Source organism: Sebastes umbrosus, chromosome 12 (assembly GCF_015220745.1).
Source record: "Sebastes umbrosus isolate fSebUmb1 chromosome 12, fSebUmb1.pri, whole genome shotgun sequence".
In the NCBI taxonomy this organism is placed as follows: Eukaryota; Metazoa; Chordata; class Actinopteri; order Perciformes; family Sebastidae; genus Sebastes; species Sebastes umbrosus.
The window spans coordinates 985023-1209498 of NC_051280.1; the positions used below are offsets into that span (position 1 = coordinate 985023).

Sequence of the window (224476 nt, forward strand, 5' to 3'; positions counted from 1 at the left end):
TCACTCGACTGAAACTGCTCTTCTGAGGGTTTCTAACGACATCCTAATGTCGTCTGATGTGGGAGATTGTTCTGTATTAGTGCTTCTGGACCTCAGTTCTGCCTTCGACACTGTAGACCATCATATCCTGATTAAGAGATTGGGTTGGCATATCTGTCATAGCACTAGTCTGGTTTTCATTTTTAGCTCACTGACAGGAGTTCTATTGTCCCTATTGGAGATTTTGTGTCCGGTTCCTCTCCACTGTCTTGTGGTGTCCCGCAGGGCTCGGTACTGGGGCCTCTGTTATTCTCTTTATGTTGCTTGTCCCTTGGGACAAATCATAAACAGTTTTAATATTGCATATAATTTACATGCGGATGATATCCAGCACCACTGAGGTTTTTAGATTATCCAGGCTTCTAGACTGTCTGAAAACTATCAGGGACTGGACGGAAGAAAACCTTTTACAGCTCAATGCTGATAAGACTGCTTGGTTGTTGTCCAGAGAAGGTTGCCTCCATGATTATGCAAAGTATTGGGCCACTTTCCTCTGCTGCCAACTCCAACCTGCGTAATTTGTGGGTAATATTCGATCCTCATCGTTTAACACACGCAATTTCTTCTCCCTTCTCTTTCGCAGCATCCATTACCAATGCTGCCATTCATACTGCCACAGCCACAACGAGCCACGGTGCTCCCCTTTTTGGACCTCCTCCCTTTTTGCCCGTTCAATCCCACTTCCCTTCCCTCCCCATCCCATCCGTCTTCCCTTCCCTCCCCCATTTGGCTCTGTGGTTTGGCAGAACTGGTTTCTATACCACGTCCTCTTTGCATCCCAGGCTGCCCCCAGCAGCCTGGGATGCCAGTCACCAGTCACCAGTCATCATCCCTTCATCATCCCTTCATCCCTCGACCCCCATCCTAACCCATCACTCCTACATCATCATTGCTCCCCTCCATCCTCAACACGTAATAAACTATTCTAAACCCATATCGTTATTGGTGTGGTCTTTGTTAGTGAAATGAAGATTTATAACTAAGTTTGGGAAGAAAGATCACGCCTCAAACACATCCCATTACCACACAGAAGTATTTAAGCACACCTGATCCGTTCACTTCCCCTCCAAACCTCGTTAATTCTTTTCTCTCACCCTTCTTCCTCTCTTGCTTGACTACAGAAATCATTGGGGGCTCTGTCAAAATCAGAGCTCATGAGAGACGGCTTCCCCAATCAGAGTCTCGGTTCCCTCCGCCTCCAGCTGACACCGGTCCAACATTGCTCTGCTCCATCCATCCTCCCACAACCCTGATTCCTCTCCTCGTCCGTTCATCCATCACGCTCATCCCTCTACCCACAACCCTCCATGGCACTAAATCTAAAAATGACATTTGAAAATGACATTTTTCAGATTTATCCACCTTAGTGTGGATGTAGTCCGGAGGTGAGCCACACCGATGGGAAGAACATACAGATTCCAATGTGAAAGGCCACAGCCTGTCAGTGAATTCAGACCTTCTTGCTGTACTGACTGATTCCCAAGAAAGATGACTATGATTAGACTATTATTATTACTAGATAACTAATGATTAGTTAAGCAAATACCCCAAAACAACATCTGCTTATGTTCAAGTGACAAAGCCCTCTAGAAGCTGTAGGAGTTATAACTCCTGTTGTCTGAGGATTTTTCTTCTTGTCAACAGATCCATGTGCACAGCCAAACCAGCATGGATGTATCAACTAACAAGTATTGTCTTCCTGTGTGCCATAGAGATCCATTGTTGTTCAAAAACCTATCAACCAGTCACACTGTTGTACTGGGTGAAATGTTCCTTTATTACCATGAACACACATTGTAGTTTATTTTACAATATACATATTGTTACGTCCACTAGGTGGAACAATAACTGAACAAACAACCAATGATTAAACAAAGTCAAAGTGAAGTGAAAAATTAAAGGGGTTTATAAAGATGACTAAAGGTTGACAAAAATGCGGTGGAGGTAGGGACAAAATTGTTGTGCCAAATTAACAAAATCAATAAATCAAAACCAGGCCTAACTAAGTCTCTGCCTTCTTTAGAAACAACACAAACAAAAGGCTGACTGAATTATCTACAAAACAGCGGTGTACAAAACATACAAGGGTTGGCACCAACCAATACATATAGTGTTTATAGACATGAAGTTAACTACGTGAAGAAGGTCTACAGGGTACCTCCAACTTACCTACGCCCTCTACCTCCTAACCACATACCTTAGCTTTTAATTTCACACCAAAACCAGATTACTGCACAAGTCAAATGCTTCAGTAGAAATGAGTCAGAGAAAGAGAGGCAGCCCAGAGTGTGCTTCTTTTGAAGGCAGCCCACGACAGCGATTGGCTAGATGGCAGGAGAGTGAGCCAATCAGCAGCTGAACAACTCTCCACAGGTGGACTTCAATCACCTCCATTATCACTTAGACCTGGCAGCACCTGCAAAACAAGAGGGAGGGGCAGAGCATGAGAAAGAACAGAACAGGAGAAAGAACAGAACATGAGAAAGGCTCTGCAGGCCCGTCTGGCCCTGCAGCCATGGAACACCCCCGACCCATAATATTCCAAACAATGGTTGGAATTATATACACACAATGCTATAAACTACAAACCTGCTAACTACGTGATTTTTCAGACCCTTTTTTATGTACAATATCTAGGTTGAACCCCTGAACCATCAGCGACTAACGCATTAAACGCTGGTTGTAATTGTACATCCTCGAGAGGAACACGAGAGGATTATGATCGGTGTAGACTCTAATGGATTCAACACTGTATGCTAGATAGACTTCAAAATGTTGCAAAGCCAACAACAGAGCGAGGGCCTCCTTTTCAATAGTTGAATACTTAGGCTGATGCTTATTGAACTTGCGAGAAATATAACTCACAGGATGGTCAACACCCTGGGCGTCCTCCTGCAGAAGCACCGCACCAGCCCCGACAGCACTGGCATCAACCTCCACCTTGAAACGCAAGGAAAAATTTAGGGCAGACAAAACAGGATCACAACACAATAGAGCTTTCAGACTCTCAAAGGATTTCTGGCACTCGTCCGTCCAAACAAAGGGCTTGGAGGGACTGGTCAAAGTAGTCAGTGGGGTCGCCACAGTGGAAAAGTTCTTACAGTGCCTGCAAAAGAACCCGGCCATCCCCAGATAACGCCGTAATTCCCTCCTGGTGGTGGGTACAGGGAATGCATCAATGGCAGCTATTTTTGCATCTGCAGGACACACTCTTCCTTGATCAACCTGCTGACCAAGATAAAGAGCAGTGCCTTTACCAAACTCACACTTGGCAAGGTTATTGGGACAAAGATGCAGCCGAAAGTCAGCAGAAACTTCCCTTAATGTGGCCCTGTGGCTCTCCCAATCATCGGGGTAAACAACGATGTTGTCTAAATAGGCTCTGCAGTTTGAGACACCTCCAAGTACTTTGTTGACCAGTCTCTGGAAGGTAGCAGGAGCATTACACATGCCGAAGGGCATCACCGTGTACTGAAGGAAATGATCAGGAGTCACAAAAGCAGAAATCTCTGAAGCACGTGGAGTTACCTTGTTTCTTTTACAATAGAGAGACCTGGACCATAGAGTAGTTAACACAGTCTACCTTCTGTACAGATGGGGCATGATTTCTGGACAAGGTAATATCAGTTTACCTTCCATCGTAATTTCATGTGTAACATCCTGTAGAAATGATTAAATATCACCCAGGGCCCCATATAGGCTAAGGCCAGCCCTGTAAGACAAACACATACCACAATGGTAACAAATAATAGACCAACTTTGAATTATTTTCTTAATATTTATTGACTGTTATTGACACATTACTTCACATGAACAGAGATAAAGGGATCAGATTGGGAAAGTCATCCAGTTCACCTATGAAGATACAACTCCGGTACCTGTGAAAGAGAACACCACATGGGTAAGCGCTCCTTAATCAGTGTGCTACATCATGTCAGCAGCGTGCCTAAAGAGATATGTCTAAATCTAATAGGTGTACGGTCACCAGGTGACCAGCTTCAGCATTAATGTAGCTGTCAAATAGCTCATCCAATGACTGCTCCCATGGCTGCGTCTCAGTTTGATCAGACAGGGAAATGACGGAAATAAGGACCAAGACCAACATGGTGCATAATGACAGGTGGTGTGTCTAAAGTAATGTCTACATTTCCTACCAACAAGGTCAAGAGGCGACCATCTACATCATTAATGTAGCTGTCAGAAAGCTCCTTCAATTACTGCTCTCAATTGGCTGCAGCTCAGTTTGTCAAGGTTCTTTAGCACTGACACATCTACCATTCACTGTGCAGTGTGTGTGTGTGTGTGTGTGTGTGTGTGTGTGTGTGTGTGTGTGTGTGTGTGTGTGTGTGCGTGTGTGTGTGTGCGTGTGTGTGCATGCACGCACACCTACCTGTGTGTATGTGCTTGAAAGTTGGTTTGACACCTACTAATGAAGTAATTAACTACCGCAGGAACAAATTGTAGAAGAAATGAGATCTTACAAAGTCAGAATTCCACATCGTTCAGTATAGTGGTATATGGTGAGGATGTTTATGGTAAACAGAACGATCATGTTGTTTATAAAAATAATGGCGATGGCTGTGAATACAGACGTACCCCTCTGCCCTCCTCTCAGTCCCAACACTGACTGACATTGCCCTCTTTCTACATCTTTTATGTTCATAATCTTGACTTGCTTGTACTGAAAACATGATAAACAATAAGAAAACACACATACACTACACTGACACAGTATGAAACCGAACGAATAACAATCTAGACAAATGATACCCAGAAGCTTTACAAGTTCATTCTGTAAAGGGGCTCTATGTAAGAATCAGAAATGCTTGTTAACAGCGACACCTGTGTCCGTTAAGTCAACTAAAGTCAGCGTCCTGTTGCTGGCGCTTGTGCTCGCTCTACATAGACATGAAGGAGCATCGCTCAAAACAGTGAGGAGACACACGTCAGCTAAAAGCACAATATCACTCTATATTTCAGCTGCTTGGCAGTAATGTTAGCTGACCAGACGAAGGTCTCTCCATGAATCAATGCTGATCCTAGTGTTGGCTTTTCCTGCCTCAGCCTCCCGACCGCGGCCGGAGGGAACAGGGGAGACGCCGGAGTTTTGGTCGGAGACGATAACGTTTCTCTGTGCGGAGCCCCGTCACTTCACAAGACACGGGAAACCTCTGTTGGTCTGGAGGAGCTGCAGCAGTTATTTCTGCACAAACGTCCACTGAACATTCACTAGATATTCTCAGAGCTAAACTAACTCTCCTGCAGTGTGGAGTGAGCAGCATGCACGTGAGAGGTGGAGAGAGAGAGAGAGAGAGAGAGAGAGAGAGAGAGAGAGAGAGAGAGAGAGAACGAGCGCGGTGTGTGAGTGAAGGCAGGCAGAGGAGCAGAGGAGCAGAGTACAGCAGAGACTCCGGCCCTGGAGACCAAAGCTACGGTCTCCCCCGCGTCCTCTGACCGCGGCCAACACTGTTTAACAGACGGGCTTCACTAGATACAACCAAGAGGTTTTGGTGCTTCACTGTAGTTTGTGTTGGAGTCTGAGTCTGAACAGCGTAGCCACACGCGAGCGCGCATGAGACACCGACCCGGATTGATTTATACGTGTAAGAAGTTACAAACAGTCCCTTTTAAAGGATAAGTCGGTAACCTGTTAATTAACAGGCCGTTAATTACGTAGTTATGTGAAGAAATTGCCAGGAAATAACAGTAAAATAAAATCAATAAGACAAGTTGTAGAAGTGGAATTACTGTGAATAACTGTATTGGGTAATTACAGGATAAAAATAAAACAGAATGAAGAGGTTTGGTCGGTAATAATATGGAAATTAAACTGACGTACTTTGGTAATTACTGAGTAATAGTACTCCTTATTGCATTGTAAAGACAGGCTGTTAGCAGGTAATATGTTGTGTGGTCTCATATTTCAACCCGCGGCATGTCAACATGTTGTTGGCCAAAATAAATGCAGCAGCCAGTTTCCACGACATTGCCATGTACTTTCAGTATAATAAACCTTAAGTATTGTCATTTCCACAGTCATACCTTCTCATAAGCCAAGAAGAGCGGTAGCCACTGTGATGGTTGTTTCCCAGAAGCAAATGGTAGATGTGCCGGAAATGTCACCGTAGTTAACCCATAAGTACCTTTCCACTGCCTGTAAAGTGCAGCGTGCATTGTTTCTTTCAAACATATGGGTATAGTTCCAACATAAGGAGCATGGTAATAAGAACTTTGGCTGTAATTACTTTCCCATGGTCTGTAAAGTGAAGCCTGCCCGGTAAACAATTTGGATGAATTATGTAAATATTTTAAAAATATTCAAGTGAAGACAAGGTAGATACAGTATAACGTCACCGTTGGTACCTTTCCACTGCCTGTTAGGTGTAGTGTGAACTCTTTTTTAGGAACATGCAGATAATTTCCACATGATAGACATAGTAGTATCACGATAATTACTTGGACACTGGACATCAAGTGTACAGCAGTTTCAAAATAACTAACGGAATATGTTGTGAGTAACAGTAGAATTCACCTTAAATAAGCCTGCTATTAACTATAAAATGGTAAAATAGACTCCAAACATGGGAATGAAAAGCTGTTGTGTTACTGTCAGAAATGAATTTCACATACTAATATTTCCATGCCTGGGAAGAAGAAAAATCATACATCTGTTTTAATCCGTTCCCTGCTTATATTAAAACATCTGGACATTCACAGACAGGTGAAACACAAAGAAAGCTGTATCATGGCAAGAGCACTTTGACACAGCCTTAAGGCTTTTAAACCTTAGTAGAAGCAAAACCACAACATTTAAAGGTAAGCTCATTAAATACTTCTCTGTGTGTTAAATAGTACAGTAAACATCTGCGTCATTTTCTAACAAAACAGTGACAACATCACTAAGCATTAAAGGAAATGGCAGTCCTCTGGTAAAGCTGTTTTCTTTATAGGAGACCAGAATTAAACCATATGAACTGTTACAAATGGTAAAAACACTGTTGGGCGTGACTGGTGTTAGCATCTTAGCTAGCTCAGGCTATCAGTAATGTTTCTTGAGCGAGCCGTGAATTGCTCTGATTTGGAGGTATGAAGGTCAAATTCTAGTTGGCTTAACGTTACCTAGCCTAACTTTACACGCGTCAGCTACCAACGTTTTATTTTACACATACAGTATAATGCTGGATGTAGAAACTGTTAATTCTCAAAGACGGTCTCGTGGTTAACCTGGAAAGTTTATGTGTGCAACATTTTCTTTAACCCAACATGTGTCAAGGCTAAAAAACGCTGGTGGCCTTCAGGTTTTGGCCTTCAAAGAGGCAGCAGGAAGGATCTGGAGTAAGTGAGGAAAAGTAGCCAATCTGGGTCCTCTAGGTCCGTCTATCTGTCCGTCTATCTGTCCGTCTGTCTGTCTGTCTGTCTGTCTGTCCATCTATCTGTCTGTCTGTCCGTCTATCTGTCCATCTATCTGTCTGCCTGTCTGTCTGTCTGTCTGTCTGTCTGTCTGTCATTATGTCTGTCCGTCTATCTGTCCGTCTCTCTGTCTGTCTGTCCATCTGTCCGCCTGTCTGTCCGCCTGTCCGTCTGTCTGTCCGTCTGTCCGTCTGTCTGTCTGTCCATCTGTCCGTCTGTCTTTCCTTTTGATTTTGCAGGACATCTGATTTGGTACTTTCAAACACACACACACACACACACACACCTGCTATTGTCTTTACAAAGTGTAAAGCCGAGTTGTCAGACATTATTAAAGCATGCACAGACTGGTCACTTCTGTAAATCATTTCATGGACATAACAAAATATGACTTGATATTATTTGATATATATTAAAACAACTAACCAATAAGAACTGTACAATGAATGTGTCTGTTTGTAGATGTAATGTTGCAGCAGTGAGGTGGAGATGGTGAAGATAATCTTCCTTCTCATAACGAAGCATGCGACCAACTCCCCGACAAGTCATTAGAATCATCAGCTTATCAAGTTGATAATTACAAAGAGAATAACTGCGAGAAGAAAGGGACGACTGGGGCGCAAAGCTGAACGATTTCAGAACGTCTTCAAGTGAAGCCAACGGAGACGCAACACAGCCTCAGAACTGTACAGGGGCAGGTACCGTGGTCCATTAAAACTCAGTTGTTTCTGCTCTGTTTCTATTTCTATACTGTGTGATTGTGGTTCTAAAAGTAGATTTGTTCTGAGTATTACAGGTCCAGTCTGAGAAAGAGAAAAAAGCCACACCATTCCTTTACACCAAGCCTCATATGTTTCGGGCGGCTGTGGCTCAGAGGGTAGAGCAGGTTGTCCACCAATCGGAAGGTCGGTGGTTCGATCCCCGGCTGCTCCGGGTCACATGTCGATGTGTCCTTGAGCAAGACACTTAACCCCAAATTGCTCCCGAAGGCATAGCCATCGGTGTGTGAATGAGTATCTAGATTAGATCCTGATGGGCAAAGTTGGCACCTTAGTAGCCTCTGCCATTAGTGTGTGAATGACTGAATACTGACATGTAGTGTAAAGTGCTTTGAGTGGTCAGAAGACTAGAAAAGTCCAAGTCCATTTACCATACGTACAGTATATATATCTACCCTTTCAACCCGATTTCACCAGCATGTGCATGCAGTTGTGTGTTTTTAACACTTCACAAACCTGTAGAAAGAGGAACAAGAATGATACAGAGGCAGCAAAGAGCTTCTGCTGTGTGCAGCTGCACTTGTATCACAAGAGTCTGTTTCCAAAGACATGATGGCAGAAGTGCAGCGCCACACTGCCTCCTGCTGGACGACTCTGAAAACACCATCAATCCCACCGCAACATTCTTAGTTTTGCTTGTGCCAATTGCTGCCTCCTATGGCTCAGGCTCTAATGTTGTTTCTCACATAAAAAGCATCCCCAGGGTCACAGAAATGATAAATAACATCAAATGTGACCATATGTTTTCGTCTGCACAACACCAGGACAGCTATTAAAGATTATTTTCACATCGATTGATGTATCAATTATTACCTCCGCCAAAGCCGAAGACCTAGGAAGGAGGTTATGTTTTCACCGGCCTTGGTTTGTTTGTTTGTTTGTTGGTTTGTTGGTTTGTTGGTTTGTTTGTCTGTTATCAGGATTACTCAAAAAGTCTGCGATGGATTTGAATGAAATGTTTGGGAGGGGTGGGGTGTGGCACAATGAACAATCCATTAGATTTTGGTGGCGATCCGGATCATGATCTGGCTTCTTTTTTTTAATAACTCTGCTCAGCCTGTGCATTAACACCACACTCTTTAAGACATGGGCAGTGTAACTGATGACGCGCCTTGCCTCTTTCCTTCTGCCTGCAGAGAGACAGACAGAGAGAAATTACAGTTGAGTTGGACGAGAGCACACTTGGTGATTGTTGGAAAGAGTAACGACGACGGTTTAGATGAGTTTTATTTTGTTTCTGTCCAGTTTGAATGAAGTGTTTTACGATGGTTTCACGTACAGCTGATCTCAACATAAACACAAATACACGTGGATGATGGCGCAAGCTGAATGGAGAGGGGGAGCTATCGTACTCGGGCAGCTTGGCGGAGGTCTGCGCTCTCCGAGTGCCATTCTAGTTTCATGTTGTGATCGTTTAGTTGGTCAAATGTCAACAGTAAGAGTTGCTGAGGGCGAGTTACAAGAACCCAAAGTTTTATTGTACGTTTATATTTGTCTGATCAGCTGCGGCCCATAAAATAGAGTAAACGTTTAGTTATGATACACCTCAAGACCCATTGTACTATTACCCAAAGTGTTCACTTTAGCTCATGACAAAAGTAAAGAGGAGGAGCCCAAGTTCATCAGAGTCGTGGAGTTCCTCAGATGATTCCTCTGATGGAACCGCTGATCCTTCCGAGGACGAAAAAGAATAGAAAAAGAGAAAGAAGCAGCTGAAGGAGAAAAGGCTGCAACAGAAGAAAGACAAAAATGGCCGGACCTTTGGTCCAGTAAACGAGGTAATTCATTAATATTTGGACTGCAGATCCCCCACTGATTGCTAAGAATATAAACGCCCAAAGCACTACTTTATTCTCAAGCTTACGTTCAAGTTTACGTAACTTGCCGGTAGCTTCTGCTAGCTAGCTAGCACTACCGGCTCAACATTAACATTCCAAAACTCTATACCCATGTTCTTCTTCAACTAGCGAACTAACTAACTATTGAACTCGGTTATACTCCCAAGCCGACGCGCACACAGAGCGCAGACTTGGGCTACCGGTCCACACCGCTCGGAGCTGCCGCTTAGAGCAGCCCATCGAGTCGATCCGTGAGCACGTTATTAGCTTGGGAGTATAACCGAGTTAGGTAGTTAGTTATTTAGTTCGCAAGTTAAAGGAGAACATAGGTAACATTAGGCCAATGATGTCTCTAGTGTTTGCTTTGATGATAAGTTTTACTTTGTGACGGGAGGTTTTGGATGCTAATGTTGAGCTGGTAACAACAAACAATAAGCTCTATAACGTGGGCTTCAGAATAAAGTCGTGGTTTCGGTATTTATTTTCTTAGCGACCCCGTCTTTGAACGTTCTGAATGAGACAGCACAGGAGGAGAGACAGGTGATCAAAGAGAGGAGAGGATGGGAGATGGAAAGACAGAGACAGGTGATCAGAGAGGAGGAAGGACTGGAGATGGGGAGACAGAGACAGGTGATCAGAGAGAGGAGAGGACGGGAGATGGAGAGACAGAGACAGGTGATCAGAGAGGAGAGAGGACTGGAGATGGCAAGATCAACACAGGTGAACAGAGAGGTGAGAGGACGGGAGATGGGGAGACAGAGACAGGTGATCAGAGAAGGGAGAGGATGGGAGATGGAAAGACAAAGACAGGTGATCAGAGAGGAGAGAGGACTGGAAATGGCGAGATCAACACAGGTGATCAGAGAGGTGAGAGGACGGGAGATGGGGAGACAGAGACAGGTGATCAGAGAGGGGAGAGGACGGGAGATGGGGAGACAGAGACAGGTGATCAGAGAGGGGAGAGGACGGGAGATGGAGAGACAGAGACAGGTGATCAGAGAGGTGAGAGGACGGGAGATGGGGAGACAGAGACAGGTGATCAGAGAGGGGAGAGGACAGGAGATGGAGAGACAGAGACAGGTGATCAGAGAGGGGAGAGGACGGGACATGGAGAGACAGAGACAGAGACGGGTGATCAAAGAGGGGAGAGGACGGGAGATGGGGAGACAGAGACAGGTGATCAGAGAGGGGAGAGGACTGGAGATGGAGAGACAGAGACAGGTGATCAGAGAGGGGAGAGGACAAGAGATTGGGAGACAGAGACAGATAATCAGAGAGAGGAGAGGACAGGGGATGAGAGACAGAGACAGGTGATCAGAGAGGGGAGACTAGGGGAGATGGGGAGACAGAGACAGGTGATAAGAGAGGGGAGAGGACGGGAGATGGAGAGACACAGACAGATGATCAGAGAGGTGAGAGGACGAGAGATGGGGAGACAGAGACAGGTGATCAGAGAGGGGAGAGGACGGGAGATGGAGAGACAGAGACAGGTGATCAGAGAGGGGAGAGGAAGGGAGATGGGGAGACAGAGACAGGTGATTAGAGAGGGAGAGGACAGGAGATGGGGAGACAGAGACAGGTGATCAGAGAGGGGAGAGGACAGGAGATGGGGAGACAGAGACAGGTGATCAGAGAGGTGAGAGGACGGGAGATGGGGAGACAGAGACAGGTGATCAGAGAGGGGAGAGGACGGGAGATGGAAAGACAAAGACAGGTGATCAGAGAGGAGAGAGGACTGGAAATGGCGAGATCAACACAGGTGATCAGAGAGGTGAGAGGACGGGAGATGGGGAGACAGAGACAGGTGATCAGAGAAGGGAGAGGACGGGAGATGGGGAGACAGAGACAGGTGATCAGAGAGGGGAGAGGACGGGAGATGGAGAGACAGAGACAGGTGATCAGAGAGGTGAGAGGACGGGAGATGGGGAGACAGAGACAGGTGATCAGAGAGGAGAGAGGACTGGAAATGGCGAGATCAACACAGGTGATCAGAGAGGTGAGAGGACGGGAGATGGGGAGACAGAGACAGGTGATCAGAGAAGGGAGAGGACAGGAGATGGGGAGACAGAGACAGGTAATCAGAAAGGGGAGAGGACGGGAGATGGGGAGACAGAGACAGGTGATCAGAGAGGGGAGAGGACGGGAGATGGGGAGACAGAGACAGGTGATCAGAGAAGGGAGAGGACATGAGATGGGGAGACAGAGACAGGTGATCAGAGAGGGGAGAGGACGGGAGATGGGGAGACAGAGACAGGTGATCAGAGAGGGGAGAGGACGGGAGATGGAGAGACAGAGACGGGTGATCAGAGAGGGGAGAGGACTGGAGATGGCAAGATCAACACAGGTGATCAGAGAGGTGAGAGGACGGGAGATGGGGAGACAGAGACAGGTGATCAGAGAAGGGAGAGGACGGGAGATGGAAAGACAAAGACAGGTGATCAGAGAGGAGAGAGGACTGGAAATGGCGAGATCAACACAGGTGATCAGAGAGGTGAGAGGACGGGAGATGGGGAGACAGAGACAGGTAATCAGAGAAGGGAGGGGACGGGAGATGGGGAGACAGAGACAGGTGATCAGAGAGGGGAGAGGACGGGAGATGGGGAGACAGAGACAGGTGATCAGAGAGGGGAGAGGACGGGAGATGGAGAGACAGAAACAGGTGATCAGAGAGGTGAGAGGACGGGAGATGGGGAGACAGAGACAGGTGATCAGAGAGGGGAGAGGACAGGAGATGGAGAGACAGAGACAGGTGATCAGAGAGGGGAGAGGACGGGACATGGAGAGACAGAGACAGAGACGGGTGATCAAAGAGGGGAGAGGACGGGAGATGGGGAGACAGAGACAGGTGATCAGAGAGGGGAGAGGACTGGAGATGGAGAAACAGAGACAGGTGATCAGAGAGGGGAGAGGACAAGAGATTGGGAGACAGAGACAGTTGATCAGAGAGGGGAGAGGGCGGGAGATGGAGAGACAGAGACAGGTGATAAGAGAGGGGAGAGCATGGGAGATGGGGAGACAGAGACAGATGATCAGAGAGAGGAGAGGACAGGGGATGAGAGACAGAGACAGGTGATCAGAGAGGGGAGACTAGGGGAGATGGGGAGACAGAGACAGGTGATAAGAGAGGGGAGAGGACGGGAGATGGAGAGACACAGACAGATGATCAGAGAGGTGAGAGGACGGGAGATGGGGAGAAAGAGACAGGTGATCAGAGAGGGGAGAGGACTGGAGATGGAGAGACAGAGACAGGTGATCAGAGAGGTGAGAGGACGGGAGATGGGGAGAAAGAGACAGGTGATCAGAGAAGGGAGAGGACGGGAGATGGGGAGACAGAGACAGGTGATCAGAGAGGGGAGAGGACGGGAGATGGAGAGACAGAAACAGGTGATCAGAGAGGTGAGAGGACGGGAGATGGGGAGACAGAGACAGGTGATCAGAGAGGGGAGAGGACAGGAGATGGAGAGACAGAGACAGGTGATCAGAGAGGGGAGAGGACGGGACATGGAGAGACAGAGACAGAGACGGGTGATCAAAGAGGGGAGAGGACGGGAGATGGGGAGACAGAGACAGGTGATCAGAGAGGGGAGAGGACTGGAGATGGAGAGACAGAGACAGCTGATCAGAGAGGGGAGAGGACAAGAGATTGGGAGACAGAGACAGTTGATCAGAGAGGGGAGAGGGCGGGAGATGGAGAGACAGAGACAGGTGATAAGAGAGGGGAGAGCATGGGAGATGGGGAGACAGAGACAGATGATCAGAGAGAGGAGAGGACAGGGGATGAGAGACAGAGACAGGTGATCAGAGAGGGGAGAGGACGGGAGATGGAGAGACAGAAACAGGTGATCAGAGAGGTGAGAGGACGGGAGATGGGGAGACAGAGACAGGTGATCAGAGAGGGGAGAGGACAGGAGATGGAGAGACAGAGACAGGTGATCAGAGAGGGGAGAGGACGGGACATGGAGAGACAGAGACAGAGACGGGTGATCAAAGAGGGGAGAGGACGGGAGATGGAAAGACAAAGACAGGTGATCAGAGAGGAGAGAGGACTGGAAATGGCGAGATCAACACAGGTGATCAGAGAGGTGAGAGGATGGGAGATGGGGAGACAGAGACAGGTGATCAGAGAAGGGAGAGGACGGGAGATGGGGAGACAGAGACAGGTGATCAGAGAGGGGAGAGGACGGGAGATGGGGAGACAGAGACAGGTGATCAGAGAGGGGAGAGGACGGGAGATGGAGAGACAGAGACAGGTGATCAGAGAGGTGAGAGGACGGGAGATGGGGAGACAGAGACAGGTGATCAGAGAGGAGAGAGTACTGGAAATGGCGAGATCAACACAGGTGATCAGAGAGGTGAGAGGACGGGAGATGGGGAGACAGAGACAGGTGATCAGAGAGGGGAGAGGACGGGAGATGAGGAGACAGAGACAGGTGATCAGAAAGGGGAGAGGATGGGAGATGGAGAGACAGAGACAGAGACAGGTGATCAGAGAGGGTAGAGGACGGGAGATGAGGAGACAGAGACAGGTGATCAGAGAGGGGAGAGGACTGGAGATGGAGAGACAGAGACAAGTGATCAGAGAGGGGAGAGGACAAGAGATTGGGAGACAGAGACAGGTGATAAGAGAGGGGAGAGCATGGGAGATGGGGAGACAGAGACAGATGATCAGAGAGAGGAGAGGACAGGGGATGAGAGACAGAGACAGGTGATCAGAGAGGAGAGACTAGGGGAGATGGGGAGACAGAGACAGGTGATCAGAGAGGGGAGAGGACTGGAGATGGAGAGACAGAGACAGGTGATCAGAGAGGGGAGAGGACAAGAGATTGGGAGACAGAGACAGTTGATCAGAGAGGGGAGAGGGCGGGAGATGGAGAGACAGAGACAGGTGATAAGAGAGGGGAGAGCATGGGAGATGGGGAGACAGAGACAGATGATCAGAGAGAGGAGAGGACAGGGGATGAGAGACAGAGACAGGTGATCAGAGAGGGGAGACTAGGGGAGATGGGGAGACAGAGACAGGTGATAAGAGAGGGGAGAGGACGGGAGATGGAGAGACACAGACAGATGATCAGAGAGGTGAGAGGACGGGAGATGGGGAGAAAGAGACAGGTGATCAGAGAGGGGAGAGGACTGGAGATGGAGAGACAGAGACAGGTGATCAGAGAGGTGAGAGGACTGGAGATGGAGAGACAGAGACAGGTGATCAGAGAGGTGAGAGGACGGGAGATGGGGAGACAGGGACAGGTGATCAGAGAGGGGAGAGGACGGGAGATGGAAAGACAAAGACAGGTGATCAGAGAGGAGAGAGGACTGGAAATGGCGAGATCAACACAGGTGATCAGAGAGGTGAGAGGATGGGAGATGGGGAGACAGAGACAGGTGATCAGAGAAGGGAGAGGACGGGAGATGGGGAGACAGAGACAGGTGATCAGAGAGGGGAGAGGACGGGAGATGGGGAGACAGAGACAGGTGATCAGAGAGGGGAGAGGATGGGAGATGGAGAGACAGAGACAGGTGATCAGAGAGGTGAGAGGACGGGAGATGGGGAGACAGAGACAGGTGATCAGAGAGGAGAGAGGACTGGAAATGGCGAGATCAACACAGGTGATCAGAGAGGTGAGAGGACGGGAGATGGGGAGACAGAGACAGGTGATCAGAGAGGGGAGAGGACGGGAGATGAGGAGACAGAGACAGGTGATCAGAGAGGGGAGAGGATGGGAGATGGAGAGACAGAGACAGAGACAGAGACAGGTGATCAGAGAGGGTAGAGGACGGGAGATGAGGAGACAGAGACAGGTGATCAGAGAGGGGAGAGGACTGGCGATGGAGAGACAGAGACAAGTGATCAGAGAGGGGAGAGGACAAGAGATTGGGAGACAGAGACAGGTGATCAGAGAGGGGAGAGGGCGGGAGATGGAGAGACAGAGACAGGTGATAAGAGAGGGGAGAGCATGGGAGATGGGGAGACAGAGACAGATGATCAGAGAGAGGAGAGGACAGGGGATGAGAGACAGAGACAGGTGATCAGAGAGGAGAGACTAGGGGAGATGGGGAGACAGAGACAGGTGATCAGAGAGGTGAGAGGACGGGAGATGGAGAGACACAGACAGATGATCAGAGAGGGGAGAGGACAGGGGATGGAGAGACAGAGACAGGTGATCAGAGATGGGAGAGGAGAGGACGGGAGATGGAGAGACAGAGACAGTTGATCAGAGAGGAGAGAGGACTGGAGATGGTGAGATCAACACAGGTGATCAGAGAGGTGAGAGCACGGGAGATGGGGAGACAGAGACAGGTGATCAGAGAGGGGAGAGGACAAGAGATTGGGAGACAGAGACAGGTGATCAGAGAGGGGAGAGGACGGGAGATGGAGAGACAGAGACAGGTGATAAGAGAGGGGAGAGCATGGGAGATGGGGAGACAGAGACAAATGATCAGAGAGAGGAGAGGACAGGGGATGGGAGACAGAGACAGGTGATCAGAGAGGGGAGACTAGGGGAGATGGGGAGACAGAGACAGGTGATCAGAGAGGTTAGAGGACGGGAGATGGAGACACACAGACAGGTGATCAGAGAGCGGAGAGGATGGGGGATGAGAGACAGAGACAGGTGATCAGAGAGGGGAGAGGATGGGAGATGGGGAGACAGAGACAGGTGATCAGAGATGGGAGAGGACGGGAGATGGAGAGACAGAGACAGGTGATCAGAGAGGGGAGAGGACCGGAGATGGAGAGACAGAGACAGGTGATCAGAGAGGGGAGAGGACAAGAGATTGGGAGACAGAGACAGGTGATCAGAGAGGGGAGAGGACGGGAGATGGAGAGACAGAGACAGGTGATAAGAGAGGGGAGAGCATGGGAGATGGGGAGACAGAGACAGATGATCAGAGAGAGGAGAGGACAGGGGATGGGAGACAGAGACAGGTGATCAGAGAGGGGAGAGGATGGGAGATGGAGAGACAGAGACAGAGACAGAGACAGGTGATCAGAGAGGGTAGAGGATGGGAGATGAGGAGACAGAGACAGGTGATCAGAGAGGGGAGAGGACTGGAGATGGAGAGACAGAGACAAGTGATCAGAGAGGGGAGAGGACAAGAGATTGGGAGACAGAGACAGGTGATCAGACAGGGGAGAGGGCGGGAGATGGAGAGACAGAAACAGGTGATAAGAGAGGGGAGAGCATGGGAGATGGGGAGACAGAGACAGATGATCAGAGAGAGGAGAGGACAGGGGATGAGAGACAGAGACAGGTGATCAGAGAGGGGAGACTAGGGGAGATGGGGAGACAGAGACAGGTGATAAGAGAGGTGAGAGGACGGGAGATGTAGAGACACAGACAGATGATCAGAGATGGGAGAGGACGGGAGATGGAGAGACAGAGACAGGTGATCAGAGAGGGGAGAGGACCGGAGATGGAGAGACAGAGACAGGTGATCAGAGAGGGGAGAGGACAAGAGATTGGGAGACAGAGACAGGTGATCAGAGAGGGGAGAGGACGGGAGATGGAGAGACAGAGACAGGTGATAAGAGAGGGGAGAGCATGGGAGATGGGGAGACAGAGACAGATGATCAGAGAGAGGAGAGGACAGGGGATGGGAGACAGAGACAGGTGATCAGAGAGGGGAGAGGATGGGAGATGGAGAGACAGAGACAGAGACAGAGACAGGTGATCAGAGAGGGTAGAGGATGGGAGATGAGGAGACAGAGACAGGTGATCAGAGAGGGGAGAGGACTGGAGATGGAGAGACAGAGACAAGTGATCAGAGAGGGGAGAGGACAAGAGATTGGGAGACAGAGACAGGTGATCAGAGAGGGGAGAGGGCGGGAGATGGAGAGACAGAAACAGGTGATAAGAGAGGGGAGAGGACGGGAGATGGGGAGACAGAGACAGATGATCAGAGAGAGGAGAGGACAGGGGATGAGAGACAGAGACAGGTGATCAGAGAGGGGAGACTAGGGGAGATGGGGAGACAGAGACAGGTGATAAGAGAGGTGAGAGGACGGGAGATGTAGAGACACAGACAGATGATCAGAGAGGGGAGAGGACAGGGGATGGAGAGACAGAGACAGGTGATCAGAGATGGGAGAGGGCGGGAGATGGAGAGACAGGTGATAAGAGAGGGGAGAGCATGGGAGATGGGGAGACAGAGACAGATGAACAGAGAGAGGAGAGGACAGGGGATGAGAGACAGAGACAGGTGATCAGAGAGGGGAGACTAGGGGAGATGGGGAGACAGAGACAGGTGATAAGAGAAGGGAGAGGACGGGAGATGGAGAGACACAGACAGATGATCAGAGAGGTGAGAGGACGGGAGATGTAGAGACACAGACAGATGATCAGAGAGGGGAGAGGACAGGGGATGGAGAGACAGAGACAGGTGATCAGAGATGGGAGAGGGCGGGAGATGGAGAGACAGGTGATAAGAGAGGGGAGAGCATGGGAGATGGGGAGACAGAGACAGATGATCAGAGAGAGGAGAGGACAGGGGATGGGAGACAGAGACAGGTGATCAGAGAGGGGAGAGGATGGGAGATGGAGAGACAGAGACAGAGACAGAGACAGGTGATCAGAGAGGGTAGAGGATGGGAGATGAGGAGACAGAGACAGGTGATCAGAGAGGGGAGAGGACTGGAGATGTAGAGACAGAGACAAGTGATCAGAGAGGGGAGAGGACAAGAGATTGGGAGACAGAGACAGGTGATCAGAGAGGGGAGAGGGCGGGAGATGGAGAGACAGAAACAGGTGATAAGAGAGGGGAGAGCATGGGAGATGGGGAGACAGAGACAGATGATCAGAGAGAGGAGAGGACAGGGGATGAGAGACAGAGACAGGTGATCAGAGAGGGGAGACTAGGGGAGATGGGGAGACAGAGACAGGTGATAAGAGAGGTGAGAGGACGGGAGATGTAGAGACACAGACAGATGATCAGAGAGGGGAGAGGACAGGGGATGGAGAGACAGAGACAGGTGATCAGAGATGGGAGAGGGCGGGAGATGGAGAGACAGGTGATAAGAGAGGGGAGAGCATGGGAGATGGGGAGACAGAGACAGATGAACAGAGAGAGGAGAGGACAGGGGATGAGAGACAGAGACAGGTGATCAGAGAGGGGAGACTAGGGGAGATGGGGAGACAGAGACAGGTGATAAGAGAAGGGAGAGGACGGGAGATGGAGAGACACAGACAGATGATCAGAGAGGTGAGAGGACGGGAGATGGGGAGACAGAGACAGGTGATTAGAGAGGGGAGAGGACAGGAGATGGGGAGACAGAGACAGGTGATCAGAGAGGGGAGAGGACAGGAGATGGGGAGACAGAGACAGGTGATCAGAGAGGGGAGAGGACAGGAGATGGGGAGACAGAGACAGGTGATCAGAGAGGGGAGAGGGCGGGAGATGGAGAGACAGAGACAGGTGATAAGAGAGGGGAGAGCATGGGAGATGGGGAGACAGAGACAGATGATCAGAGAGAGGAGAGGACAGGGGATGAGAGACAGAGACAGGTGATCAGAGAGGGGAGACTAGGGGAGATGGGGAGACAGAGACAGCTGATAAGAGAAGGGAGAGGACGGGAGATGGAGAGACAGAAACAGGTGATCAGAGAGGTGAGAGGATGGGAGATGGAGAGACACAGACAGATGATCAGAGAGGTGAGAGGACGGGAGATGGGTAGACAGAGACAGGTGATTAGAGAGGGGAGAGGACGGGAGATGGGGAGACAGAGACAGGTGATCAGAGAGGGGAGAGGACGGGAGATGGAGAGACAGAGACAGGTGATCAGAGAGGGGAGAGGACGGGAGATGGGGAGACAGAGACAGGTGATCAGAGAGGGGAGAGGACAGGAGATGGAGAGACAGAGACAGGTGATCAGAGAGGGGAGAGGACTGGAGATGGGGAGACAGAGACAGGTGATCAGAGAGGGGAGAGGACAGGAGATGGGGAGACAGAGACAGGTGATCAGAGAGGGGAGAGGACGGGACATGGAGAGACAGAGACAGGTGATCAGAGAGGGGAGAGGACGGGAGATGGGGAGACAGAGACAGAGACAGGTGATCAGAGAGGGGAGAGGACGGGAGATGAGGAGACAGAGACAGGTGATCAGAGAGGGGAGAGGATGGGAGATGGAGAGACAGAGACAGGTGATCAGAGAGGTGAGAGGACGGGAGATGGGGAGACAGAGACAGGTGATCAGAGAGAGGAGAGGACGGGGGATGGAGAGACTGAGACAGGTGATAAGAGAGGGGAGACTAGGGGAGATGGGGAGACAGACAGGTGATCAGAGCGGGGAGATGATGGGGGATGGAGAGACAGAGACAGGTGATCAGAGAGGGGAGAGGATGGGAGATGGGGAGACAGAGACAGGTGATCAGAGAGAGGAGAGGATGAGGGATGGAGAGACAGAGACAGGTGATCAGAGAGGGGAGAGGATGGGAGATGGGGAGACAGAGACAGGTGATCAGAGAGGGGAGAGGACAAGAGATTGGGAGACAGAGACAGGTGATCAGAGAGGGGAGAGGACGGGAGATGGAGAGACAGAGACAGGTGATAAGAGAGGGGAGAGCATGGGAGATGGGGAGACAGAGACAAATGATCAGAGAGAGGAGAGGACAGGGGATGGGAGACAGAGACAGGTGATCAGAGAGGGGAGACTAGGGGAGATGGGGAGACAGAGACAGGTGATCAGAGAGGTTAGAGGACGGGAGATGGAGACACACAGACAGGTGATCAGAGAGGGGAGAGGATGGGGGATGAGAGAAAGAGACAGGTGATCAGAGAGGGGAGAGGATGGGAGATGGGGAGACAGAGACAGGTGATCAGAGATGGGAGAGGACGGGAGATGGAGAGACAGAGACAGGTGATCAGAGAGGTGAGAGGACGGGAGATGGAGAGACACAGACAGATGATCAGAGAGGGGAGAGGACAGGGGATGGAGAGACAGAGACAGGTGATCAGAGATGGGAGAGGAGAGGATGGGAGATGGAGAGACAGAGACAGGTGATCAGAGAGGTGAGAGGACGGGAGATGGGGAGACAGAGACAGGTGATCAGAGAGAGGAGAGGACGGGGGATGGAGAGACAGAGACAGGTGATAAGAGAGGGGAGAGCATGGGAGATGGGGAGACAGAGACAGATGATCAGAGAGAGGAGAGGACAGGGGATGAGAGACAGAGACAGGTGATCAGAGAGGGGAGACTAGGGGAGATGGGGAGACACAGACAGGTGATCAGAGCGGGGAGAGGATGGGGGATGGAGAGACAGAGACAGGTGATCAGAGAGGGGAGAGGATGGGAGATGGGGAGACAGAGACAGGTGATCAGAGAGAGGAGAGGATGAGGGATGGAGAGACAGAGACAGGTGATCAGAGAGGGGAGAAGACAGGAGATGGAGAGACAGAGACAGGTGATCAGAGAGGGGAGAGGACGGGAGATGGAGAGACAGAGACAGGTGATCAGAGAGGGGAGAGGACTGGAGATGGGGAGACAGAGACAGGTGATCAGAGAGGGGAGAGGATGGGAGATGGAGAGACAGAGACAGATGATCAGAGAGAGGAGAGGACAGGGGATGGGAGACAGAGACAGGTGATCAGAGAGGGGAGACTATGGGAGATGTGGAGACAGAGACAGGTGATCAGAGAGGTTAGAGGACGGGAGATGGAGACACACAGACAGGTGATCAGAGAGGGGAGAGGATGGGGGATGAGAGACAGAGACAGGTGATCAGAGAGGGGAGAGGATGGGAGATGGGGAGACAGAGACAGGTGATCAGAGAGGGGAGAGGACTGGAGATGGGGAGACAGAGACAGGTGATCAGAGAGGGGAGAGGACAGGAGATGGGGAGACAGAGACAGGTGATCAGAGAGGGGAGAGGACAGGAGATGGGGAGACAGAGACAGGTGATCAGAGAGGGGAGAGGATGGGAGATGGGGAGACAGAGACAGGTGATCAGAGAGGGGAGAGGATGGGAGATGGGGAGACAGAGACAGGTGATCAGAGAGAGGAGAGGATGAGGGATGGAGAGACAGAGACAGGTGATCAGAGAGGGGAGAAGACAGGAGATGGAGAGACAGAGACAGGTGATCAGAGAGGGGAGAGGACGGGAGATGGAGAGACAGAGACAGGTGATCAGAGAGGGGAGAGGACTGGAGATGGGGAGACAGAGACAGGTGATCAGAGAGGGGAGAGGACAGGAGATGGGGAGACAGAGACAGGTGATCAGAGAGGGGAGAGGACAGGAGATGGGGAGACAGAGACAGGTGATCAGAGAGGGGAGAGGATGGGAGATGGTGAGACAGAGACAGGTGATCAGAGAGGGGAGAGGATGGGAGATGGGGAGACAGAGACAGGTGATCAGAGAGGGGAGAGGACCGGAGATGGAGAGACAGAGACAGGTGATCAGAGAGGGGAGAGGACAAGAGATTGGGAGACAGAGACAGGTGATCAGAGAGGGGAGAGGATGGGAGATGGGGAGACAGAGACAGGTGATCAGAGAGGGGAGAGGACAAGAGATTGGGAGACAGAGACAGGTGATCAGAGAGGGGAGAGGACGGGAGATGGAGAGACAGAGACAGGTGATAAGAGAGGGGAGAGCATGGGAGATGGGGAGACAGAGACAAATGATCAGAGAGAGGAGAGGACAGGGGATGGGAGACAGAGACAGGTGATCAGAGAGGGGAGACTAGGGGAGATGGGGAGACAGAGACAGGTGATCAGAGAGGTTAGAGGACGGGAGATGGAGACACACAGACAGGTGATCAGAGAGGGGAGAGGATGGGGGATGAGAGAAAGAGACAGGTGATCAGAGAGGGGAGAGGATGGGAGATGGGGAGACAGAGACAGGTGATCAGAGATGGGAGAGGACGGGAGATGGAGAGACAGAGACAGGTGATCAGAGAGGTGAGAGGACGGGAGATGGAGAGACACAGACAGATGATCAGAGAGGGGAGAGGACAGGGGATGGAGAGACAGAGACAGGTGATCAGAGATGGGAGAGGAGAGGATGGGAGATGGAGAGACAGAGACAGGTGATCAGAGAGGTGAGAGGACGGGAGATGGGGAGACAGAGACAGGTGATCAGAGAGAGGAGAGGACGGGGGATGGAGAGACAGAGACAGGTGATAAGAGAGGGGAGAGCATGGGAGATGGGGAGACAGAGACAGATGATCAGAGAGAGGAGAGGACAGGGGATGAGAGACAGAGACAGGGGATCAGAGAGGGGAGACTAGGGGAGATGGGGAGACACAGACAGGTGATCAGAGCGGGGAGAGGATGGGGGATGGAGAGACAGAGACAGGTGATCAGAGAGGGGAGAGGATGGGAGATGGGGAGACAGAGACAGGTGATCAGAGAGAGGAGAGGATGAGGGATGGAGAGACAGAGACAGGTGATCAGAGAGGGGAGAGGACAGGAGATGGAGAGACAGAGACAGGTGATCAGAGAGGGGAGAGGACGGGAGATGGAGAGACAGAGACAGGTGATCAGAGAGGGGAGAGGACTGGAGATGGGGAGACAGAGACAGGTGATCAGAGAGGGGAGAGGACAGGAGATGGGGAGACAGAGACAGGTGATCAGAGAGGGGAGAGGACAGGAGATGGGGAGACAGAGACAGGTGATCAGAGAGGGGAGAGGATGGGAGATGGTGAGACAGAGACAGGTGATCAGAGAGGGGAGAGGATGGGAGATGGGGAGACAGAGACAGGTGATCAGAGAGGGGAGAGGACCGGAGATGGAGAGACAGAGACAGGTGATCAGAGAGGGGAGAGGACAAGAGATTGGGAGACAGAGACAGGTGATCAGAGAGGGGAGAGGACGGGAGATGGAGAGACAGAGACAGGTGATAAGAGAGGGGAGAGAATGGGAGATGGGGAGACAGAGACAGATGATCAGAGAGAGGAGAGGACAGGGGATGGGAGACAGAGACAGGTGATCAGAGAGGGGAGACTATGGGAGATGTGGAGACAGAGACAGGTGATCAGAGAGGTTAGAGGACGGGAGATGGAGACACACAGACAGGTGATCAGAGAGGGGAGAGGATGGGGGATGAGAGACAGAGACAGGTGATCAGAGAGGGGAGAGGATGGGAGATGGGGAGACAGAGACAGGTGATCAGAGAGGGGAGAGGACTGGAGATGGGGAGACAGAGACAGGTGATCAGAGAGGGGAGAGGACAGGAGATGGGGAGACAGAGACAGGTGATCAGAGAGGGGAGAGGACAGGAGATGGGGAGACAGAGACAGGTGATCAGAGAGGGGAGAGGATGGGAGATGGGGAGACAGAGACAGGTGATCAGAGAGGGGAGAGGATGGGAGATGGGGAGACAGAGACAGGTGATCAGAGAGAGGAGAGGATGAGGGATGGAGAGACAGAGACAGGTGATCAGAGAGGGGAGAGGACAGGAGATGGAGAGACAGAGACAGGTGATCAGAGAGGGGAGAGGACGGGAGATGGAGAGACAGAGACAGGTGATCAGAGAGGGGAGAGGACTGGAGATGGGGAGACAGAGACAGGTGATCAGAGAGGGGAGAGGACAGGAGATGGGGAGACAGAGACAGGTGATCAGAGAGGGGAGAGGACAGGAGATGGGGAGACAGAGACAGGTGATCAGAGAGGGGAGAGGATGGGAGATGGTGAGACAGAGACAGGTGATCAGAGAGGGGAGAGGATGGGAGATGGGGAGACAGAGACAGGTGATCAGAGAGGGGAGAGGACCGGAGATGGAGAGACAGAGACAGGTGATCAGAGAGGGGAGAGGACAAGAGATTGGGAGACAGAGACAGGTGATCAGAGAGGGGAGAGGACGGGAGATGGAGAGACAGAGACAGGTGATAAGAGAGGGGAGAGAATGGGAGATGGGGAGACAGAGACAGATGATCAGAGAGAGGAGAGGACAGGGGATGGGAGACAGAGACAGGTGATCAGAGAGGGGAGACTATGGGAGATGTGGAGACAGAGACAGGTGATCAGAGAGGTTAGAGGACGGGAGATGGAGACACACAGACAGGTGATCAGAGAGGGGAGAGGATGGGGGATGAGAGACAGAGACAGGTGATCAGAGAGGGGAGAGGATGGGAGATGGGGAGACAGAGACAGGTGATCAGAGAGGGGAGAGGACTGGAGATGGGGAGACAGAGACAGGTGATCAGAGAGGGGAGAGGACAGGAGATGGGGAGACAGAGACAGGTGATCAGAGAGGGGAGAGGACAGGAGATGGGGAGACAGAGACAGGTGATCAGAGAGGGGAGAGGATGGGAGATGGTGAGACAGAGACAGGTGATCACAGAGGGGAGAGGATGGGAGATGGGGAGACAGAGACAGGTGATCAGAGAGGGGAGAGGACCGGAGATGGAGAGACAGAGATAGGTGATCAGAGAGGGGAGAGGACAAGAGATTGGGAGACAGAGACAGGTGATCAGAGAGGGGAGAGGACGGGAGATGGAGAGACAGAGACAGGTGATAAGAGAGGGGAGAGCATGGGAGATGGGGAGACAGAGACAGATGATCAGAGAGAGGAGAGGACAGGGGATGGGAGACAGAGACAGGTGATCAGAGAGGGGAGACTAGGGGAGATGGGGAGACAGAGACAGGTGATCAGAGAGGTTAGAGGACGGGAGATGGAGACACACAGACAGGTGATCAGAGAGGGGAGAGGATGGGGGATGAGAGACAGAGACAGGTGATCAGAGAGGGGAGAGGATGGGAGATGGTGAGACAGAGACAGGTGATCAGAGAGGTGAGAGGACGGGAGATGGAGAGACACAGACAGATGATCAGAGAGGGGAGAGGACAGGGGATGGAGAGACAGAGACAGGTGATCAGAGATGGGAGAGGAGAGGATGGGAGATGGAGAGACAGAGACAGGTGATCAGAGCGGGGAGAGGACGGGAGATGGGGAGACAGAGACAGATGATCAGAGAAATGAGAGGACGGGAGATGGGGAGACAGAGACAGGTGATCAGAGAGGGGAGAAGACAGGAGATGGAGAGACAGAGACAGGTGATCAGAGAGGGGAGAGGACGGGAGATGGAGAGACAGAGACAGGTGATCAGAGAAGGGAGAGGACGGGAGATGGAGAGACAGAGACAGGTGATCAGAGAGGGGAGAGGACGGGAGATGGGGAGACAGAGACAGATGATCAGAGAAGTGAGAGGACGGGAGATGGGGAGACAGAGACAGATGATCAGAGAGGGGAGAGGACGGGAGATGAAGAGACAGAGACAGGTGATCAGAGATGGGAGAGGACGGGAGATGGGGAGACAGAGACAGATGATCAGAGAGGGGAGAGAATGGGACATGGATGGGACATGGAGAGACAGTCAGCTGCAGCTGGACTCAGTGCCTGTCAGAGGACTCTTTCAGTGCCACTAGCCAGCGCTTTAGTAACGTTACTGATCTCCGTTTCAGCGTTTCAGTTTATGAAATGGACTGTTGTGTTCTTGGTTTTAACCTTGTGAAACTAATCTTTACATCCAGGAACAATACAATAGTGTCCCCTTTTCTTCTGTCCTGTGTCCCTTCAGTCTCCATATTTCATGGTCTCTACCGTTGTATCTGTGTAACTTAGTCGAGCTAACCAACCTCGTGACGTCACAGGTTAGAGTACTGCAAAATGGCGGCGCTCTTGTCACAAAAGATGAAACGGATCTTCTTTTTTTTCTTAAATGCTGACATTTGTCATGTTTGTTATATACTTGTTCTTTCGAGTGGAAATCCATTTAGTAAACCAGATTAACTTGGTTGAATGTTTCAGTTCCACTTTAAGGTGTTCGGTTGGTTTCTATGGGCCCTGACTCCACTGGAGGACTGATGAGTTTGTGTCAGGGGAACCGGACTGTTGCAGACTATGCCATTGACTCTCGCACCAGAGCCTGCCTAAGTAGCTGGAACTGTGTGGCTCAGTGTGACGCCTATTTTAAAGGTTACCTATTATGCAACATGCACTTCTCCATGTCTTTTAAACATCAATATCTGTCCCCAGTGTGTCTACAGGCCAGCATAGTATCATAAAAGACCATCCTCTCTCTTTTTATCCAGCTCCATCTGTCCGAAAATGGGTATGAAAAATCGCTAGGCAGCTTTCCTTACACTGGTGACGTCGGGGACGAATTGCAAGCCATATAAGGGTTTCCTGTTAGAACAATGATTAGAACCTGCAGCGAGGTGACCCCGCCCACAGAGTGTCACTGGCCGTCCGCCTCTAAATATGAGCAAAGTCTGCTCCTACTTTTGTTAGTCTGCAAGAACCAGCAGAACAGTCTTCATGTACTCCCATCATCTAAATATAACATGTTCTTTCACAAAGGCTTTTTGTAATTACACTGTTTGAACAGGTGATATGAAATATTAATTTGATGTCATTCATGTAGAAGAGTACAGGTAGTAAATAGTGACTGTAAGCAACACAACACATTTCTGTTTCACAGTCAAACTTTATTTTAGTAGACAGATGACAATATTAATTATACACATCATTTTTAATTCCACCGTCAGTTATGTTGACATGGTACAGGAGAAAGTCTATTTCAGCTCAGGTGAGTGTAACGTTAACCGGTCTGTAGTCATGGTAACAGAGACAGCTCCTACAGTAAATAATAAACCATTACTCTGATTACTTTCATACGTTTATCAGGTGACTTTTACCAGAAATAATGAACTGACTGTTTCACATCTTCTATTCTCCACCCTGATGTTTGCTGTGTTTACACACCGTCTCATAGCGGTAGCATGTAGCTACATGCTAATATGTTAGCTCTGTATCTCCCATCTGCTCACTGCTAATGTTTTCTCCTCCTCTGGGATGATTCTGTCGGTCATTTCTCACAGATGGATCTGTAAAGACAAACGTAAAACAGAGTGTATGTTTACGGTTTACGGAGTTTATGCAGAATGTAAATACTGAGCTAACTAACAGAGCTATAAATAGCATTATTTACCTGAGAAAAACCATCAGGAAAACCTGGAGTCTTGGCCGCAGATGTTGTTCATTTGTCGCCGATTTCTGATCAGATTCCTCCGGTAACGTGCGCTGGGTGAAGTTTCTGGTTTATAAACTTTTAAATAGTTTATAAACTCTTCCTAGCTGCTTCTCTCGCTAGCTCACTGAGAGCTGAACTACAGGGGAGGGGGAGAAAGTGACGCTGTGTTGAGGGCGTTTTATTGACAGGACAGCAGGAAACACTGACCAATCAGAGCAAGGTGGGATGAGACAGGCGCTAAATCAGGGGATTTCAGACAGAGGCTGAATGAGGCTCTGAGGCAGGCTGACTCAGGCTGCAGTATGAGAAGAATAAAGTTTTTTTTTAACATTACAGCATGTAAACATGTTCTAGTACATTAAAATACATCTCTGAACCTGGAAATGAGCATAATATGAGACCTTTAATGGATTAGCAGAGAGGACGAACTAGTCTCCCTTGATGACGTATCCAGGAGAGGAGGCGGGAGCGACGCCAGGGGGAGACGGATTGCAGCTCGTCAACCCGGTCACAAGGTTCTCCAGCAGCCACCAGCGTCACAACAGGGCCACAGCCTAGGGGGTCTGAGCCCATGCAGGTAGGACGCTCCGGTCTAACCCTGGAGGAGTGTAAGCGCCGCCGCCAGGGAAACCTCTGCCTCTAGTGCAGTCAAGCTGGTCACTTTGTTTCCCGCCACTGGGTTGTCCCCGTTCCAATGCACTCATGGGTTGCAGCCTCCCCTGTTTATGGCCCTGGAGAAGGAGGTTTCTTGCCCATCCATCCAGGCCTTCATCTGCCGCTCCCGATCCTCTGCCTGGCTTCGACTTACCTTCTGCCTGTCCCCTACTGGTTCGTCTGCCTGGACTGTTTGCTTACCTGGTTTCGAATCCTCTGTCTCCACGAATACGTCTCCTGCCTGCTCCTCTACGATACCGTTACCTTTACCTGAACTGTACTGTGTGTGTTAGAGCAGACGTCCCCGCCCACTCACCTGTTTCTCGGTCCGGTTTGGACCGCCGAACCGACCGCGTGTCAGAGACTTTGTGGAGATTCATTGCTGGATTGTTGAACTGCACTGTGTGCTGTTTTACCTGCCCTGCTGTGTTTCTACTGAGTTTGGCATTAAAAGTCATCATTACCAACTGTTCCTGGTCTACTGTGTGCTGCAATTGGGTCCTACCACCCGTTACAGTCCCCATTAGTGACTTAAACACCAATACATGAGAGAATAGGGACCAGGATGACAAACACCAAAGTTACCCTTTAACATACAATTCTAGCAATTTAACTAGCAATTCAAAGTATTTTGTATTGCCTCTGACTAATTCTTATCACTTTAGCATGTTTTAAAGAAGAAGAAAAAAACAAGACCTGAGACCTTGTATGAGCACCCAAGATGGAATGCTCCCAAACCCTGACATACCACAATGGAGTTTATCTGTTTATGAATGTTTTGGTTGTGTTTATTACAAATGACATGAAATAATGAAATGTCCTCACTTCACTGTTTTTTTGTTTTTGTTTTTACTTTATTAAGAAAATATATGAGTCAGACATCCGAGACTTCACGTGTTGTCAAGAAAGATATGACAGACTAAAATAAACATTAGAGAAATGAAGAGAAAGAGACAGACAAGAGAATTTAGAGGATTTTGTAAAAAATCATATACTAGACAGATCACCAAATAATTGGTTATAATGAGGTATAGTAAACAAGCTTTTCTTATTATTTACATGTTTCAGAGACTAAGCTGATAAAATCTATTAAACTTTTAAACAGGGGGATGACTTGGCAAATTTTAATTTATATGACATTATCCACAATAACAAAAACATATTTAAAACTAATTTAATAGAGTGACCAGTGTTCCTTAAAATGTATATTTCCATATCTGTCCAAAATTAAATAGAATGAGCACAACTGTAAAACAAATGTGTTAGCGTTTCAGATTCATTGTTGCAAAATGTACATTTTCCATCCATGTCAGTGAATCTTGACACCAATATATTACTAGGGTAGAAACCAATTTTAAAATTAACCTCTAGTCTTGTTATAAATACAGAATTTTGGGGGACAAACCCTTCTGCCATTCAATGTCAGATATTTGTGAGTTCCAATACGATTCCCCTCTTGGTGAGATTCTTCTTTTTCGAAGAACAACTTTGTTTATTGTTTATTAGTACATTTTGGATTCTTCATTTCAATCCCATTTATGAATAACCTAGGTTCTAAGTGCATTTTGGTGAAACATATTTTTTTTTATTAACCGGCATTAGGCTGGGAATGACATTAACCACAGATCTAAATTCTCTTTAAGTCACAGGAAGGGCTTTCACCCTAAAAAAGGTATCATATAATAAATGGTCACTACTATCAAATACATAAGTACCAAAGATGATCATTTTATTTTATTTATCTTTTACCTATGTACTCTTGTTTAGTCCTCCCTTCACTGTGTGATTGAGATCATAATCTAGGTTACACGTTGGGATAAAAACATCGACTTTCATATGGCAGGGGGATGACATGTCAATTTGGACAAAATATTGATACATTTCCTTCACTGTAAATCTATTAGTACTGTTGATCACATCCTCTTTACATGGACCCACCGTAGGCGATACAATGCACCAGAGGGTTATAAAGGACAAAATAAATTAATATACAACTAGTGAGATATTACACACCCCCCTCAGTATTTCAGAATGGTGTAGTCCAAGGCGCGCTCAGCAGTTTGGCGCTCGAGTGTCTCCGGTTGACTGCACGCTCTCAACCAGCTGCTGGACCGGGACGCAGCGCTAGTTCACTCTTTCAATATCTAACCGGATGACGTTAATGGGCCGTCATGTCTGAAGTGGGAAATCAGGTTTCCGACGAACTTTTCAAAGATGTCAAATTCTACGTGGTGGGGGACATCGAGCACAAGGTGAGGCTCTGGCTCTGGCTCTGGCTCGGCTTAGCTTCCTGTAGCTTCCGTTAGCTCAGCTGCTAGCAGGCTAAGATAGCATTCAATGTAAAGAAGGTGCTGCAGGAGAAGCTAAGCAGCTAAGTTAGCTAACTGGCTCACATGCTACAGGAGAAACAGTGCGCGTGCTCTCTGGCTAACATTAAACGATTGAGGCGATCCCTGATCCCTCTCTCATGTACTGTAAACCTCGGAGTGACATTCACTGGGAATGTTTACTGTAGAAGCTAACTAACCTAGCACTAACGTTCCACTGTTCATGCAGCAACCTCAGCATTAGCTCTGAGTTTAGCTGCTCTGCTGGTTAACAGCTAGCTTGTTGCCTGCGGGTTCTATGTCACTTGGTTTGCTCAGCTAGTCCTAAAGCTGGCGGTTGTTAACTTGCTTTAGTTCTAAACTCATCAACCTCGGTACTGATACTGATACTGGTATTGTTACTGTGCTGTTCTGACCAGTAGCTGGCTACACAGGACCTCAGGATCATACTCGGTGTTATTGTGCATCAACCTGGGACTAGCAACATCTTGCTCCATTGGGCGCCGCTTACTGCGCATGTATCACTGCTATTACACTCGTTGGTGCTCGGGACCTGTGGCACGGAGCTGTACTTCCTGCCAAATAGTGAGTCCTAGTCGCACCTCTCTTTCAGCCTGTTTCTATACAGCGGAGGCGATGGATGGATGTATGGGCTGCTTTATCAAATGATAAAGCTAAATTTCTCATTTAGCTTTATCAAATGATAAAGCAGTAATGTAGTAAACTTAATGTTGAGCACAGTTTGACCAACATCTTGCTTTGAATTCGGTGGGAAATCTGTTTCAAATGTTAATGAATCATATAATTTTCAGGTTGTGTAATATATGCACAGTTCCACTTTTAATCCAGTGCACTTGACTGTGGTGAAAAGCACTCTGACTGTCATTTATTTTTCTTCCCATCTAATTTAATCTAACTGTAAAGCAAGGAATCTATGTGGGTATGTCTTTGGCATACTTTGAGAACCGCTCGTTCGACTGACTTCACACCTGGTGGGTGTGTTGTTGGGGACCTCATGGACTGTTTTGTCGGATTTGATGCATTTGGACACACAACACGGTCAATTAGGGCTTCACGATTATGGCCAAAATGCTAATCAATGTTATTTTGATCAATATTGAAATCATGGTTATTCATAGATTTTAGGGGAAAATATTTTTATTGCAAATTCCCATTTAAATAAACAGAGCGCTGTTTCACTTCCATGTTGTACTAAATTCCAACCGTCAAAAATTCTAAATGTTATCCTTTTACTTTGTTATTGTAGTGGTTATTTATATAAAATATGTAATTCAGATGATTAGAAAAATAAATGATTATATTTATTGATAATATATATTATCTCTTACATCTATTTTATATTGCTTTGAAAACATCTCCTTCAAACAACTGAATTTATTCAAGTTTCTCGGGCATCATGATAGCGTTATAATCTACGATCGCCCAATAGTCATTTTACTGAGTAGAGCTTGAACGCACCATAACAGCTGTGTAGCTCTGTGCTGTCGGCAGACAAACCGATCACTGAGATTACTCTGAGCAGCATCATGGGAATGAATTAAAATATAAGAAGAGACTAAGTTAGTTGTTCCACATGTTTTAAGGTTGTTCCTCCACAGCTTATTTTGGACTTAAAGGGACTATTTGTAACTTTGTACGCACATAAATGTAGCGGGTCGTCACACATGCGCGCTCATATATGCGCGTTCGCGTGTGGCCGCTGCCTCTCCAACTCTGCCTGCCTGTCTTCGCTCAGAGAGCGCGCGCGTTCTCAGCTCGCTCCACCTCTAGACGTGAACGCGCGCTCACTCCTCACTGCAGAAGAGTTAGTTTAGCTCTGAGAATATCTAGTGAATGTACAGTGGACGTTTGTGCAGAAAAAAATGCTGCAGCTCCTCCAGACCAACAGAGGTTTCCCGTGTCTTGTGAAGTGATGGAGCTCCTTAGCTAGTAACGTTACCCTCTCGTTACCGACCGGGTGCCGGTGTCTCTGCTCTCTCCGGCTGCGGGAGGAGAGAGCAGGGAGACACGCTGCAGAGCGCCGCTGCTTCAGCCTGCACTTAGGCAGGAAAAGCCAACACTAGGATCAGATCTAAATCATGTTCATGGAGAGACCTTCGTCTGGTCAGCTAACATTACTGCCAAGCAGCTGAAATATAGAGTGATATTGTGGTTTTAGCTGACTTGTGTCGCTTCACTGTTTTGAGTGATGCTCGTTCAGGTATATTGAGAGCGAGCAAGCGCGAGCCCGACGCTGACTTTCGTAGATTTCACGGCCACAGGTGTCGCTGTTAAGAAGCATTTCTGAAAGTTACAAATAGTCCCTTTAAGCTGGGGACGCACCAACCCGACATACGTCATTCAAAAAGGGAAACCGGAAGACCGAGGACGGCAGATATACAAGCCGCTGTTATGATTCATACATGAAACAAAGCAGCGTTTGCTGACCATTTTCACACCACTCTCACTCACCACTTGGCTTCATTCCAGATGGCCATGTCGCTGTGAAAATATCTGTACGATTCAACATGCTGATTTAGCTGAAGACTCCAACACAGGCAGACTAGAGCCGCCGGTGCGGGACACATCGTAAAAACGAGGTCGATGGACGATCACCGATGGCCCTAAACTGTCCGGCGGCCCTAAACTGTCCGCCGGCTGACCGTCGGCTTGGTGTGTCAGGGCCTTAACACTCTACTGCCAACAATTAATCTGTATTTGGTGGGTGGCGGGCGCTAATTTCAGACCCTGCAAACAACACTATTTTGAATTTGACAAGCGTAATTCAAACTGACCAGCCTATCATTTAATTTTTTTAACTACTTCTCATTTAACTTATTTTCAAGTTATTTCAAATGTAGGCTGTTATATGGCAGTTTGACTGAACCATCAGCTGATCTTCCAGGTAGTGCAGCTGCTGAAGGCGGGAAAAGGGAAGGAGGTGTCCTACAATGCTTTGGCCACTCACATCATTGCAGAGGACGGGGACAACCCCGAGGTGGGCGAGTCGAGAGAGGTTTTTGACCTGCCTGTTGTCAAGGTAAGGGTTGTACAAGAGTATACTCACACTTAACCAAGGTTAGGCTTTGTGTCATTTTTCTCTTGAATAGGCAGTTTTTTGTTCTTGTTGTTTTTACCATTTCCTCCTTTTTCTTCCTTTTTAAGTGGTCAGCTTATCCTTGCATAAAGATTGGAGACAGAGGGATAATGAATAAGCATATTTTCCAAAATGTCAAACAATTCCTTTAATGCATAAAAACACAGCATGAAGGAGGCGGTCATTTTGTTAGTTTTCTTAATGTTCATTTTTAACCTCAGTCAAACAATAACTATGATTTAAAGTCACTTTGAACAAGTGTAACTGAGAGGAAGAAGTAAATATCAAGCATTAACTTCATTGTCTCCTTCATGTTTTCCAGCCGTCCTGGGTGATCCTCTCAGTCAGATGTGGAGACCTTTTACCGTATCCTTCCACCATCAAGTCCAAAATAGCTAAAATTGGTGTAATTTAAACATGCTTTGACAAAACAATAACAGTGACAATGACAGCAGAATATTAATGTTTAGAATTCCAGAAATTAAATAAAGTGTTTTCTAAGAGATTCATGGCCCAAATGATTATAAAATGTGTGGAAGGTTTTCCATAATCACGAACACCACAGAGTTACTGGATTCTCCCCAGAATCAGGACAGATATTCTTTGGTGTGACAGCATGTCTTCCCAGGGTAAGGTGTGTGTGTGTGTGTGTGTGTGTGTGTGTGTGTGTGTGTGTGTGTGTGTGTGTGTGTGTGTGTGTGTGTGTGTGTGTGTGTGTGTGTGTGTGTGTGTGTGTGTGTGTGTGTGTGTGTGTGTGTGTGTGTGTGTGTGTGTGTGTGTGTGTGTGTGTGTGTGTGTCCTTGACCGACCTTCCGATTGGTGGACAACCTGCTCTACCCTCTGAGCCACAGCCGCCCACTCATACGAGTGAATGTCCCATTGAGACCCATTGAATGGGACATGAATATATACAGAAGAAGAAAGGGGAGAGAAGCTCAATGTGTCATAGGAAGTCCCCCGGCAGTCTAGGCCTATAGCAGCAGAACTAGGGGCTGGTCCAAGGCAGCCTGAGCCCGCCTTGAGCCAGCCCTAACTATAAGCGTTATCAAAGAGGGAAGTCTTTATCCTACTCTTAAATGTGGAGAGGGTGTCTGCCTCCCGGACTGAAACTGGGAGCTGGTTCCACAGAAGAGGAGCTTGATAGCTGAAGGCTCTGGCTCCCATTCTACTTTTGGAGACTCTAGGAACCTCAAGTAACCCTGCTGCATTCTGGGAGCGCAGTTCCTAGTGGGGTAATAGGGTACTATGAGCTCTTTAAGATATGATGGGGCCTGACCGTTTAGGGCTTTGTAGGTGAGGAGGATGATCAATAGAGCCGTGGCTCTCTGTCAGCCTGGGTACAATGCTAAACAGAAACCTGGGATTGTTCTTATTTGTCTCTATTAATGATGAGTAATGGGCTGCTCTGGCATCACAGAGAGCCTTCCTATATGTTTTAAGACTGTCTTGCCAGACTAAATGAGATTCTTCCTGTTTGGTGGAACGCCATATCCTTTCCAGTTTCCTCGATGCTTACTTTAATTTGTGTGTTTGAGGGTTATACCATGGAGCTGACTTCCTTTGTTTTATTAACTTCTTTTTTAGAGGGGCAACAGAATCAAGTGTGACTCGCAGTGAGCCTGTAGGCCTATCGACTAGGGATGTCACGGTACCAGAAATCTAGTAGTCGATACCAATACCAATGAATTTACACGATTCTCGATACCAATTCGATACCACGGGAAAAAACCCCAATAAATCCCATGTAATTCAACATGCACTCCTTTATTAAAACATTTGAACATTACAAAAAACAGCGGCATGTAGCCTTCGGTACCGTCACATTTTTCGAATTTTGGTACCGAGTTGGTACCGAAGTATCAGTTCTCGTGACATCCCTACTATCGACAAGATGATCAATTTGGGTGGGGCTAAAGTTAGCATACGAGCCCTCTGTTATATTGAGACATGGTATTGAATTTAATGCTGATGGAATCACTTCCTTAAATTTAGCTACAACACTATCAGATAGACATCTAGTGTACACACTTTTGTCTGATGGTGTGTAGTCTAGTAATGAGAATTCAAAAGTTATTAAATAATGGTCTGATAAAAGAGAGTTCTGTGGAAAGACTATTAAATGTTCAATTTCTGTCGGAGCGGTTGTAGGTCAGTGGGTACAGAGGTCGTCCTTTAACCGCAAGGGTGGCTTTTGTGTGCTTGTATACAGCTTCCAGATGATCTCAACGCTTTGTGGGCTTACATAACCTTTTATGGAGGAGAATGTCAACTTAACCTCAACAAGAAGGTCACCCACTTGGTAGTGAAGGAACCAAAGGGGGTAAGTGCATCTGTGTGTGTAATGTTTACCACTGCACTAGTTCCACTACGCATGTTATTGCTAAGAATTTCTGTCATGGTTTTTACCATCAGTGCATCTCTTAAACAAACTCATGTCATGTAAAACTGCATTTTGGAGATGCACCTATGCAACATCTGGAAATGAAGAATGATTTTCATGTTCATCATTATGGGAACTTCTAATTATACAGTGTCATTGTTGGTTGTATTGTTTTTGCCCTCCAGGCCAAGTTTGAGTGTGCCCTGAAACACCCCGGCATCAAGATTGTCACCCCAGACTGGATAACCGATTCTGTTAAAGGTAATGTTAGTGCTGCTGTATCTGATTTATTTATAAATTAACTTTTTAGTTTGGTTGGTTTAGATTCTAAGATTTGATTATTATATGATGTGCTGAGTTTTGAGGATGTGTTTCTATAGTAGGGCTGCAGATTGTTGTCTCAATTAATTGATGGATTGTTTGGGTTATAAGGTGTATTACAAGTATAAAAAGGCCTATTATAATTCCCCACTGTCCAAGGTCAAGTATTCAGATTACTTGTTTTATTCGACCAACAGTCCAAACCTTTAATATAATCAGTTTACTATCATGCATGTCAAAGAAAAACATAAAATCTTCTAAATCTGAAGAAGCTGCAACCAGACAATATTTGGCACTTTTACTTGCAAAATGACTGAAACGATGAATTGATTATTAAAATATTTTTTTGCAAATTAATTGACTAATCATATAGTTCTACTCTGTAGTGCAGAGAAGAATTAGTCAACTAATGAATTCATCAATTGTCAAAAAGGTGTCATTAACAATTGTAATAATCAGTAAATAGTTTTAACTTGTAGTTAAAATATCACAATATCATATCGTCTGTATGCTTGAGTTGATAGACATTAATACTGGAACACCCACTGTGATTAAGCTGCTGTGTGTTGTGTTGACTCTCATTGCTCTGCATAGTAACACGTTACTTTTATGGTTGACATTACTGAGATTGAGTTTGCAGAGCGGCGTTTCCCAATAATAACGGACCACAGAGGTTAAGAGTTTTTCTAAGAACATTTCTAATAGAGGTAGACCAATTATTCGGGTTGGCTGATTAATCGACTCCAAAAGGACATTTTTACAAACTGTCGTTATCGATGGTACTGGGCTACGATTGTGGCCGCTGGCTTTCTCCACCGGTCACTCTACCATATTGCATGAAGGCTCCATAGTCAACGTCAAGGTAGAGGGGGAGAATAAAAATTATGTCTCGAATATATTCCCAGGACTGGACTGGCCATCTAGCATACTGGGCACTTTGCCGGTGGGCTGACACAACAGTCTTTTTTTTGTTTTTGTTCAACCGACCCATAAAACAAGTAGATCGTCACGTTGTTTTTTCTAAATTGACACTGGGCTGATGATGATTGATATCTGTCTGTATCAGCACCGCCTCCACATGCTGTATGTGTGTGTGCACGTGCTCAGTTGAGAGCTTGTGTCCCTGCCAGTGCTCGTAGTGGGCCGGTACTCGCTGGTACGCAGTCCCAGCACATTTTACTCGATGGTGTACCGTGACTTTTTCATGCATACCCTAAGTTCTCACAAGCTGCAGGTACTCTTCTCTGCTTTCTCCACATCGGGTTCTCTGGGAACAGGAGGCATAATTGAGATTCATAACGGCGCAGCGCCAGCGTTTTTGCAACGCCCCAATAAGCCGCATGAACATAAAACAACGGGAAGAGCATTTAGCAGACATTGCTCTTAAGCACAACTTCAACCTCAAAAGAAGCAGTGACACTTCTTAGAAGTGTCATGAATATGTACGTCATCTGTTTTTAATGTCATTCTTTACTATTTCTCTATTAGTCCTATGTATATACAGTAATGTACTGTATGCATATAAGCAAATAGGAATTGTCTGTCAAAGCAGAAAAACTCAAGCCACCAGCTGGCGTACGAATTAAAAAAATTACATTTCAGCGAGATGAAATCATTCTAAAGTTATAACCAAAAATCCTTTATTTTAAAGGTGCACTAACAAGTGAAGGTAAAATGAAAATATATATACATATATATTTCATCACTGTGATCAGGTATAAGCCAGTCAGTTGATACACAACAATTGTGACTCATTCCCTCTTTTCACCTTTTACAGACAAAAGCAGGAAAGACGAGGTGCTCTATCATCCCAGACTCACGTACGTGGAGACTGAGGAAGAGGAGGAGAGTGAAGCAGAGTCGTATGACCAACACTCCCATTCAGATGGAAGCTACAGCCCCCGGCGATCTCGGCTATCCAGCGGCGGCTCGTCCGGTGAGGAGTCCAGCCCCCGCAGACGACCAGGGCCCAAAAAACTGAACTCTGTCTCCCCGACCTCTCCCCGCAAACCTGAGCGCCGCAGCGAGCGCATGTTCGACGACTCTGACGATGACTCCTCCACAGAGAAGGAGGGCACCAACCTCAACTGGACGCCAGCAGAAGTCGTCACGCCGACCCCTCCTATTCCGACCGGCACGGCCAGACGGCGAGGTGGGCCACCCGGCAGCAAAGAGCCAGTGTCATCCACAGGCAGTGGGCTGATTAACCTGTGTGCCACTGTGCCTCCTGTACCTGGCAGTGGAGGAGCCGTGCCTGCAGAGGCTCGCTCTGCTGCTGCTGCCATCAGTCACACCACACAGCCAGGTCAGTATGTCAGGAACATTCATAAACCTCGTCCTCAAGGCTGCTCAGTTCCTCCTGGATACAGTTCTATATCCCCATCAGGCCTTCCACACTGTGTGGTAATCATAATGGTTAGCTCAGTCGGTAGAGCATGAGACCCATAATCTCACAGTGGTGTATTCGAGCCCCACGTTGGGTGTTGGCATTTTTAGCATTTTATTTGTATGACTGTTTTTGTATTGTATTATATTTTTATGACTGTAATCATCCAGTGTCCTATGTATATTTATTCTTTTTCTGTAAATTTAAAGTAAAAAAAAAAATGACAAAGTGTCAGAGTATGGAGGTCCGGGCGGGGGGCGCTGTAAAGCTTTCGGCCGCAAAGCCACGAGCCACCCTTGCCCCGAGCCTTTCCAAGCCGACCTAGAGCCGGTCGCACCGCCTGGAATGAAATGCGCCCGGCGGGGGCCAGCCAGCGCCGGGGAGAGGTCCCGTGAGGGGATCCTCCCAAACAGAGCGGCCGTCCCTAACCCGCCGAGTTACCGGCCTCACACCGTCCACGGGCTGAGCTTTGATCGGGCAAGCGGTCCTCCGTATGCCACATTTCCCCACTCCGCCCGTTGGATGGCAATTCGGCGCTGGGCTCTTCCCTCTTTGCTCGCCGCTACTGAGGAATCCTGACAGCTGTACCTTCCCCGCTTGTGGTGAGAGAGGTTTCAGGTTTCGCGCCTTAAGCGGCCCCCAGCGTCTCAGAGCAGAGAATACTGCCCTTTTTCCCATGATTTTGAAAGCTAATTTTATATACTTGGCGATTGAGAGGGGACTGGTTCACCTCCTAACTCATAGGGGACTGGTTCACCTCCTGACTCAGAGGGGACTGGTTTACCTCCCGACCCCCCTGTCCTGAGTCAGAGGGGACAGGTTCACCTCCCGACCCCCCTGTCCTGACTCAGAGGGGACTGGTTCACCTCCTGACTCAGAGGGGTATGGTTGTACAGGGGGATGGAGCTGGTAGGACGGACCCCCTGTAGCGGTCCTTGTCCCAGTGGAGTTAGAGGATGTGATGCGGTTTGTGCAGCATCCTCTTCTCCAGCAGCACCTCTAACGGCTCCAGGTGGTCCCCAGAACAGAGCCGGCCTTTCTGTTTCTGATCAGTGTATTCAGTCTGTTTAGGGAGTCGGCTGCCCCAGCAAATTACAGCAGATAAGATCTGCAACATCTTGTTGTACACATTAAATGACCTGCGTTTCCTCAGGAAGTGGAGTCTGCTCTGCCTTTTCCTGTAAACAGCCTCAGTGTTGCATTTCCAGCCCTGTCTGTTGTCAAGGTGAACTCCAAGATATTTGTCCACCACCTCCACCTCCTCTCCCACAACGTGGATGGGATCAACAGCAGTCCTTGTTCTTTTGAACATGTTACTTGTTTCTAACCTAGTTTCACCTCTTTCTGCTTTTTAGGTGCATCAGTTCCAGAGGTCATCCCAGGGTGGAGCCCGGCTGCTAGAACCCTCCGCAACATCACCAACAACTCTGACATGCAGCCAGCCAATCGACCTGCCAACGTAGCACATGTAAGAAATCCCAACGGTTCTCACAGCAGTGCTCCAGCTGACGTTCCCCTACTGCTGTCACTGAGGCAACGTCTACCTGAGCATGAGCACGGCCACATTTCATGACTAATTCAAACAGTACTGATTATGGACTAGCCATGACACTGATATCATGTAAATCAGTGCTTTCTCTACGTTTTCACTTCTCTCTCCTTGTCCTCCTCTATTGCAGATCATCCAGAATCTGACAGCCAATCAGACAAAGCCATTGGAGCAAACCAATCAGAGCCATGCCCAGACCCCTAACAGTACCAACCCTCTGCTGTTCAATCAGTCCAAACTGGCCGGACAGCCCCTCACAGCAGAGCAGCAGCAACAATTACTGCAACAGCAACAGTCACACCAGGTTGCCCAGCAACAACACCAACAGTTACCACAGCAACCGCAGCAACCGCAGCATCCCATGATGCACCTCCAGCAGCAGCATCAGATGATGCAACTACATCACCAGCAGCAACAACAACAACAACAACAACAACAACAACAACAACAACAACAGTCACAGGTCGCACAACAACAACAAGGGTTTGCACAGTTGCCCCAACAGCAGCAACAGTTTCTGCAACAACAGCAGCAAATGCACCAACAGCAGATGTTTTCACAGCAGCAGCAGCAGCAGCAGCAGCAGCAACAGCAACAGCAACAGCAACAGCATGCGTTCTCCCAACAGCAGCTACGGCCCCAGCAGCTCCTGCGTCCTGGCTTACAGCAGCTGCAGCAGCAACAGGCACTGCAACAACAGCTCCAGCAGTTCCAACAGCAGCAACGCATGCAGATGTTACAGCAGCAGCAGCAACAGCAGCAGCAGCAGAATCAACAGCAGTTACACCAACAGCATCTACAGCAGCAGCAGCAGCAGCAACATTTCCTGCAGCAGCAACACATGCAGCAGATGCAGCAGCAGCAGCAGCAGCAGCAGCAGCAGACTCAGCAGCAGCAGGCTCTGCAGCATCAGAACCAGCAGGCCCTGCAGCAGCAGACAGCGCTGCAGCCCCAGCTCCAGCAGCCTCCTCACTTCTCCCAGCTGTTTGGACATGAGTCGGGGCAAGAAAGTGAGTAGTCAAGTCAATTTTATTTAAATAGCCCAAAATCACAAATTTGCCTCAGGGGGCTTTACAATCTGTACAGGATACGACACCCTCTGTCCTTTACAGTACGACCCTCTGTACACCCAAGTCAGCGTGGAAGGGGATTATGGTCACAGCAGGCCACACTCTTTTATATATTTTATAATAACACATTTGTGTGGAGTGAAATATTAATGCGTATGACCACTTTTACTCTGTTGGTATTTACATTTGGATTTAGCATTGCATTTGTGGAAAAACATAAAAGCTGTGTGGGGTTTCAGACACAGTGTTTAGGATTTAGGACTGTGTGGAGTTTCAGGATTTGAGAATGATGCCCGGCATTGGTGGACAGGTTTTTCTGTCACGAATGAAAATTAACTGATGATTGTTCAGATGTTTATTTAAACTGCAATGGAGATTAGATTTAATTCTAACTTCTGACTGTCACTGTTAGCAGTGTAGCTGCTACACTTCATTGACAGACTGGCATCTGTCTCATATGAATGGGTCCAACGCAGGTTGAACGTGGGTTTATTAGAACCAAGTCATGCGTGGGTCGACTCTATTAAACTAGGTTTTTACTTGTGACTTGCAAAATAATGACTTGGACTACATCTAGGGGTGGGCGATACATCGAATATAGTCGATGTAATGCGGCTTGTCCCACGCGCGGTATATAAAATGACTATCGGAACATCGACTACAAATTGTCATTTAATGTTTTTAAGTTTCAAAGCGGCATGAGACTCGCTTTGGTATTTCCTTCTCTCCCTCTCTCCTCCGGCTCCCTCTCACACCCATACATCACAGACTCCGCCCCATCCAGACCGTTCTCCTGGGTGAGTGTGTGCAGCGATTTACCTGCATAGAGAATTACGAGGCGGCCGCCTCCGTCAAATTTCGCCCCACCTCCAGCTCGCTACAAAACTCTGACGGGTGTCTTCATGGAAAACACTATTTTCTAACAAGCATTGCAAACATGCACTTAATGGATATTAGACATTTGTAACTGCATTTGCAGCATTACGCCGTTGTGTTGGCGCACTAACAAACAGCACAGTGAACCAGAGAAGCCGCTGAGAGGAAGAAACGAGCCGTCTGTTTGGGTTTTCGACCGGATCGCTGCAAAGCGGGAGCAGCAGTGTTACTGCTGGTAACGTTTTTACCACCACAGCAAAACAAAATGAAAGTAAAGTAAACAAAACTCCTTTCCCCTCTCGTTTGATGTGTTAATATAGTTTTATATCGTCAGTTGGCGTTTATAAATGCCGTTGCAAGCGGCAGTCTGCGTTTCTGAAAGCTGCTCCAGCCGCCTCTTTACATGTGTGCCATGAACAGTTTCATAATGAATCGAAAATACTTTTACACTTCTCAGAGGGTGGGCTGGCTGGCTGGCCCTCTCCGGGCGCATTTCCTCCGTGACAGTCCGCACACTGCTCTAGTTCGGCTCGGTAAGGCCCGGGGTGGGGTGTGGGGAGTGGCTCCACGGGGCCGTTGAGTGAGGGCTCGCTGTTCCCTCTTTCGCTGCGGGGAGGGGCGGTCCCCTGCTCCATACTTAAGTGCAGTACTTGAGTAGCCTGCAGTCCACCACTGCTAGAGCACGAGATTAAGATTGTTCCAAAAGAAATCACTAATGAATATAAACAAGAATGTTTTAATGCAGACATACAGTGTGCTGCAGTGACTTCAAGAATCACCAAACTGGTGTGATTGTATGCATCAAAGGGTTAAATTGAGCATTTATGAAGTGCTTAGAGGATATTTGAAAATATCGCGATATGTTGCGTATCGCGATATTGCCTAAAAATATTGTGATATTATTTTTAGGCCATATCGCCTAGCCCTAACTACATCCATAAAAAGCACCGTTTTCACTTATTATGTAAATGTAGGTCAACGACAACAGCTGTGCTGTGTGATTGGTAGAGATGCACCGACTGCAATTTTCTCGGCAGATTTCCGATATTTCCTGATTACGATTTTCCTTCTTTCTAAGAACTATAATTGACAGCACACAAACATATTTTTTACTTTTCTTCCATGGAAAATTGAAATTCAGTTATATGTCCATAATAAACAGTTATTCCAGGGATGGGTCATTCAATTATAAAAAAATCAAATAGTTTATGTGACTATCGTCAAAAATATATTTTCCCTCGTTTTAACAATTACTGTAACTGTACCGTACTATCTGTGCCGCTGTGTGTGCGACGTGCATGGAAAAGGTTCAAAGATTATCCACCATTGAGACCAGTTTGGAAACAATGCTCTTATATTGGTGTGAAAAACACTATTCACATAGGGCAGAAATGGAGAGGAAAAGATGGATGTTTAAGGGTAATGGCCTTAATGTCGAGTGTGTCGTTGAGCCCATTTGATAATAGAAACCTGAGAAGGTTTTGTTCCACTGTGTGATTGTAGAACTTTCCTCACTACTTTGGTTACTAAAATTGGTGTAAAACTCAGCTCCATTTGTACGTCCATTAAAAAGGTCTTGACATGGTTTTCCTGAACCTGCAGATTAACATGTGTATCTTCTTTCTATTCTAATTCTCAGTTCCACAGGATGGCTTCCTGCTTGGCTGTGTGTTTGCTGTTGCTGACTACCCAGAACAGATGGCTGACAAACAACTCCTGGCCACATGGAAGAGGGTGAGACAGTTACTCAGTCACACAGAAAAAGAGTTTAACTTCTCCATTTAGAAGTGCCTGGGATAAACAACCAGCAGCTTCTGTTCTGAGAGTGCTTATATTAAAGCTGAAGTTGGGAACTTTGAGCGCACATGATAAAAAAGTTGTTTTTATAAAACGGTCACTATATCCTGACAGCAGTGCATGACACAGATAATCAGTGAAGGAGGAGCCCCTCCCCCCAGCTCCTAATGGCATTTGCAAGATTTCACAGACTGAAGGAAAACAACCAATCAGAGCCGAGGAGTGTCTACAGCAGCTGTCATTCACTGCTGGTGAAACTCGGGAACTCTGATCAAACGGTTAAACTAAGCAGCGCTGATCAAATATGAATCAATATTCTGTTACTGTAATGCCTATTTCTCTCCTCAGATGTTCTCAGAATCATCTTGTAGTGCATGGTTTAGCTGTAAAATGCGAAAGTTTGCTCCGGCAGGTGGGCGGTGCTTGGTTTTGGCTCAACTGTTTTCAAACAGTTAGTTAATGACAGTTAGTTAGTAATATAGTGACAGTTTATAAAAATAACATTTTATCATATTTTTTCAAAGTTCCTGACTGCAGCTTTAATGATGAAACAGTCATTAGGATGTGGATATTCAACATGTGTTTAAAAAAGACACAGACATAGTGCTGAGCAGCAAAGATGGTAAAAGATGTTGTGGATGAGTTTATGTTTACTGAAGCCCTCCCTCAGGTCATCCAGGCGTGTGGAGGTGCTGTTGACCCCACCCTGACCAGCCGCTGCACACACCTGCTGTGTGAGAGTCAAGTCAGCAACATGTATGTACAGGTAAGAATGTGTCCTATCAGAACATACATAACTCTACCACTATACAACATGCAGTGTGCAGTTGTGGAGACTTTACGTTTAAGTAACATGTAAATGGACTGCACTTATAGAGAGCTTCTCTTGTCTTATCGACCACTTAAAGCTCTTTACACGACATGTCAGCATTCATACACACACTGATGACAGAGGCTGCCATGCAAGGAGCCAACCTGCCCATCAGGAGCAATAAACATTCACACTCAGGGAGCAATTTGGGGTTCAGTATCTTGCCCAAGAACACTTGGACATGTAGACTGGAGGAGCCAGGATCAAACCACCGACCTTCTGATTAGTGGGTGGCAGCTCTACCTCCTGTGGATCAGGAGGTAAGAGTCCATGTCAGTGGGGGTCCTGAGCCTTGTTGACGAGACCAGCTGCAGTCGGGAAGAAACTGTTAGTAGTGTGAGGTTTTGGTCCTGATGGACCCCAGCCTGTTAGAGGGGAGTTATCCAAAGAGTGTGTCCTTGGTTTTTGGCAGCGCTGGCTGCTGACCGGATGGCCGGATCCTAATTCATGAAAGCGAAAGCTAACTGTCACAATAAATGTTACACACTGCTTGTTTGTGTGTACGTGCCTGTCAGTCTCACAAGGAGTAACGTTAGAAAGGACGAATGCTAATACTAAACTATGTGGCGTTAGCTAGTTCACAGCTGTGTAATTCACCAGATAACGATAACGTTCGCTAATCACCAACCTGGAGTATCTTGACCTGCTCTCACTGAATCAGTCACATTAACCCAAAAATACATTTTGAGATAAGCTAAGCTACAAAGAGCTACCTTAAGGGGGGAAGACAGCGAGTGTGAATACTGACTTTGGCAGCGCGCGGCTCCCGTCACGTAGCTGCCCAGCTGACAGTTGAGTGACTCTTTGCCGACAGAGTGCCACTGTGACTGTCGTGGGTGACTCAGATTTATGTTGTATGTCGCGAGCGTGATTAAACATGCTCACGAGCGAATTTCTATTATTTCACGTGCACAGATATTAACTGCCACTCGCACAGTAGAAGTCCCTGTGCACCAATTCAACAACCGAGAGTTGTACAGGCCGCTGAGAGCGAGAAACAAAACAAAGAGCGAGACAAAGAATGTCAGCTGTGAGTATAGAACGAAGCAGCGAGCACACAGAGAAAGAGAGAGAGAGTCTGTTTAGCGAGCGCTGGAGGGCAGACACGCTCTCATAGCTCTCATAGCTCTCATAGCTCTCTGCTCTCTGCTCTCTGCTCTCCACGTTGGGTCTTGCTCGCGCAAATCCACCTGACTTTTGACAGTTTGGGGGCGAAAATCAAGGAGGCACTGGCTCTCTTATGATTGGTCACTTTCAACGCGAACACACCCACATGGACCGCTGTATGTCCTGTCTGCCATGTTGGAGCATTAAGAACTACTAGAATCAGCTGTTACTCGCCTGATTCTGAACTGATTTTCATGAAATGTGGTTTGTTATAAAGAAATTGAACAAGATAATTCAGTTATACAAGGCAGATCTAATCAGGACTATGCCAAAACATTAACTTCTGAATAGACTTGACTTCCTCTGGGACATGCAGATTCTGATCTAAGTGGAAATTATTTAGAATTTCAGCTTTTGTGAGTTTCTCCACAAAAATATATATTTCTATTATATTGTTAAAAAAGCCATCTGGTTAGTTGTTATTGTATTAATAATTAAATAAGGGCTCTCAAAGTTATCGCAATAACGCGTTAACGCAAAATCTCTCTAATGCCACTAATTTCTTTAACGCATTAATGTAAACGATCTTCGGAGGTTGTAGCGGGCTCAGTTTTAAAACAGAAGTGAACCGTGATCCTGGCACCACATGACACTAGAAAAACTTAAGGAACCCATCGGTACCAACCAGGTCATACCAGCTCGTTGCAAAGGAGGTTAAATAACGCTCCAAACTTGCGCAAAATTTTGGCAAGGAACCTCGCCAAAATTTGATCTGACCTCCAGATCAGTGAATGTAAATGGGTTCTATGGGTACCCATGAGTCTCCCCTTTACAGACATGCCCACTTTATGATAATCACATGCAGTTTGGGGCAAGTCATAGTCAAGTCAGCACACTGACACACTGACAGCTGTTGTTGCCTGTTGGGCTGCAGTTTGCCATGTTATGATTGGAGCATATTGTTTTATGCTAAATGCAGTACCTGTGAGGGTTTCTGGATCAATATCTGTCATTGTTTTGTGTTAATTGATTTACAACAAAAAATGTATACATACATAGTATTAAGTATTAAATACTTGACAAATCTCCCTTTAAGGTACATTTTGAACAGATAAAAAAATATGTGATTAATTGCGATTAAATATTTTAATGGATTGACAGCCCTAAATTATATCTGCATAAATAAAATAAACAATATTTTTCCTCCAGGCTCACACAGGAGTGCACAGGGAGCAAGATGCCTGAATATTGATTATCAATTTTGAATTCGAACACATCATCACAGTTCAATCACACAAAATGATCATTCCTTTATAGAAGTAGCTTAAGACTCAAACTTATTTCTGTGAATTATCTATTCATTCCCAAAACATTTATCAGTGATATAGTTAAGATGAAAAACTTCTGAATGTGTTGCGTTGCATGTTGATTAAGTGCTGGTGCTCCTAAAATGTTCAGTAGTGAGCACTAGAGCTCTTAGTGGAATCCGTTAGTATGGAGCCCTGCATCATCTCAGAGAAGGAGACAATATAGAAGATAAAGAGAGCACAAACTAAACATGCTGACAGATCGAGGGATTGACTTAGTGTCTGACAGTTGAATTTATAGCTTTAAGAAAAGGGCGAGTCTACTGAACAGCATGATGAATGTCAGCCATCCAAGCTTTGATTTAGTTTAGTTTAACCAAGTTTGATTCAATGTTGCCAAAAACATGCCATCTTGTTCACTGTTGTTGATATTTGTGGTGTTTTCTCTGCCAGGCACTCAGAGAGGGGAAGCGTTGTGTAACAGCCCACTGGCTCAACACTGTACTGAAGAGGAAGAGGATGGTTCCTCCTCATCGGACGTTACATCTGCCCTTCGCCTTCCCTCCTGGAGCCAAACCCTGCTCTCAGCACGTAGGTCCAGCTCCCACAAAGTCATGTTTGTTTCCAGCCTGAAATCTGTTGGTGTACTTGATAGTAAGAAACTACATTTCCATTTAAATACCAAGGAAATGTCTTATTTTTCTTTTTGGCATTTTATGCTAATGTTTTCTTTTGTCTTGGAATCTCCCACTTTCCATCTTATTGAACCAGGTAAAAAGTTTTGATGAGATTTCAAGAATTGGATTTCCAGGAATACCTTCACAGAGAGGCGTACTAACCAGAAACCTGAACCCATTCAATTTCACTGTGATATGTGAAAGGAACATAATTCTGTCAATCTAAGTCCATTGTTATTATGCTGTGTTCACACCAAACTCAAATTACTCGCGAGAGTTTGACGTGCTGTAGAGGAGGAGAGGCTTACCTCCATGTAGATTAGTACTGACCGATAAATCGTATTTTCATCATCATCACAAGATGAACATGCGCGATAAACACATCGCAAAAGACTGCCTGAGACACGATGATTAAGAAAAATCATTATATTTAGGGATGGTTACTGGAACCCGGTATTAAACGATAACGTTTCCTGTCCGTGACAGAGTTAGCGTGCAGCTTTAGCCGTGATGTCTAACTCTGCTTTTCCTGTCAATGTGTGAAACCCAAAATGTTTCTATCCTTTACTGGATTTGTAGTGTTTACCACGCTGGATTTAACATGGGGGGGGGTGCAGGTTGTGTCCACGCTGACCCTCCAACGTTTTATACTTTCTCGTTTAGGGTCGCGGCGGTCGGCTACGGTCTGTTTTGTTATATATCGATTCTGGCATTAAAAAAATCAATTTCAAAATCATAATCATAAAAAAAAAGGAATCGCGATACATAGGTGAATAGATTTTTTTTTTCCAGCCCTAATGGGTACCCACGAGTCTCCCCTTTACAGACATGCCCACTTTATGATAATCACATGCAGTTTGGGGCAAGTCATAGTCAAGTCAGCACACTGACACACTGACAGCTGTTGTTGCCTGTTGGGCTGCAGTTTGCCATGTTATGATTGGAGCATATTGTTTTATGCTAAATGCAGTACCTGTGAGGGTTTCTGGACAATATCTGTCATTGTTTTGTGTTGTTCATTGATTTACAATAATAAATATGTACATACATTTGCATAAAGCAGCATATTTGTCCACTCCCATGTTGATAAGAGGATTAAATACATGACAAATCTCCCTTTAAGGTTCATTTAGAACAGATAAAGTGTGTGACTAATCGTAATTAACTATGAACAATCATGCGATTGAGTACGATTAAATATTTGAATCGATTGACAGCCCTGGTGCTAGGCAATGCTAACATTGTAGCTGCTTCTTCAACACTCAACATAATGTCATCTAGGCATGAATACGGCAGTGATGTTGTTGTTTCTACCATAGACAGTCTGTGGTTTCTACACAGAGTTTGGTCTGGTCTCTGTACAGATATGATGTACTGTCGTAGCTCTGGGTGACCACAGACACATACAATTTTTTCCCTCCATTTCTGATTCAACAAGGTTTTTTTGCGTGCAAATTTGCGTTGTTGCATTGACCTTGTATGTAATTGCAATGCGTAAAACGTTTGCTTCGCCTTTGGTGTGAACACACCGTTACATTCTCTCCTGACAGAGAATCCAGGATGCTTAAACTCCATCATGTGGGGCAGCAGTGGCAGTTCTTTTAGCCAGTGCTAGGGTCCTGCTCCAGAATGGGTTGCAAACCTACCTCAGTGTACGCTGGATCTCCCAGGCTGATGGAGCCAGCAAAACTACATCAGTAGAAAAGAGCAGAGATGCAGACCTAATGTCACCAGACTGGACACACTCCGGTATCATACTTTGAGATTCTGTCCAACAGAGTCAGTGACGAGGCACAGCCTCAAAGACGCCCAGCGCTCACTTAGAATAATGCTCTCGTACTATATTATGAAGTAACTTCTCTAACTTTACCATTGTATGTTTCTGATGTCTGCCTGTCATCTCTGTACTCTAACCTTTTCTCTGTGACTGTCAGATTATATCAGTGACAGGTTTTGTGGATGCTGACAGGGATGACCTGAAGTTGATGGCCTACCTGGCTGGTGCCAGATACACTGGATATCTGTGTCGCAGTAACACTGTCCTCATCTGCAAAGAGTAAGATCTGGGGGGATGGATGAGCGTTTGCTGGGAGTATCATTTGTAGCACTTGTAGCAGAGAACATATACCTGTGTCTTACTGTTGTGATCAAATGTACTTCTCTTGGATACTCCATACAATGTAATACTATATAAAATGAGTGCTGTAGAACAAGAAGTTGTATTCAGTAAGGCCTCACTGTGGAGTCTCACAGTGATAATAGACTTCTGAAAAGAACCAAATTAAAGCTGTGTGTGTTTTCATGGATCAAATATTAGGATTTGCACCATCATGGCTCCCCAGTCATATATACAGTGTTGGTGATATGGTCATCTTGCTGATCTCTCTTCAGACCCAGTGGGCTTAAATATGAGAAGGCCAAGGAGTGGAAGATCCCGTGTGTGAATGCCCAGTGGCTGTGTGATATACTGCTGGGCAACTTTGAAGCACTGAGACAGATTCCACACAGCAGATACTCCATCTACACACACCCTGAACCTCTGGTGCCTAACCCACAGCTGGTCCAGAACCTGCTGGGTATGTACAGTTGAATGTACCGTCATTAATGCAGACTGTTGTATTATGTTGGATATTGAATAGTAATAGAATAACCAAGAGACACAATATCAGGCACTTATTACACACACTCCTCTGTGGGAGTATCCATGATGTGTGATACTTTTATAACTACATGGCTCTTTGTGGATTATCTACAAGCAGTCAAAAAGTATCATATGGTAATACAGTATATGATATGGACAGTATATGTTTGTATTTCTACATGAGTATGAGTATTTAAAATGCCGTAAGCTTGATAGTATAGCTAACGAATATTTGAACATCAGTTGTAATTGCTAAATGTTTATGCCTTAGTATGTGTGTTTGTGTGTATAAATGAAACTGTCCTGCATTGCCTTGTGTTTTTTCCTGTAGCTGCTTGGAGGACGCCGATCAAAGTATCTTCTGAAGCTTTGGCGGTGAGTTTGTTGAAGCGCTGTTTCATGAGATGATGCCTCAGTGTGCTTCACACTCGTCTTCTGTTTGGTTTGTCAAAGAACTTGGAATTTGGTCATTTGTCAGCTCATTGTGTTTTAGTTGTTGCTGTACCTACATACAAGACAGTGTTTCCCTACCATTGCCTGGCCCGTCTACTAAACAGGTCCCCCACCCCCTCTGAAAGAAAGCGTCTTTACTGTGTTGTGTTAGTTTGGCTCCCCTCCTCTTCTGTCTGTTTCATGGAGGACAGTCTAGCAGACCCTTCATAAATTGTTGGATTAGCCTTGAACTTTAAAACTTGGTTTGCCTTCACATTATTCCAACATTAAAGACAAAACCCCTCCATTGACAACGTCTGTCCTCTGTATATAATAATGAGATGAGGCTATGCTGTGCTGGCTCATCCGTTATGATTGTGTGCTGTTTAGAGTCTTCAGCTGCTCCAGAAGCAGAAGATATCTGACTCCACCAACCAGCCTACAAACAAGAAGGCCAGGTCAGTACAGTACAGAGTTGGACCAAACATCAACATTACCTTGGTATCATGATATTGTGGGTAAAAGTACAATTGTTTGTGTGCAGACTGGAGGAGATCCAGTCCCCCAATAAGAAGCTTCCTCCAGAGTCCACTCCCCGAGTCATGTTAACAGGCTTTGAGCCCACACATGTTCAGCAGTACACAAAGGTAAAGTCAGCCTGATCACTCACTCAAACACCACAATTATCATTATGCATTTTCTTGCTCCTTCCAAGACATTAGCAAATGAGCATTAGACTTCACAAAGCCATTTAAACAGGACAGACAGGATGCTAATGTTTCACTCACTCTGTCACCATCAAGTGCTTTAATGTGGTCACAAGCGTTCTGTTTCTTAACATGTCCGTCGTTAGACGGAAAGTAGTATAAGCCTCATACTGAGCTTCATGTTAGATTAGAGTTTCTCTATTGGGCATTTATTTAGAAAAAAAAGCCTTTCCTGAATTCCTTGTTGATATACACTTATCTTCTTGGGCTTTTATTTTGAAAAAACTAGGTCCATACTTAGTTTCCTGTTAACATACAGCAAGAGTTGGGGCGTTTATTTTGAAAAACAAGCCTAATCTTGAGCTTCCTGTTGAGATAGAGTTACCCTATGGGGATTTTTATTTGAAGGGGTGGGGTGTACAATGTAAAGTCTGATCTGACATGGATAAGTAGCCAATTAAGGGAAACTAAAACTGGTGTAATATTGTTTTTTGACATGTCATTGCAGGGTAAACAGGTGTAATTAATAACATTAATTATGGCCCTGATCTGTTGAGGTTTGCCATGGCCCTGGTATTGTGCATGCTTCACAACAATTCTTTACTAAGCGCTCACCGTCGATCTCAACCATTCATCAGTTTTTTCCACACTGACTACGCAAAGATACCATGTGATACCAATGTCGTTTTACTATTAGCCTCGTTAGAGGTGGGAACCAGACGTCAGATATCTTCCACAGAGATAAACAAAATATTATTTTTAGACCTGCCAACATTTTGAATTGATTCATTCACAGTCATAATATATATATATTCTTTTTTTCAGGAAAAGCCATTCTTTTATTCGGCACCTTTCTAAATGATCTTTGGATGTATTATTTTTAAAACAATATTCATCTACATAAAAATGTTATCAATAAGACCTTTAACATGGGTCCCTATGGGGCAGTTGCTTGGACTTCCTGTCACTTTCAGGATGTTGTAGCCAAAAGTGTAAGTCTGGCTGATTCCATAATAATATGTCTGCGACCAGTATAAGATTTCCAACATTTAGACCAAAAATTATGAGTGTAGAGTGAAAATTGTGTGATTGGGAGCAAGTTTAATATATTTTTTTTTAGAAGATTTTAAAGCTCCTCTCCACTCTGGCTGTGATATCATCCACTCTCAGCAGCACAATACACACCCATTATAAACTCAGAAAAGTTCTGAAAAAAGCACAAGTTGAAGTTCAAATTGGAGCGTGTTCAAGAGGATTTAAAGATTTTCTCCATGAAGTTCCATTATTTAAAAAAAACAACAAAAAAAAAGATAATGTGAAAAAAGCTTAATATTTTAAAAGTATAAATGGTAGAATCAAGTTGAATGTAAGCAGGATTGTGCTTACAGAGCTGAATATTTTGATATTTGAATGGTTTCTGTATGGAAAAAATAATGGAATAAACCATAGAAGAACGATACTGTGAATGCTGCTGAATCAGCATTCACACAATCATAAGAAATAGTTTTTAGCTATAATATATCACTACCAAAAAAAGGATACGGCATGAACATCCATCAACTCTCGTGACATTGACCCACTGAAACTGAACGGACTTAACCTTCCAGGAGATGGCGCTATGCAACAATTGCTTCACTAAAGTAGGTCAAAGCTTAAACATGAAACATTCTGGCCCTTCCTACGGATTCTCCAACCATGTATTCTCTATGAATATGTACAGTAGCTACATACTTCTGATACATTATACCTGGCCCTAACAAAAATACATATATAGAAACTAAACTAAAACTAGCAAACTCACTCTGAAAATGAACTATAACGCAGCTAAAATGAAATTGAAAAGTCAAAATTAAAATCAAAACTAATCTAAAATTCTAAACGATCATATCCTTGCTCAGTGTTTGATGGTGTCTGTCCTCATCTCTTCCTCCCCTGCAGAGGTTACATGCTTTAGGTGGTGAAGTAGCAGACAGTAGTCAGAAAGTCACTCACCTGGTGGCCAGTAAGGTGACTCGCACTGTCAAATTCCTCACTGCCATGTCTGTGGTCAAACACATCGTCAGCCCAGAGTGGCTTGAGGAGAGCTGGAGGAGCCAGAAGTTTGTGGGTATGTGATTGTTTATGTGTGTGTCCTCCTTCTTCCTACTGAAAATAATTAGGATGTGTACATTAGTTTGACACAGTAGTGACCTAGCTGTGTGTGTGTGTGTGTGTGTGTGTGTGTGTGTGTGTGTGTGTGTGTGTGTGTGTGTGTGTGTGTGTGTGTGTGTGTGTGTGTGTGTGTGTGTGTGTGTGTGTGTGTGTGTGTGTGTGTGTGTGTGTGTGTGTGTGTGTGTGTGTGTGTGTGTGTGTGTGTGTGTGTGTGTGTGTGTGTGTTGCAGATGAGCAGAGCTACACTCTGAGGGATGCAGAGGCAGAGGTGTTGTTTGGCTTCAGTTTGGAGGAGTCACTGAAGAGAGCCCACAGTGCACCGCTCTTCAAGGTTAGACAATAAGCTTCACACTCACACCAGTTCACTGTGGAACCAGTTGGACGGGAGCTGTAACCAGATGGAAAGGATATATGTTTCATTGAGGTTGTCCTCACTGCTTGAAATCCTGGAGAGACCTTACACAGTGTTGAACATGTGTGAACTTGGATTGGTTCTGATGAAGTAATGACTGTATTTTGCCCCTGTCCTTCACTGCCTTACTGTCTGTCTGTCTGTCTGTTTGATGTGATGGGTGATGTAGGGGAAGTACTTCTACCTCACCCCGGGGATCTGCCCCAGCCTCAGTACCATGAAGCCCATCCTTGAGAGTGCTGGAGGAAAGCTGCTGGCCAAACAGCCGTCCTACAGAAAGATCATGGAGCATAAACAGAACAAGGTCCTTCAAATACCTGCAATTCTTTCATGTTGTGGCCTGAAAAACACGGATTCTTCTCGGAAATGGTTTTACTATGCAACACAATTAGCTTGGTATAATTACAGTTAAAAGGTTTTATAAGTCCCTAAAATACCAAATTCCATGATGGTTGAAGCACCTGCTCCAAACAGATAGGGTCCATACAATCTACATTTACAGTCATTAGTTGTGTCCTCCGGTGTCCTCCGGTGCTCCTAACGGCATCTGCAGGATTTCACAGACCGGAAGAAAACAAGCAGTCAGAGCTGATCTGGAGTCTGCCGTCCAGCTGCCGTCTATGAGAGCCGGCTGTCAAACACTCGCGAACTCCGTCCAAACGGTCAAACTAGGCAGCGCTGATCAAATATGAATCAATATTCTATTACTGTAATGCCTATTTCTCTCCTCAAATGTTCTCAGAATCATCTTGTAGTGTACTGTTTAGCTGTAAAATGAGAAAGTTTGTGACCCAGCAGCCATGTTGAGATCAGCTGAGGAGATACCAAGCATCGCCCACCAGCCGCAGCACAGCCAATAGGAACGCTCTCTCTCTCTGAAATGACCTGTGATTGGTCAAAGTCTCCCATCACGGGCTAGATGTTCTAAAGCCTGAAAACAGAGCCATGAGGAGGTGCAGAAGTCTAGTTTTCTCTCAGAACACTTGAATTACAATATGCTGAAAGGTTATTATGGGATTTTTGCCCAATGATGCCAAAAAATATACTGCCTACTGAAGCTTTAAGCAAAAATTCTGGCCAGATCTTACACAATACACTTTTAACCTCTTAAAAATTTGAATAATCTAACGGCCGCTATTCGATCTTTCTGAGGCTGTAGCGGACTGTTTTAAAGCTAGAGGGGAGATATATATGAAACTAGAAGATTTAAGGAATCCATAGGTTCCAACAGCTCATGGTAGCTTGTCAGGAAAGGAGGCTAAATAACTCTCCAAAGTTATGCTACTTTTTGGTGAGGAAAAGCTGGCATGGTCATTTTCAAAGGGGTCCCTTGACCTTTGAACTCCAGATTTGTGGGTTCTATGGGTACCCACGAGTCTCCCCTTTACAGATATGCCCACTTTATGATAATCACCTGCAGTATAAATGTGTTGCCTATTCTAAAATGGTGTATCTGAATATTTCTGCATACTGGGGTCCCTAAACAGTGTTGAATTCCATAAATTGGGTCTCACTGTAAAGCTGAGACTCTTGTGGATCCAATGAGCCCAACTGTATTCATGTGTGATGATGTTAGTCCCCATAGGAGTCATTTCATTGACCTCACTGTATAATATGACCTGTGGTGACCTCTAGGATAATCACAGCCTCATGAAACTTTACAACCACAAACTAGAGACCTAGAGCATTCAGAGGATGGATGGATCAAACTAGAGACCTAGAGCATTCAGAGGATGAATGGATCAGACTAGAGACCTAGAGCATTCAGAGGATGGATGGATCAGACTAGAGACCTAGAGCATTCAGAGGATGGATGGATCAAACTAGAGACCTAGAGCATTCAGAGGATAGATGGATCAAACTAGAGACCTAGAGCATTCAGAGGATGGATGGATCAAACTAGAGACCTAGAGCATTCAGAGAATGGATGGATCAGACTAGATACCTAGAGCATTCAGAGGATAGATGGATCAAACTAGAGACCTAGAGCATTCAGAGGATGGATGGATCAGACCAGAGACCTAGAGCATTCAGAGGATGGATGGATCAAACTAGAGGCCCAGAGCATTCAGAGGATGGATGGATCAAACTAGAGACCTAGAGCCTTCAGAGGATGGATGGATCAAACTAGAGACCTAGAGCATTCAGAGGATGGATGGATCAGACTAGAGACCTAGAGCATTCAGAGGATGGATGGATCAAACTAGAGACCTAGAGCATTCAGAGGATGGATGGATCAAACTAGAGACCTAGGGTACGTCCCAAAGCTCTTAATTTTCGTTTCCTCGCTCCTCGATCCTCGCTTGAACCGGAAGTTGTTCTGGTGCGCCATTTTGAAGACCGTTTCAAAGCCCTTATTTGTGCATCGAGGAGCGAGGATCGAGGATCGAGGAGGCTTGCCGGAGGAGCTATGAGCGAGGATACACCAGTGTATCCTGCACGGAAGTCTTTTGCCGACCGACACGCCCCCTTACTGGATATCAGTTACTGATTGGACGCTGCTGCCGATCAGACTGATCTGATAACTTTACCTCTCAGCATCACTGGAGTTTCATACCGGAGTGAAAACAGATCACATATTAAACGTTTTATAGTTTAGTTGTCTTCTGATTCACCATCTAGTTATAATCTGTGTTAACTGTAGCTCTGAGCAGCATCAGAAGGACCTGCAGTATCTCTCCTTCACACACCGTCAGTGAAGCAGCCTGACAGTCAGAGGGGTTTATAATACCTGACAAACTGACTTAAAATAACTTTCCGCATTTTTTAGAATGATTTGTCTTTTCATGATCTGTTATTTCCCCCGTTAACTTTTATTAATGAAACTATTAAAGTCAGAGCGAAAAGGAGAGTCTGTCTGTCTGTCAGCAACAAACACCTTTTACATCATTTATCATCATTTCCATTCAGTCACACGAGGCTGATGATTCCTGAACGTCGGTTTGATATGAGTTACATCATTTACATTTTCCCTTTAGCCTAATAAATAATGTCCAGTGTTCAAAAAACACCACAGTCATATTCTGGGTTATGAAATAATTAACTCACAATCAGAATATCAATAACTACAGACGCTAATAATGAATAAATAATATAAAGTTATTGTGCCAGTAGAGATGGTTCCTGGGCCTCTAAGCAGTCCACAGTAGAAATACAGGCTGCAGCTTGCACTTGTCTTTATTAGTATTAGTACAGTTCAGACACAAACAGCTGTTAAAGCTGACTGACAGCTGATCCAGATGTGATCAGCTGCTGCTGTCATCAGAAACGGACGTCGCTTCATGTGACGCTTCAGAGGAAACGACCGTCCCATGTCGCTTAAATCGTATTTCCTCGTTTCCTCTCTCCTCGCATGGTTTCCTTGCGTCTCTCCATGCTTCCCTGGTGGGAGGGACTAAGACGCAAGGATGAGACGCAAGTGAGGGAAACAGGGATGCAATTAAGAGCTTTGGCATGCACCCCTAGAGTGTTCAGAGGATGGATGGATCAGACAAGAGACCTAGAGCGTTCAGAGGATGGATGGATCAAACTAGAGACCTAGAGCGTTCAGAGGATGGATGGATCAAACTAGAGAACTAGAGCGTTCAGAGGATGGATGGCTTTCCTAGGTACATTGACAATAAGGGGGTTTCTGAGCAGTTTACACAACACAAGTGCTCGCCATCCTATCGCCGAAAAATGCAGAAATCTCCAAATGTTAAAAGTTTTTGATCCCAAATCACAGCATGTCTATTTCTATGGTGTTCCTCAAGGTCTTGGTGTCTTAATGTGGTATTTTGGAGGGATTATTGATAATATTTATCAATTCTCCAGTGGTAAAAAATTGTTGAATTAACACCAAATCTGTGTAACAAATGGTAACCCAAAAACCAAAACATCTTATTATACACAATACAGCATGGGGATGACCATCATATACTTCTAGCATAATGTTATAAACCCTTATACACTGTCACAAGTTATTTTAATTAATTAATTCATGTTTATTTCTGATTTATGACTAGAACGACTTGACACAGTGCTGAGCAGCATCTCAAATTAATCTTCAGGTTCCCATCTTTTTATCAACCCCTGAACACCCCTAACCAGAGGAGACCAACCCTAACCCTCTAAAGAAGGGGGGTGGGATGTAAGAGATAAAGGAATGATGATGATGATGGTATTTATTTTCATACCCAGCTTCATAAGAAGACAAACGAAGTAATAAGCATTAGCATTAATAAAGGTACACTAAACCTTACCTTTGACTATTTGACAAAAGTCTGCCTTTATTTTTATTTCTTTACCAAGTTCTAACTACATGTTGGACTTGTGTTGCAGAACCTTCCGGAGATTATCTTGATTTCCTGCGACAATGACCTCCACCTCTGTAGAGAGTACTTCCTGAAGAACATCGGTAAGACACACGCACGCACACACACACACACACAGGCACACACGAACACACACACACACACACACACGCACACGCACACTGTATTACTCCTGTGTAAGGGTTGTCGACTGTTACAAAGCAATTGTAATGAAGGAGTTGATAGTAGAGATGATCCTAAGGAACAATATCGTTCCCATTGGGCGAAAATAAAGCACATCAAAACCATCTATTGTCTTTCTTTACTGTACTCTACTGCATGTCTTTACTGTACTCTACTGCGTGTCTTTACTGTACTCTACTGCGTGTCTTTACTCTAATCTACTGCATGTCTTTACTGTACTCTACTGTGTCTTTACTCTAATCTACTGCGTGTCTTTACTGTACTCTACTGCGTGTCTTTACTGTAATATACTGCGTGTCTTTACTGTACTCTACTGTGTGTCTTTACTGTACTCTACTGCGTGTCTTTACTGTCCTCTACTGCCTGTCTTTACTGACTTCTACTGCGTGTCTTTACCGTACTCTACTGCGTGTCTTTACTGTACTCTACTGACTGTCTTTACTGCACTCTACTGTACTCTACCGCGTGTCTTTGTTGTACTCTACTGTGCTCTACAGCGTGTCTTTACTGTTCTCTACTGCGTGTCTTTACTCTACTCTACTGCGTGTCTTACCTGACCTCTACTGTGTGTCTTTACCGTACTCTCCTGCGTGTCTTCACCATACTCTACTGCGTGTCTTCACCGTACTCTACTGCGTGTCTTTACCGTGCTCTACTGCGTGTCTTTACCGTGCTTTAGTGTGTGTCTTTGCTGTACTCTACTGCGTGTCTTTACTGTACTCTACTGCGTGTCTTTACTGTACTCTACTGCGTGTCTTGAGTGTACTCTACTGCGTTTCTTTACCGTACTCTCCTGCGTGTCTTCACCATACTCTACTGCGTGCCTTTACTGTCCTTTACTGCGTGCCTTTACTGTCCTCTACTGCGTGTCTTTACTGTACTCTACTGCCTGACTTTACTCTACTCTACTGCCTTTCTTTACTCTACTCTACTGCGTGTCTTTACTGTACTCTACTGCGTGTCTTTACTGTACTCTACTGCGTTTCTTTACCGTACTCTCCTGCGTGTCTTCACCATACTCTACTGCGTGTCTTCACCGTACTCTACTGCGTGTCTTTACCGTGCTCTACTGCGTGTCTTTACCGTGCTTTAGTGTGTGTCTTTGCTGTACTCTACTGCGTGTCTTTACTGTACTCTACTGCGTGTCTTTACTGTACTCTACTGCGTGTCTTGAGTGTACTCTACTGCGTGTCTTTACTGTACTCTACTGCGTGTCTTTACTGTACTCTACTGCGTGTCTTTACTGTCCTCTACTGCCTGTCTTTACTGACTTCTACTGCGTGTCTTTACCGTACTCTACTGCGTGTCTTTACTGTCCTCTACTGCGTGTCTTTACTGTATTCTACTGCGTGTCTTTACTGTACTTTACTGACTGTCTTTAACGCACTCTACTGTACTCTACTGCGTGTCTTTCTTGTACTCTACTGTGCTCTACCGCGTGTCTTTACTGTCCTCTACTGTGTGTCTTTACTGTCCTCTACTGCGTGTCTTTACTCTACTCTACTGCGTGTCTTTACTGTACTCTACTGCGTGTCTTTACCGTACTCCACTGCGTGTCTTCACGGTACTCTACTGCATGTCTTTACCGTGCTCTAGTGCGTGTCTCTACCGTGCTCTACTGCGTGTCTTTACCGTGCTCTACTGCACGTCTTTACCGTGCTCTAGTGTGTGTCTTTGCTGTACTCTACTGCGTGTTTTTACTGTACTCTACTGCGTGTCTTTAATGTCCTCTACTGCGTGTCTTTACTCTACACTACTGCGTGTCTTTACTGTACTCTACTGCGTACCTTCACCGTACTCTACTGCGTACCTTCACCGTACTCTACTGCGTACCTTCACCGTACTCTACTGCGTACCTTCACCGTACTCTACTGCGTGTCTTTACCGTGCTCTAGTGCGTGTCTTTACCGTGCTCTACTGCGTGTCTTTACCATGCTCTACTGCACGTCTTTGCTGTGCTCTGGTGTGTGTCTTTGCTGTACTGTACTGCATGTCTTTACTGTCCTCTACTACGTGTCTTTACCGTGCTCTACTGCGTGCCTTTACTGTCCTCTACTGCGTGTCTTTACTCTACTCTACTGCGTGTCTTTATTGTACTCTACTGCCTTTCTTTACTCTACTCTACTGCGTGTCTTTACTGTACTCTACTGACTGTCTTTACTGCACTCTACTGTACTTTACTGACTGTGTTTGTTTTACTCTACTGTGCTCTACCGCGTGTCTTTACTGTACTCCACTGCATGTCTTTACTGTACTCTACTGCGTGTCTTTACCTTACTCTACTGCGTGCCTTTACTGTGTGCTACTGCGTGTCTTTACTGTACTCTACTGCGTGTCTTTACTGTCCTATACTGCCTGTCTTTACTGTCTTCTACTGCGTGTCTTTACCGTACTCTACTGCGTGTCTTTACTGTCCTCTACTGCGTGTCTTTACTGTACTTTACTGACTGTCTTTACTGCACTCTACTGTACTCTAGTGCGTGTCTTTGTTGTACTCTACTGTGCTCTACCGCGTGTCCTTACTGTCCTCTACTGCGTGTCTTTCCTGTCCTCTACTGTGTCTTTACTCTACTCTACTGTGTGTCTTTACTCTACTCTACTGCGTGTCTTTACTCTACACTACTGCGTGTCTTTACTGTACTCTACTGCGTTTCTTTACCGTACTCTCCTGCGTGTCTTCACCATACTCTACTGCGTGTCTTCACCGTACTCTACTGCGTGTCTCTACCGTGCTCTACTGCACGTCTTTACCGTGCTCTAGTGTGTGTCTTTGCTGTACTCTACTGCGTGTTTTTACTGTACTCTACTGCGTGTCTTTAATGTCCTCTACTGCGTGTCTTTACCGTACTCTACTGCGAGTCTTTACCGTACTCTACTGCGTGCCTTTACTGTCCTTTACTGCGTGCCTTTACTGTCCTCTACTGCGTGTCTTTACTGTACTCTACTGCCTGACTTTACTCTACTCTATTGCCTTTCTTTACTCTACTCTACTGCGTGTCTTTACTGTACTCTACTGACTGTCTTTACTGCACTCTACTGTACTCTACTGACTGTGTTTGTTTTACTCTGCTGTGCTCTACCGCGTGTCTTTACTGTACTCCACTGCATGTCTTTACTGTACTCTACTGTGTGTCTTTACTGTCCTCTACTGCCTGTCTTTACTGTCTTCTACTGCGTGTCTTTACCGTACTCTACTGCGTGTCTTTACTGTCCTCTACTGCGTGTCTTTACTGTACTTTACTGACTGTCTTTACTACACTCTACTGTACTCTACTGCGTGTCTTTGTTGTACTCTACTGTACTCTACCGCGTGTCTTTGTTGTACTCTACTGTGCTCTATAGCGTGTCTTTACTGTCCTCTACTGCGCGTCTTTACTGTCCTCTACTGCGTGTCTTTACTCTACTGCGTGTCTTTACCGTACTCTACTGCGTGTCTTTACTGTCCTCTACTGCGTGTCTTTACTGTACTCCACTGCGTGTCTTTACTGACTGTCTTTACTGCACTCTATTGTACTCTACTGCGTGTCTTTGTTGTACTCTACTGTGCTCTACCGCGTGTCTTTACTGTCCTCTACTGCGTGTCTTTACTGTCCTCTACTGTATGTCTTTACTGTACTCTACTGCGTACCTTCACCGTACTCTACTGCGTACCTTCACCGTACTCTACTGCGTACCTTCACCGTACTCTACTGCGTGTCTTTACCGTGCTCTAGTGCGTGTCTTTACCGTGCTCTAGTGCGTGTCTTTACCGTGCTCTAGTGCGTGTCTCCACCGTGCTCTACTGCGTGTCTTTACCATGCTCTACTGCACGTCTTTGCTGTGCTCTAGTGTGTCTTTACCGTACTCTACTGCGTGTCTTTACTGTCCTCTACTGCGTGTCTTTACTGTACTCCACTGCGTGTCTTTACTGTACTTTACTGACTGTCTTTACTGCACTCTATTGTACTCTACTGCGTGTCTTTGTTGCACTCTACTGTGCTCTACCGCGTGTCTTTACTGTCCTCTACTGCGTGTCTTTACTCTACTCTACTGCGTGTCTTTACTCTACACTACTGCGTGTCTTTACTGTACTCTACTGCGTACCTTCACCGTACTCTACTGCGTACCTTCACCGTACTCTACTGCGTACCTTCACCGTACTCTGCTGCGTACCTTCACCGTACTCTGCTGCGTCTTTACCGTGCTCTAGTGCGTGTCTTTACCGTGCTCTAGTGCGTGTCTTTACTGTCCTCTACTGCGTGTCTTTACTCTACTCTACTGCGTGTCTTTACTCTACACTACTGCGTGTCTTTACTGTACTCTACTGCGTACCTTCACCGTACTCTACTGCGTACCTTCACCGTACTCTACTGCGTACCTTCACCGTACTCTACTGCGTGTCTTCACCGTGCTCTACTGCGTGTCTTTACCGTGCTCTAGTGCGTGTCTTTACCGTGCTCTAGTGCGTGTCTTTACCGTGCTCTAGTGCGTGTCTCTACCGTGCTCTACTGCGTGTCTTTACCATGCTCTACTGCACGTCTTTGCTGTACTCTAGTGTGTGTCTTTGCTGTACTGTACTGCGTGTTTTTACTGTACTCTACTACGTGTCTTTAATGTCCTCTACTGCGTGTCTTTACTCTACTCTACTGCGTGTCTTTACCATACTCTACTGCATGTCTTTACTGTCCTCTACTGCGTGTCTTTACCGTACTCTACTGCGTGCCTTTACTGTCCTCTACTGCGTGTCTTTACTCTACTCTACTGCGTGTCTTTACTGTACTCTACTGCCTTTCTTTACTCTACTCTACTGCGTGTCTTTACTGTACTCTACTGACTGTCTTTACTGCACTCTACTGTACTTTACTGACTGTGTTTGTTTTACTCTACTGTGCTCTACCGCGTGTCTTTACTGTACTCCACTGCATGTCTTTACTGTACTCTACTGCGTGTCTTTACCTTACTCTACTGCGTGCCTTTACTGTGCGCTACTGCGTGTCTTTACTGTACTCTACTGCATGTCTTTACTGTCCTCTACTGCGTGTCTTTACCGTACTCTACTGCGTGCCTTTACTGTCCTCTACTGCGTGTCTTTACTCTACTCTACTGCGTGTCTTTACTGTACTCTACTGCCTTTCTTTACTCTACTCTACTGCGTGTCTTTACTGTACTCTACTGACTGTCTTTACTGCACTCTACTGTACTTTACTGACTGTGTTTGTTTTACTCTACTGTGCTCTACCGCGTGTCTTTACTGTACTCCACTGCATGTCTTTACTGTACTCTACTGCGTGTCTTTACCTTACTCTACTGCGTGCCTTTACTGTGCGCTACTGCGTGTCTTTACTGTACTCTACTGCGTGTCTTTACTGTCCTATACTGCCTGTCTTTACTGTCTTCTACTGCGTGTCTTTACCGTACTCTACTGCGTGTCTTTACTGTCCTCTACTGCGTGTCTTTACTGTACTTTACTGACTGTCTTTACTGCACTCTACTGTACTCTACTGCGTGTCTTTGTTGTACTTTACTGACTGTCTTTACTGCACTCTACTGTGCTCTACCGCGTGTCCTTACTGTCCTCTACTGTGTGTCTTTCCTGTCCTCTACTGTGTGTCTTTACTCTACTCTACTGCGTGTCTTTACTGTACTCTACTGCATGTTTTTACCGTGCTCTAGTGCGTGTCTTTACCGTGCTTTAGTGTGTGCCTCTACCGTGCTCTACTGCACGTCTTTACCGTGCTCTAGTGTGTGTCTTTGCTGTACTCTACTGCGTGTTTTTACTGTACTCTACTGCGTGTCTTTAATGTCCTCTACTGCGTGTCTTTACCGTACTCTACTGCGTGCCTTTACCGTCCTTTACTGCGTGCCTTTACTGTCCTCTACTGCGTGTCTTTACTGTACTCTACTGCGTGTCTTTACTGTACTCTACTGCCTGACTTTACTCTACTCTACTGCCTTTCTTTACTCTACTCTACTGCGTATCTTTACTGTACTCTACTGACTGTCTTTACTGCACTCTACTGTACTCTACTGACTGTGTTTGTTTTACTCTGCTGTGCTCTACCGCGTGTCTTTACTGTACTCCACTGCATGTCTTTACTGTCTTCTACTGCGTGTCTTTACCGTACTCTACTGCGTGTCTTTACTGTCCTCTACTGCGTGTCTTTACTGTACTCTACTGCGTGTCTTTACTGTACTTTACTGACTGTCTTTACTACACTCTACTGTACTTCTATTGCATGTCTTTGTTGTACTCTACTGTGCTCTACCGCGTGTCTTTACTGTCCTCTACTGTGTGTCTTTACTCTACTCTACTGCGTGTCTTTACTGTACTCTACTGCGTGTCTTTACCGTACTCTACTGCGTGTCTTCACGGTACTCTACTGCATGTCTTTACCGTGCTCTAGTGCGTGTCTTTACCGTGCTCTAGTGCGTGTCTCTACCGTGCTCTACTGCGTGTCTTTACCGTGCTCTACTGCACGTCTTTACCGTGCTCTAGTGTGTGTCTTTGCTGTACTCTACTGCGTGTTTTTTCTGTACTCTACTGCGTGTCTTTAATGTCCTCTACTGTGTGTCTTTACTCAACTCTACTGCGTGTCTTTACCATACTCTACTGCATGTCTTTACTGTGCTCTACAGCGTGTCTTTACTGTCCTCTACTGCGTGTCTTTACTGTCCTCTACTGCGTGTCTTTACTCTACTGTGTGTCTTTACTCTACTCTACTGCGTGTCTTTACTCTAGTCTACTGTGTGTCTTACCTGTCCTCTACTGTGTGTCTTTACTCTACACTACTGCGTGTCTTTACTGTACTCTACTGCGTGTGTTTACCGTACTCTCCTGCGTGTCTTCACCGTACTCTACTGCGTGTCTTCACCTTACTCTACTGCGTGCCTTTACTGTGCTCTACTGCGTGTCTTTACTGTACTCTACTGCGTGTCTTTAACGTGCTCTACTGCGTGTCTTTACCATGCTCTACTGCGTGTCTTTACCGTGCTCTAGTGTGTGTCTTTGTTGTACTCTACTGCGTGTCTTTACCTTACTCTACTGCGTGCCTTTACTGTGCGCTACCGCGTGTCTTTACTGTACTCTACTGCGTGTCTTTACTGTCCTATACTGCCTGTCTTTACTGTCTTCTACTGCGTGTCTTTACCGTACTCTACTGCGTGTCTTTACTGTCCTCTACTGCGTGTCTTTACTGTACTTTACTGACTGTCTTTACTGCACTCTACTGTACTCTACTGCGTGTCTTTGTTGTACTCTACTGTGCTCTACCGCGTGTCCTTACTGTCCTCTACTGTGTGTCTTTCCTGTCCTCTACTGTGTGTCTTTACTCTACTCTACTGCGTGTCTTTACTCTACTCTACTGCGTGTCTTTACTGTACTCTACTGCATGTTTTTACCGTGCTCTAGTGCGTGTCTTTACCGTGCTTTAGTGCGTGCCTCTACCGTGCTCTACTGCACGTCTTTACCGTGCTCTAGTGTGTGTCTTTGCCGTACTCTACTGCGTGTTTTTACTGTACTCTACTGCGTGTCTTTAATGTCCTCTACTGCGTGTCTTTACCGTACTCTACTGCGAGTCTTTACCGTACTCTACTGTGTGCCTTTACCGTCCTTTACTGCGTGCCTTTACCGTCCTCTACTGCGTGTCTTTACTGTACTCTACTGCGTGTCTTTACTGTACTCTACTGCCTGACTTTACTCTACTCTACTGCCTTTCTTTACTCTACTCTACTGCGTATCTTTACTGTACTCTACTGACTGTCTTTACTGCACTCTACTGTACTCTACTGACTGTGTTTGTTTTACTCTGCTGTGCTCTACCGCGTGTCTTTACTGTACTCCACTGCATGTCTTTACTGTCTTCTACTGCGTGTCTTTACCGTACTCTACTGCGTGTCTTTACTGTCCTCTACTGCGTGTCTTTACTGTACTCTACTGCGTGTCTTTACTGTACTTTACTGACTGTCTTTACTACACTCTACTGTACTCTACTGCATGTCTTTGTTGTACTCTACTGTGCTCTACCGCGTGTCTTTACTGTCCTCTACTGTGTGTCTTTACTCTACTCTACTGCGTGTCTTTACTGTACTCTACTGCGTGTCTTTACCGTACTCTACTGCGTGTCTTCACGGTACTCTACTGCATGTCTTTACCGTGCTCTAGTGCGTGTCTTTACCGTGCTCTAGTGCGTGTCTCTACCGTGCTCTACTGCGTGTCTTTACCGTGCTCTACTGTACGTCTTTACCGTGCTCTAGTGTGTGTCTTTGCTGTACTCTACTGCGTGTTTTTTCTGTACTCTACTGCGTGTCTTTAATGTCCTCTACTGTGTGTCTTTACTCAACTCTACTGCGTGTCTTTACCATACTCTACTGCATGTCTTTACTGTACTCTACAGCGTGTCTTTACTGTACTCTACTGTACTCTACCACGTGTCTTTGTTGTACTCTACTGTGCTCTACAGCGTGTCTTTACTGTCCTCTACTGCGTGTCTTTACTGTCCTCTACTGCGTGTCTTTACTCTACTGTGTGTCTTTACTCTACTCTACTGCGTGTCTTTACTCTAGTCTACTGTGTGTCTTACCTGTCCTCTACTGTGTGTCTTTACTCTACACTACTGCGTGTCTTTACTGTACTCTACTGCGTGTGTTTACCGTACTCTCCTGCGTGTCTTCACCGTACTCTACTGCGTGTCTTCACCTTACTCTACTGCGTGCCTTTACTGTGCTCTACTGCGTGTCTTTACTGTACTCTACTGCGTGTCTTTAACGTGCTCTAATGCGTGTCTTTACCATGCTCTACTGCGTGTCTTTACCGTGCTCTAGTGTGTGTCTTTGTTGTACTCTACTGCGTGTCTTTACTGTACTCTACTGAGTGTCTTTAATGTCCTCTACTGCGTGTCTTTACTGTACTCTACCGCGTGTCTTTAACGTGCTCTACTGCGTGTCTTTACCATGCTCTACTGCGTGTCTTTACCGTGCTCTAGTGTGTGTCTTTGTTGTACTCTACTGCGTGTCTTTACTGTACTCTACTGAGTTTCTTTAATGTCTTCTACTGCGTGTCTTTAATGTACTCTACCGCGTGTCTTTACCATACTCTACTGCATGTCTTTACTGCCCTCTACTGCGTGTGTTTACCGTACTCTACTGCGAGTCTTTACCGTGCTCTAATGCGTGCCTTTACCGTCCTTTACTGCGTGCCTTTACTGTCCTCTACTGCGTGTCTTTACTCTACTCTACTGCGTGTCTTTACCATACTCTACTGCGTGTCTTTACCGTGCTCTACTGCACGTCTTTACCGTGCTCTAGTGTGTGTCTTTGCTGTACTCTACTGCGTGTTTTTACTGTACTCTACTGCGTGTCTTTAATGTCCTCTACTGTGTGTCTTTACTCAACTCTACTGCGTGTCTTTACCATACTCTACTGCATGTCTTTACTGTACTCTACAGCGTGTCTTTACTGTACTCTACTGTACTCTACCACGTGTCGTTGTTGTACTCTACTGTGCTCTACAGCGTGTCTTTACTGTCCTCTACTGCGTGTCTTTACTGTCCTCTACTGCGTGTCTTTACTCTACTGTGTGTCTTTACTCTACTCTACTGCGTGTCTTCACCTTACTCTACTGCGTGCCTTTACTGTGCTCTACTGCGTGTCTTTACTGTACTCTACTGCGTGTCTTTAACGTGCTCTAATGCGTGTCTTTACCATGCTCTACTGCGTGTCTTTACCGTGCTCTAGTGTGTGTCTTTGTTGTACTCTACTGCGTGTCTTTACTGTACTCTACTGAGTGTCTTTAATGTCCTCTACTGCGTGTCTTTACCATACTCTACTGCGTGCCTTTACTGTGCTCTACTGTGTGTCTTTACTGTACTCTACTGCGTGTCTTTAACGTGCTCTACTGCGTGTCTTTACCATGCTCTACTGCGTGTCTTTACCGTGCTCTAGTGTGTGTCTTTGTTGTACTCTACTGCGTGTCTTTACTGTACTCTACTGAGTGTCTTTAATGTCCTCTACTGCATGTCTTTACTGCCCTCTACTGCGTGTGTTTACCGTACTCTACTGCGAGTCTTTACCGTGCTCTAATGCGTGCCTTTACCGTCCTTTACTGCGTGCCTTTACTGTCCTCTACTGCGTGTCTTTACTCTACTCTACTGCGTGTCTTTACTGTACTCTACTGACTGTCTTTACTGCACTCTACTGTACTCTACTGACTGTGTTTGTTTTACTCTGCTGTGCTCTACCGCGTGTCTTTACTGTACTCCACTGCATGTCTTTACTGTACTCTACTGCGTGTCTTTACCTTACTCTACCGCGTGTCTTTACTGTACTCCACTGCATGTCTTTACTGTACTCTACTGCGTGTCTTTACCTTACTCTACTGCATGCCTTTACTGTGCTCTACTGCGTGTCTTTACTGTACTCTACTGCGTGTCTTTACTGTCCTCTACTGCCTGTCTTTACTGTCTTCTACTGCGTGTCTTTACCGTACTCTACTGCGTGTCTTTACTGTCCTCTACTGCGTGTCTTTACTGTACTTTACTGACTGTCTTTACTACACTCTACTGTACTCTACTGCGTGTCTTTGTTGTACTCTACTGTACTCTACCGCGTGTCTTTGTTGTACTCTACTGTGCTCTATAGCGTGTCTTTACTGTCCTCTACTGCGTCTTTACTGTCCTCTACTGCGTGTCTTTACTCTACTGCGTGTCTTTACCGTACTCTACTGCGTGTCTTTACTGTCCTCTACTGCGTGTCTTTACTGTACTCCACTGCGTGTCTTTACTGTACTTTACTGACTGTCTTTACTGCACTCTGTTGTACTCTACTGCGTGTCTTTGTTGTACTCTACTGTGCTCTACCGCGTGTCTTTACTGTCCTCTACTGCGTGTCTTTACTGTCCTCTACTGCATGTCTTTACTCTACTCTACTGCGTGTCTTTACCTTACTCTACTGCATGCCTTTACTGTGCTCTACTGCGTGTCTTTACTGTACTCTACTGAGTGTCTTTAATGTCCTCTACTGCGTGTCTTTACTGTACTCTACCGCGTGTCTTTACCATACTCTACTGCGTGCCTTTACTGTGCTCTACTGTGTGTCTTTACTGTACTCTACTGCGTGTCTTTAACGTGCTCTACTGCGTGTCTTTACCATGCTCTACTGCGTGTCTTTACCGTGCTCTAGTGTGTGTCTTTGTTGTACTCTACTGCGTGTCTTTACTGTACTCTACTGAGTGTCTTTAATGTCCTCTACTGCGTGTCTTTACTGTACTCTACCGCGTGTCTTTACCATACTCTACTGCATGTTTTTACTGCCCTCTACTGCGTGTGTTTACCGTACTCTACTGCGAGTCTTTACCGTGCTCTAATGCGTGCCTTTACCGTCCTTTACTGCGTGCCTTTACTGTCCTCTACTGCGTGTCTTTACTCTACTCTACTGCGTGTCTTTACCATACTCTACTGCATGTCTTTACTGTACTCTACCGCGTGTCTTTGTTTTACTCTGCTGTGCTCTACCGAGTGTCTTTACTGTACTCCACTGCATGTCTTTACTGTCCTCTACTGCATGTCTTTACCGTACTCTACTGCGTGTCTTTACTGTCCTCTACTGCGTGTCTTTACTGTACTCTACTGCGTGTCTTTACTGTACTTTACTGACTGTCTTTACTACACTCTACTGTACTCTACTGCATGTCTTTGTTGTACTCTACTGTGCTCTACCGCGTGTCTTTACTGTCCTCTACTGTGTGTCTTTACTGTCCTCTACTGCGTGTCTTTACTCTACTCTACTGCGTGTCTTTACTGTACTCTACTGCGTGTCTTTACCGTACTCTACTGCGTGTCTTCGCGGTACTCTACTGCATGTCTTTACCGTGCTCTAGTGCGTGTCTCTACCGTGCTCTACTGCGTGTCTTTACCGTGCTCTACTGCACGTCTTTACCGTGCTCTAGTGTGTGTCTTTAATGTCCTCTACTGTGTGTCTTTACTCAACTCTACTGCGTGTCTTTACCATACTCTACTGCATGTCTTTACTGTACTCTACAGCGTGTCTTTACTGTACTCTACTGTACTCTACCACGTGTCTTTGTTGTACTCTACTGTGCTCTACAGCGTGTCTTTACTGTCCTCTACTGCGTGTCTTTCCTGTCCTCTACTGCGTGTCTTTACTCTACTGTGTGTCTTTACTCTACTCTACTGCGTGTCTTCACCTTACTCTACTGCGTGCCTTTACTGTGCTCTACTGCGTGTCTTTACTGTACTCTACTGCGTGTCTTTAACGTGCTCTAATGCGTGTCTTTACCATGCTCTACTGCGTGTCTTTACCGTGCTCTAGTGTGTGTCTTTGTTGTACTCTACTGCGTGTCTTTACTGTACTCAACTGAGTGTCTTTAATGTCCTCTACTGCGTGTCTTTACTGTACTCTACGGCGTGTCTTTACCATACTCTACTGCGTGCCTTTACTGTGCTCTACTGTGTGTCTTTACTGTACTCTACTGCGTGTCTTTAACGTGCTCTACTGCGTGTCTTTACCATGCTCTACTGCGTGTCTTTACCGTGCTCTAGTGTGTGTCTTTGTTGTACTCTACTGCGTGTCTTTACTGTACTCTACTGAGTGTCTTTAATGTCCTCTACTGCGTGTCTTTACTGTACTCTACCGCGTGTCTTTACCATACTCTACTGCATGTCTTTACTGCCCTCTACTGCGTGTGTTTACCGTACTCTACTGCGAGTCTTTACCGTGCTCTAATGCGTGCCTTTACCGTCCTTTACTGCGTGCCTTTACTGTCCTCTACTGCGTGTCTTTACTCTACTCTACTGCGTGTCTTTACCATACTCTACTGCATGTCTTTACTGTACTCTACCGCGTGTCTTTGTTGTACTCTACTGTGCTCTACTGCGTGTCTTTACTGTCCTCTACTGCGTGTCTTTACTGTCCTCTACTGCGTGTCTTTACTCTACTGTGTCTTTACTCTACTCTACTGCTTGTCTTTACTCTAGTCTACTGCGTGTCTTACCTGTCCTCTACTGTGTGTCTTTACTCTACACTACTGCGTGTCTTTACTGTACTCTACTGCGTGTGTTTACCGTACTCTCCTGCGTGTCTTCACCGTACTCTACTGCGTGTCTTCACCTTACTCTACTGCGTGCCTTTACTGTGCTCTACTGCGTGTCTTTACTGTACTCTACTGCGTGTCTTTAACGTGCTCTACTGCGTGTCTTTACCGTGCTCTACTGCGTGTCTTTACCGTGCTCGTGTGTGTCTTTGTTGTACTCTACTGCGTGTCTTTACTGTACTCTACTGCGTGTCTTTAATGTCCTCTACTGCGTGTCTTTACTGTACTCTACCGCGTGTCTTTACCATACTCTACTGCATGTCTTTACTGTCCTCTACTGTGTGTGTTTACCGTACTCTACTGCGAGTCTTTACCATACTCTACTGCGTGCCTTTACCGTCCTTTACTGCGTGCCTTCACTGTCCTCTACTGCGTGTCTTAACTCTACTCTACTGCGTGTCTTTACTGTACTCTACTGCCTTTCTTTACTCTACTCTACTGCCTTTCTTTACTCTACTCTACTGCATGTCTCTACTGTACTCTACTGCGTGTCTTTACCGTACTCTGCTGCGTGTCTTTACCGTACTCTACTGTGTGTCTTTACCGTACTCTACTGCGTGTCTTTACCGTACTCTACTGCGTGTCTTTACCGTGCTCTACTGCGTGTCTTTACTGTACTGTACTTCGTCTTTACTGTACTCTACTGCCTGTCTTTACTCTACTGCTTGTCTTTACTGTCCTCTACTGCGTGTCTTCACTGTACTCTACTGCGTGTCTTTATTTTGCTGCGTGATTTAACTGTACTCTACTGAATGTCTTTACTCTACTGCGTGTCTTTACTGTACTCTACTGCGTGTCTTTACTCTACTGCGTGTCTTTACTCTACTGTGTGTCTTTACTGTGCTCTACTGCGTGTCTTTACTTTACTCTACTGCGTGTCTTTACTGTACTGTACTACGTGTCTTTACTGTACTGTACTGCGTGTCTTTATTTTACTCTACTGCGTGTCTTTATTGTACTGTACTGCGTGTCTTTACTTTACTCTACGGCGTGTCTTTACTGTACTGTACTACGTGTCTTTACTGTACTGTACTGCGTGTCTTTACTGTACTGTACTGTGCTCTACTGCGTGTCTTTACTGTCCTCTACTGGTCTTCTTTAAGTCTAAGGTGTGACTCCCAGATGAGCAGTAGAGCTGTGTAGAGATGGACTCTTTCTATAAAGTTGATGGTCCATTAGAACTTGAGCTGATGTGTTTCTGATGCCGTCTCTGTCTCTGTCTCTGTCGTCCAGATGTCCACAACGCTGAGTTTATCCTGACGGGAGTCCTCACCCAGAAACTGGACTATGACTCATATCCTTTACTGTGATGAGAGCTCAGGATGAAATGCTTGTTGTGGGACAGGAGCTGCTACTGTAGCATAATAGCAACTACAGTATGAGTTACCGTTAGTGGAGCCTGAGTATCTTTATAAAACATGAACAGCATGATAGCAGCTACAGTATGAGTGACAGTTAGTGGAGCCTGTGTATCTTTATAAAACATGAACAGCATGATAGCAGCTACAGTATGAATGACAGTTAATGGAGCCTGAGTATCTTTATAAAACGTGAACACTATGATAGCAGCTACAGTATGAGTTACAGTTAGTGGAGCCTGAGTATCTTTATAAAATGTGAACAGCATGATAGCAGCTACGGAATGAGTTACAGTTAGTGAGCTGAGTATCTTTATAAAACGTGAACAGCATGATAGCAGCTACAGTATGAGTTACAGTTAATGGAGCCTGAGTATCTTTATAAAACATTAACAGCATGATAGCAGCTACAGTATGAGTTACAGTTAATTGAGCCTGAGTATCTTTATAAAACATTAACAGCATGATAGCAGCTACAGTATGAGTTACAGTTAGTGGAGCCTGAGTATCTTTATAAAACGTGAACAGCATGATAGCAGCTACAGTATGAGTTACAGTTAGGGGAGCCTGAGTATCTTTATAAAACATGAACAGCATGATAGCAGCTACAGTATGAGTTACAGTTAATGGAGCCTGAGTATCTTTATAAAACGTGAACACTATGATAGCAGCTACAGTATGAGTTCCAGTTAGTGGAGCCTGAGTATCTTTATAAAACGTGAACACTATGATAGCAGCTACAGTATGAGTTCCAGTTAGTGGAGCCTGAGTATCTTTATAAAACATGAACAGCATGATAGCAGCTACAGTATGAGTTACAGTTAATGGAGCCTGAGTATCTTTATAAAACATGAACAGCATGATAGCAGCTACAGTATGAGTTACAGTTAGTGGATTCTGAGAGTCTTTATAAACCGTGAACAGCATGATGGCTGTTTGATTGTTTAATTTTTTAAGAAGCTGGGAGCTCCCTGCACTCGTTGTTTTAAGATAATGTTGAAAAGTTCTAATTAAACATCTGCTTTAAGGTACTCCAACAAAGTTTTGTGTTTTTCCCATTTTTGACACCAAGATTTTCATTCTTACTGCTAACATGTATCGGTTCAAGATATCGGTTATCGGTCTCCTTGATTACTAATAATTGACATCGCTCCTGAATACTCCATATTATAGGGATCGGTCGATCCCTATAGTATGGAGTATGTATGTATTTTTACACATTAAATAATGTGGATGAGGGAGGACTGAATGTTTGAGGACGGTGGGTGAGGGTGGACTGAATGTTTGAGGACGGTGGTGAGGGTGGACTGAATGTTTGAGGACAGTGGGTGAGGGTGGACTGAATGTTTGAGGACGGTGGGTGAAGGAGGACTGAATGTTTGAGGACGGTGGGTGAGGGTGGACTGAATGTTTGAGGACGGTGGGTTAGGGTGGACTTAATGTTTGAGGACGGTGGGTGAGGGTGGACTGAATGTTTGAGGACAGTGGGTGAGGGTGGACTGAATGTTTGAGGACGGTGGGTGAGGGTGGACTGAATGTTTGAGGGACAGTGGGTGAGGGTGGACTGAATGTTTGAGGACAGTGGGTGAGGGTGGACTGAATGTTTGAGGACGGTGGGTGAGGGAGTACTGAATGTTTGAGGACGGTGGGTGAGGGTGGACTGAATGTTTGAGGACGGTGGGTGAGGGTGGACTTAATGTTTGAGGACGGTGGGTGAGGGTGGACTGAATGTTTGAGGACGGTGGGTGAGGGTGGACTGAATGTTTGAGGACGGTGGGACATCCCAGCGTCCTGAGTAAAGGTGCAGCTGTGTGTTGCCCTTCACATCCTTTCATTGTGTTGGTACTGTGACAGCAGTGATGCTGTATGTGATTTGGACAAAAGTGAGTTTCCTTGACAGTCACACGTATAAGTTCACTTGATGGTGAAGCAATGATGACATGAAGAGGAGGAGGATGAAAAGATCAGGAAGCCCCCCGTGTACAGTCCAGCCACACTGACTTTTCTATGTTTTTATTTCTGTGCATAGAGCTCCAGATCTCTCATTTTGTAGCTTTTTGTTACCTGTTTGAGAATAAAGAAAATTGTTATTTTTCTGAAATGAATGTTTAAATTATGGCAGATTTTAACCTTTTTCCTGTTGTTCAGATAGAATGTGTAAAGGCTTCAGCAGCTACACACTGTTCTTTGGAATAAAAGCTGTACATTATGTTTGTGAAATATGTCTCTGGCTTTGTTTGCCGTCTGATCATATTGGGAGCTAAGAACTATTTGTAGGCATAGTGAACAGAAGTTTGAGCCATCGACAACTGAGCTCTGTTCACAGGTCAAACAAGCAATGCTGAAAGAAAAGGTCACATTTCAGAACAAAAGCTGTGTCTCTGCTTGTTCTCACTGTTGAGGTTTTGGAAGTGTTCCTGGAGGTATTCCTCCCAGGTTTAAGCAGATAATTCCTGATAGATTTGATTTAATTAACTGGTAATGAGGGTCTGGGGTATTTACTGGTGAAGTTCTAATTGCTGGCTGTCAGACAGATAGCCTGGGGTCATGTGTGGATGGGGGTGCAGGGTGGGAGCGGGGGGGTGCAGCATCGCCTGCAGTGCTGCCCTCAAAACTACAGCAAACTGAATTAGACACAGCCTGAGCCAAGGTCATGTGCTACATATACTGTGTGTGTGCGTGCTGCCAGCGCTCCTCAACATCTACATACACCAGCATTCCTCCTGCTAGTCTGAACATTTCATGGTGTCAAACAACCAAAGCTTTGAAACTTTTCAATAAGGTTGACGTCGACAAAACAAGTAGTGGCTTCCCACTCCGTCACCGTTTGATCAGGTCCGTTGACATAGTGAACGTTTACTTCTTCAGCTCCTTTGTGGAAATCTGGCTAAACAGGAAGTTGAGCTGCTTCAGGTCGAAGCTGGTTTAAATTGCTTCTAACTGAAAAGTGACACTGTCTAATTGTTGAAACGATCTTTTGTTTTTTTATTGTAAAACCTAAAAGCCCCGTTGGACCGGAGTGATGTTGGATTTATTGCTCTCAGTATTTAGAGATGCGCGTCTTTAAAGGGCAGCTCCAGTGATCTGGTGTTGCACAACTCCACAGCGGCTCCTGACTTCAGAATACTAAAATACTGGATCCTTGATCCACTTCCCATAATGCCATTTAATAACGTTGTTCAAACGCCACATCTCCAGTTTGTAATGAAGGCTTTCTGTTATAAATCTGAAGTAACCCTGATGACATCACTATGACATAATAATAATAATAATAATAATACGTTTATTTGTGGAGCACTTTTCAAACACAAAGCACAAAGTGCTTTCCAAGGAAATTCACATCATGTACAACAGAATACACTGAAACATAAATAATGAAATAAAAAACAATGGAATGGTAAAATAAAGAAACAAGCATATACAAATTCATACAGTTACATATGCACATACAGCTCTGGAAAAAATTAAGAGACCACTTCAAAATTATCAGTTTCTCTGGTTTTACTATTTATTGGTATGTGTTTGAGTAAAATTAAAATTTGTTTTATTCTATAAACTACTGACAACATTTCTCCCAAATTTCAAATCAAAATATTGTCATTTAGAGCATTTATTTGCAGAAAAATGACAACTGGTCAAAATAACAAAAAAGATGCAGTGTTTTCAGATCTGGAATAATGCAAGGAAAGCAATCTCATATTAATTTTTAAAAAACACAATACTAATGTTTTAACTTAGGAAGAGTTCACAAATCAATATCTGGTGGAATAATCTTGATTTACAATCACAGCTTTCATGCGTCTTGGCATGCTCTCCACCAGTCTTTCACATTGCTGTTGGGTGACTTTATGCCACTCCTCAGCTGGGCTATGTTTGAGGGCCTGTGGCCATCCATCTTCCTCTTGATCACATTCCAGAGGTTTTCAATGGGATTCAGGTCTGGAGATTGGGCTGGCCATGACAGGGTCCTGATCTGGGGGTCCTTCATCCACACCTTCACTGACCTGGCTGTGTGGCATGGAGCATTGTCCTGCTGGAAAAAAAACACTCCTCAGAGTTGGGGAACATTGCCAAAGAAGCAAAGAAAAGCCAGGCTGAGGTTTGTACTTGGCTTGATTCACAAATACAAATCAGCCCGATTCCAGCCTTGCTGAAGCACCCCCAGATCATCACCGATCCTCCACCAAATTTCACAGTAGGTGTGAGACACTGAGGCTTGTAGGCCTCTCCAGGTCTCCGTCTAACCATTAGACGACCAGGTATTGGGCAAAGCTGAAAATTGGACTCATCAAAGAAGATGACCTTACTCCAGTCCTCTATGGTCCAATCCTTATGGTCTTTTGCAAACTTCAGCCTGGCTCTTCTTTGCTTCTTTGGTGCTCTGACAATGTTCCCCAACTCTGAGGAGTGTTTTTTTCCAGCAGGACAATGCTCCATGCCACACAGCCAGGTCAGTGAAGGTGTGGATGAAGGACCACCAGATCAGGACCCTGTCATGGCCAGCCCAATCTCCAGACCTGAATCCCACTGAAAACCTCTGGAATGTGATCAAGAGGAAGATGGATGGCCACAGGCCCTCAAACAAAGCCCAGCTGAGGAGTGGCATAAAGTCACCCAACAGCAATGTGAAAGACTGGTGGAGAGCATGCCAAGACGCATGAAAGCTGTGATTGTAAATCAAGGTTATTCCACCAAATATTGATTTCTGAACTCTTCCTAAGTTAAAACATTAGTATTGTGTTTTTTAAAAATTAATATGAGATTGCTTTCCTTGCATTATTCCAGATCTGAAAACACTGCATCTTTTTTGTTATTTTGACCAGTTGTCATTTTCTGCAAATAAATGCTCTAAAGGACAATGTTTTTATTTGAAATTTGGGAGAAATGTTGTCAGTAGTTTATAGAATAAAACAAAAATTTTAATTTTACTCAAACACATACCAATAAATAGTAAAACCAGAGAAACTGATAATTTTAAAGTGGTCTCTTAATTTTTTCCAGAGCTGTATATACACATCAGCACACAAGCATACAAAAGACTATAATTCACCTGATTGAAAAAGCCATTCTATAAAGGTGAAGTTTAAAAGTTGTGACCGAGTCTGCTGACCTAATGCTCATTGGAAGACTGTTCCAGATTTGGGAGCTAGTACTGCAAAAGCACGATCACCTTTTGTTTTCAACCTGGTCTTTGGAACTGTTAAAAGACCCAGACTTGCTGACCTGAGGGGCCTGTTTGGACAGTACCGTGTGAGAAGCTCAGTTACATACTCCGGTGCTAGGTCATTCAGAGCTTTATATGCGATTAAAAGCACTTTAAACTCAATTCTAAAAGAGACTGGGAGCCACTGTAGTGAAGGCAGAATTGGTGTGATGTGAGAGCATCGTTTGGTTTTGGTCAGCAGTCTAGCTGCAGAGTTCTGAACTATTTGGAGCTGCTCAATTGCTCGATTATTTAAGCAGGTGTACAAGGCATTACAGTACTGAAGACGGGATGATATCAGGGTATGTATAATTTGTGTTTCTGAAAGAGAACTGATCGAATTTTCGAGATATTTCGTAGTTGATAAAAACACGACTGGACTACTTTCTTAACATGGCGCTCTAGAGTCAGGTTACTGTCCAGGATAACACCCAGATTTCTCGTGGCTGACCTTACGTTGGGAGTAAGGGGGCCAAGGAGAGGCTGTACCTGATTTGAGATGAGGTCTGGGCCAATGATGAGTACTTCGGTCTTATCAGAATTGAGTTTTAAGAAATTTTGGGACATCCAACCTGTTAAGTCTTTTAGGCAGCTCTGTAGTGATGCTAATTTATTGGTGTCAGAGGGTTTAAATGATAGGTAGAGCTGTGTATCATCAGCGTAGCTATGGAAGGAGATGTTATGACGACAGATTATGTGACCTAGAGGCAACATGTACAGTGTAAAAAGAACAGGTCCCAGGATTGATCCCTGTGGAATACCATGACTGGTCTGTGTGGTTTTGGAGCTAAACTCCCCAACTGAAAGAAAAAATTTCCTGTTGGACAGGTAAGAGGAGAACCAGTCTAGTGCAGCTCCAGTGATGCCTGCCCACTGATTTAATCTGTCGATAAGGATGGAGTGGTCGATGGTGTCAAATGCTGCACGTTTCTGTGCTGTGTAATTTGCGGAAACCAGATTGAAATTTTTCAAAGATGTGGTTGTTGTTGAGTCACTGTGTTAGTTGGTCCAGCACTACTTTTTCTAGGATTTTTGATGTGAAAGACAGTTTAGAAATTGTCCGGAAGTTTGTTAAGTCTGTGGGATCTAAACCAGGTCCCTTCAGCAGCGGTTGAACACAGGCAGTTTTGAATTGATCTGGTACAACTCCAGAGGTCAGAGAGCTGTTAATAATGGACAGTAATGCAGGGCTGATTGACTCTATTGATTCTTTTAACAGTTTTGAGGGTATTGATACTATTATCAATACCCTCAAAATCATTATTGATACTATTATCAAGGGGACTTGAAGAAGGACTGATAAATGCTACAGTATTCTTAAGATCCTGCAGTGATACTGGTCGGAAACAATCCAGCACCACCAAGGAGGGGCAAGTGAGGTCAACTGCAGATGTGGGAGGAGTGATGTTTACCCTTATCTGATCAATCTTTTCTATGAAAAAGGAAAGGATTTTGTCACAGTCTGCTGAGGAAGAAACATCTGCAATAGGAGGAGGAGAATTTACCAGCTGATTGATGGTGTTAAACAGGATTCTGGGGTTATGTTGGTTGGTGGAGATGAGCTGTGAGAAATACTGGTCCCTGGTTTCCTTTATCTTACTGTTGTATGCTGTCAGTAGGTCTTTGAGCAGCAGGTAATGAACCTGTAGTTTACTGGACTTCCACCTGCGTTCAGCCTTTCTACAGGTTCTTTTGAGGCTACGGATGTCCTCATTCATCCACGGGGCTATTTGGGTGGTGGTTTTCTGTTTGGTTATTAATAGAGCAACTATATCCAGGGTAGATAGGCATAACTGATTAAAAGCTAATAACTGGTCGTTTGTATCAGAAAAAATGGACAGATTGTCTCTCTCAGTGTTAAAAAGTGAAGAGAAAGACTGAGCTGTGTCTTTATTGAGAACACGGAACCGTACCTTCTGCTTTTGAGGTTTTATAGTATCATGGAGGACTGTGTTAAACAGGATACACATATGGTCAGACACAGCAAGATCTCTGATGGAGAGACTGTCAAGGTTCAAGCCCAGTGTAAACACTAGATCTAGTGTGTGTCCATAGTTGTGGGTTGGACCATGCACATGTTGGACAAAATTGTAGGACTCAGTAATATTTAAAAACTCAGTTGCAGCTTGATCTGTGATGTTATTAAAATGAAAGTTAAAATCCCCAATGATCATAATTTTATCGTAGTTGAGAACTCAGTTAGAAACAGGGTTACGAGTTGGGGGTCGATAAATGACTATACAGAGTACTGAAAGGACAGAGTTCATTTTAAACATCATTCCCTCAAAACTTGTTAAATTATTGACAGCGATAAGGCTGCACTTAAAATGGTTCTTAAAAATGACAGCAAGGCCTCCTCCATGGCCACTTGCCCGAGGGGAGCTGAAGAATTCATAATTTGGAGGGCAGAGTTCATTTAACTGGCTGTGATCACCTGGTCTTAACCATGTTTCAGTTCAAAATAAGAAATCAAGGTTCTCCGTGCTAATAAAGTCATTTAAATAAAGGTTTTATTGGAGACTGACCTCACATTAAGCAAAGCAATATTAGCTCTAACAGGTTCAGGATCTGTAGTTGCAGTGGGAAGCAGCATGCTATATAGCAGGTTCTGATGGTTAATACCACCAGATTTGAACTTTAGGGACCTTGGTCTTGTAATAGTGGAGATCCTTTGAGGATATATGGGACATGAGACATATGCTGAATCTGATATTAGTGCAGAACGCTTGGGATACTTAATGTTTAATCTAGGAGTAATCCTAACAGGAGTGTTAGAGGCTGTGAAGGCCGTTATACACTGGTGAGTGGAGCTAGTGGAGGACAGTAGGGGGCGCTAGCACTAGAACCAGTGGCCTGAGATGATGTCGGAGAAGAAGACTCCTGGGCGTGTGTGAGAGATGTAAACAGTCGGTCACGTGGAGATGACTGTACAGCGTGCTGCAGGTTAGCCACTAGCATTCGGCTACCAAGCCTGTTGGGGTGCACTCCGTCAGTCCTGAAGAGGGACAAACCTCCAAAAGAAGTTCAAACTGTCCATAATCCTATGTTATGCACTCTGCAGACGCATTGAGCCATGTGAGCCATGTGAGCCATGTGAGCAGGCTGAGGATCCTGATGAGGGGTCCTGCTCCCTGGTCCAGTGTGGAGATAGAGGTCCTGCTCCCTGGTCCAGTGTGGAGATAGAGGTCCTGCTCCCTGGTCCAGTGTGGAGATAGGGTTCCTGATCCATGGTCCAGTGTGGAGATAGGGGTCCTGATCCATGGTCCAGTGTGGAGATAGGGTTCCTGATCCATGGTCCAGTGTGGAGATAGGGTTCCTGATCCATGGTCCAGTGTGGAGATAGGGGTCCTGATCCATGGTCCAGTATGGAGATAGGGATCCTGCTCCATGGTCCAGTGTGGAGATAGGGGTCCTGATCCATGGTCCAGTGTGGAGATAGGGTTCCTGATCCATGGTCCAGTGTGGAGATAGGGGTCCTGCTCCATGGTCCAGTGTGGAGATAGGGTTCCTGATCCATGGTCCAGTGTGGAGATAGGGTTCCTGATCCATGGTCCAGTGTGGAGATAGGGGTCCTGATCCATGGTCCAGTATGGAGATAGGGATCCTGCTCCATGGTCCAGTGTGGAGATAGGGGTCCTGATCCATGGTCCAGTGTGGAGATAGGGTTCCTGATCCATGGTCCAGTGTGGAGATAGGGGTCCTGCTCCATGGTCCAGTGTGGAGATAGGGTTCCTGATCCATGGTCCAGTGTGGAGATAGGGATCCTGCTCCATGGTCCAGTGTGGAGATAGGGGTCCTGATCCATGGTCCAGTGTGGAGATAGGGTTCCTGATCCATGGTCCAGTGTGGAGATAGGGTTCCTGATCCATGGTCCAGTGTGGAGATAGGGATCCTGCTCCATGGTCCAGTGTGGAGATAGGGGTCCTGCTCTATGGTCCAGTGTGGAGATAGGGGTCCTGCTCCATGGTCCAGTGTGGAGATAGGGCCAGAGATACAAATTGATTTTCCACAAGTACTTCAAAAGTTAAAAAGGTCCTTAAAATCCTTTGTTGTGAGTTCAGCCTGCTGGCGAGCTGTATCATTAGACCCCATATGAACTATCAGTCGGTTGATAGAGGACGGGAGTGAACGCAGTAGCCCCGGGAGTTTATCTGGGATGACCGGGACCGTGGCTCCAGGGAAGCATAACCAGCAAGGCTGTAGGCAGGTGGAGGTATCCAACACAACAGTTTCCTGGATGGTGTGTTGAGTGAGGCTATTTGTTTGTACTGGCCCGAGGCCACCTCCATGAAGCTGGACAAAAGGGAATCTTTCTTTTTGAGTTCAGCCGAAAGCTGAATATATATACAGTATATATACTGATCATCCATAACATTCAGACCACTGACAGGTGAAGTGAATAACATGGATTATCTGGTTACCACGGCACCTGGTAGTGGGGGGGATATATTAGACAGCAAGCGAACATTTTGAACTTTGAACTTTGTGTTGGAAGCAGAAGAAATGGGCCAGCGTAAGGAGGATTTTGACGAGGGCCAAATAGTGCTGGCTAGACGACCGGGTCAGAGCATCTCCAGAACTGCAGCTCTTGTGGGATGTTCCTGGTCTGCAGTGGTCAGGACCTACCAAAAGTGGTCCAAGGAAGGAGAACCGGTGAACCGGCGACAGGGTCAGACCCGAGGCTCATTGGTGCACGTGGGGAGCGAAGGCTGGCCCGTGTTGTCTGATCCAATAGAAGAGCTACTGGAGCTCAAACTGCTGAACAAGTTCATTTCTAAAAATAAATTGCCGTTTGACCCTGGTACTGACCCGCTTGACCCCTCTAGTGTTACTTTTGGACAAACCGGAGACGGTGTGTCAATATACGCTTCTTACATGCATAGTGTCCTTTCAAAATAAACTTTCGTTTTCACAGGAATTCAGGTTTAGGTAACACAAGCACTTAGTCAGGGTTAGGAAACGGTCGTGGTTGACGTTAACTTCCCTGACCAAAGTCTCACCGGACTGACGATACCAACGAGTCATGTGACTAAAGACTGACGTGACAAAATAAGTCAACGGTTATAGCCTCCATCATGTGGTATGATGCATACATAGCCTCCATCATTTGGTATGATGCATACATAACCTCCATCATGTATTATGATGCATACATAGCCTCCATCATGTGGTATGATGAATACATAACCTCCATCATGTGGTATGATGAATACATAACCTCCATCATGTAGTATGATGCATACATAGCCTCCATCATGTGGTTTGATGCATACATAACTCCATCATGTATTATGATGCATACATAGCCTCCATCATGTGGTATGATGAATACATAACCTCCATCATGTGGTATGATGAATACATAACCTCCATCATGTAGTATGATGCATACATAGCCTCCATCATGTGGTATGATGCATACATAACCTCCATCATGTATTATGATGTATACATAGCCTCCATCATGTGGTATGATGAATACATAACCTCCATCATGTATTATGATGCATACATAACCTCCATCATGTGGTATGATGCATACATAACCTCCATCATGTATTATGATGCATACATAGCCTCCATCATGTGGTATGATGAATACATAACCTCCATCATGTATTATGATGCATACATAGCCTCCATCATGTGGTATGATGAATACATAACCTCCATCATATAGTATGATGCATACATAACCTCCATCATGTGGTATGATGAATACATAACCTCCATCATGTATTATGATGCATACATAGCCTCCATCATGTGGTATGATGAATACATAACCTCCATCATGTAGTATGATGCATACATAGCCTCCATCATGTGGTTTGATGCATACATAACTCCATCATGTGGTATGATGCATACATAACCTCCATCATGTAATATGATGCATACATAACCTCCATCATGTGGTATGATGCATACATAACCTCCATCATGTGGTATGATGCATACATAACCTCCATCATGTGGTATGATGCATACCTATCCTCCATCATGTGGTATGATGCATACATAGCCTCCATCATGTAGTATGATGCATACATAGCCTCAATCATGTGGTTTGATGCATACATAACCTCCATCATGTAATATGATGCATACATAACCTCCATCATGTAATATGATGCATACATAACCTCCATCATGTGGTATGATGCATACATAACCTCCATCATGTGGTATGATGCATACATAGCCTCCATCATGTGGTATGATGCATACATAACCTCCATCATGTGGTATGATGCATACATAACCTCTATCATGTGGTATGATGTATACATAGCCTCCATCATGTGGTATGATGCATACATAACCTCCATCATGTGGTATGATGCATACATAACCTCCATCATGTAGTATGATGCATACATAACCTCCATCATGTAGTATGATGCATACATAACCTCCATCATGTGGTTTGATGCATACATAACTCCATCATGTGGTATGATGCATACATAACCTCCATCATGTAGTATGATGCATACATAGCCTCCATCATGTGGTATGATGCATACATAACCTCCATCATGTGGTATGATGAATACATAACCTCCATCATGTAGTATGATGCATACATAGCCTCCATCATGTGGTTTGATGCATACATAGCCTCCATAATGTGGTATGATGCATACATAACCTCCATCATGTGGTATGATGTATAGCCTCCATCATGTGGTATGATGCATACATAACCTCCATCATGTGGTATGATTTATAGCCTCCATCATGTGGTATGATGCATACATAACTCCATCATGTGGTATGATGCATACATAACCTCCATCATGTGGTATGATGCATACATAGCCTCCAACATGTGGTATGATGCATACATAGCATTTACATCAGAGGTCCTCCTCATCTGAGAGATGGACAATGTGTCCTGTGTCCTTTGTTCTAATGGTCCGATAAAGTCATGTAGATGGAAGATGTTCAAGGGTTTATGTATTTTTGGTTATGTATACAAAGTAGGAATGATAAAGAACTTTTAGAAAGTCATATTTTTTTTCAGAAATGTCACCATTCCGTAATGAGCTCTCATGAACAATATTCTTAAGGACTGAGTTGGATCTCCTGTCTTAGACACCTGAACACGGTCAGCTTCATCACGGCCACATGATTGTTTAACGGTGACGATCGATCTGACTCCGTGTCTTTAAGGCCAATCGTCTCTTCTCTGCTTCCTGCTTCGTAAATTATACGATTCTGTTTAATTATTTTTTTTAAACTTCATCAACATCTTGTTCTACTAGTCTACAAAATGTCTCAATAGAGTTCCTCGGGTTAGCGGGAGCTCTAAACATCTAAAACAGGTCTTCTTGTTTCCATGAACGATGGCTGACAGTCTTCATTGTCTAGCTGCTCTCAGGTGGATCGATTTGGTTTGAAAGATTCCTGAAAAAAATGTTTCTGAAAAATTTAAAGAGATCTACTTTGACATGGTTAGAAGACACGAACGAGAGTCTTTAGTTTAACACAGAGAGATGAGTCATCTAAAGACTTACTGGACAGATTAGTCCTCTCCACCACCATCATGGATTCAGGTTCAGTAGAGTCCCACACCGTCTCAGACCTAGAGCTCTGAGGCTCTTCTGGAGGTTTCCTTTTCATTTGTCATCCACCTCTACATGTCAGCTGATAAGTAGTATCAACCCAAAAGCTACTTTTATGAATGGCTCATAACTCATCCATGCACATTAGTAGATGATTTATTAAGCATCAGTCCAGCATAAGTAAATTATGTATTAATCATTAGTGAAGCCTATAAACCTTCCATAAATGTTGCCTACGTTGTACCATAACATGTTTGTATTGGGTTATTATTTCCATACATCTTTTGAATAGCTTGAATCTTTAGCTTAGTCACAATCTGCCTGTCTGACACATGATCAGGCCCAGTGAGTAATAATGACAATAACTCATTCATACACATTCAAAGTATTGTTAATAAAAGAAAGACAGTCGTAACTGCAGTAACAGGCCGCCTGAGATGTTATGTTGTTATAACAGAGTTTATAACAGAGTTTATAACAGAGAGTGTATAACAGAGTTCATACCAGAGTTTATAACAGAGTTTATATCAGAGTTTATAACAGAGTTTATATCAGAGTTTATAACAGAGTTTATATCAGAGAGTGTATAACAGAGTTCATAACAAAGTTCATAACAGAGTTTATAACAGAGTTCATAACAGTTTATATCAGAGTTTATAACAGAGTTTATATCAGAGTTTATATCAGAGTTTATAACAGAGTTTATAACAGAGTTTATAACAGAGTTTATATCAGAGTTTATAACAGAGTTTATAACAGAGTTTATATCAGAGTTTATAACAGAGTTTATATCAGAGTTTATATCAGAGTTTATAACAGAGTTTATAACAGAGTTTATATCAGAGTTTATAACAGAGTTTATAACAGAGTTTATATCAGAGTTTATATCAGAGTTTATAACAGAGTTCATATCAGAGTTTATATCAGAGTTTATAACAGAGTTTATATCAGAGTTCATAACAGAGTTTATAACAGAGTTTATATCAGAGTTTATATCAGAGTTTATAACAGTTTATATCAGAGTTTATATCAGAGTTTATAACAGAGTTCATAACAGAGTTTATATCAGAGTTTATAACAGAGTTTATAACAGAGTTCATAACAGAGTTTATATCAGAGTTTATAACAGAGTTTATAACAGAGTTTATATCAGAGAGTGTATAACAGAGTTTATAACAGAGTTTATATCAGAGTTTATATCAGAGTTTATAACAGAGTTTATATCAGAGTTTATAACAGAGTTTATAACAGAGTTTATATCAGAGTTTATAACAGAGTTTATATCAGAGTTTATATCAGAGTTTATAACAGAGTTTATAACAGAGTTTATATCAGAGTTTATAACAGAGAGTGTATAACAGAGTTTATATCAGAGTTTATAACAGAGTTTATAACAGAGAGTGTATAACAGAGTTCATAACAGAGTTTATAACAGTAACAGAGTTTATAACAGAGTTCATAACAGAGTTTATAACAGAGTTTATAACAGAATTTATAACAGAGTTTAACACAGAGTTTATAACAGAGTTTATAACAGAGTTTATAACAGAGTTTAACACAGAGTTTATAACAGAGTTTATAACAGAGTTTATAAAAGAGTTTATAACAGAGTTTATAACAGAGTTTATAAAAGAGTTTATAACAGAGTTTAACATGTTGCTGATTCACCAGGTGATCTGCTGCCCAGGTGATGATGACATCATCAGGTGAACGAAGAAATCCACATACCATCTCTGAGCACAGAGAACACACACACACACACACATACACTATTTGTGCGATCCTAATTAATGTGAATTATAAATGCAGATCAGGAGCCAGATGTTTAATTAAACAGCAGTCGGGCTCCTTGTTGGTTTGTGATGTCCTCCTCTGACACAGCCCAGTTACAGTATGAGGAGAAGATGTGACAAAAAGTATTGGGACACAGAAAATGTTGTAATTAAGGACAAATGCTTCATGTGAGATATTTCTAATTAGTCCCCCGTCCCCCCCATCTCCTGTCCCCCGTCTCTCCCTCTGTTGCTTCAGACACACTGTTGGCCCGTGTTCCACGGAATGCAGAGAAATTACAGACTAATTACACAGAGACAGGCACTGGGATTCATCTCGCCCCGCAATTTACATATGAGCTAATTAGCACATGATGGAACTAATGACTAATAATTTAGCCCATTACAAGGCTAGGCTATCTCATTACGCTCCTGGAAGAAGGAGGCTTGGAAGTAAAAGCATTGTTTCAGACAAAGAAGAGAGTTTTTACCTGATGTGTTCAGGTTCACTGTACTGGACCAGCTGGAGGTGCCCTGCTCGGGGGCACTTCAGTAGATGTGGAGGTAGTGGGCAATATTATTCATTCAGTGAACAGATCAGAAGCTTACGCCATCATCACAGCACTGAGAGACTGTTAGAACAACACAACAGTGAAGGGACATTTCACCACTTTTTATGCAGATGTCCAGTCAGTGCTGATGGTCCATGTCGGCTCCTCAGTGTGCTATATTGACTGAGAAAGCTGACTTCTCCTCTGTGAGAGCTGTGCAGAACCTCAAACAAACTGAACACCTACATAACATTCATGATTAATGAGAACAAATTTATTAGTATCACAGATAGTTTCTTTCCAAAGCAAAGCCCATGTTACTAGAACTCCACTAACACGACGACTTGACTTGATAAAGGAGTCAATCGTCAACAGTACAAAAAAGTAAAGTACAAAGTCAAGGTATTTGTACTTTACTTAAGTATTTCCATTTTATGCAATTTTATACATGCCATGCTACACATATAATTTATGATCTAATAGAATATGATGCATTACTGTACAGTAGATTAAACTATCCAACAGTATATAAAGGAGTTAAGATTAGCCCGACCGTAGACATCTACAGCAGTAAAATGCAACATACACATTAATGCAGCAGTAATATTAATCCAGAAACATCAGATATATAATAGGAAAACACTGACAGGGAACGCTTACTGCACAATGAGAACTTTTTAAACTTTGCATACTATTCCACATCGTGATATCAGTACTGTGTCTGAATCTTTGTTTCACCACAGGTCAGCTAACATTAAGCTAGCTAGAAACAGCATGTTTCACTTTATGTAATGTTAGCTGAGACTTCACATAACAAGACAACGTTACTGGAGACGTGTCGACATTCTACATGTCTACTAACTACTGAACAGCCGTTTCACACCTCTGGTTCAGCTAACTGTTATCACAGACCACCAGTGTCAGACTGAAGCCATGTTTCTGACCCGTTTCTGACCCGTTTCTGACCTCAGCATTCTTCAGAACCAGCCTGGTGGGTTGGACTAAATGGCTGTGATTGGCTGGATGACCATTCAATCAGTCTAACCTGACCAATAGCCTTTCAGATTTTAGTTTTGTTTCATCTCAGGACAAAGTAGGGGAGATGAAATCATGTGTCTGTGTCGCAACACCCACAACACTCGCAACACCCACAACACCCACGGGTGCGACGCACCTGACCTACTCCATCCTTCTGCCTCGGAGCGTTTCAATAATGGCTCTGTGTCCAGATTTGACAGTGTACTAACATATCTATATGCAACACCATAATACCATATTATCATCCAAACTGGTAACCTGTTTTATAATTGCATATATGGCATATGTTTTGATTGCACCTTACTGTTATCTATTTTTGTTATAACTTGCACCCTGTTATGTTTATTTATTCTTTTTGCAGTATTTGTTAGCATATTCTCCCAGTGTTAGCATGTTCTCTCAGAGTGTGTTCCAATCCGCGTACTTCTGTACTTACACTTACTATTTTAAGTGCATAAGTGCGTTCACACTGGTAAGTACGGCAAAATGCAGTGTACTGGAAGTACCCAGATGTTGTACTCAAAACAGTCAAATCGTTGAGTGTGGAACGCTGGACACTTTCCACACTCAATAATCGCCATCTTGGCTACGTAGCGGAAGGGGCGGAGCCACGACTACTATTCAAACATACGTAGATGAAAGAATAAAACAATACAATACATAAACATACCGGTGCATTTTCAGCCAACAGGAGGACACATCGTAGACGTAGGCGACGACATTGGAAACGTTATTTCCACTCTGCTTTCATTTTTTTCTTCAACAAAGCAGGCAGATATTTGGCGGGTAGCGAGCCGCGGTGAAATATTGCGATCGTCATTTCCGGTCAATGCTCCGCAGAGTATTCAATTTGAGACGACCCTACCCTGTTGAAATTTACGCACTACTGAAGTAAGTACAGAGTGCACAAAGCGCACTACATTGAAGTGTACTTCAGGAGGTACGTGGATTGGAACACTCCCCGTGTTAGTATGTTCTCCCTGTGTTAGCATGTTCTCCCCGTGAACCTGAAGATGTGCCGGTTCACCTCCTTGGAGTTGCCGAGGTGCCCATGAGCAAGGCACCACCACCCCAACTGCTCCCTGGGTGCTGTAGCTGCCCACTGCTCCTAGTATACTGGGATGGGTTAAATGCAGAAGCTAAACTTCACTGTGTGCTGTGCTGTGTACATGTGACAATAAAGGTTTTAAAATCAATCCATCGAGCCATGATCTCATTCTATTTACTGTAGACTGTATACAGTACAAACTCACATGTTGCACACTGATCAACTGAACATAAGCTTGTTACAATGATGTATACAGTTTATGAGAAATGTAATGCAATAAAGTTTATTGCTCAGTGTAACAGATACAAGAAGTGACAGTAAATAATATTTGTAATTTTTATTTCTTATGGTATGTGTTATGTGTATGTGTTCTATATGTATTAATTTCACCAAAATCCCTCACTTGTTCTGCTGTTCCTGAGTTTATCCTTGGTATAGGGAGTACTGTTATGTGTTGTACTCCCATTACCACGTTCAGTAAATATAATATTCATTTTAGGTCTATTGTATGACCTAAAACTACCCTGTGGTACAGGGTACACAGGGGTACAGGGTAGTGGTACAGGGTAGTTTTCATGACAGCCGTGGGTGCCTGTAAAATCTTTTTTTTCATGGAATATGTATTTTTTTGTGTGTGTGTGTGTCATTTAATGACAAACACACATCTATATGATTTATTTCACATTTCAGACAGCACACGCCTAGTCCAGACAAGAGTTCTCCAGACATAAGGGATCTCATAACACAGTTAGCCCACCAAATTGAAGAGAGTATTGCAAGCCAGATACAGAAAACTGCAGGTAGCCAAGATGATCAAACTACTCATACACCTAGTTTGAACATGGGCCCGGGTCACTCCGAGTTAAACATGACTGGGGTGAAGTTAGTGATGCAGGCAGATGTGAAGGAGCCACCACACTTCAGGGGTGATGGAACCGACAAACACACAGTACATGAATGGGAGGAAATCATGGATGCTTACCTGAATAAGAGGGGTATCCCGCCCCAGGAGCACTCCCAAGAAATAATTTCAAGATTGATGGGAAAAGCTAAATACGTCTCCCTGCGCAGCATCCCATCTTTAAGGCCTGCTGAAGACTCCAAGCTTGTCTTTGATATACTCAAACAACATTTCAGTGAGGAAACATATTCCTCGATGCCTTTTACAGATTTTTACAACACTCTTCCTTCCCCGGAGAAAGCCCAATGGACTATTGGATCCGCTTGAATAAAGCTGTGGATGTGGCAGATGAGTGTCTGAGGAGGCACAGACGGAATATTGAAGATCCCGCTCATGAAGTCACAATGATGTTTGTGAACCACTGCCCCTACCCTGCACTTTCAAGTATTCTGAAGTTTAAAACAGCAGAGAAATGGACAGCAAATAAGATCCAGGAGCACCTCACCGAACACCAGAGAGAGGCTAGGACAAAGTCTCAAGGTAAAACATGTCAGCCTCCACAACCTAAGCAGGTTGGTGCACATGCCCAGACTTCAGCAATGGAGGCTGGAGCTGCTGATAATGCCAGGGAGCTTACCTGCAACCAGAATGCAATGGGGCCGTCATCCTCTTCTCAGGCAGAGAGTGTTTGCATTCAGTCCCTCATCAGTTTGCTGGACCGCGTGCTGGAGCAGAAGGCTCAGTCAGCAGTAGTTACACCATCAAGTAGGGAGCAAGCAAACGTTTCTCAAAGGAGATGCAAGGTTTGCCAGTCCGGTGACCACTCAACAACTCTGCACTGCAGGCAGGAAAACCTCTGCATGAGCTGTTTCAAGCCTGGCCATTGGAGGAGAGAATGCCACCAACGTAAATCAAGAAATAATGCCACATCACAACCTGTCCAGACACAACCCAGAGATGAGCAAGGTGGAGCAGGTTTAAAGTAGGCAGCTCACATTTGGCGAGGGGACGTGTGGGCGTTAAAGGACCAACCCTCGAAGAAAAGGAGGATTTGAAAGAGGTGTATGCAAATGTCTGCAAGGCAATGCCAGAGGATTGCACAGTCATCATTCAGAATATACAGAAAGTTGAGCCATTTGACGAGTTATTTCATGCACCAGTGATGATCAGTGATTCTGCTCAGTTGCAAGGATTGCTTGATACGGGATCAATGGCTTGTACGATAAGCGAGGAAGCAGAGCAGAGACTCCTATCAGAGAACGTTTTGACACAGCGGCAAGAGCCGACACAGCACATTATTCTTGTTGGCTGTGGAGGACTACAGGTGAGCCCCAAGTGCATATACGATATGGAACTGAGTCTGTATGGGGTAAAGTGCATGGTCCCGATCCTGGTGGTTGCTGGTCAGAAGGACGACATCATCATAGGCACCAACACTTTGAAATATGTGTTGAGTCAACTGAAAAATGACAAAAACTACTGGAAACTAATCTCATGCAATGTACAGGGGTCCTCTGAGTGCGAGCAGTTTCTGGAGATGATGGCTGGTCTCACAAGATGGAGCGGGGCAGATGTACCAGACAAGGTGGGTAAAGTTAAGCTAACCCAGGCAGTGACTCTAATCCCCAAACAAGAATACCTGCTGTGGGGCAAGTTGCCAAGTAATGTCCCTATGTCACCTGGGAGCACATTAGTGGTGGAGCCTACCTCTTCCAAGTGCATCCCTCGGGGTATCATGGTTGGCAGAGTGGTCACACCTTTGTGGGGAGATGGCTGTGTTCCCATGAAGGTCACCAATTTCACAGAAAAGCCACTCACCCTGAAAAAAAACTGAAAGCCGGCAGATGTGTCTCCCTGCGTTGCGGTTGAATATTTCACACTGCTCCAAGACTCCTGTAAGAAAGAAAATGATGCAGATAAAGTAACTCATGACAAACGCGTTGACAATACTGACCTGTAACAGAGACTACAGAATGTTGGCCTGGGGGATGTCGACATTGATAATTGCCAAGTGAGCTCTTCCACCAAGATCCAACTGATGGAAATGATGGAACAATACCAGGATGTGTTTTCAAAACACCATCTAGATTGCAGAGAAACCAAGGGCTTTGTGCATAGAATCCGGCTCATAGATGACCGTCCTTTCCGCCTTCCATATCGCAGAGTGCCTCCAGCCCACTACCGAAAGCTGTGCCAGGTCCTCACTGAGATGGAAGAGCAGGGAATTATTCGGAAGTCACCGAGTGAATATGCATCCCCACTCGTGATGGTCTGGAAAAAAATGGTGACCTCAGGATATGCACAGACTTCCGGTGGCTGAATGCAAGGACCATCAAAGATGCCAATCCCCTGCCTCATCAGTCGGACTGCTTGGCAGCCCTCGGCGGAAACACTATGTTCAGCACCATGGACCTAACATCAGGTTTTTATAACCTGCCCATGCACGAGGAAGACAAGAAATACACCGCCTTCACAACATCACTGGGCTTGTATGAGTACAACAGAATGCCACAGGGACTTTGTAACAGTCTGGCATCTTTCATGAGAATGATGCTTAGCATCTTTGGTGATTTCAACTTCAGTAGCTTGCTGTGTTATCTTGACAACCTCCTGGTCTTTGCCCCATCTGAGCAAGAAGCCTTCAATAGACTGGAAGTTGTTTTTCAGAGGCTGAGAGAGCACAAAATGAAGTTGAGTCCAAAAAAATGCCACCTGTTGCAGCGGTCCTTGAAATTCCTCGGACACATTTTTGACGGTGATAAGGTAGCTGTCGACCCAGAGAAAGTAGAAGTTATCGTCAAAATGTCAAAGAGGGATTTGATAGAGGATGACGGCTGCACACCTTCAGTTCGGAGAGTAAAGTCATTTTTGGGAATGGTATTCTACTATCAGCACTTTATGCCCAACTGCTCCTCCATAGCAAAGCCTCTGTTTGCCCTTACAGCTGGTCCAAAATGGAGAGGGAAGGTTGGAAAGTTAAACCAGAATCCAGGTGTCTTCAGGAAGCTCAAACCTGCAGACTGGACTGATGACTGTGACTCCGCCTTCCTCAGCCTCAAGGAGAAACTTCTGAACTGTGCAGTCCTCACTCACCCGGATTTCTCCAAACCACTGATCCTATCCATCGACGCGTCTCTTGATGGCCTCGGGGCCGTTTTGTCCCAGATACCAAAAGGTGAAACCAAAGCACGTCCGATCGCCTTTGCGAGCAGGAAACCTCACTGGCTCACAAAAGAGGTATCCCGCCCATCGCCTGGAATTTCTAGTGCTCAAGTGGAGTGTTTGTGAAAAATTCAGTCACTGGTTGAAGGGTCACTCTTTCACAGTGTGGACCGACAATAATCCATTAACCTGTATAATGACAAAACCAAAACTTGACGCTTGCGAACAGTGGTGGGTGGCCAAGCTGTCCCCATACACGTTCAATCTTAATGACATATCCCTGGGTTGAAAAACATTGTGGCAGATGCCTTAAGTAGAGACCCTTTTGGTCAGTGGGCCAAAGATTGATCAGCGAGCCATATGAGAACCTTTTGGTACAAGCCGAGGAATACATCCTTTCAAAGGAGGAAGGAGTCCAGGATGTTTTCCGGTGCAAGGTCCAATGTCTCCAGGCATATAACTCAGGCTGTGCGATCACAGATACTCCACAGTACAAGCCAGCTGGAAATCAGGATTCCTCTGATGTTAAGTCCATCTGTGAAGCTCACATTGAGTGGGAGAAAGCTGCAGAGTCAAGAGCAGTACAGTTTCTCAAGGTTCTTCCACAGGTGGCACACTCAGAACAAGACACCCTTCCAGCCTTCTCTATTGATGAGCTTTGGCACAGCCAGCAACAGGACCCAGTCATTGGGGAGGTCCTGCTGTTTGTGGAGCGGGGTAAGCTGCCACCTAGAAGAGAGAGATCTAGGTCAAGTCCAAGAACGCAGATGCTATGCAAGCAGTGGCATCGGCTGAAAGTCCAAGATGGAGTCCTCTATGGGATAACCAAAGATTCTTTAACCAGGCAGAGAAGGTACCAGTTTGTCCTACCCGCCCGTTTTGAAGGTCAATGCCCTTTCTGGTGTGAATGATCTTGCAGGGCATCATGGGCAAGCCAGAGCCCTACACCTTGCCAGACAACGCTTCTTCTGGCCGCAAATGGAAAGAGACATCAAGGAATATGTGAAACGCTGCCAACGATATATCCTAGCAAAGACCCCTGAACCAGCTGCCCGAGCTCCCTTGGAGAGCATTCGCACTTCTGCACCTATGGAGTTGGCGTGCATAGATTTTTGGAGCGCTGAGGATAACAAACAAAGATCAGTTGATGTCTTGGTCATAACTGACCACTTTACAAAGTTGGCTCACGTGTTCCCTTGTGTTAACAAAACTGCAAAGCAAGTTGCGAAGAAACTGTGGGATAATGTGCTCTGCATATATGGTTTTCCAGAGCGAATAGATTCAGATCAGGGAGCCAATTTCCAAAGTAAACTTCTAGCAGAACTCCTCAGCCTCACAGGGATTGCAAAGTCACACACAACTGCATACCATCCCATGGGAAATGGGCAAACTGAGAGGTTTAATAGGACGCTTGGCAGTATGTTGCGTGCCTTACCATTAGCAGCAAAACAACACTGGGCACAATAGATACAAACCTTGACCTTTGCTTACAACGTCACCATCCATGAAACGACTGGATATGCCCCATTTTACTTAATGTATGGTCAGGTCCCCAGACTTCCGGTCGATGTGGTTTTCAAACAAGTCCTGAAGGACCTAGTCGTGATTGGCTACAAGACCTATGCCGAGAAACTGATGGCAAACCTCCATGAAGCCACTGGCATTGCTCAGCAGCATGCAAGGAAAGAGCAGCAGCATCAAGTTGATGGTTACAACAAGAGAGTCTGTGGCACTTGACTGAATGTCGGTGACAGAGTTCTGCTTGCAAATAAAGCGGAGAGAGGAAAGAGGAAGTTGGCAGTTAAATGGGAACCCACAACTACACTGTCATGGATTGGAATCCTCAGACTCACATCTATAAAGTCGACGAGGGCGGGAAATCCAAAGTTGTACACCGGCACTTGATATTGGATGTGAGCTTCCTACCTATCCCAGAACAAATCAGTGGGGAGCTGGATTCAGGTGCCTCAGACGAGGTCAGCGAGTTCCAGTCCATTGATACTTTGAGTGGCCTGGCGGTAGTAGCTTCTGAGGGTCGTACGCACTCATGGATATGCTCGTCATCTGATGTTGACTGTGAGTGTTTGGGAGATGATAAAGAGTCAGGAATGGAGGTTGAGATGTCATACTCTCCACCCAGAGACTCTGATCAGCTGACACTTGCAAGGCCCCAGTCTGATCCTGCCAATGGTGGTGGAAACAAGGAAGAAAGAAAGAAAACCTTACCTGTGAGAGACTTGCCTGGTTCCAGTTCCGAACCATACACGACTGACACTGATGTTGACCCTTTAGCCACCATTCCTGACCTAGATGAGACAGAGCCCTTTAACATCATCTCACCCACAACAGTGACTGATAGTCAGATACCTACACAAGGTTCAGGGCCTGACAGGCGCGTAGTCAGAACACATACAGGCAGGGTTGTTAAAGCAGTCAATCGCCTGATAGAGAACATGGCGCAAAAACCTTTCACAAGGGGTATTGTAACAGTAACAGTAGGTCACAGTCCTTACTCACCTTGTTTTAAACAGAGCAGAAGAGAAGACATGAGTTTTGTGTTGTGTTTTTATTCAGTACATGTATTCTTTTGGTTTGGATCATAGAATGTTCACATTGATGGGATTAAGTGCCATCATGTGGTGTACAAGGCATCATATATATTAGGAGAAGCAGTAGCCTGATCAACTTCTGTTTTCTCTGCACTTACTTAGCAAGTAGCTAGTATGTTGTTTGGGGAATTAGATTCCCAGGGTTATCTTGGATCGAATGAATGTGAACATTGTGTTTTGTAAAATTTCTTTTTTCATTTTGCACAACCCTCTGTATGTTCGGGATTTGGCGAAATTAAAGAGGGGTGAGTGTAACAGAAGTAACAGTAAATAATATTTGTAATTTTTATTTGTTATGGTATGTGTTCTATTGCAATATTTATTCATTTCACCAAAATCCCTCACTTGTTCCGCTGTTTCTAAGTTTATCCTTGGTATTGGGAGTACTGTTATATGTTGTACTCCCATTACCACGTTCAGTAAATATATTATTCATTTTAGGTCTATTGTATGAGGTGATTGTGGTACAGGGTAGTTTTCATGACAGCCGTGGGGGCCTGTAAAATTGTTTTTTTCATGGAATATGTATTTTTTTGTGTGTGTGTCATTTAATGACAAACACACATGATTTATTTCACATTTCATGGCATTATTGTAGGCAAAGCCTAAAGCCAATTGTTATTAATAATATAATTGAATGTCATGTAATTAGAGACACAAAGTAATGACACACTCATTTATATTTGATTGTGTTTTATTTTATTTACATGTCTTGAGTTAGTTTCAAGTTTATAGTGAGTCTGCATTGAATCTGACTGCGAGAGGTGTGTTTCTGTGAGGATAAAAAACATATGACAGCATTTTGCTCTCTCTGGGCTCAAAACAGGAATAAACCTGAGTTCAATAAGACATGCCAGTGTCCAGTGTCTGATTGTGCACCAGAACACAACGCAGTGTAGTCGGGACCTGCAGACCATTCCGGCTACATCAGCAATAAATTGAAGTGTTTGACAGCCCATTGTCTATCATCCTTAACTTAATACACTGACTCAAATCAGCATCACAGCAATCACACATATCTTCTTCAGGAAATGATTCTTGAGATTATGTCATTACTTTTTTAATTATTATTTTCAAGTGTTTAAACTTTACTAAGTCAGCATATCTTTTACTCCGTTTGTAAAAATATGCCATACATAAACATATATATTTTTGTTACTAATATTAAAATGTTTCAGAGCCTACATACTAGTTAGAGCTTGATCTTGACTCATTAGTTATATGAGTGATAGTGAAGCGGTGTGTATTCTATGAATCAGAACAGAGGTGTGAGGATCCATCAGGACTCTGGTGTGTCTCTACTGTCCTCTACTGGTACAGCACAGCACTGTCCTGTGAAATAAAGCAGCAGCAGCTGATGTCTCAACACTCTGGAAGCTCTTTATTAGTTCTCCAACGTCACAGGAAGCTCAGGTGTGTGAGGGCCAACAGCTTACAAAATCAAAGAAAACACTTATTTACAACAAGTTTCAGAATGAGTGACATGCACAGGTTCAGATTTTGACAACAACGAAACAAAAGAAATAAACTCTTTACATACAAGTGAAGGCTTGTATTAAACCGTGCCTTTTATATAAACAGATCACAGTAAAAGATTCATACAGATTATGTTTTTAGCTCATGTTGTTGCCTTACAGAAAAGAAAAATCTGTAAAAGAGCAGGCTGACATTTTAGGAAATATAAATGCAGAGTCGGATGAGAAATTGAATCAGTGTTTATATCTGTGCGTCCTGTACAATTCAGTCGCCAGAAAAAAGGTTCTGCAAACCACCAGATATGTTGAATGTGGACGTTTATGAAGCAAAAATATGTTTCATATCAGCCTTGTATCACGCTTGGGTTAAAATAATAACATAATCATGTAACGTAACAAAGTAACTATCTTAAATAAATAACACCTAACCCAACTAACCAGCAGCAGACGGCGATGACCAAAAGCTGCAGTCAAGTCGGACAGTTTCCAGCAGCCTTCAAATAATGTTTACAGGAACTCACAGAAATAGTTACTTCCTGTTAGATCCGATCTGTAGGCTACTTGTAGTTTGCAGACCACATTCGGATTTATTTATATTTATTTATATATTGTAGCGATGGTCCGTATTTCCCATCATGCCTAGAGCTGGACTGAGTAGGTAAGTTTGCTGCTTTATGCTCCGTAATGCAAATGATGCTTTTTGTTGGTGTTATGTGTATATATGTTACATGTGTATATATGTTATATGTGTCTATATGTTATATGTGTTTATATGTTACATGTGTTTATATGTTATATGTGTCTATATGTTACATGTGTATATATGTTACATGTGTCTATGTTATATGTGTCTATATGTTATATGTGTCTATGTTATATGTGTCTATATGTCATATGTGTCTATGTTATATGTGTCTATATGTTATATGTGTTTATATGTTATATGTGTATATATGTTATATGTGTTTATATGTTATATGTGTCTATATGTTATGTGTCCATATGTTATACGTGTATATATGTTATATGTATATGTTATATGTGTCTATATGTTATATGTGTATATATGTTATTTGTATATATGTTATATGTGTCTATGTGTATATATGTTATATGTATATATGTTATATGTGTATATATGTTATATGTATTATGTTATATGTTTCTATGTGTATATATGTTAAATGTATATATGTTATATGTGTATATATGTTATATTCGTATATATGTTATATGTGTATTTATGTTTTATGTGTATATATGTTATATGTCCCAGTGTGTTTGCTGCTGGCCCAGTTTCCCCCGAGGCCTGAGACCCAGGTTCCCCGAGGCCCAGTTTCCCCGAGGCCTGAGACCCAGGTTCCCCGAGGCCCAGTTTCCCCGAGGCCTGAGACCCAGGTTCACAGAGGCCCGAGGCCAAGGTTCCCTGAGACCCAGGTTCCCCGAGGCCCGAGGCCCAGGTTCCCCGAGGCCCAAGATCCAGGTTCCCCGAGGCCCGATGCCCAGGTTCCCCGAGGCCTGAGACCCAGGTTCCCCGAGACCTGAGACCCAGGTTCCCCGAGGCCCGAGGCCCAGGTTCCCCGAGGACTGAGACCCAGGTTCCCCGAGGCCCAAACGTTATCGTCTCATCTGACTCTGACAAACAGATTTTCCAGAGAGTTCCTTTATTGTTGATGGATTCATCCCTGCAGACGGTCTGAAGGTGTCTGTGATAAAGAACTAACTCAGCATTGTCAATTAACTTATACCACAAATAAGAAATAAACAAGAAACACCAACTTCTTTCTGTTTGGTAAGAGTGAGTCAAAAGTCTCACTACAAATGGAAACGGTTCTGCATAATACAATATACAACAGCTATGTTGAAAGAAGCTCCATATGTCTAATAGATCTGTATCATGTCTCCATATAAACTCTACATAGACACAATGTAATCTTTACACAGGTTAGTCTGTATAGGACTGTCTTTGGGTACACTCTGCATATTGATAATCATAACCTCTATTTTTCAAAGAAATCTATTCAACAGCGTTCAATAAAACACACATCCTGTATCTGACACACCAGTAATCCAACATCACATGCTCTGCTGATGAAGTGTGTGGCAATCAAAGCTGGAATTATATAAAACTAGTCTGAAGTTCACCCTTTTATTCAATATTCAGATCAATGGTAGATAAAACATGATAAAGACAGACCCAGACAGCCGGAGTCTGCCACTGATTCAAATGATATCAACATGGGAGAGGGCAAATATTCTTGCTTTATGTAAATGTATGTATATAGTTATTATTGGAAATCAATGAACAACACAAAACAATGACAGATATTGTCCAGAAACCCTCACAGTTACTGCATTTAAAATGAAACAATATGCTCTAATCATAACATGGCAAACTGCAGCCCAACATGACAGTTTTTCCTCACCAAAACTTTTGCGCAAGTTTGGAGCATTATTTAATATTATTATTATTATTATATTATTTATCAGTATAACATGGTACCGATGGATTCAGCAGGTTTTCTAGTTACCAGTATCTTCACTCGAGCTTTAAAACTGAGCTGCTACAACCTCCGAAAGATCAATTGCGTTAACGCATTATTATCGTGTCCAGATATCCTGAAAACACACAGCTAAAGGTGGTCTAGGCTGCATCGCAGCGTCCACCAGGTGACATTAAGAGACTGATAAAAGTCACAGGGGGGGTGGGGTTGTGGAAAGACTGGAAATGTTGGAGTAGAAGCAAACCAAGCAGGTATATAATGATAATAATAATAATAACAATAACAATAACAATAACAATAATAATAATAATAATAATAACAATAATGTATTATTTGAATAGATTTCTCTCCTAACCTTCTGAGCTGTAACTCACTAGCTAATGTCCTAATAAATATTTTTATAAAAGTGGCTTCTAAAAGATTTCTAAAAGGTCTGCATATTTTTCGACAGTGATGTTCCTCCTTGTCCAACATGTGCTGTTAGCTGACAAGAGAACAGAAGCCAGAGGTCTGTACTACGAAGCAGGATTTGGGGTCAGCGAGGTAACTTCAGGGTTAACCCTTCAGGGCTTTTCAGTCCTACGATGGTGGATCACTTCTTACCGGGGTGGATCGCCATGGTAACTGATGCTGAACACCTGACCTGCTCCGCAGCAGGTTATGTTCCAGATAAGAGATGCAGTTTTAAATGACCTCAGTAAATCTTTGGTGTGCCTGTGCTGCAGTTTGTTACTGACGAATAGGGATGCACCGATACCACTGTTTTTCAAACCGAGTACAAGTACTTACATTTGGGTACTCGCCGATACCGGGTACCGATACGAGTACTTCTCTGTGCCAAAAGACCCTCGTTAACAGCCAGCTGGAGGGTGAGAGCGACACAAGGCAGGCTGGGGAGTCCCGCCTACGAGGCGGTGCGCCGCGACCGGCTCTAGGTCGGCTTGGAAAGGCTCGGGGCGAAAGTGGCTCGCGGCCGCAGCTTTACAGCGCTCCCCCCCGGACCTCGCCGGACACCGTGGACAAAGGGCTCGCTGCGCCCTCTCTCCCCCCTTCTCCATGTGCGACTGTCGACTGGGCGGACTGTCCTGAGTGCGCCCCAACCGCGTTGTGCTGCCAGATCGGGGCTCGGCCCACATAAAAGGCACCAGGGTTCGATGTCGGCAACCCACCCGACCCATCTTGAAACACGGACCAAGGAGTCTAAAGCACGCGCGAGTCAGAGGGTGCAAGTAAAACCCCGTGGCGCAATGAACGTGAGCCGGCTAAGGTGGGATCCCGGCCCAGCGGGTTCGGGCGCAACACAGTAAAGTGGTAGCGGTGCCGTTGTATCGGAGCCGTTTTGCGAGTACGACTACAAGTACATGAGCACAGTATCGATCCCGATACCTGATACTGATATCGGTATCGGTGCATCCCTACTGACGATAGAGAAACATCTGGGATAAGCTAAAACCAGCCAATAATGTCAACCATACCAATGTATGGGTCGGACTCTGAGGGGGACTGACTAGAGGCATGTCGTATGACACGTTTGGACTTAAAAAGGAGATCAGGGTCGGACTTGTATTTTTTCAAGGTTTTAAAAGCCACATCTTTGTCCACAAGCCATCCAAAAATGTTGAAAGGTAAACATCACATGCTATTTCTGCAGGAACACACTGCAACTTAGCTTCTTTCATCAGTTGGGTATGGCCTACCCATTTCCCTCTGCACTTACATGTTTTTAAAGCCTAAATAATAGATGAAACATCACAGTGCGTCCTTTGAGGCTGCCGCTGCCGCCGTGCACAGGACTCGGCCAGCTGGACTTCCGGTGCCTTTTTTGCCACGGCCCGGACAGCTGGGGTTGGAAGCTGACATTCGGACACTCCTCGCCCCATGACTCACCATGATGGGGAGGAGGGGAGGAGGAGGAGAAGGTCGGGGACAGAGAGCAGGAGGAGGGTGAGGATGAAGAGTAGGAGGATGAAGAGTAATAGCTGTGTTGGAAGGTGGAGGTGGAGGTGGAGGTGGAGATGAGGACGAGGCGTTGCTGGCGTTTGTTGCTGCTGCGAGGCCCATGTTGGGCCGGGCTGACGTTAGCGTGGGATGGCGACAAGACGTGGCTAGATGAGGGGAAGAGATGACTCAGATTCAGAGACGTGATAAAAGACTTGTGAGGAGGAGTGGAGGAACAAAATGAAGGCAAGGATGGAGAGGGGGAGTGAGGTGGGGAGTCTGATGGAGAACTGGAGGAGGAGTTTCTCACCGAGGAGGAAGAGGAGAGAGGACACAAGAAAGCCTGTTGCCTGGAACGCTGGGCCGAGGAAGGACAAGACGGACGAGAAGGACACTTTGAAGGGGGAGACAGAAGAGAGTGTTTCCTGGAGGAGGAGGTGGAAGAAGCTGAAGGTGAAGAAGCAGAGAGGGAGGAGGAGGAGAGGTGTTGGAAGCTAGCGGTGGTGTCTGAGCAGTGAGGAGTGGACAGAGAGGCAGATGGGTGTTTCTCAGAGTTACGGCACAATGCTGATCTTAGAGACACAACGGTTACTGTCCCCGGCTGCTCTTCTGCTGCTGCTGTCAGCCTGTGGGTAACCCTAACCCTTTCCTAGGTAACCCTGGGTAACCCTAACCCTTTCCTTGGTTAACCCTAGGTAACCCTGGGTAACCCTAACCCTTTCCTGGGTTAACCCTAGGTAACCCTGGGTAACCCTAACCCTTTCCTGGGTAAACCCTGGGTAACCCTAACCCTTTCCTTGGTTAACCCTGGGTAACCCTAACCCTTTCCTGGGTTAACCCTAGGTAACCCTGGGTAACCCTAACCCTTTCCTGGGTTAACCCTAGGTAACCCTGGGTAACCCTAACCCTTTTCTTGGTTAACCCTAGGTAACCCTGGGTAACCCTAACCCTTTCCTTGGTTAACCCTAGGTAACCCTGGGTAGCCCTAACCCTTTCCTTGGTTAACCCTAGGTAACCCTGGGTAACCGTAACCCTTTCCTGGGTTAACCCTAGGTAACCCTGGGTAACCCTAACCCTTTCCTGGGTTAACCATAGGTAACCCTGGGTAACCCTAACCCTTTCCTGGGTTAACCATAGGTAACCCTGGGTAACCCTAACCCTTTCCTGGGTTAACCCTAGGTAACCCTGGGTAACCCTAACCCTTTCCTTGGTTAACCCTAGGTAACCCTGGGTAGCCCTAACCCTTTCCTTGGTTAACCCTAGATAACCCTGGGTAACCCTAACCCTTTCCTGGGTTAACCCTAGGTAACCTTGGGTAACCCTAACCCTTTCCTGGGTTAACCCTGGGTAACCCTAACCCTTTCCTTGGTTACCCTAGGTAACCCTGGGTAACCCTAACCCTTTCCTGGGTTAACTCTGGGTAACCCTAACCCTTTCCTGGGTTAACCCTAGGTAACCCTAACCCTTTCCTGGGTTAACCCTAGGTAACCCTGGGTAACCCTAACCCTTTCCTGGGTTAACCCTGGGTAACCCTAACCCTTTCCTGGGTTAACCCTGGGTAACCCTAACCCTTTCTTTGGTTAACCCTAGGTAACCCTAACCCTTTCCTGGGTTAACCCTGGGTAACCCTAACCCTTTCCTGGTTTAACCCTGGGTAACCCTAACCCTCACCTTGGTTACCCTAGGTAACCCTGGGTAACCCTAATCCTTTCCTGGGTTAACCCTGGGTAACCCTAACCCTCACCTTGGTTACCCTAGGTAACCCTGGGTAATCCTAATCCTTTCCTGGGTTAACCCTAGGTAACCCTGGGTCCCAGCGTCTTGTTGCTCGCGCTTGTGCTCGCTCTAAATAGACATGAACGAGCATCGCTCAACACAGAGAGGAGACACACGTCAGCTAAAAGCACAATATCACTCTATATTTCAGCTGCTTGGCAGTAATGTTAGCTGACCAGACGAAGGTCTCTCCATGAATCAATGCTGATCCTAGTGTTGGCTTTTCCTGCCTCAGCCTCCCGACCGCAGACGGAGGGAACAGGGGAGACGCCAGAGTTTTGGTCGGAGACGATAATGTTTCTCTCTGCGGAGCCCCGTCACTTCACAAGACACGGGAAACCTCTGTTGGTCTGGAGGAGCTGCAGCAGTTATTTCTGCACAAACGTCCACTGAACATTCACTAGATATTCTCAGAGCTAAACTAACTCTTCTGCAGTGTGGAGTGTGCGCACATGCACATGTGTGGAGCGAAAGAGAGCGAGACAGAACGAGCGCGGTGTGTAAGTGAAGGCAGGCAGAGGAGCAGAGTACAGCAGAGACTCCGGTCATGGAGATCAAAGCTACGGTCTCCTCCGCGTCCTCCGACCGCGGCCAACACTGTTTAACAGATGGGCTTCACTGGATACAACCAAGAGGTTTTGGCACTTCACTGTAGTTTGTGTTGGAGTCTGAGTCTGAACAGCGTAGCCACACTCGAGCGCGCATGGGACACCGACCAGCAATGATTTATACGTGTAAGAAGTTACAAACAGTCACTTTAAGTTAATGATCTCACTATTGGCCAAAGACAGTAGTAACACACATGAATGACAAGACAAAGTACAGTACTATTTCTCTTCAATTATCAGTATCAGTCTATAAAAAGTAAATTTAATGGACAAACAAACTGTCTATGACAGAAAATATTAAAATATATGAAATATGTATTTTTTTACTTTTTCTTCTCTCAGAATAACTTGGATTATTTTGTAATCACTACAACATGTCATTAGAGATTTGACATCGAGAGAATTTCACTCAACAGTGGCGCTACCGAGCACAACGTACATGATGACGTCATCCTTCATGATATAAATGTGAGGGTAATCAATGACGGACGTTTCGGCTGGATTATTAATATCTGTAAATGGTGGCTTCTGTGTGTCCTTGTTTGAGTTTTTGACACCCAAATAATATTTCCACACCTCACTGCCAGATGAACAACGGTTGTACACAGTTACCATGCAGGTTACATGCAGGTCAAGATCCATTCTCTGATCTAGAAACTCAACCGTCAAGTGTGTTGAGTTTCTAATGATGGATATGGGGACATTACTGAGTACTGAGTGTATCTTGAAAGAAGTGTGCCAAGGAGAAGAGGAACATGACCGTAGCCATAAACAGAAGAAGGAAAACCCACAAAATAACCACAGAACTTACCTCTACACCAAAACTCATTGCAATCAGTAAAATCAGTCAAATACGGTTCACTCAGCTCTCGACTGATTGTTCTACTGTTGCTAAAAACATACAATTGATGGTACCCAGTTCCCCCTCTAATCTATCTATAGCTCATGTACTTTGTTGAAATTAAAACATCTAGTTTAGATGATATTTCAGTAGACTGATTCTCTATTTAATTTATTTACACTGATTTACTCCAAATGGCTTAAAGGGTAACGTTGGTATTTTTCAGCCTAGAGCCTATTCTCCCATGTTTCTGTGTCTAAGTGACTAATGGGAACAACACTTTCTGAAGCTGGTCCAGTATTGAAGGAGAACGCTGCAGACGGCAGTAGCTAAACGGGCTGTAATGTAATCGCTGGAGGCAACTCCTCACCGTCAGTTTACGTCCACTAAAAGTTGTTGTTGTTGCCGCTGACAGGCTCAGACTGTTATTAGAAGTGTCTGACAGCATTATGGAAAGAACCCTACAGAGAAATAAAACATTTCTCTGACCTTTCACTTGATCCCGTCTGTTTGTTTGCTCTGAGAAGTCTCCTTCTGAAACCTTGCATCTCATCCACATTGTGGAAATCCTCTAAATACTCAGCCATGACAATGGAAATCTTTTAGATACCACTAAGCTACGCTCTCTGTACTCCAACACAACAAGCTCTGACAACACCGGTACTCCTCTCTCCAACTCTCACTCACGTTTCCACCGTTGTCTTCTGGCAACAAGTCACATGACACAATGACAAACAGGAAGTGAAAGGTCAGAGAAATGTTTTATTTCTCTGTAGGGTTCTTTCCATAATGCTGTCAGACACTTCTAATAACAGTCTGAGCCTGTCAGTGGCAACAACAACAACTTCTAGTGGACGTAAACTGACGGTGAGGAGTTGCCCCGAGCGATTATATTACAGCCCGTTAAGCTAGTGTAGAAAGTGTTGTTCCTATTAGTCACTTAGGGCGTTTTCACACCTGTAGTTCATTTGCTCTGGTCAGAATCAGGGAAAAATTGTTACCATGTTGCCTCGAGTTTGGTTTGTGTTCACATGGCAGCATTTACAAGCGGACCAAAATTTTGTTGTGCAAAGAAACTGCTCTCTAATTGGTCAGAATTTCCATGCCGGAAAACTCACAGAATTAAACAAAGAAGAGCAGACTTCCAGAACGCAACAATGGAGGGACAACTACACGGCTTAATCTTGGTCCTTTTTTTTTTACCTCGTAGCAATTTTTCACTCAAGGCAACGATACAGTTCTAAAATGAGGCGACTGGAAAACAATGTATTGATGCTCTGGAGTCGCCGAAGGCACATATCAAGACGTACGGAGGACGGAGGAGGAGGCGTGCATTAACCCTCCTAAACTATGACATGCTCATCTGCCGAAAATATCCGTCAGGTATGCCCGTGGTCTTCAACACAGCCTGACGTTACACCTGTTTAGTACTGATGTGAATAGCGAGGGCAAGCGTAGGCTCTACTGTAGTAATGTTGTCTGGTGTTGACGTGCACAGCGCAGCTCGCTACTGGAGCTGGTTTAATCCAAAAAGGCACAATGCTTTTTTCAGTTGGGTCGGAATGAGGTTGGATCATGTTCTCACCACAAACGAAGCGTACCGAACCGTACCGCAGTTCGTTCGGTCCGCTTGTTTTAGTGTGCACCCGAGTGAGATTGCTGTGTTCACACCTGCCCAAACAAACCGCACCAAGAGGGTAAACGCTCCTGGGTTCCATTCAACCCAACTAAACAAGGCAGGTGTGAATACGCCCTTAGACACAGAAACATGGGAGAATAGGGTCCAGGCTGAAAAATACCAAAGTTACCCTTTAACTCCGACCGAAGCTTCTGCTTGATACCTGCTTGTTTCAGGGACCAAGTTAAGTTAATATGGTTAGCTTTTAATGTACATCAAGAGTCTACTCAGATTTGAATATTTATGTAACTTCATGGTAAACAGAGAGCAGGTTTTTGTTTGTTTGAGTTGTCATTTACATAATGATAATCACCGATGGGAGGTTTAAGTTTACCCTCTGTTAGTTACCACTGAGTAGTTGAATGTACTGATACTAAGGTTGTTTAATCTGCTATATGAAGAACACACATACAGTTGCCATTTGGTGGTGCATTACAATAATTCTCCTTCAGTCTATGCTGATTCAGAGCTGCTACGCTCAGGTCTCTCAGAGCTCATTTACCTGGCTGGGCTGCTGCTGGGAGGCCTGCTGCTGGCCCTTAGGTGTCTTCTCTGGTGAGCAAGAGGAGGGCGAATGGCGAGACTTGGTGTGGGATCGCTGAGCAGAAGAGCTGGTGCTACTGCTGGAAGTCTAGCAAGGAGATGCATAAACAAAAGTTAAGTTAGTGCTGGCTGGGACTATGCAATCATTGAAAAACATATATAGGTAGCATGTACGGTAGCAGCTGCAACACAAACAAAAAACTGTCAAAAGCATCAGATTCAAGCTGCAAATTAAAATCAGAGATGAATTCCATGTATGTACATTTGAGTAGTATACTGTGAGTAGTGGGGTATATCAGTCATCAGTGCAGGTTGAAATGGGCAAACAGTAAGGTGTCAATGACAATGTTAAACAATATTAGACAATATTAAGCAACGTGATCAAAGACAGGATTGGATGCAAACAGACAGAAAACGTGTGCTGGGCGATGTGAACTGAGGCAAAAACTCATCTGCAGGAGCTGAAAATGTTTTAAATGGAGTGAAAAATTCCCGTTTATCCCAAAGCAGCAGTTCATGGAAGGGAAGGCTGGGCAGGAAATAACAGAGAGAGAACTAAAGTTCATGGTAAGCTTTGGGAACAGTCAGAGTTTGAGCTGTCATTCAAACAGAGCACAGACACTCCACACCAGAGATGCTCACAAGTCATTTTTTGCAAGTCTCAAGTCAAGTCTCAAGTCTCATCTGGTTGTAATGAACGTTCTATCATCTGGCATCAATCTGGTGCAATTTGAGAGCAAAATGAAGAGGCCAGATCTATGAAGAACTTTGTGCTCTTTTAAACAACTTTGTGCAGTAAATTCAATCATAAACAGTGGTTGTATAGATATGAATGCTGATGACACAGAAGTAAGTCACAACCACAAAGCATGTTAAATGACTTGGGCTGCTGTAAAGCTCACCGTCGGAGCAGAGAGACACCTTCACCTCGGGCCTTTCCAAGTAGACCTAGAGCTGGTCTCCCCACGAGGGGATCCTCCCACACCGGGAGGCCATCCCTGACCCGCCGAGATGGTGTAAAAATATTTTCGGTTCATTATGAAACTGTGGCAGGTCTACTGTCTCTGTAATTAATGGGAAACACTGAATGTAATAACATGACGACGACCTACAAATCATTTCAACTGGAGCGAATGAGACGAGTGACGAGAAGACGTCCTTAATGGTGTGAATTAAACAACAACACTTAGTTAGGTTTAGGAAACAAAACCACTTAGTTAGGTTTAGGAAAAAAACAACATGGTTGGGCTTAAAAACTACTACGTTTGTATAGTGAAAATGTGACTTGACGTTGTGAACACGGGACACCAGCTGATTGTAAAGTGAAAGTGAAACTTAACGCACGGGACAAGACCAGTGGCCTCCTGGATGAAAGCCTTGTGTTTGTTGATGTAATCATGAATGATTGTTCACGAGTCCCAAATCTCCCTCGAGTCTCAAGTTACTGTGTGCAACTTAAGTGCCACTCAAGTCCAAGTCGCAGACTTGAGTACCCATCTCTGCTCCACACACATGGCTGGTGCACACATTGCTAGCTGGCTAAAGCTAAAAATAGTGTTTGTATAAACACAGACAGTCCAGCCGTCAAATTTTGTGGAGTTACACACGGCAAAAACATGTGTCTTGTTCAGTCTGAACACACATTTAGCTTATTTAGCACTCTTCCTTTGAGCTGTCTTAAGAGAGTCATATTTACCATCTTATCTACTGCATATGTCATTGAACCAGAACCGATCTGTTTCCAATGACCACAGAGTCATGTCAAGCCATTCTTTGAAGAAAATACATTAACCTTCAGGCTACACGGACAAACCAGTAAAACTCAGTTTGTCCTTCCTGGTAAGAATTACTACTTCCTCTGCTTGAAGACACAAAATGACCCCCTGGCTATGAATGATATAACACCAAACATACAGTATGTGTACAGTCAGACAGAGTAGAGAGCCCGCCACCAGCCCAACATCACCGAAGCAAGCGAGCTCCGCAGGCAGAGGAACATCAGACCTGTTTCTTGATGGAGGTTTTCCCTGTGTCGTGTGGAGGCTGTGGTTTGGCCCTCTTACTCTGAGGTGGATTTGGGCCCTTGAGGATCTGAGAGGCTGGCCTCTTAGATGGGCTTCTCTCCCTTTCCCGTTTGACTTTGCCTTTAAGCTGAGCTCTGTCAGTGGAGTCAAAGGAAGAATCAGGGGACTGAGGAGGTGAAGACACAATGCTGGAGGGGGAGGAAGCGGAAGACATACTGTCCACACTGATTTCCAACTGTTTAATGGACTCTTGTAGACTGTCAATAGAGTCAAATGTACTCTTGCAGAGCGCACCCAGGGGGTGTCTGGTATCAGTTGGAGGGGACACCTTGATGCTTCTGTCATTGCCTTCACCGAAGTTGAATTGTTTGGGACTGTTGGTCTCAAACCTCTTGGATTCTTTTGTCTGCTTCTTGGTCTCCTTCACTGGCCTGCTGTCTGATGCTATCTCCTCCTCTTCCTCATAGACAACAACCTTGAGAGTCTTCTTTCCTGTTTTGGTCGACCCTGTTCGAATGGCCTGACTAATTGCAGTCAGTTTGTTTTTGGGGAACTTAAATTTGAATTTCCTTTTGGTCTCTGGCTTTCTAAGTGAGTCCGGTTTACCCTGGTCTTGGTTTTCATGAATTGAGACATTATCTGCTGGAGGTCTTTGATGTTGCATATGTAGAGAAATCTGACCATTTCCTGTGACGTCTTTAAGGTCTAAGCCCATACTCATTTGGTTGATGCAAATTTTTCTCACATCCTGTTTCTCTTCTTCCTGCTTTGACTCCTCTTCATCTACAATATGTTCTGGAGGGAGAACCCCATCAAGATCTTCCTCACATTCCAAGATGGTAGACAGACGCTTGTAGGCTAACGCAATGTCCATAGGCTCATTCAAGAAAACGATAATAGGTTTCTTATCAGAGTATTCACTGTCCTCAAACCCTTGGTTCTCATGTGCCAGATAAGTGGGTTCACCAGTGCTGTCCCAAGCTACAGTCTGTATGTCAGAGCCACTCATTTCAGCTTGGTCTTCCTCTTTGGGCTGTGTCCTGACTCTTGGAATCCTGGCCCTGGAGATTCTAAGGCTGATTTTACCAGTCAGAGGTGGTGGAGGAGGAGGTCCCTCATTGTCCCAAATATCGGGGCTCAGGCTACTTCCTTCTTCTGTGTATTGTGATTGGTCCCTGGATTCGTGCACTGTTGCGTCCAGGTTTTTCTGCATGCTGCTGTGGTTGTAGGGGACAGGAGAATAAGCTACACACTCCTGATCTGAGCTCAGGGACTGATCCTGCTGGACCTCAATCAAGCAATCCTCTGGGGTGTTTTGTTTTTGTAAAGTTACTACTACCATCAAATTTGACTTCTTCTCAGCTGGTACCTCTTTGACAACTTTTTTGTTTGTCTGGTCAGAACTTGTGATGTCAGTAGCTTGAGTGTTTTCTTTTTGTAGAGTAACAATTGTTGTGAACTTGACCTTCTTTTCTGCTGTGGTTGGGGAGCACACCTGTCCAACAACCTCCTCGCTAATCTGATCAGGACTTTTTACTCTAAGATCATTTTCTTTTTGTGAAGTTGTAACTGTAAGGGCCTCCATTTTCTCTGCTTTCTTTGGGTTTGGTGTTGGTACCTCCTCATTCTTCTGGATAGTCTGAACATCTTGTAAAGTTACAGGTGGGGGCACCTCGACCTTCTCTATTGTTGCACAGTTTAAGGAAGGCACTTGTTTGATCACATTCTTTGCTGCTTCCTCCTTCGTCTTATCAGGATTTACATAGTCTTTCCTAATTTCAATGTGTTCTTCCAGGCCAACTGCTGTAATGAATCCATGAGGGCAGCCATGTGTAATTCCCATCTGATGAGCTGACTGGTTGTCAGATGAAGGCTTCAGATTGGCCTGGCATGTTGGAGATGTCCTCACCTCTCCATTCCAATGCTTATTCCCACCTGACAAATTAGTCTTATTTGACAGTTTTGTAGTCACCTATAATTAGAAAAGGCAAGGTTAAACACATCATAATCTGGGAATTAATAGATAACTTTGATATTTTACAGCCTGGACCCTATTCTCCCATGTTTCTTTGTCTAAGTGACTAATAGGAACAATACTTTCTGAAACTGGTTCACTATTTAGGGAGAACACTGCAGACGGCAGGAGCAACTCCTCACCGTCAGTTTACGTCCACTAAAAGTTGTTGTTGTTGCCACTGACAGGCTCAGACTGTTATTAGAAGTGTATGACAGCATTATGGAAAGAGTCTTGCTCAAGGAGAAATCTTGTTCTGAAATTTTGCAGAAGACAACAGTGGAAACGCGAGTGCCAGCCGGGCGGACACTCTACAAATGTCAGACACTTCTAATAACAGTCTGAACCTGTCAGTGGCAACAACAACAACTTTTAGTGGACGTAACGTAACATTGACGCTGCTCACTGCCCTCGCAGCTTGTTTAGCGGCTGCCGTAAATGGACTTTATATAGCTCCTCTCTAGTCCTCCGACCACTCAAAACTCTTTACACTACATGTCAGCATTCACCCATTCACACACACATTCATACACTGATGGCAGAGGCTGCCATGCAGGGAGCCAACCTACCCATCAGGATCTGATCTAAATACTCATTCACACACCGATGGCTCAGCCTTCAGGAGCAGTTTGGGGTTCAGTATCTTGCCCTTCAACATGTGGACTGGAGGAGCCAGGGATCGAATTGCCGACCTTCCGATTGGTGGACGACCCGGTCTACCTCTGAGCAACAGCCGCCGCCGTCTGCAGCGTTTTCCCTCAATACTGGACCACTTTCAGAAAGTGTTGTTCCTATTAGTCACTTAGACACAAAAACCATGGGAGAATAGGGTCCAGGCTGAAAAATACCAACGTTACCCTTTAAGAAAAAAAATATTAAATTCAGTCTTTTATATCCCAATATTACGTAGAAAGAGAGATGTAATGTATGTACAAATCAAAAATAAAGACTTAAGTTTATATAATGGGTGAATTGAAATATTGGGCATTCTCCAGGAGGCCTCTGATGTGTTTAAAGAAAAATGGTATGTCCACTAAAACCCTCATCAACTTCTACTGGTCCACAATAGAAAGCATCTTAACTGGGTGCATACTGGTATGGTTTGGCAACATTACATCATATGACCACAAACTCCTGATGAGTACAGTGAAACCAGCATCTAAATTGATTGAATCACCGTTACCACAGTTACAGGACATTTACACCACTCGCTGTAAGAAGAAAGCTCTTTGTATCATGCAGGACACAAGTCATCCAGCATATACTCTGTTCTCTTATCTCCCTTCAGGGAAGCGCCTACTGAGCATCAGAGCTCGGACCTCTCGCCTCAGAGACAGTTTTTACCCTCAGGCGGTCAGACTGTTGAACAGTAGCACTAAATGAATGCAGAGCTGTGGATTGTTCTATGGATGTTTTTATGATTTTTAGGTTGTTTTATAATTGTATTCTCAGGTATTGTCTTATTCATTGTAGTATTTATCTAGTGTACTATTTATAGATTTTACGAGCTGAGAGAGAGCCAGGGTAAAATGCATTTCATTGCATTTCACTGTACTTTTAAATGCATATGACAAATAAACTTGAAACATGCACACCCTTAAAATCTGTGCAGGTGCTGGGTAGTAATTGCAGTATCTGCATGAAAGACAAAAAAAGAACCCTGCGTCAAGACAAAGTAGAGGTTGTGTTGTTTCAGGTACCAGTGAGACAATGAAACACAATCCAGGAAGTCCAGTTTGAGTCACAGATCAGTGAGTCTGGAGGATGAACAGATGACAACAGAGACAGGATTTTACAACTCTGGAAAGTTATCACAGAGGCAACTACGTTATCTGGTTTTAGTAGCCATGATTGTGAGCGAGACAGCAGGAATACAGAGTTGACGGAATGTGATTGGTCACTCTAGCGTTTTGCCCGGATGGCGTTGTGCTGTGTTATAGCTAAGGTTGAGCCTGTATCGATGGTCAGGTGAAGAGGTGTGAGCACACCTTTATACACACGTGGACAAAATTATTGGTACCCTTCCATTAAAAAAAGAAAAACCCACAATGGTCACTGAAATAACTTGAAACTGACAAAAGTAATAATAAATAAAAATTCACCGAAAATTAACTAATGAAAATCAGACATTGCTTTTGAATTATGGTTCAACAGAATCATTTTAAAAAACAAACTAATGAAACTGGCCTGGACAAAAATGATGATACCCCTAGAAAAGATTGAACATAATTTGACCATAGGGACATATTAAACTAAGGTGTGTCCTGTAAATAGCATCAAAGGTGTCTTCAAACTTTTAATCAGTCAGTCTGCCCATTTAAAGGGTGAAAAGTAGTCACTGTGCTGTTTGGTGTCATGGTGTGTAACACACTGAACATGGACCACAGAAAGCTAAGGAGAGAGTTGTCTCAGGAGATTAGAAAGAACATTATAGACCTTCATGTTAAAGGTAAAGGCTATAAGACCATCTCCAAGCAGCCTGATGTTCCTGTGACTACAGCTGCTCATATTATTCAGAAGTTTAAGGTCCATGGGACTGTAGCCAACCTCCCTGGACGTGGCCGCAAGAGGAAAATTGATGACAAATTGAAGAGACGGATAATACGAATGGTAACCAAAGAGCCCAGAACAACTTCCAAAGAGATTAGAGGTGAACTCCAAGGTCAAGGTACATCAGTGTCAGATCGCACCATCCGTCGCTGTTTGAGCCAAAGTGGACTAAATGGCAGATGACCAAGGAGGACACCAAATCATAAAAAAGCGAGACTGGAATTTGCCAAAATGCATATTGACAAGCACCAAAGCTTCTGGGAGAATGTCCTTTGGACAGATGAGACAAAACTGGAGCTTTTTGGCAAGTCACATCAGCTCTATGTTCACAGACGCAAAAATGAAGCATACAAAGAAAAGAACACTGTACCTAATGTGAAACATGGAGGAGGCTCGGTTATGTTATGGGGCTGCTTTGCTGAATCTGGCACAGGGTGTCTTGAATCTGTGCAGGGTACAATGAAATCTCAAGACTATCAAGGCATTCTGGAGCGAAATGTGCTGCCCAGTGTCAGAAAGCTTGGTCTCATTTGCAGGTCATGGGTCTTCCAACAGGATAATGATCCAAAACACACAGCTAAAAACACCCAAGAATGGCTAAGAACAAAACATTGGACCATTCTGAAGTGGCCTTCTATGAGCCCTGATCTAAATCCTATTGAACATCTGTGGAAGGAGCTGAAACATGCATTCAGAGAAGGCACCGTTCAAACCTGAGACAGCTGGAGCAGTTTGCTCACGAGGAGTGGGCCAAAATACCTGTTGACAGGTGCAGAAGTCTCATTGAGAGTTACAGAAATCACTTGATTGCAGTGAGTGCCTCAAAAGGTTGTGCAACAAAATATTAAGTTAAGGGTACCATCATTTTTGTCCAGGCCAGTTTCATTAGTTTGTTTTTTAAAATGATTCTGTTGAACCACAATTCAAAAGCAATGTCTGATTTTCATTAGTTCATTTTCAGTACATTTTTATTTATCATTACTTTTGTCAGTTTCAAGTTATTTCAGTGACCATTGTGGGTTTTTCTTTCTTTAACGGAAGGGTACCAACAATTTTGTCCACGTGTGTATACAGTACATAGGTATACTATCATCTTTGCCTTTTCGTTTACTTTTTTCATAATTGTGACTTTATGTATACCTCAGTATGTACATTTCAAGGTACATTTGATAGCATGATGACCTTAGAATCGATTATTGGTTTACTTTATGCCTTTAGTTTGATTAAGTACTCAGTTGACTAACAAAAGTGCCTCATGTCGTGTTCATTCCATGTCAGATTTATCCTACATCAGCCTTATAGAGGTCATTGCAAGTGGAGCTGCCAGGGAGTCAAAAGGTCAGTGTAGCTGTTAAACTTGAAGTAAACTGGTAATAGCTGCACTGCAGAAGAAGGCCTTTGTGAACGTACAGGTTCATGTCTATATGTTTCTCTACCGTGTGCAATGGAGGCTAATAGTTCACTGAGTTCAGTTTTCATTCTGGCCAAGCTCTACGGCAGCTCATTTCATCCACTTCAAGGAAAGGAAAGGAAATCTACATAGAAATGGAGTCTAATGACAAACAGGAGAAAGACATGCCTACAGTACAGCCTCAATGAGAGATCAGAGTCTTAAAGTCAATGTTCACCGAATCTGGCTGCGTCACGCTGCGGTTCAAGGACGGCTGTTGGAGACAATCCGCTGTCATTCTAAACACCAATAATTATAATAATAATTATCTTTATAATCTATCCACACAGAGTCCCAAACTCTCTTATTTCATGGTGCATTTTTTCTTTCGTAGAGCTCTGGTAACCGATAAAATAATAGCTTTTGCTCACACGATCAATAGATTTCATAATTCCGTTAATTATACAGTCACACAACAACAGAGATGGAGAACATAATGCCCTTTCTGACAAACAAAGTAAAGATTATAAAGACAATGACTATGAAGAGAACATGTGGGGAAGGATAGCAGTTGAACTGGATTCAGCCTACAACAGAGCGGTAAACTTACTTCATTGTCAAGGGGCTATACAGTATATGGAGAACCAATCATTTCTCAGTGCATTAGCTAGTGTTATACTACAGCAGGGGTCATCAACCTTTTTGAAACTGAGAGCTACTTCAAGGGTACTGAGTAGTACGAAGGGCTACTTGTTTGATACAAACTTCTTGAATAACAAAGTTGCACAAATCACCTTTTAATAATAATAATAATAATAATATATGTGGTAGGAAACACAGATATATTTAAACATGCAACATTTATTTCTGTTAATCTGTTTCAACATTTGAAAGTCAGAGGTTTCACATCTCTGATATTTTTGTAAATATCTTTCTTGATAGTTTTGTATGAATAAGAACATTTGTAGCATTTTGTTCAAAATCACACCTGCTATATTTTTGTACAAATTATCACTTCTAACATTTTTTGGAAATCATTAACTGTCATATCTTCAAATCATGTCTCGTTTGTACTAACCACTACCTTTGTAACATTTTTGAACAAATCATGAACTCTGTCCCATGTTTATACAAATGATCAGTTATGTAAGATAAAAAAAATCAACTCTTTCACATTTTTAAATGAATCCTATTACATTAGTACTAATCACCAGTGTCTCTCCACATTGTGCCGCTTTGCCGTCGCAACAGTTGCCTCGCAAATGAGACACACACATTTTTCTTTCACTGTCGTAAAAAAAGAACTCTTCCTCCCAATCATTGTGAAAATAGTATGTTTTCTTTCGCTTTTCTGCCATGTTTTCTTTAGTTTGGGGGGTAAAAACCACATCTAGCTCCCCATCGTAGCTGCGCCCGCTTCCTTGTCTCAGCCAAGGCCTATAGAAAGGAGGCTGGGACACGCGTCATCAATACGTCATAGATTTGGGGTACCACACATGCGCAGTAAAATCTGATCTGCACTCGCCGAAATTGAGCCAATCAAAATGCATTACCGCAGCTTGAGTTACACTGCGCATGCGTTGTACCCCACACCCCAAGACCCGTGTCCCAGCCTCCTTCCATAGGCCTTGGTCTCAGCAAAGAGTGAGATGCGGTTTGACATGCGCACAATATTGAACTTTGACTTCAGGCAAGGTCAGAGTTCATATATACATAAAACATTTTTGTTTTTAAAATTTGATATTAAATATTGTCATTTTAAAATCTACATTAATGCAAGCATTTTTGATTAAAAAAGAACAGCAACTAAAATGTTTAGACGGAGCTCCATGGTGACTAGTGCTACTTTTAGAACATGCCTTGCGGGCGACTCATGTGGTCCCTACGGGCGACCAGGTGCCCGCGGGTACCGTGTTGGCTACCTCTGTACTACAGACATTATACGTGTCAGAAATGACATGTGGTAATGAAGTGGTAATATTGGTTGTGAAAGTAAAGCCATGTAGGATCTGGTCTGGTAAGGTCTGGTGCCTGCTGTTGTAAACAAGATAGTTGGCTGCATAATTGCTTGCTCGCCATCGGTATGCTAGCTAACAGCAAAACATACATCATTGGCTGTTGTTTTAATGTAATGTGCACACCGTGGTCTGCTTTACTGTTGAGTGGAAGAGGTCCAGAAAAGAAGTGCCCAGCAGTCATCCTAAAGTAGCCCCTGAAGCACCGATGGTTCATGCTACACTCCTGCTTTGCTGTCTTTCCTGTAATAATGTCTGTATCCAATATTTGATCTTCTTTTGAGATATACGATAAACATCGTCGCTACTGCTTCTGCTTGAAGAGTCCATTATTACATAGAGTACAGTATATCCTTTCGTGAAAGGCCATAACTTGTGTGTGTGTGTGTCTTGAGAAGCCAAAGCAGGCTGGAGAGCAGACGTTTATTAATCCAAAAAGACAGGCAGAGTATGTACAGTCCGTATATGAGCAAAGATCTAGGGGAAGATATTCAGGACAGTGATAATCTGACAACCCATGGCTACTATGATTTCCAAGAAGAAGAGAGGCATGGAGGTTACAGAAAGGTAATGCGTTTCTGATTTCATGTCAGCAGAATCAGAAATAAGAAATAAATCAGGTTTCTCTTGCAAGTATATTATATTGTTCATGTGTTAGTGTGAATCTACGGTAGACACTCTCCATCCATAAAACATTGATCCTTAGTATACTTTGTTAAAGGATAATTCATATTATTATTATTACAAATGAGTTTCTATTTGTTCAGTTTTCTGCCTCTTGTGTATTTGTCTGTCTTCTCTGTAGGTTCCGTGGTGGAGAGGATGTCATGTGAATCAGGCTCTAGCTGTTTTGAGACATATCCTCCTGGATCTGTCTTTTTCACATATGTTCACATAATCTACGAATCATTTTTGTCATACGGATTGTCTATATTATAATGTTATTATGTTTGTATATTCTGTACACACAACATGTCCAGGCTGAGGGATCCCTTCTCAGTTGTTCTTCCTGAGGTTTCTTCCATTTTTCCCTGGTAAAGGATCAGTGTGTTCGACTTAGTGACACCTAGTGGTGAGGTTGCAGATTCTAACCAAGCGTGTAGGAGTAATATGCGAATGGCCCTCTCTACAGCTGTTGTAAGAGTATAGGTCATTTGGAGAACAGAGTGTGTAGAATGTGTGTGTACGTGGGAAGTGAGTGGTGAAGCAAGACGGAGAGCGGCGTTGAATGTGTGTGAGCAAGCAGCGGAGCAGCGAGCAGCGAGCAGCGAACAGCGGAGCAGCGAACAGCGAGCAACTGAGCAGCGAACAGCGGAGCAGAAGACAGAGTTAGTTGAGCTCTGAGAACATCAGTGAATGTTCAGTGGAAGTTTCAGTTTGATCAGAAATAAATGCTGCAGCTCCTCCAGACCAACAGAGGTTCTCTGTGTCTGGTTTCCTGCTGCTGAGTGGAGTGACGGGGGTTAACTTGGCGAGTAACGTTATCGACCTCGGCCCAAGCCGTTCTGGGCTACTGTTGAAACATGGCGGAGCAACATGGCGGACTCTGAGGAGAGGACCCGCTCCCTACGTAGATATAAACGGCTCATTCTAAGGTAACTCTTATTATCAGGTGATTATACGCTAAAGAAAACACACTTATTAATATTATATTCCATTTCTGTCAATAGATCACAAGCTAACTGACATACGTTAAAGGTACGAAATACGGGATTGGCAGCGTTTCTATTGCCTCTCAACGGCTCTCAACATGGCGAATGGTGGCTCACAGCTAATGGTGCTAACAGCGCTAACGGTGCTAACAGCGCTAACAGTGCTGACAGACCTAAGAGTGTTAACCTGAGGGGGAACCGGAGGGGGAACCGGAGGGAGAACCTGAGGGGGAACCGGAGGGGGAACCTGAGGGGGAACTGGAGGGGGAACCTGAGGGAGAACCTGAGGGGGAACCGGAGGGAGAACCTGAGGGGGAACCTGAGGGGGAACCGGAGGGGGAACCGGAGGGGGAACCTGAGGGGGAACCAGAGGGAGAACCTGAGGGGGAACCTGAGGGGGAACCGGAGGGTGAGCGCTACACTTCGGCGACGACGCCATCGGTTGGGACAGCGACTAATACAGCCAATACTTTGGTGAGTGCAGAGTTCTTATTACTGATACAAATGACAGACACAGAGAGGCAGTTAGTCAATATTAAGGCCTCAAAGCCGTTAATCCATAAATGTTCACTGTCGTCAGTTAGCAGCAGGAACATATTCACTCCAAACCACAAATCAGGTGAGCAAAGTGAGAAACAAACATTAATGTTATTAATGTTATCATATTCTGTAAAAGTGATACTTTGCTAGACATGAATGTGAATGATGAAAATAAAAAAAACAATTACTTGTATAATAACTAGTTAAAGAAACAATTGGTTTAATTTGGTTAGAGATGGTTAACATTAGAACACACATTCAGACTTTTAACTCATTGTGGATTAAAATGATCTTTTTCTGGCTGTATACAGGTTATATATATATACTGGAAAAACAAAGTTCGTAAACTTGTGTTTGGTGTATTATTTCTCTGTTGTTACAATGCTAATTGTCATTGTATTTGACATGGTTGGAAAGCCTGTTTATTTAACTTCACAATGATGTCCAACTTGTAAGGATCACGCATTTGTGGGATGAGCAGCACAGCTGATTATGTCGGTAGCGCCCAAGAATTTTTTTCCAAAATGCTCTGCCAATGGTAAACAGTGTATTCTCATAAGGCTACCAGGAAGCCTGCAATGACTGCCCTTCAGGGTTAAAGTATGGAGACGAGAGAACGCTATGCTGATTGTTGAACCGATGGAGTAACAGCTTTTGGTGGGGGCAGTGTCATGGTGGGGGGCGGCATCTCCCTCACTGGCAAAACAAGGCTTGTCATCATTGAAGGCCATCTCAATGCAGTGAGATATCGGGATGAGATTCTGCAGCCAGTGGCGATACCATATCTCCACAATCTGGGACCTAACTTCATCCTCCAAGTTGACAACGCTCGCCCCCACAGAGCCAGGGTTATCACAGACTACCTCCACAATGTGGGAGTAGAGAGAATGGAACGGCCTGCCAAGAGTCCACACCTCAACCCAATTCCACACTTGTGGGATCAGCTTGGGCGTGCTGTACGTGTTAGAGTGACCAACACAACCACGCTGGCTGACCTGCAACCAATCCTGGTTGAGGAATGGAACGCCATCCCACAGCAACGTGTGACCAGGTTGGTGACCAGCATGAGGAGAAGGTGCCAGGCTGTTGTGGCTGCGTATGGATCTTCCACCACTACTGAGGCTCCTGACAGTGTATTAAATGAATCAATATGTCTTGTTTGTTCCTTGTTACTGAAAGAGAGTTCAATCATCCAATCCACCAAACAACTCAAAACAAGAGTCAGTACCAACAGGAGAATACACTGTTTACCATTGACAGAGCATTTTGGAACATTTTTCTTGGGCGCTACCCACATAATCAGCTGTGCTGCTCATCCCACAAATGCATGATCCTTACATTTGGACATCATTGTGAAGGTAAATAAACAGGCTTTCCAACCATGTAAAATACAATGACCATTAGCATTGATACAGCAGAGAAATAATCCACCAAAAAAAACAAGTTTCTGAACTTTGTTTTTCCAGTTTATATACAGAACACAGTGATGTTAACTTTAAATCCTAATAAAAGTCAGCAGACTTTTTAAAACATGCACTTATAACTTTGGGGAGCCAAATATTGAGGTTTGAGTTAAAAGGTCTGATGTGAATATTGAGTGGTTATTAATAGGTGGTTACTAATAAGTGGTTATTAATTAGTGCTGTTAGACTTGTTTTTCTTTTCTTTTTTACCTCAGACTTCATCTCTCTACTCTGGAGCTCAGAGGCTGAGAGTTCAACCACACCTTTGCTCCCTGCATCCCTCATAGTGCATATGTGAAACACCTGGTGAAAGGGGGGGCAGAGGGTCCATGGTGAGGGTTAAGGTTACAGGGTTACCTGTCTCTGACAGGGGGTCAGAGGTACTAGGATGCAATGGATGCTAAATACTGTTTTATTAATGCTTTCACATGTTCATGATATCAAATTGAACTTGAAGGTTCAGTTTGTGAGCTCATATACGTATAAGCAGCCAACTGGCCCTAGAACAGTAAAGACTAGAATGGCACTCGGAGAGTATGATTTTACCGACCGACACGCCCCCTTATTGGATATCATTTACTGATTGGACGCTGCGCTGATCAGACTGATCTGATACGTCAACATCACTGCAGTTTTATACCAGAGTGAAGACGGACCACAGATTAAAAGTTTTATAGTTTAGTTGTCTTCTGATTCACCATCTAGTTATAATCTGTGTTAACTGTAGGTGTGAACAACAGACGGACCATGTTGATGGTGAAGTGTTCCAGCAGCAGAAGGACCTGCAGTATCTCTGCTTCACACACCGTCACTGAAGGAGTCTGACACTGAAGGAGCTTTATAAGAGCTGACAACGAACGGACTTCGAATAACTTTCTTCATTTATTAGAAAGAGTTTTCTTTTGATCATTTGTTATTTCCCCCGTTAACTTTTATTAAGTATCCAGTTAAAGTCAGAGAGAGAAGGAGGGTTTGTCTTTTATACCTTTTACATCATTTATCCTCATTTCCATTCAGTCACATGAGGCTGATAATTCCTGAACGTCAGGTTTGATATGAGTTATATCATTTACATTTTCCCTCAAACATTCAGCCTAATACATAATTTCTAGTGTCAGAATATGAATAACTACAGATGCTAATAATGAATAAATAATATAAAGATATTGTTCCAGTAGAGATGGTTCCTGGTCCTCTAAGCAGGACTGCAGCTGCTGTTATTCATGTGCAGTCGTTTGTTAAACAGGTAACAGGCTACAGAGAGGAAACACTGCTGCTCTGCCACTGAGAAGAACTGAGTGTCTTTATTAGTATTAGATCAGTTCAGACATAAACTCCATCAGCATTCTCTACAGCTGTTAAAGCCGACTGAGAGCACGCTGTGTTGGTAAATGGTAAATGGACTTGCACTTATTTAGCGCTTTTCTAGTCTTCCGACCACTCAAAGCGCTTTACACTACATGTCAGTATTCACCCATTCATACACACATTCACACACTGATGGCAGAGGCTACTAAGGTGCCAACATTGATCATCCGGACCTGATCTAAATACTCATTCACATACCGATGGCTATGCCTTCGGGAGCAATTTGGGGTTAAGTGTCTTGCTCAAGGACACATCGACATGTGACCCGGAGCAGCCGGGGATCGAACCACCGACCTTCCGATGGTTGGACAACCTGCTCTACCCTCTGAGCCCCTCTGAGCCACAGCTGATCCAGCTGTGATCAGCTGCTTTCATCAGAAACGGATGTCGCTTCACGTGACGCTTCAGAGGAAAGATCGCTTCATGTCTCTAAAAACATATTTCCTCTCTCCTCATGTCTTTTCCTCGCCTCCTCCACTCGCATCTCCCGTGGGCGTGACTAAGACGCGAGGAGAGGAGTCGAGGAGAGGAGTCGAGCCGTATAAAATCCGAAATGGGAGAGGCCTTCTGTCTCTCTCTGAAGGAAAGAGGCGGGGTGACGCGTCATCAACGCGTCATCAGTTACACTGCGCATGTGTTATACCCAGTGATCGGAATCCTTAGAAATATTCCTGAAGCCGGATCGCCATCAAAATCTAATGGATTGTTCATTGTGCCACACCCCAGCTCTCCAAAATGTTATTCAAATCCATTGTGGACTTTTGGATTAATCCTGATAACAGACAAACAAACCAACAAACCAACGCCGGTGAAAACATAACCTCCTTCCTAGGCCTTCGGCCTTGGCGGAGGTAATAACAGTTCTATACTAAATATGTATTCATACTGCATGATATTCATGGTTGAATCCCAATTGAAATTTAAACCCCATATCTTGCATCACAAACTATGTGAATACCTGGTTTTCCTCTTCACAGTTAAGAAAAACTGAAGGAAAACTGTATTGAAGGGACAACATACAGTATATATTCCTATATACTGTACCCAGTATATATTATACAGTATATATTCCTATATACTGTACCCAGTATATATTATACAGTATATATTCCTATATTCTGTACACAGTATATATTCCTATGTAGTGTACACAGTATATGCTACACAGTATATATTCCTATGTAGTGTACACAGTATATGCTACACAGTATATATTCCTATATTCTGTACACAGTATATACTATACAGTATATATTCCTATGTAGTGTACACAGTATATACTACACAGAATATATTCCTATATACTATACAATGAGGAATTCAACTACAAAATACTAGTCTTGTCCTGTCTTAGAACCATTGCCCCCTCCCACAAGGTGTATAAACAACAACAATAAAGAAGAATAAAATCAGATAACAGATACAAAACAAAAACGTGAATAACATCGATCAACTCTAACGAGCACATGCAGGCCAGTTGGCAGGTCTATGTACACGGACTTTATGAATGGATTTGTTGTAGACCTGACCTATTCAGATGTCTGTAAAGGACTGTACAACGTGTTGGGCACTTATTTAGTCTTTGAACTTGAGTCATGTGTGGGGTCATGGAGGGGACAAGCCCAAGAAAATGTTGTTTTTTCTGATTTTATAATTGCCGGTCAAAAGTGACCCGAAGACGATCCTTGCACCGTGGTGGTGTCCAGCTTCCATGGAAATATCAACACAGGCAATGTTTCACTTTTTCTAATGTTAGGATCACTTTAGGAAAAGTCATTAAATTTCATGTTGAAAAACTATAATTTAGGGTGTTTTCTCTGCTATTTAACAGAGTGGCGGGTCATTTTTGACCATACCGACAACAAAAGGGTTAACATACCTGCAGCTCTTTCATGAATTTGTTGTCCTCCTCCTCTTCTTCCTCATCCTCCTTCGGTGCTGAGGCTGCAGGAAGGGTGGAGGTGAAACCAGCCAGAGGAGCAGGAGCACACATCTGGGGTTTGGGTTTGACCTCTGGAGGCTGTCTTGGGGGTTTGGGCTGAGGAACTTTCTCTTTCTCACCGTCGTCCTTAAACAGATCAATGAAGTTAAAACACAGCATAGAATAAATGTTCTACCATCTTGTTTTTTGTATGCTGTTTTTTAAGAAGGGGCACGGCCTTTAGTTTCATTATTTTGTGACGTGTATCTATACGTAATAACTTTATCGAAGTCTGGAGGCTTCAAAGTCTTCATGTAGTTAAGCAGGTATTGGGAAGTATACTGGGGCTGGGATGGTACGTCATTTTTAAAAAATGTTCATGAAATTATCATAACTTTGTGTATTAATTCAAACTCACATCATGTATTTTAATTTTGCATCACCATAGGGCCATAAGTATAGTCATAAAAACTCCATCTAGAGAGATACTACATTAAGCAGTATATTTAAAATCAAATACTCTGTAATCACTTTTAAAAACATTGTCATGACATTCATCTGTGGTTGTCTAAGCTACAGTGATAATGCCACCTTAAAGTGAGCTAAGCTGCTTTTGACGGTGTTAAAGCTAAAGCATGTGACCAGCTAACATTAAGCTAACGTTACTTTCACAGACAGTCAGGACAGACTGCTGCCCACACAGGTTATACATGTCAAATACTGATGAGAGAAGTATAATGTTTAACTGGGAGATTCCAGCATACTGTTTACTACTCCTTAGCTTTGGCCGTTGGTCAATACGGACTGCTATCCGTGTAGCTAGCTGCTAATTCTGAAAATGAGGTATATAACCCGTGTAGATTGTTTACGACTCACCTCATGACCTTTTCTTTTTGTTGGAGCAGCCACAAGACAGTCCATGAGATAAAGAAAGGTATTTCTTTCTCTAAAATTCTTTCTTAAAACATTGGCTTGCCGAGTTGTTTACCACACACCAGGCAAGAGTGCCAAATTTGTAGTTTGGCCAACTTTAAGGACTTTATGTTAATTATCCACAGTTGCTTAAATATGTCATTGACATTCATTTTCACCATTCTGGTCAAAGGTGTCCTCACCTTTGACCATGAATTGAAACGCAGGAGGAGAGGGAACCGTGCCGGTGCACTTGTGCGTCTCTGATGACGCAGACTTCCCACACCGTTACCGGGGATAGTCCTCTCCAGCGTGCCTACACTGTGCAACAAACTGGATTAACTTCAGCTACTGGTGGGGAAAAACAGCCAGGATCCTGTTCTGCCTTTAACACCATCATCCCGGCTCTGCTGCAGGACGAGCTTTCTTCCCAGTAATCGGGGAGTTTTTCCTGGCCACAGCGCGCTTGGTGGACCTTGTTGGGTCTCTAAACTATGGTGTACGGTCATAGACCTGCTCTATATATAAAGCGTCTTGAGATAACTTCGGTTGTGATTTGACGCTATACAAAAATAAATTGAATTGAATTGAATTGAAATTGAATCACCCTGTGTGACTTCCCAGCCCACACTGTGGAGTCCCTCCGCTCCCTGGGCTCCATCATCACCCAGGACCTCCAGTGGGAGCTGACCATCAGCTCCATCATCACCCAGGACCTCCAGTGGGAGCTGACCATCAGCTCCATCATCACCCAGGACCTCCAGTGGGAGCTGACCATCAGCTCCATCATCACCAAGGACCTCCAGTGGGAGCTGACCATCAGCTCCATCATCACCAAGGACCTCCAGTGGGAGCTGACCAACAGCTCCATCATCACCCAAGACCTCCAGTGGGAGCTGACCATCAGCTCCATCATCACCCAGGACCTCCAGTGGGAGCTGACCATCAGCTCCATCATCACCAAGGACCTCCAGTGGGAGCTGACCATCAGCTCCATCATCACCAAGGACCTCCAGTGGGAGCTGACCATCAGCTCCATCATCACCAAGGACCTCCAGTGGGAGCTGACCAACAGCTCCATCATCACCCAGGACCTCCAGTGGGAGCTGACCATCAGCTCCATCATCACCAAGGACCTCCAGTGGGAGCTGACCATCAGCTCCATCATCACCAAGGACCTCCAGTGGGAGCTGACCAACAGCTCCATCATCACCCAGGACCTCCAGTGGGAGCTGACCATCAGCTCCATCATCACCAAGGACCTCCAGTGGGAGCTGACCATCAGCTCCATGCCAAAGACAATGATGGTGTACCGTTACACCACCATCATTGAGTCCATCCTCACCTCCTCCATCACCATCTGGTACGCAGCTGCCCCCGCCAAGGACAAGGGAAGACCATAGCGTATAAATCACTCTGCTGAGAAGGTCCCTCCAGGACCTGTACCCCTCCAGGACCCTGAGGTGAGCAGGAAGGATTGTGGACACAGACTCTTTGAATAACTCCCCTCTGGCAGGTGTCTGCAGTCCATCAGGACCCAAACCTCACTCCACAAACACAGTTTCTTCCCGACTGCAGCTTGTCTCAACAAGTGGTCTGCACATCCCCTGGTTAATATTTTGCACATTTCTGCACAAAACTACTACTTGTAAAAGTGGTCAGCTCTTTCATTTTAAAACAGCTATATTGTGCATATTTTATAGTATTTTTTATATTCTATATCTATGTTGCTTGACTTTTGTAGTACTTGCTTTTATTTTTATTTTCTCTTATTATGTGTAACCTCTTCCACTACTTGAGGGCGCCGGCGCTGTCTTCCAGAGGCTGTAGCAGGCTCAATTTTCCCAACCCATGGTACCAACCATGTTATGGGATGTGGCCATGGCATGTCCAGGAGGAGGCCAAAAAGCTCTCTGAAACTGGACTAAATTTGGGCAAGAAAAAACTGGCTTGGACACTTTTCTGTGCTTCAAATGTATACTTAGCAATGCGCCCACACACACACACACACACATACACATACCTGGGCTCCAACCGGCTCTATCCTGGTGGTGAAAATCACCTCTCCTGACCTTCCCGTGGTTAGACCTGAACTGACAGGATGGAACCTGGGATGACAATAATACAAATAAGAAGGTGTGCAGGTGATCCTCAGTGATGAACTGACTGTGAGTCAGAGCCACAGCCGGGTCGTCCGCCAATCAGAAGGTTTCGCGATCTGATCAAAGTGTTGAAGCAAGCTTCTCCATCAGTGTGTGAATATGTGTGTGAATGTGTGTGTGAATGGGTGAACGCTGAGTGGTCAGAAGACTAGAAAGCGTCTTGAGATAACTTCTGTTGTGATTTGACGCTATATAAAAATAGATTGAATTGAATTGAATTGAAAGGAGCTCTATAAATTTACCTTCGTGGAGGAGGAGGAGGAGGAGGAGGAGGAGGAGGAGACTTGCCGGCCCTGTCTGGACTCGGCTTCATCTCCTTGTCCACACTGGTGCGGCGGGGTTTCTCCACCTGTGGCCGGCTGCTGCGCTCTGTGCTGGGAGAAGCTGATGGAGCAGCTGAGGGAGCAACTGATGGAGGAGCTGATGGATGAGCTGATGGAGAAGCTGATGGAGGAGCTGATGGAGGAGCTGAGGGAGAAGCTGATGGAGGAGCTGATGGAGGAGCTGATGTAAGAGCTGAGGGAGCAGCTAATGGATGAGCTGATGGAGGAGCTGAGGGTGCAGCTGATGAAGGAGCCGTTGGAGGAGCTGATGGAGGAGGTGAAGGAGCAGCTGATGGATGAGCTGAGGGAGCAGCTGAGGGAGGAGCTGAGGGAGGAGCTGAGGAAGGAGGTGAAGGAACAGCTGATGGAGGAGCTGAGGGAGGAGGTGAAGGAGCAGCTGAGGGAGCAGCTGAGGGAGGAGCTGAGGGAGGAGGTGAAGGAGCAGCTGAGGGAGCAGCTGAGGGAGGAGGTGAAAGAGCAGCTGATAGAGGAGCTGAGGGAGGAGGTGAAGGAGCAGCTGATGGAGGAGCTGATGGAGGAGGTGAATGAGCAGTTGAGGGAGCAGCTGATGGAGGAGAGGAGGGATCAGCTGATGGAGGACACTCCACAGCAGCTCCTGGAGTTGAACACATCCAAACATCAGAGTGCTGTCCTTTAGAAACAGTTATTGTTTTGTGTGTTTTGATTATTATGATGTAAAGTATATAGTATATTGATGTGTTATCTTGCTGATCGATTGATTGACTGACTGACTGACAGACGGACTGACTGATATCGGCTATAAGCCTGATCCATTTCCCAGCCTTCCCAATGTGGTCTGGGTAGACCACTTTGTGCCCAAACAGATAAACAGCAGCCTACTAATGTGTCCATGATGTCAGTGTGTGTCAGCAGAGTCCCTGTTTGTTGCTATCGAAGCAACACTTCTCAGCTGCTCCTCCACAGAGCTGCTGTTGGCTGGAAACAGCTGTTCTACAGAGCTACTGTTGGCTGGAAACAGCTGTTCTACAGAGCTACTGTTGGCTGGAAACAGCTCTTCTACAGAGCTGCTGTTGGCTGGAAATAGCTCCTCTACAGAGCTGCTGTAGGCTGGAAACAGCTCCTCTACAGAGCTACTGGAAACAGCTCCTCTACAGAGCTGCTGGAAACAGTTCCTCTACAGAGCTGCTGTAGGCTGGAAACAGCTCCTCTACAGGGCTACTGTTGGCTGGAAACAGCTCCTCTACAGGGCTACTGTTGGCTGGAAACAGCTCCTCTACAGAGCTGCTGTAGGCTGGAAACAGTTCCTCTACAGGGCTACTGTTGGCTGGAAACAGCTCCTCTACAGAGCTGCTGTAGGCTGGAAACAGCTCCTCTACAGGGCTACTGTTGGCTGGAAACAGCTCCTCTACAGGGCTACTGTTGGCTGGAAACAGCTCCTCTACAGGGCTGCTGTTGGCTGGAAACAGCTCCTCTACAGAGCTGCTGTAGGCTGGAAACAGCTCCTCTACAGGACTGCTGTAGGCTGGAAACAGCTCCTCTACAGGGCTACTGTAGGCTGGAAACAGCTCCTCTACAGAGCTGCTGTAGGCTGGAAACGGGATGTTAGACATTTGGTCATTCAGTATTTTGGTCATGCTGTCACAGGACATGTAGATCTTGGATCAGTTCACTCTTAACTTGTTCATCCTTAGTGCATATGTCAGTATTTTATTTTCTTTGTTCAGACTGGTACCATACCTGTGTCTGTGACTTCTAACTGGGTGGAGTCCACCTCATCACTCAGCTGGGGGGGGGTGTCCTCCTGGAAACCAGACAGAAGTGCCCGGTGCTCCACTGAGGCTGAAGCACAAACACAGACACACTTGTTTGACTTTGGAGTTTAAATATGAGTATTAAATGATATATTCAATTAATTCAAATAAAACATATAACTAAAATAAACGTGTCTGTTCTCCATATCATTATTGTTGGCCACTTCACTCAAAGGTTCGACAACAATATTATCTGTTTTTGTTAATGAGATATTTGGGCAGGGAGACTTGTACAGTTTAGTAGTTGTTAGGAATAAATCCTGCATTCTTCCTGAATCTGACTAAGAACACTTCTACGAGTAAACCTCACAGAACAAAAGCAGATTTTGGATGAGAAAAAGAAAGCGTCCAATGTGTTGTCAGTGAATGGGGTTCTAGAGGTCAACCTTGCAGTGTCGGGTCCAGAGCTGCAGTGGACGTTATCTGTCCTGGGGCAGAATCACAGCTACCCTCTCTGGTATCTGACACATTCAGATCAGGGATGGACTTCATCAGGCTGGCCTGGGCTTCCTGGAGGACCTGGTCCAGGTCCGTGCTGGTGTTGGGGGGTGGAGGCTGACTGGAGTCATAGCTAGCTGGTTGGTTGGCTTGGCTGGACTGGTTCATACTGCTGGTTTCTACACTCAGACTGCCCTCTGGAGTTGGTCTCTGTGTAGTCTGGGGAGGACAGGCACAGATCAGAGGGTGATGATAGGTGGGCTTCGTTTACAACTATGAATAACTGTAGGAGAAATCTCACCTAGAGATCAGCAGACACTCAGTAGGCAGTGATTTGGTGACTTGCTGGTGAAAAAAACATCTATCTTAAACAATGTCTAGTTTGGAAGTAAGTTCTGTATAAGTGTTGTTCCTCCAGCATAACAAGCATGATGTCCTAGCGTGTTGTTAGGACCTGCTTCACACTGAAACAGTTTATTGAAACAACAGCTACATGTCTAAAAGACATTTTAAGTTAGACATACGTATATGGACCTGCAAATTCTTAAATCAACTTATGAAGCAAATTGACTTTGACCATGTTTCTCATTAGTACTATGGGATGTGTGTCTATTTCATTATGGAACCACACAGTAAATACCAGTAGTCATTTGTAACGAAGCATCTAAATATTACATATATAATATAGTGTAGACTTTCAGGGTTCAACCACTGGTTAGCTCAGTGGGCAGAGCCACTGGTTCCAGTAGTAGTTTACCTACAGCTGTAACCTCAACATTCCTCAACACATAACTACAGGAAAGTCAGTGATATTGAAACAATATGGAGTTATGTTATGGTAACTGGTTATACAGATTTCTCTCTCTCAGAGAAGTCCAATTGTTTGAGTTCTACAATATACAGAATCCTTATACAGAGCAACGCTGTTTGTGTAGTGATTCTTTTTTACTTTACACCAGGGGTTGATAGAGTAGCTCAAAAGAGTGAAAGGAGATGCATGTGGACAAAACGTCCACTACAGAGGACACATGTTAATGCGCTGGGTCTCAGGAGGATATATATATACTGTATATATAAAAGGAGGATATATTCAACACTGACCTCAGTGTGTGTCTGTGTGGGTTTCATGCTGGTGTGGTCAGCGAGGCTGTACTGTGTTCGGTCCGGTGACTGCAGAGGACCTTGTCTCTTGTGCAGGACAGGGCTGTCCTCTCTGCTGCGAGGACTCACCTTCACAACACAACAACATTTATCACATTCTTCCTCACAAAAACTCCTGTTTATGTTCACAGGCTCACATTTTGTCATTTTATAATCATTCAGCAGGTTGACTGATGGTCAGTGCACTACCTTGGCCACGGTGGGTGAATCCCGTCCATGGGAGGGTGTCAGTGGGGGGCTGGGGTGGTGGTGGTGGTGGTGGTGGGAGGGCTGGATCACTGTGGCTGCTGTGTTCACTCTGTGGGCCATGATGGGGGAGGCTGAGCCCGCCAGGCTGACCTCAGCCTGACTCCCAGAGAGAGAGGGGGTGGGCAGCGGAGGTCTGACTGAGGACCGAGGCTGGGGTTTGGGGGAGCTCTGGGGGCTCTGGGTCTTCAGGGGTCTCTGGTCTGTTTCCATCTGGGCTGATCTGGCTGGGGGGGTTGACTCTGATGACACACACCTGTTGGTAACAGGGAGGATCAGAAGGATAATAAGGATTATTTTCCTGCTAAACAAAAGTGCTTTACTTGTGAGTGAAGTTGATGAGAACCTGCGGAGACGACTGAGGGCTTCAGTCAGGGCTTTGACCCTCTTCAGCATGGAGTCCATCTTATGAGGCTCCTCCTTCAGGAAACGTACCGCCTCCACCTCCAACCTCAGCACGGAGCGCAGCTTCACCTGCAGCTCTGGAAACTCACCTGGGAGACAAACAAAGACCTTTACTCTGTGTGAACTCTGAAACTCTACATATCACCACATCTTATTATTATCATTATATATTATAAAAATATTTGTATATATTATTATATAAACAATGAATCCTGAACAGGATAAGCTGTTTAGGGAATAACTGGATACAAATAGATCACGTTATGTCGTCCCTGATTGTGATGAGACTTTTAATACACGGTGTCAGTTTAAGATCACTTTGATCCAATATGCATGCTGTCCTACATACAGTTATAGTCCTGAGTCCAGCTGGACCAGCGATTCAATTGATCATTGATCATCATCTCTTATCAACCTCAATTTATTCTCAATACACTAGCCATATACATAATAGCTATATATTAGGGTTATATTTGTGTCCTCCAACAAACACAAGACTTTCATCCAGCAGGCCACTATTCGTGTTCACAACGTTTAGAGTCATTTTCAATGTACAAACGTAGTAGTTTTAAGCCCGACCACGTACAGTAGTTCTTTCCTAAACCAAACTATAGTGGTCATTTATGTTTACCTCTCATCTCCTCTTTCCTTCACTTCCTTTTAATTCCCCCTCCCTCCCCTTCTTTCCCTTTCTTTCCCCCCTCCCCTTTTTCTTCTCTTTCTCCTCCCTATTGACGATGTGTCATTTCCTTGTTTTTCCACCAATAGGCTTGCTCATTGATGGAGAACCAGCCTCCCACTCTACTGATTAGTGTAACACAATATAGGTGTGCAAGCTATTGCTGAATGCTCACAGTGACCCTGATGAAGACCTATGTTGGTCACAACGCGTTGGTCATTTTAAACAATTAATGTAAAATAAAGGCATTTTAATTTTGTTCAAACACTACAGTGTGCTTTGGATTATTATCGAGGGAGACTTGTATTTTGTACTTTTTTCCACCCATGCAATGAGCCCTTCACAAAACTGAATGAGCCCAATACACCTGAAGGATCCAAAGAGCACCTGTATGTGATTACCACAGAGACCCAGCAGTGCTTCTACTCCATTGTCTTCCCTTTGGCCTGGACTTTGTAACTTTGTAGAACTTTTACATACACAAAAAAACACTCGAAAGGAAAGAGATAACAGGTTCTCTTTAAACTTTTGAAACATATTTCTCCTCAAGAAAAGATTTAAGCACATCTGATTATTCAGATAATGTTTAACCGTCGGCCGACAGTCCTGTCTTCATACAACCCAAACCAACCTTTAAGGATGGCCAGAGCTTCTCCAACCCTCCGCAGGTTGACTGCTCCCTCCTCCACGTCTCTCAGATTGATTGACAGCTGGTCGGGACTGGAGGCGGAGCCATGTTGCAAACAGTCCACATAGTCCTCCAGTTCACTGAGAGGTGAAAAAGACATCAGACATGTGCCGACAGTCAACACAGGCAGAAGAATCAGCTCTGTGACAGCCTACTGTAGACACAAGATGGCAGCAGAGAGTTCATTTGAGGGGTCCCATAATTCCGTTCCCTACACTGCTTTTATGAGAGGCTTATGAGGCCATGGAGTCTAAATATGGGAACAAAGAATGTGAAGTAAAGTAAATGTGTTTACCTGCCAGGCCATTGTTTTGACTTTAATTTGATTTCAGCATTATTGGGATGTCTTCAGCTATCACAAATAAGACCTCTTACTGTAACAGTATGCATGGCTTATTGAACAACACAGCCTGACACCGGTTTCCCCACCTGTCCCAAATGACCTAAAGAGGTACAGTATGTGCCCAGTTGGATTATCACCTGTGTTGAACTGTGTGGGAAACGTGAAATAGCGCATTATGTCAAATTAAAGTGGTGTCAATTTCGGGTTTTGCATCTGTGCATCTGCGCAGTTTTGAAGTGATCGTTGTGCCCAGATCATACACTGAGCTAATTAAAGTCACATTCAGTTTCAAGGTTCAGCATGAAGGAAGAATTCCCTCTGAGATATAGTGAGCTAATGCTAAATAAAGCTAATGTGGCCATTCAACTCAGTTCCTGCTCATACTGCCTCCTCTCAGAGCATGTGAGCACGGCCAGTTAGGACACGGTGGGATGGATATAATGCCTGTGATAAGAATCACACAAAATATCAGTTTTACAGGGTTATTTTGTCTACAATTCAATTTTGAAATTGTAAAGTTTGTCAGAAATAAAAAATCAGCAACCAGTTTTATTTATGTAACAGTCAGCATTTTTCATTTTTTGTATGACTTGAACTTGTTATTGTTGAAGAGAATTAAATGCTAAAAAAGTTGAGTTTAGTGTTACCATTTGCCTTTGTGTGTTTACATTATCAGTTGATAAAACTTTTTCAGATATTCTTTCACACACACACATACGGTCATCTGCTGTCTCTGCCATTGCTGTTGTTGGAGGTGCAGATCTGCATTGTAACAGACGGGGTAGAGCATGACGTCAATGTGTGTAAAGAATAAAAAGTCCATAATCTTCACTCTGCACCGCCTTTATCAGCGCACAGCAGACTGGAGGAGATCCTAAAATTAGCACATCTATGTACGAATATAGAATCAATTTTGAATCAGGGATCGTTTTGAATCGAGAATCGATTGTGAATTGAGTGGTGAGATAAAAATCCACAGCCCTCATCAGTAGGATGGAGGTTTGGTGGAAATGAGTATTGTACTGAAAGTGGTTGATCGGCAACTACAATCAGAGAAATGTATGTAATATTTCTCTCAACATAATAACCCTCCCACCCCTGATAACACCACAGTGAGTGCTGACACATTTAAAGAAATCACATCCATTGATGAAACAATCCCATTAGAGTCATCATAATTTAAAGGTTTAGAGGTTATCCTTTTTGTATCATGCAGTTGACAACAGTAATCATATTTACTTGTGCAATGTCATCGTTAATGTTGATTACAAACCGCCCCTTTATGGAGAACCTGTAGCCTCTAGGCATGAATGCTTGTTTGTTAGCTACCTTAAAGGTATAGGACTAGCAGTACAATCTGCATCTTATTGGCTTTGTTAACTGGCTTTGTCCATTTATATTATCAGAACTTATGAGACATAACCTGGTTTTAACAGATTTAGTCTTTGGGGCCTTGGCGACGGCGATTAGTGGACAACCCCACTAATCGGAAGGTCGATCCCCGGCTCCTCCAGTCAACATGTCAAAGTGTCCAAACTGCTCCTGAAGGCTGAGCCATTGGTTTGTGAATGAGTATTTAGATTAGTTCCTGAAGGGCAGGTTGGCTCCTTGCATGGCAGCCTCTGAATGGTTGTCAATGGGTGAATGCTGACATGTAGTGTAAAGCATGGGATTGATGTGGTACAGGTAACTGTAGAGAGCTCCAGTGTGATCCCTGTTGTGTGCAATTGTCTGTTCTTCTACAATCAGCCACAGACAGTTTCTTCCATCTGCCTTTCTACAGAGCTGAAAATGATATTGTCTTTTTCTCTATTAAATGGAGATAAAGATAAATGATGGCCTTGTTCCAGACCTCAGATGTTTTCACTGATTCAAGCAGGTCTGGTGTCGTGCTCACTGATAGCTGAGTGACCAATCAGAGCTTTGTAGGCTGATTAAGAACGAGGACATTATCTTCCTAAACCAGAGACAGAAAAATAGAGCTAACATTTTTCTCTTGTCCAACGGACACAGGACAGATACATCAAGTAATATAGTTATAACAGTTATGTTGTCAGCATGTAACAACTAAAACTCCAGTGGCGTGTTGACAGCTTGCCTATAGCTACGATTCATAACTGACAAACATAATTTTCTTTGTTTTATCTTGCTTGAAATGATGTGGTGCTCAAGTGTCATTAGACAGTACAGAGCGACGTGTTCTCATCCCCGCTGTGTCAGACCCATCGGCGCCACTTTAGGTTCAGGTAATAAAACCATTTAGTTAGGTTTAAAAAACAACACAGTTGGTCTTAAAACGACGACGTTTGTAGAGTGAAAATAACACGGAACATTAAGGAACAGCTGATTGTTATGTGAAAGTGAAACTTAATGCAGAGGACACAAACAGAGGTCTCCTGGATGAAAGCCTTGTGTTTGTTGGACTCCTCCTCCTCCTGTGTGTCTCTTTCACTCTTTAAACTACGTCACCTCAGCTCTTTCCCTGAGCGTTTAATATTGACATGGATGGGTTTACATTAATGGAACGCCTGCTGTGTCTCATACCGGCACTAAAGGGCGCTTTGTGTGTCGGTATTGAACGCCGACGACCGTCTCAAAGCATCGGTATTTGACGCCCTGGGAATGAGAACAGGCTTTACAGACAGACTGAAGAAAGAGACCAAATACATAGAGATGTGTAAGCTAGTTGAACTAAAGCTAACCCTACAGCTCTCTATACACATAAAGAGTCATGTCTTTCAGGTGTGAATATATGTATTATGTATATGTATATGTATATGTATATGTATATATATATATATGTATGTAAACAAGGTTGCTGAGCAATACAAACTAACTGACACTTGAGCTGAAAGAAATTTACAGACTCTTGCTAAAAGAAAAGTGCCAGTGAAGCTTCTTGATGTGCTGTGTAGGTATTTTGTTAATTACATGACATCCGTGATTTGGATTGTGGAGAGATAATTGTATCACGCTCTCACTACTCGTGAGGCTTGATAAATGCCAGGATTCTGTTTGCACAGAGCATCTGTACCATGAAGTCAGCGTGTAGCATGCTAACATGAGAATGAGTTGTGATGTCTCTGGAAGCCCATGTCACACCCAATCACATCACTTCTCATCCCTCTGGCTCTATTTTTAACATTATGTTTCTTCACATTTTCTCTCGGCCTACAGATGTTGCCGTGCTGTCTTGCATGTCACCAACGATTGGACTTCAGCTGCAGTGACATCATAAGAGACATGTCAGAGCGAGTGTGTAAATGTTGAAAAGGCTAAATCACCACTTCAGATATCACTGCCACTAATGGAAAGTTCGTCACAAAGTATTGTGAGACAGAATAACACATGTTGGTTTGTATCTTTGACAATGAGAGAAAATAGAATATGATGTCATCCTTTTAAACAATCTGATGTAACTCGTGGAAGTCGGTGACAGTGCCTAAGGAGTGGCAGACCGGGGTGGTGGTTCCCCTGTTCAAAAAGGGGGACCAGAGAGTGTGTGCCAATTACAGGGGTATCACACTACTCATCCTCCCTGGTAAAGTCTACTCCAAGGTGCTGGAAAGGAGCGTCCGCGGATAGTCAAACCTCGGATCGAAGAGGAACAATGCGGATTCCATCCCAGCTCTTCACTCTCGCAAGGATCCTGGAGGAGGTCCTGGAGTATGCCTATCCAGTCTACATGTGTTTTGTGGACCTGAAGAAGGCGTATGACCGGGTCCCCCCCCCCCCGAAATGGGTTTTCTCAGGAGGGTGGCTGGTATCTCCCTTAGAGATAGGGTGAGAAGCTCAGTCATCCGTGAGGGACACGGAGTAGAGCCGCTGCTCCTTTGCGTTGAAAGGAGCCAGTTGAGGTGGTTCGGGCATCTGGTAAGGATGCCCCCTGGGCGCCTCCCTAGGGAGGTGTTCCAGGCTGGGAGGAGGCCACGAGGAAGACCCAGGACTAAGTGGAGAGATTATATCTCCACACTGGCCTGGGAACGCCTCGGGAACCCCCAGTCAGAGCTGGTTAATGTGGCTCGGGAAAGGGAAGTTTGGGGTCCCCTGCTGGAGCTGTTGCCCCCGCGACCCGACCTCGGTAAGCGGTTGAAGATGAGAGAGATGAGAGTTGTAGCTCTAGTGGAACAGGGGCCACTGTGTCCACAAGTGCTGATTACTTGTTAATGGTCAATGGTAACAGAAGCCACTAAGCTACTGGTCATACCAGACCAAGACTGTAGCAGCAAACCCACTCCCTGTCCTGAAGGCTGTTTTGTTGTTAATGAAATCAACTTTTCATTTGTGAGAATGACTGTGCTACTTCTCCTTTCAAAAGTTAGTCTTTCTTCAGAAGTATATATTCTGGAGTAAATTGGAATTCTTACTGGAGCTGCGTGAGTATTTTCTCCTCTGTAGCCAGGTAGTGGATCCTCTCCTCCTCCATGTCAGCTCTCCGTCTGTACACCGCCTCCTCAGAATGAGCCAGCCGATCATACATCAGCACCACCAGCTCCTGACCTGCCATCCGCAGCATTGAAGTCACGCTCTGCTGGTTTGACAGCTGGGACACATGGAACAACACAGGAATTAGGATTCATGGGGACAGTGAACGCAGCATCGTAGCTGCTAAGTTAACGCTCCCGGACGCTGAACTGGGGACTCAGTTGTCTGTTGTGCTCATACACTGCAGCTGGTACGAGACACAAATCTTGTTTGTTAACGGTTAATAATTGGTTAACAAGGGTCGGTTATCGGTTAAGAAAATGTTTCAAAATGAGCATCCCTAATAGCAACATTTCAACTGACTAAGTAAGGTTAGCCAGCGTTGTCGAACCTTGTTCATATCCTAGCAGACACGCGGAGGACATTTCTGAAACACGAATCACAAGTTAAAAGAACGTGCGTCAATGTGATCATGTTTATGGGTGGGACCTCGATATCATGGCTCCACTGTGTAGACTCTGGCTCCAGGTGATGTCAAAAGTGCAAGATGGCAGTGCGTTACTTTCTACAGTGAGGTCATTTTGCATCCATTTCAGCTTTTATTACTATGATGATGATGATGATGATGATGATCATTGATTATAATTAGTGGGTACACAGTACCTGTAAGTGTCTGAGTTGGTTGAGTTGCAGACGCATCTCACACACATTTCTCTTTGCTAACACCAAGCTGTGCTGCAGCCCGCCGTCAGAGGGAGGGGCCTGGAGCACCAGAGGGGCGGGGCTGAAGCTGTCAATCACAGCAGCAGGCACCTGAGGCTCAGATGATGCTCCTGAAGTTCAAAGAAAGGTGATTCTAAGGTTACCATCATGTTCAGAGCAAAAGAAGTATGTTCTTCGTGGCAGGTAATGTCAGCATGTGTTAAAATAAGAACATGTCTCACCAGGTCTGCTGTTGAGGAGTCTGCGTCCAGCATCCTCACTGAGAAGACACACAGACAGTTGACATAATAAACCTAAGCCAGGGTTTATACAGCATACACAACTCTTTTTATGTTGGCACCTGTAATATCCAGAAATGTCCATTACAGGTCTACTTACCTGGTTCAATCTGAAACATGACTTTACCTAACATCGTTGGTCCACACATCGTGGATCCATCTAAAGAGATGCTGTTGGCTTAAAGCGATACAGATGTTACAGACCTGACAGTGTCCTGGACTCCTGGAATATCTGCTCCCATAGACAGAGCACTGTGCACCAGACCTGCTAGACTGGCTATCTGCTGCTCCATGGCTTTCATTCTCTCACTGGAAATAGAAACACATGTACAGTCTCCATCACATTTAAACATGTGCTCCATAATATCTAAATCATATGACGTGTTTCATATTCAGCTCTTTAATTCCACTGTCTGCAATTCATCACACATGCTAATATATGAGACATGGACACTGAGGCTGTCTACAGGAAGGGACAGAGCAGACTCAGGTCCTTTCATGTGTGCTCCAAGATGTTGCAGATCTATGTATGGATCTATCCATCCATCCATCTATCTATCTATAAGCTACGTGTGTGATTTAGGTTCCCTGTGTTTACCACTGTGTTAGAGTAGTTCAGGTCTGTAGATATCCTCCAGGAACAATCACTGGACCTTTCTTTATTGAATACACACCTCATTAAGTGTTTGCAATGAAGTAATAAAGGAGATAACTCTGGCTCTCAGCTCACCTCTGGGCATTGCCGGCAGTCACATGACCTTCCAACAGTCTCTCAGGTTGTCCCAGAGGGCTGTCCACAAAAACAGACGAGGTAGAGGACGTCGAGCCACTTCCTCTGCTTCGGTTTACGATCTCCACCAGGGCTCCGTTACTGTCCCGCCGCAGGGACCGGCGAATCGGTGACATCCTCTCTGGAGACACCAGGCCTACCCCCCCAATGATGTGTCCGTCAATCATCCTGACCTCATTAACTCTGTGAGGGGAAGGGGGCGGGGTTTTGGTTCCCAGTGGATGAAGCTGGCTGTCTCCATACTTCCTGCTCTTCTGCCTGGATAGTGGGAAGAGATGGACAAATGAATGGACTCATGCACGCCTGGTTACATGAACACTTTCTTCATGGCCAAAGTGTGGTGGGTCCCCAGCTGTAAAAATTATATTACTGTATTCTAATCAATCATTTCTGCAGCTGATGTCACTGATCGGTTCTTCCTCTCTGCTAAATGCTTCTCTATATAACATTAAGAGCATTAATATATCATCATCATCAACTATTGTCTATATAAAGATATAGAGGAGTAATGTCTACCTGAGTCTATGATATCAGCATTAATATATCAACTATTGTCTCTATAAAGATATAGAGGAGTAATATCTACCTGAGTCTATGATATCAGCATTAATATATCAACTATTGTCTCTATAAAGATATAGAGGAGTAATATCTACCTGAGTCTATGATATCAGCATTAATATATCATCATCATCAACTATTGTCTATATAAAGATATAGAGGAATAATATCTACCTGAGTCTATGATATCAGCATTAATATATCAACTATTGTCTCTATAAAGATATAGAGGAGTAATGTCTACCTGAGTCTATGATATCAGCATTAATATATCAACTATTGTCTATATAAAGATATAGAGGAGTAATGTCTACCTGAGCAGAGAATGAAGTCTCTGTGTGTGTTGGAATCAGAGCTTCTCTGTGCTGTGTTTTGTTGGCCGGGCCGGCCGGGTGTGCATGTTAGTGCACGTGAGTGCACGTGAGTCCCTCCCTTTGAGACTGTTGCCCCCCCACCCTGTTTCAGACTCTAATTTTGATTTATAGCTCCTTTGAAGAGAGTTTACATCGGCATCACCATACTTAACCATATTTATTAACCACAGATTACCGTCTGGGGCGCGATGTGTTACCACGATGATTTAATTGAACTTAGTATTTCCTAAGACTACAAATGTAAACAGGTTCAGCCGTGGTTCATCTGATTTGCATGAGGAGATGCTGATGTTGGGCTGTTTTGACAGATGTTGCTCATATCTAGAAAGCAATGGAGCACAAAAGAAAGCTAAAAAAGTTATCTCAAGTTTAACCAAAATAAAACAGAAGACACGCCTTCCAAAGTTATGACAAATCAGACAACTCCTGCAAACACTTCCACTTTTTATGTCCCTACTGTGGTCTTCTTTACTACTGTCACTGACTTTCACTAGCCATTTAATGCTTTTACATTGTGTGATGACCGCTCTAGTGAGTATAGTGCAGAGATAATAGCAGAATGTGGCGGAGTCTGCCATTCCTGTGCTGGATTCAGATTATCTTCAGACAGGCCAGGGATCCAGTGGAAACGATGCAGCATCTAATCCAGTGTTACTGTTTGTAAATGGATCTGATTGCTGTCAGCCTCACTGTTTACTCTCCTACAGATTCAGTTACTAGTAATACTAACACAACATTCCCTACTGCTGCTGCTTCACATTAAATCACTTTTCTTGTGAAGCAGCCTCAGTAAACACAACACTGAGTCACTGTCACTGACATTAGAGTGGACAGCTGTATCATAAATGTGTCTTCAGTTGTTAACCTGTTAGAGCTGCTCAATGAAGGGCTGCACACCTCCATCTCCTGTATCTGTGTCCTGCTGTCTGTGTGCAGCATGAAATCAGACAACAGCTGTAATTCTTCTTCTTCTTCATGTTAGTTTGGCTGCACTGTAAACAGATACACCAGCTGCTCAAACACGGTGTGATGTAGTATTAAACTGCACTTGCTGTTACCATGGTAACAGGTGTTGCCACATTAATCAAAACTGAAAACAGTGTTAAGAGGTCTGTCTGGTAAATTACAGAACAGTACGATGCAGAACATACTGTGTGTTGTTTTTTATATTATGATATTGGTTTCATCCATATCGCCCAGCTCTGGATCTGCAGACCTAGTATAGACAGGACAGTTACTGGATGCTGCCGTTGCCATGGTAGCAGGCTGAATCAGGTTCATGACCTATGTCAACCTCTCACTTTCTGACCTCTGCTGTCACCTCCTGCTAACACGCTCGAGGGAAGCTCAAGTGACAGAAGGACTCACCTTCAAACAGTCCGGACAGCTCCGAGGTGCTCAGCTGGACCGGGTTATGTTTCCACGTTTGTGTCACTGTCTCCAAAGAAAGATACTGTATATGTATCTGGACTGGGTTTAAATCAGTGTGTGTACCTGTGGAGGGAGCGGGTCCAGTGCTCCATGCTCTCTCCGTAGCCCATCAGGGGTTTAACGGAGGCCCGGTATTGCTGCAGCCCCCCCAGGATCCCTGTGACCCCGGCATCCACCATGTCTGATGAGAGAGAAGGAGTAGCGCTACACTGGGAGGAGGCGATGCTCAGGCGACCACCTCCTCCGTCCTGCAGGGAGGAGCAGTAGGAGTCTGGGTAATGTGGTCCTCTTTCACCACACACCACCAGGGCCATGCTCTTACTGCTGCCGAGGTCCTCATCTGACACACACACACACACACACACACACACACACACACACACACACACACATCAGACTTGGAGTAAAATTATTTTCACTGAGGGTGCCTGAAATATTTTAAATTTTGGCCAAAAACTGTGATTTGTTTTCGACTTCAATTTCGTTTCCGGAGCAGAACTCAGAAACTATTTAACTTAGGAACTTCTAATTTGGTCTGATGGTTGACAGTAAGGTCTAGTTGTGTTTGATATGATGGTTAACAGTGTGGTCTAGTTGTGTTTGGTATGATGGTTAACAGTGTGGTCTAGTTGTGTTTGGTGTGATGGTTGACAGTGTGGTCTAGTTGTGTTTGGTGTGATGGTTAACAGTGTGGTCTAGTTGTGTTTGGTGTGATGGTTGACAGTGTGGTCTAGTTGTGTTTGGTGTGATGGTTAACAGTGTGGCCTAGTTGTGTTTGATATGATGGTTAACAGTGTGGTCTAGTTGTGTTTGGTATGATGGTTAACAGTGTGGTCTAGTTGTGTTTGGTTTGATGGTTGACAGTGTGGTCTAGTTGTGTTTGGTGTGATGGTTAACAGTGTGGTCTAGTTGTGTTTGGTGTGATGGTTAACAGTGTGGTCTAGTTGTGTTTGGTGTGATGGTTAACAGTGTGGTCTAGTTGTGTTTGGTAGGATGGTTGACAGTGTGGTCTAGTTGTGTTTGGTATGATGGTTAACAGTGTGGTCTAGTAGTGTTTGGTGTGATGGTTAACAGTGTGGTCTTGTTGTGTTTGGTAGGATGGTTGACAGTGTGGTCTAGTTGTGTTTGATATGATGGTTAACAGTGTGGTCTAGTTGTTTGGTATGATGGTTGACAGTGTGATCTAGTTGTGTTTGGTGTGATGGTTAACAGTGTGGTCTAGTTGTGTTTGGTGTGATGGTTGACAGTGTGGTCTAGTTGTGTTTGGTGTGATGGTTAACAGTGTAGTCTAGTTGTGTTTGGTGTGATGGTTGACAGTGTGGTCTAGTTGTGTTTGATATGATGGTTAACAGTGTGGTCTAGTTGTTTGGTATGATGGTTGACAGTGTGATCTAGTTGTGTTTGGTGTGATGGTTAACAGTGTGGTCTAGTTGTGTTTGGTGTGATGGTTGACAGTGTGGTCTAGTTGTGTTTGGTGTGATGGTTGACAGTGTGGTCTAGTTGTGTTTGACATGATGGTTAACAGTGTGGTCTAGTTGTTTGGTATGATGGTTGAGGGTGTGCTCTAGTTGTATTTGGTGTGATGGTTGACAGTGTGCTCTAGTTGTGTTTTGTATGATGGTTGAGGGTGTGCTCTAGTTGTGTCTTTTGGGGGTTAGAAGTCCAGGGTGCCCAACATTTTATTCCAAAAGGGCATAACCTTTGGTCCTACTTTTGCAGGGGTCAAGTAGTGAGCGGGGGTATGTGAGCCATCCTCACTTTTTGTCATGTTATCTGATTGGCAGCTTAGTGTTTCCTTGTGTTTCCTTTGTTTCCCTGCCCTTGTGTCTCCTGTTTATGTTTCCCTGTTTGTCTAGTCTGTCTGTGTGTTGAGAGGTGTGGCCTTCTGTCTCCTCCTCCTACTCCTCCTCTGGGCGGGCATGCAGGAGCAGCTGAAATCAATCATCACAATCACCAGCAGTATATCTACCCCGGTCTTCCTACAACTCATCGCCAGATTGTTCCGTCACCCACAGTGGTACATTCACTAAATCAGGCTCCTAGATTTTTGTACTCTTGTCTTTGCGGTTGCTCTTGTGTTTTCTTGGACTTGTTTGGACTAAAACCTCGTTTTTGTTGCTCTGTACTCAGGTCTGTTCTCCTGTCAGCTGTGGCTGCTTCCAGACCTGCCTGCTCACGCCTGCTCTCTGCTCCTGGATCAACCTGGAACCTTTTTTTGTTAAAATAAATATTCTTTTGTTCATACTTTAAAACGTCTCGTTGTGTGCTGCATTTGAGTCCATGCTGTTGTTTAATCCAGAACATAACACTTTTGCCTTGTTTTCTTAAGCATGTCTCCTGCATGTCCTCCCTGAGCCCCCTCCCCCTCTTGTGTTGGGCTGTACAGTCTTTATTGAGTTTAAGTTTAAACACTGTGGTGGAGAAACCATTTGTTAAAGGGTTAGGGTTAAACCATGCAGTAAGCCCTGCATGTTTAGTCTCCTCTGACCTACCTATGTTCTCCTTTGGATTTTGATGGCTATCATGTGTTACAGGTGCAGCAGAAACAGGAGCAGCAATTATGAGTTCTGGTTTATAATTCAATTTATTTAATCTTAACTTGTTTGGTTAAGTTTTTTTTATTATTTTTCTTCATTGTAAAGCCCTCTGAAGCAATTTTGTAATTTTGGGCTGTATGAATAACAATGACTTGACTAGCCCATGTCATTTATTTGTTACCGTCACAGAAAAAACATGCACATTGCATTTTGCAAGCTGGCAATAATCAATCAAACATTGATCAGTCATAGAGGAGCGACATGACTCAAAATACATTTTGTGATAAAAGCACCAAATTTGTCAGATATGTTGATAGATACTGTATATTGGAAACAAAAGTGGATATTGGGCCATCATAAACTCACACCCTGGTGGCCGTGGAAGCCATTTTTTAAATGGACACCGGCGGTTGGTCAAATTTTCCTATCCCATTGGACCCACATGCAATAATGGACATAATCTAGACCCTGGTAATCCTGAGAACCGAATGAAATACTCACTCACATTTCTTCATATTCACTTTCCATCAGGCAAGTGGTGAAAAAGAATCAAACACATCATCAGAGAAATGGCCTAATATCCAGATTTTTTCTAAATATATTTAGTATTATAAATTATGTACCAAATTTGGCCCTTTTATCATAAATGAACAACAGATTTGAATCATCCACTGAGGACCCTGCCGGTATCTCACCAGGCTTGACGTCTCTCCTCTCCAGTATAGCACTGCTGCTGGTGAGGGAGCTGGATCGCCCCGCTCCTGACAGGCGTTCCCGTGGCAACGTGGCGCTGCCTGGATCCACCATCCCCATCCTCGCCCCTGTGGTCCCCCCACCGTATGCCATCCTGGAGGGAGACGAGGGCATGGAGCGGACCATGGGTGGGGACATGGAGCCCTGCAGGTTGTGCAGGGTGCTGCGGCTGGAAGAAGACAGGGTGTGGACTGGACTGTGACTGCTGTACAACACGTCTTTGGAGACCTGCAAAAAACACAAACGTGCTCTAAAACTATGCTCTGAGGGAATACTGACATGTGTTAATATCATTATATATCATTGCTCAGACCTTAAATGTAATTTAAAATACTTCTAACTAAGAGTTAATTTCCTCTTAATGAAGTTCAACCACCCAGAAAAACCTGATCAACCTTCAGGACATGACTGTATAACCTTTAAGTGTTTCAACTGTCTCATTTTTTTTTACATGTTTTGAAATACTCTAATGTATATCATATATATATATATACTCTACTAAATGGTAAATGGACTTGCACTTATATTGCGCTTTTTTAGTCTTCCGACCACTCAAAGCTCTTTACACTACATGTCAGCATTCACACATTCACACACACATTCATACACTGATGTAGAGGCTGCTAAGGTGACAACTTTGCCCATCAGGATCTGATCTAAATACTCATTCACACACTGATGGCTATGCCTCCGGAAGCATTTTGGGGTTAAGTGTCTTGCTCAAGGACACAGCGAAATGTGACCCAGAGCAGCCACAGACCTTCCGATTGGGGGACAACCTGCTCTACCCTCTGAACCACAGCCGCCCCATATTGACATCACAAATCAGAGAATGTAGTCAGGAATACACATTACACATTCATGTTCACCCTCCAACAGAACAGCCTCAAAAGACTTGATTCAAATAATCTCAATATAGATAGCAGGTAGAAAATGAAAAAAAGCTACAGGATTTGGATTTGTACATAAATGTAAATATATGTCAGCTGGGGGAAAGCTTGTTTTAATGTGACGTCTGCCAGGTGTGAATGAGACGAGGAAACAATAACAAGGCTGAGAGGGTTAGGGTTAACCCAGAGACCAAAACAAACCCAGGTCAGGACAAACTGCTTTTACAGAGAAGCCCTGTGTGTGTGTGTGTGTGTGTGTGTGTGTGTGTGTGTGTGAAAGCTGTGCATGTACTGTGGGAGGAACTCCAAGCATCAACATGCTTTCATGAAGCCAGTGAATCAACAGATTGACTTCACTCTGCTCTCCTCAGCACTGACACCCAGGACACACAAGTTAAACACAGAGTGGTTCCTGGCTCTGACTGCCAGGCTGATCTAGGAACAGCCTGACAGTGTCAGGACACACATGTTAAACACAGAGTGTCCAGGCTCTGACTGCCGGGCTGATCTAGGAACAGCCTGACAGTGACAGGACACACATGTTAAACACAGAGTGGTTCCTGGCTCTGACTGCCGGGCTGATCTAGGAACAGCCTGACGGTGTCAGGACACACATGTTAAACACAGAGTGTCCAGGCTCTGACTGCCGGGCTGATGTAGGAACAGCCTGACGGTGTCAGGACACACATGTTAAAGCTGCAGTGCGTAGAAATCCGGAAAACGCAAAATCCTGCATCCCCTCGAGCTGCTCTCTCCTCTCTCTCCTCTCTCCGCTCTCCCCTCTCTGTCCGAAGCCCCTCCCCCCACACGAGAACGGGCATATGCACGCGCTTCATACGTGCTCGCTACATCTGAGGAGGCTACCGCAGCGAGCTACACATTACCTTCTAACGACATCAACAGTTTGGACTGTCTTTTTGAAAATCTGTCTTTCTTTTTTTGGGTTGTTTTGAGGTGTAGGCAGTTGCTGCCAATGCTGGAATAGCAAGCTTTCCAGTAGGTTGTTCCGCCATTGACCGAGGCTTTCACTATCTGCAGAGACCAGACGTGAACGCGCATCTCCTTTTGTGGAACAGCCAATAGGAACGCTCTCTCTGAAATGCCCTGTGATTGGTCAAAGTCTGCCGTCACGGGCAAGATTTTCTAAAGCCTGTAAACAGAGCCATGAAGAGGTGCAGAGGTGTAGTTTTCTCTCAGATCACTTGAATTACAACATGCTGAAAGGTTATTATGGAATTTTTGCCAAATTATGCCAAAATATTGTTGCCTACTGCCACTTTAAACACAGAGTGGTTCCTGGCTCTGACTGCCGGGCTGATCTAGGAACAGCCTGACAGTGACAGGACACACATGTTAAACACAGAGTGTCCAGGCTCTGACTGCCGGGCTGATCCAGGAACAGCCTGACAGTGACAGGACACACATGTTAAACACAGAGTGGTTCCTGGCTCTGACTGCTGGGCTGATCCAGGAACAGTCTGACAGTGACAGGACACACATGTTAAACACAGAGTGGTTCCTGGCTCTGACTGCCGGGCTGATCCAGGAACAGTCTGACAGTGTCAGGACACAAAATAAACACAGAGTGGTTCCTGGCTCTGACTGCCGGGCTGATCCAGGAACAGCCAGTGTGTAATGCTGATGACTGACCTGACGCTTCTCTCTGCTTGTTTCTTTTAACTTCATGTTTTCATGGTCAATACCTGGTTGTGTAAAGGCAAATATTAGTATACAATACACATACTGTGTATAATTAATGTACAGACATTAATTTGTGATGGTTTTTTATCAATATGTCCCTTCTAGCTCTCTGTTAGTTGGGGATTTCCTTCCCGTTGTCCCAGTACACAGGTCTCAACTTGCCCCACTAAGCCAGTTTTACATGTGAGCTGCTGCCAGCATGGAGCTCTGTCAACCGTTTCAACTGAAGCCAGTAGCACCAGTATCCTCATCATGCTCACGTCATGCTACTGTTATACTAACAATGATATTAGTTTCTTAGAATTCCAATGGAAATCAAAAAGTCTCCAAATATGTCAGGCTGAATTTTTGGGAATTATGTACAAGGCATCTAGACTATTTCAATTTGATGACTTGTTTTTTATGTTTCCCCTTATCTGAATGGATGGTCTGCTGTATGCTGCACAGCTTGTGAAGTCCTTTGAGGTAGATTTGTGATCTCGGGTTGTACTGCAGGAATAAAACAGATCTGACTTGACTTGGTGCAGATGTACAGTAAAACAGCATGTGAGCTTTTCACTGCAATACCACACTGATAGACATAAATCTACTGATCTCTCTGTGCGAGTGTAACTTTAACTTCTTAGTTATCATAATCAGAACCATTTCAGAATTTCTTATACTGATATTATCAACATATCAGCATGACACTATGAAAAGACACCCAATATCCTGAAACACAGTAAGTGATCCCTCATTTATGATTTTTTGGGGGAAAGATCCAAGAAATGATGTAGTAGTTACATAGTAATAGTACACTTTATACACAGCTGTTGATTTGGAGAATTTCCTGAATAAACTGCTAAAATCATAATGACTCATAATCATAATGATAAACGGATCAATTCAAACCAGAAGAAAAATCTGATTTTATATTTGTATACGCTCAGTTGACATGCTGCACATTGACCAATACACAGTTACTTTGGTAAAAGGAGGTCATGTTACCAATTATTATTATTAATATCATTATAATTATTATTATTATTATTATTATTATTATTATTAATAATAATAATAATAATAATAATAAATTTAATTTGTATAGCAGTTTTCGAGAACTTAAAGTGGCTTTACACTAAGGAGTGTTGATGAGACAACAACGTGACTCGATGGATGGGACGGCTTAGAGAAAGCAGCGGAGATGAGATGGGTCTTGAGGTGGGATTGGAGAATTGGGAGAGACTCACATTGTGTTCCAATTCACCTACTTCCGGAAGTACACTTCAATGTAGTGCACTATGTGCACTCTGTACTTACTTGAGTAGTGCGTGAATTTCAATGGAGTAGGGTCGTCTCAAATCGAATACTCTGTGGCACACTTACCGGAAATGACGATCGCAACATTTCACCGCGGCTCGCTACCCGCCAAAATATCTTCTTCTTCTTCGGGGTTTTACGGCAGCTGGCATGCTTTGTGTTGCATTGCTGCCTCCTTCAGGTTTTACCCGTCCACTACCCGCCAAAATATCTGCCTGCTTTGTTGATCAAGAATACACAGAAAACGAAAGCAAAGTGGAAATTACGTTTCCAACGTCGTCGCCTGCGATGTGTCCTCCTGTTGGCTGAAAAAGCACCGGTATGTTTACGTATTATTTTATTCTGTTATCTATGTAGCCCATTGACATCCATAAGGTACGTTGTTCAGCACCGCAAATTCTCCTGCATCATCTGCCGCCATTTTCACATGTTTGAATAGTGGTCCCGGTCCCGCCCCTTCTGCTACGTAGCCAAGATGGTGACTATTGAGTGTGAAAAGGGTCCAGCGTTCCACACTCAACGATTTGACCTTTTTGAGTACAACATCCGGGTACTTTGAGTGCACTGCATTTTGCCATACTTCAGTGTGAACGCACTCAAAATAGTAAGGGTAAGTACGGATGTACATGGATTGGAACACACGGTCAGAGTCTCTAATGTCTTGGGGGGGAGGAGAGGCTGGAGTAACTTAGAACTACATGAGTGAAAGGTCCATCTATCCATCCTGGAGTGTGGGGGGGCAGATATACAGTACATTCAGACGCTTTCACTTTGTTGTAACCTAAGTGTTAAATTAATTTTCTCCCTCATCAGTCTACATTCAATACAACATAATGACCAAGCAAAAACTGAATTTAGAAATTGTAGTACATTTATTGATAAGAAAAACCTGAAATATCCCACTGACAGGAGTATTCCGACCCTGTGCTATGACATCCATAATTATTCACTGGAAGACGTTTGAAACAACCAGGACTCTTCCTAGAGCTGGCCGCTCAGCCAAACTGAGGGCCCTGGGTTAGAGAGGTGAGCAAGAACCCGATGGTCACTCTGACTGAGCTCCAGAGATCCTGTATGGAGATGGGAGAAACGTCCAGAAGAACAACCATCACTGCAACACTCCACCCATCTGGGCTTTGTCAAAGTGGCTAGACACAAGCTTCTCCTCAGTGAGAGACACAGTTTGCAAAAAAGCACCTAAAGAGCTCTCAGACTGTTCTCTGGTCTGGTGAAACCAAGATTGAACTGTTTGTCTCGTCACCTGTCCAATACCTTCCCAACAGTGAAGCACAGTGGTGGCAGAGTCATGCTGTTAATAATAATAATAAATTCAACTTATATAGAGTTTTTCTGGAACTCAGAGACGCTTAACAATAGAAACGGGAAGCGATGCGAGACAAACAGCAGACAGACGGCACACACAGGCGCACACTCTCTCTCTCTCACACACACACACACACACACACACACACACACACACACAAATGGGTAAGGTCTGTATTGTGCATGTGGTCACGCATTGGAGCAGTGTCCACAACTGGGAAGAAAGGCACACTGGGAAGACATCTGACTATGCCTGAAGTCAGTCCTTTCCTTATATTTGACCTTGTTTGATTATTGCTTTCACCTCCTTTTGAGCAATTTTCATCCTCTCTTTGTCACCACTGAAGAATGCAGTTTTTCCTGTTAATAGCTGCTTTAACCTCCCCCGTCACCCAAGGTTTATCATTAGGGAACATTTTGATATGTTTACAGCGAATGACAGACTCAACACAGTAATTAGTATTACCAAATTTGTCAGAGATACTGTCCAGATCATTGTCATCCTCTAAAAACACAGTCCAATCAGTGCACTCAAGGCAACCTCTTAACATTTCACAAGCGTCCTCCGACCACACATGCACAGTCTTGGATTAGGGTGACCATATTTTCAAACCGGGACACTTAAGTGTACCGCATGTTCATGCACGCGCATGGGCACGCGCTAATATACACGCACCATAGGCTTTTTCATCAGGATGGCTAACTTTTGTAGTGAAAACCGGGACAACTTGTTAGTGACTGTCTAAAACCGGGACATTTGAATGTTTTACAGATATGTGTCGGGACTCGGGACACGTCAGCTTGAAACCGGGACTATCCCGGACAAACCGGGATGTCTGGTCACCGTATCTTGGATGTAATTGGCTGCTTCCACACCACAGGAGATTGTCTGGATACCAAAGATATCAAATTATGGACCGATTGTCCAAGAAGGGGAGACATCTTTGAAACCAAACTCTTCTTAATGTTACATAAAACAAATCAATAGTTTGATCTCCCCTCGTAGGACATTATACCATTTGTTTAAACAAGGGTTGGGTGGCAGAGAGAGTGTATCAATAATAACCAACGCGTCTGGAGAGGAGCGCTGAAAGTCATCTGTGACTTTTGATATTGTTTCTGTGGCCAGCTTCCAGCTATCCAACAGAGGAATGTAGACAACTTGTACAATCACATGAGGGAACTCCCTGGGCAAATAGTAAGATCGGCAACTTACTGCAAGCAGCTCAATGTTCGGGTCACAAACTCTCTGCTTCACCGTGACTTGACCTCCACCATGTGTAGTGTTTGAGCGGCTCTCCAAATAGTCCAAAGATAAATAAACAACTATATCTGATGAGTGGAAACAGAGATATTTTCTTCTACAATGATAAGATTACCCTTTTGGCATGGAATATGTCTGGAAGATGAATACAAGATACTTAAGAACACCATCGACCATATCCAAGTACAGTGGAAACCGCTTATAGTGATCATGCCTCTCCGGGTCCAATACGCGGATGATTATCATAACCAAATTGTTGTTGTTTTTGTATTGCATCATTTCTCATGCAGATTACCATCTAATTGACATTTGTATATTTATTACATGAATACAACATAACGAAACAGACAACTTTACTTTCTGCTCGCTCGCTGCCAATTCTTCTGCCTTCTCCCTCACCCAGGGTGAGGCAGGGCTATTGTTGGCCATCTCTGCAGCGCGAGTGTGCAAGCAGAACGGCGGTTGAGGATCAGAAAAAGTTTCACTTTTGGGGCATTACGCGACCAGGCATTATCAATCCACTTGACGAGGTTCAATAATAACCGCAGGTGCTTTCCCCGTGCACATTCGTTTTTTATTCAGAGAAAATGACTTTGTTTTTCCAGATGTTGCCGTGCATGAAAAGACCCAAAATGAACACTATTTGCGGACTACTTGATAAGCAAATTGTTTAAACAGCATTTGTATAAGAATGATTCTGTCCCAAGCTGTTTGATCCATAGAAGCAGTCGATCACTGTAAGCCCTTTCCACTGTATACACAACACAGTTCTAGTAGCTGGAGGGAATGGAGGAATAATAATACATACATACCATACACATATATTCTTTACATGTAAAAAATACAAAAACTACAAACCTACTAGTCAGATATTTTAAACATAATACATCAGATATTCAGGAAAGCGTAGTACCTAGAAAAACACAATATACCCCCCCTTCAAAATAAAAGCCCAATTGAGTAACTGTTTCTCAACAGAAAGCTCAGGATGAGGCTTGTTTTTCAAAATAAAAGTCCCCAACTCTCACTATATGTTAACAGGGCACTGGGGAGGGACCCGTTTTTTTTTGTTTTGTTTTTTTTTCCAAATAAAAGCCCTAGAAGGTAACTGCAACAGGGAACGTAGGACCATTTTTTTCACAATATAATCTCTATACTACTATTACTGCTGCTGTTCCTGCTATATCTACTACTACTACTACTACTGCTGCTGTTCCTGCTATATCTACTAATACTACTACTACTTCTACTACTGCTCCTGCTGCTCTTCCTGCTACAGTATCTCTACTCCTGCTACTACTACTGCTGCTACTACTACTACTACTGCTCCTGCTGCTGTTCCTGCTATCTCTACTACTACTACTACTACTACTCCTGCTGCTGCTACTACTACTACTACTGCTCCTACCGCTACTACTACTACTACTGCTCCTGCTGCTACTACTACTACTGCTACTACTATTGCTCCTGCTGCTGTTCCTATCTCTACTAATACTACTACTACTACTACTGCTGCTGTTCCTGCTATCTCTACTACTACCAATACTGCTCCTGCTGCTACTATTACTACTACTCCTGCTGCTGCTCCTTCTGCTACTACTACTACTACTACTACTACTACTGCTGCTACTGCTACTTTCCACCCAAATACCACTTTCTGTCTAATGATTTATAGTTTTTAAAGGTTCATTTGGCAAACATACTACCTTCTGTTAAATGACTTATAGTTTTAAAGGTTCATTCTGCAAAAAAAATACTACTTTCTGTACAAGCACTTATAGTTTTAAAGGTTTGTTCTACCTAAAGCTACTTTCTGTCTAACAAGTTAATTCATTTCAACTTCCATCTTTGACAGTATTACAGTTTAGCTTCCAGCTTTTCTAGCATGTATGTATTTCAGCTCTTACCTTTGTTTGGGTCAGTTCAGCTTTCAACTCTGCCAGTTTTACAGTTCAGTTCTGTATTTTCAGCAATACTTTGCAATTAATTTCAGCCGTCAGCATTCCCACGCATTTTCAGCAGGAAATGCATTTTCTAAAGAGTAATTATAAAGTATGGTAGGGAACCTGAAGACACCTGGCTCAGTTGAAGATTTCCTTCCACAGTACTGACACAATAAAGTATAAAAAAATATATATATATATATTGTTTATCGATAGATTATTTCTGTCCATCCTAACTCCATACACTATATTAGCATTGGAAAGATACTATTGCCTATTATGGTCTTGAACAAGACTCAATTTGCTCTGGACTCGTTCTTGACTTGGTCTTGGTTGTCATTGGACTTGGTCTTAACTCGGACTTGACTAGCCCTGGTCTTGGACTTGACTTGGACTCGATTAAGTTGGTCTTGACTACAGCCCTGGTATCCAGCCAAATAATCACTGTATTTTCATCCAGCACAGATTCCACCATCTTTCCATTGGACTGCAATTCTCTGCTCTGTGAAACGTGCGTTTAGATACCGGAAATAGACAGACTTCTCAAATGGACAAACTTTTGCTATTGTCTCAGACTTAAAGCTGCAGTAGGTCACTCTGAGCAAACATGTTAAAAAGGGATTTTTAAAAAAACTGTCACTAGATCCTGACAGTGGGACATGAGACTGATCTGTGAAAAAAATCATGTTCCTCTGCCTCCCCCTCGAGCTCCTAATGGTATTTGCAAGTTTCCTAGGCGCCCGAACCTAAACAACCAATCAGAGCCGAGCTGGAGCCTTGCTGTCTCTGAGCAGCTGTCAAACACTCACAAACTCTGATCAAATGGTCAAACTAAAGCTTGTGACCCGGCAGCCATGCTGAAAACAGTTGAGCCAAAACCAAGCACCGCCGACCAGCTGGAGCAAACTTTCTCATTTTACAGCTAAACAGTACACTACAAGATGATTCTGAGAACATATGAGGGGAGAAATAGGCATTACAGTAACAGAATATTGATTCATATTTGATCAGCGCTGCCTAGTTTGACCGTTTGATCACAGTTCACGAGCTTCACCAGCAGTAAATGACAGCTGCTGTAGACCCTCCTCGGCTCTGATTGGTTGTTTTCCTTCAGTCTGTTTAATCTTCAAATGCCATTAGGAACACCGGGGGACACAGAGGAACATGATTTATTTCACTGATTATCTCTCTCATGCACTACTGTCAGGATATAGTGACCGTTTTATAAGAGTAACTTTTTTCTATCATATTTGGTCAAAGTTACCGACTTCAGCTTTAAGTCAACCAGCTGTAAAAGAAATGAATGCAGTACAGTGTGCAATCAACAGGTTTACCACACAAACACTATTCAGTAGGCACACACACCCAGATCTAACCAGACCCTGCACTATTAATTACACATGGATGTGTTTCTCCTGTAAAAGAGTTTGTGCAGCTCCTGGTCCAAACTACATGTTGTAATATAGTTTGTGACTTACCTCAGCATGGACACAGTCAATAATCCAGTGGCTGTGCAGATGAGAGGCACCCAGCAGCTGTATGTCTGAGTGGGTTACACCATTCAAATCCATCTCTTTATTTCAAAAGGGCGTTGATCTCTAAACCTACACAGAGCCGACATGTCATAACACATAATGTGCCAGGAGTCTGCAGTGTAACGTCCAGACCAGTTACACAAGGAGAGCAGCCTGTCAATCAAACGAGTGCTCCAGCAACGATTCACAACAACAACATCTCATTACAACGGTGAATCAGCTCTGACACAGAGCATCTTCTGTGTCTGTTTAATGTATATCAAGCATATTGGGCTAAAAAAATTATGTTGAGATGGATAAAGTTCCATCTTAAATGACACAGTATATTGTAATAGAACATTTATCTATAACCTCCATCCTTCTGTGTAGAAATAAACTGGGAAAACAAGTTTGGAAACTTGTGTTTGTTTGATTATTTCTCTGTTGTTACAATGCTAATGGTCATAGTATTTTACATGGTTGGAAAGCCTGTTTATTTACCTTCACAATGATGTCCAACTTGTAAGGATCATGCATTTGTGGGATGAGCAGCACAGCTGATTATGTGGGTAGCGCCCAAGAAAAATGTTCCAAAATGCTCTTCCAATGGTAAACAGTGTATTCTCATAAGGCTACCAGGAAGCCTGCAATGACTGCCCTTCACCGTCAGGCCCGTTGGCGCTGGTGTCGACAACACAGACAATGGAACCTGAACATGTGGGGGAATGTCATGTTCAGTGATGAGTCCAGGTTCTGTCTGCCAAAGTTGGATGGCAGGGTCAAAGTATGGAGACGACGCGGAGAACGCTATGCTGATTGTTGCACCGATGGAGTAACAGCTTTTGGTGGGGGCAGTGTCATGGTGGGGGGCGGCATCTTCCTCACTGGAAAAACAAGGCTTGTCATTATTGAAGGCCATCTCAATGCAGTGAGATATCTCCACAATCTGGGACCTAACTTCATCCTCCAAGATGACAACGCTCACCCCCACAGAGCCAGGGTTATCACAGACTACCTCCACAATGTGGGAGTAGAGAAAATGGAACGGCCTGCCAAGAGTCCACACCTCAACCCAATTCAACACTTGTGGGATCAGCTTGGGCGTGCTGTACGTGTTAGAGTGACCAACACAACCACGCTGGCTGACCTGCAACGAATCCTGGTTGAGGAATGGAATGCCATCCCACAGCAACGTGTGACCAGCCGATATCTCCCTGCATTGAGATGGCCTTCAATGATGACAAGCCTTGTTTTGCCAGTGAGGGAGATGCCGCCCCACACCATGACACTGCTCCCACCAAAAGCTGTTACTCCATCGGTCCAACAATCAGCATAGCGTTCTCCGCGTCGTCTCCATACTTTGACCCTGCCGTCCAACTTTGGCAGACAGAACCTGGACTCATCACTGAACATGACATTCCCCCACATGTTCAGGTTCCAATGTCTGTGTTGTCGACACCAGCGCAAACGGACCTGACGGTGAAGGGCAGTCAATGCAGGCTTCCTGGTAGCCTTATGAGAATACACTGTCTACACTTGGCAGAGCACTTTGGAACATTTTTCTTGGGCGCTACCCACATAACCAGCTGTGCTGCTCATCCCACAAATGCATGATCCTTACAAGTTGGACATCATTGTGAAGGTAAATAAACAGGCTTTCCAACCATGTAAAATACAATGACCATTAGCATTTTAACAACAGAGAAATAATCAAACAAACACAAGTTTCCGAACTTTTTTTTCCCAGTTTAAAATCACTGATCAGTTAGGCCTGAGTGTTTTATACTGGTGCTGATATGATAGTTTCAGGATAGTTTCTGTTATGGTCACAGCCATAACTCCAGTTTCCTAGTGTGTCTGTTACCTTTTTCTCTGTTTTCTAGTTCCCCTGTCTGTCTTGTGTGGGAGTGTATGGTAGTGGGTGTGTGTGTGTGTGCTCTCCTCCCACCAGCAGATTCCCGCGCTCGATGACACAATCAATCCACCTGATACCAATCATGCAGCTGGCATTAATCAGATGATCAGCACACTACTTATATCCGGACATCTCAGACACTCGTCGCCAGTTCGTTGTTTCAACTCAAGTGGTAGACTATCTCGGCCTCGCCCGTTCCATGTTTTTCTTGTTGCTAGTTCTGCTCGTGTTTTTGATATTTGTACTAACATGGGTTTTCTCTACCCCTAGGTGCCCTGCCTGCCTGCCTGCCTGCTGCAATATCTGCCTGCCTGTCTACGTGGCTTTACCCCCAGCCCCATTTTTGCCTTGATCAATTCCTCTGCACATTTTTGGCAGTAAAAGCCTTTTGTTAATTTTTCATCTGCCTCCTGTGTCTGCATCTGGGTCCGCCTCAACTGGTCATTACAGTTCCAGTGCACCAACTGGCATTAAAACATATTGATGTTTCATACTCAGTGTTCGAGAAGTACAATTTCAGGCACTTATAAATACAGATATTTTTGAATATTTTTCAAAGTGTAGCATGGAAGGATAGAATAGAATATGTGTGGGCTTAGGTACCATTAACCTGAGTCAAGAATGCCAGCTTGCCTGTTTGCCCTGTATTTTCATGCTGAAGTCTAAATACACGAAAACCCTGTTCCCTGGGGTATTTAATGTGCATAAAACACACAAAGCTAGAAGAAGTGGCTCAGAGGGTAGAGCAGGTTGTCCACCAATCGGAAGGTCGGTGGTTCGATCCCCGGCTGCTCTGGGTCACATGTCGATGTGTCCTTGACAAGACATTTAACCCCAAATTGCTCCCGAAGGCATAGCCATCGGTGTGTGAATGAGTATTTAGATTAGATCCTGATGGGCAAAGTTGGCATGTGTACCATCTAGATGCGGAAAATAGCATTGGGGAATGAACAGAGGACATTCCGCAGACTAACTGGCCCGTCTACTGTTATCACCTCCGCCAAAGCTGAAGGCCTAGGAAGGAGGTTCTGTTTTCACCGGCGTTGGTCTGTTGGTTTGTTGGTTTGTCCGTTTGGACGATAACTCCAAAGGTCCGCAATGGATTTGAATGAAATGTTTTGGAGGGGTGGGGTGTGGCAGAATGAACAATCCGTTAGATTTTGGTGGCGATCCGGATCATGATCCGGCTTCGGGAATTCTTTTTAATAACTCTGCTCAGCCTGTGCATCAACACCACAGGCTTTAAGACATGCGCAGTGTAACTGATAACGAGTTCAAGAAGCGACGTACAGCTCATCTCAACATAAACAAAAACGCATGTGGATGATGGCGGGGGGGGCGACGTACATGAAACCTGTCTTGGCGGAGGTCTGCGCTCTCCGAGTGCACTTGTAGTTGTGTATGTGGACAGCAGAGACAAACAGTGAAGGAGGTGCTTCTCTGTCAGTATCTTATCTGTCAGACTTGTGGGAGCAGAACAGCATCTGGGTTTTGTGACAGTATCAGACCCCCTCACTGGCAAAAAGCTCCCATAATCCCAGTAACTGGCAACACAGTGTGTCTTTTTCTACGCATCCCAAACTGAAGGATGGAAAGTAGAGGCATGTTATGAGGACAGCTCTGAGAACATGAAGGATGGACATTGTCTAAGACCTCCTGAGGCAACAGCAGCTCCAAGAAACACATCCATCACATGACCTCTGGGTGTGAGCTCTCTAACCATGAACACCAGAGGGTTGTGTATGATGAAAGGAAGATCGCTCCAGCAACTTACTGTCCTTCATGATAAAATCAGGCTAACATGTTCCACTGGGTTTGTTATTAGATCATGTTCAATCCAACATCAGCACAGGATCATAAAGGCAGCCTCCTCATTCATTTCCATCAGAGCAGGGTTAATGTTAGGGGTTAGGGTTAAGGTCTCTGACCACGCTGGGGCTGCCGTCCAATAAAAAAGAGGCTCAACGTTTGCCTGAACGTCATCATCCAGCAAGATGCTGCGTTGGACAGTCACACTGATGCAGGCGCACATTCCTGGCAGATTACTGTGTAATGTGAATAGAGTAATTCTACTGTTTACCTCACAACAAAGAACATGTCATAGTATTATAAACCACTGTGCAGGGCTTTGGCATGTGTAAGCCTTCAGCCGCGGGGATCTTTTAGTGTATTGACGTGAGCATAAGACTGGACAGAACATTTTAAAAATGAGGTTAACATCATATTGGAGGACTGGGTATAAACAGTTCCACAGCAGCACATGGACGGAGCACCAGTCCCTGTGATACAGAGTGAGCATGTTAGATTAGGAACGTGTTGCACTGTGGGCTGCTTGTAGCCTTACTGTTGATAGGCTAACATGTCTTCATGTCGGTTTATAGTGACTCAACCCGAAAAATGTTTTCGAGATTTCCTGATGGCTCTGGTACAGACTGGAGAATGAATCATCTGTCAAGCAGCCAAGAATTACAGGTGTCACACAATGTCATGATGAGAAGCTAATACAAGACAAGGTTAAAGCCTGGAACACACCAGGAACGTCAGGAGCGCGTGGTGGCTGCGTGATTCACACGTTGGGCGTTCACACCAGCTGCGTGTCTGCTGCGTTTCTGCTGCTGCAGCTGTCAGCCCTTTCTTTCTACATAGAGTTTTCCTTTTAATGGCCATTTAACTTCATGATAAATATTATTTATATTTATTTTAGACAGAGAAAGGTTAAGAAACGTGTGGTAATTAGTAAATAATAGAAATAATCCACCATTAAAACTCCGTACTATATTCATTCATGGAGCTCTCCAAGTCACTGCATGTTCTACAACACTGTCCGGCACATATTTCAGAATAAAAGCCTCGTGTTAACAAATGAAGGAATTCTGTCCACAGAAAAAAGGCTTGAGGGCTTTTATTTTTAAATGAAAGCAGGAAGTGTTGATTTAAAAATAAGTCTTTACTTTTTTTTCATCTCCGTAACATATTCTACAGATAGACATCAAAACTGTAGTAATGTTGCTGGTATCATGTCAATATACAGTCAATAGATCACCTTCACTGTCTGTTGCTGCTGTGAGACGCGCATGGCACGCGTCAAAAATAGGCGAGACCTCTATTCTCTAGAAGAGACGCAGCTGAGATGTGGTTGTGACGCGTCTCACACGGGCAGTATGGCTGCTCTAACCTGTTAACAAGGACGCCGAAATGAAAAACAACAGGTTACGCAGCTGCCACGCACTCCTGACGTTCCTGGTGTGTCCGGGCTGTAACCTCCCCTTCCAAGACTCTGACGGGAGAGTGAGTATGTGACTGATTAACAGAATGCAGACATATTAGGACAAGCTACATGAGGGATTTACACACATGATGCTTTAATAGAAGCATTTCATGTTTCACTTTTTCAAATCTGACTTTCAAAAAGTCATTTAATAGGATAATAGGATAGGATAGTAATAATAATTTAATAGGAGGGAAATTCAAGCCGGGTGGCAGACAAAGGCGGGGATCTAGGCATTCTGTTCCCCGGCATCGCAGACGGGCTTTTGGTACGTGAAACATCAACTCTCTGGCGGGGAAGGAACCAGAGCTGGTGCGGGAGGTGGAGCGGTATCAACTAGATATAGTTGGGCTCACCTCCACGCATAGCTCTGGTTCTGGAACCATACTCCTGCAGAGGGGCTGGACTCCTGCCAAGGGTGAGAGGCGCCGGGCGGGTGTGGGGATACTCACAAGCCCGCGGCATAGCGCCGCTGTGTTGGAGTGCTCACCGGAGAACCAGAGGGTCACCTCTATGTGACTGCGAGTCGCTGGGAGGAAGTCTCTGACTGTTGTTTGTGCTTATGCACCAAACAGAGATCTAATTAGACATTAGACATTTACTCATCAAACAGTGGAGACATTTCTATGTTTACGACCTCAAATGTCTTTTTATTCACCAAACCAAACCAGGGGGGGTTTAAGGTTTCAAGAGATGGTTTCACCTTGCTGGCAGTGGGGTTACAAGTTCACACCAGCATCAGCCCCTCATTCATTTCAATGAGATCCCTGTGTTGACGCAGCAGGGGTGCCCACACACAGGGGTGCCCACACAGGGGGCTCCAGCAGCCTTGGTCAGATGTATCTCACTGCCTTTTCTCCTGCTGCTTTACACTGTTTTGCGATGTCAGTCAGTCTCTCAGCCAGCTCATCATTAGTATTAGCATTAACATTTAGTAAATTGCTTGTTAGTTATTTAGCTAAAAATACAACTACAATGAAATAATGAGACACTAACCTGACGCCTTAAAGCACTGATGTGATAACAACCCAAGACCTCTGGCCTTTTTAAGCCAACTTTATATGTATGTTGAACTTCAGTTTACAGCACACACACATACAGCGCAGTCTCCAAGCAGTCAAATACGTTTAACATACTAAACTGTTGTATATGGCTTGTTGTTTAGCACTCCTAAATGAACACATAATGTTCCTGTCATACTAAATGCTATCAGTCATGTCTGAAACACAGCTGGAAACTGTGGCAGGACTCACCCGTCCCTCCGTGTTGGCAGGCCTGGCATGGCGGTTGAACACGTGTGCTGGGTCTTTATGATAAACCTTCAGACAGGAGTGGGATGTGATGGTTCTAGAAGCAAACAGAGCACACACAGCGACAGCTTAATGTGCGTGTGTGTGTGTGTGTGTGTGTGTGTGTGTGCAGCATGCAAATGTAATAAAAGCTCCCTCTCAACAGATTTAAAATGGTACTTATTGGTATTGTTGTAAATTGTTATTTTGAGGGACGCTTTACATTGTTCATATGCAGTCATTAATATTTGACTGGCTCTTTGTTCAATATAGATGATGTGATCCGTGCTGGATGTCAGATCTGCTGGTCAAATACGATACAGTATATTTAGATGAATGTTGAACACTGCCTGTCCTCTGTTACCTCACCAGCTGTTGAGACTTTCTAAACCAACCCTGACTCCTGGAAATTACATTCATATACTACTATTTTGCAAAAGTAAATACATTTTATTTATATATCACAATATCACAAATCACAAATTGGCCTCAGGGGGCTTTAGAATCTTTAGCAGCCAGCGGGCGCACCTGACCCTGGCCGACCTGTTTTCCTAAATAGGTTACAGTGGCTCCACCAAACTCACATTTGGCCAGATTCAAAGTGAGGAAGCTTTCTTCAACCTCGCAAAAAAAAACCCTAGGGTTTTAATGTTCTCAGACCAAGTGTGCCACAATGTCATCCAGATAAACTTCACCGTTCCGAACACCAGCTAGGACGATATGCATGAGGCGTTGGAATGTAGTGGGTGCGTTTGTGAGACCAAACGGCATAACTGTATACTGTAACAGGTTGTCGGGGGTGATGAAAGCGGAAATCTCAGACGCCCGAGGAGTCAAAGGGACTTGCCAATAGCCCTTTAACAGGTCAAGTTTGATGACAAACTTAGCTGAACCAACCCTGTCTACACAATCCTCCATTCGGGGCAGAGGATACGAATCGGGTTTTGTTACTCCATTTACTTTCCGGAAATCTGTATTGTATCCAGCTTGGGCACGAGCAGACACGGGGAGCTGCACGCACTGGAACTGAGGACAACTAAACCATTGTTTAGCAGATAGGTAACCTCCTGCTGGAAGAGTGCTCGTTTAGTAGGGTTAACGCGGTAAGCGTGTTGTTTAATCGGGGAATAATCACCAACATCAATCATCGGCGGCGGGCGCAGCGTGGGACAAAGGAGTAACTACGTCGACATCACAAACGAAATATGGCTTCAACATATTAATGAGACACACATGGGACTTTCTTCTGTGATCTGGGGCACCGATAACATAGTCAGTTTCACTCAATATACTTTCCACAACATACGGACTACAGAGCTTTGCCTGAAGGCCAGCACCAGGGATTAGAAGGACAAAACTTTGTCACTTACTTTAAACTCTCTCTTTACAGACTTCTTGTAGAATTTTTTTTTTTTTTTTTTCTGAGATGCGGACAGGGCGCTGCGTGCAGCATCACCGGCCTTATGCAACCACTCTCTGAAAGAACTCACATAATCCAACACATTTTGGAGGGAGCTAACAGAGTCGGAGAGATACTTTTCTTGGAGCAACCGCAAAGGACCACGCACGGTATATACATATATATTTATCAATATTAGTTTGCTGTCAATCTGACATGGTGCTCTGTTTCCCTCCACATGGCACCCCAAATGTATAGGCTTCTTGGGAATATTATATATATATTATATAGCAGCATTGCCCAATGACCAGCTCGCTGTACATCATCCCTTACTTAGTAAAAAGGACTTTCTCCCATTCAGACATATAGAGTAATCCTCTCACACATGTGACTGGACACAGTCAATCCTTGTGGCAGCACATTACTCACTTTTCAACGGTAAAGTACGTACTGTATGTCATTTTAGGTTCACCCTGTTCTGTATTACAGTAATCTAGGAGGCACCCATGTTGGTGCACTTCAGTATGTCAGTTTAACTGTTGGTTAGTGCATCAGAAGGCCCTCACCTGATGTCGTCCAGGTCGTAGTAGACATTGCGACTGGTGTCTTTGATGTAGATGGCCATGTTGGGAGACTGCAGCATCTTCATGGTGAGCTGATGAGGGAAGGCGGTGACAAACAGAGCCTGCAGCGCGTCCTGACTGCTGATCTCAGCAGGCATCCTGACCTGCTTTGTCTCCTCCCCATACTGCAGGTACAACACACCTGAAAGCACACACACACACACACACACAGGGCTTTAGTCTCTCACAGGATTGTACGTTGTGATAATACTGACACATCCATCAATCTGAATGCATCACATCTGACATGAGACCCTGTTCACAACTGCCATTAGAATGCGTCTTGAGTGACCACCTGTGATCTGATCTCACTTCCCCGCTCTATACGCAGATAAACACACAGTAAACACATGGCTACTACAGTAGCTGTTGTGACCTAATATTACAGGAATATCAGTAGTAATATCCTACATATTCCTGAATTTGGGTCCATTTTATTAACATCAAAATAAAAAGGTTATTGTACCTGCGGTACCTGTAGGTTATTGTGCCGCCGGCACCCCCACCATTGCCAGTCACAGCAGCGTACAGAGCTTCAGAGAGCCGGGATGAGAGAGGGCGAGCGGGTGTCAGCTCAGTGCAAAGCAGCGGAACAAAAACAGTGACCCGTCACAGACAGTGTGATAATAATGCACTCTGCGTGCCCAGTCTGATTTGAATATGTTCCCTACAAATGAAATACAGTTGTACCGACAGAATCTAGTCGAGCACAGAAGCCGTTTCCCTTCCATGTCTCAGAGAGCAATAGAAATGCTGCCAATCTTGCACTTAGCACCTCTAAAACTAAAACTATTTTCTCTGAGCTAACTGTCTCCCTCCGCTTCCAGTCTTCATGCCACGCTAGGCCAACTCAATGTCGGATCTCAATGCGTCTCGAGTGTGTTCACACCTGTACTTAAAGCTGTCCACTTGTGATCCGATCACTCAGGACGCATGTTAATACCAGGTCTGAACAGGGCCTAAACAGAATAATGGCTTTATTACAGTATGTTAACTGTAATAAAGCCATTATTATAGTTAATATACTGTACATATCCATAACATATCACTCTCAAATAAATCACTGTAACAATGGCGGTGATTCACAGAGTGATTGGGTGAGAGGTCCTCTTATAGTCACAGGTGGGTGAAAATCTTTTACAGTTGATGCCGACCTCAACAAATACACCATATTTTAAGAAATTTTAGGGTTTTAGACAAATGACAGTGTTTATTCTACTGAGTGCCATCTGAGGCAATGATGTCATCATCCATTAAGTAAGAACTCAGTTTACCATAATGCACCTGTTGGCTTTACAGAACCTCAGAAGCTCGTACAGAACCTCTACCTGAAGCCTTGAAAGTTACCACAGACCTGAGCCAGTACTCCTCTGAAGCTTCACAGAGATGACATTTATTGCAGGATATATGTTGTGCTCCTTTCGTTTGTCTGTTGAAGATCCTCTACTACGTACTCTACTGCGTTGCTTTACTGTAATATACTTTTTTTTTTTTTCCTTTTACTGTTTGTAACTCCTTATACGTATAAATCATTCCGGGTCGGTGTCTCATGCGCGCTCGCGTGTGTCTACGCTGTTCAGACTCAGACTCCAACACAAACTACAGTGAAGCACCAAAACCTCTTGGTTGTATCTAGTGAAGCCGTCTGTTAAACAGTGTTGGCCGTAGTCGGAGGACGCGGGGGAGACCGTAGCTTTGGTCTCCAGGACTGGAGTCTCTGCTGTACTCTGCTCCTCTGCTCCTCTTCCTGCCTTCACTCACACACCGCGCTCCTTCTCGCTCGCTCATCTCGCTCCACTCTCACGTGCATGTGCGCACACTCCACACTGCAGAAGAGTTAGTTTAGCTCTGAGAATATCTAGTGAATGAACAGTGGACGTTTGTGCAGAAATAACTGCTGCAGCTCCTCCAGACCAACAGAGGTTTCCCGTGTCTTGTGAAGTGACGGGGCTCCGCAGAGAGAAACGTTATCGTCTCCGACCAAAACTCCGACGTCTCCCCTGTTCCCTCTGGCCGCGGTCGGGAGGCTGAGGCAGGAAAAGCCAACACTAGGATCAGCATTGATTCATGGAGAGACCTTCGTCTGGTCAGCTAACATTACTGCCCAGCAGGTGAAATATAGAGTGATATTGTGCTTTTAGCTGACGTGTGTCTCCTCACTGTTTTGAGCGATGCTCGTTCATGTCTATGTAGAGCGAGCACAAGCGCCAGCAACAGGACGCTGACTTTAGTTGACTTAACGGCCACAGGTGTCGCTGTTAACAAGACATTCTGATTCTTACATAGAGTCCCTCTAAGTGCAAAGAGACATAACAGGTGAGGCAAGACAAAAAACAGACCATACATTGGGTAACATGACGGTAACAGTAACAGCAAACTAATAGTCTGGGGTTGGTCCTTGGATTTGTGTGTGTATGTGTGTGTGTGTGTGTGTGTGTGTGTGTGTGTGTGTGTGTGTGTGTGTGAGTGTGCGTCTACCTACCAGGCAGCCTCTCTCTTGTCTGACCACTTGACCGGCCCACAGGTAGACTTGATCTGGCTTTGCAGCCCCTTGTAAAGGGGACTGTGGGGGGCAGCACCTCTCCATCAGACATGGTCTCTGAAGCCAGCGGGTCCTGCTGCTCCACCAAGCCCAGCACACCTACACAGGGGGGGCTTTCAGAGGGCCGGGGACTCCACGCCTGGATGGAAGGAAAAAGAAGACATGAGCAGACTGAATGAGACTAAGAGTATCTGGGATTGTAGTCCTGCAGGGAGAAGAGTGGCATGGACATTCAGAACAGGACAGTCAGCTTGAATGAGGGGGGGTGGGGGTGGGGGGGGGGGCAGCTTCTTTAGAAGGACACTATGCAGTCGTTACAAGGACACAAACACTTTCACAGGTTCTTCTTCCACTGCTTTCAGGCATCAGAGGAAATCTACTGTCCTCTACTGCGTGTCTTTACTGTCCTCTACTGCGTGTCTTTACTGTACTCTACTGCGTGTCTTTACTGTCCACTACTCTGTGTCTTTACTGTACTCTACAGAGGATATCTTCATGGGTTTCCATCTGTATTTCTATGTATTGATCCCAGCCAGCACTCACATGTCTGTAACATCCACAATGCTTGCCAGTATTGTCTGTTTGTGTCTCGCTCACTGTGGCAGCCAAGTAACCAGCTCTAATAAGAACCACAGAGATAATGTGGCTCTTCCTTCTCTTCACCTCAGAGCAGTTCACTCCACCACAGCCAGATGTTGTTCAGTCAGTCAAAACCACTTTGATAATATACAGTACATCCTTAAATAAATGCCAGGACTACTTCCTGCTGCTACTTCACAATAAATGTGTGAACTGCGGGGGGGGCTTTTATGTAAATTGTTGAGTTTGACATAACAGTTAACATCAGCAGACTATTACAACAAAGAGAAGGCACATAACATAACGCGCTCCTTTGAGAAGAATATGATGAAGTTTTCAAAGGAAATAAGAAGTGCTACAGAGTCCACCACTGAGGAAATCAAACACTAATGACAAAAAAAAACATTTTTCTTAAGCAGAAAAACGACATCAGCCCCTGAGTATAGCGAGCTGGGATGCTGGGGTCCAACAGTGTTAGCTTGGCTTCGGCTGAGCCGCAGCACTGCCAGCTGGGACGATAAGGACTGAGCTGGTTATGTGGTACTGGTGCTACGGTTACAAAATGCTCCCAAAGGAGGCGTGTGTTGTCAGTGACATTGCAGAACGTATCCTGATGTGTTTCGATGAGGGATATAATGCCTTCTTATAAAAACACAGCAGACTTTCCATTTAACCAGACATCTCGCAGCACATCTGGTAATTGTTTGTGTACGCTCAAAGTAGGAGTACATATTTGCTACAGAATGTATGCTTTCCACAGATGTACCACAACAACCACACCATGGGCCCCAGATATCTTAAAACATTAAAAAGGAGGTTCAAATCCTAGTATTTTAGAGAATGTTTTTATTATTATTATTATTATTATTATATTTTTTATGATAATAATAATAATAATAATAATAATTATTATTATTATTATTATTAGTGTTGTTGTTGTTGTTATTATTATTATTATAAGTTTTTTATTTTCTTAATTTTATTTAAATTTGAATGCTGAAGTTGTTTTCCCTAGTCCACTTATTGTGTTCGTCTCTAAGCTCGTCTACTTAAAAAATTGGTGTAAAAATTGTTGTAATTACGAACTGTAAATTGCATATATGAAAACAACCTCGAAAAAAGGGAAAAATAAAGTTTGAAAAAAGAAGTGTAAAGTTGCACAAAATGGAAATATTCAAGTAAAGTACTTGAGTAAATGTATTTAATTACTCTCCACCAGTCAAATGCAATCATCTTATAGCCTATTCACTATTTCTTAATTTTCTTAAATTGATATTTTTGTATTGCTTATTGCTTATATTCTGTTATTTTATTATATAACATTAACTTATAGATAGATAGATAGATAGATAGATAGATTCAAGATAGATAGATAGATAGATAGATAGACTTTATTGATCCCGCAATTTACATACTTCACAAAAACAGGCATCACTCACACAAACGATACGAGACAAGTACAAAAAACACGTATTATTATTAATACGTACTTACAAAATCTCTATATACATACCAACTACTACTTTAAACTAGATAAAAGAAATGAAAAATACAATAAAAATAGAATTAAAGAATTAAAGATATATCTCTGCTTATATTATATTATATTATAATATATGTCTTTTCATATTTACTGTTTTTCTCTAATGGAGCCTCCCAGTGAAAGTGTTTTCACCTGATTGTACTTGTATAACCGGAGTGAGTGACAATAAACATCTTGAATCCACAAAAGAGAAGTAAGAGTCTCTGAGTTGTAATACTGAGCCATGAGTAGAGTGTTATCTTGTGTTGACATAAACAGGACTTCTTCTTTGAGGGTAAGACGTGTGTTAGGCATGTAGCTGTAATGGTTGAGGTTAGGGAGGAGTGCTTTATGTCAAAGAGGGTCCACACAAGTACAAACGTGTGTGTGTGTGTGTGTGTGTGTGTGTGTGTGTGTGCGTGCGTGCGTGCGTGCGTGCGTGCGTGCGTGCGTGCGTGCGTGCGTGCGTGCATGCGTGCGTGTAAAGCAGTGAGTTGATCAGAGGTGATTGGTCTGATGTGGACTTCCTCTTGGCTTAACTGATGTTTGCAACCTGTCATGTGCACAAATGTTAACACAAACACACATACAGAGACACACTTGTATGCACACACATAACCACTGAGTCACTACACTGTAATGACAAGGTAAGCCACACTGGGCTGAATAATGCTCTGAATAACAGCCCACTGATCTACAGCACTCTGCAACACACCAGGAGAGATCCTCATCCGTCTGGGTCGGCTCCCGCAGTCATCACTCACTATTCCAGTTATTCTGCTGACAATTAGTGTCATGAATCTGTAAAGATGCTAACTTCTGATGAATGAAGCTGTTATTGACACACACCATAGTGGATATTGGAATCAGGACTGGACTGGGACAAAAAATCGGCCCTGACATTTTGGCCCAGACTGGCCCTATCACCGGCCATTTGTGCTGTGTGTACCACATTTTGTTGAAGGCTCTCTCATACTTGCCAACCTTGAGACCTAAAGATTAGTGAGGATTTCAAAACCAAAGCGAGGGGTCTGGGAGTCCTCCCCACGAAAAGTGTGAGTTTCAGAGACTTTGTTTCCTGAATTCTGGTGACTTTAAAACAGTGAAAATAACAAAATAATAAGTACACTGCAACAGCACTTTAATGTTAAACTTCTAATTTTACCTTTAAATCTCATGAAAGAAGACTGAATAATTCGTCCCTCTGGCATAAACTTTGCATGTGAATATCTAGCATAAACTAATAATCATCAGTTATAATTATTATTTTTGCCCCTGCTGTCTCTTTTTTAGGATTATACATGCCCTACAGTGCCAGAAACAGGTTAAAAAAAGTAAATTTGATACACATTGGGAGAAATACAAATTGTGACCCAGAGAGGAAACCGGGAGAGGGCGATGAAAAACGAGAGTCTCCTGGGAAAATCGGGAGGCTTGGCAAGTATGCTGTTTTGCCCATCTGACAGATACTGGGATACGTCTGGGAGGGATAAAGCCATGAGTGATTACCCTGCATTAAGTCACAATATCAATGATGCTGAATTCCTTATTAAAACATGTTGTGAGCTTCAGATGGGTCTCATACAGTATATCAGTAATACATTAGATCATCATTAATGTTTGTTGAGTCTTATCGGACCTATCACATTCAGACTCTGATGGGGGGGCCAGTGCCAGCCCCCACTTTGGCCCCGCCCCTGGCATACAGACATAAGCAGACAGACAGACACACAGAGAGAGATGGATAGTAAACAGCAGAGGATCAGAAGAAACAGATAAATGCTCTTCTGATGTGAACAGCCAGGCTTCAACTCATGCAGAGATTAATAGCGCGGTGCTCCCGTTCACTACGGGAACCCACGAGGCGCAAACCCGCTGGCTCTGCGCCGTTATGTATTACCATTATGAATCTCCCAGTGAACCTGATATGGAGAGGGCAGAGGAGATCCGGCAGCTTGTGAGAAGCTCCGGTACGCCTGAAAAAATCATCACGGTACACCAAGGAGGAAAATGAGTAAAATACTGCGTACCGCTACGTAGCGGTCCACTTCGAGCACTGCTCATCTCTCATGACATGTTGAGCCAGGCAGCCCAGAACTGCTTACCGCTAACTCTACACTCCCTCCCTCATCTCTCTCCCTCTCTTTCCCACTGTGGCCGCCCGGCACAGAGCAATTGGGCCAGCCCAGTGAAAAATTAAGGAAAAGAAATGGGCAGATTTACCTGTTTTATGGGCCCAAAAAAAACGCCCGGGAAAACGCCCAGTATGCCAGATGGCCAGTCCAGCCCTCATTGGAATGGAAACATAGTGGTCACCCAGAATGAAATCAGCTAAGGGGACGTGAAGGAGGAGTGGTGGTCTGAGAATCACGATATGTCTAAACTGACAGTGAGACGCAGGGTGGGTGTGGGGCGGGGCTTGTGCAGGTACTGTGTAGGTCATGCAGAGTTCAGAGTTCTCCTTTAAGTGACGAGCCACTCTTCTGAGTTTTGCTCAGCTTTTTATTAATCTGTAATATTTCTTTTAACCGTTTAACCGATCAGACGATAATGTTTCTCTCTGCGGAGCCCCGTCACTTCACAAGACATGGGAAACCTCTGTTGGTCTGGAGGAGCAGCAGCAGTTATTTCTGCACAAACGTCCACTGTACATTCACAAGATATTCTCAGAGCTAAACTAACTCTTCTGCAGTGTGTAGTGTGCGCGCATGCACGTGAGGTGGAGCAAAAGAGCGAGAACGAGCGCGGTGTGTGAGTGAAGGCAGGCAAGCAGAGGAGCAGAGTACAGCAGAGACTCCGGTCCTGGAGACCAAAGCTACGGTCTCCCCCGCGTCCTCCGACCGCGGCCAACACTGTTTAACAGACGAGCTTCACTAGATACAACCAAGAGGTTTTGGTGCTTCACTGTAGTTTGTGTTGGAGTCTGAGTCTGAACAGCGTAGCCACACGCGAGTGCGCATGAGACACCGACCTGCAATGATTTATACGTGTAAGAAGTTACAAACAGTCCCTTTAATTTTTGACATTCCTGTTTGAAACCAAGCTGAAGTTCTGTTAAAACCAAAGTATTGGTGGCAGAGGCTGGTGACATACAGTAGAGAACAGACGACAGGTGAAGACGAAAGGAGAGTGAAATATAGAGATACAGTTTATATTTACTCGTTTTCATGACTGGCAGGTAAAAGATATTGCGTTCTATCTGACACCCGACGCAAAGCGGCGCACAGCATAGCGCACCTGTTAGTTTCAGACCGCCTAGCGTTCACGTTGTGTGAGAAGCAAATGCACTTGCTCCCATCTGAGCGCCTATGATGGTCACAGCCACGCAGGGTAATATCATTCCAGTTCACACTCTCTCATCTCATTAGTTTACTACCTACACAGGTTCATTTCATTTGCAGCCAACTAAACCTAGCAATTAACATCACATAGTTAACATCACATATTGATTTGTTTATTTGCGTTTAACCTCACTCTGTGAGGTTAAACATCTTATTATTTGTTATATGAATCATTTGTTTCTTTGTATTGAGTTAGCTGTTGGGGGGTAGCTGTCTTCCTGGTGGAGATAGGGGCATGGCTGAAGGCTGAGGACTCTTGGGCTGCGTTCGAATAGTCAAATAATTACGTCCTAACGTCTTTTCCTAACCACTTTTCCTTGACCTCAGTGGAAAACGTCATGAGGTCAAGGAAAGATGAGAAGGAGAATTAAAAAGGAGTTAGGAAAAGACAACAGCGGTGTTAGGAGAATCCGACTGCTCTTTCACTAGGCTCCGTCATTATGATGCGACGGCGGCGGATGTTAGTGACGTCAGTCTGCCGTGGTGAAATTACAATGTTCTGAAGATGGACTACAAAAGGCGCTGCTTCTCCCCGTGCGTTATTAAATAGGTCTTTCAGTGACAGACTCCTTCAACTGCAGTGTGTGAAAGACAGATACCACAGCTCCTCCTCCTCCTGCTGCTGGAACACTCTCATCATATAATCTCATCATCTGACCTAACGTGGAAAATCATCACTTCATTACCAAGGTTTGGATTGAAATAAACAGGAATATATGATAAATATGAGTTAATTGTTCGAGTTATGGAGAAGGGGTTGGACCATATACTGTAAGTGTAGGCTGGACTTCTTCCAACTTCTTTTCGAAATATTCGTAATATGAATTTATGTTGATTATTTGTTAATTGGTTGTTTACTGTTCATTTTATCAGTTATTCTTGTTTTGTTTTTTACTGAGGTATTTATTACATGTTCGAAATAAATAATTAATTAAAAATAAAGTGAAACGAAATGGTTGTCACTGTCCACTAGTATTAAACATGAATCCCAATTAGTGTATGAGCGTATGAAAGTAATATGCAAGATAAGCATATAATTTTTTATTATGAACGGCTGAATGGTGCGTCGCTTTACATGCTGCAAGGAATTGTGGGATGTTATTCTCTCGTTTCCTTTGGTAAAGGATGGTCCAGTGTATCCTATGCTAAAGGAGTTAATAAAGGAAGCATTGAAGCTCCTTTCCTTAACTTTTGGTGAATTCGAACGGCTCTTATCATGGCTGCTACTGAGGTACTTCCGGGTCATTTCACTCAGTTAGGAACCTTCCTAAGCAAAAAGGACTATTCGAACGCAACCTTGGATCCCGGAGCCAGCTCGTTGGGCCAAACCAAGTGCTGCCATGTCATGGGGGGGAATTTGGGTTTAGTTAGTTCTGCTTTGTATTTAGTAATAGAGCCCATCTTAGTTACCCCCTTGTGTGCTATTTGGTTTGGCCAAGCCCCTATATACAGTATATCTGCCCTCATGTGTCATTGTGCAGGTCAGTTTTGTTCAGTGAACACCTTGTTTAGTTGTGAGAATAAGTATAGTTATATTGCTTTAACCTCTTTATAGACCTGCGTATTAAATTCTTGCACGAGCACATCCGTTTCCTCAGCAGAAAAACTCTGCTTCTCCAATTTGCTGAATCGGCCTTTTAAATAGCGATGGTAGGAGTGAGAGCATGCTGTAGGAGTCTCGGGAGACGTCACGCTAGGAGGTGAGATTCAACATGACGGTGCGCAGTCGCTAACAACAACAACAGATACACTGTCTTTTTCACTACTTTGGACGCTTCTTCTTCATTACAACCTACGATACTCTATTTCCCACTCCGTAAACCGTAAACCAGAACGTAACTCCCACACACTGGAGGATATAGCAGACCTGGAAGCTTTCATCGACCATCAATACAGCCAGCACATAGAGGCCATACTCAATAGTCATCCATTAACTACAGTTTCAGACGATCTGAATGACATTGAGTGACTTACACCTAACCATCTTCTACAACTCATGACTGAACCCAACCTGCCACCAGGTCTATTCAAACAGGAAGATCTATATGCAAGATGCAGATGGAAACAAATATAATATATCTCAGATTTGTTCTGGACACCGTGGGTAAGGGAGTACTTCCCATTGCAACAAAGACAAAAATAGAACAGCGACAGGAGAAATATTGTGGAAGGAGACATCGTAAGGATAGCAGACTCTAACGCTCCCTGCAGATCTTGGTTGGCTGCAGGAGTCCTTGCAACCCGACCTGGGGCAAGAGGATTGGTACAATCAGTCCTCGTGGAAACAAATACACTGGAACAACCCATTAACAAATTATGTTCGCTAGTTCCAGCAACGGAGAACAGAGAGACTGTATAATGGACTTGTCATTCAAGCAGATTCTCACAATGACTTTAAACGCTTTATGTTTAAGAAAGGGAATATATAGAGTACTATAGAGTACAGTCTAGACCTGCTCTATATAAAAAGCGTCTCGAGATAACTTCTGTTATGATTTGACGCTATAAGTGCACAGCGTCACCTGACCTCACATCTCAGGGAACCTCTTATTGAATGTAGTTGTGCTGAAAATTAGTGGACTGTGGAAGTAAGGATGTAACGGTTACTGGTTTCACAATAAACCACAGTACAATTTGCGGCAGTTAGTATTACTATTCAAACTGAATTATCATTAATACCGTGTTTGATACGCGGTTGAGATAGAGAGAGGGCAACCGTGTGTGTAACCACATGGTGCACATTGTGGTTGTTTACTAGAAAATTAATGTGTTTTTCGGTGACGAAACAAGATGGGTTTCTGCCAGCGTATTGTAAGCCCGACAGGGAGTGTGCGTTTGAGAGAGAGAGGGAGAGTGTGTCCCTACGTTGAGTATGAAGTTATCAGTAAAGTTACAGCTGTGAACGTAGCACTGCAGTGTGTGTACAGTTCAGGCTGTTGGTGAATAAATGCTAAAACTCCTCAAGACCCAAGCCAAGTTCCTGTGTCTTGCCTGCCACCTGCTGATTTAAGTGAAGGTGGTTAGCCCCGAAGTTAGCAACGACAACAGCTCAGACTCACTTAAGGTGGGCTGTTAAGGTGAACGTCATGCTGGCAGCTGCTCACCCGGTGGTGCCACTGGGGCTGTTGCACATGCGACGCCTGCAGAGGTGGTTTGCCAGCCTTTGCTTGGATGCTAAGAAGCATGAGCAATACTTGGTTACCATTCCCCCTCGGTAGAGGACGATCTACGCTACTGTGGGTCCCCACAACACCTGTTGAAGGGAACACCGCTGGGACGAGGGACCTCCTATGTCACAGTGTTCATGGATGCGTCCCTGACGGGTTGGGGAGGGACTTGTCTAGGAAGAGCAGTTGGTGGAGTGTGGACTTCGACGGAAAGCGGACACATCAACCTCCTTGAACTGCAGGCAGTGTTCCTGGTCCTCCAACACTTCAGGCCCCTGGTACGGGGGAAGCGTGTGTTGGTGAGGACCGACATCCGCACCACGGTGGCGTACATCAACAGACAGGGCCGAGTTCGGTTCACTGCTCTGTGGGGGACCGTGGAGAACCTGTGGTTGTGGGCCTCAGAGCACCTGTTGTCTCTGAAGGTTCTCCATGCAGGAGACAGGGAGGAAAAGTCGTATCTGCTATGCCCTATTCGTGCGTTGGCATGTTATGTTGAATGCATGACCCCCATCAGGTGCACTGAACATGTCCTTCAGTGATGGTGTGGCCGGAAAAGCCCTTTCCAAGAAACGCCTGGAGGGCTGGCTTTGTGAGTGCATCTTCCAGGCCTGTAGGCAGGCAGGAAAAGACCCTCCCACTGTGGTCCACACACACTTTACATGCATGCAGCGTTGCGGTGTTGGCGGTCTTGTTCAGTGGGGTAAGTTGTGTGTGTCAGTTGCGTTGCACATGACCTTCCTCTGGGCGTGATACGCCTACATGTTCCTGTGATCCTTGATGACCTTGGGAATGTGTTGTGCAGGGTTAGACCATGGCTTTACCCAGATCAGTTGTGTACTATCTGAGGTGGCTAGGGCCCCCTTCTTCTCCGCTGAGGTGGCCTAGGTTATAAAGAAGTAGGTCGGCTACGGTGACTCATCCTTAGCCGGTCTGGATCAGTGTGGTTATGTTCGATATGGTGACACGGCAGGGCGTACATCCACCAAGCTCCACCCACAGTACCATTAGAGTCCAGTAGAGGGCGGAGCCTGTGTGAGTTAGAACAAAGGTTACGATATTGTAACCCTAGTTCTATAAGCACAGGCGGCGCCCTCTACCACGGAGGCCCTGCTGCTCCGGCAACACTCAGTGAAGAGCGTGTGGGATGCAAAGAAGCGCTGGACACCGCCTTATATACTGTGGTGACGCACGTATTCATTAGGTACGTCCTGATTGGGCGGCTACGTTTATGCAAATATCAGTGGGCAAATGCGTACGTGTGATTAGAGGAGAGTATTACCCATAGAGTCCAGTAGAGGGATCCGCCTGTGCTTATAGAACTAGGGTTACAATATCGTAACCTTCATTTCCATAGGGAATATTTCTCCTGCAGAAAGTGATTCCAAAGCACAACTTTCACCTCAAGCTCTGCCAACCAGAGTAACACTGTAGGTTGTGGGATGAAAGCAGCTCAGCAGCAGCTTCAGTCAGTTAGGATGTGTTCAGCCACAGTAGTGTAGGACAGACAGATGTACAGTACAGACAACCCAACCAAGTAAAGGAAGAATAGACATGGCATCACCATCCATCCATATACCCATGTATTCCTTTCTACTCTGAGTAAAAAGTGTGTACTAACTGTCTAACTATATAATAATTGTACTTTTCCATTCTGTAGCAGGAACTGTGCACAGACGGACAATAGTGTACGTAAACAGCACACTCAAAAGAGGTTTTTAGTCTGCATAATCACTTTGAAGTAGTACTTAATAGGTGTAAACACAGAAGTTTTGAAAGCTGCAGAGAATGAGGTTGTGACCAAGCTAATGAATGACTAAATGAAGCTCCTTCAGTCCTTACTCATCTTTTTGGCTATACCGCAGAGGGCCAGCCCTATAAACGCAAACGTTTTTGTCAGGTCTGTCCGCAACACAACAAGCAAACAACTTTTAAAAAGCTTGTTTTCTGAACGGAGTTCTGATTGATCAATACCGGGTTATGCTAACATTGTAGCTACTCCATCAACACTCAACATAACGTTATCTAGGCTTTGATAAATACAGCAGAGACGTTGTTGTAAACAGATCTAAAGTGATGCCCAAATAACTACATAATGATGCTGATTAGTAAAAAGACCGAATTCATGCTTTGTCAAGTCTGTCCACAAGACGACAAGCAAACAACTTTTAAAATGCTTGTTTTCTGAATGAAGTTCTGATGGATCAGTGCCAGGCTATGCTAACATTGTAGCTGCTCCATTAACACTCCATCTAGGAATAAATACGGCAGCAACAACGTCAGTGATGACATAAACTTTCGCGAAGTATATAAATTTATATAGTTACACACCACTTATATGATGAATGCTTCTGATACACATGCTGTAATAAAAAGCTGAAATACTTTTAACCTTGCATACTGTATGTCATGCTAATACCTTTTCACCTTGTATTAAATGTATAATATACTGACTAGTAAATGTTACCATTTACTATTACTGAATACCATTTGCTTAATTATAAGTTGTCTTTCAATCAAACATTAAGATATAAGTGGAAAAAAACTGTTCACAAAACATTATACACATGACCACTGACTATTGGTGGAACAATTTAGCCACAAATTCACATACTGACCATATACGGTCCAGACATATACTCGGTTTTGACCGAGTCTTGTTTTGCAGTGTGCAGAAATGTGCCTGACCCACCTAACCACACACATACACACACACACATTCTTAAAATGACTTCATACGATTAATGCTGACATTATTATGTACCTGTGGTGAGGTAGGAGCTTCCACATGGTGGAGGCGGATGGAATGACATGTCACCTCAGACAGATCATCACTGGAGCCACTACTCTGTGTTTAAAATGAATCGGTCTGCAAGCTGACTGCAGACAGGAAAACAACTGTGGACTGCCTGAAGCACTCAAATCCAAAGCATGAAACTCACACACACTTCTAGTTGTGCAACCCTACAAAACCCAGCTACAGTATGTGTTTGTGACACACACACACAGTTCCCACCTTAAAGAGACAACGTAGGTTTAGAGGGCCGCTGATTACAGACCAGAGGGAAGTTGGCGAGCCAGATTACTTCACTGAAGAGAAGGACTGATGATGGTTAAGTGCTGTCACTAAACATGAGTCATAGCCCAGCGGGAGAAGATTATGTCCTGTCACTACAGTTCAGCAGTAGAAGTAGGCTATGGGCTATACAGTAGGTTAAGGTGAACATCTTGGATAATAACTTTAATTTTGGATTCCAACACACCTCGAGGCAAAACCAGAGATTGTTGTTCTTAAGGAGGCTGCTGATGATTATTATTGACACGTCTTTTCAAAGACTACATCTCTTGCAGAGTCAGATTTAACAAATGACTATGATTTGTTGATTTAGCAGTCTTATGTGTAATCTTTGGTGATCTAAATCTCTCCAACACACATCTCTGGACAGTCCCGTACCAAACTGTCTGGACCTGGCTTACTATAAGATCAAAATTAGCAATTAGGGAACGGAAGTATTTGAATTCCAAATAATGAAATGAGGACAAGTAAAAATCTGTGAATATTTGTCATAATGGATCATTTGCTGATCTGGATTGCTTGATGGAAGATTGCTATATAGGCCATACTAACTGTCAATTTAAAATGATCAAAGGCTCACATTTTTCAGTTATTAAAAACAATAGTTTGACATTTCTGAAAATATGCTTATTCACTATTTTTTTGCTGGGAGTTCAATGAGAAAAATGATACCACTTTCATAACTGTCATGTTAAATATGAAGCTAGAGCCTCAGCAAGGAAGAGAAGAAGAGGACTTTCCTTTAAGGTGTGTCACGCTGAGTTCCCACAGAAGAGGGAAGACACCTGCAGCTCACCGCTAACTCTCATTGGTTCAGTGGAAGGAAGAACTGTGTGTGTGTGTGTGTGTGTGGTGCACTAATGGTATGCCATCTAAAGAAGCTTCAGTAGGCAGTATATTTTTCATAATAATAACCTTTCAGCATATTGTAATTCAAGTGTTCTGAGAGAAAACTAGACTTCTGCTCCTCCTCATGGCTCTGTTTACAGGCTTTAGAACATCTAGCCCGTGACGGGAGACTTTGACCAATCACAGGTCATTTCAGAGAGAGAGCGTTCCTATTGGCTGTGCTCCGGTCATGTGACCGGAATTTGGCGTTCCTTCACCAGATTTCACAGTGGCGGCGGCGTCACAAACTTTCTAATTTTACAGCTAAACAGTACACTACAAGATGATTCTGAGGACATGTGAGGAGAGAAATAGGCATTAACGTAACAGAATATTGATTCATATTTGATCAGCGCTGCCTAGTTTGACCGTTTGATCAGAGTTTGCGAGTGATTGACAGCTGGCTCTCATAGACGGCAGCTGGACGGCAGACCTCAGATCAGCTCTGACTGCTTGTTTTCCTCTGGTCTGTGAAATCTTGCAGATGCCGTTAGGAGCACCGGAGGACACCGGAGGACTGCACTACCGTAACGATATAGTGACCGTTTTATAAAAATAACTTTTTTTAATCATATTTGCTCCAATCTCGCCTACTTCAGCTTTAAATCAATGCCTCTGCTTTGCAACAGACCCTGGTTTTACCCTATTCTCCGTTTACCATTACAGCATTTTATTTCCCTCTGGACAACAAGTTTGATCTCAGTGAAATGGGAGCTTTAACTTGAAAATGCAACACATTAGAACTGTTTGAATCAATTTGATGAACATGAATTAAGAGGTTTTCATGTGATCGTCAATATTTCAATAAATATTGATGAATGTTTACTGAAATATTTTGATGATAATTGTTTCTATATTCATGTCATATAATAGTATATCATATTACCCACACCTACTGTAACTAAGAATCCAAACGTCTCCTCTAACGATAAAAACAAGCTGCTATCTGGAGATCTAAGAGTGTGTCCCAACTAGTCAGACTGCTACTGCAGACTGTAATTGGTTGGCCACACTGTAATTATTATGACTCATCTGAATGCATTTTGAGAAATCTCAAATGTAATTATAGATCCATGTTTCTCTTGATTATCCTTTTTATTATTATTATTATTATTATTATTATTATTCTTGCCATACACTTGTGCCCACATGTGCACAAACCTCACAGGTGTGACGGAGACTCTCAGGACATCTTAACGTCGCCTCGCTGTGGGAAACATTCTGATTCTGCAGCATAATTAAGAGGGTTCAACATCATCTTTGAGCTCACACTTCACCACCACTCTCAACAACGGTGCTAACTCAGGTCGACTTTTCATTAAAATAACTCGTTTGGTGTATAAGACCAACGCCGAACGGAAGAGTAGACTGTAGCGCTCAGTTCATCCTTCCTGCTGTCATTGTGGATGTTGTGCTTAGTCGTCACTAATCAACGCAACGCAGAGCGGGAGGCTGCATCTCTGCTGCTGAACAGACACTGAACAGCCACACACACACACACACGTACTCTCTCTCTGTGACTACTATCTAAGCAGACTCTGGGTGTGTGGAGCTTACCTGGAGGCGGGCTGCAGAGTGATAGTCTCTTCTAACTGAACTCTCAGCTCTTCACGGCACTTTAAATGTCTTTCTCTTCGTCTCGTCTCTGTCCGTCTTTTTAGTTTCTGTCAGCAGGATATTTGTGTCAGACTCAGACAGTCAGGTGCAGTAAACCCCACCTCTCCACCTCTCTACCTCTCAACCTCTACCTCTCTGTCACCGCCTCTCTCCACCTCTGTGTCACTGCCTCTCTTCACCTCTCTACCTCTCCACCTCTCTGTCTCCGCCTCTCTCCACCTCTCTACCTCTCCACCTCTCTGTTACCGCCTCTCTCTCCCTCTCTACCTCTCTGTCACCGCCCCTCTCCACCTGTCGCTGCTGCGCTGTAACAACATGACTCCACCTCAGTAAATAATGCTGGCTTTACCAGTCTGACTGGCACACCAGTCCCTGTGAGTCAGCACAGCTCACAGCTCCACCCACTTTATAGGACTTGAATAGTTGTAATCCACAGAAGACAATCGACAAATATGTATTTTGTATTTGTATTAAAGTAAAATCTACAAAAAATACATGGGGCGATTTGCAAATATGCATAACTTAGTCTGTAAAGACATTTTAAAAATGTTAGAGGTTTGCATGTAACGTGATAGCCTACATATGTATTTGTGAATCCATTTGTACACGTGAAATGACTTTTGCACATTAATGACGCGTCTCCCGTCAGTTTGTGGACAAAGTGACATTTGTGACTTCCCTCCTGTTTGTTTGTGGACTTTTGTCCCATCCATACTGCAGCCGTTAGCACGGTCCTGGTCCTGGTCCTGGTCCTGGTCCTGGAAGACGGTGTGAAGCCTGCTGTCTTCAGTGTAAATGCTTGTTTAATACTTTATTTAAGTTTAAATAATGGTAGTAATATTTGGGTTTTGTGGTTGCATCTCTGTCCCTCTCAGGACTCGTTGAGACCTTTCCATTCTGTCCAGTTTACAAACGTAAACGTAACGTTACTTATTTGAACCCAAACCATGACCTGTTCGTCCCTAAACCTAATGAAGTAGTTTTGTTGCCTGTATACCTAAATAGTTTCTGTAGTGGCAGCATGTCATTTAACACATTAGCCATGTGTCTTCACCAGTTAACCAGTCACTCCATTTATGTTAGAAGTTTGGTTTAAACTGGTACAAAAAAGTTCAGCATCACTTTAACTGGGATTAAAGGTTACTGGTGACCCAGACCTTTATCCAGCCATATCGCTGTCGATTGTACTGCTAATGAAAAGATAAACACACAGATGGAAAGCTGAAGATCTTGCCGTTCTAAAGGTGTAGGTCGTCATTCTATCATGAAGGCAAGGGGTTGGAGTTTGACCCTGAAGTGACCTTCATGCTCCGTTTTTGTGTTTTTCTCAGGTTAAAAGCTTTTAAAAAGTACCCTTAAAAAAACTTGTCTGTGATCTTCTGATATCTGATCTAATCAGCTTGAACACATCTGGGAAATCATCAAGAGTCATAAAATCAGTTTTCTGCAACCGCCAGGCCCTCAGGGGCCAAATTTGCAGCGCCCCGATATCTATATGTTTTCATAACATATAAATCTACATCTGTGCCAAATGTGTTGCTTTTATTGCAATATGCAGAATTGTTATGCTTAACTGCCCCGCTACAGTGAACAACTTTCATTAGAAGGGACGGTATTCACTTTTCTCCATGATGAGTCAGAGGACAAAATATAATAATGCAATAGAGGATTCTCTTTACTATTGCAGTGTAAAAGGGACTGTTTGTAACTTTTTACACATATAAATCATTGCTGGTCGGTGTCTCATGCGCGCTCGCGTGTGGCTACGCTGTTCAGACTCAGACTCCAACACAAACTACACGGAAGCACCAAAACCATTAAGTTGTATCTAGTGAAGCCCGTCTGTTAAACAGTGTTGGCCGCGGTCGGAGGACGCGGGGGAGACCGTAGCTTTGGTCTCCAGGACCGGAGTCTCTGCTGTACTCTGCTCCTCTGCCTGCCTTCACTCACACACCGCGCTCGTTCTCTCTCTCTCTCTCTCTCTCTCTCTCTCTCTCTCTCCACCTCTCACGTGCATGCTGCTCACTCCACACTGCAGAAGAGTTAGTTTAGCTCTGAGAATATCTAGTGAATGTTCAGTGGACGTTTGTGCAGAAATAACTGCTGCAGCTCCTCCAGACCAACAGAGGTTTCCCGTGTCTTGTGAAGTGACGGGGCTCCGCAGAGAGAAACGTTATCGTCTCCGACCAAAACTCCGGCGTCTCCCCTGTTCCCTCCGTCCGCGGTCGGGAGGCTGAGGCAGGGAAAGCCAACACTAGGATCAGCATTGATTCATGGAGAGACCTTCGTCCGGTCAGCTAACATTACTGCCAAGCAGCTGAAATAGTGATAAAGTGATATTGTGCTTTTAATGACGTGTGTCGCCTCACTGTTTTGTCGGATGCTCGCTCACATTCAGGTAGCGCGTGCCAATGGGCGAGCGCGAGCAACAGGACGCTGACTGTTGTTGACATTGCGGCAACAAGTGTCGCTGTTACAACCAATTTCTGATTCTTACAAACCTTTAAAGGTTTGAATCAGATGTTAAAAAAAATAAAGATCTCACCTGTTCCCTCATGCGCTCCTGGTGTCCCATGATAATGGCAGCATGGTGAGGATACTTCTGCCTCAGGTGGTCCAGGAAGGCCTCCTTCTTCCTCTCAGAGTGCTGCAGCACCAGGCTGTCCAGCTGGCCGTCCCTGCTGGTGGCACAAACAGCAGTGATGTAGCTTCGAGGTAAGGTGCTGGGAGAGCGTGGAGCTGGACCACAGGAGGAGAAGAAGTCCGGCTTAGAGAGCACACTGCTGTTGGACAGACGCTCAGTGCTGCTGTCCACAGCAGTAGAAGAAGATGGTACTCTGGACAGGGAGTTTCCTGGATCTGAGTGGGATGGATGAGACAGGAAAGGAGTGAGGAAACAAGATGAGATAGAGAGAAAAAAGAATAGACGAAAGAAAAGAAAGGACAGAAAAAACTAAAGAGATGAAATTCATGGCTATACACACTTGTCACAGGTTGCAACTGTGTGTCTTCCCTTTTCTCCCTGACTTGACAAAACTGAATAAGTTGAAATATTGACCATATGTATACATTGTTCAAGCTCACTCAGTTTCACTTCACAATTAATCTCTGGAGGGATCTGATTCTGTGAAGTAAACCCATAAGGCAGCCTCTGATTCTGTACTTTCCTCTTAAACAGTACAACGTTTAGTTGAAAATGTAGTTCCTCTGAACTTCTCTCCGAGCTTCCTTCAGAGCTTCTCTCTGAGCTTCTCTCCGAGTTTCCCTCAGAGCTTCCCTCAGAGCTTCTCTCAGAGCTTCTCTCAGAGCTTCTCTCCGAGCTTCTCAGAGATTCTCTCAGAGCTTCTCTCAGAGCTTCTCTCAGAGCTTCTCAGAGATTCTCTCAGAGCTTCTCTCCGAGCTTCCCTCAGAGCTTCTCTCTGAGCTTCTCTCAGAGCTTCCGTCAGAGCTTCTCTCAGAGCTTCTCTCCGAGCTTCTCTCAGAGCTTCCGTCAGAGCTTCTCTTAGAGTTTCTCTCAGAGCTTCTCTCAGAGCTTCCGTCAGAGCTTCTCTCAGAGCTTCTCTCAGAGCTTCCGTCAGAGCTTCTCTCAGAGCTTCTCTCCGAGCTTCCCTCAGAGCTTCTCTCTGAGCTTCTCTCAGAGTTTCCCTCAGAGCTTCTCTCAGAGCTTCCGTCAGAGCTTCTCTCAGAGCTTCTCTCCGAGCTTCCCTCAAAGCTTCTCAATTTGAATCCAAACAATATGCTGCTTTTAGCCTATTTTTGTATGGATCAGTTGCTGTGATGTTGATATGCATCAGTGTGTGGATAAGTGCTGTAATAAAGGAGGAACAATATGCAGCTCTGCAAATGATGAGAACATCAGATTCATGGAAGCTCAAAATAAGATACAGTACAACACAGCATTCATTGAACTTCAGATATACACAGAGCTGGAGAGGGATTGTCACTGAAATATAGTGGGAACAGGGAATTACAAGAGTTCACATGGGCTAGTATCTGAAGCCTGAATAATACTGTTATCATGGGGTTTCCATATTTGATCACACTCGAGGTGAGGAACAAGTCAGGAACCAGATCAATGGGATTATCCATTAACGTTCCAAATCACTTAAAGGGACTATTTGTAACTTTCAGAAATGCTTCTTAACAGCGACACCTGTGGCCGTGAAATCAACGAAAGTCAGCGTCGAGCTCGCGCTTGCTCGCTCTAAATATACCTGAACGAGCATCGCTCAAAACAGTGAGGCGACACACGTCAGCTAAAACCACAATATCACTCTATATTTCAGCTGCTTGGCAGTAATGTTAGCTGACCAGACGAAGGTCTCTCCATGAATCACTGCTGATCCTAAAAAAAAAAGCCAACACTAAGATCAGATCTAACTCAACATCTGATCTTAGTGTTGGCTTTTTTTTAGGCTTTTACTGCCTCAGCGCAGGCTGATGCAGCGGGGCTCTGCAGCGTGTCTCCCTGCTCTCTCCGCCCGCAGCCGGAGAGAGCAGGGAGACACCGGCACCCGGTCGGTAACGAGACGATAACGTTACTAGCTGAGGAGCTCCGTCACTTCACAAGACACGGGAAACCTCTGTTTGTCTGGAGGAGCTGCAGCATTTATTTCTGCACAAACGTCCACTGTACATTCACTAGATATTCTCAGAGCTAAACTAACTCTTCTGCAGTGTGTAGTGAGCGCGCGTTCACGTCTAGAGGTGGAGCGAGCTGAGAACGCGCGCGCTCTCTGAGTGAAGGCAGGCAGGCAGAGGAGGAGAGGCAGCGGCCACACGCGAACGCGCATATGCGAGCGCGCATGTGTGGCGACCCGCTACATTTATACGCTTAAAAAGTTACAAACAGGCCCTTTAATGTTAACAGCTGCTAGAAGTTAGTTAGCCACTTAATGTTAACAGCTGCTAGCAGTTAGCCACTAAATGTTAACAGCTGCTAGCAGTTAGCCACTAAATGTTAACAGCTGCTAGCGGTTAGCCACTTAATGTTAACAGCTGCTAGCAGTTAGCCACTAAATGTTAACAGCTGCTAGCAATTAGCCACTAAATGTTAACAGCTGCTATATATAGCAGTTGTTAACATTAAGTGGCTAACTGCTGTAGCAGTTAGCCACTTAATGTTAACAGCTGCTAGCAGTTAGCTACTTAATGTTAACAGCTGCTAGCGGTTAGCCACTTAATGTTAACAGCTGCTAGCAATTAGCCCCTAAATGTTAACAGCTGCTAGCAATTAGCCACTAAATGTTAACAGCTGCTATATATAGCAGTTGGCCACTTAATGTTAACAGCTGCTAGCGGTTAGCCACTTAATGTTAACAGCTGCTAGCAGTTAGCCCCTAAATGTTAACAGCTGCTAGCAATTAGCCACTAAATGTTAACAGCTGCTATATATAGCAGTTGGCCACTTAATGTTAACAGCTGCTAGCAGTTAGCCACTTAATGTTAACAGCTGCTAGCAGTTAGCCACTTAATGTTAACAGCTGCTAGCAGTTAGCCACTTAATGTTAACAGCTGCTAGCAATTAGCCACTAAATGTTAACAGCTGCTAGCAGTTAGCCACTTAATGTTAACAGCTGCTAGCAGTTAGCCACTTCATTGTTAATACAGACTATACAGACTGACACACTGACCGACATACGTTTCTGTTCCACAGTGGGTTTTTGCTAAAAGAGGCTAAAGCCCCACAGATATGAGAGGAACTGCAGAGTTTGTGATAATTCTCTGTGGGTTTTCATTTACCGCCACACACATGCACACACACAGAGACTATCTCCATACCGCTGCCTCACACACCAACAGAAATGGTTCATGCATTAGAGAGTAGAGTGAATGGCACTGCTCCAGCCCTACAGCATCCTGCTGGGACTGATGCTGTCTACACAGCTGCTTGGCATTTCACATGGTCACACCTGCAGGCTCCAACATACACACATACACTGTAAAAAATGAATTCACAGCAGAAGTGACACATCAGCGGAGCAGAAACTCTGCACAAGTGACCGTCTGTCCAAACCACACTGTCTCTGACTTCACTTATTAATTCAAATACAGACTAGATGCCAACTGCTTTTACAGAAGCAAGCAGAGAAGAAGAATTGTCCTCTCGCTCCATGACTGAGTTATTGTGGTTTACAGTCTGGATATTGTTAGTTGGGATTAGTTGGTGATCTTCCTAACCTCCAGCAGCTGTGGACTAGAAACTAGTCAATCTGTTAAATGGACAAATGTTTTCAAGAGGTTACACAATATGTGATAAATATAGGCTACTAGAAAATTAATACTGTACGTTTACATATCTATGCTTTTTATTTTTTTCAGTTCACATTAATAAGTACTTCTCGTTTTATGATTGTTAGAGTTCACATTTTGATCAGTGGGAGAGAAGGAAAGATATCTGTATTATCTAAAGAACCGCCTGGGGTTCATATTTGGAAAAATAGAGTCAATGTGAATTAAAATGTTGTTTTTGGAAATGATAGCATAGCTATACTGTGATATGAATAGATACATATAAAGCTACACAAAGCTACTTTTTCAATTACAGATTCAGTTACATGACATTTAACTGAATAACAGCTCAGCCTGGGGAGTAGGCTACATCCATAGGAAGCCTGTGTTCTGCTATCAACTCGTATGCTTTTCTAGTCTTCTGACCATTCAAAGCGCTTTACACTACATTTCAATATTCACCCATTCACACACACATTCATACACTGATGGCAGAGGCTGCTAAGGTGCCAACTTTGCCCATCAGGATCTAATCTAAATACTTCACACACCGATGGCTATGCCTTCGGGAGCAATTTGGGATTAAGTGTCTTGCTGAAGGACACATCGACATGTGACCCGGAGCAGCCAGTGTTGTGGAGCTTGACCAGGAACTAAAAGTCAGGATATCTGCTGCCACTAAACGGGCTGTATGTAATCGCTCGGGGCAACTCCTCACCGTCAGTTTACGTCCACTAGAAGTTGTTGTTGTTGTTGCCACCGACAGGCTCAGACTGTTATTAGAAGTGTCTGACAGCATTATGGAAAGAACCCTACAGAGAAATAAAACATTTCTCTGACCTTTCACTTCCTGTTTGTCATTGTGTCATGTGACTTGTTGCCAGAAGACAACAGTGGAAACGTGAGTGAGAGTTGGAGAGAGGAGTACCGGTGTTGTCAGAGCTTGTTGTGTTGGAGTACAGAGAACGTAGCTTAGTGGTATCTAAAAGATTTCCATTGTCATGGCTGAGTATTTAGAGGATTTCCACAATGTGGATGAGATGCAAGGTTTCAGAAGGAGACTTCTCAGAGCAAACAAACAGACGGGATCAAGTGAAAGATCAGAGAAATGTTTTATTTCTCTGTAGGGTTCTTTCCATAATGCTGTCAGACACTTCTAATAACAGTCTGAGCCTGTCAGCGGCAACAACAACAACTTTTAGTGGACGTAAACTGACGGTGAGGAGTTGCCTCCAGCGATTACATTACAGCCCGTTTAGCTACTGCCGTCTGCAGCGTTCTCCTTCAATACTGGACCAGTTTCAGAAAGTGTTGTTCCCATTATTCACTTAAACACAGAAACATGGGAGAATAGGCTCCAGGCTGAAAAACACCAACGTTACCCTTTAACTGCTAATACTACCTCAGGAGTATCTTTTTAAACTCATTTCTTGTAGAGTACAGATACGCAGTATGTGGGCTCCCCTCACACACAGTTTCATCATCCTGACATTTGGAGTTGTCCTGGAGCTTTGCTGTCTCTAATGAAGACACTGTCACTCACTGGTTGGATGGAAAATGGCTTTAGTGTGCTACAACTCCAGCAGGATCATCAGGAGAGCCTGCTGCTGTGGTCACGTCATAGATTCACTTAGACTTACATTATCCATATTACCATAGAGGATTGTGGGAAAGAAGTTGAATTTTATATATCTAGATATCACCCAATATGTCAATTTCCCAACCCATAACAAAGGACACATGCTTGATCTAATCTGCTGCACTGGTATCACCCCTCATAAGCTCACTAATGCTGACCTACCCATCTCGGACCACAAAGTCATCCTGTTTGAAGTCTACGCCCCCCTATCTAAAATAAAAGAGCAACGGACCATCTCCTTCAGAAACATCAAGCATATCAACCCCACAGATCTCATCACCCTTATTAACTCCTCCCCCACTTCTCCCCCATCCGCCTCCCCTGCTGAACTGGTGAATCATTACAATAACTGTCTCTCCTCTTCCCTGGATACCCTGGCTCCCCTGAAAACCCGCACAGTCTCCTTAACCCACACCGCTCCCTGGTACACCCCTGACCTCCGCCATCTCAAAACCACCGGCCGTCAACTAGAACGGTTATACAAAAAGACTGGACTTTCAGTGCACATCCAACTTTACACAGAACACCTCCACCGTTACAAGAATGCTCTCTCCACCGCCAAATCCTCCTACTACTCCAACCTCATCAGTACCGGTCAAGGTAACACCAGAACCCTCTTCTCAACAGTAAACCACCTTCTTCAGCCTCCACAAGAATCATTAACTCCTCCCTCACCACTGGTATTGTACCCCCCACCCTCAAAACTGCTGCAATTACACCAACCCTCAAAAAACCCGGTGCTGACCCAGCTGATCTGAACCACTACAGGCCCATCTCCAACCTCACCTTCATCTCCAAAACCCTTGAGAGAGTGGTCGCCGCCCCACTTCAGTCCCACCTCAACTCAAACAACCTCCATGAACCCTTCCAATCTGGTTTCAGCCCCAAACACAGTACTGAAACAGCCCTGGTCAAAATCACCAACGACCTCCTCCGTGCAGCTGACTCTGGACTGCTCACCATCCTCATCCTCCTCGATCTCACTGCTGCCTTTGACACCATCTCCCACCCACTACTCATCACACGTCTGACTGATATTGGTATCACTGGTGTTGCACTCACATGGTTATCCTCATACCTCACCGACAGACAACAATTTGTAAAACTGGGCAATCACAGGTCAAGGTGTTCCGCTGTTTCACTGGGTGTCCCCCAAGGGTCAGTATTGGGTCCACTCATGTTTATCATTTACCTCCTTCCCCTTGGCACTATCCTCCGTCATCACAATGTCCTATTCCACTGTTATGCCGACGACACACAGGTCTACATTTCAACTACACCCACTGCTAACCTGCCACCTGCCTCCCTCACCACCTGCCTACAACACATCAGGAGCTGGATGAGCAGGAACTTTTTAAAACTAAACAGCAATAAAACCGAGGCCCTGCTCATTGGCTCCAATACAACATCTCCAAATCTCAACACACCACTGCTGAAAACCTCACCATTGATGGCTTCTCAGTACCATTCTCCACCCATGTCAAGAGTCTTGGGGTCACCCTGGACAGCACCCTCTCCTTTACATCCCACATAAAAAACGTCACCCGGACTGCCTTCTTCCACCTCCGCAACATCCCCAGACTCCGCCCATCCTTGTCCCACTCCAGCACTGAAATCCTGGTTCACGCTTTTGTTACACCCCGGATCGACTATTGCAACGCTGTCCTCTCTGGCATTCCCATCAAACTACTTAACAGACTCCAAATCATTCAGAACTCTGCCGCCCGGATCATCACCCGCACCAAATCCTCCGACCACATCACCCCCACCCTCATCCAACTATAATGGCTCCCTGTTAAATCCCGGATCGACTAAAAAAACCTTCTGCTTACCTACAATATCTAGATAGAAGAAGTATTTCTTTAGGACTCATACAAAGCCATACGCTATGATTTATGTTATGATTTATGGATGACAGATGGACACCACTGTTGCTCTGCCTCCATCATGCTCTTACGTTGGGCTCCTCTTTCAAACCGCCGTGTGCAACGTGTATAGTGTAACCAACAGTATTTAACTGTACTACACATCATCTACAGTCATGTTACAATATGTTGCTGTTGAAAAATGCTGTGAGCTACTTTCATTATTTTGTCCCATGATGCATTGCAATATACAGTTACACTTTGTGAAATAACAGAACAAGAGGTTACTGTAAAATGTTGCTGTATACATTACAGTGCAATACATCTGCAGGTTGTTCAGAGCTCCATTTCCTGTGACATAAAAACTGTGTGGCCAATTGTCTGTCTTGGGTCAAACACTCCTGATACACTTGTACCCATGTTTGCTGCCCAAGGATGGAGATCAGTGCAGTGAGTGAGCCACTGGCATCACGACCTATTTCAGTGATGAAGGCTAAAAAGTTCTCTTGCCAAGTCAAATAGTATCTGTGCTCCAGTCAGCTGACGCTCCTGAGTTCTGGGCAAAAGAGACCTCATTATTTTCATCTATGCCACTGTTTGGCAGCAGGAGGGAGGGGAGGGGTGGGCATGAGAGCGATGACAACTTGTCAGTGTTGTTGCAGTTGCTTGTTTGCTGATAGAAGTCAATGTAAAAGGTTTCTTGATGTCCCAGATAGTCACACACTAACTGAAACATGTGATGGTTTCATTGCAACTTTTGTCCTCCAGGAGATCAATGTGTTCTTTCCTTTTGTAGACATTCACACACATACATCTAATTTACATGAGTCTGTGAAGAGGAACTCTAAAACAAGTCTGTACACCGTGTCGTCCAACCACGTCAAAACCAAAAGTAGTATTTCCTGTTCTGAATAACCACACTGGAAAGGGGAGGGGTTGTTAATAGGGATTAGTGGTGGATAGAAATGACCAGTGTTAGGGGGTTATATTCAACATAGGGTTAGGGGGTTATATACAAGACACTGACCTGTTTGTCGCTTTCATAGACCTGACCAAGGCTTTTGACCTGGTCAGCAGGTCTTTTCCAGATTCTCCCAAAGATAGGGTGCCCACCAAAACTGCAGAGCTTAATAGAATCCTTCCACAACAACATGAAGGGGACAGTGCAGTTCAACGGCAGTTCCTCCGAGCCCTTTGACATACACAGTGGTGTGAAGCAAGGCTGCGTCCTTGCTCCCACACTCTTTGGGATCTTCTTCTCTCTGCTCCTGAAGCATGCCTTTGGCGCCGCAACAGAGGGAGTCTACCTCCACACCAGATCAGACGGCAAGCTTTTAGAGCGAAGACCAAAGTCCGTGTAGCCCTCATTAGAGACATGCTGTTTGCCGATGACGCAGCTGTTGTTACCCACACTCAGCAAGTACTTCAGACACTGATGGATCACTTTTCCAAGGCCTGCAAAGACTTCGGATTGACCATCAGCCAGAGTGGGGTGAGTGTGGGAAAACAGCAAGCTAACAGTTAAAACCAAGATGGCAGTATACAACGCCTGCGTCGTCAGCACACTGCTGTACGGCAGAGAGACGTGGACAACCTACAGCAGACAGGAGAGACGACTCAACTCCTTCCATCTAAGAAGCCTCCGCCGCATCCTGGGCATATCCTGGCAAGACAAAATAAGCAACACCGAGGTTCTGACCCGCGCTGGCCTCACCAGCATGCACACTCAGCTCAGACAGCGCAGGCTGCGCTGGCTGGGCCACGTATGTCGCATGGAGGATGGTCGCATCCCCAAAGACCTCCTCTATGGAGAACTTGCAACTGGGAGCAGAACAACAGACCGCCCCCACCTGCGCTTCAAAGATGTCCGCAGGCAAGACATGAAGGCCCTAGACATCGACACCAAGTCCTGGGAGGCTCTTGCAGTTGACCGCACAAGGTGGAGAAGCACTTTGCACCAACATCTAATGACAGGGGAACAAAAACTTAAGGACACAGCGGCAGACAAGAGGGCCCGCAGGAAAGAACACAGCAGTGCAGGCAGACCAGAAACAACACACAGATGCGACCTCTGTTATCGAGACTGCCACTCTCGCATAGGGCTTTTTAGCCACAAGAGACGCTGTACCAGACAGCCAGATCCGTAGGATGCGCCAACCATGGTCATACCCTGACCGACGGAGGCCTATTACAGGGTTAGGGGGTTATATTCAACATAGGGTTAGGGGGTTATATACAAGACACTGATCCGTCATGTAGTCGACATCATAGATACCAAGTATACAAAACTAAATAACTTAACATATACAAATAACCCTAATTAATGTCAAAGTCCATCTGCATTTGAACTCAACACATCCATCCAAGAACTACACTTCCAACTGTTGTCAAAGAAATCCTGTTAATGAAGAACAAATACAAATCAGTAGATTCTAAGTCTAATTCCTCATCTACCCTCTCAGGCTTAAAGTGCTCAGTTTTGTAATCCAGAATGCCTCCCTCTCCAGATCTCCCCCTATCTTGGTCAAACATACCTTCTGAACCCCCCTCTAGTGTAGATTTCAGGGAAGAGACTCCACAATTCATTTCCAAAAATGTGCTGCTAAAGGAGAGGGTTTAAGTTTCAGTTCCATTTAAACTTAACTTAAAGTCTTAACTGTAAAATGTAACAAAGTAGCAATCCTTAATATTTCAGTCCTCGTTGATTTGGCGACGCCCTATTTACTGGTGGTAACAACAAATGTGCTTTAGTTGGTTATGTGGCTCTGCAGCTGTTCGTCTAACAGCTCACTGTGGCTGCTCCTCATATATATGTTTTGCCAGTTAAATGCTTTTATTGTGAAACTGCAGCAGTAGGGACTGTTTGGTTAGTATTAGCAGGAACTTAATACATCATGTTATCTGGGAAAGTCACCACAGACACCCACTTAGTAATACTGCAAACATATACTGTAAATATCGCAATACTTTCATCAGTGGGCCATAGGCTCCGTCCCCGTTGTGTTTCCTCATTCAGCGACAGATAGCGACGTGAGTAACACAGTTATGTGTGTACAGTATTCAGTTAGATGTCCCCCGGTTCTGTTCTGTCATACATTCCTGAGTCCAGCAGTATTGTCCTGTCTCGTCCCGGTGGATTATAGCCCGCCGCTGATTAGTTACATTCCCTCTCGTATCATCACATTCCGCCCTTTGACTGTAAAGTGAAGCTAATCTCTCCGTGCTGGAGGGCAGAGGAACACAGGAAGGGAGGCAGCGAGAGGCAGAGAGGCAGGGAGAGAAAGGCACACGGTGGGATGGCCAATAAATTTTAACATGTGCTTTTACGAACTCGTCATGCAGAAACCGATGAGCTCTGTAGAGAGAAAAAGAACAACTGCTTTCAGTGGGTCTATCACAAAATGTTGTGAAATAATCTAAATAATGTCTAATTGAACATTAACACTGTTGTCTCTCACCTGTATCGATACAAATGAACTCAGAGAAACGTGGGAAAAGAAGCTTATTGACGATTTAAGTCATGTGTTCCCAGCCTTTTTGGCTAATGACCTCTTATAATGAAGTAATATTTAATATTACTATTATTATATTGATACATGTATAATCTACTTGTGACCCCTTGCTGCATTTGACTAAGAGCAGTGAGCAGTTTCATCACAGATTGTTTCATATGACTAATTACTAGAGTAAATAGAAAGGTTATCCAGTAGTTCACAAGAAACAAGGAGAAAGAAAGAGTGAATAGTATTTTACATATATATTTAGTGTAGCAAAACATGTTTTTCCTTTTTGGCTGGACCGCAGAGGGACAGCCCTACAAACGCAAAAGTCTGTGAGTGACTTACTGACTGACTGAGTGACTGACTGACTGACTGACTGACTGACTGACTGACTGAGTGACTGACTGAGTGAGTGCCTGACTGACTGACTGACTGACTGACTGAGTGACTGACTGACTGAGTGAGTGACTGACTGACTGACTGAGTGAGTGATGAAGTTACAGGATTGGTCGGCCGACTGTTGGAGGTTCCTCATTGGTCGTTGCTCTTTCAAAATGAAAAGGCGGAGAACAGTTCTGTGTTTAGGTGTTCTGGGGAGCGTGTCAGTGGTTCAATGTATCATTACATCATGCTGTTGTTGTACATGTGCTATTGTTTATGTTCGTTTAAGTTACGTTATGTTGTGCTTCGTATTGTGTTACCGTGCATTCACACCAAGCGCAAAGAACGTTTTCGCCTTGCTTTCCTCCTGACTGTATCTCACAAGCCACACGTCGCTACTGCGGGATGAACCCAAAATAATAATAATAATAATAGAATAAACGGATCAAAATGATGCCGAAATAACGACATTATGATGTCGATTTGTAAAATGACCGAATTCATGCTTTCAGGTCTGTCCCCCACACAACAAGCAAACAACTTTCAAAATGCTTGTTTTCTGAATGGAGTTCAGATCAATCAATGCCCAACTATGCTAACATCGTAGCTACTCCATCAACACTCAACACAACGTCATCTAGGAATAAATACGGCAAAGACGTTGTTGTAAACAGATCAAAAGTGTGCCGAAATAACTACATAATGATGCTGATTGGTAAAAAGTCTGAATTCATGCTTTGTCAGGTCTGTTACCAAGACGACAAGGAAACAACTTTTAAAATGCTTGTTTTCTGAATGGAGTTCGGATCGATCAGTGCCAGGCTATGCTAACATTGTAGCTGCTCCATTAACACTCCATCCAGGAATAAATACGGCAGCAACAACGTCAGTGATGATAGCGGGAGAATCTCAACGCTGATAAACTTTTGCGAATTATGTACAATATATGTAGTTACACATCACTTATATGATGAATGCTTCTGATACACATGCTGTAATATGTATCTGTATCATGATACATATTGTATATGGTATCGTAATACACGGCCCTGTTGGCTTTCAGCCTCCTGCACCACTTTACTGTCCTCAAACTACTCACCTGAATATCTTTTAGTGCCCCAAAAATGAATGATATACAATAAATGTTGATACGTTGAAAATATTAACAACAGATGACCGTTCACCAACGTTTACTGATGAATTATAATAATCCTGTCTGTCTTCATGCTAAAAGAACCTTTTTACATGCTGACTGAAAACTCTCCTGAGAGGTTTGTCTGGTCTCGGTCTGGTCTCTGTGTGGTCTCTGTCTGGTCTCTGTGTGGTCTCTGTCTGGTCTCGGTCTGGTCTCTGTGTGGTCTCTGTGTTGTCTCTGTCTGGTCTCTGTCTGGTCTCTGTGTGGTCTCTGTGTGGTCTCTGTCTGGTCTCTGTGTGGTCTCTGTGTGGTCTCTGTCTGGTCTCTGTGTGGTCTCTGTCTGGTCTCTGTGTGGTCTCTGTGTGGTCTCGGTCTGGTCTCTGTGTGGTCTCTGTCTGGTCTCTGTGTGGTCTCTGTCTGGTCTCGGTCTGGTCTCTGTGTGGTCTCTGTGTGGTCTCTGTGTGGTCTCTGTCTGGTCTCTGTCTGGTCTCTGTGTCATCTCTGTCTGGTCTCTGTGTCGTTTCTGTCTGGTCTCTGTGTGGTCTCTGTGTGGTCTCTGTGTGGTCTCTGTCTGGTCTCTGTGTGGTCTCTGTCTGGTCTCTGTGTGGTCTCTGTGTGGTCTCTGTCTGGTCTCTGTGTGGTCTCTGTCTGGTCTCTGTGTGGTCTCTGTGTGGTCTCTGTGTGGTCTCGGTCTGGTCTCTGTGTGGTCTCTGTCTGGTCTCTGTGTGGTCTCTGTCTGGTCTCGGTCTGGTCTCTGTGTGGTCTCTGTGTTGTCTCTGTCTGGTCTCTGTCTGGTCTCTGTGTGGTCTCTGTGTGGTCTCTGTCTGGTCTCTGTGTCATCTCTGTCTGGTCTCTGTGTCATCTCTGTCTGGTCTCTGTGTGGTCTCTGTGTGGTCTCTGTGTGGTCTCTGTCTGGTCTCTGTGTGGTCTCTGTCTGGTCTCTGTGTGGTCTCTGTGTGGTCTCTGTCTGGTCTCTGTGTGGTCTCTGTGTGGTCTCTGTCTGGTCTCTGTGTGGTCTCTGTCTGGTCTCTGTGTGGTCTCTGTGTGGTCTCTGTGTGGTCTCGGTCTGGTCTCTGTGTGGTCTCTGTCTGGTCTCTGTGTGGTCTCTGTCTGGTCTCGGTCTGGTCTCTGTGTGGTCTCTGTGTTGTCTCTGTCTGGTCTCTGTCTGGTCTCTGTCTGGTCTCTGTGTGGTCTCTGTGTGGTCTGTGTGTAGTCTCTGTCTGGTCTCTGTCTGGTCTCTGTCTGGTCTCTGTGTGGTCTCTGTGTGGTCTCTGTCTGGTCTCTGTCTGGTCTCTGTGTCATCTCTGTCTGGTCTTTGTGTCGTTTCTGTCTGGTCTCTGTGTAGTCTCTGTGTGGTCTCTGTGTGGTCTCTGTCTGGTCTCTGTGTGGTCTCTGTGTGGTCTCTGTCTGGTCTCTGTGTCGTCTCTGTCTGGTCTCTGTGTGGTCTCTGTCTGGTCTCTGTGTGGTCTCTGTGTGGTCTCTGTCTGGTCTCTGTCTGGTCTCTGTGTCGTCTCTGTCTGGTCTCTGTGTGGTCTCTGTGTGGTCTCTGTCTGGTCTCTGTCTGGTCTCTGTGTGGTCTCTGTGTGGTCTCTGTGTGGTCTGTGTGTAGTCTCTGTCTGGTCTCTGTGTCGTCTCTGTCTGGTCTCTCTCTGGTCTCTGTCTGGTCTCTGTGTGGTCTCTGTGTGGTCTCTGTGTGGTCTCTGTCTGGTCTCTGTCTGGTCTCTGTGTGGTCTCTGTCTGGTCTCTGTGTGGTCTCTGTGTGGTCTCTGTGTGGTCTGTGTGTAGTCTCTGTCTGGTCTCTGTCTGGTCTCTGTGTAGTCTCTGTGTGGTCTCTGTGTAATCTCTGTCTGGTCTCTGTGTGGTCTCTGTGTGGTCTCTGTGTGGTCTGTGTGTAGTCTCTGTCTGGTCTCTGTCTGGTCTCGGTGTGGTCTCTGTCTGGTCTCTGTCTGGTCTCTGTCTGGTCTCTGTGTGGTCTCTGTGTGGTCTCTGTCCGGTCTCTGTGTCCTCGTCACAGTGAACACCAGCAGTAGCATACAGACCTCACCTTTAACTCTCTCCTGTCCTCTTCCTTTCCTTTATTTTCTTCTTTTATTGATGTTTAATTTCAACGTCTTTTTCATAATATCAATGCTTGTTAAAGATGTACACCTACAGCCCGGCTCCTACAGCCTGGCTCCTACACCTACAGCCCGGCTCCTACAGCCTGGCTCCTACACCTACAGCCCGGCTCCTACACCTACAGCCTGGCTCCTACACCTACAGCCCGGCTCGTACAGCCTGGCTCCTACACCTACAGCCCGGCTCCTACAGCCTGGCTCCTACACCTACAGCCCGGCTCCTACAGCCTGGCTCCTACAGCCCGGCTCCTACAGCCTGACTCCTACACCTACAGCCCGGCTCCTACACCTACAGCCTGGCTCCTACAGCTTGGCTCCTACACCTACAGCCCGGCTCCTACAGCCTGGCTCCTACAGCCTGGCTCCTACACCTACAGCCCGGCTCCTACACCTACAGCCTGGCTCCTACAGCCTGGCTCCTACACCTACAGCCCGGCTCCTACAGCCCGGCTCCTACAGCCTGGCTCCTACACCTACAGCCTGGCTCCTACACCTACAGCCCAGCTCCTACAGCCTGGCTCCTACACCTACAGCCCGGCTCCTACAGCCCGGATCCTACAGCCCGGCTCCTACAGCCTGGCTCCTACACCTACAGCCTGGCTCCTACAGCCCGGCTCCTATAGCCCGGCTCCTACAGCCTGGCTCCTACACCTACAGCCCGGCTCCTACACCTACAGCCTGGCTCCTACACCTACAGCCCGGCTCCTACAGCCTGGCTCCTACACCTACAGCCCAGCTCCTACACCTACAGCCTGGCTCCTACACCTACAGCCTGGCTCCTACACCTACAGCCTGGCTCATTTACCTACAGCCTGGCTCCTACACCTACAGCCTGGCTCCTACAGCCTGGCTCCTACAGCTACAGCCTGGCTCCTACAGCCTGGTTCCTACACCTACAGCCTGGCTCCTACACCTATAGCCTGGCTCCTACAGCCTGGTTCCTACACCTACAGCCTGGCTCCTACACCTACAGCCTGGCTCCTACACCTACAGCCCGGCTCCTACAGCCTGGCTCCTACACCTACAGCCCGGCTCCTACAGCCCGGCTCCTACAGCCTGGCTCCTACACCTACAGCCCGGCTCCTATAGCCTGGCTCCTACACCTACAGCCTGGCTCCTACAGCCTGGCTCCTATAGCCCGGCTCCTACAGCCTGGCTCCTACACCTACAGCCTGGCTCCTACAGCCCGGCTCCTATAGCCCGGCTCCTACAGCCTGGCTCCTACAGCCTGGCTCCTACAGCCTGGTTCCTACACCTACAGCCTGGCTCCTACAGCCTGGTTCCTACACCTACAGCCTGGCTCCTACACCTAGAGCCTGGCTCCTACACCTACAGCCTGGCTCCTACAGCCCGGCTCCTATAGCCCGGCTCCTACAGCCTTGCTCCTACAGCCTGACTCCTACACCTACAGCCCGGCTCCTACACCTACAGCCTGGCTCCTACAGCCTGGCTCCTACACCTACAGCCCGGCTCCTACAGCCTGGCTCCTACAGCCTGGCTCCTACACCTACAGCCCAGCTCCTACACCTATAGCCTGGCTCCTACAGCCTGGCTCCTACACCTACAGCCCGGCTCCTACAGCCTGGCTCCTACACCTACAGCCCAGCTCCTACACCTACAGCCTTGCTCCTACACCTACAGCCTGGCTCCTACACCTACAGCCTGGCTCCTACACCTACAGCCTGGCTCATTTACCTACAGCCTGGCTCCTACACCTACAGCCTGGCTCCTACACCTACAGCCTGGCTCCTACACCTACAGCCTGGCTCCTACAGCCTGGCTCCTTTACCTACAGCCTGGCTCCTACACCTACAGCCTGGCTCCTACAGCCTGGCTCCTACAGCCTGGCTCCTACAGCTACAGCCTGGCTCCTACAGCTACAGCCTGGCTCCTACAGCCTGGTTCCTACACCTACAGCCTGGCTCCTACACCTACAGCCTGGCTCCTACAGCCTGGTTCCTACACCTACAGCCTGGCTCCTACACCTACAGCCTGGCTCCTACACCTACAGCCCGGCTCCTATAGCCTGGCTCCTACACCTACAGCCTGGCTCCTACACCTACAGCCCGGCTCCTACAGCCCGGCTCCTACAGCCTGGCTCCTACACCTACAGCCCGGCTCCTATAGCCTGGCTCCTACACCTACAGCCTGGCTCCTACAGCCTGGCTCCTATAGCCCGGCTCCTACAGCCTGGCTCCTACACCTACAGCCTGGCTCCTACAGCCCGGTTCCTATAGCCCGGCTCCTACAGCGTGGCTCCTACAGCCTGGCTCCTACAGCCTGGTTCCTACACCTACAGCCTGGCTCCTACAGCCTGGTTCCTACACCTACAGCCTGGCTCCTACACCTAGAGCCTGGCTCCTACACCTACAGCCTGGCTCCTACAGCCCGGCTCCTATAGCCCGGCTCCTACAGCCTTGCTCCTACAGCCTGACTCCTACACCTACAGCCCGGCTCCTACACCTACAGCCTGGCTCCTACAGCCTGGCTCCTACACCTACAGCCCGGCTCCTACAGCCTGGCTCCTACAGCCTGGCTCCTACACCTACAGCCCGGCTCCTACACCTACAGCCTGACTCCTACACCTACAGCCTGGCTCCTACACCTACAGCCTGGCTCCTACACCTACAGCCTGGCTCCTACACCTAGAGCCTGGCTCCTACACCTACAGCCTGGCTCCTACAGCCCGGCTCCTATAGCCCGGCTCCTACAGCCTTGCTCCTACAGCCTGACTCCTACACCTACAGCCCGGCTCCTACACCTACAGCCTGGCTCCTACAGCCTGGCTCCTACACCTACAGCCCGGCTCCTACAGCCTGGCTCCTACAGCCTGGCTCCTACACCTACAGCCCGGCTCCTACACCTACAGCCTGACTCCTACACCTACAGCCTGGCTCCTACACCTACAGCCTGGCTCCTACACCTACAGCCCGGCTCCTGCACCTACAGCTTGGCTCCTACACCTACAGCCTGGCTCCTACAGCCTGGCTCCTACACCTACAGCCTGGCTCATTTACCTACAGCCTGGCTCCTACACCTACAGCCTGACTCCTACACCTACAGCCCGGCTCCTACACCTACAGCCCGGCTCCTACAGCCTGGCTCCTACACCTACAGCCCGGCTCCTACACCTACAGCCTGGCTCCTACACCTACAGCCCGGCTCCTACACCTACAGCCCGGCTCCTACACCTACAGCCCGGCTCCTACACCTACAGCCTGGCTCCTACACCTACAGCCCGGCTCCTACACCTACAGCCCGGCTCCTACACCTACAGCCTGGCTCCTACACCTACAGCCTGGCTCATTTACCTACAGCCTGGCTCCTACACCTACAGCCTGGCTCCTACACCTACAGCCCGGCTCCTGCACCTACAGCGTGGCTCCTACACCTACAGCCTGGCTCCTACAGCCTGGCTTCTACACCTACAGCCTGGCTCCTACACCTACAGCCTGGCTCATTTACCTACAGCCTGGCTCCTACACCTACAGCCTGGCTCCTACACCTACAGCTTGGCTCCTACACCTACAGCCTGGCTCCTACAGCCTGGCTCCTACACCTACAGCCTGGCTCCTACACCTACAGCCTGGCTCCTACACCTACAGCCTGGCTCATTTACCTACAGCCTGGCTCCTACACCTACAGCCTGGCTCCTACACCTACAGCCTGGCTCCTACAGCCTGGCTCCTTTACCTACAGCCTGGCTCCTACACCTACAGCCCGGCTCCTACAGCCTGGCTCCTACAGCCTGGCTCCTACAGCCTGGTTCCTACAGCTACAGCCTGGCTCCTACAGCTACAGCCTGGCTCCTACAGCCTGGTTCCTACACCTACAGCCTGGCTCCTACAGCCTGGTTCCTACACCTACAGCCTGGCTCCTACACCTACAGCCTGGCTCCTACACCTACAGCCCGGCTCCTACAGCCTGGCTCCTACACCTACAGCCTGGCTCCTACACCTACAGCTTCTCTGACGTGGTGATGTGTTTTGACAGCAGCAGTGTGATTTCACCTCAGACGTCTTTCCAGCCGTCGTCACATTCGTTTGCAATTCTTTTGTCTTACAGTCAAAATGTCTCACGGTGCGCCTCACTGAGCACTGAGAGCCCGGGGAAACAGCTGGTCAGCAAACATCTCCAGGGTCTATTTTTCATCATTCCGACTACACGTGGAGCTGCATGTCTCTGCAAATAAGACTCAGGGATTATTTTTGATCAGGCCCACAGTGTGGCTATTTCAGTTTTGTTGTAAGTACTAATCATGTAACTGACATGAACAGAGAAAGGTGATTTAAGCGTCATATAAGGTTGCAGATTTAAACCTATACAGCCATAAGAAAAAATGAGGTCGGGACACACTGTGTCACCATCACACTGTGGTTCCTGAACAGCTACTAGGATGACCTGGGGACATCAAATGTCCAGTCAAAGGAGAATGCCGGAAATTAGGATCCTTGGATTTCCCAGGAACTCTCACCAAAATGTAGTCCAGGTTCCCACGATGTGTGTGATTGTGTGTCTGCGTGCCCCTTTGTGTTCACGTACCTCACAATCTGCGTTCATCATGGACATCTCAACATTACGCGGACCAAATTTGAGGTGGATCTGGTTAACCTGCTGAGAATAATACGCCAAAGTATAGCGACTGTAACTTTCTGTTACCACTAGGTGGCTCTATGAGTATGATTCACAATAGGCCTGTAGATGTGTTCAGGCCGGGACGCTCATCAAACCTGTGAAATCTGAGAAAGATCTGACCGATTAGAGCCAAGTTACAACAGTTTCTTTTTTCATGGCGAGACATTTAAATTTGCTGTGCTGCCAAGGCGAAGCTGTTCAACGAAATATTACAATCTCCACATCAAAGCATCACCAAGGTCTTCAGGCTTTCTGACAAAATGTGAGATGGATCTGATTCATCTGTGAGGAGGACGTCATAAAAGTCCACAACCTGTAACTTCATGTTACCACTAGGTGGCGCTATGATGAATATGGATGTCCTCAGGCAATGGATGTCCTTAGGCTATGGATGTCCTCAGGCTATGGATGTCCTCAGGCCGGGACTCTTAACACTCAACAATTCAACAATTCAACAATTCAACGACTTCACAACTAATAAGCCACTAGAAAGAGAAACGCAAGATAGTTTAAAGTCTTAACGAAAATGAAAAAGTCCAACGGCCTCGGGGCACAGCGCCAGACCATGACAACATGTAAAGAAACAATGTATTTAGAATGATAAAGAAATTACAATATATCATTGTTTTGTATATTGTTCTCTGGCTTGTGTCCTTCTGTTCATACATTTACACCAACAGGGCCCCATTGGACTGTATGTGTCGGTGCTGCTGCATCACAGGTTGAAGTGAATAGGGAATTCTTTGGTGATTGCTCTCCTTACTTTAATAATAAAAGACACACGCACACACACACACACACACACACATACACACACACACACACACATATACTGTATATATGTATATACGTATATATATATTTCCAGCGATACATGTGATAAGACAGATGCTGTCCCTTTTGGAGAAGCGTGCATTTTCACTATTTTCAGTTTTGGCTAGGAGTATCTCACCTTCTAGGGGCCTTGGTTTCTCTACTAAATGAAAAATACATTTTTAACATGCCTCATATAATTCCAAGTAGGAATGCTGTCAGATAAATTACAGCCCAGTTTCAACATGTAGGACTTCATCACATGGAGGAGAGGATCATTAAGTTAAAGCAACATGACTTTAACATTCACCAGTGTGACATGACCTACTTTCCTCTTTCAAGTTAATTTTTGTCCCATAGCGCTCTCTTTCTTCAATGGCTCATGCCATTATGAACACATCACAGAGGACACATTTTCATAAAAACAAACCAATATGACCGCTTTAATATAATCCACAATGCACAGCTACACAACCCCAACCAAGCTACATCCAGCAGGCTAACATTTTAGCATGTTGAAGTTTGAGTCAGAGCACATATATAATACAACTGTTCCTCTAAATGTGAGGCCGGTGATATGTTATATCTTTTATGAATGTATATCAAGTATTGTGTGTGTGTCACAGCCTGATATCTCTTCTTCCTCTGTGCCAAACAGCTCTATTGTAACGGATCAGTGAGCCTCACTGTGTCACTGGGTCACATGTTCCTTCATCACCATTAACACACACACACACACACACACACACACACACACACACACTGTAGTTTATTCTGACTCAGTCCCACATCCACCATCCTGCTGCCACTAATACTCACTAGACTATTTCAATGTGTGTGTACGTAGTCCCTAACAAATGCAGTATTTCCTCTGGTTGGAGTTCTGTTTAATGAGTATGTATAAAGATTCACAGCAGTAAGACTAGGAACCAATGGGATTGGGGTAGATGGAAAGAAGTGGGAGACAGGATTTATTAGGAGAAATCTAGAATGACACCAGACTTCTCCTTTCTCAAAGACTAATCTGAGAGAGCATATATGACAGCAGCTGGCTCACTGGCTAATTGGATGTTGCCTTGCTAACTAACTGACTGTCTCACTGACTGTCTCACTGACTGTCTCACTGACTGTTCATGTTGTAAACCAAAGATTACAGCAGGCCTTTCACCACAGTGAGGAGCTGAGAGAGTTACCTCCAGGCCTCCACTGAACTAGATCAATCAGATCTGCTCTGTCAACAACAGAGAGAGAGAGAGAGAGAGAGAGAGAGAGAGGGAGAGAGAGAGAGAGAGAGAGGGAGAGAGAGAGAGAGAGAGAGAGAGAGAGAGAGAGAGAGAGAGAGAGAGAGAGAAAGAAGACAAAAAGGAGAAGAGAGAAGAAAAAAATATAATAATAATTATATGTATATTGTGTATATATGTATGTGTATGTATATATGTGTATATGTATTATGTATATGTATTTGTATATACATATATATTCAATTCATTTTTATATAGCGTCAAATCATAACAGAAGTTATCTCAAGACGCTTTATATATAGAGCAGGTCTTAGACCGTACACCATAATATATATATATATAGGTTGAGTAAAAGTATTTCATATTAGGGGGTTAAAACCCCATAAATTTAGTTTTATATATATATATATGTATATATATATTTATTTTTTATTTTTATGAACCTCTTCATTGACAACAAGAGATTTAAGAGTTTATCTCATTTTAACATTTTAATATTAAGTGCAACTTTCTGAGTTTGAAGCTAAATGAAATCTAAATCATGTGTTAATTCATGTTGGAATGTCCAGAGTCTGAGGTCCTCTGCTTTTGACCTTAAGAGCAGGACCCCAGACCTCACCAAAGAATTAGGAGATGCAGATGTGTTTGTTTTGCAAGAGACCTGGAGTAGAGGAGACACTTCCACTGGTCGTCCCATAGGCTACATAGAGATAGTGTTCCCATCCACCAAACTGAAAGTAGTAACCCAGGGCAGGGATTCAGGAGGAATGTTGATTTGGTACAAGGCAAACCTTGTACACTCAATAGAATTAATCAAAGAAGGTGAATTTTACATTTGGCTCAAAATAAAAAGAGAGGTTATTCCCTCGGATTAAGACATATAATATTCATGTGTGCAGCATATCCCCCCCTCCCATCAGAATCCCCTTATTATAATGAACATTGTTTCTCCATTCTTGAAGATGAGATCAATCACTACCAGGACAGGTATAGAACTAGGGATGTTCATAATTAGCCATTTAACTGTTAACCGACATTAAGCATTTGAACCGATTAACGCTATTGGTTACAGTGGTTAAAAGAAATATGAATAATTAACTCAAAGCTGAGCGGCTCAGAGGAGCAGCTCGTCTCTTTAAGGAGAAAAGCTGGTCCACCTTAACAGCCCACCTTAAGAGGAAGAGCCGGAGTTGCAGGATACAGGAAGTTGGCTCTGGTCTCTGGCTCACTTGAGCGCAGCGGAGGAGTTGTACAGTGTGTTCCAATCCGCGTAGTTCTGTACTTACACTTACTACTTTGAGTGCATAAGTGCGTTCACACTGGGAAGTACAGCAAAATGCAGTGCACTCAAAGTACCCGGATGTTGTACTCAAAACGATCAGATCATTGAGTGTGGAACGCTGGACACTTTCAACACTCAACTGTCACCATCTTGGCTACGTAGCGGAAGGGGCGGAGCCACGACCACTATTTAAACATACGTAGATACAGAATAAAACAATACGTAAACATACCGGTGCATTTTCAGCCAACAGGAGGACACATCGTAGGCGTAGGCGACGACGTTGGAAACGTAATTTCCACTCTGCTTTCATTTTTTTTCAGAAGATATTTTGGCGGGTAGCGAGCCGCGGTCAAATGTTGCGATCGTCATTTCCGGTCAGTGCGCCGCAGAGTATTCGATTTGAGACGACCCTACCCTGATGAAATTTACACACTAATCAAGTGAGTACAGAGTGCACATAGTGCACTACATTGAAGTGTACTTCTGGAAGTACGTGGATTGGAACACACTCGTAGTTTTGTAGCATTTATTCACCGACAAATAAACTGTACACACACTGCTACACCTCCGTTCACAGCTAGAACGCCACTAACAACCTCACACTCACCGCCAACACACACACACGGACACTCGTTAAAGTTACGTCGTGCTGACAGACTGTGTGTGTGTGTGCGGCGGCGGCGAGCACTGCTAACGTAGCACAAATACACACACTGTTTATCAGGCAATCGCTATCGTTAATCCGGGCACACAGAGTGTCGTTACGCGGGGCAGACACACAGCAGACAACCTGCTAAACTAAACTAAATGTGCGGTGGAGACTTTTACTGGGAAAGTGGCTGCATGTCCGTGAAACTACACGCAGCATCGTAGCTGCTAAGTTAACGCTCCCGGACGGTGAACTGGGGACTCAGTTGTCTGTTGTGTTCATACACTGCAGCCGGCGCAAGGCACAAATCTTGTCGGTTAACGGTTAATAATCGGTTAACAAGGGTCGGTTATAGGTTAAGAACTTTTTTCAAAATGAGCATCCCTTTAACAACCAGATTTTATTAACCCACAGGGAGACAAACATATACCTGGCCAAATCAGCATTCCCCTCCCTTCACATCCCCACAGGAACAACTTTGACAAAACTGTCAACACAAGTGGGCAGCGACTCCTGCAGCTATGTGGAACACTGGGTCTGTACATCATTAATGGTCGACTTCGAGGAGACTCCTTTGGTCACTACACACACAGCTCTCCTCTTGGCAATAGCACAGTAGATTATAGCATTACAGACCTAGACCCCTTCTGTCTGAGAGCATTCACAGTTAGTCCCCTAACACCCTTATCTGATCATGGTCAAATTACACTGTACATTAGAAAGACAGAAACAGACCCTCATGCAGCAAAACCCAGTAAACTGAACTCTACAAAACAACCTTATAGATGGACAAACAAAAGCAACGACGACTACCAGAAAGCAATCCCAAGACCATTTTCTTTCCACCTCGTACCACCACAGTAATGGCGGCCTGAATCCGGCTGTATGTGACATACAACAACATATTTGACAATTTGGCAAATTTATCCAATCTGAAAAAGTCTCAGCATCACAGATCAAAACAGTCAGCCAATGAGAAGTGGTTTGACACAAACTGCAAACATCTGAGAAAAACACTCAGAAGTTTACCTAATCAAAAACACCGACAACCTGATGATACTGAGCTCCGCCTCCAATATTGGGAAACACTGAAATTATAAAGAAGAACACTCAGAACTAAAAGGGAACAACATGCACAGCACCAACTAGATATAATTGAAGAGTTCATTGATTCAAATACTTTCTGGAAAAAATGGCACTCTTTCCTATGACCTCCTATATATGTTTGTTGATCTGAGCTGCACCAGTGTTTGTGTGTTTGTTGTTGTTTTTTATTCTTATTGTTGTTTTTGTGAAAATAAGAAAACCCAATAAACATATTCTAAAAATATATATATATATATATATATATATATATATATTTATACCAGCTTTCACCATTTTTACAAACACGAAAACAGCATCATCATCATCCACAGCTTTCTCTATTCTGTTTGTCCTGCTCAGATACACGGCAACTGGGGAAGGTGCCCAAGCTCTGGAAAACATCCTGCATTCTTCCGGTTCCTAAGAAGAACCGTCCCAACGAGCCCAACGACTTCAGGCCATGGCACTCACGTCACACCTGATGAAGACCATGGAGCGGCTCCTCCTCAACCTCCTCAGACCTCAGGTGCAGCATGCTCAGGATCCACTGCAGTTTGCTTACCAGGCGAAGGTCGGGGTGGAGGATGCAGTCCTCTACCTCCGACAATGGGCCCACTTGCACCTTGACAAGGGAGGCGGCACAGTCAGAATCCTGTTTCTTGACTTCTCCCGCGCCCTCAACACCATCCAGCCCCTTGTACTACAGGACAAGCTGACCAGGATGCAAGTGGACCCACACCTGGTGACCTGGGTCACGGACTACCTCACCGGCAGACCACAGTATGTCAGGTTGAAGGACATCACATCTGACACTGTGGTCAGCAACACCGGTGCTCCACAGGGGACTGTACTGGCCCCCTTCTCTTCACCCTCTACACATCGGACTTCAACTACATCTCTGAGTCGTGTCACATTCAGAAGTTCACCAACGACACGGCCATTATGGGATGTGTTGGGTGTGATCAGGAGGGGGAGTACAGGAGCCTGGTCGGGGACTTTGTCACCTGGTGTCACTCCAACCACCTGCAGCTCAACACCTCAAAAACCAAAGAGATGGTCATAGACTTCAGGAAGTCCAGACCACCCCCAGGACCGGTCCAGATCGATGGGAACGAGGTGGAGGTCGTGGGTACCTACAAGGCTAGTTTGTCGGGCTGCAGCTGGACAACAAACTGGACTGGACAATAAACACTGACCACCTCTACAGGAAGGGCCAAAGCAGACTGTACTTCCTGAGGAGGCTGGGATCATTTAACATCTGCACAAAACTCCTGCGGATGTTCAACCAATCTGTGGTCGCCAGCGTCCTTTTCTACGCTGTGGTGTGCTGGGGGGGCAGCACAACTAAGAGGGACACCTCGAGGCTGGACAAGCTGATCAGGCGGGCCGGCTCTGTGGTCGGCATGGAGCTCGACTCTCTGGTGACGGTGGCAGAGGAGAGAACACTCAACAGACTGCTGGCCATACTGGACAACCCCAGCCATCCTCTGCACGCCGTCATCACCAAACAGAGGAGCTCGTTCAGCGGCAGGCTGCTGCTCCCCAAGTGCTCCACAGACAGACTCAGGATGTCCTTTGTCCCCCGAGCCATCAAACTGTACAACACCTCTCTAGGGAGGGGGGGGCAAAGGAGGACGGTCTGCAGGATAGATAATAATGCACACAGTGCACTTTCATAGACTAAGCTACTGGAGTTACCCTGCACTATACTCATTTGTAACAGACTCTTCTGCACTATATTCACTTTTTTAATAGTCGTGTATCACAGCTGTTACCCTGCACTATATTCAGTTTTAACAGTTTTCTTCATCTCCTTGTATTTTTATATCTGGTATATTTTTTTGTACTTTGTACTTTGCACTACTAACTTTTTACTGCCTTTTTACTAACATGTTTTTCACTATGGAACTGTGATGCTGGAAACTTGAATTTTCCTCGGGATCAATAAAGTTACTATCTATCTATATATCTGTCTATCTATCTATCATCTGCATAGGCTGACAATTTTAAAGGTGCATTACAACCATGTAGAACCCTCCACTGCAGGTTAATGGTGGTTTATACAGCGCTCTCCATTCAGGTCCAACACTACCACTGAGACCTAAGTGAGCTCTCCGTGGAGTGTCTTACCATTCAATTTGTCCCTGAGCAAAACTTTGACAAATGTTTTATACATTCATTTTCTATTTGCATCTTGGAAAGAAAACTCAATGGAACTCCCACTCTTTAAGAACAATCCTGTACAGTCCTTAAAACCTGGGGAAATGCTCACCGAAGGGAAGACATCATTATCATCAGGTTTAACAGAGCCGTCACAATACTGCTGTAACAGAGTCCGCTCACTAACCCTAACCCTAACCCTAACCCCTAACCCTAACCCTAACCTTAACCCTAAGCCGTATGTATGTGTGAAAGAATATCTGAAAAGGTTTTATCGACTGTGAAAGTGTCGCAACGGACGAGGAACGACTGATTCGTGAATCTGAAATGAGGAGTTATCTATACGATAAGGTGACAGCCGGCTGGAGGGAGGTCACCTGAACGTTTCCTACTTGCTGTTGGCTATATTGTCATTTCCAGTAAATATCACAATAGCGAGATGTGTGAGATATGTGTTTCCTGCTTAAAAATGACTAATGTCAGAAGATAGCAAGTACTACTCCCCCCTTACGTCTCCAGTCTGATCTGGAGCTCACAGCTGATAGGTACGTTGGACACGGTGTCACTCTGCGGTGACGTTGTGTAGCTCCCATGGTGCATCAGTACGCGCGAGGCAGACAGCCACGGTAGTAAAAAACATTAGCTAATAAATGATCGATTCAAAATCTTAGAAGATAAGAATTGTAATTCTTACATGAATGGATCTGTTTCCCTAATGCATATATTAACATGGTGAAACGCATTAGTCAGAGATCATATTTGTCCCCCTAATTTGAGTATTATGTATGTATGATAAATATATGCTATTTATGCTATATGCTTGTCTATTTATATATAAAAATATAAATAGACAATGTGTAAATGTCACGTGAATTTCACACTTCCTCTGGTCCTTATGCTGTGTTCACATCATATCGTAGACCTCAGCGATGAGCAGCCAATGTCAGCCTCTCAGTTTTAATTCCAAGTCAGAGATATCAGGAATCCACTATCAACGCTATTCAGCTCATTTCAAAGGGAGCATGTGTATATGGTTAACAACAGCATTGTCTTACAGATACAGATACTCACTGACACAATAACATCATTCTTTTAAACCTGCAGCAGGCAGAAAGATTTTGGCATCGTTGGGCAAAAATCCCATAATAACCTTTCAGCATATTGTAATTCAAGTGTTCTGAGAGAAAACTAGACTTCTGCTCCTCCTCATGACTCTGTTTGCAGACTTTAGAACATCTAGCCCGTGACGGGAGACTTTGACCAATCATAGGTCATTTCAGAGAGAGAGCGTTCCTATTGGCTGTGCTCCGGCTGGTGGGCGGTGCTTGGTATTTCTTCAACAGATCTCAACATGGCTGCCGGGTCACAAACTTTCTCATTTTACAGCTAAACAGTACACTACAAGATGATTCTGAACACATCTGAGGAGAGAAATAGACATTACAGTAACAGAATATTGATTCATATTTGATCAGCGCTGCCTAGTTTGATCTTCTGATCGGAGTTCGTGAGTGATTGACACCCGCTAAGAGACGGCATACTCCAGATCAGCTCTGATTGGCTGTTTTCCTCCGGTCTGTGAAATGCCATTAGGAGCACCGGAGGACACCGGAGGACACCGGAGGAACATGATTTTTCTTCAGATTACCTGTCTCATGTACGACTGTCAGGATATAGCGACCGTTTTACAGAAATAACTTTTTTTGAATCATATTTGCTCCATATCTTCCCACTGCTGCTTTAATATGACAAAACACTTTAGTCCTCTTCTGGAGAACTAAAATGTCACTAACATGCTGTAGGAAGCTCTTTGAATAACAACATTAAAGATACAGCATGCCACTGACAACCAATCAGATCACACTCTAACCAGGCTGTTCAGTTGTAGAAGAGCCCCTGAAGTCCGTCCTCTGACTGCAGGTGATGATGTAATAAAGCATTATGTTTCTCTAAAGAGAGGCACTCTACCTTTGCTGGAGTTCTTTCCTGTAGCCTCAGTGGGTTTGTCCTCCAGGGCTGGAGGATACGTCTGTCCAGTCGATCCTTGCCCTAATCCAGCCGAGGAAGCCTGGCTCCGGCTCCGGCTCTGGGCTGGTAGGGGTCTCTGGACCAGGTTCCCCTCACTGCCTGCCCTCATCAGCCTCTCTCCGATCCGCAGCATGCATGAGCGATTAGTCTGAGGCTCCCTTCTCAAGCTGGGGCTCGCTGATCCGGGTCGACCCAGACGTGAGGCGGACTTGGACATGTTCCCTGCTGGGCTGAGGAGGTGCACTGGTTAGACAGTCCAGGGTTAGACTGGGTCCCTCGTTCCTTCTTCTTTTACCTCTGTGTACTTCTTCGTCTTCTTCCTCCTCCTGCTGCCCTCCTTTCCGTCCCTCTTGCTTCTCGCCTGCTTCTCTTCTCGTCTCTCGTCTCTTCCTCTCATGTGTAGACGAGTGTTGAAGAAGTATTTTGCGTCCGTCAGGTTTTGTCATCCAACTCTCTTTTTCCTTCTGGTTTTTGGAACATTAAGAGTTTTTGTCCTTGCAGTTGTCTTCTTCTGTCTCCTTCCCCCTCTTTCGGTGTCTGTCTCTCTTTTCTACCCTCTTAATGTGCTCCTTTGTTATTTCTGCCTCACAGCACACAATGCTGTTCTCCAGTCACTCTTTCCCTTTTCTTTTGTCCTTCTTCTTCGTCCCTTTCCAGACCATGGTATGTCTGTCCCACTGGACTGTCCCGCTGTCACACTGATCAGTGTGCAAAGAAGTGGCTGCTCACAGAGTGGAGAGACAAATCATTCTGGATTATTCCCTGTCTGTCTCTCCTCTCAATGTCTGTCTCTCCTCTCAATGTCTGTCTCTCCTCCCGCTGTCTGTCTCTCCTCTCGCTGTCTGTCTCTCCTCCCGCTGTCTGTCTCTCCTTTCGCGGTCTGTCTCTCCTCTCGCTGTCTGTCTCTCCTCTCGCTGTCTGTCTCTCCTCCCGCTGTCTGTCTCTCCTCCCGCTGTCTGTCTCTCCTCCCGCTGTCTGTCTCTCCTCTCACTGTCTGTCTCTCCTCCCGCTGTCTGTCTCTCCTCCCGCTGTCTGTCTCTCCTCTCACTGTCTGTCTCTCCTCCGCTGTCTGTCTCTCCTCTCACTGTCTGTCTCTCCTCCCGCTGTCTGTCTCTCCTCCCGCTGTCTGTCTCTCCTCTCACTCTGTCTCTCCTCCGCTGTCTGTCTCTCCTCCCGCTGTCTGTCTCTCCTCTCACTGTCTGTCTCTCCTCCGCTGTCTGTCTCTCCTCCGCTGTCTGTCTCTCCTCTCACTGTCTGTCTCTCCTCCCGCTGTCTGTCTCTCCTCCCGCTGTCTGTCTCTCCTCTCACTGTCTGTCTCTCCTCCGCTGTCTGTCTCTCCTCTCACTGTCTGTCTCTCCCCCGCTGTCTGTCTCTGTGTCAGCAGTGAGCTCCCTCTGAGAGCTCTCTCTCTCTCTCTCTCTCTCTCTCTCTCTCTCTCTGTGTGTCTCTCTTTTTCTTTCTCTCTCTCTCCCTGCCACCTCCTCCTCTTTCTCTCTCTTTCTCCATCCCTGCTAACCTCCTCTCTCTCTCTCTCTCTCTTTCTCTGTCTCTCTCTCTCTTTCTCTATCCCTGCTAACCTCCTCTCTCTCTCTCTCTTCAATTCAATTTGCTTTACTGGCATGACTTTCAGGTGAACAATATTGCCAAAGCGTCAATTCAATAATAAATTTTAAAAAAGAACAAAATAGAAACAAAAACATTTATATACATATATACAATTCATTAAGCAAATTACAATATACAGATATTTAAAAAGAACATGCATGTAAATGAAAGAAAACAATACAGAAATAATTCATGTTTGTTGTGTCAGTAAAAAGAGAGTCCTCATCATGGATTAGCATGGTGTAATGTGAGGATTGAGGCCTCGTCATGGATTAGCATGGTGTAATGTGAGGATTGAGACGTGATGTGAATGAATCCTCACATTACACCATGCTAATCCATGACGAGGTCTCAATCCTCACATTACACCATGCTAATCCATGACGAGGTCTCAATCCTCACATTACACCATGCTAATCCATGATGAGGACTCAATCCTCACATTACACCATGCTAATCCATGACGAGGCCTCAATCCTCACATTACACCATGCTAATCCATGACGAGGCCTCAATCCTCACATTACACCATGCTAATCCATGATGAGGTCTCAATCCTCACATTACACCATGCTAATCCATGATGAGGACTCAATCCTCACATTACACCATGCTAATCCATGATGAGGTCTCAATCCTCACATTACACCATGCTAATCCATGATGAGGACTCAATCCTCACATTAGCCTAAACTACAAACATGGTCTTCTTTGCATCTACACCTTTTTCTATTTCCCTCCATGCCTTTTCTAGCTGTTGCAGAACATTAAGAACAGTTTATAGTTCAAAGTGTATAAAAGTTGCAGTTTGCTGCTGTGTATTCACATTATAATTAGTTTACATACATGACATTGTGCCTTTAATTCGGGAACAAGATTCTTGTGTGTATCCTGTGTGATCTAAAAGCCTGCTGATCAAGATGTGAGCCTGCAGGTCTGAGAGACAGAGACAGTTCAGGAACTCGGTTCAAGGGATGTTTTGACACCAAAGCTCAGAGGTGTACGTCGAGTCCATTAACCAGTTTCTGAAGCTCTGTGGGGGAAAACCAAACCTTTCATGGGTTGTAGAAGTTGGTTGATTGTTTCCCATAAAGGTACGGTTGGCTGAGTTTACAGTTTTCTATGTTTACGTTTTGGCTCAATTCTTGATGAATAAGTTCCAATCTCTGAACAATTACTTTGAATTTTTTTAAATGTATCATTTAAAGGGACTGTATGTCATTTTTTAAATAATTTTTCATTACCAATGTGTGAACAGGTTAACCTAAATAATGAGACCTTCCACCACTTTCTGGGTTTCCTCTCTCAGCCTGTAGACTGCTGTTAATGCGAAGAATGCAACGGACATGCACGCTCACAAGTAGCTCCGCTACAAGGCTAACAGTGTGCATCTCAGACTCCAACACATACTCCACAGAAGCACAAAAAAAACTTTAAAGTTATATCCAGTGAAGCCCATCTAGCAAAACAGGAATGTGACCGACGTCGGGGAAACTAGGATCAACATCGGCTGGGCCTTCCATTCATGGAGGGACCTTCGTTTAGTGAGCTAACATTACTGCCAAGCATGTGAAATACAGAGTGATAGTTTGGTTTTAGATGCTAATGTCGCTAACGTTAATCACCACGATGCCTGTTAATCACGTTCAGTCTCGTGTGTGTTCACGCTGTTTTGACCGAAGCTCACTCGCATCTATAGCAAGAGGACGCTGACTGTCGTTGACTTAACGACCACAGGTGTCACTGGAACGAGACATTTCTCATTCGATGTACTGGAGCAGCTTTAAGCAAATTGCATGTGTTTTGGTACATGTGCAAAGCAGTAAGTACAATTTTCTTAACTTTGCAACAACAACCACCTGTACTTGGCTTACTGATGAAAACTGATGAGTTGATTCTCAAAGCCGCTGTTTTATAGTACATCGCTGTACTATTTACAAACCGCTGATCCTGGCTCAGTTTCTCACAGTTTCATGACTTTTTCACTTTTTTTGTTTTTACTCGAACCGATGGGACTTGAAATGTAGTAAAGTACAATACTAAAAATAGCAAAAACTACTTAAAGGTACTGTTTCTAACTTCTTACACGTATAAATCAATCCGGGTCGGTGTCTCATGCGCGCTCGCATGTGTCTACGCTGTTCAGACTCAGACTCCAACACAAACTACAGTGAAGCACTAAAACCTCTTGGTTGTATCTAGTGAAGCCCGTCTGTTAAACAGTGTTGGCCGCGGTCGGAGGACGCGGGGGAGACCGTAGCTTTGGTCTACAGGGCCGGAGTCTCTGCTGTACTCTGCTCCTCTGCTCCTCTTCCTTCAACCGTCTGTGATTTGTTTCCAGTCATGGAGACTTGAGCACTTTGCAGTGGAATCACATCAGTCCCATCTTCAGTCCTCCGTCACATTGCCAAACCAGCATAGAAACTGTCACAGAAGCAGTCATAAAATGAATTCTGGCTGTGAAGTGTATAATGAACTGTTCAGTAATAATCCAGGTTACTTGCTGGTGTGATCATTGAGGAGCATCTGTGATGTGACAGTTGTATTTTCTGCACGTCTATTCCCAGGTATTGCAGGTATAAACTATGTGTGTGGTTCTAGAAAGAAAAAGAATGAAGCTTATTATTTTCTTTGTGTCTTTGTGTTTACTTAAATGTCATAAATGATTTAACTGATTGGCTAAATACTTACTTCTCAGCTAAATGGCTTTAATAGGAATTTTCAGGGTGGCCTAGGACTTTGGCACAGTAGCATACATCTGCTGTCAGGAAAACCAAGTTACTATCTGACCTGATTACAAGCTCTCCTTCTAATCCTGTCAGAATGGGTAATATCACCTGTGAACCTAAACAGGTGAGATGGGTAATATCACCTGTGAACCTAATCATGTCTGATGGGTAATATCACCTGTGTACCTAATCATGTCTGATGGGTAATATCACCTGTGAACCTAATCATGTCTGAAGGGTAATATCACCTTTTACCTAATCATGTCTGATGGGTAATATCACCTTTTACCTAATCATGTCTGATGGGTAATATCACCTTTTACCTAATCATGTCTGATGGGTAATATCACCTGTGAACCTAATCATGTCTGATGGGTAATATCACCTGTGTACCTAATCATGTCTGATGGGTAATATCACCTGTGAACCTAATCATGTCTGATAGGTAATATCACCTGTGAACCTAATCATGTCTGATAGGTAATATCACCTGTGTACCTAATCATGTCTGATGGGTGCCTGATCTCTGAACAGAAAGAGGTCTGTTTAGGTTTTAACATGCACCATTTTTAGTGATAAACTGCCCCCTGCTGGTCATAGACTAAATGAAAAAAGTGTATGTTTTCCAAAGACAGATATTCATTACAATGGTCTGGATCCTAAACCAGCAATGAGCGAGTACCACTGCTGTAACTTTTCCCAACACAATTGTTGATGTTTTAATGATAGAAAACTAAAGTTTGATGAAAGCTAGAATGTCCACTAATGTGCTTGTTGAGCAAAAAAAGGCAGTAGTGGAGCAGAAGGAGGTGATTTAATGTTGATGCAAATAATTTGAGTCACGAAACAGCAATCCAAATATTTTGTTTTTATAGGCTACACAAAAAAAGGAAGAAAAGGACAAAGAAATAAGAGGATCCTTAGCATGTTAGATAGCGGTAGGCAACACCTAGGTTTACGGTTGTTAACGTGTTGTTAACGTGTTGTTAACGTGTTGTTAACGTGTTTTTGAACTGCTGGGCCTTCCATATACTAAGATGAGGTGAGAGCTGTTCTATTCCATTCTATTCCATTACGCACGTTCTCTGAGCTCTCCACTGTTGGCACACAGCAGCACGGCGTCGTTTTCCTCAACAGACCCGACCCACTTCATCACGGGCTAAATCTTAATATCTTTAAGCTTTAGCTAACAGCTAACAGCTAACGACAACAACAACAACTGCTTTCAACACAGATAAATGGATAAATACTCACAGAAGACTTTCATTGTTGGATTTATTACTTTTAAGAAGTCTCTGAAAAAAAAATATATATATATATGTATATATAAATATATACATATATATACACACACAGTATACAGTATGTGTATATATGTATATATATATAAATATATATATATATATTACATGGCTGTGTTGAATACTCGATTCTGATTCGTCAATCACGGCGTTCTGCGGTCTGTAATTTCTCTATAACAGACCGTTGCTATGTATAGCAGACCGTTGCTATGTATAGCAGACCGTTGCTATGTATAACAGACCGTTGCTATGTATAGCAGACCGTTGCTATGGGCGCAGCTCTGATGTCGGACTCTGGAGGACCGTTTTTGTGTCAAATTATTGATTTCTTCAGTAAGTAGCCGTGTAATAAGCGTGATAATGTACAGCTAGCGGGTCATTGTTGTGAAAGAATCCCCTTCAGGGCGATGCTGTATATTATCCCTTACATACCGTAGATATATCGACCCCTCATTAGAAAGCTACGGTGGTGACAAAGCAGCTGCAAGTTAAAGTAAGTCAGGCCTTCAGGTTGAGAACCAATGCCCGAATTAACCATAAAAATGTCCATGGGCTAGCTGTGTTTTGCACCAAGTTTACCGTGCTACACTTCCCTGACTACTCGTGATGAATGAATTGAGAGTAGAGAGTAGAAGGGACCAGTAAGACAGGGAGAGGGACGGAGAACAAGGGTCTTGGCCAGGACGTGGAAGCTGCTAAAAGCAACTCAATTCGTGTTTGACCTCAAGCATTCATTATGTATTATACATCAATTAAATGTAGTCAATGACGGTTGTTGGGGGGGGGGGGGGGAAGTAGTGAAGGAAGTGGGGGGGTTGTTGTGACATTGAGACATCAGTAAGACATTTTAACAGAAATGAACGTAGAGTCATAATTCTAATGATGAACAGGAAAAGGAAAATCTGGATGTGCAAATATATCAGAAACATGCTTCCACTAGCTTGGATCAATGCTAAGATGTGCTGTCCCAATCACCCAAAGGTTCTGGGTCAGTTTACACAACATGCCTTCTTGGAATATGATAGAACCTTCTTTCCTCCTCACATGGATCAGACACATCTTCAGTAGTACGTACATGTATCATGTGTTGGGCATCTGTTATTTATGGCAAGAAAGCTTACACAAGACGAAAATACAAAAAAAACGGTCTCAATCACCTTTAATTCACCAGAACAGATGTAAATGTATAACAAGTCATATTTTGTGTCAAGCAGACAGATGTTACTACCTGTCAGATGTTACTATAGCGTCACCAACTGGGCAGTATTTGCACAGAACTTCCGATCGACAAGCACAATGTCACGTCTCTGTATGTCAATGGAATTTGTAGAAACATTTTTTTCAGACGAAGAACATTAAGAAGAGTTTATTGTCATGATGTCATTATCATTATAACTTTAGATGAAAGGAAAGAGTGGACATCTCTGAGCACTGTGGGCCTTTTTATTCTGTATAGTATGGAGCTCTTCAGGTATGTATGAATAGAGAGCAATAGTCTCTGTGTTTACTAGTATTTCCACGTTTCAGTGAGATTTGTTATGTGTAACGTGGCTATAGAAAAGTTGTTTGTATCATAAACGGTGTATTTTAGTGTATTTGCATTCAATTTACAGTTTCAGGTTTAGTATGAGAAGACCTTCGGTAGCATCACTATCCCTGGGATCTGGGTGATATTGCCTGTTAAAATTAGATTATACACTAGGTGAAGAAAACTTTAGTCTTTTATTGCACCTAGTGCTCTCATACAGAATTACAATTTCCTGATTATGGGAGGAAAATGTTGCTATGCACATTGCTTAAATCAGGGGTCAGCAACCTTTACTATCAAAAGAGTCATTTTAGACAAAAAAATAAATAAAAAATCTGTCTGGAACCGCAAAACATTTGATCATTGTGATGAAGGTAACACAGTTTATAGTCTAAGTACAGTATATAAGTCTAATGCAGTGAGGGCCAAAGTGCAAATGTAGTACGGAGTATTAGGGCCACATTGAGGGAAAAAACATCTGAGATTTACAGAATAAAGTCACAACTTTACGAGAAAAAAGTCGTAATATTACGGGAAAAAAAGAAAATAACACGTAAAATGACTACTTCATAATATTATGACTTTATTCTCATGATACTACGACTTTTTTCTCTTTAACTTGTGACTTTTTTCTCGTAATATTATGACTTTATTCTCGAAATCTCCCATTTTTTTTTTTCCTCAATGTGGCCCTAATATACCATCGTACCATAGACCCACAACAATGATAAATAAATCTTTAAATGTAAACACAAAACAGTTCATTTCCATTTTTAAAGATCCACAGGGAGCCACTGGAGAGAGGTTAAAGAGGCGCAGGTTGCTGACCCCTGGCCTATACGGATGGAATGAAATAACAGATCCTTTGACTTCTTCTCAAATGACAAAAATCCCTTTTTAAAAAATGAATGATGAAATCTAATCAGTGTGGTCGACAGGTGAGATTGTCAGAGGGGCGGAGTTCATGCCACCGTGATGAAGACCGGGACTGAAGAAGGGCCTGAGCTTCTCATTGAAGCAGCAGTCAGTGAAGGAGTAGAGGTGAACTGCAGCATCCACATCATAAAAGGAGACCAGACCGTCCTCGTAACTCACAAACACCCCCACCTTCTGAGGCCCCGAGTTCAGACTGAGGCTGACAACAGGGCTGGCATAAGTTAGGTACTCGTTTCCGTTCCTCAAACCCACGGCCCAGTAGCCGCTCACAGGGCTTAGTGGGATTATTCCCTTCCTGTTGACTGACCCTTTGACCACTCCCAGAGTCCAGTCAGTCTTCCCCATAACCTCAACCTCGTAGTAAAATCTTCCCGAGGAGAAACTCTGCTGTGCCAACACAGTGGCGTAAAGAGAAAATCTCTCTGCGTTGTCTGGCAGGTCCCTCCTCACCTGACCACACCTGACCTGTTTCCCATCATCAGACAGGATGAGCCAGGGGTTAGCTGTGTGACGTTCAAGTACGACGTCCATGGCGTAATGCTGGACCCTCTTCAACCTGGCCTCATGAAGCAGCTGCCTTTTCTCTTTGCTGAGCATCTCCTCCAGCTCAGCCACGGCTCTCACCACAGTCCCCTCGTATGATGGCGGACGGACGCTGACCTCTGTCCTCTTCTTGGTGCATAGATCAGTGTTCATGGATGTGAAGCTCTGGAGGAGGTGAAGATGGTCTTGAGTACGTGAGAGCTGCTGCACTTCAGCGGTCCTCTTCATCAGCGCAGAGATTTCTTGTTCCAGTTCTTTGATGAAGCTGTCGGCCTTTTCCTCTGTCGTCTCCTGCCTCTCTTCGATCATCTCGATCAGCTCGTTCAGGTCTCTCTCGGCCGTCTGCATCAGAATGGTGAAGACACGGAGACCGTCTGCTATCTCTCTCTCTGCGTCTTCCTTACTGTGCACTTTCAACTGCTTCGTTTTCTGGATCTTGAGCTTCCTCTCCTGGATCATCTGCTGGATTTCAGCCTTTTCCTGCTCCAGCTCAGCCTTCTTTACTTCATATTCATCTTTCAGAGAAGCGATGTTGTGTGTCACGTGTTCTGAAACAGTGCAGAGCGAACACACACACGTCTGGTCAGTCTTACAGTACAGCTCCAGTGGTTTTTTGTGCTCCGTACACACCCTGGCCTCCATGTTCTCCACAGGATCGGTCAGCGAATGTATTTTCAAGCGGTTCGCTTTCATATGAGGGTCCAGGTGAATACCGCAGTAGGAGGCGAAACACGTCAAGCACGACTTCAGAGCCTTCAGTTTAGTTCCGGTGCAGATGTCACAGGGGATGTCTCCTGGTTTGGCGACCTCTGAGTCCCCGCTGCTTTTCTGTCCAGCTGACTGTCTGAACTCAGCGGCCATCTCAGATATGAAAGTGTTGACAGGCAGCTCAGGTCGTGTTCTAAAATGTTTTTTACACATGGGACACTGGCACTGAGCACTGTTGATATTCCAGTGCTGTGTGATGCAGTTTTTGCAGAAGTTGTGTCCACATGGTATCGTGACTGGATCAGTGAAAACATCCAGACAGATGCAGCACAAAAACTGCTCTTCAGTTAGCCGGCAGCAGGCAGCTGACATAGTGATACACTGAAAACAAAAGTGAAAGTCAAATTCCCACACATCTTCCGCACATTACACAACTCTTATAGAAATACTATATTATACTGCTAATATTAAAACATATACTTGATAAACTAGACATGTTTTAATTGCACACTTTATGTTAAAGTTGTGTGCAAAGTATATAGTGTATGTTACAGTTCACGTGTGTGCTCATGGTGGTTTAAAGTGGGTAAATACAACAGACTTTACCTGTATAAGTTAAAGAACCGTTGGAGGAGAAACAGGACCTCTCTGACGATCCTGATCAATCTGTTTTAATCCGCAAACACAGAAACGTCGAGTGCAGCTCACCAGTTGCTCTGAGCTGCTTTGAGTCGTAAACAAGGAAATGAGTTGCTGAGTCACTCCTCCTCTTTCCAGGGTGCTCCACCTCCTTCCACCGAACTCTGTGTGTGTGTGTGTGTGTGTGTGTGTGTTTTGTTATGTCTTCCTGCTTTGTGTTAGTTCTGTTTGCCTTCACGCTGCAGGGCAGGCATTTCAATGGATAGACAGTGTTTCATATTCTGAGACATTTTTAGAAAGCAAAGGCACAGTTTTGGCAATAATTCAGTTCAATTTATTTCATTTTTATATAGCGTCAAATCATAACAGAAGTTGTCTTTTCATATAGAGCAGAGGCCTGTACTATGAAGCCAGTTCAACATACCCAGGGTATCTTCTCCTTATCTGGTTTAACTAACTCTAACAAACAAGATCACACTAAACGGTCCTGCAAAGTTGGTTATCAACTCAGTAAATCAACCCAGAGTTTCTCTGTCTGGCTGTGAGCGCGTTCACATGAACGGGGAGGTGTTTGCAGCATCTGACCAATCACAGACATGAACAAGTCTACTGACTGCAGACAGACAGGCAGAGAGACACATTTTACAAAGGAAGAGCAAACTATATTATACCATTTTCACACCAATGGTTAACCTACCCTGGTCCAACCCTACTTTTGTCAATTCAAAACAAGCCAGTCAATGACCTGGGTCACACCTGGGAGCAATGCATACTAATTACCTGAGGTGCTGTAAATGGGGGGAGGGTAGGGGAGGATGCACGTCATAACCAGTGGACAGCTTCTGTCACGCAACTTCCTGCAGAGCCAACAGTCCCCGTCGCCTTCTTGAGTTTGTAGAGCGCAATTGTTCAAAAAACACCCATAAAACAAGGCGCACAAGAACAGCAGCTACCGTGGACACCGTCGATCGAGCAGACATTCTTCCAATGTTGTTTGGATTTGGATTGGTTGTGCTCGCACAGTCGCCAGTGGATGGTCTAATGAAGTTGCTGATGGAGGTGTTCACAATTCAAGCTGTGCTAAGAGCAAGACGAAGAGATTTCATGGCTGAATCTATTAGACGTCGAAGTGAGTATCTCACAAGAAGAAGAGATTTTATATTGTCTTCGATGGCTAGTGTTGTCTGCCTCTACATCTTAATTGAACTCATCGGCCCAGCACTGCGACGTAAAACAACAAACCAGACGTAAGTAAAAAAGAATGGAAATTAAAACAACATTCTAGCTACAGAATAGCATACACATGAGCTATGTAGTGGTGGGTGAAGTACTCATATCAGAATCAGAATCAGAATGGTGCTTATTGCCAGGTGTAAGAGGTATACACTAGGAATTTGCTTTGGTTTTGTTGGTGCAAATAGCAGTATAATAACAAAAGAATAGATAAAAATGTTAGAATAAAATAAGAATAAAAAAATTTAAATTCGACCAATATACAATATAAGCTATAAACAAAAATAAACATGATATAAACAGATCAGGTACCAGAGAGAGAGAGAGAGAGAGATACAGTAGGGGGGTGGTATTGAGAGTGTATGAGAGAGAGGGAGAGTCAGTGTCGGCGGGGCAGTGTGTGTGAGAGAGAGAGAGAGAGAGAG

The 224476-nt window shown here is 44.8% G+C and overlaps 3 protein-coding genes and 2 long non-coding RNA genes across 5 annotated transcripts; 3 read left to right on the forward strand and 2 right to left on the reverse strand.

Annotated features, from left to right (window-relative positions):
• The first annotated feature begins 30711 nt into the window (after positions 1-30711).
• Positions 30712-75951, forward strand: paxip1 (PAX interacting (with transcription-activation domain) protein 1). Its single transcript, XM_037787668.1, has 23 exons — positions 30712-30933; positions 33914-34048; positions 34428-34471; positions 34671-34734; positions 36315-36425; positions 36671-36746; positions 38584-39111; positions 40548-40660; positions 40872-41751; positions 44327-44421; positions 45155-45250; positions 48223-48360; positions 50381-50502; positions 50838-51022; positions 51419-51462; positions 51910-51977; positions 52064-52166; positions 54165-54333; positions 54608-54708; positions 54959-55093; positions 59110-59185; positions 73603-73663; positions 75634-75951. Exons 1-23 carry the CDS (start codon positions 30853-30855, stop codon positions 75647-75649), a joined length of 3441 nt encoding a protein of 1146 aa, XP_037643596.1. The 5' UTR covers positions 30712-30852; the 3' UTR covers positions 75650-75951.
• A 24471-nt stretch (positions 75952-100422) lies between these two features.
• On the forward strand, positions 100423-100805 carry LOC119498811. Its single transcript, XR_005209189.1, has 2 exons — positions 100423-100540; positions 100656-100805. It is a non-coding gene; the product is annotated as an uncharacterized LOC119498811 (long non-coding RNA).
• Positions 100806-103541: 2736 nt separating this feature from the next.
• si:ch211-207d6.2 (sickle tail protein homolog) lies at positions 103542-213664 on the reverse strand. The gene is made up of 25 exons (XM_037787735.1): positions 212770-213664; positions 184610-184923; positions 167815-168013; positions 165276-165474; positions 163275-163368; positions 146847-147132; positions 143678-143954; positions 141189-141506; positions 140663-140767; positions 140402-140439; positions 140121-140290; positions 139400-139575; positions 134633-134769; positions 133264-133411; positions 132861-133173; positions 132612-132740; positions 131459-131729; positions 130999-131100; positions 129199-129544; positions 128818-128902; positions 125841-126029; positions 122804-122896; positions 110950-112941; positions 108905-109033; positions 103542-103666 (listed from the first exon to the last, which is right to left on the reverse strand). Exons 1-25 carry the CDS (start codon positions 213044-213046, stop codon positions 103640-103642), a joined length of 6414 nt encoding a protein of 2137 aa, XP_037643663.1. The 5' UTR covers positions 213047-213664; the 3' UTR covers positions 103542-103639.
• LOC119498697 lies at positions 145383-145866 on the forward strand. The gene is made up of 2 exons (XR_005209167.1): positions 145383-145631; positions 145745-145866. It is a non-coding gene; the product is annotated as an uncharacterized LOC119498697 (long non-coding RNA).
• Positions 213665-220706: 7042 nt separating the features above from the next.
• LOC119498695 (E3 ubiquitin-protein ligase TRIM39-like) lies at positions 220707-222935 on the reverse strand. The gene is made up of 2 exons (XM_037787736.1): positions 222786-222935; positions 220707-222560 (listed from the first exon to the last, which is right to left on the reverse strand). Exon 2 carries the CDS (start codon positions 222549-222551, stop codon positions 220911-220913), a length of 1641 nt encoding a protein of 546 aa, XP_037643664.1. The 5' UTR covers positions 222552-222560; positions 222786-222935; the 3' UTR covers positions 220707-220910.
• Positions 222936-224476: the final 1541 nt, after the last annotated feature.

Excerpts from the sequence above, each read along its gene's own strand:
- si:ch211-207d6.2 (XM_037787735.1), bottom strand. The coding sequence starts at position 213,046 with ATGTCCAAGTCCGCCTCACGTCTGGGTCGACCCGGATCAGCGAGCCCC. Across the intron at positions 141,507-143,677 it reads TGGACCCGCTCCCTCCACAG|GCAGAAGAGCAGGAAGTATG; the intron begins GTACACACACTG and ends CCCACTATCCAG. Across the intron at positions 112,942-122,803 it reads GTAGAGAGATGAAGTCTGAG|GTGACTACAAAACTGTCAAA; the intron begins GTAAAAAAGAAA and ends TTCTAATTATAG.
- paxip1 (XM_037787668.1), top strand. The coding sequence starts at position 30,853 with ATGTCTGAAGTGGGAAATCAGGTTTCCGACGAACTTTTCAAAGATGTC. Across the intron at positions 51,463-51,909 it reads TATCTTCTGAAGCTTTGGCG|AGTCTTCAGCTGCTCCAGAA; the intron begins GTGAGTTTGTTG and ends TGTGCTGTTTAG. Across the intron at positions 54,334-54,607 it reads GAGGAGCCAGAAGTTTGTGG|ATGAGCAGAGCTACACTCTG; the intron begins GTATGTGATTGT and ends TGTGTGTTGCAG.
- LOC119498695 (XM_037787736.1), bottom strand. The coding sequence starts at position 222,551 with ATGTCAGCTGCCTGCTGCCGGCTAACTGAAGAGCAGTTTTTGTGCTGC.